Source organism: Rhododendron vialii, chromosome 9a (genome assembly GCF_030253575.1).
Source record: "Rhododendron vialii isolate Sample 1 chromosome 9a, ASM3025357v1".
In the NCBI taxonomy this organism is placed as follows: Eukaryota; Viridiplantae; Streptophyta; class Magnoliopsida; order Ericales; family Ericaceae; genus Rhododendron; species Rhododendron vialii.
In genome coordinates this window covers 1,047,040-1,302,936 of record NC_080565.1, presented here as the reverse complement: position 1 = coordinate 1,302,936, position 255,897 = coordinate 1,047,040, and the positions used below count along the sequence as shown (strand labels likewise).

General features: G+C 39.1%; 19 protein-coding genes, 1 non-coding gene and 1 pseudogene across 73 annotated transcripts; 14 read left to right on the top strand and 7 right to left on the bottom strand.

Annotated features, from left to right (window-relative positions):
- Positions 1-10,426: 10,426 nt before the first annotated feature.
- On the bottom strand, positions 10,427-11,190 carry LOC131300675 (uncharacterized). The gene is made up of 3 exons (XM_058326622.1): positions 11,031-11,190; positions 10,771-10,854; positions 10,427-10,648 (listed from the first exon to the last, which is right to left on the bottom strand). Exons 1-3 carry the CDS (start codon positions 11,098-11,100, stop codon positions 10,491-10,493), a joined length of 312 nt encoding a protein of 103 aa, XP_058182605.1. The 5' UTR covers positions 11,101-11,190; the 3' UTR covers positions 10,427-10,490.
- A 7,218-nt stretch (positions 11,191-18,408) lies between these two features.
- Positions 18,409-22,887, bottom strand: LOC131300674 ((+)-neomenthol dehydrogenase). 2 transcript variants are annotated; one of them, XM_058326620.1, is made up of 4 exons: positions 22,727-22,887; positions 21,097-21,355; positions 20,104-20,286; positions 18,409-19,048 (listed from the first exon to the last, which is right to left on the bottom strand). In XM_058326620.1, exons 1-4 carry the CDS (start codon positions 22,780-22,782, stop codon positions 18,650-18,652), a joined length of 897 nt encoding a protein of 298 aa, XP_058182603.1. In that variant the 5' UTR covers positions 22,783-22,887; the 3' UTR covers positions 18,409-18,649. The 2 variants fall into 2 exon arrangements, with proteins under 2 accessions (XP_058182603.1, XP_058182604.1); XM_058326621.1 differs by having other exon boundaries at positions 18,409-19,045.
- A 5,234-nt stretch (positions 22,888-28,121) lies between these two features.
- LOC131300673 (cysteine synthase) lies at positions 28,122-37,709 on the bottom strand. 2 transcript variants are annotated; one of them, XM_058326618.1, is made up of 10 exons: positions 37,368-37,709; positions 36,294-36,403; positions 34,478-34,535; positions 32,515-32,778; positions 31,878-32,015; positions 31,621-31,672; positions 31,434-31,513; positions 30,352-30,411; positions 30,005-30,085; positions 28,122-28,475 (listed from the first exon to the last, which is right to left on the bottom strand). In XM_058326618.1, the coding sequence occupies exons 1-10, from the start codon at positions 37,599-37,601 to the stop codon at positions 28,383-28,385; spliced, it is 1,170 nt and encodes a 389-aa protein (XP_058182601.1). In that variant the 5' UTR covers positions 37,602-37,709; the 3' UTR covers positions 28,122-28,382. The 2 variants fall into 2 exon arrangements, with proteins under 2 accessions (XP_058182601.1, XP_058182602.1); XM_058326619.1 differs by having other exon boundaries at positions 28,400-29,107; positions 37,368-37,705.
- A 4,858-nt stretch (positions 37,710-42,567) lies between these two features.
- LOC131300670 (uncharacterized) lies at positions 42,568-45,503 on the bottom strand. Of its 4 annotated transcripts, none has more exons than XM_058326606.1 (2): positions 45,381-45,503; positions 42,568-43,898 (listed from the first exon to the last, which is right to left on the bottom strand). In XM_058326606.1, the coding sequence occupies exon 2, from the start codon at positions 43,845-43,847 to the stop codon at positions 42,804-42,806; it is 1,044 nt and encodes a 347-aa protein (XP_058182589.1). In that variant the 5' UTR covers positions 43,848-43,898; positions 45,381-45,503; the 3' UTR covers positions 42,568-42,803. The 4 variants fall into 4 exon arrangements, with proteins under 4 accessions (XP_058182589.1, XP_058182592.1, XP_058182591.1 ...); XM_058326609.1 differs by having other exon boundaries at positions 42,568-43,868; XM_058326608.1 differs by lacking the exon at positions 45,381-45,503 and adding an exon at positions 44,877-45,001.
- Positions 45,504-45,729: 226 nt separating this feature from the next.
- Positions 45,730-48,326, top strand: LOC131301588 (uncharacterized). Its single transcript, XM_058327950.1, has 4 exons — positions 45,730-46,231; positions 47,066-47,158; positions 47,264-47,707; positions 48,055-48,326. Exons 1-4 carry the CDS (start codon positions 45,730-45,732, stop codon positions 48,324-48,326), a joined length of 1,311 nt encoding a protein of 436 aa, XP_058183933.1.
- Positions 48,327-58,150: 9,824 nt separating this feature from the next.
- On the top strand, positions 58,151-60,804 carry LOC131300668 (uncharacterized). The gene is made up of 2 exons (XM_058326604.1): positions 58,151-58,457; positions 59,787-60,804. Exon 2 carries the CDS (start codon positions 59,795-59,797, stop codon positions 60,767-60,769), a length of 975 nt encoding a protein of 324 aa, XP_058182587.1. The 5' UTR covers positions 58,151-58,457; positions 59,787-59,794; the 3' UTR covers positions 60,770-60,804.
- LOC131300667 (calcium/calmodulin-regulated receptor-like kinase 2) lies at positions 60,805-86,656 on the top strand (annotated as a pseudogene).
- LOC131300669 (uncharacterized) lies at positions 69,278-75,190 on the top strand. The gene is made up of 3 exons (XM_058326605.1): positions 69,278-69,390; positions 69,424-69,677; positions 74,916-75,190. The coding sequence occupies exons 1-3, from the start codon at positions 69,375-69,377 to the stop codon at positions 75,123-75,125; spliced, it is 480 nt and encodes a 159-aa protein (XP_058182588.1). The 5' UTR covers positions 69,278-69,374; the 3' UTR covers positions 75,126-75,190.
- LOC131300666 (uncharacterized) lies at positions 78,298-84,678 on the top strand. The gene is made up of 11 exons (XM_058326602.1): positions 78,298-78,590; positions 78,669-78,768; positions 78,854-79,114; positions 79,767-79,926; positions 80,117-80,358; positions 80,445-80,648; positions 80,742-80,831; positions 80,928-81,029; positions 81,142-81,700; positions 81,790-81,858; positions 84,331-84,678. The coding sequence occupies exons 1-9, from the start codon at positions 78,313-78,315 to the stop codon at positions 81,472-81,474; spliced, it is 1,770 nt and encodes a 589-aa protein (XP_058182585.1). The 5' UTR covers positions 78,298-78,312; the 3' UTR covers positions 81,475-81,700; positions 81,790-81,858; positions 84,331-84,678.
- A 3,262-nt stretch (positions 86,657-89,918) lies between the features above and the next one.
- Positions 89,919-93,443, bottom strand: LOC131301301 (protein FAR1-RELATED SEQUENCE 5-like). The gene is made up of 4 exons (XM_058327501.1): positions 93,414-93,443; positions 90,825-93,143; positions 90,636-90,735; positions 89,919-90,545 (listed from the first exon to the last, which is right to left on the bottom strand). Exon 2 carries the CDS (start codon positions 92,156-92,158, stop codon positions 90,866-90,868), a length of 1,293 nt encoding a protein of 430 aa, XP_058183484.1. The 5' UTR covers positions 92,159-93,143; positions 93,414-93,443; the 3' UTR covers positions 89,919-90,545; positions 90,636-90,735; positions 90,825-90,865.
- LOC131301586 (protein FAR1-RELATED SEQUENCE 5-like) lies at positions 92,360-93,595 on the bottom strand. The gene is made up of 2 exons (XM_058327946.1): positions 93,414-93,595; positions 92,360-93,143 (listed from the first exon to the last, which is right to left on the bottom strand). The coding sequence occupies exons 1-2, from the start codon at positions 93,593-93,595 to the stop codon at positions 92,360-92,362; spliced, it is 966 nt and encodes a 321-aa protein (XP_058183929.1).
- A 2,358-nt stretch (positions 93,596-95,953) lies between these two features.
- Positions 95,954-101,096, top strand: LOC131301274 (putative late blight resistance protein homolog R1B-16). 3 transcript variants are annotated; one of them, XM_058327459.1, is made up of 3 exons: positions 95,980-98,580; positions 99,618-99,747; positions 100,724-101,096. In XM_058327459.1, the coding sequence occupies exons 1-2, from the start codon at positions 96,169-96,171 to the stop codon at positions 99,720-99,722; spliced, it is 2,517 nt and encodes an 838-aa protein (XP_058183442.1). In that variant the 5' UTR covers positions 95,980-96,168; the 3' UTR covers positions 99,723-99,747; positions 100,724-101,096. The 3 variants fall into 3 exon arrangements, 2 of the variants coding, with proteins under 2 accessions (XP_058183442.1, XP_058183443.1); XR_009191229.1 differs by lacking the exon at positions 100,724-101,096 and having other exon boundaries at positions 95,954-99,545; positions 99,618-99,923; XM_058327460.1 differs by lacking the exon at positions 100,724-101,096 and having other exon boundaries at positions 95,992-98,580; positions 99,618-99,923.
- Positions 101,097-104,566: 3,470 nt separating this feature from the next.
- LOC131300079 (calcium sensing receptor, chloroplastic) lies at positions 104,567-115,354 on the top strand. 3 transcript variants are annotated; one of them, XM_058325737.1, is made up of 13 exons: positions 104,567-105,135; positions 106,827-107,654; positions 108,445-108,545; positions 108,732-108,846; positions 109,273-109,350; positions 109,499-109,591; positions 110,044-110,127; positions 111,157-111,255; positions 111,505-111,567; positions 111,899-111,929; positions 112,773-112,819; positions 113,400-113,458; positions 114,940-115,354. In XM_058325737.1, the coding sequence occupies exons 1-13, from the start codon at positions 105,091-105,093 to the stop codon at positions 115,163-115,165; spliced, it is 1,869 nt and encodes a 622-aa protein (XP_058181720.1). In that variant the 5' UTR covers positions 104,567-105,090; the 3' UTR covers positions 115,166-115,354. The 3 variants fall into 3 exon arrangements, with proteins under 3 accessions (XP_058181720.1, XP_058181721.1, XP_058181722.1); XM_058325738.1 differs by lacking the exon at positions 111,505-111,567; XM_058325739.1 differs by lacking the exons at positions 108,445-108,545; positions 108,732-108,846.
- A 1,350-nt stretch (positions 115,355-116,704) lies between these two features.
- On the top strand, positions 116,705-143,749 carry LOC131301392 (probable phosphoinositide phosphatase SAC9). 3 transcript variants are annotated; one of them, XM_058327643.1, is made up of 14 exons: positions 116,705-116,870; positions 117,671-117,741; positions 119,457-120,055; positions 121,999-122,131; positions 122,935-124,145; positions 125,471-125,575; positions 125,754-125,924; positions 130,412-130,654; positions 134,219-134,650; positions 137,674-138,495; positions 140,192-140,389; positions 141,232-141,690; positions 141,784-142,014; positions 143,179-143,749. In XM_058327643.1, the coding sequence occupies exons 2-14, from the start codon at positions 117,729-117,731 to the stop codon at positions 143,458-143,460; spliced, it is 4,899 nt and encodes a 1,632-aa protein (XP_058183626.1). In that variant the 5' UTR covers positions 116,705-116,870; positions 117,671-117,728; the 3' UTR covers positions 143,461-143,749. The 3 variants fall into 3 exon arrangements, with proteins under 3 accessions (XP_058183626.1, XP_058183625.1, XP_058183627.1); XM_058327642.1 differs by having other exon boundaries at positions 117,650-117,741; XM_058327644.1 differs by lacking the exons at positions 116,705-116,870; positions 117,671-117,741 and having other exon boundaries at positions 119,915-120,055; positions 122,009-122,131.
- Positions 135,730-135,837, top strand: LOC131302134 (small nucleolar RNA snoR100). The gene has a single exon (XR_009191609.1). It is a non-coding gene; the product is annotated as a small nucleolar RNA snoR100 (small nucleolar RNA).
- Positions 143,750-144,958: 1,209 nt separating the features above from the next.
- On the top strand, positions 144,959-150,731 carry LOC131301398 (mitogen-activated protein kinase homolog NTF4-like). The gene is made up of 6 exons (XM_058327692.1): positions 144,959-145,286; positions 146,128-146,257; positions 146,906-147,043; positions 147,223-147,555; positions 149,460-149,640; positions 150,313-150,731. The coding sequence occupies exons 1-6, from the start codon at positions 145,075-145,077 to the stop codon at positions 150,486-150,488; spliced, it is 1,170 nt and encodes a 389-aa protein (XP_058183675.1). The 5' UTR covers positions 144,959-145,074; the 3' UTR covers positions 150,489-150,731.
- A 5,713-nt stretch (positions 150,732-156,444) lies between these two features.
- On the top strand, positions 156,445-180,200 carry LOC131301397 (putative disease resistance protein RGA3). 3 transcript variants are annotated; one of them, XM_058327690.1, is made up of 5 exons: positions 156,445-156,560; positions 163,362-166,846; positions 167,035-167,126; positions 167,237-167,325; positions 167,698-168,165. In XM_058327690.1, exon 2 carries the CDS (start codon positions 163,948-163,950, stop codon positions 166,339-166,341), a length of 2,394 nt encoding a protein of 797 aa, XP_058183673.1. In that variant the 5' UTR covers positions 156,445-156,560; positions 163,362-163,947; the 3' UTR covers positions 166,342-166,846; positions 167,035-167,126; positions 167,237-167,325; positions 167,698-168,165. The 3 variants fall into 3 exon arrangements, with proteins under 3 accessions (XP_058183673.1, XP_058183674.1, XP_058183672.1); XM_058327691.1 differs by lacking the exons at positions 167,237-167,325; positions 167,698-168,165 and adding an exon at positions 179,811-180,200; XM_058327689.1 differs by lacking the exon at positions 167,237-167,325 and having other exon boundaries at positions 167,698-168,163.
- Positions 180,201-186,254: 6,054 nt separating this feature from the next.
- Positions 186,255-235,031, top strand: LOC131301395 (putative disease resistance protein RGA3). Of its 40 annotated transcripts, none has more exons than XM_058327677.1 (8): positions 186,268-190,281; positions 190,373-190,481; positions 190,586-190,651; positions 190,754-190,911; positions 233,315-233,370; positions 233,734-233,784; positions 233,961-234,059; positions 234,334-235,031. In XM_058327677.1, exon 1 carries the CDS (start codon positions 186,388-186,390, stop codon positions 190,012-190,014), a length of 3,627 nt encoding a protein of 1,208 aa, XP_058183660.1. In that variant the 5' UTR covers positions 186,268-186,387; the 3' UTR covers positions 190,015-190,281; positions 190,373-190,481; positions 190,586-190,651; positions 190,754-190,911; positions 233,315-233,370; positions 233,734-233,784; positions 233,961-234,059; positions 234,334-235,031. The 40 variants fall into 40 exon arrangements, with proteins under 40 accessions (XP_058183637.1, XP_058183660.1, XP_058183650.1 ...); XM_058327667.1 differs by having other exon boundaries at positions 233,301-233,370; positions 233,966-234,059; positions 234,520-235,031; XM_058327669.1 differs by having other exon boundaries at positions 233,301-233,370; positions 233,966-234,059; positions 234,451-235,031.
- On the top strand, positions 197,364-211,583 carry LOC131301394 (putative disease resistance protein RGA1). Its single transcript, XM_058327645.1, has 4 exons — positions 197,364-197,776; positions 207,478-211,081; positions 211,308-211,396; positions 211,514-211,583. The coding sequence occupies exons 2-3, from the start codon at positions 207,487-207,489 to the stop codon at positions 211,361-211,363; spliced, it is 3,651 nt and encodes a 1,216-aa protein (XP_058183628.1). The 5' UTR covers positions 197,364-197,776; positions 207,478-207,486; the 3' UTR covers positions 211,364-211,396; positions 211,514-211,583.
- Positions 235,032-237,788: 2,757 nt separating the features above from the next.
- Positions 237,789-243,083, top strand: LOC131300987 (acyl-coenzyme A thioesterase 2, chloroplastic-like). Of its 2 annotated transcripts, none has more exons than XM_058327071.1 (5): positions 237,789-238,776; positions 240,327-240,504; positions 240,766-241,235; positions 242,036-242,164; positions 242,658-243,083. In XM_058327071.1, exons 1-5 carry the CDS (start codon positions 237,952-237,954, stop codon positions 242,793-242,795), a joined length of 1,740 nt encoding a protein of 579 aa, XP_058183054.1. In that variant the 5' UTR covers positions 237,789-237,951; the 3' UTR covers positions 242,796-243,083. The 2 variants fall into 2 exon arrangements, with proteins under 2 accessions (XP_058183054.1, XP_058183055.1); XM_058327072.1 differs by having other exon boundaries at positions 237,815-238,776; positions 240,341-240,504.
- A 758-nt stretch (positions 243,084-243,841) lies between these two features.
- LOC131300449 (formin-like protein 2) lies at positions 243,842-251,793 on the bottom strand. Its single transcript, XM_058326302.1, has 4 exons — positions 249,475-251,793; positions 246,484-246,674; positions 245,847-246,091; positions 243,842-245,097 (listed from the first exon to the last, which is right to left on the bottom strand). The coding sequence occupies exons 1-4, from the start codon at positions 250,938-250,940 to the stop codon at positions 244,282-244,284; spliced, it is 2,718 nt and encodes a 905-aa protein (XP_058182285.1). The 5' UTR covers positions 250,941-251,793; the 3' UTR covers positions 243,842-244,281.
- Positions 251,794-255,897: the final 4,104 nt, after the last annotated feature.

Sequence of the window (255,897 nt, the reverse complement as noted above, 5' to 3'; positions counted from 1 at the left end):
CGATTCTCTTCAGCCTTTGACAACCACAACTGATAAAGCAATTTAGACCCCTCTGGAGATGGGAAAATTTCAGCTGGAAGCCTAAAACAGCTTGGAAAGCCCTTTAGAAATAAGAAGAAATAAATCACGAGTTCACGTTAATCTTGTTCAAAAAAGAAAAAATGTCCCCTAGTCCGCATTCGTTTTGCGTCTCTTATACGCGATGTAGGCCCCGAAAGATAGAAGAATAGAACGCGGGAGAATGATAGATTCTAAGAGCAAAAGCAAGTACACCTATTCGTGTGAAATTTATTTGCCAGAATGACTATTGTTTCTGTAGTACTCATAATATCAAAAGGTCCAAAAATAGTAATGGTGCGGCAGCTGTTTGGTGCCATTTTTGCTCAATTGCAAATTCATACCTTAGAATTGAACTGTCTCAATCATTGTTTTGATGCAATTCAGTTGGCTTGGATATTGGAAGTTTGACAAAGCCAATGCATGTGTGGTTTTTTTTTTTTTCTTTATTCGCAGCAAAGCGATATCCGCGGGAGCGGATTGCCCACAGGCAGGGCCATTTCAAGGCACATCACGAGGCAGCGAGACCCGTGAAGGCAACCCGATAGGGTGTCTTTTTTAAAACGAAGGGAAGGGATCTCTTTTCTGCAATGGAAAAGAAATGGAGAAGATTTGATTCGGCACAACCTAACACCAAAACACCAGCAAGACCCTGGATCCAGCAGCCTCAGAACCGTAATCAAACTTAAGGTCCAAACAGCATTAACAGTAGATCTTGATCATGACCGGTACACAAGAACCAGAACCATTTTTAACAAAAACTATTAAAAACCATAGCATTTGAATGGCAGCAGCAGAAAAACCAGGAAATGGCACTCAGCTATATCAATAGCAACAGTCTAGGTTTGCAGAAAATCACCACCCAAACTACCTACATAGCAATTGTCTCCCCTCTAAATAGCAGCATCTTCAACACCAGCAATAGACATTGCTAGCACCCCATACACGTACACAACAAAGCTACTAGCCCACATACCCATCACACACATGCACAGCTTTCCACGTACACCCACACAGCCAACCCAACAAAAACAAAAACACAAATTCAACAAAGCCAAAGTTGGTACCAAAGATGGATTTTTCATTTTGTGGCAGCGAAAGATATATACGGATGGACTTAAAATTTGCCCACAAATTTGCCAAACTATGATTTCCGCAGCCTGAATGGCTCATGAATTGACTAGCTCTGACAGAACATTGCAGAATCAATCTGCAGAAATCGTAATAGCGACATTTGTTTCTCTAGTCATTTTTGGGCCGCAGTATGGAAGGTAGAAGGAATGACTTTTGCTTTATTTGGTTTTAACTTTGGTTTTCTACTTTCATTTGCACATTCAATTTTGTCTTGATTCTAGATGATTACCAAGGCAAGGGCAAATAGACCCTAGGAAACTGCATTTAATTTTCCCATTTTATTATAGAAGTACAGCACTATCAACAATATTGACAGTTAATTTCATGTGCATTAGTTTGCTAAATACATAAACCTATACAAAAAGATACCCATATATACATCTGACGAGCAACACAACATACATACCCTTGGAACCGCCAGCTACCATCTTTATGTATTTGCCATTTTACTATCTAGCTACCAATACCGATCCTTGTTGACACTTAAATAGCCAGCCATAACTTTTCCTCCCGTGTTCCTCATTCCGTCTATAAGAAAGCACCAATTGGAACCCAAGGCTCCGACGAAGAAATCTGATTCCGCAGCCATCAAGAAATTAACAAGAGGGTAATTTGTGCTGGTTTCCCTCCCCAGGTTGGCTTCATAAGTAGCCATTGACATGTTTCCCACCTGGCGTGTCACGTTTGTGTAGTAGAAATTCCAATGGGGGTATGATCTCGATCTATCAATTACTTCCTGAAGAAAAGTACTACTATGAGAATTTGATCGATCACAACAGCTAAACAAAAGTTATCAAAAAGAGTAAACACTATGATCAAACAACTCCAATGGAACTCAATGGGTTTGTGTTCAACTTCTGCCGAAAATGACAGGACTTATCCAATGTTGTGACCTATGAAGCACCTACACTCCTAGAGATCACTATAACCATGTCAGACACTCTAGGGACACATAACGGTGTATCCATTACATATTTAATATTTGTTTACGGTGGGACACTCTGGGGACCCACATGGGGACATAGCAGGGTGATATGTACAGATTTTAAAAGCTTTTTGACGGCAAAATATTTGTAATTTCATTAGTATTTAGCCAACAAAAATGTAATATAAAGCGCAAGTATATGTGCATAAGCATACACCTTCACTCAATAATGGATTCAATAGGAGTCCAAACCTAAATATGTAGTGGTTACAATGAAGGTTTGCATAACTGAAAGAACTGTTTACAAAAATATTGAGGTGTCCCCATTGCTTTAGAATAGTCATGTCGCCTATCTGTCTCTATGTCCCCAGTCGTTTCTGTTTCCGTGCAACATAGTCTGTGACACTGTGGCTTTTAGTCTGTTTGCATATATCCGGAGTTTATCCAGTAGAGGCTATGGGTCAAAAGAGACCCTGAGTTCCTCGTCACAAAAAAAATTTAAAAAGATAACTTGAATCCAACTCTGATATCATCTCTGTATACCAGTGGCAGCATATTTCAAATCAAAGAAAAAAGAGCAATATTGTCACGCCCTCGATTTTCAACATAATTAAGTAATACATTTTAAATAAAGAGCCTCGCCTATCATACATATTACCCCAAAAAAAGTTCCTACCTGTCTTAAATTACAAATAAAATCCCCACGATCAAAGGTTTCCAACTTTGGCGCTTTGGCCCCAAAAATACATAAATGCAAATACGATTCTGTTTAGAATATTACAAACGTTTAGTCAAAAGGATTAAGATAATGAGTTACAGTTACATCTCTGTCAAAATAAAGTTAATACAAAGATGCTAAGTAACTACGAGAGGTTAACTTCCAAAAAGTCTTTCATTCCCAAGCATACATAGCATGCGAGCTATTGTCTAGCATTTTGTCCTGAAAAGAAAAATTAGGTTGAGCCACACTAGCCCAGTAGGAAAACCTTTACCAGTTCTATATGTAAACATGATGAAATGTGCAGGTGAAATGGAGGCAAGAGGTACAGCTCAATCAATGGAAACAAGTGATTTAGGGATATTTCCAACGTTCAACATGATCATTCTATCACATGCATATAGCTTGAAATATCACTAAGTTCACTCAATGTCAAACGACTCAATAACCTCGTTACGATGCACCATTACCCAAAATCCCTTCCATCGGTATTTCCACCCCTTGCGTTACCGTATAACACCATGAGGATTACCGTGTTACCACCCCTTGCGTCACAGTGATCCCTACAACTCGAGTCACCGTATTACCACCCCTTGCGTTACAAGACCGTCTAAGTCTTCGTATTACCACCCCTTGCGTTACGAGACTTCCTAAATTAACTCCCGACACAAACAACCATTTCCTCACTCGACTAACAAGTCATGACTCTCCCAAGACCACAATCCAACCCAAAATATGTTACGAAATGCCAACCATATCATAAATATGTCACAAACATTCATAAACATTCAACCGATCAATAATACGCAAAATAACAAGTTTTAATTAATTAGTCCCTTATCATTTCTTACTAATGGAAGGCCTAAGGATCACGAATAACATCAATTAATCATAGGACGTCAATTAGATAAGCAAAAGATGGGCTAGAAGGTATCCAAAAGGGTTTAGAATCGATTTGGGGTTGAAGCGATCGGAGAAAACACAAGTAGCATCAAAGCTGTCCAGAATAACAAGGGGTATTGATACCCCGAAATCAGGTATCAATACCTGGTCAACTGGAAATCCAGAGAAGGATGGGGTATCGATACCCCATATTTGGATATCAATACCCCGCTGTTTTGAGACGATTTTCTGCAGTTTTGACAGACAATCCGAACAGTCGGATCATGCATTCGATGGTTCGGGTCTCATCTCGGTAGTTCCCCGTCATCCATTGCCGATATGAGATCTGAGCCATCGGATGCACAATACGATGGCTCGGATCGCGCACAGCACTGTGCTTAGCGCACAACACACACCCCGGGTTAGTTGTACACGTCAATAATCGGTTTAAGAATTGATTGTTTCTGAAGTTTGAGATTAACTTCACAATAAACCTTCATCGAAAGCCAATTCATAAAATTTGAAGCTAGGAAAATCAAATATGTGCTCGTATTTATCTAGTCAGAGAAGCACACGAGCACATATATTTGATTCCGTAGCTTCAAATTTTGTAAATTGGCTCTCGACAAAAACTTTATTGTGAAATTTATCACATACTTCACAAAATAGATTCTTAAACTATCTCCATATTCTGTATGTTTGTTTTTCAAATCTTTTCATTTTTTAAATTTCTTTTTATGTTTGATTGACACTACAAGAAATTTGGTCTTTGGAGACGAATTGAAAACGTCATAAAATGCATGTTTTTTTGTTGCCAATAGTATAAGTGATGAAACCCATAGGTTGTCTCGAAAGTCACCTGCCGGTGAAGAAAATCTTGTTTCATTACATGTAGTAACTTTTGGCGAAAAAAACTTTCCTCGCCAAAGGTGATCCATTGGAGACAAAATTGTTCGTCGCAAATATAAGTAATCAGTGACGATTTTTTTTTTCCCGCAAAGACGTTTTCATATGGAAAAAATAAACTCACTCCCTTGTGTCTCCTAGGTTTTGAAGCCAGGTCTTCCAGCATAACAACTGCACCACATACCTTTCAATATATATTTAAAATTTCTACTATATAACATATATGTTTAACATTTATTTAATATTTAAGATTGTTTGTCGATTTTATTTTGTGTATAAAATTTGTAATGCTTGTTTAATATTCCCAAAATATGGCCCTCGCCCGATTTGAAATGAATTATATGTCATAATGTCAACCCTCAAATGGATTCTATATGAAATGATTTTGTGTATAAATTTTGTAATGCTTATTTAATATTCCCAAAACGTGACCCTCGCCCAATTTGAAATGAATTGTATGTCATACAGTCAACCCTCTGACTCAAACTAGATTACGAGGGTTGAAGACTGATCGAGATGACAAGGGTTGAAGAGGATTTGATGAGTTTTAACGCTGTTCGGTGATTTGGGTGAGAACAATCTGTTTTAGAGAGAGAAGTTTGTGGTGGGGCTTTAGTCCATGTTTGGGTTCCCTAAATAAAAAAAAAACAAAACAAAACAAAAACGAAAATTGCAGGTGAGTCATGTGACCCACCTGTGCACAAGCTGTATACGCCCCTAGTTATGATAGAATATACTCTGCTCTAGGATCATCACATGTTGGGGTTGGTGTTCAAGTCAACTAAAAAGTAAACAAAAGTAAAAAGTGTACTCGTATCGCCTTTTACTTATTGATTTTGAGATACTCCTTTCGTCCCTTTTTAAGTGTCCTGCTTCGTAACTCCAACTTATTAAAAAGACACCATCATTATACTTTTCACATCAACTTTTTCCTCCATTTTTCCTACTTACCCATCATCATTACACTTTTACTCACTAACTTTTCAAAATGGAATCTACTTATAGGGGCAAAATGGAAAATTCACCAACTTTTACCCACTAACTTTACAAAATGGACACTTATTAAGGAACAACCCAAAATGAAATACTGGACTATAAAATAGGGACGGAGGGAGTACGATATTATGAGTCAGATTCCAATTTTGGGGTCACATGGGGCCAATGTAATATATTTTGAATTTTAAATAGGGTTGTACAGTTGGTTCACTTCGTAGTTGTGGACATCTAATTTGCATTTTTTATAAGTAAACAATAGGTTTGGGGAATGCTTGTATTTGCACAATTTTAGGATCCATTTAATTATTTGTGTATCCTCTGGGCGCCTAATACATACTACATTTTTCTAGATGGTACAAGAAATCTTATGAGGTCCATACCATAGCTTTAGTCCAATAAAATTCATAACTTACACTTTAAGCACTACTTTAAGCTAAATCAATTCTAAAATTCATTACTTCTTTCTTCCAGTCAATTCCAAGAGCAATTAGCGGATGTTGTACACATCAATAACCGGTTTAAGCATCAATAATCGGTTTAAAAATTGCAGATAAAAAAAAAAATGGTTTAAGAATGGATTATTCTGAAGTTTGTGATTAACTTCAAAATAAACTTCGAACGAACGCTAATTCACAAAATTTGAAGCAAGGGGAATCAAATATGTGCTTGTGTTTATCTAGTCAGAGAAGCACACGAGCACATATTTGATTCCCTAGTTTCAAGGTTTGTAAGTTGGCTCTTGACAAAAATCTTATTGTGAAATTTATCACAAACTTCACAAAATAGATTCTTAAACTATCGTCATTCTTTATGTTAGTTTTTCAAGGCCTCTTCATTTTTCTGATTTCAGTTTATGTTTGATTGAGCTCAAAATAACCAGAATTGTTTACTGATTTCATTTTGTGTATAAGATTTGTAATGCTAATGTTTAATATTCCCAAAACGTGACCCTCCCGGATTTGAAATGAATTATAGTTTCCGACCAATTAAACACCTAAAAAAAATCCCAAATCTTAATCTCATAGTTTCCGATCAAATTTTTATGATCCGAACCGTTCAATGTGTGCAGAATGTGATTTTAAGAGTGTTAGCGAGAAATTAACAAAAAATATGACTGGGAAGTGGTTGTTTTGAGCAATTTTTAATTGAACTGTTCATTAAATCTAAGCCAAAAACTGCTACTTCCCGGCCTTTTTTTTTGCTAATTTCTCGCGGGTACCCTTAAAATCACATTCTGATCACATTGAGCGGCTCGGATAATTAAATTTGATCGGAAACTATGAGGTATTTTTTTAGATGTCTAATTAGTTGTCTCTGGAACCGCCTCGTATATATATGAAATGATTGGCAATAGAGTTTTTACTGGGGAAGTGGTATTCTATTGGAGTAACTTTATTAACATAATCAATCCTAAAATACGATTGCATTTGAATTATTTATTTATTTTTTTAAAATGTTAGGAACTTTCATTGAGCAATTTTAGGATCACACAGTATTAATACAATGGTTGCAGACTGACCAAAAAAATTGAAAGGATCTTATGTGAAGTTTATCTTAAAAAGGTCAATGGAGGCCAGTTGGTCAATGAGTTCAAAGTTATGTTGCATCGTTTATGGATCATGCATTAAGCAATTTTTTATGCTTCTGTTTGTTAACGAAACAAATTCAGCAACTCGATTGTGACTTTTTAAACTGGTATTACTAACGTATTACTCTGACCTGTTACGATCGATCGATAACATACATACAACGTCAAAAACAAGTAGCCCTATTATACGGAATTTTAAAAATCATGAAACCCAGTATAAATTGAAAGATATAATTAATCAATTTAAAATATGATATTAATGTCGAAAATAAACCAACAAATACGGACGGATGAAGTTATTAAAAAAAAGACACGAATGCAAGAAGTGAAGATGATGAACACTGACAGACAGACGCATCTCATTAATCATTATACTTTTCAAGGCACGCCCGCCGCCGCCGGCCAATGTTAATATATCACTCAACCACATTTACAGATTCCATTCTTGCAGCTCCCAGGTTTCCTCTCTACTTCGCATTCATTCTCGCATTTATCGGATCGCAAGCGTCGGCTGGAATACCTAATTCAAAATTCACCACAAAATCAATTCAAGACATTAGTTAATAATCCTGCATGCTGCTGGAGTTATCTTAATTATTTTGTCTAATTATTCACTCAGAATTAATTACCGCAAACACATTTGCCGATAACGCATGCATGCGCCACCGGGACATGAGTCCTTGCAAGTGGACAGATCAGTGCATCCTCGTCCTAAAATAAAGAAATTGATTTTCGCGCTTCACTTTTTACTGATAGCTCATACAAAATGGAGCGTCATCAATAAAAATGGAGTGCAAAAATCAAAATCCAAAGTAAATCACAAAAATCAATTCAAGACATTAACCTTGATGGTACTTCTGGAGTTATCTTATTATTTTTTGTTGGCGTCCCCCCTCAAGGTGTCCCTCAATTATGCCTCTGAATAATTAATGTTATATATATATATATATATATATATATATATATATATATATATAGCAGTTTCGGGGACACCTAAAAAAACACCTCATAGTTCCCGATCAAATTTTGATGATCCGAGCTGCTCAATGTGATCAGAACATGATTTTAAAGGTACCCATGAGAAAGCAGCAAAAAAAATGACCGGGAAGGGCTTGATCCGAACAGTTTCGAATAGTTTTTTTATTGAACGGTTCAAATAAAAATTGCTCAAATCAAACCTTTCCCGGCCATTTTTTTTGCTAATTTCTTGCGGGCACCCTTAAAATCACATTCTGCACACATTGAACGGTTCGGATCATAAAAATTTGTTCGGAAACTATGAGATTACGATTATGGGTGTTTTTTTAGGGTGTCCCTTGAACCGTTCCGATAGAGAGAGAGAGAGAGAGAGAGAGAGAGAGAGAGGAATTTTCAAGTGAGGGATCCCTCATTTTAACAAAATGGGGGACTTTCATTTTCCGATCAAATTTTGAAAATCCGAACCGTTCAATGTGTGCAGAACGTAATTTTATGTATGTATATAGTTTTATTGTCCCGAAAATAATGTCTCGATTGGAAAGCCAATGAGCAAAAGTTGGTCATGAATGTTTTACTATTTCGCTCTTTATTTTCTGTTTTATGAGACAGGTTATTTTCTCTCAACATAGCACATTTAAATCAAAAAATATGTCAATAAGTATTTATTTCCCTTAGTGAAACTAACTGTAGGATCCGGAGCGCCCCCATGGATTTAATTACACAATGTCACTCCCGGCGACCGCTCTAAAAACAGACTTGCGGGTGCGATGTCGAATGTCATAAAAGACTTAATTGAAGCTCTTCCTAATACCTATTGGTTTTAGGAGAGATGGTGGAAAAGTAGTCCGACAAGTGGTATCAGAACAAGGAAGTCATGGGTTCGAGTCGCGGGAGCGTCATCGTGAGAGAGGTATTGTCCGGGCCTCCATGGATTTAGTTACACAATACCACTCCCTATGACCGTTTTTAAAAACAAACTTGCGGGTGCAATGTTGAATACCATAAAAGACTTTAATTGAAGCCCTTCCTAACACTAATTGATTTTAAAAGAGATAGTAGAAAAGTGGTCCGACACTAGCCGACCGTTTTTAAAAACAAACTTGCGGGTGCGATATTGAATACCATAAAAAACTTAATTGAAGCTCTTCCCAATTAAAAGAGACGGTGGAAAAGTGGTCCGACACTAGCCTAGCAAGTTTTGAGTGGTGTCGCTTACAATTTCGGATAAGTTTTCGATCATTCAAGGCGTCGCTTAACTCGCCTTCCGATTGTTACAAAGGTATCCCTCATGGCACATTAAGGTAATGATAAATTTACATTTTGTATTAACCATAAATTCTCCACATGTCTTTAACAAATTCCACTCGAAGACAATTGCAGTAATATTTATACTTGAACAAGCTTGAATATTGTAACTTCATTTCAGTGATGGAGTTGAATATCTCATAGCGAAAATCAAAGAACCACCGGTATGAAGTAAAAATTTTTAAAAAAAAAAATGAAGTTAAAATGACAAAAGTACTTCAACACAAGGCATAAAAGGGAAAAAGAAAAAAAAAAGAATTACGCTCCTTGTATTATATCAAATACAACTCTACAAGTGTTCAAATACATTTACTCAATTCAATAAGTTCAGCTCGCAAGTTTAATAATTCACACAAATTGGGTAATCCCAATTTTCAAGGCTGCGTGTATCACTGTGTGGGGCTCACTATGAGTCTCACACAAAAGATTCGCTCTGCTGATAAATTGTGAAATATTTTTTCATGTGGCCCTATAAAAAATCAGGTCATTTAAATTTGTGTAAATGCTTGATCCAATCTTCTGATTTTTCATTCAGAAATCACTTGAAAAAAAAAATTTCAAATTCATAAACGGATCGAATTGATCTTTTGTGTGATCGTAGTGAGCCTCATGCCCGGCGATGTACGCCGTATGTACGGCACACGGTCGGCATCCTTAGCATTTCGCTTTCATAGACAACTATAAGACAAGTTATTTTTCAAACCATCACAAGTATGAATGGCATCCACAGAGTTTTGACTAGAGAAGTAGTGTTCGATCTATTAACTAAAGAGTCATGATGCAACACAAGAAAATGGTCCATGAAATGGAACATGAAAGAAAAATGAACGGTTCAAATTCACAAGCAAAATTATCTCATTTATGTACGAGGGTATGTACCCCATGTATGTACTCATAACAAGACTGCAAAAACGATCAAATTATCCCTTGGTGCCTTGAGAGAGAGAGAGTGATTGATTGTATTACGCACTAGTACGAAAACCATGATTCCACATGAACCCTTAGAACAGAGGTTTTCCATGAACCCTTAGAACAGACACGTACAAAAGCAAGAAGCCGCTCAACAGAAAAAAAGGACAGCAAAAGATGGTTATTTGTTTAAGTTTGTCGCATTCATCCCTGCATTCTTCCAGGTTGCAATTTCTGGTTTGAAGTACAGCTAAATCAAAATTCACCACAAAATCAATTCAAGACATTAATTAGTACTAATATCCTTCTGCTAGCTGGAGTACTTATCTTAGTAAATTAGTTTGTCTAATAATTATTCACTCAGGAAATTACCGCAAATACATTTGCCGTTGGGAGTGTATACGCCTGTGCCGTAGTTGCATGAGCCCGGGCAAGTTCGCTGTTTGCATCCTTGTCCTAAAACAAAATCAATTCAAGACATTAAATTAACCCTAGCCTGTGGCCGACTTCAATAACCGAAGTGGGCGCGATCATTATTTAAAAACCTATGCTTCTTAAAATTTCCATAATAGCTTTAATTTATAACATGGTAAAATGAGTTTTAGTGCAACGAATGAAAGTAGAGAAAGAACCTGTGGCCATAAGTACAGGTAACATCAAGGTAAGGAAAACCATGAAAACCCGACTCATGAAGCTCGCCATCTTCAAAGAGAAATTTTCTGGAAAATAAAACGAGGGCTGTATGAGAGAGAGAGAGAGAGAGAGAGAGAGAGAGAGAGAGAGAGAGAAGAGAAGGGGGGTAGCAAAGGTGAGATTGGCTTAGCCCTGTTTATAAGGTGTATATATTCTGATACTAGCATACTACAGTCTGTACTCTATGATCATCACGTGTTGGTAAGTCAACTAAAAAAATAAAAATGTACTTGTATCGCCTTTTAAGTTTCTCTCTTGATTTGAAGTCTCATCCTCTCTTGCATTCTAATCGCTTCAAATTTGGTACAAGACCCCCTATTTAAGCTCCTCTTTTCATTTTGATTTTGCGATACAATATACAGTACATTGTTGGCACTAGATCGATAATTCAAATTATTAAAGAGGTCTTTTACATATAGATTCGGTTCTGCCCGCACCACCTTTTTTGGGCAACCGAACGCATCACTATCATTAGTCTTTGGATAATAAGCATGATTCAATCTTAACCCTTGAATATTTTTGATGTTAAATATTTCAACCCGTCATCAATAATAGACCAAATGAGGTCTATAGCTTTAGTCCAATAAATTCATAACTTACACTAGGAGCACTACTTGAAGCTAAATTAATTCTAAAATTCTTTACTTCTTTCTTTCAGTCAATTCCAAGAGCAATTAGCCGATGTTGTACACAAATTAGGGGATGGTGTTGTGCACAATCCGAACCGTCGGATTGTGTATCCGATGGCTCAGGTCTCATCTTGGCAATGAACGGCGGTTCTCGATCGTTCATTGCCGAGATGAGATCCAAGCTGTCGGATGCACAATACGACAGCTCAGATTGCACACAGCACAGTGCTTAGCGCACAACACTATGCTTAGTGCACAGCACACACGCCGGGTTAGTTGTACACGTCAATAATCGGTTTAAGAATTGATTGTTTCTGAAGTTTGTGATTAACTTCACAATAAACCTTCATCGAAAGCCAATTCATAAAATTTGAAGCTAGGAAAATCAAATATGTGCTCGTATTTATCTAGTCAGAGAAGCACAAGAGCACATATATTTGATTCCGTAGCTTCAAATTTTGTAAATTGGCTCTCAACAAAAACTTTATTGTGAAATTTGTCACATACTTCACAAAATAGATTCTTAAACTATTGCCACATTCTGTATGTTTGTTTTTCAAATCTCTTCATTTTTTAAATTTCTTTTTATGTTTGATTGACACTACAAGAAATTTGGTCTTTGGAGATGAATTGAAAACGTCACAAAATGCATGTTTTTTTGTTGCCAATAGTATAAGTGATAAAACCCACAGGTTGTCTCCGAAAGTCACCTGCCGGTGAAGAAAATCCTATTTCATCAACTGTAGTAACTTTTCGCGAAAAAAACTTTCCTCGCCAAGGGTGATCCATTGGAGACAAAATTGTTCGTCACCAATATAAGTAATCAGTAACAAAAAAAATTTCTTCACAAAAGGCGTTTTCATATGGGAAAAATAAACTCACTCCCTTGTGTCTTCTAGGTTTTGAAGCCAGGTCTTCCAACACAACAACTGAACTACATACCTTTCAATATATATAGGAAAAATTTCAAAATAGCACCTGATCTTTCGCACAAATCACACACAGGCACCTGACCTTTTAAAATTATCAAAAAAACAGCTAACTTATTTAAAAACTTATCAATTTTACACCCGCCGTTAACTTCCCATCCAAAACAAATGCAAATGCTGAAAATGTGCATTTTGGCACGAATATTGGCAAAACAAGATTAAGGCTCATTTTGGCAAAACACAATATTATACTCATAAACAAGATTAAGGCTCGATTTGGCTTTAAAAGTCAATTAATAACTTAATTTTTGTCTTTATTCAAAAGAAAAAAAATGCATTTGTTATTTTGCGTCAAGACGAATCAATAAGTCACAAAAATTACTTAACTTTTCAATCCAAATCCACCATAAATAAGGAATCAAGCTTAATTTAGTAATTAACTACCCATGACTTGTCACTTTTCACACCTACCCATGACTATTCTATGTTTTTTGTCAAGCTTAAAACTAACATATGCGCTTTTTTCCTTTTGAATAAAGATAAAAATTAAATTATTAATTGACTTTGAAAGCCAAATCGAGCCTTAATCTTATTTATGAGTATAATATTGTGTTTTGCCAAAATGAGCCTTAATCTTGTTTTGCCAATATTCGTGCCAAAATGCACATTTTCAGCATTTCCGTTTGTTTTGGATGGGAAGTTAACGGCGGGTGTAAAATTGATGAGTTTTTAAATAAGTCAGGTGTTTTTTTGATAATTTTAAAAGGTCAGGTGCCTGTGTGTGATTTGTGCGAAAGGTCAGGTGCTATTTTAAAATTTTCCCATATATATTTGAAATTTCTAATAGATAACATATATGTTTAACATTTATTTAATAACTAAGATTGTTTGTCGATTTTATTTTGTGTATAAAATTTGTAATGCTTGTTTAATATTCCCAAAACATGACCCTCGCCCGATTCGAAATGAATTACATGTCATAATGTTTAAGGGTGAGCATGGTCCGGATTAGTTCGGTTCCATAGTAAATCAAGAACCAAACCAATACTTATGGATTGTGAATTTGGAGAACCAAACCAATCCATAGAATATATAGAACCAAACCAATCCAAACCATAAAAATATGGTTTGGTTCCGATTTTGAACCATGGTTTGCATGAAATTGAGATATCTACTTTCATAAACTATTTAATTTAAGTACTGAGAGACATATTAAATCAAACATTATTAGTATTAAAACCAATTCTTTTTCTATGTAAGGAATATAGTAAATAAAAAACTATTAAGAGAGAAAATAGTGGCTAACAAAGAGTCCCTATTATTGACTGGAAAAAAAGAGATGAATACAATTTGTCAATTTATGTTTATTACATTAGGTTTAGTTAGAATAGCAATATAAGAGTAGTTTCAAATTTCAACATACAAATTTAGAGTATTAGATTAAAAAATTAATTTACTATGGCTTAGGCTAGTTTTATTTGGTAAATCTAAATCGTGTATATATCAATATATATACATATTATATACACACACATACATACGGTTCAGATCAGATTGGAACCAGAACCGTTAACATAAATCCACAAACCAAACCATTGAACACGGTTTATAATTTGTTGAAACCGAAGTCAAATCACACTACTAAAAAATCAAACCAAACTATGCGGTTTGGTTTTATTTGGACCGGATTCGCGGATCTGACGGTTTTTTTCTCAGCCCTAATAATGTCAACCCTCAGATGGAATCTACGTGAAATGATTGGCATCAATAGAGTTTTGACTGTGGAAGTGGTATACTAATGGAGTAACTTTGATATAGATAAATCAATCCTGATCTGTCCGTATGTCCGGCCATTGTACTGAAAATTTCATAAAATATTGATCCGTTTTCATAGACGAGCCCGGCTATGCTAGTTTTGAAAGAAAAAAAGTTAAAAAATTGGATTAAGAATTTTCTCATATTCAATTGAACTGATTTCTTTCAAGATCCTTAAAATGATATTTTAAAATTTATCAACTAATTAGATCTTTTGTGTGAAATACGTAGTGGTTCCCACACGATGATGCATGCCATACGTGCGACACATGGTCGGTACCCTAAGGGTCATCATCGGGCCGGGCCGGCAACTCACTGCCAAGCCCGCCCACGGGCCGGACCGATCAGGCTTTTTCTTTTTTTCGGGCCAGGCGGACCAGGCTACCTATCATAAATTGAAGCTCAAGCCCAGCCCACGGGCTACCCAATTGGCGGGCCGGCGGGGCAAAAGCTGGGCGGGCGTATATTTCCTTGGACCGAAACTAAATCAAGGGAAAAAAGAAAGGATTTTGTGGCATTTTGGGTTAATGGGCGGGCCCGTGGGCGGACCATTGGACGGGTACCATGGGTGGGTTGCCAGGCAGATTTTTCTGTTCGATCAAGTGTGTAGTGATACCTGATTAACTTCATTCTTGATAGGAACAATAAATTCCGTAAAATGTAAAAGATAGACGGTTTAGATCAAAAAATAAAAACTCTAGTGGTAGTGTTTGGAGAAGATCCTGTAAAATACAAATATAAAAACTACAAAAATAAAGCTTTAATTTGACATGTAACTGGAACAAAAATAGAGCATAAATATAAAAAATAATTCTCATGGGAGAAGTGATTCACCTTTTATAATAATCTACCTAATATTTAACAAAAAATAGATCTTAAAGATATGTTATATATTAAATATTTTCAAATATATAATGAAAATGATTTTTGGTGCAGTGGTTGGAGAAGGTACGTGTGAGGTCTCGGTGAGTCAAAGGTCTAGAGTTAGAAAATCGGCAATAGCAAAAAATGGAGCTCTTGTGAGTTGATTTTTAGTAAAGGAAGTCTACATCAGCGCTTGCAACCAAAGCACTCGTAAAAACTATGATGTACTAGCGCTTGCAAACGCTGGGACAAAAAGTGCCGGTAAACATAATTTATATATACCAATGCCCACAAAAAGTGTTGGTATAAACCTATAACAGCGTGTATACTCCCGCACAATGCCCAAGCGCTAGTATAGACCAAGCAAGTCTCTAGCATTGTTTCCGTGAACCTTACCAACACTTTTGAGTGTTGGCGCATCCTGACTTTCTAGTGCTGCAAGTCTGGCCTTCGATGACAAACACAAATGCTGTCAATACACCTGCGAAAGATATATATATATGGAGCTAGCTAAAGAAATTGAATTTCGTTTGTCACTTTGATACCATAACTAAAGTGTCTGTTTACTAGCTGTATGAATGTGGGATAGGAGGGGTAGGATTTTGTTTAAATTCAGTTTCATCGCTCATGATAATACTTTTACGGATATGAGAAGTAGCAATTAGATGTATTTAGGTGAAGTCACCGTCTCTCTTTCTCGATAGGGGACAAAAGAAAGATTTGTTCGTTCACCATTCTTGACACGCCTTTTTAGTTCCTTTCCAGATTCGCGCAGTCTAGATATATATCAAGTTTATGCATATTTATTCAAAAATGAACGTTAGATTTGTTAGTTCACCATTCTTGACAAGCCTTTTTCGGAAATCTTTCGCTACGGGCAAGTCGTTTGATTTTGTATGATGCAATAGACGATAAAAATTGAATCGGATGGCATTGTGAATATGTCTTGTGATAGTGTAACGAATGCCATTTTTTAAGGGGAAATTATTTTTACAGTCTCATTTTCACAATTTGCACTCTTTTTCTTTCATTTTTTTTTTTGTCTTTATTCGCATAAATTTAATATATATGTTGACTGTGTGAAAAAGTTAATTAAAGAAGGGCAACAAAGAAAATTCGCGCGGACAAAGACAAAAAAGAAGAAGAAGAAGAAGAAGAAGAAGTGTGGATTGTATAAAAGGGTACGCAATTTCTTAAGTTGGATTATTGATGAATTCTAAGACGTGAATTGATTTGTTTTTCTTCTTGTTCTCTTCCTCCTCTACCAAGCCTTGATCTCTTGATCTTAGGGCTTTGAGAACTAACACGACCCACATCGGATCAAGGATTCACTGACTCATTAACCAACTGAGCTCTAACCTCCACTGCTACCCTCTTGTTAGATAGAGGGGACCCTCCCCTCCTACGTCTCCAGCTCAAATGTGGCGTCCCCATCCAGTGGACAGTATAAAATAAAATGTTGATCGTGCGTTGGATTCCCGAAATGGCTTCGGTGGTGCAGGGCTCGTTGCTCGGAATATGTCAGGTTCTATTGTGGACGCAGCTACAATCAATATCAAAGGTATTTTCTCCCCGCGGGTTATTGAAGCTATGGGTTTCAGGTTTGCTCTCACGACGGCATTGGGCAGGAATTGGTCACGAATTATAGTGGAAGGTGATGCGACAAGTTGTTCAAGCGCTGAATTAGACAAGTTCCTATGCTGATTGTGATGCCATAATTTTAGATTGTATTCAGATAGCTTCTATATTTTTCTCATGTCTTTTCTCGTATGTTAAACGTAATTTTAATAGGATAGCCTACGAATTGGCTAAGGAATTCCTATCGGGTACAGAAATCATGAACTGGAGGGATGATTTTTCCAAATGGTTATCGTCCTTAGCCCTTGATGACGTTAGGGCTTTTGCCCCTTCTTCTTTTCAACAATAATAATATATTCTTCCCTTTTGACAAAAAAAATAAAAATTCATAAAAGGTTAGCAAAACAGTTTTTTGGTCTTGAAACTTGAAGGTAGGTGGTAGCTTCCGAGTCGGGTTTCGAGTTGAGCCGATCAAACTACATATGTGAAACCTTGTTAGCAAGTTGTCGGCCCAAGATAGCCCAGCCCATAGACTGAACTCGGCCCAGCTCTATTTACATTGGCCCCGAAATGACGAAAATAATCAAGACCACATTTTGTACATCAAATTTCTGGATCTGCCACTGAGTAGCAAGACTGTTGAACATGCACTAATAAGTTTTGGTGTGAAATGAAAATAGGATATGCAAAAAAAAGAAAATCTAAGAAAATCATGTTCTTATAATCATGTCAAGTTGTTGAAGGCGCTTTCTTCCTTTTATTTCCCCTATTTTGAAAATATAGCATTCTCCTTCTCTGGACATGTAGAGATTATATGGCTGACACGCATATAATTAAAGTCGCCAAGTTTTCTTTTGCTTTCCCAATTCTCCTCCACCTTACATTCTTTTTTGCTTCCAACGCCGCTTTGTTGAAAATGGGGGTATTCTTGTTCAACATGCAAAAACTTAATATATATCCCATAAAAATATGGTTAAATGTCCCGTGATCATTCCGACCATCAACTTAATTGACCTCTATCTAATGTCTCTTTTTCCGTAAAGTCCTAATGTGCTTCCTGGCTTTCGTTACTATCTTTTGAGTCTTGCGAGTGGTCCATTACTTCCTTAAAGTCTTCTGTGAGGGATCGATCTTGGAGTTTATATATTTTTATCATATGGCTCAAGGGAATTTGTTGACAAAAACCCATAACGCAAAGAAAAAGAGAGTTGATGGGTTTATTTTCAATGTCATTTATTTTGTATACTTATATATTTAAAGAATATTACAGAGTTTTAGGGCATTTTTTTGCATTTTTTTAAAACCCAAGGCAAAAGGCTTGAGAAAAGTTCAAAAAACAGTCCTTGTAGTTTGCCACAAGTTCTATTTTTGTCCCGTTACGGTGAATTTCTCCAATTGCCCCTATCATTTTAAAAGTGATACTGACAGACGTTATAACAGGGACGAATGGAGGACAAAATGAAAATAGAATGTTGAATTTGGAACAATTGATACTACAGGGATGAAAATTGAATGTTTTAATTACAAGGATCGTTTCTAAAAAAAAAATTACAAACCCATTAATAGTCACATCATTCTACACCTTAAGAACAAACAAGACTGCTCGAACAATTCCAAATTTGCAGTGGAAAATTCCTCACGTCGATCGCTTCATGATTGATTTGGATTACAAATTATTTTTCAAACATTAACACGTAAAAAAAATGAGAAAATTAAAACCCATGCATTAAGAGGCACATGCTTCTACAACTTAGAGCAAACGACATTGCTCCTAGCAATGTAAAACTTTCCAGTCGATAAATCCTCCCGCGGAAGCAAAGCTACCCTAGCCCCAATCTCCGCGGCATCATCAGCCGAATGAGTTCCCTTTCCGCGAGTCATAGAGGTCTGAGTGAAGCCGGGGCAAAAGCAGTTGACACTCAAACCACGACCTTGGTATCGCTTCGCCAACACCTTGGAATAAGCATTCAGCGCGAGTTTGGACACCGCGTAGTCCGTCCACACTTCCGGCCAGCCTTGGGTTTTCCATGTTCCTTGCTTTACGTTTTGAAGGAAAAGGTTTACAATGCTGTCGATTTGTTCTACAGATAGTCTCTCTTCATCTTCAAGTATCTCCTTTATCTTTTGGTTTTTGAGCTTCTGCTGTAATAACATGTTAGAAATTTCAAAAAATAAACATAATAAAAAGTTGTTCAATAAAATTAATTACTTTAAATTCGAATGTGATTCCCACTGTATCAACCAGAGACAGAAATAATTTTCGGTGCAATTTTTATGTGTCTTGGACTAAACTAATTATTTCTTAACGCGATTCTCAAGGTTTGTGAAATTTTCTTTAACTTTTGATTCAAGTTTATGTGGTTAATTATTCGTCCCTACAAAAGAATTCACAAAAACAAAAACAAATTCAAATTGAAGTCAAAAAATTTAGAAAATAAATAATAAATAAAACTTTGTAACTATCTTTTCAGAATTAGTATTATTTTTAGTGAATTGCTTTTAGCTTTTAGCCATAATTTTTTTCTTAAATTAATTGGAAAATTAAAGCTGCTGATTTTGTCACTCTTTTTTGTTAATGTCACTCCCCTGCAAATGTATTTTGGTGCAAAAATACACTTGTAGGGGAGTGGCATTAACCAAAAAGAGAGTCCCAATTTTAAAGCAAAACCAACAAAAGTTTGAAGAATTCTATAAAAAACAAAAATGAGGCCGAATCTTACATTGAGATAAATGGAAGCATACTGAATGCACTACAATCAAGAGAGGAGCCATTAAGAGACAAGTGGGGTCACTTGACTCCACTTTCTTTGATTTTTGAATAACGAATTTTAAATTTTTGGACCCTATATTTGCTATTTTGACTCCATAATATATTAACCTAGGAGCTAGGACCCTGATGTCCCTAAAGGGGTTAGTATGGGTGTTGGCCCTATCCGAGCCGTCTATGCTCGGTAATGAACAACTCAAATTTCATCTCGGCTAAATGACTAAGATCTGTTCGTCGGAGATGATATCTGAGTTGTTCATTGTCAAGCATAGATGAGCCGGTTGTAGCCAATACCCATGTTGTCCCCTTAGGCTCCCCCATTCAATAATAGAGCTCTCAATTGGTCCTAAACTTCAGTACTATATTTTTGTTTTTGATCTTTCATAAAATAGAATTCTGATTTCACCACCGAGTCTGCTATGCCACTTACATCGAATAGGCCAAGTCGAGAGCTAATGTTGAGTATCCGGCTTGAGGAATAGCGAAAAAACGGCAAGAGGGACTCAGTCAGCAACTTTGTTCCATAAAAATTGGTGTTGACCACCGTTTCAACATGCTCCATGGTCGCACAGTTTTCACCGATCTCATTAAATGATACTCCCGCATTATTTACCTGAATAATAATTGATCGATGGAAGAGTCAAAAAGCAATATTTGGGCTATAATATGCTTAGGCTGCAAACGAATCAAGCTGCTCACTAGCAATTCGAGGCTCGGCTCGTTAAGGAGTGTGGTCGATCAGATCGACTCGTTTAGTAATCAAGTCAAGTTCGAGTTCAAGTTTTAGGTTTGTGTAGTAAATGAGCCGAGCTCAACACTCTAAAACTCAACTCGTTTGTATAGGCTCGGCATGTTTATAGTCTTCTTGCTTTCTACGTATATAAGAAATAAATAAATAAATAAAACATGTAATTTCATGAAAAATGCGAGCCACTAATCAGAGCCGGCCCTGACTTTTCAGAGGCTTAAAGTGAAAATTAAAAATGAGACTCTTTTATTGGACTAGGGAAAGTCTACAATACACACCCCTTAAAAAGGTGTACCATATGCACTTATTTTGTGGTTCATTCATAACATTTTAGAGTGTTTCGTAACTTTTGTTCTAGAATTCATAACTTTTCAGCAGTACAATTCATACCATTTTCATTATGATTCATAACATTTTGGTATATCTCATAACTTTTATATGATTCGTAACTTTTTAGCAATACAATTCGTAACATTTTCTCTATAATTCATAACATTTTAGGGGTACATATGATACACACCCAAATAAAGGGTGTGTATTGAAGTCTTTCCCATTGGACTATTATAAGGGATAAAAAAGTAGAAGGGGCCCCTGAAATTCAAAAAAAAATTGGAGGCCATGGCCTAAAGCGACCGCAACACAAGTTTTAGCTCAGGGCCGGCTGTGGCCACTTACCAGGATATCCAGGGCTGAAAATCTGTCTTTGAACCAAGAAACAAAGGATTGAATGGAAGCAGGGTCAGAAACATCAAGCCTAAAGAAGTGCACATGGAGTCCTTGAGCCACGAGAGCCTCCACTGCTTCAAGTCCCCTCCCATTGTCTCTAGCCGTTAGGATAACACTCAGTCCTAACTCTGCAAATCTCTTCACCAATGCAAACCCTATGCCCTTGTTTGCACCTGTGACTATAGCTACTGTGTCTTTGGACCACCATCTGCAATTTAAGTCCGTGCATGCATGCATAACCATATTATATATAGGTTAAAGCAATGTTTTGCAAACTGAACCGGTGAGCAAACCGGAGAAGGGACCGGCTAGATAGTATTTACGCAGAAAACACCGTTAGAATTAATGATTTGGCAACCGCATCTTTGTGCACGCACAGAAGCCATCATCTTCGTGTTTTTTTATATTGAAATGGAAGTTCTGCTACAACTTTACCAGCCAAATATATCAAACTATTTGGAAACTTTGTGTGAAGTTATATTATTATAACATCAATATAAACGTTATAGAAAATTTTGAGTCATATTTTCTCCTTTAGAGATATATCGATCATATCTCTATTATAGAAACAATAAACGTTATAGAAAATTTTGAGTCATATTTTCTCCTTTAGAAATATATCGATCATATCTCTATTATAGAAACAATAATAATAGGAGTCTTATATTTACATCTTTTCGTTTTGAATTTATATATCATTACTATATCGTATCTTAATCTGCGTTGGTATATATATGCTAAGCATGTGTAGTTCATGTGTCGCTCCCTTTATTTTTTGCAAAGAAAAAGGTCAAAAAAATCAAAGATAAATCCACCTGGCATTTCTATCCTACCTCCTTCGCCTTTCATTTTATTCTCTTAATTAATTAAAGAACTAGTAAAGAAAACACAACCTAAATTAGAATTCAAAATCATGGGTCAATCTTTCATAAAAGGGTTCTTAAAATTTAACAATTGCAAAATCTTTCCTAAAACGAAGTCAAAAGGGGGAAAAAATTGTCACCAAGGAAATTAAAGAAAATCAAGCCAATTAGATTTGTGATGATTCCCAGAAATGTTGTTAAATTCTCAAAACTTAATTTGACTATACTATCTTGCCATAGAAAAATTATTATGTCGAAAAAAGATATGTTAGGCCTTTTTTTTTTCTCGGCAAAAAGAAATTTATTAATCTTTGAAGGAAAATTTTAAAATCAGTCTAATAGGCTGACAATAGCAAGATGGATTTTTGAAAAAGAGATACAAAAATTAAACCGACCAAGAGGACACTACGACTAGTGCCACCCGAGATCTGAAGAAAAAATCAGGAAGGCAAGACGCCAACCAAAAGCAAAGACCCTACAAAAACCACCCAAGCCAAAACCTCCTAAACACGCACCTCAAAACCAAAGAAACTAATTAAGACGAAATAAACGCCACCTCCAACATGGAAAAACGAACATGAACGCTACTAGGAACCTCAAAAGCAAACACCCAAAACGAACGCGAACTGAAATAAAAACCGAAACACCATCACCAAACAAACAGAAGCATAACCTCCTACTTCTACGTGTATATGTCGATCGAGAGAGAGAGAGACCTGGAGGAGAGGCAAGGGGAAGAGAAGGAGGGTATTTCTGGTTCCTTGGAGCTCATTGCAAGGAAGTGATGATGCTGCAGTATGGGTATTGAAAGGAGAGAAGTGGCAGCCTATAGATGATGGCCTGTGCTCACAGACTCGCATTAAATAAGGCCAGCTTTTTATTAATTTCGTTTCAATACCCCAATTAATAAAGAATTCCTTCATTTTTTTTAAATTTTTTTGAGAGTTGACGCATGTGTGTGGACCAAAAGATGGCAGGAAACTTAATTTAAAAATACTAGCTAGCACCCTCAAAATAAAATTATTGGTCGGCGAGAACTTTTAAAAGTAATACATTTTTTATTTGAGGCTTTTTTCACAAATAACTTGATACCGTTAAATTTCTTCAATATTATGTAAAAGTAAATTCAATTTTTGTAACAAATGTACTTTTAAGTTTTCGTTCTATGAAACAGAATTTTATTTCTAACAGGATACAAAAAAATGGGGGTCCGATCTCATGTATCCCGAAAATCTTGTGCCTCAGTGACGAGAGGTTTTTCCACAGTTGAATTGTGTTATTTTTCATTTTTATGTTTAAATCTAACGGCCGAAAAACTTCTCGATACAAAGATACATGAATTTTCGGCACAAAAAATCATCCTCGTAAAAAAGGGCCTGGTGCAAGGCATGTGCTGCGGCCTAACTGCATTGATAAAGGTGCCCCATCTCTCTCTCTCTCATCATCCTGCCGTTACGAGTAATTTCTAGTAGAGGATTACATGTGCATCACTCGCATCGATCCCCTCTGTTTGCTAGTCCAATATTGGTCAGAGAATTGCCAATACGTGATGTGTTTCGGTATATGCAGTTATGCACAACATCATCGTGCATAACATGTCTGAAAATTCAACATGGCATTACTTCATTGTGGTTGAAAATTAGCGATCTAACTAATGACCGATGAAACAGTGTCACATTAGCATGTTGTGCACATGCAATACTGTACAGATTGACATGTACCGGTATAAGTGAGATACCACGTACCATTTTGATTGTATCGTCATCGATGTTTTTCACATAAAAAGTATATACATTTATTTGAAAAAAATAATTTTAAAGTATTATGATAATTGTTCAGTACCATTGACCGGTATAGGCACTGTGGGATTTAGCCCCTAAAATTAGTCAAAATCCGCGTAAGGAGTAAGTTGGCCTGACACTAGAGTTATAAAAAAAAAAAAAAGAAGCATTCAAACAATATTTAAGTATTATCTCATGCAATATGCAATGTTATCAGGTCATATTGCATCTCATTCACTAATTACATCGCATGCTTAGTTAAGAATAGTGCTAACATCGACCCCCATTCTAATTTTTTGAAATTGTATTTTAGTATCTTTTAGTATCTCATATGAAGCTAGACTATATGAATAAACAAAACCGAGCCTTATGTCTCAATTAATTGACGTCGGCTACATAAATCATTTTTCTTCATTGAGCTCTGTTAAAGGCTACTTGTTCAGTACTCAAACCTATTAGACTCATATCTTTTCGCACAATAATATCTAATGTCAATTTAGGTCTTCCTCTTCCCATATCATTGCTATATTTCAAAGTTATCATATCCACTCTCTTAACTATGACATCTTTAGGTCTACGGTAGATATACCCAAACCATCTTAGCCTATTTTTCCTTAACTTCTCCTCTAGAAGTGCTACACGACCATCTCACAAACCATTTCATTTCTAATCCACCTCAATATTCTCATTTCTGCTACACTCATTTTGCTCACCTTTTATTTCTTAATAGACCAACATTTTGTCCCGTAAAGTATCGCTGGTCTTATGACATTTCTATAGAATTTTTCCTTCAATTATGTGGATACCCTCTTGTCACATAGTATACCAATAACACTTCTTCACTTGAGTCACCCCACTTGAATCCGATGGGCCACATCATCAGCAATCTCTCCATCTTTACTAATAAGTGAGCTTAAATACCTAAAATGGTCACTCTTTGGTATTTTCTTGGAGGAGCTAGACTATGAATAATTAAAAATAAAATTAATATTTTTGATGTACAACATTATTGTCTTCCAATGATAACATTAGTTTTAATTTTTTAGGTTTGGGGGCGACGATATAGTAAACATTTGTTCTTTGAATGTTTATTTGGCGCTATATATATGGTTAATTATTTATTGACTTTATTCTAGTAATGTTGAGTGTGACCCTAGCACCCCCAACCTTAGTGTAACACTCACATGAATTAAAACCCCACACGCACAGAACTGTTCAGAGTGGGTGGTCCCTCAATGCGTGTGAATGTATGCAATTTAATTTGTGTTATGTTCCTTAAGTTCTTATTTGGCCTTCGCTCGTCGTTGCGTGTCTTAATTAGTGTAACAGCAATAACGCATTATACTTTTCTTGCTATCAATGATACTCCGTAGCACGTAATCTCTAATTGTCTGGGTATTTGTTGTCTTATTCCTCGGATAGCTCTTTATTCTTGTAAATGTGTGTACAATTTATTCAAAAAGTTATAAACCACCTAGCTTGGAAAACAAAAAGAACAAAGAACAAATAAACAAATACCTTCATAAACAATCTGCGTTGTGATACCTTTTTGCCCATTCAATTATGCTTTTCTTATCTATCAATAAAATTTTCTTCGCCGTTCAAAAAAAAATTATCTGGACTAAAGTGAACCACCTACTCTTTTTTTAGAGGGAAAAGATCAACCCAATTATAATAAAAACAAAAACAAAAAATTACAAAAAGAAGTTGCGTTCTACACCATTGCTTTCTGCACCTCCTTAAAAAACAATTTGCTTTCTACACCTCCTTGAAAAACAATTTGCTTTCTACACCATTTCAGCTATAATTTACTACAAAAGTTGCAATCAATAGTATTTAATTTTTCCTCCTCCATGTGCAATTTGATGCATAGAAAAAAACATCAAGAGTTAGGAGTTTTGCCTATCAAAGCCACAAGTCTACTTTAATTTGTTTAAGAACCCTCTCTTTAGACTACTCCACCAATTGGCAATCATATATAGATTTCCCATTTGTTGGTATTCTCCTCTTTACACAACCTGTTTGCATAGAATATCAACTGTTTCTGCTTTGCATGTGTGGAATCCACAGTTGGTGGTTTCTAGCTAATCAAACAAAAGCTGTTTTAAATTTTCACAAGTAGGCATCAGCCGAACCCCTAACTAACTTTGCTAGTAGTATTAGTTTACTTCCTCAACACTTTTTAGCCCTTGAGTTTGTTCACATGCTATGCTATATATTCATCATGCTTTCAAACAACTCTTTTGACCAAAATATTGTAAGAAGCCACAATGGTACCCATGATCACGCGTCACAATACTCGAAGTTATATGGAATCCAAACAAAAGAGAACGAGAAACTCGACGAACATGAATGTCCTTTGCATCAGACGGCCTTTGCCAAACTCTACTCTTGACTTGGATTATAAAGCAGTTCAAATTCCCACCAGTTACGAGCCAAACCCAACTAACTTCGTTACTATTAGTTTGTTTCTTAGTGTTTTTCAGCCCTCATGTTTGTTTTGTTCACATACCACGCTATTCGTGCTTCCTCACAATTTTTTGACAAAAATATGGTGAGAACTGAGAAGCCATGATTGAAGCCCATGAACAAAAAATCCGTGAGTGTAGATGCTTATACGGGGCTGCTGCTACACATACACTCCATAAGGGCAAAAAAAGAACAAAAGAAGAACATACGTTTTTGGAAAGTACACTGCCACGACTACAGAAGAGACTGTAACAATAGTACCACAAACTGTCATTAACTAGGACTTTCATGTTGTAAACCCGCTCGTGAGACAGTTTGACCTCTCCATATCATGATCGTGTCAATTACACTACACTAATCTACAACCAACACAGCAAACCTTATATAGTGTGGGGTTACCGTCGCTTTCTTTCTATACATGAGATTTGATGTGCCATTATGGAACTTAAATCAAATGGTCTGCTCTGATCATTCCTCCATTTATTTCTCTACTTGAGAGTAGGGCTGTAAATGAACTGAGCCGTTCGTGAACTGTTCGAGGCTCGACTCGGTAAAGGCTCGTTCGAGTTCGATTCGTCTACTAAATGAACCGAACCTGAACTTCAATTTTAGGCTCGTTTCATAAATGAGCCGAACATGAACGCAACAGTATTCGGCTCGATTAGGCTCGCGAACCTGAAGTATATGTGCATCATGGGGATTTTATATAGTTATATAGTAAAAAATTTAAAACTTATACAAGTCTAAACGTTTACAATTACTAAAAATTTACTTATGTATATGTTTTTATCTTTTTATATGTATATGAACATATTTATGTACATAATGAAAATTTTATTTGCAGTTTTAGACTTGTATAAGAACATGAAAATATGATATTATTGAATCGTTAAGGCTCGTAAACAAGCTCGAGTTCGACCCAAACCTAGGCAAGCTCGGTTCGAGTTTGGCTCGTCATAATTTTCATTGAGTTCGGCTCGAGCTCGAGTTCGCTAAAAAACTTAACGAACGAATTTAAGTATTCTAATATTCGGCTCGATTCGGCTCGTTTACAGCCCTACTTGAGAGGATGGAGTTTGATACTCTAAATATAAAGCACGAAAAAAATCATCACAAATGTCCTCTCGAATCCACTTTGAAAGGAAGATAGGGTTGAATATGGATTGAAAGTACAAATCGATTAGTGGAAAACTGAGAAAATATTAGAAATGAAGAGGAAAGAATGATGTATATATAGATAGAATTAGCATGAACAGTAAGCTAGATGATGTAAATAGTTTCCTGTTGCACCAAGGAAAACACCTCAGAGAGTCTGGAGAGCCTGTAGCTCAATAATGTACCCAAGATCCCCTACTCTGATTTCTGACGTGAAACTCAGACAAAACAATCGCACAACACAAGAAAACACGGTTATATTTAATTCGGTAGTGTGCCTACATAGGATGAGAAATAACAATTCAATAATCGCAATAAAGAGATTACAATACGAAATGGATATGTATTCGAACTCTTAAACGAAGATACGTAATGTTTGGTTTAGCAAGACACGTGGAACGGGGTGAACATTCAACACAAAACCTATCTCTCAGTAAGGAGAGTCGAATTTCTATACCTCCTCCTGTGATACAAATCAGGAAGGTCGGTAGCCAAAGCAGAATGAGAACAAGAAAGTTTCCAGCATCACCTTCTCTAGTACATACATCGTCTACACCCGAAACATGATTGTGTAAGGGGTAAGTATTATATGCAGTAATAGTACTTCGAATTTGGAATGGGACCCCCTTGAGCTAAGAAATAAAAACTGCCAGGAATAAATATAACATTTCCAAACCAAAAGGAAACACGAAAGTGAAAATCGCCATTGCAGCCAAAGGATTGATCCATTAATCCAACTTCAAACCACCGCATCTTTGCAGCTAATTATATCAACCGGAAACCAATAACAATTACCAACCAATAGTAAAGAAGCAAGCTAATAAAACTCAGCTATATGGCATGATCTCAATTGCAGCATAACCTCTCAAAGTGGGATAACAGACAATTGAGTTGAAAATTGTGAGCAAACCTTAACTACTGTGTGCAGACCATATAAACTATTCTGTTGAGACTTGCAAAATGTTATTCAAGGCTCCGGTTGCATTTTCTCGCATTCTTCTCGTATCGATTGGAAAAGAACAGATGAGAGGTATCGTTCACCGAAGCTCGGGAAAACAACCTGCAAACATTTGAAGATCTCAAAAATTCGAACTGCATATTCCTATATTTCACAGTGTTTGTTATAGTTGAGGAACCAGTGATAGGAAAAGGTGTTTGGAAATGAAGTTTGGAACTAGTTTAGGACAGTGATTATTCACGGCCCAGTTAACTGCACAAATGGTTTCCGAATAATGTCATGACAAGGCAATTACAAGTTTGTAACTAGGAAGTATCAACTGATAGCCTAAATAAGAAATCTCACCATCAAGCATAGCAAGAGAATTAAATGACAGAAATCTCACTATCAAGCATAGCAAGAGAATTAAATGACAGAAATCTCACTATCAAGCATAGCAAGAGAAATGACACAATTCCTTGTAATATTTCTGACTCTTGAGATTCACAAAACGAAAATAGGCTTTGATAATAGATAGCTCTTAATAGCAGGGAGCTCCTCAAGCTGTCAAACCCTTTTTCCACTCTTCCTTTGTCCAACATTCAACACTCTTAATGTATGAGATCTATGTCCGGCATATTTAGTGGGACATTCTCCTATCAAGTACATCTTGGAATTCGAATTTATCAAGTACGCATAGAACTCCTATCAGGCACCTTGTAAACACCATTCATCCAAGAAAACAAAAAGCATATCTGCACCCAAGACCCGTAGCCGAATCCATTAACATATGCTAAATTTTAATATTTGGAAGATGGGCACATTAACCAAAACAAAGTGGGAGTGAATTTTTCCCGTAGTTTTGTCATTTGTTTTCCAACTATCAGTACAAGCACCCCACAGAATCACGGATTAGTACCCTCAAAATCAACTACAAACTTCCAGGATATAAGACTGAACAAGTTAATTAACAATACGTTTCCTAAGAGAACTGAATCACAGGATAAAGATCTCAAAGCAATCACTATGCAAAGGATCTCAAGTTGGTTAACTTTTCCATTTAACATAAACAACTTCGACTTATGAACTCAATAGGTTGATGAGCAATTTCCCTCCCTGCCGTGGTATATCTCTTTCAAAAAGTTCAAAACTAAAATGGAAATTAGAAATTACAAAACTTTAGACATGATGTTTAGAGCCAAAAGGAGTTAAATTCAAATTGGAAAAAATAACGGAGCAAGTTCTACTACGGTTTACGAGAATATTTAAATGAAGTGAGTGATCAACCACCGAAAAGTAACACCAGCTAAGGCTAGGATGGAAAGGGAAGTTTTATGAGGTGGCTTGATGATGAGCAACAGAACCTCCCGAAGCAGTAATCAAGATGAGGGCCGAATCCCAATAACATATGAGAGATGGGGAACCAACCATCTAGCCCACGAAAAGGCCTCTCCAGACGTTCTTAACTTGAAATTGAAGACTCTACAATTAGGAGAAAGGGATGGCATGTGGTATGAGTTCTAACGAAGGATATGGCCGAAGAAAATTTTGAATGACAAAGTTCAATTTTACAAGACTTCTTCTCAACTCTAATTGGATAAAATCGCAAGTAGTAGATATCAACAAAAAGGAGAAACTGCAAAGATGCATACCGCGATAAGCTTTCCTGCATTCTCAGGTCTCTTTCCAACCTTGAGAGCAGCTGCTGCAGCTGCTCCAGAAGAAATTCCAACCTGATGAAGAAATGAAGTAAGATATGAGGAAGATAAACTACAAATAATCCCGACTATTTATGGTAGATATACAGGGGGAAAAAAGAGAAACAATTACAAACTTTTGAGCACCACCATTTTTCAATAGTAAAAGCACAGAAGTATGTCCAGCTATTCGTTTTTGCATTTTTAGATAGAAAAAGCAAGGAAAACAGAATACAACATCTTTGATCAACTTTTGCTCACACGTAATAGTGAAGGTCTACAAATTAACAAGAAACACTAACCAACAAGCCCTCTTGGAGTGCCAGCTGCTTTGCATTTTCAACAGCTTCATCGCTAGATATCTGGATTTAATAACATGCCACGTGAAATGAGACAATCTATACAGCTAAATCTGGCACCATCATCTATATAATAACAGTTGTAGAACAGAACATAACACACAAAATCAATGACAAATTCGAAAATAAGAAAATCCATACTCCTGAAACGAGTGTGCTACACATCACACAGCACCTCACAGGGGACAGCCAGACAAAAACCAAGCTAGAAAGATAACTTCTCATAAAAGTGGTTATATAAAACACTTAAAAATTGGAGAGCAATTCAACATTTTGGTTTATGACCAAAGGTAATCTTACATAAGTGGGCAATGTGCATCATAGCTATCTGCATCACCCTAAGAATTTATAAATCATGCATGCCAAGTTCCTTCACTATGAATGCATTGTAGTCATGCTCCCAGGTGTAATTCACACACCAGAATTTAACTCAAAGGATGTAGATTTTGTTGGTCAGGAATCAATTCTATTAAATGGTTCTTTGTTGAGTTCCAAAACATGAAAACCCTAACAAGATTTTGCTACATGTATTCAGAAGCCGGCTTCTATCCCATCATTCAGTTACAAAGGTTTAACGACTTCAACCTGTCATTTACTCACAAACATGTGTCACCACAAGTTTGTGCGGACGTAAGAATGTTAGTTGTGGCTATAACTCATGGTGGCAGTTGTACTCCATTGCTGTTATGGTGCTGAAAATACCCAATTAGAATGATTGTGTAAGCAGTATCTCAGGTCGTCATTGGCAATGCTTATACTATTATGCTGAACATGTTCATCTACAACAAACACTGTAGCACAACAAAAAATTCCCAGGAAGGGGACTCGAACTAAATTTCAGGAATATGAATCACACAGTCGAAAAGAAAAGATAAGAAGGGGTCACTCAGAAATACCCAAGAACACTGGAAGTAGCATCTGAGCAACAAGGTAACTACGGCATATGGGACATTGTTTAATTCGTGGTGCATGTAAAACAAACATCCAAACCAAAGGAGATAATAATGGTAAAATAAGCGTAAGACCTGTATGACTTCATCAACCACATCTTGATCCAAATTTCTTGGTATGAAACCTGCTCCAATTCCTTGAATTTTGTGAGGCCCTGCATTTCAGATGGTTAAAGCTAGAACAAGACCCTAGAAACGATGTTCAAACACAAAAAGTAGTAGTAATAATAATAATAATGACAATGTTCACTTGCTGTCTTACCAGGCTTCCCGCCAGATAGTATGTTGCTTTCTAGAGGTTCTACACCAATTACCTGACACAACATGAGCACAAGTACAAAAAAGGAACTTTTGTTCGTAAACATTTCCCGTGCCAACTTTCGCAAAGACTTGCAATACCATTTTGGCTCTATCTCATTTACGCAAAGAATGTAGTATTACAGTGGCTCCAATGAATATAAACATGTAAAAATTCTTTTATAAGTTCGTTGGGCCAATACAAAAGGCAAAGCGAAGTACCTTTACGCCAGGGTTTTTCTCTTTAAGGAACCGACCAACCCCACTAATTGTTCCACCAGTGCCAATCCCTGCAACAAAAAAATCCACCTTGCCTTTTGTATCTTCCCAGATCTCAGGACCAGTTGTCTCATAGTGAATCTGCAAAAAATAGAAGGAACTGAAATTTCAAATTAAGACATCAAAGAAAAAATCGGAGTTCATGAACCGAAATAGTTCATAACTTCTACATCAAATCTACTTCCAACTCTTTTTAGAAGCTGGAAAAAAACAAATCCAGTTTTGACTCTTTAGCTAGAAGTAGGATATCTATTCTATGACCTGCTGAAATACCAACAAATAGGATAGTAGTTTTAGGCCTTGGGTACCAACTGCCAACTATGACCTGCTGAAATAAGGACGATCCAGGAGAATGAAGGATCTAAGTAATGCAATAAAAAATTAAACTGATCCCATCAGGCCCAGATTGAGAAGTCGAACGGTAGATTTGCGGAAAATAGACTCGTGTCCACAAGTACATAACAACGAGAAATAATTTCCTAATAGACATTTCGATAGTAGTATAAATCCTAAAGCAATACTAGCCTTCTAGTGACTATACAAAAAACATGGTGCACAGAAAAAAAATATTATAAATTACCTTTGGATTTGCTGGATTATCAAATTGTTGAAGCATGTATGCATTTGGGGTGCTATTCAAAATTTCTTCAGCTTTCTGAACTGCTCCCTTCATGCCCGTAGCAGAATCAGTCAAAACAAGCTCAGCCCCAAAAGCTTTCATAAGAACCCTTCTCTCCAGACTCATAGAAGCGGGCATTGTCAAGATGAGCTTATACCCTTTTGAAGCTGCTATAAAAGCGAGGCCAATGCCTGTGTTTCCACTTGTAGGCTCCACCAGAATACTCTAGAGAGAGAGGGGGAGAACAAGAGAACAAAAGGAGACAATTGCAAAATTAGAATGAAAGACGGGATAATGTCAATTTCAATTGAAGCAATATCAAGGTATTGACTCAAACAAGTTGCCTTACGGAGTAAATGTCATACGCAGGAAGAGTAACCAGAGATAAAGAAATCTAGTATATTGCTACTTTGTTTTAAGAAATCTAGTATATTGCTACCTTCTTTTGATAACCAAAGATTTGTATGTTGTTAGAGTAATGACCTCATGTAATAGATAGAAAAACAGAATGAGAAGCATATGTGCCACCTTGCGTGATGAACTCGTTTCTTACATATACAAATAGAAAAGAACAGAGAGAAAAGGTGCCAAAAGATCAATATTCTTTTATCAATGTATGATGAACTCATTTCTCACAAGTGCCACTTCGCAATGGGATAGTTGTTGCTTTGGTGGGTTAAAAGGCTTTTTACAGTCTCCTGAGATATGCCATTAAAGACTCGAACTATTTTACAGGATGCATGACCAAGCAGACAACTTGTTTAACACATATGCAGAGGAAAATATCCTGTCAAAGGTGACGGGCCTAGAAGTTCTGAGAAAAACTATAATATTGTGCATGGACATGAACATCTGAATGATTCGTGATTATTCGTGTCTTAAACAATGATATATTGCTGGTAATAATTTCCTACCCGGGTTGACGTTGGCTGTACGATCCCATTGTTGCATTTCCCTTCCAATTTCAACTATGGCCTAAGGTGGACGATATGTACCTCCTCGCACTTGTGGTCCCAGGGAAAGGAGAACCCAATTTTTTGTAGCAAGACCAAAAGAAATGACAGGAGAGCATTCTATCAGTGTCCCCTAGAACAAACCATTAGGATTATAACAAATCAGCTTTTACAGTTGTCCTATTAAAGCTCCAACTCTTGGTTCCTTACAGTTTATTTTTCTCTCTTAGAGTATCAAGGAAACAAGTAGAACAAACTCCAAGATAGCTATGGATCGCTAATTCTATGTTTTGCTATGGCCTAAGGTGGACGATATGTACCTCCTCGCACTTGTGGTCCCAGGGACAGGAGAACCCAATTTTTTGTAGCAAGACCAAAAGAAATGACAGGAGAGCATTCTATGAGTGTCCCCTAGAACGAACCATTAGGATTATAACAAATCAGCTTTTACAGTTGTCCTATTAAAGCTCCAACTCTTGGTTCTTTACAGTTTATTTTTCTCTCTTAGAGTATCAAGGAAACAAGTAGAACAAACTCCAAGATAGCTATGGATCGCTAATTCTATGTTTTGAAACATAGGTGTTCCCAAAACAGTCAACCTCATCCACCTGAACAAAGCCTATCAGCACTTGATAAAGTCCAAGCCGTTAATCCACAACGCATAGGCTTCATAGGTTGTTCCATGTCTGTTAAATCAACTGAGCCAGAAACCAAATACATCGAGAATGGCAAACACCTTTACAGCTGGAGCGGACCTTAATTTTTTTCCGCATATTGAAGGGAAGCATTGTAAGCTAAATGGAAGAATATACAACAAAAGGTGTTATATGCATCCATGTTCAGTTCTACTCATAAGATCTATGTCACGGGGTCCATACTCCACATCAAACCAAACAAATTAGGCAAGGTGCATCAAGTGGATTGAAAACATCCTTAACCTAGTGTAAGGGTTGTATTCATAATTTTATTACCTTCCCTGGTGTTATAAGACCCTCCTTCTCAGCTTCAGTAATCATGCTGTATCCTATCCTGAAACCAAAAAGAAAACAAATAAGTAAACTCATTCATCCCTGTCTTAAACAGAATACTTCTAGACAGTGCTCAAAATCAAATTGTAGACTCAAAATGTGTTCCTTATTACTCTTTCGCTTTGTCTAGAAAGGGACACACACATTTATCAAGAATCATATTCCCTTCTGTTATCATATACCTCACTAGGACCATTAGAGAATCAGTATAATCTATGGGTTTTATAACCTTGTTCGGAAGAACAATATAGAGTAAAATCCATGCAATGCAACATTGCTGTTGTACCCTAGTGCAAGACCCAAACGCTATGTTCAAAACAACCATAATCATGCGATATTGAACCACATAATATGATGGCTTCTCTAGAATTTGAAATAAATTCAGGACTTCCACTTGTCTAGACGAGTGTAGATGACGTAGAGACTAGAAGAAGGTAGGCTCTAGATGGCACAGCACCAGTGGAGGCAGAAAAATGAGAGTTAGCACAACCAGAGAGAGAGAGAGAGAGACCAATGTACAAGATGATTTGAATTCTTATCTCTCTCGCATGGGGATGTAGCCCCGAACACATAAAACGAGGTGACCGCTCTCGTGAGGACTAGGGATGGCAATGGGGCAGGGCTGAGTCGGATTCATGCTACCCATCCAACTCCGGTTCCATATAGGGATGAAGTTGGAGCACGGAAAATAGGGGAGGCAGTGGGGCCAGTGTATAATCGATTCCCCATTCACCATTGCTATTTGCACCAACTTTGTTCTCTTCAGAGGGTTTTGACAAGAATAATTTGTATCAGTAATGAGTTAATAAGATATAAACGAAGAAATGAATTGAATTTATCAAAGGTATTCTACTCATTATTTTTGAACAAATGAAATCTACATGGATGTAGAAAACTAGAAATATAAAACAAATTAATTACTATGATCGGGGCTGTGCGAGTAAAACAGGGCGGGGAAGGAAATACTATCCCCACCCCGTTTTCGTATCGATCATAGAATACCCGCTCTAATCAGGGCGGGAGGTCTGACACTAGGACGGGGACAATCGCCATCCCTAGAGAGGATAGATGGCATCCTCTCTTTGGTGTTCGTTGTACGAGTAGTGGACTCATAGTTCGTGGGCATGTGTCTAACACTCAATGGAGATCGAGGTTCATGGCTATACAAAGGCGTCCTTGAGCAGAAAGCCCTCTGGCAGTCATGCTACACAACCCTGATCAACTCAGCCACGATCTGACAGGATCAGTGACAGAGGATAGATGTTAGTTCTAGTCGTCATCCATCTTGATCCCCTTTTTTAGCTTGTTCCAGGGGAGGGAGCCCTCCTCAAGAAGGTGGATTGCCTTGCCCCAACAAGCTTCAACTCTAGCTTTCAATCCACATACCGTTGTTGTACACAAGGCATTTGGGCCCTACTCATAGCCTAAACAGGGTGAGTGTGCCCTCGAGATCAATGCAAGAGTGTCGAGGGTCATCTACTATCTTTGTGACGTCAAGGAGGCATATGGCTTGGAGGCCTTGGCAAAGGAGAACATTCTTCAAAGAGGGGTGGAGACATGTTCTCAAGGCCAGTCCATATGTCATCCGAGGTGGGGCCAGGCTAAGTAGCCGCCACGTGTCGGGGCACGTCGTGGGTCTAGAAAGACATGCCTACAACAAGCTCGCTAGATATGAACATAATCTTCAAAATATCCAAATATCTGGAAAACAAAATATCCAAATATCTGGAAAAACAAACAAAAGAAGATTGCTTCGTACCTGTCCTTGACACTACAGCACGGCTCCATGATCTCAAGCTTGGCAGCTATGTTTGCAAGAGACCCCTTAACAATTTTATTCAAGAACACCATCGGGGTTCTCCCAATAAGCTGTCACCAAGCAACAAAAGCAGAAAGGTAAATATACACATGGTGACTGTATTTACAGAAATAACATCCATAATCTATTATCGAAGAAAAGGTCCAAAAAGACACAAGCACAATATCCAAATACAAGATGACTCTATAAAACACGCATCTTAAATAATCTTATCACCCAAAACTGTCCTTACAATCATTAAAAGGATGACATTTGTATACTTTTAAGTCATCAAACTATAATCTAGCCCATTTAATACTAGCATTTACTTATTTTCCTCCATCAACCCATGCCATACTTCCATAGTTCCATGAGCATTCTAAACAAAGTTGGTCGTATAAAATGATTGCAATGGTAAAGGCAAGGAAAAGAACACACTGGATTCATCGCACCACAATTGATAATAGTGACATAATACAACCAATAAGCATATAGAAGACCTCGGCCGGACAAAATTACATGATGCACAAACTTCATAAAATCACTAAATTGCATTCGTATCAGCTTTAAGAAACAAGAATACTAAATATATGACTATAACGAAATAAACATATATACATACATACTACTCATCAATCAGATAAGCAAACCGTATCCTCGTTCATATTCATTCTTGTCAATTCAACATCAAACATAACCATTGTTAAAATAAATAAATAAAAAAAGACATCAACATCGACTTTACAAAGAAGCTAAACAAATTTTCATTTTTTTGGTAATTAAAGGTAAACAAATTTCCCATCTCATTCTCACAGGAAGAGTTGACTTTCAAAAGTCCCGTCTAAAGTTGCCAATTCACAATCAAAACCCCGTATGAATTAGCAACAACCCAGTTCAAATTCCCCGAAGTACCCAAAAAAACAAAGGAGTTAATTCCAATAAACAATCCAAAGGAAAACAAAATGGCAATAAAAAAATTTCCCCATTTAAAACTCTTGAGATTTGGAGCTAGAGAAGAGTTGAATTTTCTCTCACCTGACTGACGTCTTCGGCAATGTTCAGGGCTTGAATCTCAGTTTGGTTATCTAAAGAAACAGCTTTGCATACTATTGGACGAAAAGAAGAGACCTTTACAGATTTCTTTAGGCTTTGAGAAGTGAACCTAAAACTAGTGCTAGTGTAATTACTCAGGAATGGAGGTTTTGAATTAGGGTTGCTGAGAGGGGTCAAGGGCTTGTTCATCACAGAATGAGAAGCCATTGTTGTCATCCCTTCTGCTCTCTCTCTCTCTCTCTCTCTCTCTCTCTCCTCCGTGTCTTATCGAATTTTTGAGGGTTGATAGTTTCGTTTCCAAAAAGTCTACGAACACAGTTCATACAATTGGAGAAATTTTTGGGTGCGGGGGTTATATACCACGTGGTTCCCGCTCGACACTCCTGAACCGTCCGATGTACTTTTGGACGGTTCAGATTAAAACATTCTCTCTCCTGTCACCCCTCATCTTTCTCTCTCCTTTTTCTCTCTTCAAATCCTAGCCGTTCAAAAATACATTGGACGGCTCGAATGTGCCGAACAGGCACCAAGTGGTACCCACCCGACACTAAAATATTTCTCATACAATTGTGATCGGAACCATTGAGGGGGTGTTTCCGGTAGTGAAAAATTTGTAAATTTTTATTTGTGGTCGAAAAGTTGTTAGGTATTTTCGATAGTGAATAAATTGTTGAAAAATGTCAAGTTATTTCCGGTAGTGAATAAGTTGTTGATGTGTTTATGAATAGAGTTACTGTAGCAAAATATATATTTCTTGACAGCTTTTTTGTTAGTGAAAACGAAATGGTAAAATGCTGAAATTTTTTTGTTATTGAAAATGAGATGGTAAAATGCGATAAATTTTTTGTGATTTTTGTTAATGAAAACACCTCATGAATGCGCATGCATGTTGTGTTTTTAAAATTACATGCATCTAACAGTTCCGAATAGACTTATAACCGAAGAAGTGTTTTTAAAATTATTTATATTGCTCGATCGTTTTTTTGCCCCGAGTTATTCGCAATTTATTTACTTCTTATATATGAACCTATTAGATTCTCCATATTATGGAGAAATTTTGGAAATTGAATCTCTAGTTTTAATGAAATTTGAATTTCTTCCCTCTAGTGTGACTTGTGTCAGTTTTAACCCGTAGTTTTTTTTAAATTTGTTGATGGCATGATGTGAACACACAGAATTGAAGACTGAGCGTAAGCTAGTAATGTTTTTGGCTACTGGACTCTAGTCATCAGGGTGTAGCATTCCACCACTTCACCTAGCAACACGACGCTTGTATTGCTCTCCCACAATCCCGTTTTTCGCGATTTAAGCTGCTCTCTAATTCGCTCGTCGCTACTACGAAAATCACTTTTGCTTTCTTTTCCTATGGCTACTAAGATGTTTCAGTTTGCCAAGTTGTCTCTTGTCTGTCCGTAGATTCAATAGCAGTTTGAAAGATTGACTTACTCGTTAATCTCCAGATCTATACTTATTTTCAACTCTCATCTTCATAGTTAAAGTTGTCATTTATCTTATCAGAGGGACGAAATTGAGATTTTGAGCAAACTAAATAGACCATTTGTGAAATTTTACCTTTACTTTCATTTCTTTAAAATAACAATAACAATAATCATATGTAACATTTCTTTGTCTCAATTTGTGATACTAAAGGAATTAATTAATCCTACATGTATCTATCGAGGATGGCGTAGAGCAATATTCTAACACTATCAAATAATTTCTTCTTGTATATTTTATTTACTAGTGATTTGAATTTTTGATTTTAAAAAGTTGATCCGACATATATAGATATTTTACAAAGATTATGAAAAAAAAACATTGCTTATCTCTGTTCTCTTTTCAATATAGGATTTTTCCCAAATCTCTAACGGGCTCATGCTAGAGAATAACACAAAAAATAAAGGGTCTAAACCAATTTTTTTTTAATTTTTGGGTAAAAGAACCAAAAACTTATGTTCTATCATGTTGTGCATAGCACGAGTTTTTGCTAGCCAGTATGAACTTGTATGGTGGTTCAGAATCATCTAGCAATTAGCTGAGGCGCATTGTGCACCTCAACGTATATTATATTGAGAGTTATTTAAAAAACATTGACAAATGTTCAAAACCCAAATTGGCGTTCCGCTCAGCACTTTTTACTCTCTTTCTTGTTTTTATTAGAAGGAAAATAATTGGGATCGTTTTACTTTAATTTTTGTTAGATTCACGTAAATGTGTAATCATTCTTGATAAACTGAATTTACAAAACACTAAACCGGACTCATTTTGACAATCAAAGGTTTAGAATTTTGCTCGATTAAAATTGGCTGCTGATTTTGCCACTCCCTTTTTTGTTAACGTCACTTCTCTGTAAGTGTATTTTTTTTTTGTACTAAAAATACACTTACAGGGGAGTGACGTTAAAAAAAAAAAAAAAAAAAAGTGGCAAGTTTTCTAGTTATCTCTAGTTTTTTGTTTTTCCAAAAGATTTCCCCTTGAACGCATGATGCATGCTTCTAGAGATACAGCTACCAGATTTATCTCCAACAACATGGGGAAAATATCACAGCTGGGAGGCAATAATGTAAGTGGTGGAGCCCATCAGCTTCGTGAGAAGATATGGTGGTTCGAATAGTCAAGAGTTTGACAATGTCCTACCAATTGTTGGCTTTCCTTTTAAAACCATCGAAATTCAGAGACAAGAAATAAAGGAAGAGGAATCAATATCTTGTGAAATTTGACCAAATATTGCAAAACCTGCAGTTGGCTATTTGTTGGCTTCTTGTCGGACCTAATTCAACAATCTGTTCCGTCCATATTGTAGATCACGCCGAAACACATAAGTGTAGTTAAAGTAAATCGATCCCTTTTTTTTTTTCCTTCTAAATTTTGGTCAGTTCCATGGATGCTATGCGATTATAATCCTAAATTAGTCGTGTTAAATAATCAAATGCATATGATACCAAACTGGGAAATCAATAAGTTAGGTGATTAAAAAACGTAACACCTCATTCTTGAAGTTTTTATACATCATAAGGTGAACGAGCCGTGTAATAATTTATTCAAACTTTAGTTTGAAATCTTAAAAAGTTTCAAAAAAAAAAAAATGGGTTCAAAGTCAATTAATTTATACTCCTATGTGAAACAAGTCGATTTTAAATGACCTTTTAACAATCAAACACGATGTCGAACTGGAGTCACTTGATTTGTTTATCAACCCTAGATTTCTAATACATTCTTTATAACGAACTTTTACACCGCTTCTCTAAAATTATCCTGAAAACATACATAACTCGTAATTTCTATATCTTATTACCTTTTGAGTGAAAACTTATGTCAAGAATATAAAATTTTCAATTTGATGCTCAAGGGAAATGGGATATCTGAGAACAACTCCCCACAAAACAAGTTTCAGATACGCACAACCACAAGTTTCGTGTTCTTCACAAAAAGGGAACCGAAAACAGATTTTGAAAGGTGAGAGAAACTTATCTACAGCAGTCGGCAGAGCCGTGAAAAGTTCTTTACAGCAGCAACCAATCTCAACCGTCCAAAAGTATTCTGAACGGTCCGAATTTTAATAAAACTTTTGTGGGAAAAAATTTAACTTTTCCCCAGAAAAGTTTTTTAAAATTCCAGACCATCCAAAACACTTTGGACAGGTGAGATTCACCTCCGTAAACCCATTTTCACGAAAACCTCTGTAAAGAGATATTCTCTTTTGAAAAATAGCAACAAAACGGAATGAATCAATTTTTTAATAGCTTCGAAAGAGCAATAAACATACAAAAAAAGGTTGTGGCTCAATCAAACAGGCTTCAAAAGGACAGCGGGCTTAACCCAGCTGGTCGGATAGTCACCTAGGAGAGATTATGGGTTCGACTCTTATGAAAAGGATGTATTCCTTGGTCGTAACTCCAACATCTGCAAACATACTATTGCTATCCACACACTGGCACACACACACGGGAAGAAAAAAATAAAAAGAGCTCAGAAAACTGGCCAAATGAAGTACTTCCCTGCATCGAGACTCAAAGCAGCAAACGCTTATTTTCGCAGACGTAAAGCTTTTCCAAGAGAATAGAACAATGAGTCCCCTTCGACCCAACTGAAACCACCAACAGTCAATGGCAAAAGGAAGATTAAACAGTACCCATTCTCAAGGAGAGTTCATAGCACTCAGCTTGCGATACTTCCAGTAGACCTTCAACCACTTTGCACACATACACAGAAAGGAAGATAAAAAGGAACAAATATACGTTTCGGTCAGGAAAGCAACACGAAGATGTACCAAATCCAAATAACCAACGTTGGCCACTACCATATGCATATGCTAGTGTTCCACCATTTACTTTCCTAAATAAAAGCCTATTTAAGCGAAGAGCATTGGAAGCTTCAAGCTGTTCTTCGATCACATTTGTGGAGGGATTTATGGAAGTAGATGATTCCTCAACTATATTTCTTTTCCACTTGTTTGGGCTTAGATTTTGGGGTACCTACCCCCGGTGCTGTTCAAAGGATTGGTTGTTATGTTGGTTGAAGGATGCGCATAATCCATGGATTGGCTAGAGAGGGAGTTTGCTTATTATGAGCTATTTGGTGTGGTTGATGTGGTGCTATTGGGTTCTGTGTGTGTGTGTGTGTGGGTGGGGGGGGGGGGGGGGGGGTGGGGGGGGTTGGTGGCTTGGCCCCTTGCGTCAATTCGAGTTCAGGAAGGATGATGGGGGAGGAGTGACTGTGATTCTGATGTTCTTGGTTATGCAGCCCAGTGTAGGGATTCTAGGAAGGGCGCGGCTGCTTGGTGTTCACTATCCAATCAGTCCATTCTGCAGGAAAAGAAGGCTAGGAGAGTGTTTGCATTGTCAGCTTTGATGGTAAGAGGCATTGGCAGTATTGGATGCTCTTTGATGGGCTCATTGCAGATCATTTTCCAAAGTGGAGATCTTGACAGAGTGCTTGTCCAGGCCTTGAGATGTGCAGATTGTGTGGATCAGTGGATGTTTTTGTTAAGCCTGTAATTGTTGTCATTATGAACGTTGTGTGTCTTTTTGACTATCTGCGATCACTAAGGTTACTAGAGATGTTGTAAAGATCGACAATAACCTTGCTAAGTCTGTAAAACAAACCCATAACCAACCACATCCCAGAGAGGGTGGGTGTTGCCACAATCCAACAAGCAAAAAAGAGGAAAGAACAACAGCCAGACAATGAACAAAATTTCCGCATAGTCCTTAAAAAAAAGGTCCCATCCATATGCAGAGTAGGGATAAATCGATGCATGAATATACATACTGCAATTCTATTAGACCCAAATGCATGTCAATTCCTCTAAGTCATCAAAATTAAGGTTACACTCACAGAACAAACGCAAGCTCTTACTGGTTTTTAGGGCACGTTGATGGAATCACAGAACGGTGGTCCACAGACGTTCAGAAACAATTAAACTTCCCCAAGAAAAATCTGCTTGTCGCTACTACAAGATCCAATGATTGGTTCAGTGGGATGGAACACAGTTTCATTCACAGATCCCGAGTGCCCTGGTAGCCTGTACAAGATGCGCCGAGAAGTTGTATCCCAAATATACACCAACCGATCAGAACTACCAGCCGTGACCTTACTCCCATCCGGCGACCACCCGCATTTCAACAAGTTCTTCTCAAAGTTGTGCTGGTGACCTTCCAAAATCTTAACACAACGATTCTGCGGAGCGTACGGTCGCATATCCCAGATACAGAGCTTGCAATCCATGCCATTGGTTAGAAGGTAGGACCCGTCCGGACTCAACTGCATTCCGGTTATCATATCCTGATGTCCTTGAAGAGTCATGGTCACCTCGTTCCTCCGCAAATCCCACACCTTTATATCGTTATCTATCCCGCCGGTGTAGATTTTATCTGATGCGTCGGCAAAACCAACGGCTGTGATTTGGTACTTGTCTGGAAAAGTTTGGATTGCACCCCTCTGACGCATATCCCAGAGCTTTGCAGTCCCATCGTCAGATCCGCTGACTACAAGAGGTGGACCCCGACGGGAAGTACAGCATGAGTTCACGAATTCGTTGTGTTCCGCCATTTTCTTGACCTGTTTCCCGGTTTCTACGTCCCATGCCCTAAGGGTCTTGTCAGGACTGGCGGATATTATCTGGGACCCATCAGTGGTCCACTGGAGATCCAAGATGGCGTTTTTGTGCCCTCTCAACACCATGAAGTTCTTGCATTCCCCGTGCACGTTCCAGAGGAATATCTCCCTGTCGTGAGACCCAGATGCGATGATTGTTCCTGCCGGATTGAACTTCATCGTGTATACAGCACTCTGATGGCCTGTTAACAGCATGATTGGCGATTCCAAACTTGATGTCCGCTGTTGCTTTCCGTTTGCCCCAGGCTGTGGAGGAGCACTGTAAGGAACAGTGGACCATTCCATTGGCCTTGGACCGACTACTGACAGAGCACTTTCACCATCTCTCGGTAATGGTTGCATCATGGCTTCGGTGCTAGTTTGTATCTAAAGACAAGGATTTAACCACTATCAATTCTGTTCAAAAAGCAACAAATTAAGTTAGCCATCACATAAAGAAACACAGCATTAAACCAAAACTGAGATGTTTAAAAAGATTATGTCAAGCACCTCAAGGTCTTGCACATGTTTTACACTGAAACTGAAATTCAAGCTTCTAAGAGACAAGAAATCACATACTGCTAAGATCATCAGAAAATATATTATCAATGATGTAATGAATGGAATAATAGACACCATTGTAGGATGGAAGGTGTAAACAGCTGCAGGCAGCCGCAGTTTCTCTGATCAGTCCCCCCCACCCAACATCACAACTCTCCTCAAATGAGTAGGAATATGAGTAAAAAAACTTTTATCACCGCTACTTGTGCCCCTTAACCATTACAATTATTTTACTTGCTCACCACCATTAAAAGTCAATAAACAAAAACTCAAAATCTATATTTGATGACTCCCACTCAATATCACTCATCAGTCATCACCGATAGGCAAAGAGAACACCTTAAACTTGGTACTTGAATTCATTGAGCTATATAGAAGGAAGAGGCACGAGAACTTACTCATGTTATACCCAAGGGTGCAAACTACAATATCATGTCAGGAAGAGACCAAAAAAAAATTATTGTGTAACAAGGAAACAAAGAGTGTCATCTATGTAAAACCCTTGAATACTACTAACTTAAGAACTAAATGTCAAAATGATACTCCTTCCGCCCCAATTTATTTGCCCCTCGTCCTAATCTAGGTTTCTAACCGGATAGAAAATTGCTTATACCTAAAACTGATAATAATTTTCATATGCAATACGATGTTGTTTGATCTAATCTAGCTCCATTAGTTCTATTAAACAGCATTTTCAAATCACATAAAAGCTCATAAATTAAATGATACAAGCAATTTAAAAGTCACGCGAATTCCCAAAAAAAGGAAAAACAAATTTGCACGACAGAGGGAGAAAATTAAAAAAAAAACTTCAAGATTGTGCTTAAAAAAAACCTAGATAACTCGAGATGAACCAAGATACTTGATTGTGAAAAGTCAAAGACTACTGAAGTTGCTCTAATATGCCTCTGGTTCATTCTCTACTCTGAAAGCAGCTCCCACATCACTCGGATTACTGTATTTTCTTACATTTCATGGGCTTTCACTCGGATTACTATATTTTCTTACATTTCATGGGCTCCCACAACTCTTCTTCTCAAAATATTCTTCGCCCTAGTCTTCCCGAGAAGCAGATTTCTACAATCTCTTCTTCCACTTTGCCGAATCCCACTTCTTTTTCGACTTAAATCGCCCCTTCTAACCCTAAAATGCGCGTCTCGACAAGCGATTTAACGATAGTGTTTTTCTCTCCTATTACTAGTACTGACTAATACAACCAGTATAGATAAGAAAACGAAGCAAAAACACGATTCGACATCTACAGATTTGTGTGTGTGTGTGTGTGTGTGTGTGTGAGAGAGAGAGAGAGAGAGAGAGAGAGAGAGAGAGAGAGAGTACCTGAGCGAAGATTTCTGTTTGTGAACCCTAGAGTGGAGGAAAGCCCTAGAACAGACCGTGCCTTTCTCCGGTTCAGCTGCGATTCCAGCGGGTGTATTTGTAAGAGTGGGCCTTCCATTTTATGAGTTTGGGCAGGCATTTTAGGGTAACGACCAGATGTCCAAGCTTTTTTGCGATCGAAGCCTGTCCAAAGCCCAAAGGCCCAATGGGTTTCTCTACTCTCAATGCTAAGAGATATCAATGACTTTTTTATGTGATGTACCAATTCAATTTTCAGGATATATATAATTGCAATTGCAATGGTATTGAATGTTCTACTTCTGATGATTATTGGAAGGCTATAGTAGAAATGAATGGTCTCAGTGTGAATGTTCTGACTGAGAAACAGCAGGGTCTTTTAGAAGTTATCGATCAAATTGATGATCCCCAGCTTAAGATGAAAGTAATAGAAACTTGTATATCTTCAATGAAGGAAGAAGAGGAAGAAAAACCCCAGCTTCCTAATGAAAATTATAGTTTAAAAATTATTCTTGATCGTTTAGAACAGGTAGATAATCTTAAACCTGTTACAATTCCTGATCTTAAGAATGAAATTAATACTCTGAAGGCCGAGATTAGGTCATTAAAAACTTTTCAGAGCAAAGCTGCTCAAGAATTTTATGATATCAAGACAAGATTGGTTGTCTTGGAAAATAAAGGCGAATCAAGCAAAGTTGATGATTTGGCCTATTTAAATTCCATAAACAAAGTGGTTTACCAAAAATGGCATATTAAGGTTAATTTGGTAATCCATAAAGAATACACTATCAACAATATTATTGCTTTGGTTGACAGTGGTGCGGATATGAATTGTATCCAAGAAGGAATTGTTCCAACCCAATATTTTGAGAAAACTGCTCAAAGTCTCACTAATGCTAGTGGAGAGAAAATGATAATTAAATACAAACTCAATAATGTTTACATTTGTAATAAGGGAGTTTGTTTAGAAACAACTTTTTTATGTATTAGGAATCTTCAACAGGAGTTAATTCTGGAAACTCCTTTTTTATCAATGTTGCTTCCCATGAAGATTAGCACAGCTGGAATATCTGCTCATATAGATGGTCATGAGATATTTTTTGAATTTGTATCTCCACCTGTTTACAAAGAAATCAATGATATTATGAGAAAAATTTCTCATAAAGATAAACAAATAAATTTTCTCAAAAAAGAGATTCAAATAATGAATATTGAAGAGGTTCTTCAAAAACCCTTTTTAAAAGAGAAAATTTCTCAAATAGAAGAGAGTTTTAAAAAAGAAATTTGTAGTGATATCCCAAATGCTTTCTGGGATAGGAAACAGCATGTTGTTTCATTACCTTATGAGAAGGATTTTAATGAAAAAAGAATTCCTACAAAGGCTAGACCTTCTCAAATGAAACAAGAATATTTGAAATTATGTCAAAATGAGATTGACAGTTTATTTCAAAAGCAATTAATTAGAAAAAGCTATTCTCCTTGGAGTTGTACAGCTTTTTACGTTAATAAAAACGCTGAAAAGGAACGAGGTGTTCCTAGATTAGTTATTAATTATAAACCATTAAATGAAGTCTTAATGTGGATTAGGTATCCTATTCCTAATAAAAAAGACTTGCTGGATCGACTGAATAAAGCAGTCATTTTTTCTAAATTTGATTTAAAATCAGGTTATTGGCAGATTCAAATACAGGAATCTGATCGGTATAAGACTGCATTTGCTGTTCCATTTGGTCATTTCGAATGGAATGTTATGCCTTTTGGTCTGAAGAATGCGCCTTCAGAATTTCAAAATATTATGAATGATATTTTCTATTCCCATGCTGATTTTGCAATATGTTATATTGATGATGTTCTAATATTTTCAGAGAACATAGATCAACATGTTAAACATCTTAGAATTTTTAAAGATGTGATTAAAAGAAATGGTTTGGTAGTTTCTGCCCCTAAGATGAAATTATTCCAGACTAAGGTCAGGTTCTTAGGACATAATATTCATCAGGGAAAAATTATTCCCATTGATAGAAGTATAGAATTTGCTTCTAAATTCCCAGATGAAATTAGGGATAAAAACCAATTGCAAAGATTTTTAGGAAGTCTCAATTATATAGGAGACTATTATAAAGAATTGGCTCAGGATTCTGCACCATTATATGATAGACTTAAGAAGAATCCTCCTCCTTGGTCTGAACAGCATACTAGGGCTGTTCGAAAAATTAAATTAAAAGCAAAGCAATTGCCTTGTCTAGCAATAGCTAATCCTGATTGGAAGAAAATTGTAGAGACAGATGCCTCGAATTTAGGATACGGAGGTATCTTGAAACAATATAATAATAATTCTAATAAAGAAGAATTAGTAAGATTTACTTCTGGTTTGTTTAAAAATGCTCAAACCAATTATAGTACAATAAAGAAAGAAATTCTTTCTATTGTTAAATGCATAAATAAATTTCAAGATGATTTGCTCAATCAACAATTTTTAATTAGAGTTGATTGCAGTGCTGCTAAACAAGTGTTGAAACAGGATATTAAAAATCTTGCTTCAAAGCAAATTTTTGCTCGTTGGCAGCCTGAATTATCTGCCTTTGATTTTGAAATTGAATACATTAAGGGAGAAAATAATTCTCTACCTAATTTCCTTACACGTGAATTTTTGCAGGGATGAATCATAATAATTTTGTTTTACAAAGAACAATATTATTGCAATATCTGAAATTGCAAAGAGCTGTTTTCAACTCCCATGTTGAAATGACAATTTTAAAATGGCCTCATACTCGTAGTAATGTCCTACGATGGGTTCATACCAGAGAGGCATTATTGAGACATTATCAAAAATATGGAACTGATGATGATGAAGACTGGGATATGGAATTTCTCCAGTTGACAATTGACAGGCTTCAATCGGAGCTAATATTATTATCTACTGCTTAATTTTGCAGAATGAACAGACCACCGGATAGAGGGCGTGGTCGAGGAAATTCTCCTCGTGGCAGGGGTCGTCCAAAGGTGACCCAAGCAGAAGTAGAAGCCTACTTAAAGGCTCAGAGATTGCAATATCCATCTCTGCAAGAGGCCAATTTCGCCTCACCATCATCACCTTCAATGGCGGAGGTAGTTCAAACTGAAGAAATCTTCAGAACCTCAGAATTAACTGAGACAATTATGATCCTGGAATCTCAGGATGAGCAATTCAATGATCCTTGGGAAATTAAGTCCCGATACATGGATATAATGGGATACCCAGTTCCTGAAGGGAAATATCGTCCTTGCTATGAACAAATGTTAATTCAAACAGGATCAGTGGAATTTAGCCACACCTTCGAAAAAGTGGATCAAAAGAATGGTCCAATCAGTTATAGCAAAGCCATAATAAAGATGGTTATTCCAGTCCACAGATGGGGAATTCACCCACAAAAGTCAAGAATTCTGACTATGAAAAAGGACAATATAACATCCACAATTCAATATAATTATTGGGATTATATTGAAGCTTGGACCAAAGCTTTTTATTATCAAAATCCCAAGAAGAAGCACTCTTGGTTTTTTAAAATATGTCCAAAATCTGTTGGACAAAATGAATTTCCAAATTGGTTTATATCTTGGTGGAACAAGTTTGGGCCACAACCGGATTATCTTCCACAAGATTTACAGGAGGAAATAGAGTCCTTCATGAATCTTCAGTCTCAATTATGGGGACCCAATATTCCAAAAGGAAAATTATTCCTTCAAGCCATGGCATGTTGCGGAATCCCATGGATCTGGAGATGGGATATTCAGGTTGCCAAAGATAATTTTGGCTTTCCAATTTTAGAACGATTCTACCAACACAAATAGTGGAAAGGGCTCCAAATTGATGAGCAGCTATCAATAATAAAATTGAAAAATCAAGAGCTAGCCAAGCAGGTTCAGCAGAGGGAAAAACCCTCAATCAAGAATCCGTTTTTGGAAATTTCTGCTCAAATAAGGGCCAAAAATCCATCCCTTTCTGATGAAGAAATTGTTATTAAAACAATGGATTATATGAAGGATCAATTTTTACAGTCGGTCAATCAAGCTTCCGATGATGCATCCATGACATCAGCCACCAGCAATGAGGCTGACAGCAATCCTTTTACTTGTCTTGCTGGCGAATCTCAAGATCCTTATGAAGAAGATCAGCATGAGCCCACATTGGGTGACTTTTGGGACAGCATGGTGGAAATTGTGACCACCCAAACCCGTAAAGGAAAAGAAAAGCGGGACCAATAATGGTTGCTTAGCTTAAAAGCAAATTTTTGCTCAATAATAGAGTAAAAAGAAGTGAATTGAAAGCTCAATAATGGAGTATTTTCAAAGTTACTCAATAATAGAGTAAATTTCGGTGGAAAAGTTGGTCTGTCAATTTTTTCCACAGTTGTACAGTTGTATTGTAATAATTTCTTTTCCTGTAGAGTCCTCTATATAAAGGACGCGTCTGCATTTGTTTAGGCAAGTTTTTGGTTTTGCCCTCTCTCTCTGTAAAAACCAAGCTCTGTGTCTCTCCCTCTCCCTTGTAATATTTGCAGTCTCTTTCCCTTAATAAAAAGGTTAGTTCTTTTCCAGAGCTTGGTTTTTACAGAGAGAGAGGGCAAAACCAAAAACCTGCCTAAACAAATGCAGACGCGTCCTTTATATAGAGGACTCTACAGGAAAAGAAATTATTACAATACAACTGTACAACTGTGGAAAAAATTGACAGACCAACTTTTCCACCGAAATTTACTCTATTATTGAGTAACTTTGAAAATACTCCATTATTGAGCTTTCAATTCACTTCTTTTTACTCTATTATTGAGCAAAAATTTGCTTTTAAGCTAAGCAACCATTATTGGTCCCGCTTTTCTTTTCCTTTACGGGTTTGGGTGGTCACAATTTCCACCATGCTGTCCCAAAAGTCACCCAATGTGGGCTCATGCTGATCTTCTTCATAAGGATCTTGAGATTCGCCAGCAAGACAAGTAAAAGGATTGCTGTCAGCCTCATTGCTGGTGGCTGATGTCATGGATGCATCATCGGAAGCTTGATTGACCGACTGTAAAAATTGATCCTTCATATAATCCATTGTTTTAATAACAATTTCTTCATCAGAAAGGGATGGATTTTTGGCCCTTATTTGAGCAGAAATTTCCAAAAACGGATTCTTGATTGAGGGTTTTTCCCTCTGCTGAACCTGCTTGGCTAGCTCTTGATTTTTCAATTTTATTATTGATAGCTGCTCATCAATTTGGAGCCCTTTCCACTATTTGTGTTGGTAGAATCGTTCTAAAATTGGAAAGCCAAAATTATCTTTGGCAACCTGAATATCCCATCTCCAGATCCATGGGATTCCGCAACATGCCATGGCTTGAAGGAATAATTTTCCTTTTGGAATATTGGGTCCCCATAATTGAGACTGAAGATTCATGAAGGACTCTATTTCCTCCTGTAAATCTTGTGGAAGATAATCCGGTTGTGGCCCAAACTTGTTCCACCAAGATATAAACCAATTTGGAAATTCATTTTGTCCAACAGATTTTGGACATATTTTAAAAAACCAAGAGTGCTTCTTCTTGGGATTTTGATAATAAAAAGCTTTGGTCCAAGCTTCAATATAATCCCAATAATTATATTGAATTGTGGATGTTATATTGTCCTTTTTCATAGTCAGAATTCTTGACTTTTGTGGGTGAATTCCCCATCTGTGGACTGGAATAACCATCTTTATTATGGCTTTGCTATAACTGATTGGACCATTCTTTTGATCCACTTTTTCGAAGGTGTGGCTAAATTCCACTGATCCTGTTTGAATTAACATTTGTTCATAGCAAGGACGATATTTCCCTTCAGGAACTGGGTATCCCATTATATCCATGTATCGGGACTTAATTTCCCAAGGATCATTGAATTGCTCATCCTGAGATTCCAGGATCATAATTGTCTCAGTTAATTCTGAGGTTCTGAAGATTTCTTCAGTTTGAACTACCTCCGCCATTGAAGGTGATGATGGTGAGGCGAAATTGGCCTCTTGCAGAGATGGATATTGCAATCTCTGAGCCTTTAAGTAGGCTTCTACTTCTGCTTGGGTCACCTTTGGACGACCCCTGCCACGAGGAGAATTTCCTCGACCACGCCCTCTATCCGGTGGTCTGTTCATTCTGCAAAATTAAGCAGTAGATAATAATATTAGCTCCGATTGAAGCCTGTCAATTGTCAACTGGAGAAATTCCATATCCCAGTCTTCATCATCATCAGTTCCATATTTTTGATAATGTCTCAATAATGCCTCTCTGGTATGAACCCATCGTAGGACATTACTACGAGTATGAGGCCATTTTAAAATTGTCATTTCAACATGGGAGTTGAAAACAGCTCTTTGCAATTTCAGATATTGCAATAATATTGTTCTTTGTAAAACAAAATTATTATGATTCATCCCTGCAAAAATTCACGTGTAAGGAAATTAGGTAGAGAATTATTTTCTCCCTTAATGTATTCAATTTCAAAATCAAAGGCAGATAATTCAGGCTGCCAACGAGCAAAAATTTGCTTTGAAGCAAGATTTTTAATATCCTGTTTCAACACTTGTTTAGCAGCACTGCAATCAACTCTAATTAAAAATTGTTGATTGAGCAAATCATCTTGAAATTTATTTATGCATTTAACAATAGAAAGAATTTCTTTCTTTATTGTACTATAATTGGTTTGAGCATTTTTAAACAAACCAGAAGTAAATCTTACTAATTCTTCTTTATTAGAATTATTATTATATTGTTTCAAGATACCTCCGTATCCTAAATTCGAGGCATCTGTCTCTACAATTTTCTTCCAATCAGGATTAGCTATTGCTAGACAAGGCAATTGCTTTGCTTTTAATTTAATTTTTCGAACAGCCCTAGTATGCTGTTCAGACCAAGGAGGAGGATTCTTCTTAAGTCTATCATATAATGGTGCAGAATCCTGAGCCAATTCTTTATAATAGTCTCCTATATAATTGAGACTTCCTAAAAATCTTTGCAATTGGTTTTTATCCCTAATTTCATCTGGGAATTTAGAAGCAAATTCTATACTTCTATCAATGGGAATAATTTTTCCCTGATGAATATTATGTCCTAAGAACCTGACCTTAGTCTGGAATAATTTCATCTTAGGGGCAGAAACTACCAAACCATTTCTTTTAATCACATCTTTAAAAATTCTAAGATGTTTAACATGTTGATCTATGTTCTCTGAAAATATTAGAACATCATCAATATAACATATTGCAAAATCAGCATGGGAATAGAAAATATCATTCATAATATTTTGAAATTCTGAAGGCGCATTCTTCAGACCAAAAGGCATAACATTCCATTCGAAATGACCAAATGGAACAGCAAATGCAGTCTTATACCGATCAGATTCCTGTATTTGAATCTGCCAATAACCTGATTTTAAATCAAATTTAGAAAAAATGACTGCTTTATTCAGTCGATCCAGCAAGTCTTTTTTATTAGGAATAGGATACCTAATCCACATTAAGACTTCATTTAATGGTTTATAATTAATAACTAATCTAGGAACACCTCGTTCCTTTTCAGCGTTTTTATTAACGTAAAAAGCTGTACAACTCCAAGGAGAATAGCTTTTTCTAATTAATTGCTTTTGAAATAAACTGTCAACCAAAGCAATAATATTGTTGATAGTGTATTCTTTATGGATTACCAAATTAACCTTAATATGCCATTTTTGGTAAACCACTTTGTTTATGGAATTTAAATAGGCCAAATCATCAACTTTGCTTGATTCGCCTTTATTTTCCAAGACAACCAATCTTGTCTTGATATCATAAAATTCTTGAGCAGCTTTGCTCTGAAAAGTTTTTAATGACCTAATCTCGGCCTTCAGAGTATTAATTTCATTCTTAAGATCAGGAATTGTAACAGGTTTAAGATTATCTACCTGTTCTAAACGATCAAGAATAATTTTTAAACTATAATTTTCATTAGGAAGCTGGGGTTTTTCTTCCTCTTCTTCCTTCATTGAAGATATACAAGTTTCTATTACTTTCATCTTAAGCTGGGGATCATCAATTTGATCGATAACTTCTAAAAGACCCTGCTGTTTCTCAGTCAGAACATTCACACTGAGACCATTCATTTCTACTATAGCCTTCCAATAATCATCAGAAGTAGAACATTCAATACCATTGCAATTGCAATTATCAGTGATCTCCTCCTCTTCTGAAGTGGAAGAGGTATCTTCATTCTCAGACAGATCATTAATTTGATCTTCAGAATCAGAATCACTAGAATCAATTAGAATTTTGTAAAGGGTCTGTTTTAACCCTTCATCCAATTGAAGTTCTTCTAATTTCTTTTTGGTCTTGCATTTGTTTGCATAATGACCTATTCTGCCACATTTATAACATTTGGCAGAGACCTTCTTTTTCCCCTCATTTTTCTGCTTTCTAGCAGCCTTTTTAGGATTCTTTGAGCTTGATAGCTCATCCCTATCCTTATGTTTCTTTTTTCCATATTTCTTTTTGGAATACTTGCGAGTAGTCTTATTACTACTCTTATTTATATGAGGTTTAGAATACTGGGGAAGATCATAACCAAATTGGTCACAAAATTGTCCTAACTCCTGTTTACCTGTTAGGTTCTGCTTTTTTAATTGATTATGCAACTTTATGTCATTACACAAAGTCAATCCTTCCTGGATAATTATGGCTATAAGCTGGCCATAAGTGTATCTATTATAATCAATAGGTAGACCATTATTTTGGTCCCGTAATTTCTTCCTAATTTTCTCCGCAAAGAAATAAGGTAAACCATCAACAAATTTTGACTTCCAATGCTCACTATTAGCATCAATTCTCTGCATAACTTTAGCTAGAAACACATCTTTATACCAACGAAAATGAGTTAACGTTGGACATTTTAAATTTTGAAGTAGCTCTCTACTCCTCTCTCGTTGGTTATCCCAATGACCAACAAAATGTAAAATAATCGACTGGACAAGAGTGTAAACAGCATCTTGCTTTATTTCGCCAGTCTCAGTCGTTTTTATAGCATTTAAAATTTCTTGCCTTTGGTCTGTGGTTAAAATATTATCCCACCAACCTTTAAGCATACCAGTGAATCCAACTGTGATCCAACCGGCGACTTCCTTATCTTTATTATTATTATTAGTGCAAATTGTGCTATACATCATCATTTGATGTGCAACACCAAAAATTTGATATTCAGTCATGCCATCTATGTTCCATTCATAGATAGTCCTGCCACTGTAAGACATCTGTTTTTGAAAACCAGATTCTTCATAAAGCATATCCTGTGGAGTAGGCCTAGGATAATAGTACCTATCAGCTCCACTATAAGGAAAATTTTTAGGATATTGTATTTTATTAATAGTCCCATGTTGAGACTGGAGAAAAGAATTTTCTAATTCTACCACATCCTGAGAAGATATCTCCTGGTCGTGATCATCTGAGATAGCATTAAGGGTTAATCCCTTAAATCTCGTTTGTAATTCTTTTAGTAAATCAGAATTTTTATTAGGGTTTGTAAGATTAAACCCAGTTATTGGTAAAGGTGACCGGATATTAGATGGTGAAATCTCATCCTCTTTATTTCCGGTCTTAGGACTTATTAATCTAACATCTTCTCTAGTTTGAGCTATTTGCTCTTCCATTCTGACCAATTGGTCTCCAATGGTATTAAGACAAGCATTAGTATGATTATTCTGCTTATAAATTTTACCATTTGGATCTGTGTTAGTAGGTCTAACAAAAGCAACAGTTTCCAACGGTGGATCCGACTCAGAATTGCCTTCAATAGACAAAGGTATAGTTGGAGGATGAACTGCGCGAATCACAGTTCCTGCCATCGACCTCCAATTCCTATGATAATCCTGTATAACATTTATGGATCTATCACATTCAAGCCAATACCTTCCATAAAACCATCGTGTGAAAGGTATAATTTTTTGTTGGCTTTCCAGGCAATCATAAAATTCACTCTTGAATTTTTGTAATTGACTAGAATTATATTTATTGAAATACCAACTCCTAAACTCTTGATATTTTGGGAGTTGAAATTCTGCATTAATTTCTTTTCTGAGCTCAGGTCCTATTATCATTATTAAGACTAAACGCCATTTCACTAGCAGTAGGTGATTCTACTGTGTTATTTTGGTGAGTATAAACACCATGAGGTATTTGGTTTTGGGACAACCTTATCCCAATCAAATTCTCATCCTCCACGGGATGATGAGATTCTGGAATCTCAGATGTCGAATGTCGACTAGTAGCTGGTATGCTAACTCTATAAGGAGTTTGATTATTTCGAGAACTCAAACTTCTCGCATAACTTCCAGCCTGTGAGTTTCTAAAATTTAAGAAAACAGTGCCATCATTATCTTGAACAATTTGTTCAATCGTATTACTAACGGGTCTAGGTGGAACCGCATTAGGCATAGTCCAGTTATCAGGGAAGGTAATTTCTTCCCAATTAATCAACCTATTAGTTGCAACATTTGATGTCAACATATTAGATTCAACTAAGGTAGTTCTATCTGTGGGTCGCATCATTCGTACCCTGGGATTCATAGTATTCATAACTTTGTAATAAATTCTATAAATTACAGCAATTACTTCGGATCCAGGCAAGAAATCATAACCTCTAGTCTGGATTCTACAATTCAAAGCTTCTCCTATATTCCTATTAGTAAGAGATAGAGATAAATCAGGGAAAGCATTAAAATAAACAGGACCATGACTTAAGCTGGTCTCAATTGCCCCAATAATTGAGGATCTCCAATTATTACACCTTCCATCACGCAAAGTGACTTGTAAACAGGTGTCCATTCCTAGCAATGTTAAAGGTTTAAGGGCAATTTGCACTAAACCTATATGAACATACTTATAATTTTGCATGTGTGCAAGCAGATCAGTGCGATCCATAAGATTAATTATCTTATCATTCAATTCCAGGCTTTCTGTTCTTTCAACAGTTTTAATTGCCATGCTACTTTTTAATTCAAACATTCCATGTCTATATATAACAGAATGACGAACTGGAGGAATTGTCCAGTGGTTTAATTGTTCTTGCACATTAGCATATTCTACTAATTCAGAATTTTTAATTCTATCGTTGTCAGAACGAAATAGCCTTCTCATATTGAGATGGGTGTGTTAGTGCTTACATACTCCATTCTTCATAATTCAGCCCTTTTTTTTTTTTTTTTAAATGAAAGGGAACATTCCTGATAGCACGTCTGTCAACGATTTACCGGAGCAATAGGCCAAATCACCCTTCCCGGGTCCTCATGGCCGGACAAATCCGAACGCGACTTGGGTGAATATATATATATATATATATATATATATATATATATCGATAAAAAAGCGATTAAATATATTTTGATAGAACTAATGTTAGTGACAAGATGTAAAGTATGAATGATTGATCATCAAAATGAGGTCAAAAGGGCTTAAAATGCTCCCAACAGGATCGTCTAGTCCCATAAAAATTAGAGAAATTGATCATTTGATGTGTACTCCTTTCGTCCCAAATCATACGTTGTTTCCTAAAACTTGTGTCATTTTTTGATCAACAAAATAAAAAATATATTAATATTAGATCATTTGAAAAAATTATGCTAACTTCATTCGTATTCATGTTGGTAAATTCTTTTATCTCTTGCATGTATCTATGGAAAATCAATTAATTTTAGAAGCAAATATATTGAGTTCTCAAAAACCTCCAAATTCTCAATTCCAAATTCTTAAAATTTGATTTGATTTTTAAAAAATAAAAAAAGACAGAGGGAGAGGGAGAGGGAGAGGGAAAAATCATGTGTGTGTGAGAGAGAGAAGAGTGGTACTGTAATTTTTAGTGAGAGACAATTGTTTGTTTTGGGTTTTAAAGGAGATTTGAGTGAAAAAAAATAGATAGAGACAACATATTGGGGACCATGCACAAGAGTTTTAAAGCCCCCAAATGAACAAACATTTTTTAGCTAAACAAGGTAAATAAAAATCACACTTTTTAGTTTTTGTTCATTTATTGTGTCTATCTGAATATTACTTCATTTTATTCAAATTTGCAAAATTTTAATTTATCAGGGAAGATAAATATCTTCCTGTGCTGCATAAGACGAGCGGGACCCTAACTCATGTTTTTATTTATCGGAGGTATGACCGTAAATAAATCGAGCAGTTTGCGAGCTCAGCTTGGCTCGTTAAGAGAGACTCGACTTGATTAAATAGACTCGTCCAATCTTGAGCTCCACTTTTTGAATTATTTAGTAAACAAGCCGAGCTCGACAAAATTTGGCTCGGCTCGTTTACACAAGTTTTTGGGCGCTCAATTTGGCTTGGGTGGGCCGATGCTTGCGAGCAATGCTACTTGCACATATATTTTTATAGGGCCCACCTCAGGTCCCACTAATATGATTCGAATCGTTCATTATTTTTAAAACAATTTTTTAAAAGTTTCTATAAAAAATCAACTCGATAGGATATCGGTAAGAGTTTTTTCAAAAAATTGTAGGGTGAAACAGTCTGATTCATCTTGCGATTTCTGAAAAAGCTCTTTTCGATATCCTATCGAGTTGATTTTTTATAAAATTCTTAAAAAATTGTTTTAAAAATAATGAACGATTCGAATCATATTAATGAGACTCGAGGTGAGCTCCATAAAAATATACGTGCAAGATCTTGGTAAAAATGTACGTGTCATTAGGTTTATTGGATGCTTGCTCTCTACTCCTCCTGTTTCCAGTTTTGTACCCCTAATCTCATTTCGCACAGACAAGAAGGAAAGAGACAGAGAGCTCGCTCATCGGAAGAGGTCGGCGGTTCTCAGAGACTCGCCCTCTCTCTCTCTCTCTCTCTCTCTCTCTCTCTCTCTCTCTCACTATAGGTTGGTTTCACCGTGCTTCTCTTTCTTCGTAAAACGTCTGCTCTCTACTCTGAGTCTCATACAACTTCAAGTGCCCGAACTCTGAGCGTATCGGATAACCGAATGAGGACTGACTGAATGAGTAAAACGCAAACAAGATGGTGGTTGTGCTTCGGCTGAGGTGGGTGTTATTATACTGCTATCTAGTTTGTACAAAGCCTTTCTTATCCTTCACTTTTTCTGCTTTCGAAACACACACACACACATCCACAGCTACTACACTTCTTTTTGCCTCGTTAGTTAGTTAAGTTACTACGAAGGGGCAGTCGGCTACTCCATCAGTTCGAACCAGCGACCTCACCCTAAGGACTCGAACCCAAGGGGAAAGACCATGAGCCAAAGCCAAGCTCTTACAGCTACTACACTTTAAAAGTGGGAACAAATCAAATATACCTGCCAAAAGACAGGCACCGAAAACTCAAAATCCATAGGAGGTTTAAATCCTTTTCCAGTGCTTTAATTTTCTATGCTATGCCATTGTCAGAATTCTCCTGTTACGGACCTTCAGAATGAGATTCAGGTTAGTCTGCCACTCTGATTAGTAATTTAGTACTAACTAGAGAATGGCAATTGCTGCACATTACCTGTTTGTGAAAATGTTTATGCTGGTATTACTATTAGGCCCTCCAGTATTTGAAGTATAACGCTATTTTTTCGAAAGGAGAAAAGAGAAGTGAAATTAAGAGTACTTGAAATAGGCCCCGTAGATGCCAAACAGGACATTATACCACAGCTGGATTTTAAACAATGTGAACACGATACCTTTATTTGCTTACGTATTGGCCGATACAGTCCGATACGGACCAATATCGACCGTTATACGGCCATGTCACTGATACCGTTGCATTTCCCGATACCGTGATTTAAAACCCTGTACCACAGTTAAGGCAATACAGAAATAATTGATTTATCTGCAGTGATATGCGTTCGTTCAACGTTTTGCAAATTCTTTGTTCATGCATAAGAGGTTGCTAGAAAAGCGGTCCTCAGTTATGTTTCTAGCATCGGGTTGTCTTTGATAATCATATTTAGCTCACTTAGCAGTTTGATTTCGTCTCTCTTTGTTTTTTGTTTTTTTCCATTCAACTCTTTGTAGTTTTGCAAGTATTGAAAACAATTAGGCTCCGTTTGGATAGATATGGATTTCAAAAATGTGGGGTTTCTATGTTCAATTGCTGCAAATATTAATGTTCAGTGGTAGATGGCTCGTGAACTAAAGGGGAACATGGATTGAAGGTAGAAGAGTTGATAATGACTTGAATCCTTATCAGGGAGGATTTCAAATCTTTTTGATTATATAGTTTTCTCAAATGCAATCATGATAAGGCTACCACACTCAATGTCAAAATCCATAAGCAAGCAAGCAATCAAATTTGAAGTCCCCACCTACTCAAACGGAGCCTTTTAGTACTAGATACTGTATGTTAATGGTTGTCTTTTTTTTGGGCAGTGAAAATTATGCATTGGCGCTCCACCATGTTCAGCAGTTTCCCACATCTCAAGGATGGGAATGGCTTTAAGATAGGTTATCCTGCTTTCAGTTATGTAAACCAAAGGAAATACAGTAGCCAGAACTTTTCAGAACTGATCAGCAAAACTGTTGCAGCCAATGGTCATGTTTGCAATAATGCCGATCCCTTGCCCAAAATTTGGCATCCTGAAACTCATTCCATTCTCCAATCAAGTGGTCTTCAGCACTGGTTCAAGAATTGGCAAGAACTAAGGAAGCACAAGCTGACAGCAAGCACTTTTAGTGGCGCTGTTGGATTTTGGCCTCAGAGAAGAGTCCAACTCTGGTTGGAGAAGCTTGGAGCGATTGAGCCATTCACTGGTAACCTTGCCACTTGTTGGAGTAACATAAAAGAAGAGGAAGCACTTGAAAGGTACAAACTGATAACAGGGAACGACGTATCATTTCCTGAATTTCAGGTCTATAAGAAAAACCCAGATGATGATTGGCTTGCCGCTTCACCAGATGGGGTTGTTGACACGCTTGTTTATGGTTTACCTTCTCGAGGAATTCTAGAAATAAAGTGCCCATTTTTTGGTGGTGATATGAACAAGGCTTCTCCTTGGTCACGAATTCCCCTTTATTGTGTTCCACAAACTCAAGGTTTGATGGAAATTATGGATAGGGATTGGATGGATTTCTATGTTTGGACTCCTAATGGGAGCAGTTTATTTAGATTGTATCGAGATGTAGAATACTGGGATGCCTTGAGAATAGCATTATCTGACTTCTGGTGGAAGCATGTCCAGCCAGCGAGGGAGGTTTGTAGTAAATCTGTGATCACAAATCCCCTCGCTCAGTTAAGTGACCTAAGACCAGCACCTAGGCATGAACTGTGTAGTTTCCTTGTATACGAAAGTAAACATCTCATTGATGAGTCCACGTTACTGATGCGGGAAATTCATGGAAAATTGCAGAGCTGATGCACCTTTCGAAATTTTGCTGCATTGAAATTTTGCTGCATTTCATTTAGATGGAATGTTGACAGTGACTGCTTTGAAGGATTGAAGAACTTTGAGTTGGGAGTTATATATTCATGCGGCATATAAGGTAGGAGTGAACTATAACATATAAGCCAAGTTGTTTGGTTGAGTGTTGATGAATATCTGAAACACTTAGATAGCCAACAAGGAGTGCCTATCATGTAAGGGTCTGCGACACACACGTGTAAAGCAAAAATGTATTTTGAGGTAAGGGACTGGTGAAATTTTCTCCTATAAAGTTTTGGTTTGACTGATAATTGATTTCTTCATATTTTGTATAGGCCGGTAGGAAACACTACAATTGTCTTGCTTTTTGAGTTGAAGAAATGTCTTATCACCTGGAATTCTATACTTGCCGGATGTCCGAAGTACTGGCGAAGATTTGCCAGGGAAGCGGAACTCATGATGTAAGCTTCTGTTTTTCTGCTTTGTGTCTATAGCCATGCTTGGATCGAATATCCAGTAGGTAATAAAGATGGTAGTAAGACTCGGTTGCACTGACTTTTCCCTCGTAATTTTTTTTTATCCCGTTCATCTCTTTTACATGCAAAGTATGGAGCAAGGGCAAAGACAATTATCTATGGATACCACTCGATACAAACATGTTGAGTCATCAGCTTATTAAACTTTAAAGAGTGCACATATATGAGGAGGATACTTCTTTTTTGTGAGGGGGGTTGGGGGGTGGGGAGGAAGTTAAGTTTTATAACCAACCAAAAGAGAGCAACACAGGGCGAGGGCATACCCTTGGGACCCCAACCATGAATCACAAACAGCCAGACCAAGGCCTATAAGCTAAGCCAAGGGCACCAGAAAACAGAATAGAACTCTAATAATTAAACAGGTTTAATCACAACCTTAGGAACCCTACAAACTTCCAGAATTCTAACATTATCCACACATGATCAACATTACGCCACCCCCATAATCGCTCACCCTAGATATGATAGATGGAAGCAGCAAACACAAACTTAAAAATGATGCAACTGATAGATGGACCCCTGCAGAAATTAATACCCCAGATAATCTCTCTCAAAGGCATAGGAGGTCTAGAAAAGCAACACTTCAACAAGGCATGCTGCCATACAGAGGTAGAGAAAGGACAGATAAAGAATAGATAGTCATGGGATTCCACAAAGCTACCACACAGACCACTGCTCTGATCAGAAACAACACCCCAAGAAGCAGGCCTGTCTATAGTAGATAACCTCCCATGGATAGTAATCCACTGAATAATAGCCTACCTAGGGATGTGATGCTTGAACCAAACCAACTTATGCCAACTCACTTCCTCCCTTGAAACTATTAAAGCTTCCCAGATTCACCAGATTTTTTAAGAGTCCAAACAACCCTGTCCTCACCATCAGAATGGGGGAGCAGATTCTCAGGAGAATGCCTCATAATCTCCTGGGCAACAGCATTCATGGGTCAAGGCCACCTCCACCTAGTATTAAGGATGATGGAACTGACCCTAGCTACAAGGGCCTACCAAGGTTGTAAACCCCTATATCCCCAAACTTGGCATAAAGAGGCCTCAACGGGCGCCAATTGTCCAACCACAAAAACGTGGAAGCCTCATTATCTGTAATATGTCTGATGAAGATATTTAAAATGTAAATACCGTTGTTTACGTATATTCTTCTTCTAAGTATCACATGAAAGTTAAAAAGTGATTAGTCATAATATAATATAGGTGGCAAGTTATCTTTCTAATTGAAATATGAGATGTCCATTAAATTTCTGAAATTCTTCTTAAGATGTCGATTTTTTAATAATAATAATAATAATGAAGGTTTTGTTCTATGGTCATGGACATGGAAGATATAATGGTAGTCAGTCACTCAGTCTCAATTATTTTCATAGTGTTTCTCGGTAAGTTGTAGAACTCCAATTCATGTTCTCTATTAATAATCGAAGTACATTAGTCTTGTTATGTGTTGCTTAACACTTAATAGTTATTCTTTGGTGCTATATTACAACTCCTTACATGTTAATATTAAGGTCTTGAATACTAAGCATTGGCTCTTAATATGAATAGTGAATACAACCAAACAGACCTGATATGTGCAGAATTCACCTATCAAGTCGTTTGAGGTATGGGCTTCCCATCAGAATTCACGGTTTTTTGTTAGTTTTCAGGAAATTTTCATTTTTTGTTTTCGTTTTTGGGTAATTGTTGGGTTTTGTTGTATGACGTTGTCTGGGGGTTTGTTTTAGGTTTATACATGAGTGCTGCTTTTTGGTGAAGTTGTTTATTAATCAGCTGGATGAAATGGATGATGTAATTTACCGGGAGCCGGCGAGATGAGCTCTTTTTGAGACTCGCTTATTGACTGTTATTAGCTGATTGTCGATGGGTGCTAGTTGGTTTTGTTGCGCTTTGACCCAAAGCAACACACACTCGCACCAAGAATAATCGAGCAACAAACAGAAAATGTACGCTAGTATAAAGATTTCTGATGCGGTAATTGGGTACATCCACGGCTCCTGCGAGTTCCACTACTCGCACTTACTGTCAAATGAAGTGTTGTATGGATTATATCGTGGCAGCGTATACAGAATAGTTATCCTAAGTTTAAAATCATCAATTACCGTAATAGTAAGCGAAGTGGCAAATCAAGTCCAAATTAGACTTCACAAACCCAATTGGTTTTGGAAAATTTGTGTTTATATATATATATATATAGATATATATATATAGATATATATATTGGCATTTGAATGCTGGTTCTTGGTTTCTTCTTGTTCTTCTGGTGGGTCTGGCTCTTTTGATCTTATCATGATTGAGGTTCGTGCCTATTTTCTCATTTTGAAAAATTTCAATATTCTCGGCTTTATTGTATTGTTGATCTTTTGGTTTTGTTTTGAGACTGCTGATGATGAAAAAGTCTATTTTGGTATGCGGACCCTTCGTATTTGCTTGGTTGCTACATTGATCATCGGGTTTTGGTGGAGAACATAAACCAAACCAAACCAAGCCTTAAGTCCCATCGTTGGCGACATGAATCTGTTTTCGATGGGAGAACATCTTTTTATATTATTAACTGCTGCAATTCAGTTTTTTTGTCTGTGAAGGGTGTTTGAAATACTATACATAATCTAAAGAAGTTGCCCAAGAGTTTTCTTCACCTTAATCCATCTATAAGGAGTAAGCATGTGACTTGGGTGATCCCTTCATAAAGGCATTTTTCGTTTTGCTTTAGACGTATATACAGTGATTCAGAAACAAAAATATTGCTGCAAAGCTCTGAGATACTAACAGGTCTTCATTGGAATCCTCATAGTGACTTATTTGTTTGTTTCCAAATGCATTCAATTATATGGAGTCTGTATTTCTTGGTTCATCATTTCCTTAGTTAAGTATTCCACAAGTTGATGTATTGTCTGTGCTCATTTTGTGACATTATTTGCCTTCAGCATTTCCCTCCAAGATGTTCTCATTGCCTAATTCTCAAAATTGAACAGAGAATGGTTCATAGAGGTGATTTGGTTGTTATTGGCATCTCCGTTGGTCTCACTATTGGCATTTTTATAGCATCTCTAGTGTTTTTTGGCATACGATGGTACAGAAAATGTGCTCATCTCCGGCGATGTGCAACTGAGAATAGAGCATCTACTCTTCCAATATGCTCAAATGGCCTTGCTTCAAGCATTGACTCTAGTTCAGGTACCACAGATTCCATATCTGTTAAGGGATTAGATGATCTTGCCAAAAATTCTCAGCTTTCTTGGTGGAGAAACCATAGTAAAGATCAATTTGTTTGAGCGTCTGTCATTCTGAGATACTCCCACAGGTATGTCATTTTCCACACTTCTCATCTTTTTTTAGGTTATAGCGGACTATTATTTTTTGCACTTCTAAAATCTTCCTCCTCTTGATCATCAATCCATAGGACATTTTTCGTACTTAGGATGAATGTGAAATAAAGCAACTGCTATAAACAAGGATGCTCTCAGCTTTCTCACATATCAGCAAATGTTATCTAAAATGTAATGTGTTTGCTTTGCAACTCTTTAACTTATTTACTGCAGATGACATTAATTAGGAGGAAAACTACAGAAGAATACAATAAAGCCTGAGCTGCTAAATTATGATCTCCAACATTTTATTCCTAACTCCCTCCTCTTATTCTTTGAAAGGGTTTGCTATAGCTGAGCATCACACGCCGACACACGAACTTACTAAAGGACAATTACACATTTTGCTTTGGAAATTCAATGAATTCTTCATGAGAAGTAGTTATTCTTTGGAGAAGTTGCACCTACTGTAGGTGGAAAGCATCGGATGGTTACCAAAGGGAAACATGCCACCAAATGGTCCAAATCCTTTTAAATCGTTTTGTTGCGCAGATGTATATCCCTATCTTCCATGGATTTGGTGGATAGTTTACTTTCCATATTGTAGCATAATCAGTTCTCTGGCTGTAAAATAATTGTCTAGGGAATAACAGTTCCCATGTGTCCACCTTAACTCCCAATATGCAGAGGGCAATCAGCAATCGTGTAGGCAATTGGTAAACATCTCAACTACCAATAGCCTCCTGTTTCTCACAACTTGATCTTTTAAGAGAGAATTCACTTCCAAAATTTGCTTTTTACCATGTTCATCTTCTTCTCCTTCTAAGTTATTTACTCAAAAAAAAGTAACCAGAGTTATGCCATTGGTAACTGTTCTCTATTGGATTTTATACTTGGGAACAGGAGATGGATCCTTTAAACCCGAACCCTTTACCCTACATGCCAGAGAGTAGAGCTTGATATAAAATAGTAGCAATTATTGTTCTGGTAGTACCGTACTCTTTTAAATACCATCGTTGTGTATCTTGTTGCAGACAAATTGACCTCGGAATGACTCTTGAAAGCTACCCTGACACCTGAAATTTACTTGTACAATGTATATAGTCATAGATACGGGAATTTAAGGTAATGTAGATATACAAATTGGTGGAGATGGTAATCTGGTCCTAAGGAATACCAATATCCCTCAAATTTACGAAGGTAGCTGTTATTGTCTGTTCATACCTGATCTACAGAAAGTTCATTGTAATTTGTAGTAGATTTGATAGGCATACTAGGAACTACGGCGTGCCAGATCTAATCCCTTGTGTGTTCCCAGGGACATTCAGAAAGCTACACAAAACTTCACAACTATGTTGGGACATGGAGCTTTTGGTTCAGTTTATAAAGCTACCATGGCAACAGGTGAAGTGGTTGCAGTGAAGGTTCTTGCTTCTGGTTCACAACAAGAGGAAAGAGAGTTTCAAATAGAGGTAATAACTGAAAGCTATATGATGTTTAGGAGGATGGAAAACTCTTTTAGTTAGAATTCCCTCTATGGGCACGCGCCTCGGAAATTTTTATTATTATGCAAAATTTGGGTGCGGCCCTTTTTGGAAAAAGCGCGGCGAAACGCTTCGATTCAGAGTCGCCACTCGGGTTTTAGCGGTGAAAACACCAAAGGAACCGAACTCGAAAAACGTTTGCCACGTTTGTTTGATTTTGAAAAAGGCGTAGACCGGTCCGTCGTCACCTTCGATATCAGAGGTTTGGGAGCCAGGTTACGAGAGGAGAAGGGTTTTATGGCCACCCTCTCGCCCAATCCGGAGATCGGTCTCTACTCGGGCATTTTTGTAAAACCTTTGCATTTTTCTCTCATTAATCATTTTTAGCCAGTTAGGGAGGGGGAACAATTAATGGGGATTAAAACTGTAACAAGTTGCAGTTATATGACAAAATGTTTATGGATGATGATTTGCTTTGCAATGATGAACATAGATTGAGAACAAGCACTGAGAGCAACCTGAACAAGTTGGAGTACGCTGCCCTAAAGGGATGTGAGCAGGCCCCGCACCAGCATGGCGGAGCCACTGCATGCTGATACGATCTGTGCACGCCACCACGAAACTGGTGTACTCCACTTATTTGGTTTCACAGCCTTTGTTTGCAACCCTCTGGGCTCTGCAAAAGGACCAACGCACACCCAGGACAAACCACGCAGTTCATAGAGCAGAATATATATAGTTACAGACAGATAAGATGTTTTCAAGCCACGAAGGACAACATAATACCCCAAAAACAGTGTGGGGAAACAAATAGAGGCTAAGGCCTGACTGCCATGCAAGGGCCAGCCGCTAGACTTAGACATTACTGCCGTACCCCAGTATAGGATGGTTGCACGCCAGTTATGCCTCTCTTCCAGTGCTTGGCTTTGCATCATCTGGGTTCTGGAACACGACCAGAAGGATCCCAGAGGCCATCTAAAACAGATAAGGAGTAAGCATTAACCATTACAGCTAAACAATTCTAAATACAGAAAGCAGTAAAACTGGTTATTAGCATGCTAAGGTGATGACAGAAGAGTGAGCAAGAAAAGTGGATGATCAATGATCCCCACGCCAGTAGTGTACATACTACCATGACTGGCGTACGGCATGATGTTACTAGCGTGCGCCATTGTTCATCTCACACGGTTGTTATATTTTACCAGTTTAAGGCCAGGACTAGTATTGACTACTAGCCTGGACCTTACTGGTTCCCCTCAGGGGTCGAAACCAGAAAGAACCACAAAGGTGGTATACCTTTGGTTGGGATGAATGGATGACTTGAGCTTTGATTTGGGGAGATAGAGATTGAATGGTGACAATGTGGGGAGTATATCAGTGGAGTGTGTGGCTGAAAGACTCCTTTATTTCCTCTTTCAATGGAGGAGAAGAGAGAGAAAAGGAGAAAGAAAAGGCTTTGGGCTCTTTATGTGGTTAACCCCTTGCACATGAATGCAAAGGGGGTATTTATAGAGGAGAGAGAGACTGAGGAAGGGGCTTAACCAGTTGGGTTAAGGCTGGTTTGGTTAAGGGGAGAGCCTCCCATGCATTAAATGCATGGGACTTGGCTTGATGGAGGGTGTAGGAGAGAGGGGGAGCGTCCCTACCGAGTGTAATCATCAGGGGGACTGTAGCCCACGTCAGGGTGACACAAAAGTCTCGTCCATGTGGCTGAATAAAGTTGATTTGACTGGGCTTGATTAGCGTGCGCCATGTTTTGACCTGCGTGCGCCAGTGATAACTGAGTCAACGGTTGATGACCGACGCGTGGCAGTTAACTGGCGTATGTCAGCACAGTACTGGCGTAAGCCAGTTTGGGTTTTGCTGGGGCTGTTTGGCTCTGGTTTGAAATGGGTTTGAATGAGGTTCGGAACGCTCAAAGCTCAAACACACTATCGTCCTCAGACTGTTCTTGATCATACTCATCATTGGGGCAATAAAAGACCATAAAATAGAGTTATCTGGATGGTCTAGAATGGGGTGTCTACACCCTCCTGATACATCTTGCCAGGTTGGGCAAGCGTAGAGTACCATTGAGACATCACCCATTGGTTTTCTAAACATGGACTACTACTTTCTTGCATAACTATCAACTACTCGAGTTATCAGTGTCGAAAGGTGTCCAAATTTACGTCCGTGAATGGATATCTTAGAAGATGACCTTCAAATTAGGAAAACATGACATGGTTGTGTAAGGATTCATTAGGTGATGCATTACAGTCTTTCTGGTTTCCATACTTTTTCTCATCATTTTTTAGATTCGTAATTGACATGTGATAAATTTAGAAATGGCTATGCTGTTCTACGAGATTCAAATTAACATGTCCAAGTCTTTTTGCAGGTATTGCTACTAGGTAGGCTTCATCACCTTAATCTGGTGAATTTGGTTGGATACTGTGTTGATCAAGGCCAGCACATGTTGATCTATGAGTTCATGACTAACGGAAGCCTGGTGAGCCTTCTGTATGGTAAGTTCGTGAGTCCATTTTTTCCCCATTCACCTGACCATGGGGTCATATCAGAACACATGTAATGAACATGCCATGTATGAGTTAGTGTTAGACATTACCGTTGTATTTCAGGTTTCTTCACATTGGCACAAGTAGGGATAGAATATATCGTCCATTCAAATGCTGCTTACTCCTTCTGTCATCTGGTTCTGTAACCTCGACAAAAAAGCATTCCGATGCAAGAACTAACCCTTGATTTGATCTTTTTTTCATGACCATTGGTTGCGTTGTGCTTGTAAAATGTGCATTTAGGTAGAGTAACAAAGGAGCTTGTCTCAACGAATGAGTTACTGAATTTCATACGGTCCTGATAATATGGGAGTGCAGCACTATGGCTTTCACTTTGTTTACTCTATATCGAATCGAAACGTAAATCACAATGCGACAATCACTACAATAAATAACACTTTTCCCCGCACTCAATTCCCAGCATTTGCAAAAAAGCCTGGGAATGATTAAAAAATACCCCGCTGCCAGCCGGAGAAAGCAACGGTGAAGTGGGGGTTAAAATCCCCACACATGAAACGACGTCGTTTCATACCCCAAAAGTTCCCTCCCCCAATTTCCCAATCCCCACTCAAAATTTCCCAATTCCCTCCCCCAAAATTATTTTGGCAAAGCCCTAGCTGTTCAGCCTGTTCCCTCCTCCACGATTTCACACGTCTCTCCCCCTCCTTGACGATTTCTCACGCTTCTCTCGCTGCTCTATCACGTATGCTCTCTCTCTCTCTCTCTCTCTCTCTCTCTCTCTCTCCATCTATTCCGATCGATTTCCTCACTTTTTCTCTGCGACTGCAGGATTGTCAGTGGTTCCGAATTTGGAGCGAGAAGCTGGCTGACAAAGCGGAGGAAACGAAGCCAGAGGGTCTGATTGCGCTGTGGATTCTCCTTGACTCAATACCTTGTCTTGGTCAGTCTGTTCCGCCGGCGTCGGAGTTGGCGAACGATTTCTCACGCCTCTCTCGCTGCTCCATCCCGTACCCTCTCGGTATACTCTCTCGCTCCTGTAGTTTGCATGTATGTATATGTAGATTTCCGATACCAAAATCCGAATTTGTTGATTAATTTATCAAATTTGTTCCTTTTGGATGCAGACACAATGAAATTGTTTAGTATTTCTCTATTCTGAAACTTGTGCCCTTATGGCTTATGCCCTAGTTTTTTTAACGGAGCTAACTTTATATTTTTATTTATTGTTTTATCTCCTTTATGAACTCACCAATATAGGTAACGGTAGGTGTGACTAATCAATAATCTAATCTCAATAACTAAATTACACATCCTGACATTCCAACATCTAACTTGCTGTAATAGCCATATTTTTATAAATATTTTTCCCGTGCATTGAGTAAGGTGGTTGCTTTACTAAATAAGAGATTTTAGTGTAAATATAAGATTTTGCATGAAAAGCCATAGGTGGCGGTTTTGTGGAGTGTGGGCACGTGAAAGTGGTGGGCTGGCTGTGTGCATGGGTGATGTGTAGAAGATAATTAGTGTGAGGAAAAATATAATAAGAAGAAAAAAATGAAAGAAAAGACAGAAAAGGAACGAAGGGGTGGAGATATGCCATCTGGATGTCCATGTTTTGGGAGGGGAAACTGGTAAACTCGGGAGAGTTTTTCCCTCCAGGGAAAGAAAGGAAAAAATCATCGGGAGAAATAGGGGGAGGACTGAGGAGAGGTGTTGGTTTGGAGGATGGGTAAGAAAGAGTATTTAAGGAAATGAAATGATAAAATGAGAGAGGGAGAAAAGCAAGTTGATGAGGTAAGGGTAAGTGCTGGGAGGCGTATACGGAAAATTATGTGTAATGTTTTAAGGAAGTGGGATGGCTTCTCAATAATTGATGTTTGTTGTTTATATTGAGGTTGTGGTGTAAGGCAATAGATTACGTGGTGCTTGAGGATCTAGGTTGTTATAATTGGTATCAGAGCGTAGGCAGTAGATCTTATATGGGATCTAGTGGGTGGTTAGAGTGTGCAGTAGGTATTTATAGATTCGGTAAGTTGTTCTCAAACCTAGCACAAGTGATAGAGGGATATGGAGTAATTGTGCATGGGCACGAGGCACTAGGTTAATCCTTTTATGTGAGCACATGATAATGGGGTCTATGGTAAGTGAAATGTTTGGTGTAGTTTTTTTATATCTCTATAGTTCGTATATAAATTAATTTGGCCTAGTACATGATTTTCTTCACTGCTATGATTAGGTGAATAATTAAAGACTTCTTTCAGCTGTATTATGTCCGTCTCAAATTTGTTCTTCAGGTAATATTGTTTTCGGAGTTGGTAAGGGTTTCCACTTTGATTGGGAAGGTAGGAAAAAAAAAGTCTTTTTCCTCAAATCAAAGAGTGTGCTAGCATATTATTGTTCCGTAAGAATAATTTATGGCTAATCTTCTTTATCGCGATTAGTAAAAGTTCGAAATTTGTGTGCGTGAAGTTTGCTAAGTCTCTAGTACTACGAATGGGTTATCGGTAATGAAGGTTAATTTGCACTTGAGGAAAAGAAAAAAAATAAAGCATTGATTTGTACTAAGAGGGTAGATTAGTTCTATTAGCTTCTAAGCTTGAATTAGATGGAACTAAAACATTGAGTGCTGGAATGAAATTTTATTACTAACGTATTTAATTTATTCATGCTCATGGTTCGAGAGAGAGGTTATCCATGGGCATACAGTTGCAACTTGGAAATTGTGGAACAATTTTGTTGGTCAGTGTTGTCCACGTGCGATTCCAATTTTCACGGACTACATATCAGCACAGATATGATATAAGAACTTCTTACAATAGTAGGAAAAGGATGATCGTGTTGTTTGTTGAGGTTGTCATACTGCAAAAAGGATCTGCAACAGCCATTAAGTATATTATCATTCATAGGATCATCCCCATGATCAGTGTTAGCTGCTTTCCTGGTGTATTCCTACAATAATTAGCACTGACTGCAGAAAAGCTTATCATTAGTTCATAATTAGCTTGTGTCAATTAATTGCTGAATCATTATCCTTGTACTCTGGGAAGTATTGCATTTGCTTTCTGAAATTCTGCCATTTTATGCTGGGCTTTTGTATTGGAAGTCAAGTGTGAAGTCCTTGTTTTGGCTATTACTTGGTAGTTCAACTGTTGCAGCCATTCAATTACAGTAGGTTTGCTGTTTGGGTGGACTGCAGTGAGTTCCATTTCCAGATTGTATTTCTGAGCTGTATTTCCAGATTGTTCTTTTCTCATTGTTGTTGGCCATGTGTGTTCTTGACCTGGAATGTGCATGTGTGCCAATTGATTACTTGTACAGTTGTTTCATTGGTGTCTCATTCAGTTTGCATTTGGATAGCTGCAGTAGTATGTTTGTACCAACCCCGGTTGTCCTCTGGGCTGTTTAAGCCTTTCTAGGGGGCTTGTCCTTAGCCTTTCTCTTTTTCTCTCTTTTATCTTTGGGTTTATGTTTGCTGTTTCTAGATCCCTTTTACTGCTGGGTAGCAGACTGTTGGTATTCTGCTCTTCTACTTCTACTGCTTCTCTGCTATACTATGTTACTGAGACAAGTTGCTGTATCTGCTGTAGCTTTTTTTTTTTTTTTGATAAGTGCACAAAATTTTATTAGGCTCAAACCAAGAAACAAAGTATAAGGGATAGAATCCCCTTACTAGAAACAACAAAACAGGCAGCCATACTTAACAGCTCTAAACAAGAAAACAAAATCAAAGAAAACACTGTAAAAAAACTATACAAATTGCATGATCCTATGAGGCAAGCCCCATATCTCACAAATACTCCGATTTTGCGAGGATTGTTTTACATTCCTTTTGGAGCTAAGGAAAGCACAAATCCCATTGGCTATATCTGTTGCCACCTGAGTATGATCCTTCATCTTTGCACAGAAAATACGAGAGTTTCTTTCCTGCCAAAGACCATAAACAATAGCTGTCAATGTACTCTTCAAACTAACAAATCTTAAACTATCCCAAGATACATTGCCCTGCAACCAATCAAGGACATCTCCCATATTATTAGGAATGCCAGCCACTCTATTCTTTGACACCAAGTACTGCCAAACACGTGTAGAATATGAACAATCAAAGAACAAGTGATGATGTGATTCCTCCTCATCCTGGCAGAGGCAGCAAAGAGCATCCACAGCCATACCCCAGTTTCTCAATCTGTCCTTAGTACTCAGTCCGTGAAGAGCTACCAACCAAAGTATAAAAGACCATCTAGGGACATTATGACTACCCCAAATAACCTTGAATCGAGGCTGAATAGGGAATTTCTCCCGAATAGCTTCCCAAGTAGACTTAATAGTGAAAATACCACTAGGATGAGGCACCCAAATTACTGAATCCACCATCTCAGGGTGTGGAACCAAATTCTGAGGAGTGTGAGAGATGATGGTCTGAATAAGGGGGTTTCTTAATCTAGGCCATCTCCAAGCCCCATTTTCCACTATTGAAGCCACCTTAGCCCTTAAAGATCTGCCTACATTATGCACCACTCTATCCCCAAATCGATCATATAAGGGACCAAGAGGGTGCCAATTATCCCACCACAAGAAGGTCCTTTCTCCATTACCAATCTGATATTTAATGAGGGATTGACCTAACCTTCTAAGACCAAGCAGCTTTCTCATAGTCCAAGAGGCATCACACGGAACCTCCATAGCCCAAAGACACTGATCTTTAATGATGTATGTGTGCACCCATTTGATCCATAAAGTGTCTGCCTTCATACACAGAGCCCAAAGATGTTTAAGCATGGCAGCCCTATTCCAAACTTTGATCCCCTTGAAACCTAACCCACCTTCCTCCGCAGGACAGCAAAGATGAGTCCATTTTGCTTTAGCACCAGAGTGTTTGAGTTCAGGACCAGACCAAAGAAAGGCCATTAAGGTACATTCAATATCCTTAATCACTTTACCAGGAAGGATAAAAATGGTGCTCCAATAGACTTGAATACTAAACAAGACAGATTGAATAAGGGCTCTACCTCCATAGGATAAGGTAGTGTTGGACCAAGACACAATTCTATGAAGAATTTTCTCTTTCAAGATAGCACAATCCTCTGACCTTAGAGAAGTAGAAATTAAAGGGACACCAAGATATTTAACAGGGAATTTTCCCTCAGGAAAGGGAAGAATATTTTGCATTTGTATCTTGATCAGCAACATTCCCATATAACATAGCACTTTTATTGGAATTAGGCTTCAATCCAGAAAAGGAGTGGAAATCAGCCAAAAGAGAATTAATGAGGCTAATAGAATCATGATCCACACCACTAAGGATGAAGAGGTCATCAGCAAACGCAAGGTGACAAATGTTCAAAGCACTGCACTTAGGATGGAAAGTAAAGGCACCCTGTTGAACTCTGAACTTAAGGATAGCTGCAAAAGCTTCCATGACAATCAAGAACAAGTAGGGGGAGATGGGGTCAACCTGTCTCAAACCCCTTTGTCCAGCAAAGTACCCCTCCATGCTCCCATTAATAACCACAGAATACTTAGCAGAAGATACACATTCTCTAATCCAAGCAACAAACAGAGGAGGAAAATCCATGCAAAGCATAATATCAAACAGAAACCCCCAGTCCACAGAATCATAGGCTTTCATTAAGTCTATTTTCATGGCACATCTAGGGCTTCCATTAGATCTGTGATAACCTCAAACCAATTCTTGCATAAGGAGAACATTATCAACAATTGATCTCCCTTTGATAAAAGCAGATTGAGCTTGGTCAATGATGAAAGGAAGAACCACTTGCATTCTATTTGCTAAGACTTTGGTAATACATTTATAACTGACATTGCAACAGGAAATAGGTCGATAATCTCTGATAGAAGAAGGGGCACTGACCTTAGGAATCAGAGAAATAGCAGTAGCATTCCATTCCTTGAGAAGTCTACCAGTACCAAAGAAGGAAGCCATAGCAGTCGTAAAATCACTACCTGCAACAGCCCAACATTTTTGGAAAAACATGGAATTAAAGCCATCAGGCCCAGGGGCCTTATCCCCATTGATAGACATAAGGTCAGCTTTAATTTCAGCCCCAGTAATTGGAGCAATCAACTGATCCTTGAGGTGAGAAGGAACCTTAGCAAGGATAGCTTGATTGAGAGTGGGAACAGCATTAACTTTCCCCCCAAAGGCAGTCCCTCCCAAAATTTCATCCTTAATAGCCCCAGAATCAGTTAAAAGATTACCACTACTATCAGTAAGGCTAAGAATATTATTCATGCTGTAGCTTTGTTCATGCTTAGTTGTTGCTATAGTTGTACCGTTTGGAAGCTGCTATAAATCTGCTCGGCCCACAGTGGCTATTATTGACCTGCTATCATTTGGAAGGGAAATCACAGTCACTGGACAAGCTGGAGCTTTCTGATTTCTCATTTCAATTAAATGAGTTCGTGTTGCACTTACATTTGCTAGCTGATTGCTGCTGCATAGATGGTGGCTCAAGCTATGGTTGTGCTTTACAGTAGCCTTTAAAGCTGCCTGGAATACAGATTCAAAGCTATGGTCGTGTCTTACTATTTGTGATCCGGAATGCAGATTTCAGTCATAGTCTTTCTCCAAATATGTTTTGTTTTGTTTTGCAGATTTCAGTCATAGCCTTTAAAGCTGCTTAATATGTTTTGTCTATGGTCTTTCTCCAAATACCATTATTCTGCTACCGATTCGTGCTTGCTGCTTTGAATTTGTTGTTCTTCCATATGTATAATATGTGGTGCTTTCCAAAGAAAATATTACTACTTCTATATGGAATATATAGATGTCTTCTAATGGTTATTAGTCTAATATTCACCTTTTCTTTTTAGGGGCTGTGGCTTGACCAATTTGAATTAAACAGATTGAGCAAGTCTTACATACGTACAAGGATCAAGATTTCCATTTCAGTAAGTTGTTGCTCAGTTTCTTCAAATGCAAAGAATTTTTTTTTGTAGCTTCACAAACTGGATGCAAAAGAACAAACTTCAAAATTGATGCTCTACCACTTTCCACAATTACAGTGTTCAATGCTCGAGGCCATGTAAGAGGAACTTGTCTCTTTTTTTTCATATGTGCAATGCTCTACGAATTTCCACAATTACTATGTCCTCGAGTATTTATTTGTGAACTCCTCTGAAACATAATCCTAACGTATTTATTTACCACAATTTCCACAATGTATGATTTTATTATTGCCTTCTTTGTCAAAGTTTGTATCTAATGTGGTATTGCATGCATTTGCTTTATTTGTTTTCTCCAGAATTGTGTAAATGGAAACAAACATGGATAAGAGTTGGATAAATTTGCCTAGGCTCGATCCAAGATACCTACAAGGGGTTATAGATTTCATGGAATTTGCTTGTAAGAACATTCTTGATCGGCAAACAGAAATTGCATGTCCGTATAAGAAATGTCATAATTTAGCTAGAAAAAACATAGATTTAGTAAAGCAACATCTTGTCGTGAATGGATTTACTCCAAGTTACATCGTTTGGATTTTCCATGGGGAAAAATCACAGCCTACAAATTGTGGTGTTGAAAATAGTGGATGTGGCAATTTTAATGGGCAAGATGAGATGCAAGAAATGGTGCGTGATGCATTTGGAATTCCGCCAATTCAAGCCCATGATATTGATCTTGATCCACCTTTGGGTGATGGACATAATTTTGATCCACCTCTGGGTGATGGACATAATCTTGATGAAGAAACTACCAAGTTTTTTAAGCTTTTGAAGGAAGCTGATAGAGAGTTATACCTAGGGTGTCAAAAGTTCTCATTGTTCTCATTCATTGTGGCATTGATGCACATCAAGTGCCTATGTGGTTGGAGTAACAAGTCTTTTACCATGTTGCTTAAGCTGTTGAAGAAAGTCTTGCCTGAAGGTGAAATATTGCCTAATTCTTTTACTGCGAGCAGACAATTATTGGGTGGTTTGGGCCTTGAGTATCATAAAGTTCATGCATGCCCTAGAGATTGCATGTTGTATTGGGGTGAAGATGCAAAGCGAGTTGATTGTAAAGTCTGCAATGTTCCTAGATATAAGCCAGAGGAGAAAACAGATGGATCTAAAAAAGGAGGCAAAATTCCGCAAAAGATTGTTGGGTATTTTCCATTGATACCTAATCTAAAAAGATTGTACTCGTCCAAAAAGACGGCTGGCTTAATGAGATGGCATGCAGAGAACCCAGCTCCTATTGGCATTTCGAGGCATCCTGTTGACTCTGATATATGGAAACTCTATGATAACCTCCATCTGGATTTTGCTCAAGATCCTCGCAATGTTTGGCTTGGGTTAGCATCTGATGGCTTTAACCCATATCGTACAATGAACACCACTTATAGCATTTGGCCCGTGGTGATGATGACATACAATTTACCACCTTGGTTGTGCATACACTACTTATTGATGGACCAACGTCACCGGGAAATAATATTGATGTATATTTGAGGCTTATAGTAGACGAGATGAAGGAGTTGTGGGACATAGGTGTTAACACTTATGATGCATTTGCCAATGAGATGTTCAAAATGCGAGCATTAATGTTGTGGACAATTAATGATTTGCCTGCATTAGCTATGTTGTCGGGCTGGAGTACAAAGGGTTATCTTGCTTGTCCAGTTTGTCTTGATGAAACTTGTTCACGTTGGTTAGTTCACGGGAAGAAGGTATGTTACTTGGGACATCGTAGATGGTTGGATAAGGACCATAAATTTCGATATGAGCGCATGTCTTTTGATGGGACCGTTGAACTTCGTCCTTGTCCAACTTGTTTATCTGGTCGTGAAGTCTTAGCAATGTTTCCCGCTAACTATGTGAATAAATTTGGAAAGGAGGGGGATGAGGATTTACCTGTTACAAAAAAAATAAAGACACGTGATGGAGAAGATGAAGATGATTTACAGGGAAATTGGAAGAAAAAGAGCATTTTCTTTGATCTATCGACTTGGGAGGAAAATCCGCTTCGACACAATCTTGATGTGATGCATATTCAGAAAAATTTATGTGAAAGCTTGGTCGGGACAGTGATGGATCTTGATGGCAAAGGGAAGGACAACTTAAATGCGCGTCGTGACCTTCAACTAATGGAGATTCGAAAGGCGATGCATCCCCTAATTCTATATGGTGGCAAAGTGTATCTGCCTCATGCAGGCTTTGCAATGAACAATTTGGAGAAAACTATGTTCTGCAATTTTTTGAAGAATGTTAAAGTTCCAGATGGCTATGCTTTTAACATTTCACGCTGTGTTAATGTAAAAAAGCGAACCATATTTGGACTAAAGAGTCACGACTACTATATATTGATGGAGCAATTTCTGCCAATTGCAGTAAGCAGAACACTTCCAAAGAAAGTGAGTAAGCCAGTGATAGAGCTATGTAATTTTTTTAGGCAATTGTGTTCGAAAGTTGTAAAGGTTGATGACTTGGATAACCTTCAATCTCGAATAGTGCTCATTTTATGTCAGCTCGAAAAAATATTTCCTCCATCCTTTTTTGACATAATGGAGCACTTGATTGTTCATTTAGTTAAGGAGGTAAAGCGGGGTGGTCCGGTGCGGTTCCGATGGATGTATTATGTCCAAAGGTATGGATTCTAGTATGATTCATTTACTGTCCATTTAGTAATATGTTTTAACACTTACACAATTTGCACATAAACTTATTTGAGTCTAGGTATCTTATGACACTTAAGAGATATGTACATAATCAAGCTCGCCTGGAGAGCTCTATTGCAGAGGGGTACTTCGTTGAAGAATGCATGACATTCTGTTCTAGGTACTTGGATGATGTTGAATCCAAGTTAAATCAACCTGTGAGGAATGATGATGGAGGTGATGCGGGTCAAGTAGGGGACCTTCCTATAGGAAAGCATGAAAAGTTTTCTCTTAATCTCCTACAAAAGACACAGGCTCATCGATATATCCTGTTTAACACTGAATCCATCACTCCGTATCGAGAGTAAGATATTCCAACTCTATCTATCAACTGAATTTATTCAAACTTATTCTCTCTAAACAAGTTGGATGAATATTGTAGGAAGCACTGTGAATTTCTTAAACAACGTAATCGTCGGATTCGAGATCGTGAACTTGAACGCCTTCACCATGAAACGTTTCCCATTTGGTTTCGAACCCACGTAAGTCATGTATTTTAGTACTACTATAGAAATCAAATCCTTAAAGACAATTTTGAGTATTCATTTTATATAATTTCTCTGATAGGTCCACAAGTTACAACTTGAGGGGTCCGAAGAAGTATCAGATGAGGTTGCAATTCTGGCGATGGGTCCTCGTGACACAGCAATTAGATTTAGTGGCTATATTATCAATGGGGTTAGATATCACACCAAAGAGCGTGAGCTTAAAAGGAAAACACAAAATAGTGGAGTTATGTTGAAGGCAAAGACTAGTAGTTATTCGAGCGCCAGAGTTATGAATCCTCAAGAAGGAGATGTCACATATTACGGAAGGATCACAGACATGGTGGAGTAGTATTATACACACGACCACAAACATGTGTTATTAAACTGTGACCGGATAGATAACAATCGGGGTTTAATACCGAATGATGAATTTGGCTTCACACTTGTCAATTTCAATTGTTTGCTCTATACTACAGAACATGCCTCCAACGAACCATTTAAACGAGCATCTCAAGCTCAACAAGTTTTTTATGTGCAAGATCCAGCCAAAGAAGATTGGAGCATTGTAATCAAAATGAAACCTAGAGACTTGTTTGAAATTTGTGAAGTTGGGGATGGTCATATGGCAGACATTGAAGTAGATGGAATCTATTAGCAACAAGAAGATGATGCAACATTGCATGATGAGGATAACGTGTGGATTAGGGATGATTTACCTGGCCTAACGCTAAATGATGATGTCAATACGTAGTAATTCAGGAAGTGTTATGTTGCAAGCATGAGAGAAATTTTAGTTAATATCTCTATGTTAATATCAGATACTTGTCTCTTTTCGAGTAGTTCGAATATATCTATTGACGTTAATATCTGATACTTGTCTATTTTATTTTAGCAATTCCAATCGAAAGGTACGATTATGGTTACTTGTGTCATGTCTATTTCCTTTTAGTAGCAATTTAATTTGTATCAGTAAATGTTTTATTTTTTTGGAGATTGCAATGTCACATAGACGTGCCGCTACACTAGAGGATCCTGTTGAGCATGGGAGGATGCGTGAGCCACCACGTACATGGTATCTGATTGGCAGCAACCTCAACTCGTCCTCCCAAGGTGAGACTAGATCACTTTCAGATGGCTCATCATCGGAAGTTGGTAATGCAATTATTCATGATATCCATTCTTTTGTGGTTGTCGATTTAATGTTCTCTGTTGGGTTTGTTTCGTAGTTATAATGTTCTATTCTTCTGTACTTGTTTTGTACCAAGTAGTGTCATTATCACCACCTGTTTGTTATCTGATATTTTTATCTTGGTTCTGTAATGTTCTGTATATTTTCATTTAGGTAACTCTTCAACGCAAACCCGAGGGAGAGGTCTGTCATTGATGAATGCATCATGGAGTACGGGTAATATCCCAATAAAGATTGTACTAAATGATAGGGGACAACCTGTAATGCCTGAAGCATCTTCTCTTGCCACTAATTTGGAGGTGTTGGTGAGGGATGGTTCCCTTCTACCATTGCACTATACAGATTGGCGATATGTCCCTGTGCACTACAAGAAGAGAGTATGGGAAGAAATCAAGGTAAACTTGGGGTGGTTTATATATACATATTGGGCTGTCTTATTCAGCATTTATTAATTATTTATAAGTATCTTTTTGTATTGTAGGCTCATACAAATACAAATGATTCTATGGAGAGGTGGTTCATGCAATCTCTTGGAAGGAAATGGCAAGGATGGAAATGTGAAGCAAAAAAACAAGGATACGCGCCATATAATAATGATGCAGACAGAATAGTTCATAGGCCTAGTAGAGTTACAGAGGTGCAGTGGCGGTGTTTGGTCTATTATTGGAATGATAGAGATGTAAAGGTATGCGAAACAGATTAATATAAGAGTTATGATGTTATAATTTCTGTATTGTTGTCAAAGATAAGAGAAAATTAAAATTATTGATTTTGATAGGAGAAGAGTATAAACAAGAAGGATTACGGGTCCCAACAAAAATTACTACACACAAGTGGGCGGACACCACATTATTTGGTTGAGCAGAAGGTTTGATAGATAAAAATTGTTTATTTTATTTTATCGTACTTCACAGCATTTTTTTGACATGATCGAGGTTTTACTTTTCATAGTCATTAATGCTAGGACAAGGATGACGGAAAAAACCCTACGCGTATTGATACATTTATCAAAACACATACACGAAAAGGTGGTGGAGCAGTTAATGAAGAAACTTCTGCTATCGTTGTAAGTTGATTTGTGGTTTTCATGTTCTTTGGTTATTTTTAGTGTTGATCTTGTTACGTAACAAGATTGTATCTTTAAAATTTTGCCCTAACACTTGAGAGACTTCTTATAGAACAAATTGAAAGCGTTGCGATGCCAAGATGGGTCTAGTTCACATCCCATGTCAGAGGGTGTGATTTTCAGTCAAGCTATAGGACCTGAGCGACCCGGGCGTACTCGAGGGCTAGGCTTAGGAGCAACTAAGAGTAAGCTGCTTGGTGCGAAGAATAAAGATAAGGCACCGTCCCAATCATCCACCAAACGTGATCGAGAGTTTATGAAGATGAAATCCGAAGTGCAAAAGATGAAAAGGTTCTTAGAAGCTATGGGTTACACAGATGACAATTCAGATGAATTCAATGAGGCACCCGACGAGAATGTACCATATTCATTTTTCATGAATTAATATACTGAATATTGCATTTGTTCCTTATGGCATTTTCTTTGTTAAACTTGACTTTATATGCACTTAATTATTAACAGCATACGGTGCCTCTAGCACGCACCGTGAAATGACAATTGGCAATAACCAAGCAAGTCCAGAAGAGATAAATCTGGCACACCGGTCGCAGCCAGAACCAACTCCATTTCCACAACCAAATCAACAGGCTGATTCTCATCATCAGTGCAAGGTAAGTTGCACAATTTCTTCGTCTCTCATTTTCTCTTTTCTTTCCCCATACATTAATATAGTCTTTGTGATCTAATTGGGATATCCCAGCCGGGATCTACGGCTGCTGCTGACCTTGCCATGTGGAAGCAAGCTGAGGCAAGTCGAGATGCTCGCAAGGTAGGTTGCACCACCGTCTTATAAGCTCAATAATCTATTGTAGTCATCTTTCTTTTAGGCTGAGATTATAGTCTTCTTGTTGATAATTGGAATCATGAGCTGAAGCTTTGTTTCTGACAATGTGCTTGTGTTGTATATGTTAGACTACAAGAGTCACAAACAAGAAGAGAAGAACATCGCAAAATGGTTCAAATTGAGTTTCTTTGGGGCATCTTTGTGGCTGTTTTTGCTGCTTTCACTGTGAGTTGCTGCTTCCACTTTCTTGCACTCTATCTCCCCATCATATTTGTGCTTGGACTGGTATACTACTACTATGAGTAGCCTGAGCAAGAATTTAATGAGCGTTATGCTTTTCTAGGGGCCTGTCCCTATCTTTCTTTTTGCTTCGTTTAGCTGCTGCTGCTGTCCAGTTTTGGCTGTCCTTTCAGCTATTTGCTAGGTTGTTGCTGCTGTCCAGTTATCTGTCATTCCCGTTCTGTTCTGCTATGTTTTGGGTGTTAGTACTGCTGCTACTGTTATCCTATTAGGCTGGTCTGTTTGTTAGATTTCTTGGAGGGTTCCAACCTAAAACCAATTGGCTATAGGTGGAGTAGCCTCTAGAATTTATTAACCAAACTTGGGTGGCTTAGATGAGCAATGTGGGACAAGTCTAACACTGTTATGTACAGTCCAGTAATTGAGGGGTTCCGCTACTTATCAGCATTTGAAATGTTATGCTGCAATTGAAGTGTGCTGCTGCTGCAATTACTTGTCTGTCATGCCTGTTTCTTTTCTGCAAATGAGCTTAACTACTGAGCTGTAGAACGTTGAGGCTGCTGCTAACCTGTTTTGTTGCAGTTGTGTTGGAGTCTAAGCTAGTTATTTTTTGTGTTTTGATGAAATGCAAGTTCAGACATGTTTATTAATGTGCGTAGTGAACGATATGGGATTAGTATTAAGACAAGTAGATTACTTTAGCATGCAGTTTTTCACTCCTTTTTCTCTTTTCTCGATGAATATATACATACATTTTGATCTCCATAAAAGAAACCGTATTAGTATTTCTTACTCCAAGAAGCTGCAAATCTACTAATTCCAATTTCTCTATGAATTTTTTGAAATCCTTCATCCCTCTTTCTCTATTGGAACAACCTTGTCTTTTATTCACATTCCTTATTTCATTGAAATCACCTCCCAAGCACCAAGGTAGATTGAAATGATTTTTCAGTTTTGCAATAGATTCCCAACGACATCTTTTAGCAAGATGAAATTCCTGTTGCAATATGCAGCTTCCAATTTGAAGAAGTCTGAATCCCAAACTGTTAGTAAACCACCAGCACTGCCAATAGCATCCACTTCAAGATATTCACAGTTAGCAACACCCCATATTGATCCAACAAAATCCTTTGATATGTCCTGTTTTTTCTCTTGAAGAAGAAGCATATCAATCTTGAGATCTCTAACCATCTTTTTAACCTTACTTCTTTTCACCCTTTTGCTTATGCCCCTCATATTCCAGGAGAGAATTTTAATATTTACTTGATTCCCCAAAAAGTCAGCTTTCTGGTATGACTAAGAAGATGGGTGAACTGTTAGAGCAGCCCTTAATAGTTCTTCCTCATCGGTGACCATGATACTGCTGATGACCTTTCATCATTGCCCAAGTAGTCAGTTCCCATAATTTTTGTGACAGTCCACACTGCCTGTGATTCATTTAGCAAAATTCTGTTCCTGTTATTGATCCCTTCAGTGGAAACAGAAAGTGCAGCAGCAGCCAAAGCAGAGCAAAAAACCACACATTTTTGTTTTCTTCTTCTACCACCTTTTCTTCTTTCAGATACTTTTGGAATTCCCAAAATTTCCTCAACAGATTGGGCTGACCATGAAAGTACCTCAATTAGAAGTGAACAATGCATCCGTTATTTAGAGATTCAGCCTAAGTTACAAGTATGTTGTACTAAGTAAGAATTAACGTGATGTGATGTTACCAAAAAAGACTAATGGACGGTAGTTTTGCCAAGAATCTCAAGAACATAGAGCAGACTGTCAAAACAAGTACTTGTTATAGGCAAAAGACTCAAAACTAAGTTTTCTTTGTTGGGACACAGTATAATTGTGTGCTTTTCCTCCTTAAAAGTATAGTGAGGGATGTTTGAATAGGCACCCCTTTATAGGCCATACCTCAAAAACTTAATTTTTTTTTATCCCTTCCGGACAAACAAGCAAACGTGGATCAACAGCTGGTCTTGACCCTTATTTGCTCACTATTATATTGAGTAAACACTTGACCATAACCTAACACGGTTTCTGGCTCAGTAATGTTTGCTTTGGAACTTATGTTTCACGTTGGGCTAAATTGTGGTGATTACCTAACACGGTTTCTGGATCAACAGATGTGACTTGGATGCTTTTGAGTTTATTTTGATCTTAATATAGTGTTCCAATACCAAGCTAGTGTTCTGATTCTCTTATTTTGTTGTTGTTTGATTTTAGGTTTATCAAAGTTAAAGACGGTGTAGAATCAAGTGGCTACTTGACGTAATGTGATGTTTGTCTACTATGGTGGTACCAAGACCTAATGTTATGTTCATCTATTATGGTGGATTTTTTGTTTTTTGGAAAATATTTGGTTGAATGTAGTAAAGATATTGAAAGACGACAATGGGTTATGGCAGGAAACTCTATTTTGACATTAGTTGTGCTATGAGATGTTTAATACTTTGAGAGCATATATGTTAGATGTGCTTGAGAAGTTGTATGCTGTAAATTAGTTAATTGGACGCGAAAAATGGTGCAATAGGGTTAAATTCTCTAATTTAATTCAGTGATATATTACCGGCATTTGTGTATGTTATTTCAGGCATTTTTTAACTGGCGGAAAGTTCCCAGTGTTTAAAAAAACCCTGGTAAAAGAAATAAGCTTTCCTAGCCAGCCTAGTACTTTTCTCGGCGTTTTAACAAATCCCGATAAAAGATGCTAGATCCGGCGTTTCATAAACCTTGGAAAGAACGCCGGGTACCCTTCTTAGCGTTTTTAACAAACTCCAATAAAAGTCAAAAGCTCCGGTCACCGGAAAACTTTTACCGGCGTTTACAAAATGCCGGCAAAAATGCCTGGTACTCATCCCGGCGTTTTTAACAAACCTCAGTAAAAGTCAAAAGCTCCGGTCACCAGAAAATTTTTACCGGCGTTTTAAACGCCGGGTCCTTTCCCGGGTTTACCAAACGCCGTATAGTATTCCCGAGCCCGGCAGTCGCGGTGTTTACCGAAAAATGCCGGGAAAACCATTATTTCTTATAGTGAATATCTAGTTAGGTCAATAGGAACGAGTTTTGAGTTGGGATGAGCGGCTACAAATTGCTCTTGATATCTCACATGGAATTGAGTATCTTCATGATGGGGCATGCCTGGTTTTCTCTTAATTCTTTACCTGGTAAAAACTATTGTTCAGTTCTTTCTCTCATGAAAAATTCGTGGAACAGGCAGTGCCACCTATCATTCATAGGGACTTGAAGTCCGCGAACATATTGCTAGACAGATCAATGAGAGCTAAGGTAAGCCTGGTCCATGAAGAACACTAATCATTTCATATCCGATGGTATTGGAGTGAATCATCAAATGAAGACGAACTAATATAATGCCATGATTTACTAGGCATGCCATGCCCATTTTAAGTGCCACTGTTAAGTATTTATCGTCTGTTTAATTGTATATAATGGTAATCCAATATCAGTGAAATGAAAATCCACATGATTCTGTGCTTGCTGGAATCATCTTAATATTAACATTTCCCTTTTTCCTAAAGTCGCTTGTTGGCAGTTACATCTGTTATAATCTTCAATACCTCTGAATAGGTAGCTGATTTCAGACTGTCAAAGGAGCAGACCTCTGATGGCCGCAAGTCAAGCCTTAAAGGTACATATGGCTACATGGACCCTGCATATATCTCCACAAGCCAGTTCACGACAAAGAGTGACTTCTTCAGTTTCTGTGTTATCCTGTTTGAACTCATTGTAGCCATCCCCCAGCACCAAAACTTAATGGACGACATCAATCTTGTAAGTTCTTTGTTCTTCACATCCAAATTCCTCCTTCCATGACTCCTTAAAATGTTATTGAGAAATAGAACTTCTTTCTTCTTGTTTCTAAGGTGGCTATGAGCCTAGATGGGTGTGGATGATATTCTTGACAAGCGACTTGTTGGAGGGAGTAACCTTGTGGTAGATGTGAGGAGCCTAGCCCTCATTGCTCAGAAATGCTTGCACAAAACATCCCGAAAACGACCTTCGATTGGAGAAGTTTCACAGGCAATTTTCAAGATAAAACAGAAGAGCCTTGCGAAAGACGTTACCATGACTTCTGCAGGAGAGGATATATCCCGGATGGTTAGCTGAATTGGCCTTCAACAAGTGGAGTTGAGTAAAATGGCAGCAAAAAATATGCCGATAACTGAACGACACCATTTGTATCCTCGCCCTACCTTTTGTTGACTGTCGATTACACGAAATATAGAGGAATGAAGCATTGATATGCTTCTTCCAAGTAAGACTTTCGGGATATCATGAAAGCTCCATAGCAGTCATTTTGCGTGTGATAGGGATCACTAGAGCATGTCTAAGGGAAGAAGAAAAATAAGATTCACACCATATTTATAGAGCCATGTCACCAAAAAGCACTGCAAAAGAAATAGCAAAAGTTGTAGACTGTTTTAGTTTAGCTTTTTCTTTCCTCAATGACTGTTTTATACTACATGATAATTAATAGGGTAAGTTGAAGTTTTTTATAAAACGAGTCTACGAAGGTGAAAGAAATATTAATATTTAAAGAGGCCATTGAAGTGCACCAATTTTGACGACTCATGAACTTGTAAGTACATTAAATATATACAGTTTATCTACTATTTTGGTCCTTACAAAATGCATCAAGTTTCAATTTCGACCTTGTTTCTAATTAGGGGGTGTTCAAGAAAATCGTTTGAACCGTAAAACTGGTCCGATCTGGACCGAACCATTCTATTTGGTCCGGTTCTACGGTCAGGTTATGGTCCAAAAAAATAGGAACCGTTAATTTTGGTTTGGTTACTGGTTCTCAATTAATAAACCGTGGTTAGAACCGAACCGGACTGTTTAAAACTAAGATAAATATAGATATGCATATGTGTATGTAATTAAATATGTATTTGAATTTGATACATTAATCTTTTCCTTGCTAAACTTAATTTATTTAGAGATGAAATTTCATTTATTAGGAAAGTTTTTATTTTCTTCCTTCCTTTCCTATTCTAGCAGATTTTCTTTCTATTTCTTTAATTTTGTGAGTTCATATTTTGTGAATAAGTGTTTGGATGCTTATTGAATAGAATCGGAACTGAATCAAAATCGGACCGGTTTTACGGTTTGGTTCTGGTTAGGTTCCATGCATATATTGGTTAGGTTTTGGTTCTCAATTTTTTAGAACCATTTGAAATGGTCCGGTTACTGGTTTTCTAGAGAACCGGACCAATCCGGACCGTATACACCCCTATTTCTAATGAAATTCAATGTTCCCCTAATTTGTGCTTTCCATGATTTTGGCAATGAAAAAATCGGTCAGTGCCAGCCCAAAAGCCCTTATTCTATCACACATTTGTACGGGACTCAAGATTAAGTGTACAGGCCACATTCCAATCTATGGTTGAAAAGGGAATTGGGCCGGGCACCATGTGGTGAATCGGTGGTGTCGTAGAGGCATTGAATAATCTCTCGTTTGTAAGTGTGTAACTCTTCTTATGCACCTACTCATAAATCATAATGTAGATGCCAATTAACTAAAGGAGGGATGCTACGCACACCGACCAAAGGGGAGATCGACCGGCTATTGACGGCGCACCGGGTCCAATCCGGCTACCGGACAGATATATACGAAAAAATGGGGTATTTGGATCGAGCACCTACATACATCGAATGCCGTTAATTCTCGCATGGGCCCACTCTTTTTTTATAAAATTTTTGGACGGCTCGGATCAGCCGTTTGGTGGCCAGAGTGGGCCCAGCGCGCCATTGGTAGCCAATCGGTCTCCCCTTTGGTCGGTGTCCGTTGTTTTCTCGTAACTAAAGCCACAATGCACGGTGTAGCCGCATATTCATTTACAAGTGGCAAAAAGTCGAAAACAACACCTAGCTATTTAATTTGTTAGACGAAATTAATGATATTTTTTTGCTAAAAAAATAGAATGAACTTGTTAGACATCCCAAACACAACCTTAGCCTCATAAGCAACAACGTTTTGCTGCTTCTATAGACTAAATAAATGCCATAATACCACCACCACGTTGATGGTAGCCATGTTGAGGGTAGGCGTACCAATTAAAAACAGTCCCCATCCCATGATGCGTACGAATCATAAAAACAGTGCAACCCGGACTCGATAGGGGACTCAGCCTCAACTTCTCTCCAAGAATCTGTTCTAAATTCATATATTTCAATCCTTTCATCGATGCGGCCAATGGGAAAACCCATAATCATCATGCCAAATATAACCACTTTAATTATGGGAGCGGATAATGACACGACAGATTTTGTACGTGCCACGATTATTTCATCCATCTGACATTTTTACCCATCTCAATCATGCTCGTCTTCTGAACTCTGTCCGCTACGGCTCTGGAGCCCACACCACCGACAACCTCTCCAGCTTCTCCCAATCTCGTCCATCCCATTGTTTTGCCTTCTCTCTCTATTTCTCTCTCAAACTCACTATTCCTCCATTTCTCTCTCTCTAAACGAATGGTTTGTGCTCTTGCTATACTTGTGTATTTCCCTTAAAATCAATCTTACTTTTTTTTTCGAACATAAAATCAATCTTACTCAGAGCGAGACCAAATATATCTCGTCAACGTTTCAAATCTTTGATCTGTTCTTCGTTTTCCCGTCGGTTCTATTCCTCTTCTCTCCGTAGGAGACCAAAAAACATAAATCTACACACAGACCCATTTTTTCCAGTGGTGATAGACCACATTTGCAGTGGTCGAATTTGGAGATTTGGGTTATCGCCAATTCGTGAGTTATATACATGGAGTTGTTAATTTCGTTTTCATCCCTATGCTGGAGTGCTGGTTTCGGAGGTTATCAAACAAAGAGAGCATGCTATAGAGGTTTATGTTCTAAATTATCCTCGCCGGCGGCAAAACCCTAACATCGTGACGAGATGGGACTGGCGGGAGGGAAGGCTGATGATTGCATCTAGGAAAAGGGTGAGCAGAGGAAAGAACCAGAGAAGGGTGAGCTATCGTCTTAATCGATGACTTCAAGAAAGAGGACTGAGATTTTTGATCTAAAGGGCAATTGGAAATGTTTGATGGGGTAAAAACGTAAAATACCACAAATATTCGTGGCACTAAAAGATCTGTTCGTGGTATTAGCGCCACCCTAATCATATTTAACAGGATCTACCCAAATCCCAGAATTCTTTCATTGAAGGGTTCCATATAACAATCGTACGTGGAGTGTAAAGCAAATCGGGTGAGACAATTTTTTAACTGCACTTTGAAGTTGTGCATATGATTTTGAAGTTTTTTTTTTTTTTTTTTCAAAACGCCAATTTTTTTTTTCAAGTATTAGTTGATATATATTGGAAAGTTGACTAACATGAAGATGCAACAAATGATGAAAAAACAGGAAATTCTGAAACAAATTCTCTTCTAATGACTATGAGTTTGACACAAGTGGCAAAGTTGCTTTCCATGGGAGTAGATCCTCCAGAAAAATTGATTTCTTAGAACTTTGGTTCGTGAAATTTCAGTGTTCATCATTTCGTCTTCCTATCTGTTATTGGAATTGATTTCTTAGGACGAAGAAAGGGGAATCATTGTCATTCTATTGAAGCTAATACACTTGTGTATCAAGATGTATTATCCTGCATCTGTAAAGTTTAATCTGATCTAGTGGAGTGAAAGCTTTACATGACCATGTGGAAACTTTATTTTGATGTTGAAGTTGAACCACCTTTTGTACTAATAAATAGCCTCGCCCACTCCTTTTTGTGGATCCGGGGCTCTGCTGCCCAGAGGGTGCAGCAGCCCCTACCCACACCCTCAAAACGACGTCGTTTTGAGGATAAAACTGCTGGACCTCTTCTCATCAAAATGACGCAGTTTTGAGGCAAAATTGCTGGTCCTCCCACACCTCAAAACGACGCTGTTTTGAGGGAAAACTGCTGCGTTTTTTTTTCTGCTTTTTTTTCCTTCATGCCAACCACAGGAACCTAGCTACAAAACACAAGCTATAAACAAAAAGAAAAGGCAAGAACGAACAAAAAGATCAAATACCAAGAACTCAAACCTTGAAAAACTTAAATCAAAAGCTAAGGAGTACCCATTAATCGGAAATTTGTACTGGAATCCCATGAGAAAAACTGAATCTCCACATTTAGGTTCCCAATCATAAATATAATTCTTCACAATCTCAATCCCATAATCCATAATTCAAAAGAACACGATCTCATATTCATCGTGTTACCCCAAAAAGCGCGACCACAACTAAAGTTCCAAAATTGAAAAGAACACAATCTAATATTCATCCTCTCACATCTAGAGTCAATAATGTGAGGGTGATTGTGGATTGATGATAAAATCAATGAACCCTTCATTATGGAAGAATGACTCGGTCTCCATGGCTGTTTGGATTGATCCATCAATGGTAATATGTCTTGCTCGATCAAATTCCATCTCCTACAAAAATATAGCAAAGTGTATAAAGATGTAAAGTTTTAATCGTATAATTGGAACCAAACAATAATTGAAACTAAGTACACTAAAGACCTCTGAAATTTGTGAACTAGAAGATGCTTGAGTTAATAAATGTGCTGTTTGTGGATAATAGGGTGTTCCGTCAATCCTTGGAGCCGGATTGTTCAACGCCCTACAAGTTAGTGAAACATTTGTAAGAATATTGTACAAAGTGAAGACAGATTTTTTTTTGATATATATTACAGGAAAGTAATTGTATACCTGATTGAACTGAGGTTGTGGAACACCTTTTGCCCTTTTTTTCAACTTCTCTTTAGTCTTCTACCACCCTTCCTTGCACGGTCTGTGAATTTCTTTTTCAAACCCTTTGCATGTTTTAAAATAGGATCGATCGAATCTATTCCCATGTCAATGTCGGCTCCACTACTTGACGCATCATGGCCATGTTTGGAAAGAAAGATATTCTCCACTTGCACTCCCAAACTCGTAATAGTATCCTCCACCAACCTATATGCTTCATCATCTTCAGATGACCGAGCCGCTAATGTCATCATTTTAGGACAAAGATGCCTATACTGCGCCGATATTACAAACTTCCGATCAGTCTCCTCCACCATAACTTCCTTTCCCTTAGATGAACAACTCTTTGCTTCTAGCCTCCATTGGGGTAATATGTACTTTTCAGGTATTTCCATGACATTCATTAGCGAGAGCACTTTGATTGCATGACCACATAGAATTCCAAAGCTCTCAAATTTTCGACAACTACAACGTACTCCTCCAAAAGTTTTAGCTCCCAATGCATGAAGTTCCACACTAGCTAACACAACATACTCTCTTTCTTGTCCATGCTTTTGAATCACACATCTAATTTCATCTCCCAACACCTTTGATTGTATCACTTTACAACCTAGGGAGATGTCTAACTCTTTGTGGAACAAGTCGCAAATAGGAGGAGTGTACAATTTGGAAACATGAAGTAACATTGGACAACTTGGATACTTTAATCTAACCATCTTTTCTCTAGAGCCGTGTGCTTCTTCTTTTTCATTGTACCGCTTGTCAAAAACAACTTTATCAAGTTGTGTTAAGAATTGATCAAGATGGAGGTTGGACTTTAAGTGTTTCTTCAATTTGGCATTCAAGCTCTCACTAAGTTGAGTGCTTCTCATCCCTGCATTATAAGACAACTTCATGTACACATGTGCCCACTTCCTTCTAAGTTCCCAAGTTTTGTTCATCCACTCATTGTCTTTCAAGTTATAACTTTCAAGCAAAGATTCCCAAGCTTCTTCTAATTCCTTTTCGTCTTCATAGAGAAACATGCACGCATTGAAATCACTACCAAATGTGGATTCTTCCCCATACAAGTAGCCTAAATGCTTCATTGCATTTTGATTAATGTGAAATGTACACAATCCGTGTTTCACATCCGGCATAACTTGAGATATCGCGTTAGCCATTGCTTGATCTTGATTGGTAAAAAATGTGAAAGGCTTCTTCCCCGACATTGCTTCTAAATTTTTTTTGAATAACCACACAAATGATGGGATTGTTTCATCATACATCAATGCAACACCAAAAATCACCGTCATACGAAAATGGTTAAAGCCGGTAAAAATAGCCAACGGTCGAAACTCTTTATTAGTTCTAAAAGTCGTGTCAAAAGACAATCACTCCGCTTGATTCACCATTTTGAGAGTAATTTTTACTCTCGGCATAGTTTTCAATAAATTTCTCTCTCTATCTCTCTCCACTCATTACCACTCAACTCTCAAAAATAACGTTCTAAAACCTCAACCAAACAAAGTGAATGTATCCCCAAAAAGCCCATAATCTCTTATCATCTCATGGTCCGCCCAAAAGATATTGGTTATCATCTCATCTACATCCAATTGCATTCCATGAAAGAAGTAAGGATTATCAATTGTTTGTTTCTGAAAATATCTCAACAAAGCCCCTGCTTCACCATATTGTAAATCCCTTCCTCTTTTCGCACGCAAGTAGCTTTTAATATCCTCTCGCATGAACCCAACGTTTTCCTTCCCTCCTGATTGGGCACTAATGAGATCATGTGACAACTTAAGAAGTAACCCGGTAGCCTCAGCAATTTCAACAGTTATACCTTGTAACTCAGTCAATCCTCTTTGATTCCTCATCATATGGACAGTTTCAGGAATATGTAACAAGTGATTGTGAGTCTCATCAAATCTTTTCACAGTCCATTTCAATGAAGCCCGATCAAGTGATATGTACAAAAATGCTTTGCAATTAGTTCTTGTCTCTAGTCTACCTAGTGATGTCGTCTGAGTTCGTTTATCCACTCTTTTTACTCCCTCCTTACTACAAACAAACTTTCTATTAATCATCACACCGTCCGTCTTGCTTTTTGATATGTAGTCTTTTCGAACGCAAAACCCTAGAATCCTTCCATATTCGCAATAGAATCGATACGCAGCATCTTCTGACTCAAACTCCGTACCAATACATGGTGTACATTCGTTTACGAACTCTTCACTATGTTCTATAGACCCCTCAACTCTATCTTCCTCCATTTCAACAATAAACAAGTATGAAAATCTGAAATGTATAAAAAATTCATACAGTCAACATTAACTATATTTTTGATCATCAAAACCAAGAGTATTGCCTGCTAGATGGCTTAACTCCGTAAAAAATAAGGCAGAAATAGTAATCCCAATGTCTAATGCATAATTAAAAATGCAAACCCAGGACCCCAACCCATTTTATTAGTTCATTGCTAAAAGGGGAAATCACACTCGAGACGAGAATAAGGGAAAACAAGCGGCATTGGGCTTAGTTGAAGAACCGAATGAACAATACACTTACCGTAGTGGTTGTTTCGGCGGTTCGGCGTCGGTGGATCGTTCAGAAGTAGGAGGAAATGAAGATGGAGAAGCAACCACAGTTGATGAGGGAGAAGGAGGAACTGGAGTCGGTGAGAGAGAATGGGGGAACCCATTGGCGGGAGATGCTAGCGGACGATTAGAGAGAGATTTGGGGGTAAACATAGGCTCTGTTTGGAACTTAGGGAAAGGAAAAGAAAGGAAAGGAAAATAAAAGAGAAGGAAAATGAAAGAAAAATAAAGCCATCCACAGTAGTATAATTAAAAGTCAGTTGTTGTTAAAGTTAACAATATTTATGCAAAAAATGACTCACAATGGTATAATCAAACTTAACAACATCCTTAGAAATAATCAAATTTTGGGCTTTGGATAATCAAAACTAGCAACCTTTTTCAATAATCAAAATTTGTGAACCCCACACTACATAAGTTAATTGGTTCCAAAATTTATATACGCGCGTATTTCAACTAGTATTTTCTTCTTCTCTTCTTCACTTGCTCTATATCTTCTTCACTTCAACCACAAATTGTTTCTCTTTCTTTTCCTCCAAAAATGAAGCTCATATTTCTGGATCATCTACAATTTAACTCATCGTTGCCGGATTAAGGTATTTCACTCTTTTTTTCCGTTTTATTTTAGGCTGCATTCTTATGAATTTAACTTCAACTTAACTTAAATCTAAAAATTGTCTTTATTTGAATTTTTTCCCATTTGTTAGTTTTGCACTAAATTTTTATGGGTTATTGATTCGTCTCGACTAGAGGAATCAGAAAAGTAATTTTTTTTTTACTTTTACCTAAGTATTTTAAGAAATAATCACTTTTTAGCCAAAAAAAAAAGAAGAAGGCTTTTTTGACTAAAAAATGGTTATTCTTTTTTTTAGTCAAAAAAGCCTTCTTCTTTTTTTTTCCTCCCCCTATGGTTGAGCAAATGAAGAACCTTGCAAAAAGAAGAAGAAGAAGAATCTTGCATTCTTTTCCAAATTCAAGAACATGTCTGATTTTTTTTTTGAAAGATTAAGAGCGTGGTGGATTTGTGATATAGGCTACAGAAATAGGAAGAAAAAAAAAGTTTCGGTATAGTTTTGATAGATAACACTAGGAAAAACACCATATGTTCGATATATTTTTGCCCAAAAAAAAAACGTAATGGAGGGAAGTGAATGGCAGAAAACAGATGGAGAGAGAGAGAGATTGTGTGAAATTGTAGTGGACTCCTTATTTTGGTTATGGATTAGAAGTGACCATTGTAAAACTCAACATTGTTAAGCTTAGCAACCTCTTAAATGAATAATCAAAAGCTGACGTGTCAACTTTTGATTATCCATTTTTGATTATACCACTGTGGATGGCCTAAGAGAGAAAACTTACTATACACTATACTCAAACTCTTTATTTTCTTCTCTCTTTCTCTACAACCAAACAATAGGAGGGAAAATTCTTTAATTTTCCTTTCTTTTTCCTGGGTTCCAAACAGAGTAGAAATTTTGAATTTACCGTTGGAAATTATGTTGTTTCAGATTTAGGGGAGGGAAAAAGATGTGCCAAACGGGGCCCTTACCAGAGGCCAGCAGTTTACCCTCAAAACGGCGTCGTTTTGAGGGCGTCGATAGGGCTGTTGTACCCTCTGAGCAGCAGAGCCCCAGATCCTTTTTTGTAGAGAGTTCCAATCCACAAAGATAGGAGAAACTTTTATAGGAGTATGAAACAGGGAGAGGAGGGGTGGTAGTGTACCCCTCCGGTCCGTTTTTAATTTTCCGGCCATCTCCCGAGTACACTTTAATGATCGGCTCCGTTTATTTTGTAGAGTTCAGCGAGAATATTAATCTTGTCAAAAATCATGCTAAAGTGTATTACATCATCGGCACATTTGAAAATTGCAGAAAAACAAAAATTAGGTTCCGATTTGGTGTGATTTTTTATCCAATTTTTGGCTTTCTTCAATTTTCACATGTGCAAATTGTTATAAGTACAAAAAAGAACACGGGTTTTATTTAACAAATGTTGTATTTAGCAAATTGTGAGCTACAAATAGAACACGCCCGAGCCCTCCCATCATAATGCGTTATGGAACCATCGTAGAATCACCCCGTGATGGTGAATTTTTGTCCGTCATTGCACTCAAAAGAAAAATGTAAGAAATCACTTAATTATTCTTGACACAGTCGGTATTAATTGATTTTTGGTGGTCTTTCGTTTAGCTTTATGTCAATTTGTATTAATTATAATTGCTCGTCTCGTCTGCAAGATGAAAATAAAATAAAATTATCAATTCAAGTTTAAAAAAGTTTAGATAAGACGTCACCGAAAACACAAAAGATAATTGTTGATTTTTTGAAAATTCAATGTCCAGATAAGCTTGCATGCACATTAACTTAAAAAGAATCGTTTCGAGCAATTTCGCCTTTACTATAATTTTTTCTTTACCATTGATAATAATTTTTTACTTCAAGACCACAATAAAACTATACAAATAAATTTAGTAACAAAATTCCGGACTAGAAAAACGCTATTTTGGAAATTCAAGGCAAAAGGCTTTTCCCCACTTGTTCCCATTTTATCTTTGAAGTTGTCAACATACAGTTTGAGAGCTTCAAATTCCAATCTTGAAATCAGACCCCTATTTCTTCTTCAATTCTCCCAAGGGGGAAAATCACCAAAGAGAAGAGAGATACTACATCTAACAGGATTCAAGTTATCAAAATATTGATTCTTGGCCCAATCAAAATTGCAACAGCATGGAGGCCAAGCAAGATGGAGATGGAAATTCTCCCATGGGAGCTTCACCATCATCAAGAACAAGATCAAATGGTTCTACTGCTTCATGGGAGGAAGAATCCATGGTGGGATTCCTAGAGGAGGCATTGATGATCAAAGAACAACTCACTGGAGGACCAAAGCAACTAGAGGTCATTTCAATTGTTGGCATGGCTGGGCTAGGTAAGACCACTTTAGCCACTAATTTGTACTATGATCCTTTGATTGAATATCACTTCCACATTCGCGCGTGGATTTACGTATCTCAAGAGTATAGCAAGAGGGATTTGTTAATTGCCGAGCAAGAAAAAAAAAAGAGGGATTTGTTAATTAGCTTGGTGAGTTCTGTTGTCCCTCAAATAAGTGGAATTGATCAAATGAGCAATGAGAAATTAAGTGAGAAGCTGTACAAAGGCTTAAAGGGAAGGAGATATTTGATTGTGGTTGATGATGTATGGGAAAGTAGAGCTTGGGATGATTTGAACTCTCATTTCCCTAATGACAGCAATGGAAGTAGGATTATGCTCACTAGTCGGCACGAGGAGGTGGCTTTGCACGCCAAGCGCAGTTACCCTTATCTTTCTCTGCGCTTTTTAGCCGAGGATGAAAGTTGGGATCTGTTCACGAAGAAGGTATTTCGGAGAGAAACTTTCCCTCTGGAGCTTATGGAGATAGGAAAGCACATAGTTACAAGGTGTCAAGGACTTCCACTGGCAATAGTTGTGGTAGCTGGAGTTCTTGCAAATGAAGAGAAGAGTCAAGAAAGGTGGAGGCAAGTAGGGGAAGCCATGAATTCACCGATGGTTGCTGACCAACAACGATGGATGAACACACTAGCCTTGAGTTACAGCCACTTGCCTAAACACTTGAAACTGTGCTTTCTCTATTTTGGAGCATTTCCGGAGGATTTCCAAGTTCCCGTGTGGAAGTTGATTTGGTTGTGGATTGCTGAGGGATTTGTGCAGAAAACCGAGGGAAAAAGCTTGGAGGATATAGCAGAGGGTTACTTGATGGATTTAATTGGTAGAAGTCTCGTATTAGTTTCCACCAGAAGGTATGATGGTGAAATCAAAGCATGTGGTATTCATGACTTGTTACGGGAATATTGTCTTAAAAAAGCTGAGGAAGATTATTTTCTCCTTCGAATTTCATGTAATCAGCATCTTTCCTCTCCTTTATCAAAGCAATTTTCGCACATGCGTCTTCTGTCCATTTATGGTTCGGTAAATCTTTGGGACATTACCTCTAAAATCCGTTCTGCGGCCAATACCAGGTCTGTCTTGTGCTTTGGATCTAGAAATACTCCATGGAATTCTGAGATGTTTCCTCCTACTTTCTCTCCTGAATGGTTCAATCTTCTTAGTGTGTTGGATATGAGTTCTGTAGGCTTTACCAGGTATCCCACAGAGATCGAACGATTTGTCCTTTTGAGGTACTTGTCACTTCGCATATACTCCTTGAACTCCGAAACTTATCTTCCAAATTCAATATCCAACCTCTTGAATTTGGAAACCCTTATTGTTTGTACGCATACTTTACTCCCGTGTGCTGTACAGTTGATGAATCTCTCTTTAACTAGACAGGAGTTGGATAAGTTTCTTGGCAAAACTTCATCTGTTACTCTACCGCACTGTGTGAGAAATATGGTCAAGTTGAGGCATATCCGTCTAACTGGTCATGGGACTCACAGAATTGAAAGGCAAAAAAACAGTCCGGCCTTCTTGTTGGAAAACCTACAAACTCTTTCGTGGGTAAATCCAACGTCTTGCCAGGATTTCCTGGCAGGGACTCCAAATATAAGAAAACTGGGATTTTGGGGACAACTGATATTTGGGGGATGCTTGTCTTTTCCTCATTTAGATGTTCTAAACAACCTCCAAGAGTTGAAGCTGTTTAACAGAGGCTCGAAAGAATTGTGCTGGTTATCAAATAACCTTGGGACAGTTAAGTTCCCAACCAATCTTAAGAAGCTAACTCTGAAGGAAACGTATCTGAAGTGGGAGGAAATGTCAACCCTTGGCAATTTACTACCCAACCTTGAGAGTCTCAAACTATTATCTCATGCCTGCACAGGAGAACATTGGGAAACAAGCGATGGGGATTTCCCGCAACTCAAGTTCTTGAAATTGGAGTCCTTGGGTATTGTGCAGTGGGAATTTTCCAGTAGTCACTTTCCCAGGCTTCAACGATTAGAGGTCAGTCACTGCTATTGGCTCGAGAAAATCCAATCTGAAATTGGGGATATACCCACACTACAGATGATGACGGTGCGTTGGTGCAGCCTTTCTCTTGCTGATTCTGCCAGGGAAATTAAGGAAGAACAAGAAAGCATCGGAAACAGTTGGTTGCAGTTTACTGAATCCAACAACATTGCTACACTGGAAATGTTAGAAGTAAGTGCATAAGGCAATCAGATCATGCTTTCTTGTTTACATCCTTCATTTTGTGTTCTAATTTTTAATTGCTTTTGTCCTCGTACCTTTTTATCCTTTCTTATAGCTGGCTTGATCTAGCAGAAAGATCGTAAATAGATACAGGTATGAAAGTTAAATTGAGATTCATAGTTTTGGATACTCACACCAATGGATCTTTTCGATTGTGCTTTCCTCCACCTGCAAATGAGGACCAATATATGATGACTATTTGGATCTTCTTGTCCTTTCATGTCGTTCTTTTTCAGAATATGTGGTGAAATATCATTTGAAAGGTTGAGGACATGATAAGTCTGTGGATAAGCCAAATTAGGGTGTCTTCAAAGTCAAGATAAAATGTCTTTAACTATTGAACTGATGGCGCAAACCCAAATGTGATACCCATAACAGGAAAGATCTGATAATTGTCAGACAGAAAGATTCAAACAAAAAAAGTGAGCCATGTTGATGCTTCCCATAGGACTGAAATACCCAATTTTGTCCTCTTCAATGTTAATTTTTCCAAGCCATGCTTCTCTGCTCCTTAATAATTTTCTCGAAATTGGTTTCTAACCATGATATCCCATATCCTTAAAGGACTACTAGACCAAAGGGTGAACTGGTCCACCCCAAAGAAAATGTCTAGGGAGAAACCAATTACTTTGGCTAGGTTTGGATCATGGATTTGTCAAGCATGGAAGATCTATATATAGTTGTGTGACTGTGTCCCATTTCTAAAGCTATGTCACACTTTTTTCGGTGTCCGAAATGCCTCAACATGCCACAGCTTTGTATTTCTATTTTATAGATGCTTCAGCTTTTTTCCTTTTTTTCCTATTCCATCTCCATTTTACGGCCAATTTAATTGATAAACGTTTTAAACTCCTATTTATGTATGAGTTTTGTTCGCAGCACATCCCTTGGGTGTGGACACCTTCTTGTGAAAGGTAAATGGAATAACTTAGTGCAACCTAGGTCCTTGGGAGGTAAATTTTATGCACAGCATTATCATTTTGCAGGGACGTGTAGAAAATAACGGTGGGCGGAAAAGTACTTTTAGCACCTTGTCTTCATTACAGCAATGGAAACACTATATGGACTATGGGGGGCCAAATCTGAACTGAGCAGACACTTCAAATATTTTATCGGGTACTTTGATTATGTGAAGCAACGTAATTTGGAATGTATCTGATAAGAAACTCCCTTGTCTCATGTTTATTTCTTCAAGAAAACTTCATTTATTTCTCCTATATGTCTTGCACAAGGATGCCTATGCTTTTGTTTGACTAAGATATGAATCTAATCTTTACGATGTTCCATTGGAATGTGCTTTTCAAAATGCTATTATCATTCCTAAGCCGATGGAAACATGAAGACTTGCCATTTCACAATTTTAGGGAGCTGGTTACATGAATATATCAGAAACTCATTTTCACTTTATGATCAAGTTGTGGTAGGTTGTCAGCTAACTAGACTACAAGCAATAAAAATGCATATACTCCATCCCCCATTTTCTTTTTGGTTACACAAAATTTCAGTTGGTCCAAAATCCAAATCCAGTTACAGTTTTACTTGCAATTTGTTAGCTATTCTACGGGATTGCAATCATTGCACTTTGGTGATTGCCTTTACGTAGAAGTTGAATATGCTCTTCTACTTGGAGTGGTGACTGGGCACTCACTCATAGGGGGTTCTGTTGTTTTCGCCGTTCCAATTCTTTTGTCTGCAACCTTAAAGAACTTTTGCGGTCCCATTGTTTTTGGCAAGTCCATTTTGCATCCATTGTTTAGTCTAGAACCTCTTATGCTCTTTCCTTGTTGGTGCAATTTTACGGTTGAGTTACTTGAATATACTATTGTCTTTGAAATGATCATACACTTATTTGGGTCGCATTCATTCTATTGTCATCTATGCATCTATGTTTTGAAGGCTTGCACTTTGTATTCCTTTGCTTTCAACTACTTGGACGTTCAGTTAATATGTTTCTCCAATCGCCATCTTGCTATTGTTATTGCGGTTGTCATTCTGATCTCTCTCAAAGCACGAAAAGCCTAATTACAGCTAGTGGACGAGAATAGGTCTGCAATTGTGTTTCCAAGGCGTAAGATTTGTTTAAATCATGCAGGTAGACGTTGTCGTGTACCTTGTCGATGCTTATGACAGAGAGATTTGCAGAGTCCAAAAAATTAGCTTGATGCCCTCCTTGGATGAGTTGGAATATCACTTGAGTTTGACTGGCGTTACTACTGGAGAGGGTAAGATTAACCTTGTCGAATCCGGTCCCCGTCCACTGGAGATTTTCATTTGCACCATTGTGAGAAAGATGGGATACGATGAGGGATTTAAATGGCTTTCACAATACATTTAGTTAGAAGAATGAAAGAACAAGCAGATTTCAAAGTCTACTTATTGGAATTTTGATGCCACTGCTTTAGGCTCTTTTGGAAACAAGTATTAACAGATAATAGTTTAAAATTGGGAAGTTCCAATTTTTTTTTTCTATGTAGCCTTTTTCAGCTCCTTCCACTTGATTACTTGTACACATCTTTGTTTTTGTTTTTTGGAGAAAAGGTGTAGTTGTGTGTGTGTGTGTGTGTTTTACTCTAGTCATGACTAAAGAAATCTATTGTCTTAGTAGTTGGCTGCCAGACAGATGAGACTCACATACAACATTACATGTAAGAGAATAGGCAAGTGATTTGGTTCAATGGATACAAATCCTGCCATTTGACTGCAGACCAATGCCTTCCTTTTTATTATCTTTAGTTCTTTACGCAAGACACATTGGAGCTACTTTGTTTTCTTTGTTCTTTACTGTTGGAGAGATCTCGAATTTGGATAAATTTTATGGCACTTTTTTGTATTTGGATTTTTCCCCCCCTTTTTGGAGCCTGGTATATCATGTCGAGCAAAGTTTGTTGGTGCAAATACTGTATATGGTGAAAGCGGATAAAAATGGAGGAAATAAATGGTCGCTTCAAGGCACGTCAAAGATGCTGCCCTTAAGATGATATTCACCTCCACAATTTCGTGAGAATCTTGTGTGCATCAGGTTAACCATGAAGTTGTCTTCAAGATATAATCAAAGCCAAGTAATAAGGACCGTTATCGAATGGCAACATGCACTAACGAAGAAAGTCCATAATACCTTCAGAATTTGCGAATCCGCCAAGTAAGAGAATAATCTGAGGGAGAGAATCCTAGAGTGCAAGAACAATTAAAAATGTTCTGACTTCTTCTCAAATAGGTGAAACCCCTAGCCTTTATCAAGGCATGGATTGGTGATCGTTGGCTAACGGTCCGCCACTTCGTTTGGATTTACCATACATACCCTTTTGCCAATGGTCATGCCTATTCCTTTACATCGACTAGAAACACCTTTTGGCTCAAACCCGTTCACCAATAACAACATTTGGCAATCATTTAATGTTTTTTCGAAATGTTCCACAAAGTTGGCCAAGTAAAGCTGTTGAAAACGAAACTTGTAGATTGATTTTTTGAATCACCAAAGTGCAGGTTGATGGACATCATATGATAAGGTGGAATAATGGAATATGCATGGAAGCAAATGTTCATGTGATTGCAACATCAGAACGAGACATAACAGATGAAATCCGAAAGACTACAAATTATTGGTTTACTTTTTCTCCTTCTCTTGTACTCATTTTGTACAGTTGCCTTTTCTGATTGTCACGGTAGATATCATTTCATATAATGAACGTCAAGATTTTTTTATTGTTGTTCTGAACGATACTAGTGTCATTTCTATGTGACGACAGCATCAAAAGGCTGTGTTTGGATCATGAATTTGTAGAACTATTTATGCTAGAAAACGTAGATGGTAGAGAAAACCTTCGATCTCCCGTTATTTTATTTCCGCATCATTCTCTTTGCCATTTCAGCTATGAATCATTCTCTTTGCCATTTCTGCTAGCCAACTTGGATTTTACGTATAGCAAAGCTCGAGCTTGTGTACTACTTAAGAAGCCTCTTCTCACTTGTATGCATAGATCTTTAAAGGAGAAGAGGCTGGCAAAGCTTGTATAATCTGCTACTCTTGTACGGTTTTCGGTGACACTGCTCGCCAGAGACGGACTTACTGGTGGGCTATCGGGGGGGGGGGGGGGGGGGGGGGGGGGGGGCGGCCCCCTAAACCTCATAATTGTGTTTTTTTCTACATATGAAAGTTAACATGTCAACATCCCCACAGGCCACGACTAGACTTAACACACACACATCCTTTTGCTCATTTGAGATCACAACTCAAATCTAAGGTCCCGTTTGATAACCGGACTATGCCTTAGGATTGGACTGCCAATCCCAAGGGCTTCCCAAACCCCTGTTTGATAACCGGATTATTATTCCGTTGGAATGAGCAGTGAGCTCCATAGGGGGTCTTAGGCTATTAGCAATACCCCGTGGGACTTGGTATTCGTAGTCCAATCCCAACCCCTTCTCATTATCAATCCTTTTTCATTACCAATTTCTTCTATCAATCCAATCCTATCATCTAATCTCATCTCAAACAAATATTATGATATTAATAATCTCATCATCTAATCACATCCGAAATAAACATACTTATTATCAATCACTTCTCATTAGCAATCCTTTCTCATTATCAATCCTAATCCTAATCTCATCTTCTTACGAATTTCATCAATCTATCACTGTTATCAAACGGGGCCTTAGTTCACGCAAAACTCTCTCCCTCTATATGAGAAAGAATAGGTCTGTCAATGATCTGAATTGTATTCAAATTGGATAGAATTCAAATGCACAAGCTCGAGCTAGTCCATTTGCTATACGTAACATAATCCGCATTCAAAGAATTGAATATCCCCAATTTGTTAATCAGTTTTTTTTTTTTTTGATCCTGTTTAATCAGTTAGAAAATTCAGCATACAAGCCCAAAGATTAATCACTTAACATGTTGAAATTATGCCTGAGTAACTCTAGTAAACTAGAAGAGACATTCTTGGATCGATTTTGTAGAGGAGTCGGATAAGATATATCCGGATTCAATCCATTAGTTTTCGAAATATTGAATCCAAATCAAACATTTTTTTGTTTTACCAAAGGAAAATCAAACAGTTTAATGAATCTTATTTTGATAATCGGAGTGTTATTGTGTTGGCTCCCATGAGATCGAATCCCGATCTAATATTTATTGGAACTTATTTTGCTAATTGGATTCTTATTTTGATAAACAGATTTTTGAAATATTTGTGAATTATTGATTTGTCTTGACAAAATGAATAAAAAAGGTAAAAAATTATGACCAAAAGTCCACTTTTTCAAAAAACAAAATAAAAAAGCTCAAAAATTTCCTTTCATCAAGAAAAGTTTGACGCAAGGGTTTTGGTGTTTGTTTGGGCTTTGCTAGTTAGGTTTTTTGTTTTCAGGTGTTTGTACCTAGTTCATTTACTTGGGCTGAATTCTTTTTGGGTATTTGTTGGTGTCTTACCAATTTTGACTGTTTTTTTAAAAATGTGAGGTGAGGTGTAGTGATAGACGAGGAATTACCGTTTGTGCATAATGCTCTCTGATGTGTCACTACAAAATTTCTGTTTTATATAATTTTTATTAATGATATGGAAACCTTTCTTTATACTAATAAAAAAAACTAACAAGCACGAAAAAATTAAATAGAGACAAAGTAAAAAATCCAAGTTGGGTTTTTTAGGAAAACTCGGCCCGATTCGTTTAGAGGCCTTTCATGAAAAAATGACTTTCAAAGTTAAAAACAGAGAGAGATCTTGTTTGAGAATTGATTTTTACACTACTATTTTTTATATTCACACACTTTTTTATTTTTAGCAAAAGTATATATACATTTTCAACTCTAAAAGTAAAAAATTAAAAAGAAAGTATGGATATCAAAAAAAGTTTTCGTGAAAATCAATTCCGTTTTGTTTTTTGGATCTCCATAAAAAAAATCAGTTTGTCCCCACAAAACAACGAGAGGCAAATAGGAGCCACAGTGCCAAACCCATGAAGCTAACGGCTTCAACAAACGCCACACGATTCCTCAAATCAGATCTCTCCTACCTCTCATTCCCATTTCCACGTCAATATCAATTGGATAATTCAATATCCAAACCCATTTCCAGAATCCTTCATTCATTCCCATTTCCACGTCAATAACAATTGGATAATCCATCAATTCAGAGAGAAATCAAATTCTTGGTTCACTCCTCTTTCTCCACACAACCCTTTGATTTCAACCCAAGAATTTGAATATTCAGAAAACCCATTTGCTGAATTGACATTAAACCCACCAACTTCGATGGGTTGGTTTTCTTGAACAGAATTTCAATCAAGATTGCATTTTTCTTCCCTAGTGGATTACAGTTTTCGAGGGTTTGGGATGGATTGAGGTTCAAAGATTTTAGACGTTGCTTTGTTGAGGTTTATTTGGGTTTATGTTGCTTCAAGCATTCAATGAGAGTTAAAAGGACATAGCTTTTTGACTGAATAAAGCAGCTTTACATGAGAATGTTGCCTGTTTGCTCAGCCACCACCAGCTGTTCTCAGGTGAAAAGGCTCACTTCTCTCATCCATTCACATAGTTGAAGTTTTAATAATGTAGCTAAGTAGGCTCTAAATGCTTTTCATTTTTTGGTTTTGGTTGCATCGCATTGTAGGGAGCTGCCTCTAGGGGTATACCCCTGCTGGTCATTTGTATGTTTGCCTTTTCTTTTGGTATAAAATCGAATTTACCAACACAAAAAAAAAAAACATTGCTGAACTGTTGTGTAGAAACCATTTTATCTCCAAATTGAAATGGGTAGTAGGCATCTGATGTCACTCTTTACCGTCCAGCTCTAGGAGTCTTGATTTGTTTATTTATGCATATTTCCGTTCATCTGCCTATCTAGCTGTGATTGTGTATGTGTACGTGCGCTTTTTTCCCTAGTTCATCATGCTATTCCACTAGTCAACCATAATATGGTCTTAAATTGCTTCCTTTGTTGCAAGGGTCCTAGTGATCAGTATGCAATAAAAGCATTGAACAGACACTACGGTACTTTGTAGTTGAATGATTGAATCTAGAACCTTACCCGTGTTAACATCTGCATAGGAGGCACCAAATATATATTGTCGCTCATAATTGGTTTTGAAACTGGAAGTCACTGAAGGGAGAACCAGTCACCTTAGGTTGTACATTGTACTCGTAGTCGTCAATAAACATTTGAAAGCAATGGTCAGCTGCTGAAGTCAAAACTGATTCTAAGATATGCATGCCACATGTAAAGATGCTATAACTGATTTGGATGTTGCTTTAGTCAGAGTAGTTATTCTAGAAAATTGTTGGTGATTTTGGGAAGTGATTGTTTATATAATGTCTATATGTCATAAAATTGTAAACCTTGAAGTGATTGACCAGGTAGTGTCTTATTTTTTTATTTGTCTTTTAAGGTTGTTTATTTGTCAGTTGGAAAGACAGTATCGGGTCCTTGATATGACAGATTTGATTTTTTCGTCAATGGAACTTTAAGTGAGATCATGATTTGAACTAGACCTGGGTAACAGGTCGTGTCGGGTCGTGTTCGTGTCGGGTCAGTCGGGTTCGTGTCACAAATCACCCAACCCTAACCCAACCCATTTAGAATTCCTGTTTTTCGAGTCGTGTCATTTTCATGTTTCATGTCAAAAATGCTCAACTCTAACCCGTTAACTTCGTGTCCGGTTCGTGTCGTGTTATCGTGTCTGTTGCCTAACTCTATATAGAATTGCAGATATACCATATATTATGTATATATGTTCGTGAAAATGGGTGACACAGATTCGTAACCGTGTTGGTTGTGTCAATTTCGTGTCTCGCGTGTTCAACCCGAACCCGACCCATTTAGAATTCGTGTTCTCGAGTCGTGTCATTTTCGTGTTTCGTGTCAGAAATGTTCAACCCTAACCCGCTAATTTCGTGTCCGGTTCGTGTCGTGTTATCGTGTCTCGTGTCTGTTGCCCAGCTCTAATTTGAACTAGTGTTACTATTTTGTTTTTTAACCCGAGGTCATCTCTGATTCCCTATGCCCCTGTAACTCCAGAAAGCCATTTTCTTTCCAGAAGAACAGAAGCCATGTTTTGCAGAGTCTCATTTACGAGAAATTAAGTTTGGAAGACATTACACCCTCCAAAATTTTGAAAATCAAAACATTTATGGCTTACATTTGCGCATGTTATAATCTAGTAATTTATACTACATGAAATTTACGATCTTACAGATTTCATTACATGGAGGGCTGCAACACTTACCCTCACTCCGGAAGGCATGTGAGGTTAGATGCAGTGCAGAAGGGAGGGTGGTTTTGGACTTGTCCAGTGGCAATCATATTCAGGGAGTTTCTTTGAAAACAGAAGCCGCTTCACTTTTCCGTTCTAGTTTTGTTGATGGCAGAGAACAATCTGGCTCTACGTGTTTAATTAACATGCCTCCATTCAAAAATGAATTAGGTGACAGCAACTCTGAATATTTTGGTAACTGGAGTTATAAAATGAGTGGAATAAATGCACCACATTATGTAGGGATGGAAGATCTGAAGTTTGTAGCAAGTTCAAGTGTCTCTGATTCATTGACCGTAGACACCGATGCATTGTCTAGTGGGAAAACAGATATTCAAGGGACTTTGGATGGGGTTAGTATGTCTATTAGCTCTTCAGTCAATAAGGGAGAAATCGCTCTGGAAAAGTCAGTTGATGTAGTTACTTCTTCCATAACGTCTGCTCTGAAAGGTGCTAATGAAGGATTGGATAGTGCTCTTAGTGAAGTGATCTCTTCTATTGATCACGTGGGAGAATTTGCAGATAAAAAATTCACAAGCTTCTCCAATGACTTGAAGGAAGCCTCAAAAAAAGTGGGTGCTATTTCTGTTGAGTTCTTGAGGGGAGCAATTGTTCAAATTGAGGATTCTTTAAAACAGGGTGCCACCTATGTCGTTTCTGCTTATGGATCCACAAAGGATCTGCTTCCTTCAGAAGTCCAAAATATCCTAAGTTTGTCTGAAGATAGGGTCACAAAAGTCTTAAGGCCAGTTGGTACAGCTTTGCAACAGGTATGTTCAGTTCCTTTTCTCTCCCATATCATATGCCATAGACAAGTATCCCTGCCTAGTTGATAACGTGATATCGATGAATTAGCAGCTGGTTCCCCTATCCCAAAATCTTGTTAGTGTTTGAGGGATTTAAGAGGGAAATGCTAATAGTTTCCTTGTTTGGATTGTTTTTCAAGACATGAATGGGTTGGTGGGGAAGAAATGGCCCCCTGTTCAGGGCAAGTTTTCATCCCCTTCAAAATTGTGAGGAAATGAAGGGGGAAGAATTCTTCTCGTAACGAATTCGATACCAGCCTTAGTTTGGGACAATGTAGGTACAGAATTAGTTTCCACAGTGCATATTCAGATCCTGCACCTCTCTTCCTTTACTAGTTATTGTCCAACAAAGCAAGATTTTTTGGTCGATTACTGTGGAAAAGAAATCCCTCTAACACTATTTATTCCTTTGAAAGTTTTTCCTCATGACTAACACTTCTCTTTACTTGCTTCATATGTATCCAAGCATAGAATTAGGAAATCACCCTCGGGAATATTGGTTTTTCTAGTTCCATTAGTCTGAATAGTAGAGAAAAAGTTCTTTTTGGAATTTAAATTAGTTGAGATACTTTGTGGGGGCCTCTCTTTTTAGGAGAATTACGCTCCAATCTTCCATGGAGATACCTCAGACTTTCTTTCAACATTAATGAATGTCAAAATGTGGGAAACCAGCAACATCTGCGCTAATCACATCCTATTTTGTGATTTGATATGTCTTGAAATCTTTCCTTCTTGTCTCATGTATTGCAAGCAGATTTACATGGGTTTGGAGGTCTTCGAGAAAAGTCTTGGCTTGGACCCCAATGATCCAATTGTCACCTTTGTTCTTTTCATCGGAACCTCAGCTACTTTGTGGTATAGATGTTGCTTTCTGTTTCTATTTACTTTTTATTTGCAAGTTATGTTTCCTATATAACGTCGTTTTTTCGCGGGGTGAGGATTGGGGTTTGCAAGGCCTACTTTCTGAAAGGGGTAGGAAGAACAAGCAGTTTTTATGATTAATGTTGTGGAAGAAGTTTATCGTTTATCAGATTTGTGCAGGGGTTCTTACTGGTTTTTTACCTATGGTGGATATGCGGGAGATTTATCCCCTAAGTCAACTTTTGAACTCTTGTCGGGGAACGAGAATGTTGTGCTCATTGATGTCCGGCCTGAGGCAAGAGATTGTAAATTTTTCCAGCCTTTTCTGTTGTGGGATACTGGGATATTTGCTGTCATGATTTCTGTCTTCTGATAATACCTTGAAATTAGGAATACCAATCATTTTCATAGACTCTATTATGTTAAATAAAGTTTGGAGCATCTGTGTTTGTTGTTTTTGTTTGTAGTATTGAATTTTTCAGTGGATTTATACTTAGCTATACCATTTTTTGATGGAGTTGGAAATTTCCACCCACTGCCTCTTGGACGAAGATAATTGCTTTATGAAAATTTCAAGCCTAACCATGTCTATAATCTTTGGTTCTCTGTACCACTTTCCACACCTTCTATAATCATAAAACAAAAGGTTGTACCGTTTCTGTTTAATCTTGGAAGATCTAGTTGTTAATGGTCTTTGGTTCTGGGCTTTGTCTTTGTGAAGGATCTCAGGGAAAGAGATGGCATCCCTGATCTTCGACGGTCTGCTCGGTTTAGATATGGCAATGTAACACTACCTGAGGTAGGTTAACAAACTCAAAGGAATTATGTGTCATGTTTTCAAAGTGAGAAAGGATTAGTATTTCATGGAGAGGATCAGAAACTGGGATACAAGAAAATAGGATATCTTATAATGCTGTTCTGTTGTCACCATTGTTTTCAATTTTTAGGTCGATGGTTCTGTAAGGAAATTGTTGAAGAGTGGAAAAGACCTTGATGATACCTTGACTGCAGCTGTCATTCGGAACTTGAAGATCATTCAAGTGTGTTATTATTTTTCCATATGGCTTTCTAGTCAATATATTTTGACAGCTTTTTACGTCTTAAATAAGCTAATGGAAGTGCATGATAGAAGAATGGAGTCATAAAATTTGACATTGTCAGTTTTAGATCTTGAACTACTGCTTCTTTTTTTGATCAGCTTGAACTACTGCTTCTATTATAAAACTCTTCAATTTTTTCCACATAAAGTGAAAACGACAAGGAAATGAGCAAAGGCAAAGACTCATACTTTGTCAAATTAATGTTCATAAGGTAGTATTTTACAACCTTGGCTTTTATGCAGATTAATTAAAACTCAGGATTAGGTTCCAATGGTAAACATAGGAGGAAAAGATCAGTTAAGTTGTATGATCGGGTATTTTGTAAGGATGTTGTATAAAGGATATGAATTTTGAAGTGATGCTTCAGAGTAATGTCATTATCCTATCTATAGGACAGGTCCAAGGTCGTCATTTTGGATGCTGATGGTACACGCTCCAAGGGCATTGCAAGATCACTGAAGAAGCTTGGGGTCAAGGCAAGTATCATTTGAACTAATCATTACCATCTTTCTGTTGTTGGCAATGAAGTGATTAGGATTGTAAATAACTCATTCACGAATCAAGAAAGGAAGAAGCAATGATGAATATCAAGCTTACCAGTGAAGGATTCCACAATGTGTTGCATATACAGTAGCAAGATTTGGGTATCATCTGAGAATAAGTTATGATTTTGGGGTTCCTATGTACAGTGTTTGTGGTCAGCACTTAAGTTGAATCTCTGTATATAATTTGTGCTGAAAACCTAATCCTTTAAAGCTAAAATACCACTAATGGAAGATAACAAAGTCTTCTTGAAGCTTTTTAAGTTAAGTAACATCCAATATTTTTGGAAATTATGTTTACCTCCTCTTACACTCAAGGCTAAGACTCTTCTTCCCTTTGTTGACTTCTCATGTGATATAGTCATTTTGGTCTTGTTTGTAACTTTTAGTGCACAGGATGGCTGTTCTCGTGGTAGGACTAATGTCAATTTGGACTTTTAACATCATTTCAGAATTCCTTGCGTCGACTCGAATAGGATATGTTTTATCTTTGTTTTATGCTTCTGATAAAGTGATTTTATAGGGAGACCAACTCTCAGTATCCACTTGGTTGATAGTAATGAAATTACTGGAACCTATTTCGCCTTATTTGACGTAAATGTTTTCAACACTGGATTTGGAGTTAATGTTCATAGTATTTTTGGCATTGGGTTTGCCCAACATGAGCTGCTCTCTGAAAATCACTGACGGTTGGTTTGCCAAAGCTTGGTGGTTACGTGTCTGGACATGAGCAGACAAAAATTCAGACCATTCGAAGGGAATGTTAAGGCTCGGACACATGATCATTATTAACATATCTAATTTTGATTGCATTATTTGGTCATAGTCAGACATCTCTGAAGACAGTTTGTTTTACACGCCTCATGGTGCGATGAGGAAATTTTCCTACTCAAAGTTTCTTGCTTAAGAATCCCGAAGTAGATTGTTCAATGTAAACTCAAATATTACTCATTCTTATCGTAGCGACCGTATCTGGTCCAAGGTGGCTTCCAATCTTGGGTGAAAGATGGTCTTCGTATTAAGGAGCTAAAACCTGAGACGACGCTTACCATAATCAATGAGGTAAAAGACTTAATTCCCTCCCCAAGTTGCTAATCTGTACCGATTATTCTCTGTTCTCTTCAACAGTATATTTTTGTTCCATATTTGAGTTTTTTTTTTCATAGCCATATGTAATAAGCTTCACTAACATGGAGTAATATTGCAATTTGCTTTCTTTCCTACTACTTACGATGTTACTATTTGGTGCTTTGACTTGCCTGGTTTTTTGAAGTTTCATCCTATGCTTATGAATATTTTGGATAATATCAGGAAGCTGAGGCAATCCTAGAAGATCTCAATCCTACTCCACTTAAAGTTGTTGGCTACGGGATTGTAAGACACGTTTGTTTACACACCCATGTTTAATTGTATTGTGTTTGTATATCAAAATGCTGTTTTTTTCTTGGTAATAATTCGTACCTAATTGGTTATTTATTTGTGCAAAAGTGTAGTTTGTGATTTTTCTTGTGTGGAGTCTACTTACAATCACAAAACATCTCCAATACCGCAAGACTTAATGCCTTGTGCACGTTTTACCAAAATTTAGAGTATTTCTTTGTTATAATCACTAGGTAAAGATTTCCTGCGTCATGAAATATCTTGTTATCTATTTTCCATTTCTTACACATGCTGTACTAATAAGGCAAAACAATTCTATTGACAGGGTTTCATAGCGGCAGCATATGCATTACTAGGTAAGCATATTATTTTTCTCCTATACATATTGTGTGCTATAAGATAATTGAGGAAAAGAGGTGGTATTTACTGGAAAACACTGAAAGGATATTTGGTAGACGTGCATATACGTAGAGGTTAGTGTTTTTCCTATAATGGTTGTGAAAAACCAACCTCGAGATCTCTCATTCTTTCTCTTTGGAAGAAGAGTACTTTTTCCATGAATGTGGGATCAAAGTAAATCACCCTCCAAAACAACCGATTTTAAGTTTCTTATCATCACTCATAAAATAACAAAACATTGATCTGTTTGATCCTTGCATCTGATTTTCAAGCTTTCCAGCCCTATTTTGCGTAAGGGCAACACGTGCACATAATAATTCACTGGCCTTGTCAAAAACTTGGTGACCTGCCATTTATCTTCCAAATTACGATATTTCCCTGGAATGAATCGGATATAATAGTTCTTTAAGGAACCAAACTTTCATAGCATTCGACAAAGATCGTAGACATTTAGGAGAGAAAGATGGCCTTTAAAGCTGCTTCTTTGCGAATCACAATTCTTTAATTTGTTTGCGCTATGGTGGCTTTTGTATACACAATATTACTATCAAGTGACGGAATTTGCTTTAATCTGTTATACAAGGAATGACTCCTCTGACTGATCCATTATTTACTGGTTTCCTGAATCTCTCTCTCTCTCTCTCTCTCTCTCTACACATGCACAACCGCAGGTTCCCACTACCTATTTTTAGTATTATTTGGCTTTGCATCTAGGTTCGTAAATTCAGAACCATAAAAGGATTATTGGCCCATCATCCAATGCCTATACATTTCATCTGAGAATATTTATTCTGTTTCAGAGTGGGAGAAGACACTACAACTTGTTGGCGTTATTGGCCTTGGTCAGGTACTTATTCTTTTGCGTCCAATTAAAAAGTTCCAATGGAGATTTTAAACTTCACTTTTCAAGGAAATGAAACCAACCCTCGAAGAATAACTTGTTATGATGTTGTCATCAATTGAAGCAATATATCCAAATTGGGTAAAGATCATTTATGTGACTCAAGACTATGGTTAATCCTCCCTCCGTCCCTCTTTTTTAATCAGTTTTTCACTTTTGGTTGCCCTGTAAAGAATGTCCTCTTTGAAAGTCAAGGATCAAAATTTGGTGAGATTCATATCATAAAGCAATAAGAACGACGGGTGCTAAACATTTTATGAAAAAAATTAAAAATTAAGAGTCACCATTGATACGTCTAGTCTAAAATCACTCAAGTGATAGGAAGTGTTAGAAGGATAATATCGTGAAGTTACATTTACAAAGTGGGATGAGGGGAGTATTTAATATCTTTGTTTGGCATCCAAAGTTGACATTTTGAATTTATGTGCCATATGACCAATAATTTATTTATCACAAAAAAAATAAAAAAAAATACGGCCGGATTGTGACTTCTCATCATTGTTCGATGATTTGTGACTTCTCCCAGACTATATACCGGCGGATTGCTTCTTATGAGGATGTTGATGATTTTAAGCAAGATGTGAGGTAAAGTGCTTCTAGTCATTAATAGTGTAATGGAACAATAATGATTTTAGCAATTTTTTATTTTGATAGCTCTGGTCACATGCATGGTTTTATGTAGGGGTGTGAAAAAAACCCCCCCCGACCCGACCCGACCCGAAGGGTTTCGGGCGGGGCCGAACATGTGGTTCGGTCGGGTACAATTTTTCAAAAAAATCAGTTTTCGGTTCGGGCTCGGGGTGCTGTTTTTTCTTATCCGGCCCGACCAAACCCGACCAAAAAGCAAAGGAATTCATATAGTTTACTTCGGTTTTGGTTGGACCCGACCATAACCCGATCCGACCAAAAAAATCGGTTACACGGACGGGTATCTCCCCTCCTTCGGTTCGGGTTCGGGTTCCAAAAAAGTGATACCCGACTGGTCGGGTTCGGGGTCGAACCCGACCCGTCCGACCCGTGCCCACCCCTAGACTTTTATGGAGTTTCAAAGTTACCACTTACCAACGGTATATGATCCTTTGGCAGAGACAGGCTATATCATGATTAACCCTTCTCCAATGCCTGGCTGCTTCTCACTCACCAAATCTAGTCTTTGAATTTATCTTGTTATTTTTCTCATGATCTTACGGGAAGTTATAAATAGGTTGTCGCACTACTTTGAACAACTTCTGTTTCGTGAATTGTTTAGGTGGATAAAAGTTCCTTGCTGAATCATGTCCTTCTTGGGGTCAAGATTAGCAATCTTCATTTGAGATTTTAAAAAAGGGGGTGTTTATGATTGGTGAGGGAACATATTTTAGATTATAGCTTTAGATTCTGTTCTAAAAAGCTGAAAATCAACTTACAGAATTCTTAGAATCTAAAATCTCTGTTCAAAAAGAATCTCAAACCCAGCTTCTCTAGAATCATATTTTAGACTATTTTCAGCTTCTAGGAATCCCTAGAATCACAAAATCTGTTGATAAGAATTTTTTACGCACACCCACAGCAGCTTTTTAAAAGATAAAAAGTTCCCGGAATTTTTTGTAAACATAGACTCAAGATTGTGTGTTGGCACTATATTTTTTAACTTTTTTAGCGAACAACAAAGTTTAGAGGGGAAAATTTGCTAGAGTAGCAACCCTAGAAATCTGACTTTGAGAACTTATTACTTACTACATATGTTGTCTGGAGTTTACCCAACAGTCAAGTAGATGCATTTAGTGCAGTGAGGTTGTAGGTTTAGCTACAATGTAAAGGTGTGGATACACTTTCTGTCTATTTTTCTAGCTTAGTGTTCATTCTTTTGAGATGACCTTCATGTTCTGTCTAAGTTTCGAAATGTTTCAAAATACTTTCAAAGTGTTCCACTTTTCCTAGCTGATGAAATCAGTATTTACCATTATGTAAGTTGAGATCATTGATAGTAATATTGTAGGACTTCTAATTTCATGCTTTTATGTCGGAATGACGATGCCATTGTGATAGTGATATTGACCATCTTTCATTGTGTGTTTTTCTTCAAGTCAATTGCTTGCACCTGTTAGACTGGGAGGTCAGGCAATTTCATGGGTTGCTGGAAAGTTGGAAACTAATGGCATGGGATTGCCAACATCGCCATCGTCCTCTGATGTTCAAAGCAGGGTGTTGCAGGCAGCAGCAAAGCATGAATCTCAGCCGTCCGATGGTAAAGAAAATCAAGATTCATCTCCCGATCTAACAACTGAGAACATCGATCTTTCTGAAGCATAGGGTCGAAAAACTTGGTTTGCAGATTATGTATAGTTTCAAGTTGAGCTTTGTACATTTTGACAGTGAGTGCTCAGCTGAGTTGTATCATTCATCAGATATGTGGAAAGTGGATTTGGGGTATACTGTTGAATGGGGAAAAAATTCATTTGGAGACATTTTCCTGCAATAAAAGCTTTCACTTTCCTTGTATGTTAAGTCAACATGAATTTTGATCTGTACAATAATGAAGCCAACTTGTGGGGGCATTTATTTGCAGTCCACAATTTACTCCATACAACCCATTAAAAAATTAGAACATTTAAGTCAAAAATTCCCCAATGTGTAAAACTTTCCTCATCTTCATCCTTTTCCTTCGCCCACCCACAGCCGGGGACTATTTTCCTTCGACTCACAAACTTTCCATCTGCATTACCATCTCTCCTTGACTGTCACAACTCTCTCTCCTTCTCTTTTCTGTTCATCCATGAAATTTTGTCCCTCTACCATCATACACTACAAAACCCTAGCCTTCTAGATACAAATCACTCCCCTCTTCCATTTTTCATCTCTTTCTCAATGGAAAATGAATCAATGGTGCCACGGACATAGTGGTTTGGGAGTCGAAATCGTGCACAGAGAAGCCCAAAAAAAATCAATATCAATTAGTTTTTTCCCAACGTTATTCGATATCCAGTCCCAAAATCCATAAGATCAAAGATGCACATATTTTCATATTCTAAAATTCAAAAAATTGCACATCCTTTCGGATTTTAATATTCAAAGGATTTTTCAACCATGCACAAGAAATATATACTAAGATTCAAATTTTAAAATCCGAAAGATAGCACATATTTTTTCAAATTCTAAAATCTGAAATGAGTCGTATTTTCTGTTTTTAAAATGTGAACGTTGTATATATTTCTTGTGCATGGTTCGAAAATACTTCCGGAAATTAAAATCCGAAAAGATGTGTAACTTTCTAATTGTAAAATATGAAAATACATGCAGTTTTCAGATTTTAAAATCCTGAGACAATTTTTTGAATCTTACATTTTGTGGCGTTAATGTAATGAATGATAGGGTGATGGGAAGGAGTTGTGGAGAGGAGGGAGGGAGTGAGTTTGTTGGTGGTGATGGAGTTCGCTGGCAGTGGTGGTGGCCACGGACCTGAACAGAGAATGGAGAGAAATTGGGAGAGAGTAGGGAGGAGAGAGAGAAGAGGGGGAAGTTCAAATTTCCGGAAAAAAAATTGAGGTTTTTGTTAGGGATAGAATATCAAAAATACTAGGTGCACAGTCATTCGAACACAATATTAAATATAATTCTTCACATACACATGAAGCCTGCGTGTTAAATATGTGCGAAATCTACATGTATGTGAGGGGATATATTTGGTGTTGTGTTGGAATGATTGTGCACCTAGCCTATGAAACTTTTAGGAATTTTATAGGTTGTATTTAGCAAATTGTTACCAGTACAAAAATGAATATAGGTTTTTTTTTAGCAAAATCGTGGGTTGCAAATAGAAGCGGCCATAAATAAGTACTTGCAATTTATCTCACATTTCTTATTCCTTTACACGAGTTTTACAATCCCAGCCAAAGACTCTTCTACATCGTAATTGCCACCAAGAAATCGTTGACAGGAGAAAAGAACACAACCAATAATCGTTGTTGCCATCAAGATTCCAAAGCCCATTCGATCGGTTTCTATGAACTGGAGAAAGGTACCCATTCGATTATTGTTCTGCATTTGATCTATTGTACTACGAATTATGACGATGATTATACTGTAGTCTGATAGGGTGCTAGTAATCGTTTAGCTGGATTTGGTAAAAGATTTGTGTGTTCATGTGAATCTGGTTCATTGTGAGGGTTCGACTCATTGGCTTTGAGGACAGTTATGATGTTGTTTTGAAAAGATGGAGTGGTAAAGATAGATGAGTGTAATTAGGGCTTTGGACCGGTCCATTGAATCGAAGTAATTGGACCGTACTGGACAGATCTTCACATGAGAGGGAAGCTTTGATCGTTAACCTTCTCTCTCTTCCCTGCTCGAGTGACTTTGGGCTAAATTAACTTTTCTTAAAAACAGTCGGATAAAAGTGATATTTAGTGATTTTTTTATTCAGCTTTTGTCAATATTTTCGGGATTAATCGATCATCCTGAAGAGAGAATCATAAAAGGAAAACCGAAGTTAGAAAATGTTCACTACTGCCCTGTCTTTTTCGAACTCTTTTTCGTTTTTAGTGAATTTTTTGCAATTTTTTGTCATAATATTTTACTTTTCAAATTCCATCTGTGAAGACCAAGTGACCAATGGTTTATCCAAAAAGTCTGACCCAAATCTAGAGATTCAGAGAAAATAACAAAAAAGACAGTGAAAAAAAATACCCCTAAATGTAAGCCAAAGTGGACTTAACAAGTTCGTCTTTGGGTTATCGTTGCTTGGTTTTGGCACAAAATTCCGATGTATTCAGTTTCTGTATTTGCTCTCTTTATCAGGCCATTCATTTTCTTCATCAGGAGCTGTGAACCTCATCTCAAGCTCTTTTGGACTACTAAATCAGTTTGTTGAGAGATCATGGATTCAACTGGTGAGTGCCTTTAATTTCGTATGTTTTATGTCATTTATTTCCCCCCTCTTTTCTTGCCCTATACCCGTGAGGGAAGATGTGAAGTTGTTTATACGAAGAGAGCGAGAATAGAGTGAAGATGTAAAGTTGTTTACACGATGAGAGTTTTGCATTTGTGCCCTATACCCGCGAGGGAAGATGTGAAGTTGTTTATACGAAGAGAGCGAGAATAGAGTGAAGATGTAAAGTTGTTTACACGGTGAGAGTTTTGCATTTGTGAGTATTTTGTCCTATCAAATTTATGAATGAATATGTTCGGTTGTAGATTAATTACAATCTTTCACAATGTTGGTTGGGGCTGTATTGAGAGAGGGTACATTTCTTCTTTTATTCTCATGAAGATTCACTTTTATTTTGTTGGGCTGGCATTGATGGAGAGTACATTTCCTCAATTCTTATGCCGGATATACTTGTGCTTTTTGCAGTATAAGGCTAAAGAGATACTCAGTGTTAACCTCAAGTTGATGCGTCCTCCAAATCTCTATATAACATTTTGAACACCTGTAACTCAATGCAAAGTGCAAATGGGGCTTGGGAACCTCGTCATGATGTCATTTACTTTGTGTGGATAATTCTTTTAGAAATTATTGTCTGGGTATTAAGTTCAGGATCAACTCAAAAGCTTCCTTATCTGGTTGGCAATGCTCATTATGGACTTGGACTTGGTGAATATGTTGTTCGTATATCTGACAACCCAGCTTGCTGGGCATTATGAGATGATGAAATACATTGGAGTAACAGCATGCCATTTGCTTTTCTACTTGAACCCTAATTCAGTCAGATGATTATCGTTCAGCCAACTTTCTGAGTGAGGTTTAAGGTATCTTGTTTATTGGCCAATAATATATCCCATCATTCAATGGCTATGGTCGTTGATGAATTTGAAAGTTGGACTTAAGCACAAATGTGGACTTTAAGAGGAACTCCAACCAATGATGTCAAATTTGACCAGGCATACCAAGTTTATGAATTGGCATCTGAACCAACTCCAAACATTATGTCAATTGCTTAAACCTCACTCAGAATTTAATTAGTACTGACGTGAAGATTTGACGTCAAGGTTTGACATTATGTCAAATCTTTTATTTGATTACTTTACTCCCCAAAACTTAATTAGTACACTTAAATAAGAAATTTGGCATATTGGTTGGAGTGGGCATTTTAGGGATTCCAAATTCTAACATATTAAATTCCCACATAAGCTTCAAAAAAATTTGACATCCTTGCATTTGAAACCAAGGTTGGAGATGGTCTAATTAAGCACAAGATTTTCCTTTACTGTATCATTTTGTTACATGATCATCTTGTCCTTGGTCTCTTGCATCATTCTCTTTATGCCATAATGAGCATGTTGCCAAGAGATGTGTTACGCCTCATTCTACCTAGGTTATTTCCATAAAGGATTCTCTTTATGCTAGGTTCTCTTTATGCTGTAATGAGCATGTTGCCAAGAGATGTGGTACAATCTCATTCTACCTAGGTTATTTCCATAAAGGATATAGGTGTTTAATAATGTAATGTGTTCAGTTACCTACTCTTTTCTAAGATAAGACTATTTCACAATTTAAGGTTATGTTTACCTTTTAATGTTATTGTATAGCTCTCTCCCCTCAATTATCATTTGTACATTACACACTGCGTAATTGTTTTCACGTTTTATTTGGTGTTTATTGCAGCCAGTTGTTTCCGGGACACATCTGTTGTTGTGGTCACGCTGGAATCCGGTGAAGTGTATATTGTGGTCAGCTTATCCTTTAGGAGTAGCACTCAGGTGATTTATGTTGACCCAACAACTGGGGCTCTTTGTTATAATGGGAAACTGGGTTCTGATGTTTTTAGCTCCCAAAATGAAGCTTTAGAATACGTTACAAATGGATCAAAGTGGCTTTGCAAGAGTATAATCTATGCCAGGGCAATATTGGGTTATGCGGCCCTGGGGAGTTTTGGTGTGCTTCTTGTTGCAACAAAGGTGACTCCCAGCATTCCAACTTTGCCTGGTGGAGGGTGTGTATATACTGTGTCTGAAAGCCAATGGATCAAAATTTCACTTCAAAACCCTCAACCCCAGGGAAAAGGGGAAATAAAGAATGTTCAAGAACTGACGGAGCTTGATATTGATGGCAAGCACTACTTTTGTGAAACAAGGGACATTACTCGGCCTTTTCCAAGCCGCATGCCTTTGCATCAGCCTGATCAGGAATTTGTTTGGAATGGATGGTTTTCTAAGTCTTTTGAAAACATTGGTCTGCCACAGCATTGTGTCATTCTTCTGCAGGTTTTGGCTTATACTTGGTGTCTTTTGTGATTTTTATCTGATTTGTTGATCCTCGTTTACCCATGTCGTTTCGAGCATTGGCTAGTGCCTTTACCTGTTTGCCTTCTCTATGAATAATGAATGACACATGAAGTGTTTAGTCACTTAATGATATTTATACAGCTGTTTGGCTTGGATTATTAGTGTGCATGTGCATACAGTTTATGTTGCTACAAGGATGTTCATATGTAACAACCATGTTGATCGAATAATATGTGATCACCGATTGTCCCAAAGCTTAAGTTAGGAAGTGGGACTGAAAATGTATACCATGTTAGCACTCTCCCTTACATGCGTTTCTGTTTCTAGGAGAACGTAACACAACAATAGTGGAATTCTAAGCTTCTATTGTTTTGCGCAACACATACGGAAATGTACGAAACAAACTGAAACACTGAGTTGTTTGGATACCTACTAGAAATATCGAACCATGACATTTTCACCCAACCAAATTCTGACATTTCTGTTCGCGTTTTGACTAAGTTTTTGAATCGTTTCTGTAACATTTCCAAAATGTTTCCTTTTTGTAGCTAACCGTACAAAATTTTGATCCTTGCATGCAACCTACCCAACACTTAGAGAGACAAAATGATGGACTTGAACAATGTGCATGAAAAAGGGCAGATGAGGGTGCGCAATGATGTAGATAGCAACACGACAAGATCTTGCACCCAAGACCCGGAGCTTTGATACCATGTTAGATCACTAATTGTCCCAAAAGCTTAAGGTTTTGTTTGGTTGGGAGTTTAGTTTGGTTTTGGTAGTGGGTGGAGAGAGAAATAGAGTAATGATTGAAGATAGGGGTAATGATTGGAGAGAGATAGAGAGAGATGAGAAAGTAATAATTGGAGAAATAGGGTAATGATTGGAGAAAGAAATAGGGTAATGATTGAAAACTAAACAAAAACAAAAACTAAAAGGTTAACCGAACAAAGCCTAAGCTATTAAGACATGCATCCAACATTGTATATCGAACAAACAATTAGTAAGAAGTGCCCTTTTTAAGGAGTGGCATATCTTCATGATGTCAAGGCAATGATTGTGGACGGTTTCACATTTGACCCAGAATTCAGACAGATGCAGTGGCTTTATAATGGCTTGGCAGTAAATTGCCTTGATTGATATGTTGATACACAATGAATAGCCCAAGGAAGTTTTGACTTTTTGTAGTTGCTTCGATGTACCATCTTCTTTTCTGTTTGAGAGAGCATATGCTCTGGAACTTGTTTCCTTGGCACATGTGCTATTGGTTGGGATCTGATCTCTTTTTCTGTAAAAGGCAGAAGAGAGTGCGCAATGACATAGATAACAGTGTGACAAGATGTTGGCAGCTTTATAAGGACTTGGGAGTAAATTCCGTTGATTGATATGTGCCCAGGGAAGCTTTGACTTTTTGTGATTGCTTAGATGTTCCTCTTGTTTTTAGTTTCAGAGAAGATATGCTCTAGAACTTGTCTCCTTGGTACATATGCTATTGAGTTGGATCTGATTTCTGTTGCTGAATCATATTTCTTTTTGCTCTGGAAATGCATCTTTTGGTAGATGACTTTGTCATCGTATGATTTTTGCTGTTACATTGTTTCTTTTCCAAGGTGATTGTTTTGCCGCGTTGTCTTGCCATTAACCTTGCTCTGTTTAAAACTTGCCTTCGAATATCTGAGAAACACCTTTTGCTTATTTTCATTCACTGTATTACAATCAACCAGCTCTGCAACATATATATATATATATATATATATATATATATATATATATATATATATATATATATATATATATATATATATATATTTGGGATAATAACCAGATCTACAACTGGGAGTGATCAAAAGGCCATCTGATGTACTTTGGTTATGCTAAGACATAGATGGATGATATTATGTTCACTTGATATCTACTCATAGGGGTTTGCAGAATGTAGAAGCTTTGGAAGCTTGGGTCAGCAAGAAGGGATAGTTGCTCTTACTGCTCGTAGGAGCAGACTGCATCCTGGTACTCGTTACTTGGCAAGGGGCTTGAATTCGTGTTTCAGCACAGGTAAAATAATTATTTGGCATCCTTGACTGTGATTCTTGTTTAGCTATGTTTTGTGAAAAGGCAATTCTACCTTCAAAATGAATAGGCACATGTCATTCAAAGGATGCTTTTATCTGCTTACCTATTTGCTCGGGCTAAATCCATTTGTGGGCACCACTTGTTCGAACTGCTGTGCTAGTTTGAAGGAATCATTGCACCTATAGGTTAACTTCCCGGACCTTTGCTTTAGTTTTCATTTTTTGGTTTACCTTCCATTGGTATGTGCGTATGCCATCACATGGAAATTCAGGAACCTAATACCAGCCAAGGTGCAGGATTTTTAACCTTGATTCTTCTTTAGAGTGATAAAGCATATACTTTTTGAAAAGTTAAACTTTTGTTCTCTGTAATGTATGTTTGTTGTTCACTTTATTGATCCGGGTCATTATAGATGAATGATGCCTTGGAAAATGCATTGGGCTTCAGTTTGTTTGAGCTTAGGACTAATCACGATACAGGATAATGACACAATGTTGTTGCTTTTTGATTTCTAATGGTTTTTTTGGGCATGGGAGTGGGTTAGTGGTTAGTTTCTGGATTTTCAGTTTTATGTTTTGGGATTCATACATAAGGTTGTGCTCTTCACATTGCATTGAGTCAGTTTCAATTTATTCCTTGTACTCAAGACGTAGTTTTATATTTACATCATCGTCCACACCAAAGAACAATAATTATTTTGAGCAATTGGTTTTGTTTTCTGTAATTAATCTAGCTGTTTATATTGCTTATTCGAATTTATGGAAACTTATAAGACTGTATTTCAGGCAATGAAGTGGAGTGTGAGCAACTCGTATGGGTTCCAAAAAAGGCTGGCCAAAGTGTTCCTTTCAACACATACATTTGGCGGCGGGGGACCATACCGATATGGTGGGGGGCAGAATTAAAGATGACTGCAGCAGAAGCAGAAATATATGTTTCAGATGATCCTTACAAAGGCAGTGCACAGTATTATAAGAGGTTGGGTGAGAGATATGATGCACGGAACCTTGATGTAGCTGTTGGGGGCAACCAGAAGAAAGCTGTGGTTCCAATTGTGTGCATCAACTTGCTTAGAAATGGAGAAGGAAAATCAGAATCCATTCTAGTTCAGCATTTTGTGGAATCCATGAATTTTATCAAATCAACTGGAAAACTTCCCTATACTCGAGTTCTTTTGTTTAACTATGATTGGCATACCAGTATAAAATTAAAAGGTGAGCAGCAAACAATTGAAGGATTGTGGAAAATACTGAAAGGACCTACAGTGTCTATAGGATTTTGCGAGGGGGATTATTTGCCTTCTCGTCAGCGTGTTAAGGACTGCACAGGTGAAATCATCTTTAATGATGATCTTGAAGGTGCATTCTGCTTGAGATCACATCAAAATGGAGTTATACGTTACAACTGTGCTGATTCTTTAGATAGAACCAATGCTGCTAGTTATTTTGGATCGCTTCAAGTATTCATAGAGCAATGTAGACGCCTAATGATCTCGCTAGATAGTGATCTCGCATTTGGTTATCAGTCTGCTAATAATTATGGTGGATATACTGCTCCACTGCCACCTGGCTGGGAGAAGCGGTCTGATGCAGTAACCGGGAAGACATATTTTATTGATCACAACACTCGAACCACAACATGGAATCATCCATGTCCAGATAAACCATGGAAGAGGTTTGATATGACATTTGAGGATTTTAAGAGATCAACAATTTTGTCACCAGTATCTCAACTGGCTGATCTTTTCCTGCTTGCTGGTGATATTCATGCGACATTGTATACTGGTTCTAAAGCTATGCACAGCCAAATTCTAAGCATCTTCAATGAGGAAGCCGGAAAATTTAAGCAGTTTTCTGTCGCTCAAAATATGAAAATCACTTTGCAGAGGAGATATAAAAATGCAGTTGTAGATAGTTCTCGTCAGAAGCAGTTAGAGATGTTTCTGGGATTGAGGCTCTTCAGGCATCTTCCATCAGTTCCACTTCAACCTTTACATGTATGTTATTCTTCTATTATTCCCACATTAGCCAAATGAACGTTTTTTCTGTTGTTTTATGACGTGTATTGTGGTTCTTGCATCTAGCACTAACTGTAAGATGCACAGATATTTTGCCATGATCAACCTTTAAGATTTCACCTCAATTGGATGATTTCGATGTAATCTGACCGTCTGATTCTCAAGAAACTCTTTTTGTTGCTGTATAGTGCGCGCAGCTTCTGTTTTCTTATTGAATGCGTGGTGTCTCATGTGTAAGATAAAAGTCCCCTTTCGTAAGTTGCTGTACCGCCAATACAAAACCCTATTCCTTTAGTTGTAAGCACCGCCTCTTTTTTTCTTCTTCCAGGAGACTTCCAACTTTTGTCTCTTTGGCCCCATCACTGAGTCAAAGTAACTAATAAACATTGGGCCCACCTAGTAGACAAAAATACAAGTCCAATTACTTATTTTTACTTACAGTGAAGTCCAATTCCTTTGCCAGTTCGCTTGCAAATCATTATTTTGTCAGTACTCATGCCCGTGGATTAAGTTCAGTATGGGAATTTGGACCCTCTACTTGATTGAATTCGGAACAGCCCAACTTTGAACACCGTTTTGTATTCTGGTAGCTTAGATTTCGAGTCAACTCTGCACCAATCGGAACCAACGCCTGAAATACTTTTCATTAGCATCTCAAGCCTCAAAATACCTATAACACAAAAATCAAGCATTATACTCCAAGTAACAATATAAATGGACTTAGCAAAGTTAACTGAGGGGCGCGCATGAACATTCACGCGCCTATCAAGGTACGTGTCCATATTAAAGTGACAAAACAGGATGCAGCCTAGCCTCATTGTGTTGGCTTTAAAACCCTTTGACGCACTCCTCCAATTATTTGCATTCCACAGAAAATATGAGTGTCTTAATATGCCACCACCAAAATTTCCATGCGTCCAAGCACATATTGCCATGTCTCTCTCTCTCTCTCATCCCAATATGAACTCTTCCTCAACAGGATTATCTTTTTAGTCTCTTTAGCCAAGGCTAACTTTGTATGGTTTTAACATTGCAAGAGATTGGAGAGCTATTTTGTAGTGTGTGAGATTTGTTGTATTCTTTTCTTTTCTTTTTGGAGGACTTCGTTTCCTCATCCTTTTGTGTTTCTTCTTAGTCCATTTTTATAAAATAATGTCATTTTGTTGCTGATCAAAAAGGTATCTTTTTGTATGTGGGAGTGTTTTGTCTCTAAAAAGTACTGACGTAAAGATGAAAAATCTTGTTGATTTAGTTGTTTCCATGGCATGACAACATATATTTGATTTTCATGCCTATCACTGCAGGTACCATCTCGGGCATCTTGCTTACTTAAGCCAGTTCCGAACATGTTTCCAAGTTCTGATGGTGGAGCCAGTCTTCTTAGTTTCAAGCGAAAAGACCTTATCTGGGTACTCTACTTTTTCTTTACGTCATGATTGGCATCCTAGTATAACTCAAAACTTCATACTACTATCGATTGAACAGTCGTCTTCTCTCGATACAAGCCCTTTTTGTATTCTTTGTCCGAAACATATTCAAACAAGTTAGTTTGATGGAGTGTTTACTTTGTGATGTTTAATCCCACAGGTGTGTCCACAGTCCACAGATGTCGTTGAACTCTTTATCTATCTTGGAGAGCCTTGCCATGTCTGTCAGCTTCTTCTTACAATTGCTCATGGTGCTGATGATTCAACTTTTCCATCAACAGTTGATGTGCGGACCGGACGTTATTTGGATGGGCTTAAACTTGTTGTTGAGGTGTGACTATGTTCATTTATAAGTTGGGACTTCACATATCCTTGCTTGGCCTTAAAATTTAGTTTAAGATTATGTTTTGAGAGCTGTTCATTGGTAGGTCTTGGATTCTTGATAAATAACTCTCATGCCAGTAGTTGGAAAAGCACAATATATTGCATCCTAGTTTTGTTAAAGCATCCTACTTAAAGTCAATTGATTGAGTGGGGAGAGCTACCGAGGCTCATGTACTAGCTTTGGAGCAATTTAACCGATTTTAAAAAGCTCTGAGCATGGCGCCGGGATCACCAGAGGAGCGCCGCACCTCACCACACCGCCACCACCTGCAAAAACAGGAAGAAAAGAAAAAAAGAAAAAGAAAGGAGGGCCCGGGGGGAGTAGGGTGGAGGGTGGTGCCTCCCCGCCCCCCCCAGGCGGGATAACCAGATCAATGAGAGTATAGAGAGAGGGGTAGAGAGAGAGATAGTGATAGGGGGGGGGGGGGGGGGGGGGGGGGGGCGCAGGGAAGGGTGCAGCGGTGGGTTCTCAAACCCTAGGGGGAGAAAAGTTCTTAGAGCCCGTTCCGCTTTCTCAAATAAGTACTTTACAAATAAGGACCTATTTTCAAGTTTAAAAATAATGAGCTTATGAAAATATATATATATATTTTTTTTTGCAGGGTTTGATTGATCTCATCGAAATCTATCAAACAAGATCCATATTGCATATTTTTTTATTTCAGTAAGCCTATTATTTTTAAGCTTATAAATTGCAAATAAGTACTTATATTTTAAGGGGGCAATCCGGAACACACCCTTAGTGCGCAAGGATCAGTTACTCAAGAGTGTAATACTTGTTCACCTGTGTCAGTTTGGAGTACAGTCCATGCTCACATAATGAGTATCATGTAGAGCACTTAGATCACGAACAGCAAGCAAGACTATTTCAAATCCAACAGTTGCCTGTAGTGATTATTTCTTCTCCTCGTTTAGGATTACGGTGTTCAAGTCACTCTGTAATAGGAGTTTTGCCTAAAATAGGTCTTTGTAAAGTGCTTTTTCTTTCTTGTCTTCTTTGGAATGCCGGACTGCTGGACACAGTACTTCCTCTTTAGTGTCCCTCTTGACTTAGTAGGGCGGGCTTCAGATCTTAGGTTGGGAACGTATGGAGATCAATCGCGATTGTGAGTTAGGGTATACAAATATACAAATGTTTGGCAATCGTTGGTAGAGCTTATTCCCGATTTTGTGCTGAACCCTTTAAACAACCAAATTAGCGGTCTTTCAGGAAATGTTAAACAAAAGTTTTCCCCTCGCATCTCGGTAGCTTTCCTCAAGGCTCCCTTGTTGATCAGAGGAGCGAGTGCAGTGGAAATATAATTTCCTAGGCGTCCCTGCATCCGATCAATTCATGATTCACCCAAGCGACAAGAACTTGAAAGCTGCCTTTTCAAGTGTCAGTAGCGGGGACGTTTTGTGTAGCGGGGACGTTTTGTGTGTCGGGGAAGATATATGCGGTGTCTTCTCTCTCCACATTATTGCTCAGTTGTTATGCTCCTCCTGTTTTCGATGTAAAACAAAGGTAACGAATCACCTTAACCCCTCTGCTGCTTTTATTTCTCTCTTAAGACAATGATTCTATAGCATAACAATCAAAACTGAACGAGGTTGACTTCGGCACAAACAAGTGGGAATCAACCACGACAGAAGTAAAGAGTTTGCCCAGAACCTCCTAGAGTCCAGCTCTGATATCATGTTGCGATCTTGCGTGTTTTGCGGCTCAGTGTCTTAAAAGGCAAGCACCTTGCACGCCTAGGCACTGAGGCGAGGCGAGGTGAGGCTCAGTCATAGTGCCTCGGACACCTTGAGGCGAGGAGTAGTTCTTGGAGCGCACTTGAGGTGCGCTTCTTGCATGAGGTGCGAGCCTGAATGACTTTTTTTTTTAATATCTGTTCAAGATTGATATCGTCCATTAATTCATAAGGGATTATATGTTGGGAAACACTTAATAAAATCCTTCTAGTTAAAAGAGCTTGGATTGTTAGCCCTAATAGCAAAAAGCAAACTCACATTGTGAACTTTGGAGGCCAATTCCCGGTATGCTCTATTTTTTTTTCCCGATCTTCTTCTACTCCTTGTGCCCTATTTTCTCTCCCGTGTCTCATTCTTGTCCATTGTCTGGTGGCTTAGGAATCTTAGACCTTATTTTTTCTTGGTATAGAATTGAATTCGTTCTTCCTGAGTAGAGTGTCAGAGCATCTACATTCCTGGAGAGGTACAAAAATGGTGTAGGGGGGAACAAATTTATGCACATACTCCCCCTTTGTCTAATGCTGGGAGAGAACTGACAATATTTTGATAGGGTAGAAAGTCATTTGTTCAATTTTTTGTAGCTTGTATGCTAGGGGTTCGAGGGATTGAAATCCTTCCCTGGACTAAGTTTTAGACATGACAGGTCTCTATGATTCCAATAGTTGTGTATAGGCTTCCTCGGCGTCTTTTTTATGCGGATGTATTCCCTTAGTGTTGGTAGTTTATGCAATTTTTTTACTTATGTACAGAAGTAGTAGTTAACAGATGCGAGACAAGCTAGTAAAAAGTTCCATCAACCTTCAGCTACATCTTTGTTTCCGATTGTTTTTTGCACTTCATTTACTTTGACTGGAATGGATGTGAACAAATCTAGGACTATTGCTATATTGGATTTTTTTTAGCCTTCAAGTATTCATGAGTCTCCAAGATACACATACCCAAAGGAATATTAGGTCTACACTGGAGCAAAGGTAGGTGTTCTTTCAAATTGTTTTCTTATGTAGTATGTTTAAGAACAAGATACTTTTTGGTCATTTGTGAAAAAAAACAGATCGATGCAATGGTACGAAAAGTGATGTCGATGGAAAAACTAGGGGGTTGAAGTCCTAAATTGATGTAGTAGAATTTGTGCTTTATTTACACTTTTTTGAACAACCTTGTTAACATCTTATTGGCTCGTTGTTTTTGGCAAATGAGTATGGTGCCTTGAGACTTATTTGTACACAAACCACTACTACTAAGTGGGAATGTTGCTGCTAATATATAGCTATGTCCCAATAGAAATTACACGGTTAATGTTATTGTTTTGGTGACAAAAGTATGTCACCATATGAAGCGCCGACACTCCTAGAGGTCGGCAAATCTGTGTTTGACACATTGTTGGCGTGGGACACACCAGGGGCTCTACAAAAAAGTATGGGACATGCCACAAGGTGTGTCATATTAAGTTTTTTTTTTTTTTTGATGGGGACACGACGGGGATGGGGCGGACACATATGGTGACATGTTAGGTTCTGGGTTTGGATATCTTATTTTTAAACTGTTTAGGGAAAACATGTATGATTTCAAAGATTTTGTGTTAGAAGTGTAATATGTCGTATATATTTCGATGCTTCATGATTCTCTGCAATTTGCATAATACTATAATTATGTTTTCACCAATTTAGAGCTATTTATCTACTTTTGCTGTTCCCCCTGCCCTGTCGGCTGTCCGCGCCCTCATTTTATTAGTAATTCCGTGTCCGTGTTTGTGTGCATATCCTTGCTGCATAGATCTCACCCATGTGATCAAATACTTATAAGGTGTTCAATTCATGAACTGAGAAGATCAAACAAACTTTGGAGTTGGATACAACATAAGGTGGATCAAGCTGGTTGTGGAAAGTACCAAACATCTAGGACACAGGCACAAAGCCATGGCAATACGTACGTATTGATTTGTTTCTATGCATGAAGCTGAAGGCAAGAAGACACAAGATGATAATATAGAGTCGGTAAAAAATTGATATTTTTGGGTGCAATGGTTGTGTGATGGTTTCCAAACTGATCTCCACCATTCCTCTCCCTAGAAAATGTTAATAGTTGTAAATCTCTCTCTCTCTCTCTCTCTCTCTCTCTCACTAGTTTCTATGAAAGTGTTTGGCTTTATGAAAGTTCTCAAGGGACAATTTAAGGAACAGAACTCGCTTAAGTTGCAGTTAGTGTCAAAGACAGTGGGGCTTACTGGAAATCCATGTCAAAAGCTGAGAAGGAACCTTTTGTCAAAATTGCTGTTCGTGGATGTTATCATGATCGGGCATAGTTCGTTGGCTTGCTTGCTGTATGTGTGTAGGGTGTTTTTTCTGTTGCTTATAAGAAAGAGGATGTCACTAACCAGGTGCTTATCTGTAAATCCTTACTGTTTGGTATGCCACTTTGCTCTTTGTTTTTCTTATTGATTTCCAGGTGGGGTTCTTGTTAGTCCAACTGAAAACCATATACATGTGTTGCACATAAAAATAAAAAATAAAAACCCCTTCTATTTGTGCTCTTGGTTAAATTTTGCTGGTGATTATCCAAAATACTATATGCATGAACGAGTACTGTTGTATGGGTGAACTAGTTTACTAGTTGTTTCTGTTGAACTTTATTCTGTGTGTGTGCGCGTGCATGGATGAATAACTCTTCTAGTTTATGACTGGAGTTGATTTCTCTTGACAGGGTGCTTCTATACCTCAATGCGCAAATGGCACAAACATGTTGATACATTTACCGGGACCAATTAGTGCAGAGGATATGGCTGTCACTGGAGCAGGTGCACGCCTCCATTCTCAGGACACCTCCATTCTTGCTTTATTATATGACTATGAAGAATTGGAGGGAGAGTTGGACTTTCTTACTCGAGTTGTTGCACTTACCTTCTATCCTGTCGTGTCTGGAACAACCCCGTTAACATTGGGTGAGGTACAAAGAATTTTTTTGAAGTATGTGAATGATTCATCTTTTTGTTATTGTCTACTTGTAGCAGCCTATGGAGTGTCTCTCCTCCTCTCATGTATGTGATGATTCTAGGTTATATAAGAGCTTTTGCGAACTTTTACTTATAAAAAAACAAACCAAACCAAACTAAGCCTTTAAGTCCCAATCACTTGGGGTCGGCTACATGAATCCTTTTCCTCCATTGAGTTGTGTCAAGGGCCACTTGTTCACACAAACCTACTATACTCATATTGTTGCGCACCACAGCATCTAATGTCAATTTAGGTCTACCCATGCCCGTAGCATTGCTATCCAAAGCTATCCTATCTGCTCTCTTACCTACTGCATCTCCTGGTTTACGGTAGACATGCCCAAACCATCTTAGCCTATTTTCCCTCAACTTCTCTTATATGGGTGTTACACCTACCATCTCACGAACTATTTCATTTCTAATCCTGTCTCTTTTAGTCTTACCACACATCCACCTCAACATTCTCATTTCTGCTACACTCATCTTGTTCACCTGTTGTTTCTTAATTGGCCAACATTCTGTCCTGTAAAAGCATCGCTGGTCTGATGGCAGTTCCATAGAATTTTTCCTTCAATTTTATGGGTACCCTCTTGTCACACAGTACACTAGTAGCGCTCCTCCACTTGAGCCACCCCACTTGGATCCTATGGGTCGCATCATCGGCAATCTCTCCATCTCTACCAATGATTGAGCCTAAGTATCTAAAATGATCACTCTTAGGTATCTCCTGGTCTTGGATCATCACTCTTTTTTCGTGTGCACTACTGGTACCACTAAACTTGCACACCATATACTCAGTTTTACTCCTACTTATTCAAAAACCCTTTAACTCTAATACTTCCCTCCAAATTTCTAGTTCGTATTAACACCTCTAGCGGTTTCATCTACGAGGACAATGTCATCTGCAAACATCATACACCATGGGATATCCTCCTGAAATTGTCTAGTCAATTCATCCATAACTAAGCAAAAAGGTACGGGCTCAAGGTTGACCCTTGATGCAATCCTATAGTGATTGGGAATTCACTCGTTTCCCCTACTGGTGATCGAATGGTAGTGACGGCACCTTCATACATGTCTTTTATCACCTCGATATACCCTTTGGTCACTCCCTTTCTCTCCAGAACCCACCATATGATGTTTCTAGGCACTCTATCATAAGCCTTTTCCAAGTCTATGAAAACCATATGGAGATCCTCCTTCTTTGCTCTATGTTTTTCTACCATTCTCCTTAATAAGTAGATAGCTTCTATGGTTGATCTTCCAGGCATGAACCCAAACTGTTTCTCTGACACCGTAGTCACCATCCTCAAGCGATGCTCAATAACTTTTTCCCACAACTTCATCGTATGACTCATCAATTTAATACCTCTATAGTTGTTGCAGCTTTGGATATCCCCTTTATTCTTATAGATAGGTACTAGAGTGCTTCTTCTCCATTCGTCGGACATCTTCCTAGTCATAATAATCTTGTTAAACAACTTTGTCAACCAAGTCACTCCCAGGTCATCTAGACTTTTCCACACTTCAATAGGGATACCATCTGGTCCTAAGGCCTTGCCCGGTTTCATCCTTTTCAAAGCTTTGATATTCTTCAGAAGATGGGATATCGGAGTTTAGAAACCAGCACCCATGAAATTCCATGAACGATTTCTTTTGCTGCATGAGTACGTGGGAATATAAGAGCTAGGTTGATTGATGAGGTTTGATATCTTTGTCGATGCCAATATCTGAAGTGTGTTTCCGATGACCTTGTAAGGTTTGTCTTTGAAAGTGCTCATCTAGTACCTTTCATTCTTCTACGTTTCGTTGGCCTTGAACTTGATGGGACAATAGAAAATTGGTGTAGCAAGAGCACAGGGCTCCGAGGACGCTTGTCACTGTGCCAGGTCAGACTTCTTCGTTGATGGACAACAAAATAAAGTAGGGTATGCAAATACCCGCCATCAATTTAAGAACTATATATGAAAATTATAAAAGAGAAAATGTTGAATTTCCAAAGGAATAGCTCTATGTATTTACAAACTAACCAAAACAGAGTGTGGGTCGACCCTCTTTGAGAGCTTTATTGTTAAAATCCCAGGCATCCTGTTTTTTCAATTAGTAGTATGAGTTTCTGCCAGTCCTATCGAAAATGGCCTTTTGCTGGATTGAAGTAGGACTAGGAACCACCCTTGACTTATAGGGTTCTTCAAATAGTTTATTAACAGAATATGCATAGATCAGTGTGTGTTGTCTCCATGTAATCAATGTTGGAATGACATGAGTGATGCTCGTGAGGCAAAGGCTCTTGCTTCATTAGAGGGTTGAAAAGGCTGTGTTCTGAAGATGTCATTTGATTGAGGCTGATCAATCACTATTTCCATTCCTTTCCTTTCGTTTATTTATTTATTTATTTTTGGGTACTGCAGTATAGGTCCTAGGAGTTGTACATAATGCTGTGGCTAATTTTCATATTTCTTTCCTCCATGTGGATGTCTTGTTCTGGGGTTTTCAGATTATGGAAATGGAAAGCTAATTTCTCTGCTAAAAAGAGAACCAACCCTGAAAATACTATATGGAATTTGTACTCTCCTCGAATTTGAGTTCTCATATTATGTAGGTTATTGGGTGTATATCAACTGAGTCATTTGCATAACTCGAAGATCTTTAGCCCTGAACTGTTAAAGTATCCAACTCAAAACCAATTGGCAACGAGTGGAGAGGTTGCTCGGGATCAGATACAAGTTTTGGAGGTTATAATTAAACAATGTGGGACAAGCTCTAACACTCCCTTGCACGTGTAATCCCTGACCCGCACATGGAGACGAAGGATCCATAACATTGGGAACAACAAACAAGGTACACTAATGGCACAAACAACTGGGGAATCAATCAAGAGAGTCTTTGTCCAAAAGCCTCCAAAAGCCTAGCTCTGATACCATGTTAAAGCATCCAACTCCAAACCAATTGGGCATGAGTGGAGAGGTTGCCTAGGCTCATATACTAGTTTTGGAGTTTATATTTAACCGATGTGGGATAAACTCTAAACAGTTATTTTTTCGTATATCCCGGTGATGAAAAGAAAACTGCAGATTTTCAATTTCCCTGCAATCAAATCATATCTTCCTCACGACCTAGTTTATTATTATCCATTCTTTGGTGCATATTCTGCTGCTTTTTACGGGGGTCAAATCAGTAGTCATTACTATTCATCACTTCGTCTATGCTTCACTTGCGGGACGATCTTGCTTAAGAATTTATGTTGTCTTGAATTTTTCCTGTACTTGTAGTTCTGAGTATTGTTTTCGTTTGTTCTTCTATACTTGGTGCATTGTTGGTTATGCATTTGCACATTTCTGGCCTGCATTCTATTTGTTCTTGATGTCATGTTAATCAAGTTAGTTTCTGATTGGTTGAAGAGAACTTTGATGATGGTTTGGAGTTTGTATTGTAGACTTTTCTAAATGATTGATGTTTTTATAGGTTGTTTGGTATGATTGCTGCTTCACAATAATGTGTGGTGATTTCTGTTACAGGTAGAGGTTCTTGGAGTTTCTCTTCCTTGGAAAGGCATATTTAGTCGTGAAGGCCCAGCATCAAGGTTGTTTGAGCTTATGGACAATTGTCAGACAGAACCCAATCCTAGTATGCCTAATTTGGGCGTTAATCCGTTTGGTGATGCTGCTTTATCTAATGATGAAAAACTTGCAGCACCGGTGCAACAAAAAACATCTGCCAACTGGTTAGATCTTTTGACAGGAGACAACATGCTGTCAGAATCCATTTCTCAACCAGTAACAGAGGATTCTGTACATGAGGGAGGTGGCTTTCTTGACTTCGACAAAGCTGTAGTTGAACATGCAAATGGGGAGACCAATTTTAAAGTAGCTTCACAAGATAATATAACTTCAGATAGTGGTGTTCAGCAGTATATAAATTGTTTCAAGTTCCTTGCAGGCCCAGATATGGTACGTTACTATCTCTTGTATTAATTTTTGTGATAGGCCATCATCTTACTAAAATGCTATTTCCTTGTGCTATGACGTGCATTTTTGGTGATGCCTTGACATCTTGTGTTTCCCTTCTTCTGTTGTGGATTCCACCACACAATCTTATATGCAATGCTGGACTATAACAGCTCTGTACTGATTCAAAATAACACCTTTTTCCATAATTACTGTAATACTTAAGAAGATGATCTACTATGCTCTATATGACAGCCAGACGGTTGAACAAACCACTGATTCTCAAAGGAGGTATTTGGAAATAATCGCGGGACACTAGAGACTAGACAGAAGAGTGTAGTTGGCACTCTGTTTGTGGTCCTGGATTCAATCAGAACGGAAGTAATCTATGGAATGAGAAAATTTGCAATGGGATGAGCGCATTAATTGGACCAACATCGCTAAGCAGGCATCAGGGTACAAATTCCTGAGTTTACTGGGAGACTCAATCCTGAATGATTTCTTTTCTGGTTTAATAGCTTTGAAAAGCTTTTTGACCCCTTAAAAATGGGAAGTTTGCTGGTACTCGTGAGACGTGCCGTGTTTTTGTTTACTAGATTCAAACCGACGATTGAAAGGTAAGAATTATTGGAACGTGGGAGAAAATGAAGTCCAGATTACGTGGAAAGTTGGTCCTGCACATTCTATTCCTAAAACCCTTAATAAACCACGGATAACAAGTAGATGAGGGAACCCCTTTTAATCCAGACATGCTGGCAAACTTATTATCAAAAACCCTCACTCAACTGGATGTAGCATTTGCGGTTGGAGTCATTAGCCAATTCATGCATGCTCCTCCATCTCCATATTTCGGCAGTCTTGCGTATTTTAAGGTACCTCAAATCGACCATTGGTTATGGGATCATCTATGCACCCAACATCTACCGTTTATATTGTTAGTTGGGTGTATATTCCACTCCTCCATTGCCTAGATAATGTAATAATATGCTTTTGTAATCAATTTCCTCTGATATTCAAGTTGCACATATAGGTGCATTGTTTGGGGATGCCTGTGTCTTGTGCATACCGATGCTTTGGACTATCAATGAAGGAAGCATGGTAATGTGCACATAAATTGATTTGGGTCTCTAGGCCTGCCCTCTCTGATGCCATTTGGCTTTGATTTGGGGGCATGGTTTTACAACAAAACGTCCTTGTAGCTCCTCGGTTCTTGGAGGTTTAGGGGGGCCACTGTTTTAGTGGTATTCTGAGAGCATCCACTTTGTGCATAATTGCCAAAGGTTAGGTCTATCTCCAATCATCCCCCGCCCATACCCCCAAAGATGGGTTATGTTATGTTGTTGTTTGGGGATGCCTGTGTGGTGAGTAAGTGGGTATAGTACAGGTTGTATCGGAGCCAAACTATCCCACACTGGCCATGGGTACTGCGGGGGGACGAGAATGCTTTGTGGTTGAGGGACTGCTTGGGGTGCTTGAGAGGTTCCCTACAAGGATGTGTTGTTGTCATACTCCAAGAGCTGGTCTCCTAGGCAATATGATGGCCATCTGACACACTATTTTAGAAAGTGCACTTGAGCGCACACCGAAGTGTGAAGCAAACTGACGCGCAGGTACTGTGCTTCGATATGCTGAAGCGAAGTGAGGGTGGCAAAGCGCAGTCAAGGTGCATGAAGCGCGCACATCAGGGCTAAGGGCAAGGCGCAGAAGTGCGTTTAAGTATCTAACTTTCAGATCTTTGTATTTAATCACAGTTTTCCGAGTTCTAAGTCTACCAAGCACTTAATGAGGGTCAATTTACCAGATCATAGCTTGGAATTTAGGTTGTTAAGTCTGTGAAAGTTCTAATACAATTTTCATGGGCACCTTCCCTCTTCTGCCATGAGGGACTTCTCTCCGTCAGATGAGGAAGATGAATGGGAACAAGTAGAATGGGAAGATGGAGACTCAGATGAAGGAGAAGAGGAAGATGTGGATGGCTGTAAATCAACTGATAATGATGAAGATGAAGCCATTCATGATTTGGATGGCTTCAAGGCATGCATGACTTTCATTATTAGACCACTCTGTACCTACTATTTGTTTATCATGTTTCTGAACCTAAACATTGAGACCTTAGTTTTTGATGGATGGATGGATATTGTGGTTTTTTTGTTTGTATGACATTTTATAATTTGAAATTCCATGTATGATGATTAAGTTCTAACTTTTAGGACTTTAGACTCTATGGAGTATGGTAGTTGTTATGATGAATCTTATCTCTGTTGTAGATGTCATACTTGATGTAATTGGTGATTTGGTCCTTTGATGAAACATATTCGACTATTTTCCAAACTTGCACTTAACTTCACAAGGCACGCGCCTCACTCTGCGCTTCATCAGTCTGGCTCCGGGGGCCCTTGGTGCTTCGATGTGTCTTGGGCCTTTGAAAACATTAATCGGACAATCCAATGGTTCTAATAGGAGGTTTTTTGGAAATAATCTCGCGATTCTAGAGTTCGATAAGTGAAGTGAGTAGGTTAGCGGAGGTGCTAGATTCCAATACCACATTGCCTAGATAGCTAAGCAGATATGAATATACGATTGTAAGTCATACCTTTGATATTCAAGTTGCGTGTATAGGTGCTTTGTCTGGGGAACATTGCCTGTTTGGCATTATACTGGCTCATAGATGATGCCCACTCAAAGCAGATGAATTGTTCTGGGCCTATGTGGCATTGCCGATGTGGTGAGTAGTAGCACTAGTATGTGGGTGTTAGATTTAAGCTTCTCAGTGTCATTGTATACGAGAAAGTATCTTGACAACGTAATTTTCCCCACTTGAGAATGATAAAAAAATAAACTGAACGGTTTGCCTGCTTTTTTAATTTTTACAGTGCCTGCTGCATAGTGTTAATCGGTAATTGTTGGGATTCACATTTTTACCATGTGTGGTAGTGCCTGTGGAAGGTAGATTCTTGTCTGAAAAATGATTCTTTAATGTGGACTTGTTAGTAACTTCTCCCGTGCTGAACAATGCAATTTTGCAGGAAAGGAAACTAGGATTCATGGAAGCCATGAAACTTGAAATTGAAAGGCTTCGCCTAAATCTTTCAGCCGCTGAGAGGGATAGAGCTTTACTTTCGGTTGGCATTGATCATGCTACTATAAATCCAAATGTACTGCTTGATGAATCTTACACAGGGAGATTATGCAGGGTTGCAAACACTCTGGCCTTGCTTGGGCAGGCTTCAGTTGAAGACAAAATTACTGCTGCAATTGGTCTGGAGTCTACTGATGGGAGTGCTATAGATTTTTGGAATATTCCTGGGATTGGGGATAGTTGTTCTGGTGGCATGTGTCAGGTTCATGCTGAAACTAGGGCAGCTGGATATGCATCCTCTACCTTGTCGCCTTCAGCAGCTTCACAATCCATCTTTTTGTGTTCTCAATGTGGGAGGAAGGTTTGCAACATTTGTGCTTCTGGGAGAGGATCTCTTCTGCTAGCAAGCTACAACTCGAGGGAGGCATCAAATTATAATGGTGTATTGAGCCAGGGTGGATCAAGCCATGGCAGCCCCGCAGATCTACCTTCAAATCGTTCAATGACCCTGGACGGGGTTATTTGTAAGCAATGCTGCAATGAAACTGTGCTTGATGCATTAACCTTGGACTATGTAAGGGTTCTAGTGAGTCTGCGAAGAAGTGCACGTGCAGACAATGCTGTACAGAAAGCTTTGGGCCATGTCATTGGCTTTCCTTCTAAAAGAAATTGGTCTTCTGGTAGGAAGGAAAGTGTTGAAGTCTCAAGACAACTACTTAATGGAGATGAATCACTTGCAGAATTTCCATTCGCCAGCTTTTTGCACTCAGTATGTTTTTTCCTCGTCTTTCTCCAGTATATTGGTGTATGCTTAGATGTGGTTTCTCTTAGACTTCCAAATTAGTTTTAGTGAGAAAGTGGGCAGGTCTAACAGTTCTCAGATGTAGCATGTGTGTCATTCCTTACAACTTTCTAGCAGTGGTCATGTTGGTTTTATCACCATTCAGTGTTCACATTGGTAAAGGTCCATGGTGATCTTTGTAAAAAGCTGGAGTCTGTCTACTGCTTCTGTGACCAACGATATCTTCTTTCTTCCATGTGTGAGATTTTGTCTGGTATGATCTATTAGTGTTTTCAGAGATGTTCTGACCAAATTACTTGATTACATATTTCTCAATTCATGCTTTTGGAAATTATTTGACTGCTAAGATGGGTGGTTTGTTTATTCTGTTAACATTGTAGCTGTTTACGTAATGGAGAACATGTCTGCAAGATGGTACGATCTCATTTCAAATGGTGAATTTACCAATCAAAGATCCCAAATTATATTCCTTGTATTTCCTTAATCGTCTCCTAGGGAAGAAAAAATGATGGACAAAACTTGGTATAGTGGAGTTTTGGTGGTAAAAAATGTGAAAAATGGAAAGATGGTACGATCTCATTTCAAATGGTGAATTTACCGATCGAAGATCCCAAATTATAGTCCTAATATTTCCTTAATGGTCTCCTAGGGAAGAAATGAAAAATGGACGATAATGCTCCTAGAAATTAGCTATGCATGGTCAATTTGAACGGAATCTATCGTCTTTCATCGGATATCTAATTGTTAATGGAAAATTGCCCAAGAGTATCTTAAATTATCCGTGTATGATACTACAGTCCAAGTCTATCTCTATTATTCCACATTTCTGTTAGACGTACTAGAAAGAACCACAGTCCAAGTAACATAGATTTAGCTTGCACATAGTGCTTGAAAACATTGCACCTTTAAGGTTTCCACTGTTGATTTTTCTGAGCATGCCTTAAAAGTGTTGAGCTCAAACAACTCAATACTAAACAAGCCAAGCTATGATAAATGAGCCGAGCTACAAATAACTCGAGCTTGGCTCGTTTGCTAAACAAGCTTAAAACTCGAGTTTGACTCATTTACTATCGAACTGAGCTGAGCCGAGCCGATTAGGAGCCGAACCTTGAGCTGTTTGCCAATAGCTCGGTTCGTTTGCAGCCCTACATTTGATTGACTTCAAATCAGTTAAGGTAGCTTTGTTGTTGAGGTTGAGAGTTCAATCCCATACAATTAGGTCGTATCATCTCCCATTTTATTTTAGAATCATGGCAGTAGCAGTCACTAGCAGCTATATATTACTTAAGGCCAAGCTTGGTTCAGTCAGGCTTTCAGAGCTGATTGTCAAGGTCCGTCACGGGTAGTGTTCTAAAAGAATCTGATTGTGTGCTATTTACTCTAATATTGTTACAGAATGAACTTCTAGATGCCTTTGATACTGCCATTTCACTTTCATTTCCTAGTGCAGAAATATTTTCTTCAAGCAATATCAGAAGGCTTAAGTTGCTTCATCTAAGTCGACGTGATCATATCACATGATGTGCTCTTACATGCTGGAAGACTTTGACACCGACACTGACTTGTCTATTTAATGCCACAAGACTAATAGACAGAACTTCTCTTTTGGCAACCAGATGTTTTATCTTGCTTTCTGATGTTTAATTTTGTTGCAATATTTTAGGTTGAAACGGCACCAGGTTCAGCACCATTCTTGTCATTGCTTGCACCACTTGATTTTGGATCGCAACATTCCTACTGGAAAGCTCCTCATAATACCTCCTCTGTTGAATTTGTTGTTGTTCTTGGTGATCTTTCTGATGTATCAGGGGTGGTCCTACTTGTTAGTCCCTGTGGCTATTCAATGTCTGATGCTCCTAGCGTAAGTACACCTATCTTTGTGCTTCTTTTTGAATGAATATCTGCAGAGATATCTGTTTGAACGAGAAGCCTAAAACTTTAAATAATACCTATGTATCTTGCCTTTATGTTTTGCTGCATGTTCTTTCAAATTCCTATTCTTTTTACTGGTAAAGATAAATATTGGGTTGCCTATATTATGGTTCTTAATGAAATTTCATGTCCAGACTTCTGGCGCGGATTGAATAATTCTCATCTTATCCTTCCTTGTTCAACAGGAGTCAAGTCAGTAACTCCTTGTGTATTGTTAGGGATGAGTTTGTGAGGCTATTGGAAGTGTGTAAATAGCGTTTTCATGTATGCCCATCTCTTTATAGCTGTTTAGTGTGTTCTTTAATTCCTTGTCTCAGTTTGACTGAAATCAGTTATTGCTCAATCTTGTAGAGCGCATACTATACCCAGCTATTCTATAGACGGGCAAATCTTTTTATGGGTCTAGGTTGACTCTTATTAAAAGTACTCCATCTAGTATGCTGACACACTTCATGTCATTTTCAGCATCTCCTTTTTTGATGTTCGGCCATAGAGAAATTTCTCAGGGAGTTGTAGGTGAAAGGTGTGGGGAAGAGTTCAAATATATATTGTTGATTGGGAGGCACTTTCGATGTTTGATAACTTAGGAAAGTGGGATACATTTTTGTTGGTTTGGTGGTGTATGCACAAGACTCTGTTGTGCAGGATATGTTTTGTTTTCTGTGGCATTCCTTTCATTTATGATCTTACTGACGGAAACTGTGAGTTTCTCCAGTAAACTCTGATTTTTCAGTGTTTTCTGTTAGTGATAGCCCTCTATTGTTGGCGCAGGTGCAAATTTGGGCCAGCAATAAGATACACAAGGAAGAAAGATCGTGCATGGGAAAATGGGAAGTTCGATCCCTAATCACCTCTTCCTCAGAACTGTGTGGACCAGCAAATTCGAGTACAGGAGATGAAGTTCCTAGGAATGTTAAATTTGCCTTCCGAAATCCTGTTCGATGCCGGATCATTTGGATAACTCTACGTCTTCAAAGAGTTGGTTCAAGTTCCGTAAATTTGGGGAACGACTTTAATCTTTTGTCCCTTGATGAAAACCCTTTTTCTCAACTTGATCGACGTGCCTCTTTTGGAGGGATGATTGAAAGTGAGCCATGTCTTCATGCAAAAAGAATTCTAGTAGTTGGAAGCCCAGTGAGAAAAGATACTGGGCTTACATCACCTCAGGGCTCTGATCAGATAAATATACGAAGCTGGTTGGAAAAAGGTCCACAGTTGAATAGATTCAAGGTGCACCTAATGTGGTTGACAGTTTCCTTTCATTAATAGGTTTTCTATTAACTATATTGCAGCTTAATTCGGAATGATATTTTTTTTCCCCAGGTTCCAATAGAGGCTGAGAGGTTAATCGGCAATGATCTCGTTTTGGAACAGTATCTACTACCAGCTTCACCTCAGCTGGCGGGATTCCGTCTTGATGGCTTCAGTGCAATACGGCCTCGAGTTACCCACTCGCCTTCTTCAGATGTAAATATATGTGATACGTCGTCAACATTTTTAGAAGATAGACATATATCTCCAGCTGTACTGCATATCCAAGTATCTGTTTTCCAGGTACTCACAACACCCAGTTTATTATGCTGCCATGTCATTCATGTTGTGTGCTGCATCTATCTGCTATTTTGATCTGATTCCCTTGAGGTGGTTTCTGTTGCTCGAGTAGTAGTCAGTTATGTAGTGCTGGCTGTCTTCGTACTGGTGTGATTGTGTTCTTCACATCGGCTGATAAAGTTGATAACAGTAATAATTAATCATGTTCAGGATAACGGGGATATAAGATTCCTTCTGACTCGAATTGCTTAGATCTGTATCTCTTGCATGCTCTTACTTGTGATTGCTTGTGTTCTTAAAGTAGGGCTTAGTGGCTTACACTAATCAGAGAGCTTTTAATATATGATGAACCAATCCCCTTCTAGTTAGCGGTAATTTATCTCAAGTATTGTGATTAATGATGTTTAAGTTATTCTGATTTCATAGTGATAAATCTCTATGTGGTCTTAAAAATTGGAGCAGCTACAATCAATCCTGGAGACGCGAGAGGCCTATCTTTGTTGTTAAAGTGGGCACCACATAGTACTCAAATTGTTTCGGTCATCTAGAACTGTTGTAATATGGTCTAAATAGAGTCCTATAAAACCGGATCAGACGGAGTCTAGTTCAGAAATAGCACTACCATCATAACATTAGAAATCCAAAGGTGAATGCTTGTTATGAAATCAGCAATATCTCGAAAGGGAGATAAGGGTATAATATTTTTATAAAGGAATTCTTATAGTGAAGCACCTTAAATCAGACAAGAGAAAGAGGAGTGAGGGATCGTACCTTCTCTTACCTCCCATTTCTTCCACCATCCATCTTTATATGCAAATTTTTGTGTGAAGTCCTGAGCAGAGTTGTGAAAAATCAGGTACCTAAATGAGGCGCTTTTATGTAATTTAATATTTTTCTTTGCAGAATGAATATGTAAAGGAGATTGATGGTTGTAATTGATATGCTTACGATCTCAGTTTACATGTTTTTTCCACAAGTGCTGGAAACTTGAGAACTCAGAATATTTGGTCTTCTAGTTCTATGCTTGTTAAACATGTTAGTTTCTCTACATATGATTGAGGCCAATTAATGTAACAAGAACAGGATGCCTAGTTTTGCTTTCTTAATTCACTTTCTGGCTTGCACACATCAATTAGAATCATGACGAGAGATATATGCAATTTACAGGAGCCTCATAATATGGTAACTGTTGCTGAATATCGTTTGCCAGAGGTTAAACCTGGGACAGCTATGTATTTTGATTTTCCTAGACGAATACAAACCCGCCGAATCACATTCAGACTTCTTGGAGACGTCTCTGCATTCACAGATGACCCGGCAGAACAGGAAGATTCCGATTCCAGGGCACTACCCTTGGCTGCTGGTTTGTCTTTATCAAATAGAGTCAAGTTGTATTATTATGGTGATCCTTACGAACTCGGAAAATGGGCCAGCCTTTCTGCTGTTTGATTGTATTGTTTGCACGAAGAAAGGAGGGTTGTAGTATTTTGTCATATTCCAATTCTTTTTTGTAATGGTAGATGCCTGTAATTGTGTTAATATCATTCAAGTGGAATAATAGTGGTGCTGGAGAAAAACCAATATAGGGTTTCTGTTTTTCCAAAAGAAAAGATATACTGTATGAGCATTTGGTAGGACGCAATTGTAATTGAAACCAGATTCCTTGGTGGCTTGTCTTTGGTTTTGTAAGTACACTGTTTGCTAGTTATGTCTTGGGCAGCTCTTCGGCTTTTTCTTCATCTTCTTTTTTTTTTTTTTGAAAATGGTTTATTTTGTTTAGTAGTTCTGTACTATCGTTTCCTTCGAATTTATGTACTTAATTTCCTACTGCTAGAAATTGATCCAATTGAATTGAATAGTGATTGCCTGCCTTTGCAACCATGCATGAAATTCCAAGCTTCTTGTGTTCTAATAATAATGGTTTTTTTTTTTTTGGTCAAAATAATAATAATAATAATGTTTTTGTGATATTTTGGCATATGCGAGTAAGAAATATTCCCTCCTTCCTTTTTTTTATGGTCTAAAATCTTATTTTGTGTTGTCTCTAAATGAGTGTCCATTTTAAAAAGCTTTTTTTTTTTTAAATCTGGTATCTATTTTGTGAAATTAGTGGATAAAAGTTGATATTTTTTTATTTTGCTCTTAAAAGTAAATTTCATTTTAAAAAATTAGTAGTTAAAGTGTAATGAAGAAATTGGAAGAAATAGGAGAAGAAATTGGAAGAAATAGGAAGAAATAGGAGAAGGAAATGAAGAAATGAAGAAATAGGAGAAGGAAATGAAGAAATTGGAAGAAATAGGAGAAGGAAATGAAGAAATTGGAAGAAATAGGAAGAAATGTCTATATATATGATTGGACACCCTATCTAGGGTTTGAGAATCAAAACATAGCTACTATTATTCATCCCCCAAACATGAAACATGTATACGAAGGAAATGAAGAAATTGGAAGAAATAGGAGAAGAAATAAGCCGTTCAAAATTTCAGGGGAAGGAAATAGTTCTCTTTTTCTTCTTCGAGTAAAGATTTTTTTTTTCTTGACCAATACTTGCTTAATTTGAATAGTGGAAACTGGAAAAGAATATTTTCAGAAGAATTTAGAAATCCACGTTTGGAGAGTGGAGCACTGGTGCTTTGTTTCCTTTGCATTTGTTGAGTCATCAATAAACGTTTATTTAATTGAGATTTATCAACTAATGTTTATATTGCATATAAAACAGTTTATTATTTTAAAAAATAGTTTTTTTTTTATCAAAAATTGAGACGGTGCGAGTAATTTTTAAAATAAAAGAATCTGAAAATAATTTCCCAATATTATATTTAGATCAAGGGAAAAAGAAAAAAAAAAGGTAAATGAAACACAATTTGAATTTGTAGAGAAAAATCCAAAACATGTTTTTTTTTGTCCTTTCCATTTAGGGGGTTTTCGGAGTAAACTACAATAACGGAAAAGGAAAGGCACAGAGTTCCTCCCACACGGCACTTCGAAATCCCGATGCGTTGACCAAAAAACCCAAACCCAACACACACAGAGAGAGAGAGAAGCGATTTCTACGGTTCAGAAATGGACGTCTCAGCTCACACCTCCGACACCGTGATGTCAGACGCCGTGGCGGCGGCGGATCAACCGGCGGCCGGCGGCGAGAGCATCCCGGCCATGCTCAGCCACGGCGGGAGATTCATCCAATACAACATATTCGGAAACATCTTCGAAGTGACCTCCAAATACAAACCCCCCATCATGCCCATCGGCAAAGGCGCCTACGGCATAGTCTGGTACTATTATCTTTATTACGATCTTCGTCCATTTTTTTTGATAACTCGGGTGTTCGACCAGCTTCGGCGCACCTCAAATGATCGTTGGGATTAATCCCACTGTTCACTAGTGGGGGCAATTAATTAGAAGCCCGTATGGACTGGGGCACCCAAAGGAGTTGATAGCGTTGGCTAATCTTCCTCCATGTTTTTGATAAGTCAGTTGTCCTGGCCAACTTATGCGTGCCTCGATTAATTTTTGGCCAATCCTATCGTCCACTAGCAGGGCCCATATATGCCCGTGTAGACTAGGGCGCCCCAAAGGTGTTGATAGCGTGGGCTAATCATCCTCCATTTTTTAGATTAGTTAGGTGTCCGGCCAGCTTACGCATGGCTCGATTAATACTGGGCCGATTAATACTGGGCCAATCCTATCGTCCAATTGCAGGGGCCCAATTAAGGACCGTTCAGACTGGGGTGCCCCGAAGTAGTTGATAGCGTGGGCTAGGCTAATCTTACTCCATTTTTGTAATAAAAGTCGGGTGTCCAGGCCAACTTACGTGTGCCTTGATTAATCCTGGATCAATCCTATCGTCCACTAGCTGGGGCCCAATTAAAGCCCGTCTAGACTGGGGTGCCCCTAAGGAGTTAATAGCGTGAGCTAATCTTCCTCCATTTTTTTGATAAGTCATGTGTCAAGGCCAAGTCGTGCATGCCTCGATTAATCTTGGGCCAATCCTATCGTCCGCTGGCAGGGGCCGAACTAAAGCTTGTGTAGACTGGGGCGCCACAAAGGAATCTTTCTCCATTTTTGTTGTTCAAAAAAATTTGCATTTGTTAATTTTGTTTCATTTTGAATTAGTTCGGCTTTGAATTCGGAGACGGGTGAGCATGTCGCAATCAAGAAGATTGCGAATGCTTTCGACAATAAAATTGATGCGAAGAGGACTCTACGGGAGATCAAGCTTCTACGCCACTTGGATCATGAAAATGTGAGTGATTGGTTTTTATAGTATGGTTTGTGTCACCTAAAGTTACCGGCTGAAATTTTGAATGGGGAATTTCATGTGCATGATAACTCTAATGAGGATTTGTTAGTTGTTACTATTCGTGCAACTCTGAAATGAAGGGGACTAGATATGGAACAATGCTAACGACCACTCTTAAAAGCTGGATAATTTACAAGAAGTGCATTGATATCGTTGAAAAGTGTATTAGAATCTGTGAGTTCCTGTTGAGGGAGATGTGTTTTGGAATTCTAACTTTTCGGTATTTTGTGGCATTAATGAGCAGCGGTTAGCATATCTGGTGATTAAAATCAAACTCCGGGTAGAAATCAAACAAATGAATATTGAATACAGAAGTGTTAAATTTTGTGGGGAAGTGGGGAGTGATTGAGCTTTAGATAGAACATGGGAATGAACATTAGAGCATTGAATGATTGGGTGTCACATTTTACCTGGTTCATATTGAAAGAATGAAATGAATTGGTGTGTTATGTGAATACTAGTCTCTAATAAGAGTCTTAAGGACAAAAATGCAGTACTTTTCACATCTAATGGTAACAAGTAGTTTGTTAGAATTTCATCACCTCGAAGAAGCAAGTTTCTGGTCTTATGCCACTTGCATTTGCTGTGCAGGTTGTTGCAATTAGAGATATAATACCACCACCTCAAAGGGAGTCATTTAATGACGTTTACATTGCATATGAGCTTATGGACACTGACCTCCATCAAATCATTCGTTCCAATCAAGCATTGTCAGAGGAGCATTGCCAGGTTGTTTTTCCCATATTTCCTTCAAAAGCACTTTTTGAAAAGTATGGATCATTAGCATATTCTTCTCTCTTTCCATATTTTTTCTTATGTATGACATTATTTTGGGTCGTCTTTAACATTGACACGTTAGCTTGCCTGAAGGCTGAATATCTACACCACTTCCTTTTCTTTTTTTGCAGTATTTTTTGTATCAGATCCTTCGAGGATTGAAGTACATACATTCAGCAAATGTTCTGCACAGGGACTTGAAGCCTAGCAATCTTCTCTTGAATGCCAATTGTGATTTGAAAATATGTGATTTTGGACTAGCACGTGTTACTTCTGAAACTGATTTCATGACAGAATATGTTGTCACAAGATGGTACAGGCCACCAGAATTGTTGTTGAATTCATCCGATTATACTGCGGCAATTGATGTATGGTCAGTGGGTTGCATATTCATGGAATTGATGGATCGGAAACCTCTATTTCCTGGGAGAGATCATGTGCACCAGCTACGTTTGGTTATAGAGGTAAGTTTGTTCTCAGTTTGATATTGCTATTTCCTTGACTGCTAGTCTTCTGAAATTCCAAAATTGATTTGCTTCTCTATTTTCCAGCATTTTGGTTTTACGAATCCTTGTTCAGTTGCCAATCCTTGTTCTTCAATAGGAGTTCAAGGGATTGAGTCTTGCTATAGGCAAGATCCCCTCCCCAGCCTCCGGCCTCCAATTTACCAAAAAGAGGAAAAATTGGGCCAATCAAAAAACGAAAAAAAAAAAAGAGGAAAAATTGGTTTCAGGAACACCTGTACTTTCCGTAACTTGTCTTAAGGACATTTTAGATGTGCACAAATCCTCATTAGGCTGGGCTCCAATAACATTTTGGAGTGTATCTGGTTACTCCAATATAACCATGTACATGAGAGAGGTTGTCTGTGTTTTGATCCTGTCGTGTAGCAATGAAGAAACTGTACCACTGCACAAGGCTTTCCTTTATATTGTGCCCAATGATTAAGGAAAGTGCTGATGATCGCCCTTGACGGTGGATAATGTGTAAAGATTGCATTGGTATCCGTAGAGAGTGCATTGTATTCTATGAATGTGCTTTGATGTTTTGAAATATGTATTTGGAGTCTAGTTGTTGGAAAAAGCAGATTATTGATGCTGGTTTTGAGAAGTATTGCAAGGATATACGATTTTTTCCAGATATGTCAGGTATCAGGGCACTAAGACCGCAGTCCAGGAAAATCAAATGCAGCACGTCGGAAATAGATCTCTGTACACTGAAGCACCTGGCCAAAGCTTTCTTCCTCTCTCTCTCTTTGGCTCGTTGCCATCTTCTCTGTTGCAAGCGTCCGATGCAGTTTGTCTTCTTTGAACTCAAACAGAGAGCAGCCACTGGTCCCTGCTTCTTTGTCAAAAACCCTTAGAAGTTTGAATCTTGAACCCTATCAGATTTCGCATCCATCTTATCGACGCCACTTCTGCATCTCTGGTTTGCATCTTCTTGACATCGTCTCTCATTCCTTGCACCAAAGACTTCAAGAATCTAACTGCTCAACCTCAGATTACCAGACGGTACGATTTCTTTCACTGAATGATTCCCAAGAAGGTACTATTCTCCTCCTCCTCCTCCTCCACATTCTTCGTCTTTGTCTTCGACGTCCTCCTCCGTCACCTTCCTCATCTTTGTCTTTCGATTTGGATGAAGAGCATGTTATTAGTATATGTCTCTTTTTGTCTCACTTGCTACTTTTTGTCACCCAACCCATTTCTGGCTGGATCTAGGATTTCAGAATCTGGACCTGCTGATTTTCCTAAAGAAGAGGGGCCTTAATCTGGACCTGTATCAACTCTGAAAATAGTTTACCATGATGGACCAGATATTGCAACATCTCCCTGCTTTCCAAACCTATCTCTGACAAATGCTTACAAGTACTTAAAAAGTGGAGACAAAGGGGCATCATAGGAAATCAATGTCGTTTAATTTTCTATTTGAGTGCACTAAATGCATATCCTTTAAAGAAGTTGGAACTGAAATTGGACTTTTTGGGATTGAGGGAGTACATGCTATTAGTCAATTTGTTTCTCCGCCTTATTTAATTTAGTGTACTGCTCGGTTGTGAATCTTGCGTTATGGATGTGGTTCAGTGTTTTAAGAGTTTGTTGCTTCCATCTGCTGCTTCTTTGACTCTTGGGATTGGGCTGTGATGTTTCTAACTTTAAGGTCACAAACTGACTTTTGTGTTTATCTTTTATCACTTGGAAAGCAAAAATTAGTCTGTTATTGCTATTGTATTGCCGAGGTCAAATAGATGCTAGGGCACATGTTATAGCTGCTAAATTGTGATCGACGGCCTTCATACTTTTGGTAATTTTCATGCATGTTAAGCGTGCATGCAATTATGATGATGAACAAGTGCCACCCCATGCAGTTGATCGGCACCCCATCAGAGGCTGAATTGGAGTTTTTTAACGACAATGCAAAGAGATACATGAGGCAACTTCAACCTTACCGCCGGCACTCATTTGCTGAAAAGTTTCCACATGTGAACCCCGCCGCTATTGACCTTGTTGAGAAGATGTTAACTTTTGATCCTAGACAGAGAATTACAGGTGAGTTTTTTAAGCCCCACCATCTGTTAGAAATGTGAATCTGAGATTCATTGTCCATATAGCATTGCATCTCCACTCCTTACTCAAATCTTGACTTAACTCAAATTTGAGTAAAAATCACCCAAAACCCTCCTCCACTCCTTACCCAAACCTATGCCAAAATTGAGTTTTCGTCAAATTTGGTTAGACTCAAACCCTTACTCAAATTTTTGAAGGCAAATTTCACACCTTTAAATTTACAATATTGCCATTAATTAAGCTTTTACTCAAATTTGTGCATATTTGTGCGTGAGTTTGAGTTTATCCATTGGAACACATAATACCAAATGAAGCTTTTACTCATATTTTTACTCAATTTTGTGTAAAAATTTGAGCAAGGGGTGGAGATGTAATAACTCAAAAAGTCTGTATATATCACCATGTGATGTTTCTAATCTAGTAAAGAAAACCCTTCCCCGCTGTCCCCAAGTTCAAAGGACCATTTTTATCAGCTTCCGAGCACCTTTAGTTTTTATTTCGTTGATTTCCTGGAAAAGTCTCCCTACTGCACTATTATAAAGTTGTTAAACCTTTCATACAAATTTCGTTCATGAACCGGTTTACTACTGTTCTTCTGTTTTGAGCCGATAAATGCTTCTTAAGGCATTCCTTCTTATATTTTGGTGGTTTCAGTCGAGGACGCTCTAGCTCATCCGTACCTGACATCACTCCATGACGTCAGCGACGAGCCTATTTGCATGACTCCTTTTAACTTTGACTTCGAACATCATGCCTTGACTGAGAAACAGATGGGGGAGTTGATTTACAGAGAAGCACTTGCTTTTAACCCGGAGTATCAACAAATGTGAAGAGCCATATAGTACTTGCATCTTGTGGTTTTCAATCAGTATGTGTGCCGATGTAATATGATACGATGATTATTTCTTCATTATTGAGTGTATATATATGTGTGTGTATGTTCCTCGAACTGAATAATTGAAACATTCGATTGTAGGACAACTATTTTTTCCGGTATTAGTACAGCTGATATGGTGCTGCTATGGCAATGTTCCCCCTCTTATCAATTTATTAGGAGCTGAAATGCTGATGGAGGTCTCTCTCTCTCTCTCTCTCTCTCTCTCTCTCTCTCTCTCTCTCTCCTACTTGAATTCTTCCTGGATCCATTTTTAGTGTGCCGGAGGTCCATACTGAAAGTAAGCAGAATGCTAGTTTCTTCTTCGTGTTTATACATAATGTCATGGTTGTTAACAAGAAATGGAAGCTGGAAATGACAGTAGAAACCGAAGCGGCAACCACTTCGAAATATTATAGAGTGTCTCTGTAATTAATTTTTGGTGGAATTTTTTGACGGAAAAAGCAAAGTTGAAGGAAGATGGTAATCACGAGCAAGAGTCCATCTCAAGTAGCTTAACCTTATATAGCAAATAATATATCAAGTAGCTTAACCTTATATAGTAAATAATAAATAAGCCGAAGGAGCAGAGTAATAGCTTGTTTGAGCTTAGTTTGAAAATTTAACGAGTTTTAAAAAGCTATTCAAGGTTGATTATGTAACGAGTTTCAAAAAAACTGTTCAGAAGTTAATTTTAGCATTCAATCTATCTCCTTTTTTGTATTTTGAATTCATCTTTTAATATTAAATTGTACATTCAAAAAAGATTGTCCTTTTTTCCCCTCTTCCACGTATATTTTTTCAAGTGGAAGACACATGTAGATACCATATAAAACATTTGCGACCTTTTTAATAATATTTCTTCTACAAAATGAAGTTTTTAGTACAATTTACCATTTTATTATTCTTCAAAGCTTTTCTTCTTCTTAAAAATTTACCAACTAGTAATGAAGACAATTGTTTTTCGTTTCGGGTTATGATGACTTAGAGATATGCAAATGAATTTAGCTTGAATAATGCCTATAGGAAACAAAAAAGATCAAGATACATGAAGGGAAAGATATTAACTTCATAAAACTAAATATAGTAAGATGTATTCATCATTACCCAAATTCGATCAATTATTACTGATTAATTCGATGTGAACATTAAAAGATCCAATTAGAAAATAAAAGAACAAGAGGACTTGATTACCCTCAGCACATGCAGCTTCTAAAAAATTAGGGGGCAACTATTCGCAGTCCCGTATTTTCTCTCTTAGCCTGTTAAAAATTTTCAATTATACTCGACAGTTTGTTACCGAAATTGAGATACATTTTCAGTATACAATTATCGAAATATAATATTTTTTTCAACAGCTATTTACCGAAAATGTATGTTCGGCAGTTGTTTACTGAAGGTTGAACATATTTTCGATATGTAGTTACCGAAACATAATCTTGTTTTCAAGAGCTATTTACCGAAATGTTATGTATGATTTTCAACAACTATTTACCAAAATGTAGTGGGCTAAGAGAGAAAATACGGGGCAGCGAATAGCCGCCCCCAAAAATTATTTCCACCATTTCTTGCATCAAATCCTCGGTAGATTAAAATGTATAATTGTGCAAATCTTCTGCGCAGAGCTTATCAGTATTCTCTTGATTGCCACTCGGAAGAGTCGGAACATGATATACTCATACGTGATTTCGGACAATTTACTTTATGCCGCAATATACACAAGTGCCAAAGCAAAACATCGCAGAATGCAGTTGCAAAGAAATCCAAAACCATTTTCTATGTCATCTACAAAGGCATCGGTGAATTAACGAGAAGAATTGAACGGTCATTTCCCAAAAATGGAGTTGAGTTATCTGACAGATCGTTTGTAATCATAAAAATCTCATGTTCATAGTGATCTCCTTGATATATCCCAATGACAAACTTTTTTAGTTTTTTGAACATCAAACTATCAAAGATGTCAAAGATGAAAATTGATCCTATTGATAGTATAGTTTGGATCTGTCATCTTGATAGAGATGGTTCTACTAAAAGTTTTCCTCTTTTTTTTTTTTTTCATATTTGGTGTTTAGAATGTGTAGTATTGCTCTTAGCTAAGCCTGTCAAGTGACTAGATTAAATTCCGATTCGATACATTCTGAACCGGGTTTGATTTTAAAAACTCCAAATTCAATTTTTGCAAATTCGTTTACGTCAATCCGAATTCAAAAAATCTGAGTCGATTAGTTCGATCCAATCCTCTCCGATTCATTTATCCTATTCAAAAAATTAACCATACAAGCCCAAAATTCCTCAATTGAAAGCACGCACCCTCATCTTTATGTGCTCCCAATGCAAATGCGTGTACACTTCCTTAGTTGCCAAAAAATTATCCCCACTCCCCACGTTTTGGAGGGAGCTGGGATTTTCAATCAGAGTAAATTAGATAATTATGCGTGTTCTGTCGCTAGCTAAAGGACCTTAATTTTCCCCCCTTCACTAATCGAGGAGCTCTTTTGTTTTCAAATTTTTTTTCTTTATTTGACAAAGTTGTAATCAGCAATAAATCACGCACCTCAACAAATTGTTGCCTTTTATTATTATCTTTTTATAACTTAGGCGTCTGAATGAGCTTACGCGCACTTCAACTAATTTTAGGGCTCAATCTCACCTCGCACTCGCGGGGAGCCCAATTGCCCAATTAAAGCTGGAGCAAAACTCCATATGGACTGGCTCCATAGGAGTTGATAGCACCTAGAAAGTTTCGAACGAGATCTTAGGAGTGAGTATACCCCTAAGTCCCAAGTCTTGACACTAGGCCAATCCCTTGTGGTTGGGTTACCTTTTATTATTGAAAAATGCTACATTATCGTGGTTAAGACACTAACAGTGTACTTTAAGTACGGGAAAGTGTATTAGTATATATGCGTAAAAAGGATTTAATATCATGGTCTGTAATTTTTGATATTTATTGAGATTCATGTTAAGTGTTAGAAGTGTAATTAACCTTGATAACATCATTTGGGATTCTGATGGTCCTTCAAACTTCTTCAACCATCACTCCATCTTGAGCACGGATACATATACCTCTTCACCCATAATTAAAAGAAGAAATGGAACAGATAAGATCAGTATTGACGGGGCAGAGCTCACGCGTTGAAGATCAGTATTCACAAATTCATTAATAGAATATCACTCACGAATTCATTAATAGAATATCATTTCTTCATTAATAGAATATCACTCACAAATTCACAAATTCACAAATTCATTAATAGAATATCACTCACGCGTTTCAATTTATGAATTTGTTGAATTCAATTCAAGAAGAAAAAAAAAACAAGGTTCAAAGACCAAAGCTCGAAGTTTATTACTTTTCCTTGGTTGGTGGTCCCTTTGGGAAACTTCTGCAGGGCTCAAATAATGCATTGAGGATGAAAAGTCCTACGGTAGTGACATGTTGCTTAGACGAATGAGACTCCTTCCTTTTTCAGGCTGTTATTTTGTGAAAATTTCTTCATTTGGAAGCTTTGGAAATTTCAACATTTTGTAGCTTTGGAAATTTCAACATTTTGTAGCTTTGGAAATTCAGAAAAACTAGGAACCAGAAAACCCACCCACGACTCAAAACACGATAAGGAAGAAAAAGATTGTGTGTGGTTGGTACTACTACTAGAATTCCACCTGTAGCATCTTCAATTTTACATACAAGCCCTTTAAGTTTCTTTGAATACCTTTAAGCATCCCCAAGCTTCTTTATTTCCGCACCTCCCGTCAATTTGGTATCAAAGCCTGTAGAAAGTTAGTTAAGTCAACTTCACAATCTTGAGAAAGCATAATATTTAGTTAGTAGTTTTGTTTTAATTGTTTAAGCTAGTTGTTTATGAGTAAGCAATTTGCAGATTTTAATGAAAAAAATTTAGAGCAGTTTAGTCAGGTCAACAATAGACTTGATAATTTAGATAAGAAACTATTCAGAGGAAAGATAGTTCAGAACTTAGATTATATACAAGAATCTCAGTCAAATATTATCAAGAGACTTAGTAAAATAGAAAGTAATCAGAATAGAGTTCATGATAAATTACCTATTTAGCAAGAGATACAAGAGTTAACTAGTAGGCTAGATACTAGACAACCCAAGGACATAGAACAAGAGACTAAATAGCTTATAGAAAAATCAATGGCACTCTAAGAAGAGTTAAAAGAGTTAATATCGCAGGTTAAAAAATTAGCACAGAGTTAAGTTTATGAGTAGAATAGATAATAATTATTTAAGAGCTATATCGGGAACTTCTAGTTTAACAGACAAGCACGAACCAGAAGGATTTGCTACGTACGAGGAAGCAAGTCCAATCAGATAACTTGTAAGCAGAATAACACAATATACTTGAATTTTTAATCATAATAAGCAACAAGTTAGATAATATAACAGAACAGGTTTTAGATCTAGAAAAAAGAATAACACATCTTGAAAATAAACCAATTAGCGTTGCCCCTAAAAATTAGAACACGAACTGTTAAGTAAACTTAGTCAGTTAAAAATTTCTGATAACATTAGAACTAAAAAGGCGTGGTCAACAACATGTAGATAAATGGCTAGTACTAGTAAAAATAGTGACAGAGTTAGTGGCAGTTTACTTCAAAAGCTTATAGGTAGAAAGATGGAAAATCAAATAAGATTAGAAACAGTTATAGACATTGACAGTCAAGTAGAAGCTTTTAGAACTAATAAATTTGAAGTCATTAACCCAGAAATTTTGTATGGAAAAAATCATTTACTTAGCAAGACCCAGCTCTACCAGCATTATAGAGAAGAATCTATATGTCTAGTTAATGAGACTGACAACGTACTATTAGATCTAACTAGTGATGAATCATACAAGAAAATAGCCGGACAGAAATTATGTAGAATTCATTTAGGATTAATAGTAATAAAAATAAAAGGATTAACTAGAGCAAGTCTATGAGCTAAAGCATTAGTTTGCATATTAGATACTAGACATACTAATGATGGTCAAGCATTAATAGGCAACATAGAAATAGATATGAATAATAATCAAGCTATAATATATTGTGCACCTGATTTTCTTATTAATATTGATAATTTCCATAAGCACATTAAAATAGGAATAATGAGCAGAGGCTATAATATGATTAAACAAGATAATCTTCTAGTTTGTATAGGTTTTGTAGGAAAACTAAGCAATACTAGTCAGATTAAGTATAAGCTAAAAATAGAACAAGCCCTAGAAAGTTTAGGAAGCAAAGGCATCTAAGCTATACAAGCAAATGTGTATGATCCCATAGAACGAGCAGGACTAGAATGGAAGATAGGATCCTTTTTGCCCAAACCTAGTTACGTACCACAAGCTAATAAGATGTATATTTCTGAAAACAGAGAAGCCCATCTTAGATTTAATAGTTATAAATATCAAGCACTAGATAGAGAAAAGGATAGTGAAGTAGAAGTAGAATCTTCTAATATGGTAAAAGAACTTACAGAATTTACTCTAGATATGTTAACAATTAGAAAAAAGCCTTTAACTCAGAGTCAATTAGAAAGACTTGAATTTATAATAGCAGCAAAAAATCCTATAGTAGATTCAACTTACGAAGATTACCTTTAGTTAATAATTCCGAAGAAAGTTAATGTATGAACAATCAGAGTTAACTGATGAAGAGCATGAAGCCATAGTTAGCACCAGATGATATAGAGATCAAAAGAATTGGGAATATCTCTTTAAGAAAACTCCAGTTCACAAAATCAGCATCAATAAAGATTAGATGGAAGAGAATCAAGATGTGACTATGGGCCCACAAAAGTGTACCCGACATCTTCATTTACATTTCATTTGAATTTGAACTTTTTATTTGAATGTCATTTAAGTTCTGTAAACTCTATAAATAGAGTCAGTCTTTTCATTTGTAAAAACGACTCTCCGAGCATTGAACACTTGCCTTCAACCATTTGTTGCAATTGTAAATGATCGAGTCAATCTTCAGCAGATGAGCACTTTGTAAATTGTAGCAGTTTTCAGCTTTAATATAAGTAAGTTCTCTCTTTCAAGTTTTTAGTGTTCTTTAGGGCAACCCGAAAGGGAAAGCCCCTATGGCCAAAAATAATATATGATAATTGTATGATATATATATATATATATATATATATATATATATATAGAGGAGTTTTCAAGTGAGAGATCCCTCATTTTGTTAAAATGAGGGACTTTCATTTTCCGATCAAATTTTGAAAATCCGAACCGTTCAATGTGTGCAGAACGTAATTTTAAGGGTCCTCACGAGAAATCAGCAAAAAAAATGACCGGGAAGGGCGTCATCCGAGCAGTTTTTTTTGAACCGTTCAATGAAAACTGCTCGGATGAAGCCCTTCCCGATCATTTTTTTTGCTGATTTCACACGGGGACCCTTAAAATCACGTTTTGATTACTTTGAGCTGCTCGGATCATCGAAATTCAATCGGGAAGGGGAGTCCCGCATTTTAATAAAATGAGGGATCCCTCACCGGAACCTTATATATATATATATATATATATATATAAGTAAGTTCTCTCTTTCAAGTTTTTAGTGTTCTTTAGGGCAACCCGAAAGGGAAAGCCCCTATGGCCATAAATAATATATGATCATTGTATGATATATATATATATATATAGAATATATCTAGTGAGGGATCCCTTACCAGTCTACGGTGCGGGACTCCCCTTTCCCGAGCACATTTCGATGATCCGAGTCGTTCAAAGTGTGCAGAACGTGATTTTAAGGGTACCCGCGAGAAATTAGCAAAAAAAATGAACGGGAAGGGCTTGATTTGAGCAGTTTTTTATTGAACCGTTCAATAAAAACTGCTCCGATCAAGCCCTTTCCGGTCTTTTTAAAGAGAGATGACTTTAGGCCTTCAAATCGTAATGCTCTTTTGAGTCCTTTTATCTCGTTTATGCCAAGGTGGCGCTTAGGGTGTGTGGATTTGGGAGTTGGTTAAGAAGGAAAGTAAGAAATCTTTTGGATAAAATAAATGTTGAACTTGACAAATCTCTAGGCGAAGAGTGGTTGTTTTGATAATAAAAAAAAAAAGGTTGAGTCAAAGGCAAAAGAATATATAGATTTATATACAATACATATGTTATTTAAACAGCTCACCTGGGCCACAAGGTGATAAGTACCGAGTAGGATACTAGGATTTACATCATTTTGTTATCATCCCTTATATTTTTCATGCTTAAGATTGACTTACTTTGGAAAAGAATTCAGAAACTCGAATCAGATGTTAGACGCACTAAGGTACTCCTAGAACTTAGTACTCCTACTACTGTTGGGACCTTTAAGAGCTAAAGCTTAAGATCTTTGAAGAAGAACTAGAACAAGTCTCTAGACAATATTATAGAGTCCCTCTTATTTGTAATTAAACTAGTTTATGTCAGACAAAAACAAAAAAGAAATTCTTAAATTTTCTGTACTCATAATATTCAAAAAAAATCCAAGAAACAATTAAAAAATTAGACGAGTAAATTTTGGAAGCCATTATTATAGTAGAAGAATACGAAGCTAAATACGGTACAAAAGGTTGTAGACTAGATTTATTTTAGACTGAAACAAAGGATATATAGAAGATCGTAGGAATCAACTATTAAATTTTGCATATCTAGGATATTACGAAGATAAATTAGCAGAGCTAGACGTTTTAAAAGAAGAAAAAAGAACAAGAGGACTTGATTACCTTCAGCTAGCACATGCAGGCAGCTTCTAAATTTCATAACGTAGTCCCAACGCAAATGTTAGTACATTTCGTTGCTAAAATTATGTCCACTCCCCGCATTCAGCCATGTCACCACCAGGGCCGGCTCCGGATAAGTCCCACAAGCCCGTTGGCTTGGGCAATCCCCTGGGCTTGGGCAACCCAAAAAATAAAAATTCCATGTAAATATAAATACGTATATATTTTAATTATTTGGACGCAAACACAACATGAAGGATTGTGATGGTTTGTTGATTAGTTGGGCATACTTGAGTTCCCTCATATTTAGGTGCACCCAGGTTCAATTCCCGTGCCCAACACTGAGATTTAATTGCATCCACTTTTCGCTCTCTCTTTTTTTTTTATTTGTCCAGATGAAAAGGCATTTGTTGTTGGTGTCCATTTTTTTATTTTGGGAGATACTTCTTCTCCATCAACAATTAGGGTGTATTCCACTCACTAAAATAAATATTTATTTTTTGAATTAAAGGTGATGTATTGTGAGAGAATAGCCTGTCTTGTAAAACAGAAAATAAGAACCTTAACGGCATGGCAAACTCCTCCAAGAAAAGAAAAACAACTACTCGCATTCGCGTAGTGATGTATGCAAATATGAAAAAAAATACATGCATATGTATATAATGTATACACAGAACTCACCAATTTAAAAAAAACTTCAATAAAAAAATTAACCATTTTTTAAGTCAGGTTTGTATTTTTTCAAGTTGGTCCAAAATATTTCATTTTTCAATTTATCATTAAATATAAAACTATGATCAAAATAAAAATAACTAAAAAATGAAGGATAAAATAAATAGAAATCCATCAATTTTTTTTTGAATCGAACCATGCTAAATCATAAAGCACTTAACCCAAATTTCATTTTAATTTTAATTTTTTGAGAGAATTCAAACTAAAAGCACATTGTGACCGTGATTTTTTTGCCTTGTATTTTTTATTAATTTTTTTATGACTTAATAATAAGCGAGCAACCAAACTTTAGGTTGGGCTTGGGCAACCCAAACGTCGGGGCTAACATTGGTCACCACCCACCTCCGCCACCGCACTCTGCCACCATCTTCAACCACCGCAACCACGCCCCACCCTCCGCCACCACCATGCAACTATCAATCTCAAAATTACGTAATCAAGTAACCGCTTTGTTTTCAATTTCTTGGTTTTTGTAGCAGTGGTAATCAACAATAATTTAGGTACGTCAAGAAATTGTTGCCTAACGACGAGTTTTTTCTCCTTTTTTTTTTTTCCTTCCCCTTTTCGTTTGCTGCTGGTTTCAGCAGTGTTTTCTCCTTTTGTGAGACTTTCTCCCCTGCGTGGCACATAATTAAAAGAAGAAATGGAACAGAAAAGATCAGTTTTGACGGGGCAAAGCAATAGACCCATGTTGTAAGTAGAAAATCACACACACACATATCAATCCCTGGATTTGTTGAATTCACTTAAAGAAAAAAGAGGTGACACATTTCAAAGACCAAAGATCAAAGTTATTTAGTTTCCCTTGGTTGGTGGTCCATTTGGGAAACTTTAGCAGGGCTCAAATAATGCATTGAGGATGAAAAGTCCTTTGGTAGTGACATGTTGGTTGTTTTGTGGAAATTTCAGCATTTAGGCAAATTGTATGACAGCACCATATGCCTGCATCCACCACATACTTGTTTACCTTTTCTTGTTAACAATGCTTGTCACGATCCAAATCCGGGAGCATGATTGGCCGTGTTCCATGAAGCAATCATGGGACACGAAGCCTAATTAAAAACATTTTTAACAACTTGAAACAAATAAAGAAAATTTTGATATTTTATTACAATAAAATGCGCGACACCAAACCAATATTTTTCTTAAGCAAATGACACAATATCTCATACTTTCCGATCTCCAAATTCCACAATGAACTGCCAATAAATAAAAGTACGGAAGTTGTTTGATAATAGAAAAGAAATAAAAATGTAGACATCCTAGAGGTCCCGACAATGCCGCATAGTCCACTATAATGCTCCATGAGCTAACCTGAAAAAAAAAAGTGGAATAAATCCGTCAGCTGACGAGCTCAGTGAGTAGTTAAGTTACTAAGGGTGATAATACAAAGTGGCATGCTTTTGAACGAACAATAATGAGGGTTCCAAAGAAGTGGTTTCAAATTAATAAGGGAGATAGATAGTTCAATGAATACTATCAACAAACTAAATACTGAACAAAAGGATCAATATCTTAACAAATAGTATCTACTAGCTGAATAACGGATTAATGAATACTATGAACAATAATCGAATCACCACAATAATTATACCAAACAATGAGTCCAATAATATCTGAACGATGAACATGAAAGACGGGAGTTTAAACCAAAGTGAGAACCATAACTGCTTCGTTCGCTCCGATATAACAGATAACGCCTCAAGCGTAGGGTCTAATACGTCAGTTGAAGCATGATAATCTGGAAATCCGGGATCGTACCCAAGGGAATAATTATATGGCTTGGTCGGATTTGTAGATGCAAGTAAGGGCTTTCGGCCTTTAGACAGCCAACTTTGTTTTACTTTAAACGATGGAAATAAAAGGCTAAATTAAAAACGAATTAACTAGAGAAAAGATAGGCTAGGTCTAGGAATTATTAACACCCAAGGCTCGAGTTAAATCACACTCTTCTCCCAATTACACAATTTAAGATACTTGATTATAGTTCTCAAATCGAAAGATAAAATGATTTGAGAACCAAGCTAGCTCTAGAATTCATTTGGCAAATAACTCAAGCGACAGAGCTCTAAGCATCATGTGTGGTGGGTAGGCGATGCTCCCACCTACACATGATCAAAGAGATTAACACCTCGGTGATTTGTCAAACAAACCCGAACCCCACATCAATTTTTAAATCAAAGTTTAAAGCTTTATTGGGTGCAAAATGCAATTATCGCCCGAGCCATGAGAAGCTAATCATCCCATGACCTAACCCTTGAAACTACTCACACATATCTAGAGAGATAAGAGCGAGCAAAAATTTACTAAGCATAATTGAAAAGCAACACTAGAAGAAAATTAGAGATTACGATAGATCGGGAGTAAAGAAACAACTTTAATTAAAGCAACAATATCAAAATCCAACAATTAAAGGCAGAAATTAAAAATATTTAAAACTGAAAATGAAGAACACTCAAGAACAATTTAAATTGCAATGAAATCTAATCTAGATCTAGAAATTGTACTACTTGAATCTATGCTACTTGTTTGTACAAAATGATGACATAAGCTTTTATACTCCGGGGATCCACGCTTAGAATATTCCCGAGATGCTCTGAAAATTTGCCCTTAAATCCCTCACCATCGATGGCAACGGCCTTAGTATGCTCTGCTATGGACTTCGGCATCGATGGACCATATAAAATTACATCGATGCCGAGCTGCTTTGTTCAATTTCCACTAATTGCCTCGGCATCGATGGATCTTCTCCCTTGACATCGATGCCGAGCTCAATAGCTCGATGCTTGGCCGTCATCCTCTGCCTTGGCTGCCTGCCTCTTGCTCGAGCAATTCTGCTTCTGCTCGGGCAATCCTACTTCTGCTCGGGCAATCCTACTTCTGCTCGGGCAATTGGGTCATTTTCAGGCCATGACATGCCTTAAGCCTCGAAAACTCCCCTGTTTGGCGATTCACCTACAAAACAGAACTAGAACACTCTATAAGCAAACAACGTTAACAATAACTAATTAGTACTTAAATTAAACTAAAACTAAACACTAGCGCACCCTACATTACATTCTCGGGTGCTTATCAATAACCACCAATTACCAAGTACCAAATGCCAAATATTTTCTCAGGGCTTTGCCCGTTGGATCCAACACCGTACGTAGAATCACCACAGGATGGCGCCTGAGACCTTTTCCTTAAGTCGATCCGGAGCAGGGTCACAGGGTATTTTACAAGTTTTTTCCCTATCCGTTGAACACTAGAGTCACAAGGTATTTCACAAGTTTTTTTCCTAGCGGCCAAAGTCACCACAATATTTCATGGGTCTTTTCCTTGGACTTTCACAAATATAAACATATAGTCCATGGTCCCAAACACATAAGAACAACGACGAATTGGAGGCACCTGCACCAAGCTTATTCTCCGTGTCGTTGCATAGTCACAATAATATTATGGAGTTAACGAATCGACGACAATAAACAATGAGGGCAATCAATCGATCACAAATATTATCAAATAACCTTGTATGCCAAAAGGTACGCCAATCGTCAATAAATATGAGAGCACGAATAAGAATATCACTTATCGGATTAACAATGAATAAACAAACTGTCAAGAATAGATAGACCCAAAAGAGGATTCCAAAAAAAGGGATCACATGCTTAACCACTCACCTTATACCGAAATGCGAACACCAAATGCAACGGATGATAAAACCCTCTAATCTGAATCACAATGGGAGTAAATGCATAACCATAAGTATTTACATTAACGACTGCTAACATGCTACTATGGTACTAAATTACTATGGCAATAACAGTTATATATTCATAATTCTACCCACCATCACTCCACGCACACCAACAGCCAACACACGCCACTCTCTCTCTTTCTCTATCTCTCTTTCTCTCTCTCTCTAAAGTGACAAACAAAAACCCAACTAATTAAACCGGTTCCAAATCAATCTATAAAGATGAGAAGAAAAAGGGATTAATAGTAAAGAATTACCACTTCAGGAAGCCAACTAAAACCCGACTGCCGCAGCTCTCTCGTTCATCTCACGGCCTGGAATAAAATAACCCTAGTTTTGTATATGTATAAGAATAGAGGGCTCTCTCTCTTACGTTAATTAAATACCATCAACTGACTCGACCCGAGTACACTAAACGGCCCATTATAATACGTACTCACGTAGATATTCGAGTTCAAATAAATTTTCAAAGTACATGAAGTAAATAATAGCAGACATTATTTTTATTAGAAAGAAGTTTGAAAAAAGAAAAATAAAAGGATGTAATTATTTTGGTCATATTTTCCTTTTACTGAAAAAGTGGGATGTCACAACGTTTTTGTTCTTTTTTCATTGATCCTATGCGTTGCATTTTCTCTATTCCTTTTATTCAGCCCAGGTTTCATTTGTGAAGAAGGATTAAAGATGTCTGTTTATGCTCTCATCGTTGCTTCTGAGGCAGTCCTGACAAGCCTGATTCCACTAGCAACTGAACAAATCAAGGGGGCAGTGTTTAATTTCCAAGATGATCTCACCTCTCTCCACAGAAGGTTAACCACGATTCAAGCTCTCTTAAGCGACTCTGGAAATAGCGCAAGGAAAATAGAATCAAGAGTTCTGGAACTGTGGCTGAAGAATCTCAAGCTTGCAATTTGTGATGCCGAGAACGTGCTGGATGTGATTGCTTATGAAACTCTTCGAGGCAAGTTGGAGGTGTGAAAGAGGGATAAGGTACGCAACGTCTTTTCACACTCAAATCCCTTGGCATTACGTCCCAAGATTGCCAATAAGGTCAAGAATGTCAATTCATTGCTAGACAGAATCTGCAAAGAGGCAATTGAAATTGGCCTTAGTCCAGCAAATCAGGTCATAAATGCTAGTGTTGCTGTTGAGCCTAGTGAATTCACTAGGCTGACTCACCCCTTTGTAGATGATTCCAAGGTTGTGCGTAGGGATGCTGATGTCTCTACGGTGAGAGACATGTTACTCGGCTCTGGTGTAGAAGATGATTTATCTGTGGTTGCCATTGTAGGAATGGCTGGGCTAGGGAAGACAACCCTTGCTCAGCTAATTTACACAGACAACAAGGTTGAGATCTGTTTTGGTAGTCAGAGAATGTGGATTTGTGTGTCAGATAACTTCAATGTTCAAAGGCTATTGAATGAGATGATGCAATCTCTAACTGGCGATAAATCTGACACACCAAACATTGGAGGATTAGTAAGAAAACTTCAAGAGAAACTAAATGGGAAAAAATATCTCCTTGTACTGGACGATGTTTGGAACACAAGTTCAAAAAATTGGGAATCCATGAGGAATGCTTTGCAAGGAATTGGTGGTTGCAAGGGAAGCAAAATTTTAGTCACAACCCGCAGTATGGAGGTGGTGTCAACCATGCAAACGTCTCCATCTCACACTCATCGTTTGAGTGAGCTATCGTCTAATGATAGTTGGAACCTGTTTACGAAAAGAGCTTTTGCGAATGGAGGACCAAGAGAAAATCAAACTTTGGTGGATATTGGTAGAAGAATGGTAGCACAGTGTAAGGGTGTGCCATTAGCAATTAACTCTTTAGGAGGCTTATTGTATTCTAAGCAGCATGAAAGCGAATGGGAGTTAATTGAGAAGACTAAAATGTGGAAATCACTTGCCAATAAAGACGGAATTCTTCCAATATTGAGGCTTAGTTACGATCATTTACCGTCCCCATGTTTGAAACAATGTTTCGCATATTGTTCCATTTTTCCAAAAGACATTAACATCAACAAGAATGAGTTGATTCGACTTTGGATGGGTCTAGGATATCTTCACCCTTTTACAGGAAGCGACTTTAAAATGGAAGATTTAGGCAACGAATATTTTAATATCTTGTTGCGTAATTCTTTTTTTCATGAAGTTAAATTGGACGAGTATAATAATATTGCCAACTGCAAGATGCATGATCTTGTACATGATCTTGTGCTTCATGTTGCAGAAGGAAGTTCTTTGACTTTGGAAGCTAGTGAAGTTAAGAACCATCCAGACGTTCAACATCTCTCATTGAACATTGGGGACGAAACGAGGTTAGATATTTCGAAAGCAAATGTTGGAAACTTGAGGGCGTTATTTTTAACTGGACATCTCCCTCAGAAAACTGACTTTGTCAAATGTGTACGTGCCCTAAGGTTAGTAGGAAACCATGTGAAAGAGTTGCCAAAATCAATGAGCAAGTTCATACATTTGAGGTATCTTGACCTCTCAAAAACGAAAATTGAAAAACTACCAAAGTTTATCACCAATCTCTACAATTTGGAAACGCTAGTTTTGCCATCGTCTCTACAAGAGCTCCCGAAAGAAATCCATCGGTTGATTAACTTGAGACATCTATGTATGGATGAAACAAAAATTAGTTCGAAGATGATTCCGGCAATGATGGGGCAGTTGACTTCTTTGCAGACATTACGATGCTTTGTTGTGGGTGAGGATGTGGGCCACAAGATTGAAGAGTTGGGAAGCTTAAAACAGCTAAGAGGTAGATTACGTGTTGAAAATCTAATGTTCGTGAGCGACAGAGAAGAAGCAAAAAAGGCCGATATTATAGGAAAAAAGGACATGCAAGAGTTGGCATTTCACTTTGGACTTGAAAGATCTCACTCTAACCATGCGGATGTGTTGGAAGGACTTCAACCCCACAAAAATCTTAAGAGTTTAATACTCGAAGAATTTGGAGGACGAAAATTTGCATCATGGATGACCAGTGCCAATCCCCAGTTCCTTCAAAACTTGGTGAAGATTGAATTAAGGATTTGCCAAGTATGTGAACAAGTCCCAACACTCGGACAACTTCCACATCTTGAAGTCGTTGAAATGGCGGGATTGGATAATCTAAAACGTATTGGTCCTGAATTCTATGGATTGGACGAGGGCATTGTCGGTAGTAGTAGCAAGAGTGGGGTAGCAAGAGGGGGAGTAGTATTTCCAGCATTGAGAACACTTAGTCTTCGCGATATGGGGAAGCTAGAAGAATGGTCAGATGTATCATCCTTGCCAGTAACTACCACGAGTGAGATAAACTTCTTTCCTTGTCTCAAAGAGTTGTTAATATCCAATTGTCCTCAGTTGATAACTATTCCAGGTCAATTGTTATCTCTCCAGAGCATAACTATTCAATCGAAGGATTCTGCATGGCGTAGGAGTCAAATGACGGATGGTCCCTCCTTGTTGATGAGGGTCGATCCAAAGTCGGAACTTATTGCTCTTTTCATTGAAGATTTGCTTGGAAAAAGTAGCAGATCCCTAAGAAATCTGGAAATAGAGGTATTGGAGGAGCTGCATCATTTACCGAACCAGCTACTAAACCAAATTTCTAATTGGTATAAGAAGAAACAGAGGTAACAATATCCACCAGCCTACCATCCCTTCAACAGCTTTCGATATCGCACTGCCCTCAGTTGAGATGTTTGCATCGTGCATCCTGACATCCCTTAAGATGATGGCTATAGTAGGCTGTTCAAGATGGGAAAGTTTCTGAGAGAAGGGGCTGCTCTCCCCCTCAACAGTGCCCCTTCATCTCCCTGGAGTCTGTAACCTTAGTGGGTATGGAAAACCTTACATGTCTGCCTGATCTTGACCACCTCACTGCCTTGAAAATTGAATTTTTCATTTTGGGAAACATTGGAAGCTCTGCCAGAGTGGATGGGTAAATTGTCATCTCTTCAATCACTGGAGATCTGGAGTTGTCCAAATCTGATGAGTTTGCCCTCCCGAGAAGCAATTCAGCGCCTTTCCAATTTACACCGTTTGGTTGTATATCTATGTCCCATTCTAGCGGAACAGTATAAGAAGGGAAGCAAGGAAGAGTGGCGCAAGATAGCTCGTATACCATCGGTCACAATAAACGGTAATTTATTTCTCTAATACCCGTTCTCATGATTCCTTGGCACTTAAAGTGCTAAGCACAATTGCTCTCTCTCTCTCTCTCTGGATTGTGCATATCTTTCGTGGGTCTTTATGAGTGTCCATTTGATGAAATCAGAGAAAGTAATAGTACATGGAAAATCTTATCTAACTTGTTTCAATCACTAGCAGGATTTGGGAGGGACCGCTGTAAACATCTAAATTCGCAGAAAGAGCTCGACCAATTCTTACTTTTGAAGGCAAAGCAACCTCCAGCCAATCATGTAATTTCTCAACTTTCTGCGTATTCTTTAGCTTGCATCTTTGTGGGACTAGCATCTCTGGTCAATGTAAACAATTGGTTTTTGATCGGAGAAAAATTGTCGCGCGACAGAGGTTCTCAAGGGTCTTACATGTGAACCCTGCCGCTATTGACCTTGTTGAGAAGATGCTAACTTTTGATCCTAGACAGAAGAATCACAGGTGAGTATTTTTAAGCCCCGCCATCTGTTCGAAATGCGAATCTGAGATTCATTGTCCATATAGCATTGCACAATAACTCAAAAGTCTGTATATATCACCATGTGATGTTTCTAATCTAGTAAAGAAAACCCTTCGACGCCGTCCCCAAGTTCAAAGGACCATTTTTAGCAGCTTCTGAGCTCCTTCAGTTTTTATTTCTTTGAAATCCTGGGAAAGTCTCCCTACTGCACCATTACGAAGTTGTTAAATTGATTCATTTTCGCCATCCTGTCATCCAAATGTCGTTCATAAACCGGTTTACTACTATGCTTCGGTTTTGGGTCCGATAAATGCTTCTTAATGCATTCCTTCTTGTATTTTGGTGGTTTTCAGTCGAGGACGCTCTAGCTCATCCGTACTTGACATTGCTCCATGATGTCAGCGACGAGCCTATTTGCATGACTCCTTTTAACTTCGACTTCAAACAACTGCCTTGACTGTGAAACAGACAGGGGAGTTGATTTACATAGAGGCGCTTGCTTTTAACCCGGAGTATCAACAAATGTGAAGAGCCATATGGTACTTTGCATTTTGTGGTTTTCAATCAGTATAGGTGCCGATGTGATACGATACGATGATTATTTCTTCAATATCGAGTGTACGTATGTTCCCTGAAACTGAATAATTGAAATATTCGATTGTAGGACTACAATTTTTTCGGTATTTGTACAGCTGACACGGTGCTGCTTGTATGGTAATTTTCCCCCTCGTCTACTATTTTTCCGGTATTTGTACAGCTGACACGGTGCTGTTTGTATGGTAATTTTCCCCCTCTTGTCTATTTATTACGAGCTGATTTTGCTGTTGATAATCTGAAATACTGTTTTATGGGTGAACTTGTTTGCTAGTTCTCTCTCTCTCTCTCTCTCTCTCTCTCTCTCTCTCTCTCTCTCTCCATTTGTGCTATATGTTACTCCATTACCAATATTTAAGTTTTGACACTATACTTTTCATTAAGTTCATTCGATCCATTTATGTGGGTTATTGTACTTGTGAAACCTATTTTGCTTCCTTACTCTAATATCGTCAGACCCGCATACCTCTAGTCTTAATTTTTACGGTAATTATATCTCACGGGTTCTAGTGTGTAAAATGATACTCTTATAAAGTTGCATTATTCAGTGTTGCATGTGGGCCCAACGATGACTATTTCTTCTTTGTTCGGTGAAAATTAGTATTGTTAGAATAGTTAAATTAACACCTTGGAGGAGAAGTTAAACTCCTGACCTTCTTACTCCCACGGTGACATTCCATTAACGCCATCAGGCTTTATGAATACTCCAGTATTTTGCATTTACGCGGTTGGAATTCGTCAAACTATAAATGTTTTGGTTGTTAGTATTTTAGTTTTACAACGGTCAATAGCATCTATGGGTTGCCCTATTATATATGTCATACTTCATTTATGTATAATCCTGTTAAAGAATTTAGTTCGTTCAATTACTCGTATATAACTAACAAAGTCAGTCACCTCCATTACTAACATTTGAGTTAATCACTATTTTTTCCTATTTTCAAAGTCATTTTGATTCATTTGGAATGATCATATAATTAGATATATATTCGGTCCAGTACCGTTTTGTAAAACCAATTGTTTTTAAGCATTGAAATCGTCGGTTCCATATCCTCTATTCTGTAGATGGTACTTGTATCTTTTGTGTCACAGTTTATTCTGTTGTATATAATTGAGTTATTCATTGTTGTGGAGCACATTTGGCCATTTCATTAATTCCATTATGCTTATTGTTTTCAATACTACTTGTTCTATGCGGACATGATTCACTAAAAATTAACCAAATTTAACTTTTTTTAGAAGTCCGCAAATGACGATTTATATGATGTTGTGTTAATAATTGTTGTGAGTTCCACAGGGCCCACTTCGGTAGTATTTTTGTACTAACGTAGACGGAATTTAACTGAAAAATAAACAACTTTAATTAACTTGTCTTGAAATCCACAAGTGAAGGATATCTACAGATATTATTAGTTATTATTGCCGGCCGTGGGATCTATTTTTCATTAATGCTATTTAGATTTTTAATAATTATTTTACGTTTTTCGCATTCTGAATTAATCTAAACAAGTCAAATTTCACTCTTTTTTGTTAAGTCCGCAAATGACAATGAAAAGTATTTTCCCGCTTGTATTATAGATACTGCTTTGCTTCTTGTTGCATTTGGTTTTGTAGCTAACCTATGTATTTAGAAGTTCAAACCGGGAACTGAACCGAAACGAATTTTTTGAATTATGTCAAATCGGACGAGACGAGTCTACTTGAAAGCCGAAAAATACATCTGATTCGGTCCGGTTTTCCGGTTTGGGCCAATTCGGCCGGTTTTCCTAACACCCCTACTTTGAACTGGTAGATTGCAAGGGCTTTGCCGCTTTGCTTTGTTACTTTGCTATGCCTAATGAAAGTTAATTTACCAAAAAAACAGTACTTCACATCGTCTCGTTAACTTTTGGTTTTATTAATTTTCTTTTAAAGAAATCGTTGCTGAAATAGTAAATAGAGTAGTTTTCATTAATTAATGGGAAATTTATAGAAATGGTCCTCCTAATTTCACCCGAGTCTCATTTTCGTCTCTCAAGTATCAATTACAACTCTTTTGACCTTCAAGTTTGGTTTTCGTACCAAATTGGTCCAATTGATAACTTCTGTTAGCCAAACTGGACTGAAAAAATCAAATTGATGGCAGTTTAGACATTGCAATTCATACCAAGTTGGTCCAATTGATAGCGTTTGCCTCAATCTGATGTTTCCATTCAGTTTGGCTAACTGGCGTTATCAATTGGACCAACTTGGTATGAAAACCAAACTTGAAGGTCAAAAGAGTTGCAATTGATACTTGGAGAACGAAAATGAGACTCGGATGAAACTAGGAAGACCATTTCAATAAATTTCCCTTAATTAATTTGTTGTAGAGCTACAAATTATGGGAGGAGTGATTATCCAATTGAATCTGCGGTCCTCACTGAAGGGGTTGGCCTGGAGGTTTTGAGACTTGGGGAATTCACTCTCTCTTACATTATTTGTTTCGAAACCTCCCTAGTGTTATAAATCTAAAAATCACCAATTTAAGCAATCCTTGACCTTTTTTTAAGCAAAACTCAAACCTTAAACAATTTAAGTTTCTACTCACATTTTACTCAAATCAGGAGACTCAAATTTTGTGTGACTATATTTTTCCTCTCAAATCTACAATGAAGGTTATTAATTGCTACTCCTTCTGTCCCAAATTGCCATGCTACATACACTACACACTTTCACGACACCATCTACTACATTCTTTATGGGTTTCATTTCGGGTCCAACAAAAAATACAGAAAAATATCCATAAATTTTAAAATAATATTTTAGGGGGCCCAGTAAAAAATCAGCTCTAACGGGTATCGAAAAAACCGGTCATAAGGTTATGAGAGTTTATATTAGGAAGTACTCTCTCGATCAAACGGCTACAACTAACATGAAATATTGATCGGACGGTTGTAGAGGGTGCTGGATTTATATGTATAGACAAAAACCGCTCTGTTTTATAATATAGATACTACTATAAAGTTGCATTATTCAAAATCGTGGGCCCAAGGATATTATTTTATTTTTGTTCGGCGAAATTAGTGACCTTTCCATTTTCGCCATCAGGCTTTTTATGAATGGTATTTTGCATTTACGCGGTTGGAATTCATCAAACAACTAAATAAGTTTTAAATTTTGTTTTATCCCGCAAATGGCTATTTATTTAATGTTGCATTATTTATAAATTGTCGCTCACACGGGGCCATTTTTTCTAATGCCATGATGAGGCTTTCTTGGGTGCAATTCTGACGGGGCAAAGCAATATTATTGGTTGGTGGGTTCCTCTGGGAAGCTACTTTAAAGCTCAAATAAAGCATTCAGCATTTTTTTTTTTAATTAATCATCTATCCCGACATGAGGAGTTTAAAATTTACAAAATTATGACCAAAAGCAAAAAAAAGTTCATTAAAGACGAAAAAAATATCAAACAGCTGTCTTATTTGTTTAAAGTGCCGTCTTATTTGAACTCTTTCGGCATCAGTTCACACTTTTATATTTTTTCAGATTTTATTCCCAAAAATTAGGACGAAAAACTAAATAAAAAATTATGAAAAATAAAAAATATACCAAAAATAAGTTTTAGACTTACAAATTAAAAAGAACATAGCCGTAGTGACTAGTCAGTTAAACCAGCGAAACTCCTTTACAGATTCGTGGAAATTTTTGCACGAGCCCACAAATTATGGCTAAACTGAACGTCTGGACCCAACTACCGACAACGCAATTAGCTCTCAATTTGTTGTCATTTGCTCCACATGAGAGTGAGCCCTTGTTAATTCTACGTTCACACTCCTTTTACTGCCGTTTGATGCAAGGAATAAAAAATTCAAGTTAGTGTTTTTCGGTCATGTGTGTCGAGCGGGCCAAACGCTAGTTGATAATAGTTGTACTCCTAGACTCCTATTAAACACCACTGACCACTCAAGTCTCTTGTATTCTCTAGCTAATCGTTCTCCTCATGAACAAGTCTTAAAGAATTTCGGTTCTTTTCTACTTTGGAAGAAAAAATGGTTGAATCTCTCCCCTGCACAACTGCTGCCGAGTTGATTTCCCAAGCAAACCAGTAGATTAGCCTGGCATGGGGTTTTGAGAAAGACCTCGGGAAGCCCCGCCAGAAGGCTAACAACCATTCAAGCTCTCTTACGCGATGCTGAGACAATGAGAATGGAATCGGAACCCTTGATCGAATATTTGGCTAAAGAGTCTCAAAGCTGGAACCAGTCGACTTTATTTTGACACCATGTAGTAATCCCGGCGGCGGAGGCATATGATGGCCAGTGCCCGTGCCCCCACTGGATGGATTTGTTTCGGGTTTTTTTTATTTTATTTTTTTGGCATTTTTAAAAAAACCGTAGAAATTTTAGTGCATCACATTTGAAGAAGGAAAAATCAGTGAAGGCATTGCTAGTGCTACATGGTGTTTCAATGTTATTCTCCAACACATATTAACGTGAGACTCTCAAGACTAAATATTTGAATTCAGTATAACCATGTGATGGAAAAGGGTGTTGGGATTGTTGGGAATGCCTTGTATTCTTTAGTCCTACATTGGTTAATTATGTTGTTCCCGTTTTTGTAGCCTATTATAAATAGGGCTTTTGGGGGACTTCTAGGAATTATCTTTTGGGCTTTCATATTGTGGCTTTTCTAGAGTTACGGATTATAGCCGGCTCTTTGTATCTCTTCTTCACGTTGGTTAGTGAATCCTCTCTCTCCTCGCCTGTGGACGTACCCAACTTGGGGAACCACGTATATCTTGTGTCTTTGTGATTTCTTGTCTAGTTTTCAATTTCTCGTTCTTAGCTTGCATTCATAGCGTTCGTTACAACAAACTGGTATCAGAGCCTTAGGTTACAAAAACTAGGGTTTCGTTTCCGATTGTGGCTATGGTGGCTAAATTCGAGATTGCGAAGTTTGATGGGCAGAGCAGCAGTTTCAGTCTTTGGAGAGTAAAGATGAAGGCGTTGTTAACCCAACAAGGATTGCACAAGGTTTTGTTAGGCAAGACTAGTTCTGGAATCAAAGTGGAAGATTGGGATGATACGGATGCCGAAGCTCTGAGTTCTATTCAGTTGAGTCTGGCAGATGACGTTCTTCGTGAGATGGAAGAAGAAACTTCAGCAGCAGGAATTTGGTTGAAGTTGGAAGGCATATATATGACGAAGTCGCTCACCAACAGATTATATCTCAAACAACGTCTTTATACGTTTCGTATGCCAGAAGGTATACCTGTTAAAGATCATTTAGACGAGTTCAATCATATTATTATGGATCTGAAAAATATTGATAGTAAAATTGAGGATGAAGACCAAGCCCTAATTTTGCTATGTTCTTTACCACTTTCGTATGAGCACTTTGTTACAATCCTATTGTATGGCAAAGACACGATATCCATGGAGGATGTTAAGGCCAGCCTATATTCGAAAGAATTGAGGAAAAAAGTGTCAGGTGAGGGTGATGCACATGCGGAGGGTTTGTTTGTTAGGGGAAGAACAACAGAAAGGGTGGAGTCGAGTAATAGGGGAAGATCCAGATCATCAGGTAAGAAGAAGGGAAAGTGCAATTATTGCAAGAAACCCGGGCACTGGAAAAGTGACTGTTTAAAACTCAAGGAGAAGGAAAAAGAAGACCAGAAAGGGGGTAAAGTAATTGCTGGAATTGCTGAAAGTTCAGATGAGTCAGATAATGTGTTATCAGTTACAGAGGGCGATTCTCGCTCTAATACCGAGTGGGTTCTAGATTCTGGATGTTCATACCACATGTGTCCGCATAGAGAGTGGTTTTCTACTTATGAGGCAGTCAATGGTGGTACAGTTTTGATGGGCAACAACATGGCCTGTAAGACTGTTGGTTCAGGAACGATTCAGCTTAGGATGCATGACGGTATTGTTAGGACTTTATCTGAGGTTCGACATGTTCCGGATTTGAAGAAAAATCTTATATCCCTGGGTGCTCTTGATTCTCATGGTTGCAAATTCCTCGGTGAAGGTGGAGTTTTGAAAGTCTCAAGGGGTGCATTAGTACTGATGAAGGGTCAAAAGCGTGGTAACCTCTATACACTCCAAGGCAGTACAGTTTTAGGTGCTGCAGCAACGGTTCCTTCATCCAAGGTTTCAGATTCAGACTTGACTCGTTTGTGGCATATGCGCCTTGGGCATATGAGCGAAAGGGGGATGACAGTTTTGAGCAAACAGGGTTTGCTATGTGGCCAGAAAATTGAGAAGCTGGATTTCTGTGAGCATTGTGTTTACGGCAAGCAGTGCAGGGTAAAATTCAGTACAGCTGTTCATCGCACCAAAGGCACGGTGGATTATTTTCACTCGGATCTTTGGGGTCCCGCAGAGGTAACTTCTAAAGGTGGTTTTCGATATTTTATGAGTATTATCGATGATTTCTCTCGTAAAGTTTGGGTGTATATGTTGAAACATAAGAGTGACGCCTTTAATACATTCAAACAGTTTAAAACTTTGATTGAGAATCAGACTGGTAAGAAAATAAAACGTTTGAGAACTGACAATGGTATGGAGTTTTGTCTTGGCGAGTTTGATAAGTTCTGCAGCGATGAGGGCATTGTGAGGCATCACACAGTGAGAAAAACCCCTCAGCAGAATGGTGTGGCTGAACGAATGAACAGGACTCTTTTGGAGAAGGCACGTTGTATGTTGTCCAATTCCGGATTGGGCAAAGAATTTTGGGCTGAAGTTTCCACAACATGGTATTTGGTGAACAGGTCTCCGTCGACTGCTATTGAGTGTAAGACTCCGTTTGAGGTATGGTCAGGTCATCCAGTTGATTATTCTGTGTTGCGTGTTTTTGGGTGTCCAGCTTACGCTCATGTGAATGAGGGTAAATTGGAGCCACGGGCCAAGAAGTGTATTTTCTTGGGTTATGCAGCAAGTGTCAAAGGGTACAGGTTATGGTGCTCTGATGATTTGAAGTTTTTGATCAGTAGGGATGTGACTTTTGATGAAAATTATCTAATTAAGGGGTCTAAGCAGGTTGATGATACAGTTCAGGAACAGAGTGTTCCAAAGCAGGTCGAGTTTTTGAGTGAATCTTCTGACTCAGGGAAGAAACACATTGAGAAGCCAATTGAAGAGGAGTTCAAGAGTTCAGACACAGAGGTTGATGCATTAGTTGAGCAACCACGCACTATTGCTAAAGATAGGCCAATGAGGGAGATTCGGCCTCCTGAAAGGTATTCGGCTTATTCTGAGATGGTGGCCTATGCTTTATCAGTTGCTGAAATAGTTGAGTATAAGGAGCCTTCAAGCTATACGAAAGTTGTTTTGAGCGCTGAGTCTACACAGTGGTTTATTGCTATGAATGAAGAGATTGAGTCTCTTCAGAAGAATCAGACATGGGAGTTAGTAGAACCGTTGAAAGGGAAGAGGATTGTTGGATGCAAGTGGGTCTTCAAGCGCAAACCAGGTATTCCAGGGGTAGAAGACGCTCGGTTTAAAGCTCGGCTAGTGGCGAAAGGATACAGCCAGAAGGAGGGTGTTGACTACAATGAGGTATTTTCACCAGTTGTAAAACATAGTTCCATTCGCACTTTACTTGCTTTTGTTGCATGTTATGATCTTGAGTTAGAGCAACTTGATGTCAAAACTGCGTTTTTGCATGGCGAGCTTGAAGAACAGATTTATATGTGTCAGCCTGAGGGATTTGTTGTTTCTGGTAAGGAGGATCACGTTTGTTTACTTCGTAAATCTTTGTATGGCCTCAAGCAATCCCCTAGGCAGTGGTATAAGCGGTTTGATACTTTTATGATAAGCCAGTCATATTCAAGAAGTGAGCATGACAGTTGTGTATATTTTCGAAAACTTCCAGATGGTTCATTTGTTTATCTACTGTTGTATGTTGATGATATGCTTATTGCTGCCAAGAGTGTGTCAGAAATCAACAAGTTGAAACAACAGTTAGGTGGTGAATTTGAGATGAAAGATTTGGGTGCGGCAAAACGTATTTTGGGTATGGAGATTTGCAGAGATCGAGTAGCTGGCAAATTATTTTTGAATCAGAAGTCTTATGTTCTTAAAGTACTTGAGCGCTTTGCCATGCAGAACTCGAAGCCAGTCAGTACCCCTTTGGCAGCACACTTTCGACTTTCAGCTGAGTTGTTACCACAGTCGGAGGATGAGGAGAAGTATATGTCTCAGGTTCCATATTCATGCGCAGTTGGGAGCCTTATGTACGCTATGGTATGTACTCGTCCTGATATTTCACATGCAGTTAGTATCGTTAGTCGTTATATGGGGCGTCCAGGAAAGGCACATTGGGAGGCTGTAAAATGGATACTACGGTATTTGTGCGGAACTGCAGGTGTTGGTCTATTGTTTGGGGTTGCCAATTCTGGTAATCATGCTATTGGTTATGTTGATTCGGATTTTGCCGGTGACCATGATAAGAGGAGGTCTCTGACAGGTTATGTTTTTACTCTGTCCGGAAGTGCCATTAGTTGGAAAGCTACTTTACAGGCTACAGTCGCGCTGTCTACAACAGAAGCGGAGTATATGGCCATTGCTGAAGCTGTGAAGGAGGCATTGTGGATGAGAGGTTTGCTTTGTGAGCTTGGTCTTGCACAGGGTGTGAATTCAGTATTTTGAGATTCGCAGAGTGCTATACATTTGACTAAAAATCTGATATATCATGAGAGGACCAAGCATATCGATGTCAGGTATCACTTCGTTCGGGATATCATCTCACAGAAGCAAGTTGAGGTGAAGAAAGTGGGTACGGCAGATAACCCAGCAGATATGTTGACTAAACCGGTTCCGGTTGCCAAGTTCAAGCATTGCTTGGGCTTGCTTGGTATTTGCAGTTGATCGCCCCTCGGGGGCATTTGGCGAGTGAGAGGTTAGAAGGGGATAGCTATATTTGGTGATTTGGTTCGGTGGAATTCAAGTCAAGGTGGAGAATTGTTGGGAATGCCTTGTATTCTTTAGTCCCACATTGGTTAATTATGTTGTTCCCGTTTTTGTAGCCTATTATAAATAGGGCTTTTGGGGGACTTCTAGGAATTATCTTTTGGGCTTTTATATTGTGGCCTTTCTAGAGTTACGGATTATAGCCGGCTCTTTGTATCTCTTCTTCACGTTGGTTAGTGAATCCTCTCTCTCCTCGCCCGTGGACGTACCCAACTTGGGGAACCACGTATATCTTGTGTCTTTGTGATTTCTTGTTTAGTTTTCAATTTCTCGTTTTTAGCTTGCATTCATAGCGTTCGTTACAACAGGGATACCACCTAACAGTCCCAGAATCACAAAACAATTAATCACTCACAAGGAAGCCTCCATTCACAGAATATTCGCCTCCAAACCACCAAGTGTTTATGGAATTATAAATACGTATAAATTATTATCTTATTAGAAAATACAAATCAAGCGATCGCTCCTTTTCACCCTTTTCATTATTTCTTTATTTTTCTTCTTAAATCTTTCAATAAGACCTCTCTTTTGTATTAAAGATGATTCATTAAGACCACTTGGGGAACTTATAAATTTATCCGCAAGATATGATTATTTTAATTTTTTTTCATAGCTATTTTAAGATTATTCGATTGTTAAACACTTTTCAAATAGAAATAAGTCTTGAACAAATAGTGCAAAAAAAAAAATTCAAGGCGTGTCAAGTTCGTTAAAAAAAGAAGATTATCTCTTTTTTTTATGATAAAGTGTATGGATTGTGCCCCCATTGGTGCGATTTTCTAGCTACGCCACTGTTTACAAGCTCGGATTTGAGTATCAATTGTGCGCTTTTGTCACAAACGGCATTCCATCCGTTTCCCAAGTCTTGAAACAAGAAAACGAGTATCAAACTCTAAGTAATATACTAAGGCTCCGTTCAGTTGCCAGGAATATTGTACGGGAAAGTTATTCTCAGGAAAAGTCAAGTAAAGTGAAGTAAAGGAAAAAGAAAATTATTTTCATGTGAGTGTTCATTTGACAAAAGAATTTTGCAAGAATAATTAAGGTTTAGTTGTTCATTTGTCAGGAAAAAGAAACTTTCGGGAAAATTTTGTGAGTGTTCACTCATTTTCCTTTTCCCGCGACGCAAAATTCTGTGTTTTTTGCAGGATCACTTTTGCAGGAAAGTAATTCCTGCAGGAAAACTTAAAAACATGTTTCCCATTACTTTCCTGCCAACTGAACACTACAAAAATCATGAAAAAGTTGATTTTCCCATCATTTCTTGTACTTTCCTGGCAACTGAACGGAGCCTAAACAGACTTAACAAGTAGAAATTAGGTAGTGTAAATGGACACATTCACGCCCCTATCAATTAAGTTCCAATTTCGAAGGGGCATAGAAATAGACCTGGTTGTTAATCGAAAATCACCCATATATTTGTTTTAATCATTAGATTTGTTGAATTCCATTAAAGGAAAAAAAGGGACGCGGGGGCTCTGCTGCCCAGGGGTGGGCAGCAGCCCCTGCCCACACTCACACACACTCACACACGGCACCGTTTCGTTAAAGAAAAAAAAAAAATTCTTCCGCTTGCAATCCTAAGGAGCAGAAACATAATTATGAGAGCCTTAGAGTTAAAATTTAATTATGTCTCTTTAGAATAATATGATCAGAATAATAAGATCTTCACGTCAATTCAAACGAATTGAAAATTGGAGCACTTAATTTTTTAATCATATTTTTTAATATATAAACGGTATAAAAATTAAGTGTGCCACTTTTTAATTCGTTTGAACAAGTACGAATATCTTATTATTCTAATCATATTATTTTAAAGAGATATAATTAACTTTTGTCTGTAGAACTCTCATAATCACGTTTCTGATCTACAGGATCCTAAATAAAGAGCAGATACTTAATTATGAGAGTCCTAGAGACAAAAATTAATTATATCTCTTTAAAATAATATGATTAGAATAATAAGATATTCGTACTTGTTCAAACGAATTAAAAAGTGACACACTTAATTTTTTAGACCGTTTATATATTAAAAAATATGATTAAAAAATTAAGTGCTCCAATTTTCAATCCGTTTGAATTGACGTGAAGATCTTATTATTCTGATCATATTATTCTAAAGAGACATAATTAAATTTTAACTCTAAGGCTCTCATAATCACGTTTCTGCTACTTAGGATTGCAAACGGAAGAGTTTTTTTTTTTTTTTTTAACGAAACGGTGCCGTGTGTGAGTGTGTGTGAGTGTGGGCAGGGGCTGCTGCCCACCCCTGGGCAGCAGAGCCCCCGCGTCCGAAAAAAAGGTGAAAAAAAAATGCAAAGAGCACGAAAAGTCCTTGGGTAGTGACTTGCTGGTTAGACCAGTGAGACTCCTTTACAGGCTGTTATTTCTTTGAAATTTCCATACTTCTAATGAACTCCTTTACGAGCTGTTATTAATTTCTTTGAAATTTCAATACTTGTATTATTTTTACGTTATCGTTTTGTAGATTAGACAAACATTATGGGACGGAGGGAGTATCTTTTTTCACATGGACCCAACTGCAAAGAACCCGACTCCTTTTCGAAATTAGCTGTCAATTTATTATCATGCGCTACACATATCGGATCGATTGAGACGATTTTTCGCTTAGCCCACTCGGTTTTTTTTTTCTATTTCCCGGTCAAATTACATCTTTGTTCTCACACATATTGTTATGGTACTTGCTTGTGAACTCCTAGCTTGGTTTTAGTAAAGGAAAATACTCCTCGTATGACAGTAATGCTTGACATTACGTAGAGTTCTAGAGGGCCGCTGGATTTGATTCTAACAAGGTTAGCTTGTTGGATCAACGCAGATTTGAGATATCTGAAATTTCAGTCTATGATTTGACTATACTTCTTTTTTGGGTCCGATAAATGCTTCTTAATGCATTTCTTCTTATATTTTGGTTGTTTCAGTCGAGTACGCTCTAGCTCATCCGTACTTGACATCACTTCATGACATCAGGGACGAGCCTATTTGCATGACTCCTTTCAACTTCGACTTCAAATTGCCTTGACTAAGAAATAGATGGGGGAGTTGATTTACTGAGAGGCACTTGCTTTTAATCCGGAGTATCAGCAAATGTGAAGAACCATATGGTACTTGCATCTTGTGGTTTTCAATCAGCATGTGTGCCGATGTAATATGATACATGGTCATTTCTTCATTACTGAATGTATATATGTGTGTATGTATGTTTCCTCGAACTGAAGAATTGAAATATTCGATTGTAGGACTACTATTTTTTTGGTATTTGTACAGCTGACATGGTGCTGCTTGTATGGTAATTTTCCCCCTCTTGTCTATTTATTACGAGCTGATTTTACTGTTGATAATCTGAAATACTCTCTCTCTCTCTCTCTCTCTCTCTCTCAATTTGTGTTATTGAGGGTTTTCCTAATGTTATTTACTAGTAGCAATTATTCAAATTTACTTTTTTTTGAAGCAACAACTGACGAGCTTTGGTTGATTAGAACTGTTAATTGCATCTATCGGTTGCCTAATTATATTTGTCATACTTGTTTTCTTTATAAACCTATCAAACCTTTTAGTGAATTCAATTTCGTGAATCAATAATGCCCTTTCACCTCCATTACCAATATTTAAGTTTTCACACTGTACGTTTCATGAAGTTCATTCGATCCATTTATGTGGGTTATTGTTGTACTTGTGAAACTTATTTTGCTTCCGTACTTTAATATTGTCAATTTCACTTACCTCTATTCTTTCTATGGCAAGTACTCATATATCTTACGCATCCTAGTATGTAAAATTATATATAAAGTTGCATTATTCAGTGTCGTGGGCCCAACGGAGACTTTTATATTTGTTCGGCGAAAATTAGTGCCCGTTCCATTATCGCCATCTGGCTTTTTATGAATGGTATTTTGCATTTACGCGGTTGGGATTTGTCAAACAACTTTTGTTTTCGCCCGCAAATGGATATTTATTTAATGTTGTATTATTTGTAAATTGTGGCTCACACGTGGGCCCTTTTGTCCTAATGCTATGAGGCTTTGTTGAGTGCAATTCTGACGGGGCAAAGCAATATTATTGGTTAGTGGACCCCCTGGGAAGCTACTTTAAAGCACAAATAATGCATTCCAGTCAAACATCTTTTGTTTTCGCCCGCAAATGGATGTTTATTTAATGTTGCATTATTTGTAACTTGCTGCTCACACGTGGGCCCTTTTTTCCTAATGCTACGAGGCTTTCTGAGTGCAATTCTGACGGGGCAAAGCAATATTATTGGTTGGTGGACCCCCGCGGAAGCTACTTTGAAGCTCAAATAATGCATTCAGCATTAGAAGTCCTTAGCTGGGTGCATTCTAGTTTACTATTCTTTTTTTTTTTTGTGTTTTGTTTTTCTTCGAGTGATTTTTTTTGAATTAATCATCCGTCCCGACGAGAGCAGTTTAAAATGTACTCCCTCCGTCCCAAATTAATTATCCTGTTCGCAAAACGAGAACTTAAAAATAATACAAATTTTTCAAGAAAAACTCAAACTTTTTTCAACAATTTGCTAGATATTCATGAGTTCTTTTAATTGATAAAAAAAAGCTAGAATTTTTTCTTGTAAAAAACATGTTATTTTTAAGTTCTCGTTTGCGAACCGGATAATTAATTTGGGACGGAAGTAGTACAAAATTATGATCGAAAGTAAAAGAAGTTCACTAAAGACGGAAAAAAAACTATCAAATAACTGTCTTATTTGTCTAAAGTGCCGTCTTATTTGAATTCTATCAGCATCGGTTCACACTTCTATACTTTTCCGATTTTAATCCCAAAAATTATGACGAAAAGCCAAAGAAAAAATTACGAAAAATAAAAAATATATCAAAATAAGTTTCAAATTTATAAGTTAAAAAGAACGTAGCCATAGTCAAGGGCAGACACGTTGGGGCACATGGGGTCACGTGCCCCACACTTTTTTGTATAAAAAAAATAGTAAAAAAAGTTAGATATAAATACAAAAAAGTCTCTAACACTAGCACAAACCATTAACATAGTGTAGTAATCATTGCAAATTGTGAAAAGTTCCAAGTGCTTGAGTTTGATTCCCAGGACCCTCCACCACTGTTTTTTTTTCTTTATTTCTCTATTTTTTTCTACCTCTTTTTTTTATCTCTCTATTTTTGTTCTACCTCTTTGTTTTCCTCCCAATCCATAATATTACGAAAATCAAATTACTAAATTACTATATTCTTTAGTTTACTTGCTCTTGACATTGACATTAATCTTACGGTTGTCACCATGACAGTTGAAAGGGTATTTTCAGTCATGAATCTTGTGAAAAATCGGTTGCTAAATAGAATGAATGATCAATATTTAATGGCTGAACGATAATTTAGTGGTATATACATATAGAGAAATATTTTTTAAGATCGTGAATAATGGATGCCTCAAGTATATGAAATTCCTGAGTCCGCCACTGACGTAGTAACTAGTCAGTTAGACTACTGAAACTCCTTAATAGGTTCTTGGAAATTTTAGCACAAGCCCGCAAATTATGGCTAAACTGGACCCAACTACCGACAACCCAACTCATATTCAAAATTAATTACTAGCTCTCAAGTTGTTGTCATTTGCTCCACATATGAGTGGGCCCTTGTTAAAATTCTACGTTTCACACTCCTTTTTTTTTTTTTTTAAATTGTATAGTTAGTAGGGTTAACGGGATGATAGAGTTAGTACAGTTCAGAGGCTATTCATAACTCTGATCCTCAAAGTCCGCCCCGTGGGACTCGAACCTTTGGTCCACTGGGGGATGAACAGCCATACCAAATTGCAGTTGGCATGACCCAAGTCTTTGGAGGTTATATATGTCCTTCACCGTATAATAGTTGTGCTCCTATTAAACACCACTGACCACACAAGTCTCTTTGTATTCTCTAGCTAATTGTTCTCCTCATGAACAAGTCCTAAAGAATTTCGGTTCCTTTTTAGTTTTTTACATTGAAAAAAATGGTTGAATCTCTCCCCCGCACAGCTGCTGCCGAGTTGTTTTGCCTAGCAAACCAGCAGATTAGCCTGGCATGGGGCTTTGTGCCGTTAAAGTTAAGAATGTTTCCTAAAAAAAGTGCTTACAATGACATAATCAAACTTAACAACTTATTAGCAAGTCATCAAAGTTTGGTTATTGGATAATCAAAACTAGCAACTTTTTGTCAATAATCAAATTTAGTGATCCCCATATTTTCTCAATCAAGTATATTCAATCATTACACAGAATTCTTTTCCCTCTTCCATATCTCTCTCTCTCTCTCTCTCTCTCTCTCTCTCTCTCTCTCTCGCGTTTTTAAAAGAAGCTTTTGTTTTTTTGCAAAAACAGTTTAAAAACAGTTTTTTTAAAACTCTCTTCTTTTTTTTCCAAAAATTGTTTTTTTGAAACTTTTTCCGAAAAGTGTTTTTTTCAAAATAAAAGTTTTCAAAACATTATTTTCTTGTATTTCTAATAAACTGTTTTTATTAGTTTGAAAACTATTTTAAAAAATGGTAGTGATAATGCCAAAATTATTTTTGTTGGTGTTAAAACTCCAGCGTATAAAAGTCTTGTACATTGCACATGGTACAAGCCTTTTGTGTGCTAGAGTTTTGGCACCAACAAAAACAGGTTTGCCATTATTGTGACAATTTTTAGTTTTTTATAGGTTGAAAATGTGATGTGACAAGTTTTGATTATTCAATTTTGATTATGCCATTGTGGACATCTACATTGCTAACCATAAGCAACCTCTTAAAAGGATAACCAAAAGATAATGTGACAACTTTTGATTATTTCACTGTGGATGTCCTAAGTGAAAAGTGTGTTATCCTAAAAAAAATTGAAATCATAAGTAATTTTTTTAAGTGAAAAGTGTGTTATCCTAAAAAGGAATTGAAATCATAAGTATTTTTTGTCGTTATTCGACTTTTAACTAGCGCCTAGTGAGCATATTATTAGCATCACCCTTTTTAAATTTAGGGCTTTTGATCATCATTTGGGCTAGTTCATAGCGGTCCTTCAATTTTTTTTGAAAGAGGTCTCAGATTGGAATATCAAAGGATGGACACAAAATCTTTAGCCATCACTCCATGTCGAGTCCGAATACCTATCAGCCATAAAAAGAAGAATTAGAATATATAGCCCGTTTCTCCTAAGGACCATCGCTTAACTAAGATCAATTCTGAGGGGGCAAAGACCAAAGTTGTAAAAGAAAACCATGCCACCCTCACATTTCAATCAGTAGACCAAAGTCCAAAGTTTATTACTTTTCCTTGGTTGGAATTATTCGTTGGCGGTCCCTTTGGGAAACTACTGCAAAGCTCAATTAATGCATTGAACATGAAAGTCCTTTGGTAATGAAATGTTGGTTAGTACTGGCAGTGGTTGAGTGTCCAAATTGCATGATATTTGTAGCATAGATCGATACTATCGCAAATTGTATGACTGCACCAGTTGCCATCCGCGTTATAGTTTAACTTCTTTCTTCATTGATCCCAAAACTTTGTAACTTCTTTTTCCTTTGATCCAACCGAACAGATATTTATCATCGATACCCGATGAACATGATTTTCGTTGTTTCACAATAAGATCTACAAAAGTAAAAGTGAACAATTTAGATCATCAAATCAGACTTAACACGAGCTCACGAATGACCAAGCTGAACCCAACTACCGACAACTCAACTCGCTTTTCAAAACTAGCTCTCATTTGCTCCACATGCGAGTGGGCCCTTGTTAATTCTACGTTCACATGCACTCCTTTTATTGCATTGGAGTATTTGGATGAACAGCCCTACCAAAAGTTGACATGAACCAAGTCTTTTGACGTCATTCCTTCACCATATAATAGTTGTACTCCTATCAAACACACCACTGATCACACAAGTAAACCAGCAGATTAGCCTAGCATGGGGTTTTGAGAAAGACCTTGGAAAGCTCCGCCATAAGGCTAACAACTAACGACTGTTAAATTTCTTGGAGGGTTCTAACCTAAAACCAATTAGTTATAGGTGGAGTAACCTCTAGATTATATTAACCAAGTTTGGGTGGCGATGTGGGACAAAATCTAACAATCCGTCTCACGTGCAACCCGGATGCACGTGAAAGTGAGCTGACTAGGAGATTTGCTTCGGGCGACAGAGACTTGACCACAAAAGGTGAAGCCACCCAAGACCTAGTTTTAATACCATGTTAGATTTCTTTGAGGATTCCAACCTAAAACCAATTAACAATAAGTGGAGTAACCTCTAGATTATATTAAGCAAGCTTGGGTTGCTTAGATGAACGATGTGGGATAAGTCTAACACTTTCAAGCTCTCTTACACGATGCTCAGAGAAAGAGAACAGAATCAGAACCTTGAATATTTGGCCAAAAAGTCTCAAGGCTGGAACGAGTCGACTTTATTTTGAAACCATGTAGAAATCCGCAACAAGCTCGGATTTTAGTATCAATTGTGCGCTTTTGTCGCCAACGGCATTCCATGCCTTCCCGACTTCCCCAAGTTCTGAAACAAGAAAATGAGTATAAAAACTTTAAGTAATACACTAAACAGACGTAACAAGCATAAATTAGGGAGTGCAAACGGGCACAATTACGCCCCTATCAAGTAAGTTCCAATTCTGAAGGGATAGAGAAATGGACCCTGGTTGTTAATCGGAAATCACACATACATTTTTTTTAATTGTTAGATTTGTTGAATTCCATTGAAGAAATAAGGGTAAAACACTAACACAATGGAAACCAAACCCAAAAGCAAACTTGTGAACTGATGCCAAATCCCCTGTACCTGTCAAAATTATTTCGTTTTCCTTGGTTTTAATTATTGGTTGGTGAACTTATGCTACGCTGAAAGAATGAAAAGTCCTTGGGTAGTGACTTGTTGGTTAGACCAGTGAGACTCCTTCAGGGGATGTTATGTGTCCACATTTGCATGATATTTGTACCTTTAGATACTGGAAGGAAATGGTATGACAGCACCATACTACTTTACCCTTGTTAACATTCTCCTCCTGTTCTTTTTCATCAATCCCAAGCTTTGTATCTTTTTTTTTACGTTGATCAAACCGAACAGATCTTATCGACTACCGATTGACATGATTCTTTGCACAATCAAGTTTCTCAACAAGTTTTACGAAATGAACGTCATCAAAATGGACTCAGCACGAGTCCGCAAATGGGCAAACTGGACCAACTGCTGAGAAATTAGCTGTCGATTTATTGTCATGTGCTGCACATGGGAGTGGGCCATTGCTATTTAGTATTTACTAATTCTACGTTCACACTCCTGGCTGAATATGGTTATTGCTGTAGATACGAACATACGAAAAGTTGGCATGATCCAAGTCCATGGATGCGGATCAAAAAAAAAAAGTCCATGGATAGAAAATGTGTGGTTGGACTTCATATCCTTCACCACTTACCACACAAGTCTCTTGTATTCTCTAGCTACTTGTTCCCCTGAAGAAGAAGTCCTCAAGAATTTCTCTTCTTTTTTTGAGTTGGAACAAATGGCTGAACCCCTCCTCACATCTGCTACCGAGGCAATCTTGAACGGCTTGATTTCCCTAGCGACCCAGCAGATTAGCCTGGCATGGGGTTTTGAGAAAAACCTCATAAAGCTCCAAAGAAAGCTAACAACCATTCAAGCTCTCTTACGCGATGCTGAGCGAAAGAGAACAGAAGCAGAACACTTGAAAATTTGGCTCAAGAGTCTCAATGCTGGAGCCAGCTGTGCTGAGAATGTGCTGGATGAGTTGGCCTATGAAGCTCTTCGAAGGAAGACCGAGGTACGAAAACCAGTCAAGGACCAGGTACGCAACTTGGCATTTCGTTGCAAGATGGCTAAGAAGGTCAATGATGTTATTGTACTCTTAAAAGATATTTATGATGATGCAAATAGAATCGGTCTTATGGTGGCAAATCAAATCGCAGATGCCAGTGTTGAACCTAGGGTATTCAGGTTGACTCACCCTTATATAGATGATTCAAATGTTGTGGGAAGGCATGGTGACGTGTCTGAAGTGAGACAGATGTTACTTGGCCCTGACGTAGAAGAAAATTTGTCTATCATTGCCATTCAAGGAATGGCTGGGCTCGGGAAGACGACACTTGCTCAGCTAGTTTACAAGGACGAGAAGGTTATGGAGAAGTTTGGTGATAAGAGAATGTGGATTTGTGTATCTGATGATTTTAGAGTTGACAGGATATTGAATGAGATGGTGCAATCTCTTACTGGAAATAAGTCTGAGACATCAAACATTGAAGGAACTGTGAGAAAGCTTAGAGAAAAACTGGATGGAGCCAAATACTTACTTGTATTAGATGACGTTTGGAATGAAAATCAACAAGTATGGATAAGCATGAGAGATTCTTTGAGAGGAATAGGTGGCTCCAAGGGGAGCAAAATCATAGTGACAACACGCAGTATGAATGTGGTATCAACAATGCAAATATCACCGCCCTTGACTCATCGTTTGGAGAAATTATTCTTTGAGGATTGTTGGGCAATGTTTAGGAAAAGAGTATTCTCAATTGGTGGACCGAAAGAGACGAAAAGATTGGTGGATATCGGTAGAAGAATGGTAGAAAAGTGTAAGGGTGTGCCATTAGCGGTTAACTCATTAGGAGGTTTATTGTACGCTAAGCACTCTGAAGAGGAATGGGAGGACATCGATAAGAGTGAAATGTGGCATTCTCTTGAAAGTGAAATTGGAATTCTACCAGTATTAAGACTAAGTTACGATCACTTGCCCTCACCATCTTTGAAAAGATGTTTTGCATATTGTGCTGTTTTCCCAAAGGATGCTGACATCAACAAGGATGAGTTGATTCACCTTTGGATGGGTCTAGGATATCTTCATCCTTTAGCAGGATGCAAACTTGAAATGGAAGAATTAGGCAATGATTATTTTAACAAATTGTTGCGCAATTCTTTCTTTCAAGAAGTTAAATTGGACGAGTTTAATAACATTACTAGTTGCAAGATGCATGATCTTGTACATGATCTCGCAATTCATGTTGCAGAGGGCAGTTGTTTAACTTTGGAAGCTAGTGAGGTGAAGAACCATCCCGAGGTTCAACATCTCTCATTGCATCTTAAGGAAGAAACATGTTTAGGGATTCCACAAGAAAATTTTGAAAACCTGAGGACACTAATGTTAACTGGACATCTCCCCAAAAACTTTGACGCAGCCAAATGTGTACGTGTCCTACATTTAATAGAATCCAATGTGCAAGAGTTGCCAAGTTCAATTCGCAAGTTCATACATTTGAAGTATCTTGACCTCTCAAACACGGAATTTGAAAAACTACCAAACTTCATCACCAGTCTCTACAATTTAGAAACGCTCATTTTGCCATCATCTCTAAAAGAGCTTCCAAAGGATTTTCATAAGTTGGTTAGCTTGAGACATCTCTGTATGGATGAAAGCGAAATTAGTCCGAATGTGATTCCAGCGAAGTTAGGGCAATTGACTTCTTTGCAGACATTACCCCTCTTTGTTGTGGGTGTGAATGTGGGCTATAAGATTGAAGAGTTGAGAAGCTTAAAACAGCTAAAAGGTCGATTGCGTGTTAACAATCTAATGTCCGTGAGCGACAGGGAAGAAGCGAAAAAGGCTGATATTATAGGGAAAAAGGACATGCAAGAGTTGGCATTTCACTTTGGACTTGAAAGATCTCACACGAACCATACGGATGTGTTGGAAGGACTTCAACCCCACAAGAACCTTAAGGGCTTAATACTCGAAGAATTTGGAGGGCAAAAATTTGCGTCATGGATGACAAGTGCCAATCCCCAATTCCTTCAAAAATTGGTGAAGATTGAATTAAGGAGTTGCCAAGTATGCGAACAAGTCCCAACACTCGGACACCTTCCGCATCTTGAAGTTGTTAAAATGGAGGGATTGGATAATCTGAAACGTATTGGTCCCGAATTCTATGGATTGGAAGAGGGCATTGTCGGTAGTAGTAGCAGGTGTGGGACAGCAAGAGGGGGAGTAGTATTTCCAGCATTGAGAAAGCTTAGTCTTCGTGATATGCAGAAGCTAGAAGAATGGTCAGATGTATCATCGTTGCCCGCTGCTGCCACCAGTGAGATAAAGTTCTTTCCTTGTCTCAAACAGTTGCTAATCTCCGATTGTCCTCAGTTGGTAACCATTCCAGGTCAATTGTTATCAGTCGACTACCAGAGCATAAGTATTTTAACGGAGATTCCCCCCTGGAGGGAGCGTAAAATGATGGATAGCCCATCCTTGTTGATGGGCATCAATGAGAATTCAGAAAATATTGCTCTTTTCTTGGAGGATTTGCTTGGGAAAAGTAGCAGATCCCTAAGAAATCTGGAAATAGATGGATTGAAGAAGCTGCATCATTTACCGAACCAGCTACTAAACCTAACTTCTCTCGAGAAGTTAGTTATAAGAGAGTGCTCTGATCTAATTAATATAATAGAAGAAACAGAGGTAACAATATCCACCGGCCTACCGTCCCTTCAAGAGCTTTTGATAGTGGACTGCAATAAGTTGAGGTGTCTGCCGAAGTGGCTGCTACAGCCAACCCTTGCTGAATTTTATATACGAGAGTGTAAAAGTTTTGAAGGTGATGAATTGGGCAGTCTGACTTCCCTTAAGAAGATGACTATCAGAGGCTGTTCAAGATGGGAAAGTTTTTGGGAGAAGGGGCTGCTCTGCCTGACAAGCCTTCAGGAATTGGAGATAGGTGAATTCTCAGAGCACCTTCTTCATTTCCCCTGGCCCTCCTATCCCCCTCAACACTGCCCCTTCATCTCCCTGGAGTCTCTAGAATTAGAGGGTTGGGGAAACCTCACATGTCTGCCGAATCTTGAACACCTCACTGCCTTGAAAACATTGGATATCTCGAATGGGGGAAAATTGGAAGCTCTGCCAGAGTGGCTGGGTAACTTGTCATCTCTTCAATCACTGCAGATCTGGTTTTGTCCAAATCTGATGAGTTTGCCCTCCCGAGAAGCTATTCAGCGCCTTGCCAATTTACAACGTCTGCTTATATATGAATGTCCCATTCTAGCAGAACGAATTGAAAAGGGAAGCGGCGAAGAGTGGCACAAGATAGCTCATATACCATTGGTCAACATAAGAGGTAATTTATTTCTCTAATACCCGATCTCATGATTCCTCTTCACTTCAAGCAAGCAGATCGTCTCTCTCTCTCTCTCTCTCTCTCTCTCTCTCTCTCGTGCATATCTTTTGTGGGCCTTCATGCGTGTCAGTGTCCATGTGATGAAATCAGAGAAGGTAATGCATGGAAAATCTTATCTCACCTGTTTCTCTTGGTCCTATAGGGACTGGTGTCAGTATAGATATTCGCAGAAAGTGTCACCCCAATTCTAGCTTTTGAAGGCAAAGCAACCTCCGGCCAATCATGTAATTTCTCAACTTCTGCATTTTCTTTATTTTGCATCTTTTTGGGACTACCATCAATGTTAACAATCGGTTTTTGATCTTACACGTCCAGAAATGGTGATTTCTAATACCTCAGGTAACAAGGGAGGAACAGTGGATCTGACAGCAGAGGAAATTACTGCATTGTAGAAAGAGGTGTTCTAATAGATTCGCCTGCTTATGTAATTTCTGAGACTAATCAACAAATTATCTGTGATCATCTCTCTCTCTCTCTCTCTCTTTTCTCTTTTATGTTAAATTTTCTGCTAACATTTTCTGTTTCCAGATTCTCCGAGACCGTGTGTCATATCCTTTTATATGAGGAATTAACGCAAGGAGGAGGTCCTCAAAGGTCTTAATTCTTGTATACCTCTCTTTTTAAACACTCTTCTGAACAATTTGTTCCTCAGCCATGATTCTTTCTGTCTTCAACGTTATTGTTTTCTGGCTTCAGGTCATACTGCAAAATGTCCACATTTAATAAGCTTGCAATGCGAGAGGTTGTTGATGGGAATCAAATCTTGGAAGGAAGCTCAAAGTGACACTTTCGATCAAGCAGATTATACCAAATAGCTGAATCGGTCTTTGGATCTGCCCACAACATTTTATTTAGTAAGTCGTTGATTACATATTTGAATCAATGAAGCAAGAGCCGTTACGGATCCGATACGATACTATATGACAGTGGTGATACGAAAAATTCTAAAAAAAGAAGATAGGAGTACATCTAGGATTCATTACTTACCAATGTTTTTGTCATTTTTAGCATTGTATTATGCTAATTTTAAAAATGTTGAGAAACCGTTATATTCTTCATATGCAAACTTGTTCCCCGCAAATTCACTGGTTACTTGCTGAAATCCAATGTTATTTGAAACATATGCAGGACACAAGACTGTATTCATCTCACTGTATCCTCTTTTCTAAAGTATAAGTAAACTATTGAACATCTATGCTTTTTGTATTCCTCAAACCTTTACTCCATCCTATGCAAGTCCCATATTCTTAATTTCATAAATGTTCGAACATGTGACCTAGAGTATTCAAAAAGTATCTGATACTTCTAAAATTAAAAACAAATGGCTTTTATATTTTGAATACTTCTGGATACGCACCCATGAGTATTGGAGGATTATCAGTAATCAATGCAGATATCCAGATACCATACAGCTACGACTCCCATATAGAACTTTCCGTTCTTCCTAGGTTTGGATCAATTCTGTATCAATAGTTTCTCACTAGCCCTTTTTGATGTTCATTCTTTGAAGTACGGTGACACTAGACACATCAGAAGTTGGACTCCGGAAAATCAAATTCGAATCTCATTACGGTCACGTCCATTTGTTTTAGACCTAGTTTTTTTTATCGCCAGCATGTTCTTAATGTAGTGTCAAAGAGCAGTTGTTCCCACTGAGCTTCTTAGCTTTTGATGTATGGCATCTTACAAAGATATACTATTAGCATAGTAATAATTTCTTCTCTATGTTTTGATCTTAGACACCCAGCTCATATTATTTCTGTGAGCAACGAAATAACAGTGGTTTTGACAGCATGCGAAATAACTCTGTTGAAGAAACAGGCTTTCAGATAGCACATCTTCTTATGTAACCTCTAAGACTAGACAACAAATTAGCTACTATCCTTTTTTTTTCTTGACCATTTTCAGAGGTTATTTTTGTCTGCTTCCGGATTCTTTGAGACGCACTGTTTGCAATACTGCAAAAATTTGAGGAATTTAGTACAACGCAGAGGTCCTCCAACGTCTTATTCATACAATATTATTTGGTTAACACATCACTGACCATTTTTTCTGCTTTATCCATTAATATTTTTGTTTTAGTTCCAACTGTTGAGAAGTTTTGCATGCTGGTTAACGGCAAACTGTGCACACCTAATAAGCTTGTGATGCCTGTGGTGGTTGTAGCTCAGAGTCAACTTTCGGACAAGGACTTCACTGCCTTATCTCCCTCTTATGGCGCTACCAGATACTGCAAATTGGTGGATATGCCTTGAAATTCGACATGTAAGTTATTGATTTTCCTCTTGCATCAAGCAAATCAATTATTTCTTAATTAGCCCTTTTTATTCTTTGTTCATTCTTTGTATCCTAGCTTCCCGTGTATGGCATCCAACACAGTCATGCATGCTAACATGTACAGTAGTAGTTTCTTCTCTCTTAGCGATGAGTAGATTTACCAGTTTAATCATAGAATGCTACGTGCTTATCTTTCGAACTTTTACATACATGTTTATTTTTCTATTTCCCGGTCTAACTAAATCTTTGTTCTCGCACATATGGTTAGGGTACTTACTCGTGAACTCCATGGTTTTAGTAAAAGAAACTACTTCTTGTATGACCATAATGCTTGATATAACTTATTCTAAGAAGTATGACGATTTGATTTCAACAATGCCAGGATAGTGGTTGCTCCAGTTTCAAGGCTTCTGTTGATCCTCTTCTTCTGCTGTTTTTGCTGCTGCATCAGGACTCCGTCTGCTGTTTCGGCTGGAATTGCTTTGGCAGTGATCCTGTTTTCTACTGGTGTCCTGCAGATTATACTTGTTTAGGATGTTGGTTTTCTTCCTAATGCTATACGAGATGCCGGTGTAATCCATTGCTTCTTCAAGTGAGCTCCCAAGCTTTTGAGAAGGGTGGTATGAGGTTAAAATGCTGCAGATTCCGTCTTCCCATGTCGTTGGAATTGCTGATGCATAATTGCTGGTATGCTGAAATTTAGCTGAATTAGTGGATGTCTAGGGTCCTATGTGTGGGTTGCTATCTTAGAGCGAATGCTTACTCCTTGGCTATGCTCTTTTCTTTTTTTTTCTCTGTTTGTACCTTGTATCTTTCTTGGTTTTTTGGGATATTGGTAGATTTATTTTGGTTGGCTCTTTGCCAACTTTGTTGATTTCTTTGTGTCCTGGGTGGCATATGATTGTCAAGAGGCTTGGGTGCCAACATAATTGGGATGCAAGCTTCCTTTTGTGATGCCATCGTGCCCCCGGCATTGTTTACTCTTTGTAATCATCTCTTCAAAGATTAATAAATTCAATTACCCAAAAAAAAAAGATTAATAAATTCCTTTCTTAATCTTTTTAATGTGAGAGACATATAAGGGCATCTTAACACACATATTATGACAATACATTTACACTTTGTGGACAACAGTTTTGTGCTCTTGGAGCAGATCCTTTAAATTCTAACATCGATACTATACTCAGGCAAAGGCAAGCAAGACAAGAATAATAAGAAAGGGGCTTTTCTTTTAGGCAACTCGATACTTTCCAGATGGCTTTCCCTGCGCTGCGGTTGTGTCCTTTTTTTGGGTAAACCAGGAACATATTAGAAAAATAAACTAAGAAGCATACAAGAGTCTAGGGTTTGCAACCCCATTGGTGTCGTTGCAAAGTTGCAAATTAATCCATACCGGAGCAACATCAAAAACATGAAAATCTATATTAGCTAACAATTCTGTGCACTTGTTTCCTTCTTGGTAGACATGATCAATCTTCTCCACTCCCAGCTGCCTCATCAAGCATTTGCAATCATGGATAAAATTACTCAGATTGGGGCGTGGTGACCCATAATTATATGGATGGCTGCCAGTACATTTATTTCCACACAGATGGATACTAGGTCTTTGCTTTTAGCCAGTTGCAAACCATCCCTGAGAGCCCACATCTCTGCCTCCAGACTGTGCATTGGCCGCAAGGACCTATGGAAACCAATAACCCAGCTAACATTTTCATCATGGATTTGACCACCTCCTGTGGCTTGGCTAAGGTCTTTCCTTGCGTGCACCATCAGTACTTAATTTAATGCAATTTGTGCAAGGCGGACACCAATTAACAAGCACAGCATTTGTAACACGAGGTTCCAAATCCAGAATTGCAAGATGCTTCCATTCAGCTGCCTGGGCAATGGAAATTTTAACAGTGGATTCTAGGTGGTCTCTGGTCTGGTTGGATTCATGACAGAAAATGGTTTAACGACACTCCAAGGGATATACCCAATCGGTGTTTGGCCTTGGACTCGCAGTTGGTTTTGAGCCAAAAAGGAGAAGAGAAGGAGAAAGAACTAACAGCACTTCTAGGGATGCCAAAACCCACCCAAACACGGCCTGCCACAAGTCAGTCCCTAAGAACATGGTCCATGTTTTCACTACCAGAATTACATACCTCACAAAGATCATTTTGGATAAATTTTCTCATAAAAATTTTAAGCCTATTTTGAGCAGCAAGCCAAATAAAAATTTTGAATTATAGGATTAGTATGTGCTTTCCATACCCAATTCCAATCCTCAAACAGAGGGGTGCAATCAAAGTCCCCGGTGAGAAGCCAAGCAGACCCCATTCGTAGTAAGATTTCAAGCAATTTCGTCGGGTTGGAGGTCCATCCTTAGGGGTTGAACACAGAAGATGCATGCGAGAATGTTAGTAGGGAAAACAAAAGAAATTCTAGACAGATCCCAACCGTTATTACCCCACACATCTCTAACACTAAGGCTAGCCTCATCTCTATGTAAAGGTCCCGAGATCAAAGATCTCACAGATCCGAAACCAGTCCAGTTGTGGTGTGGCCAAAACGACATATTGAGTCCACTCTCAATCGCAAACCCTGAACCCCGAACTGTAAACCTGTTCCCTTTTGCTCAAGCCTCTCCAAGTAGGAGAGGGATGATTGTAAGCAATCGATCTATTTTTTTACTTTGAAATCAAGACACGACCAAACTCTATACTCCGCATTAACTTTCCAGTTGAGTTTAGCCACGGCTATGGCATCAACATCCAGATACCAAGGCTACCTCATATAACAAGTTCAGAGGTTAGTTTTTGTAGTGCATTCCAGAAAGATACTTCAAACATAACCTTTAAGCACTGGATCATCAGTAGAAAAATAACCTATATAATATGAAGGACTGATTTTGAAGATATGTTCTCCAATTAACGACTCAGAACTATGTTTTTCTAGATTGATGGTTCATATTGTATGCAACATTCTAATAAACGGCTCAGATTTTGATCCAAAGATCAAAGATCCCTTCAAAACTTTTCCACATAAAAAACATTGTCTCTTTCCAGAATATCCAGACCCCAAATCGAAGTCCAAACATTACAACCTTTATGACGCTCAGTAATTGAAGAGTTGTTACAGTGCTCATCATAGAGGGTTTGACAGCCCGATTTAGTCAAGTAATTCCTCGAAGCAGTGAATGGCCAAAACCATTTGATCTGCAAATGTTGAATCAGGAAGAGTGATGGAGAGGATCTAAGAAGTTATTAAAGCAGGGAAGCAAGCCCACATTTAACATTGCTAAAGAACTACAGTAAATGGGAGAAAGCAAAAACTGCTGCAAAGAACTTTGGATTGGGCTAGAAGCCTAGAACTGATTAGCCCTGAGGGTGAGATAGATGGTGAGCTACCATGATTGACTGATGGACCACACGAATTGATGTAGCCACAGGAATTGATGCGGCCCTAGACAAAAATCGGCAAAAAATACATCAATCAATTATTTGGCGTAAATATATTTGCCTCAAAATTAAGCAACATGAGAAAGTAACTAAAAGAAATCGTTGAACAAGATCACAAGGCAAAAGAACTGTAGAAATGAAAACTCCAGCTATAATTGATGGAGAGCGACTAAATGTTGCACTCAAACGCGAGCAACGACAAAATGAGGCTAGATAAGAAGTTCATAATTGCGGATCCATATTACACTATACCGGTTAAAGAACATCTCCCACTATTCATTACAATATTTTAGAACTTTATTTGTAGGGGATTTACCCCAAAAAAAAAAAAAACCTTGTAGGGGTACGCAACATACCCCCGTTACTCCCATTGACTTTCACCATAAGAAGAAGTAATATTAACAATAAAAAGATGTAACAAACATCATGAGTGGCGGAACAAAAAATGACATAACATTTACAAAAAAGAATGCATAATATTTTCATCATATCATGCATTTCAAAGTGGCGTAACATTTCTAAGACTACTTATTTTAAAGGTGCCCCCAACAAAATAGTGTAACATTCATCACAAAACAACATACCATTGAATTTGACTGCCCAAAATGAAATCCCCCACTGCCAGAAGAACATTTGATATACCACTCCCATTAGGTTTTACACCTCGCGAATGCTTCTTTCGAAATGTCAACACTGATTCCGAATAACATCCACTCTGATTGATCATCCCATTACAAGATACCACATTTGATTAGATCCCTTCATCCTCCATATCCTCAAAGACCTCTTTTGCCTCACTTTCATGTGCAAGTCGAGCATACCCCAAAATTAAAGCACTCCAAGAAATCATGTCTGATTCAGACATTGCATTGGGCATCGGGCAGTTTACGGGCATCTTTTACTCTATAGACTGCACATTTGACACGAACCTGTCGTCTAGCTTTGACGTGGATAGAGCAGTGCATGCCTTGACCACCGTGCGGAGGATGAAGGCTTTGAAAATAAACTGAGGACTTGTATGAAATTATTGAGTTTTGAGCAAGCATAGGTTATTTGTTGAAAAAAAGAAAAAGAAAAAGAAAAAACAGGCATAGATTATGGAGTGAATCGAGGAGGAGGGGGTCGTTTGCATCAGCGGAACGGAGGTGTTTGAGTAGGGCGGCCGTGTTCCCTGCATGCGAGTTTTGTTGAGATTGTGGTGGGGCAAACGCTTTGGGCAAGAAGTACAACGTCCGAAAAGTAAATAATACGGGTTTACGGAACGCGAGTTTGCTATTGACTAACTTCGCATCCTCAAGCTGAGAAGAAGGCTTCTAGGCCATTTTTGGCAATTTGCGACCTTACTTTGGAATCAATTTGATAATCTTCTTCGTCCACATTGCAGAAATTATTATTTAGAATAATTTCGTATAATATCAAGTGGATCAAGTAACAACTGGTATTTAATCGGGGATCATATATCTCAAAAACAAATGAAAGAAAGTTATTTGGGCACACTTGATTAGAGCTTGGAAGACTTGAAAATAAGAAAGACGGGGGTATGGAACGCGAGTTTTATATTAACCATACTTGGCAAATGCGAAGTTTTCTGAACAACGCTTCTCCGCCGTATTTGGCAATTTTCTACCTTATTTTTTGGGATTATTTGACGATCCGATACGTCCGCATTGTAGAAATTGTTGATTATAATAACTCTGTAAAATACTACAATGTAATCGGATACCTACGGGTATTTAATCGGAGAAGATATAGTCCAAAAAGATTGAAGAAAAATGAGCTTAGCACACTTGATTATAACTTTTTTCTCAAATGGCTTTTGGTGCTAGTCCGTTATAAACGTTGCAAATCCAAGTCGACCTTCACCGCCGCAAAATCCAAGTGTCTCGGGCGATCGGAGCCGGTGAACCCATCGTCTCTCATCCTTCTCTCTCTCTCTCTCTCTCTCTCTCTACAACCACGAGGATTTTCTATTTGCAGCCAAGAATGTGAAGAACAATCTGAGGTACAATGGTTGATTGTTGAATCTAATTCATTTTCTATTGGCATACAAATTAAAAGTTTTGCGGGTTTTGATTTTATATGGCTTACGGTACTGTTAGAAATTCATTCAAGGTATCTGCCACCTGTTTGACATTTGGCTTCTGAAGGAAGTCGTTTTTTGGCCTATGGTTGTTTTGAAGTCTCGATTCAAAATAAGTAGCCCAGTCGATCGGGATCAGCAGATTTGAACCATTCTTTCTGCAGTTTTCTGGGCAATTGAGGTTCATATGACTTGGAACATCGCAGATGAATGAGGAAGTTTTGGTTGATCCAACATGTCAAAGGGACTGAAATTGGAAATACCATTGTTCTGGTGCAGAAGTTCCTATTAAAATGGGAAATGCCCTACCTTTGAGTGCGGTTTGAACTATTGATTTGCGCAATTGGAAGTAATCAGTTAGGTTTACGATGAAACCTGGAAATGGATCACTGGTTCAATTAGAGTACCCTACAAGAATCAAGGATAGACCTCAACGGAAAATTGAAGAGTAAGGACAGCAAGTGATAATGTGGGGGCTGTAAAATAAGTAAGGACAGCAAGTGATAATGTGGGGGCTGTTCTTATTTCACGTAAGGGTTTTGAATTGGTCCACATGTATGTGAGAAGTTGTGTTTGGATGGTTGTGTCCCTAGACTTTTTGTTTTGGATTAGCCCCTCTTAATTGTATTTCCTTTGAGATGAAAGAAAAGATAGGCAATTTATTATATGTGAGAGGCTGTGTTTGGTATTGTGTTTGAATTATTGTGTCCCTAGACTTTTTGTTTTGAATTAGCCCCTCCAAATTGTATTTCCCCCGAGATGAAAGAAAAGATAGACAATCTATCTTTTAAGACAATACCGAATCCTATCTCTTGTAGAGAGGTGCAAAAGCTCTCCCTTTGACTCAAGGGGCCTTCCGCCACTTCACTCCTACTGATGCGAACAACTTTCAAGTATTGGTGCCACTAACCCTATTGCCTCATCTGATGCATCCAGGGTGCCTGAGCCGCAGCGTTCTGGGCGCGATAGCATAGCGTCTTTTGTAATGGCTATTGATTGTAGAAGTCTCTTCTGATCCCTACTGTCACTCTCTTTGTGCCTAAATAGAATCAATTCTTTCTTGTCTCCATCAGTTACTTTTTGTTCTATTTTTTCTTTTGGTGCCTAACATCATTCTTTTGATTCAAATATTGTGACTTAGAAGAAGACTACTTCGAATCTCAACTTCTGGAGCTCCTTTCATTTGATTGGTTCTCATGTTTTTATCTCCATTTCCTATTTCCTTGGTGGATCCAGTCCTCGAGAGTGTATGTAATTTGCTTGACAACGCGTGATTTGCTGTATCACAATTGGGATATACAATAAAGACACAAATAGACGTGCAAATACAATACAATAACAAAGGCACACATTTAAGTTGAGAGAGAAAACGCAAGTTAAATACAAGGGGAGTAAGACCCAAACACAATATAAACATGGATCCGACTCTAGTAACCTTTTTTTTTTTTTTTTAAGGGGCAAAAGTCAGTAGTGTTAGTTGCTATCAGTGAGGTTTGAACCCTAGGCAAAACTCTAGTAACCACGTGGATTGATTGAGGTTGTAGTTTTGGTGTTGACTCTATCTAGTATAGTTTTCCACTTTAGTACTTGTAGCTTGTAAACCAAACCAAACCAAACCGAGCCGTACGTCCCAATCACTTGGGGTCGGCTACATGAATCCGTTTCCTCCATTGAGCTCTGTCAAGGGCCACTTGTTCACACAGACCCATTATACTCATATATTTGCGCACTACAGCATCTAATGTCAATTTAGGTCTACCCCTTCCCGTAACATTGCTACCTAGAGCTATCTTATCCGCTCTCTTAACTACTGCATCTTTTGGTCTACGATAGATATACCCAAACCACCTTAGTCTATTTTCCCTCAACTTCTCTTTTATAGGTGCTACACCTACCATCTCACGAACTGTTTCATTTCTAATCTTGTCTCGTCTAGTCTTACCATACATCCACCTCAACATTCTCATTTCTACTACACTCATTTTGCTCACATGTTGTTTCTTAATAGGCCAACATTCTGTCCCATAAAGCATCGCTGGTCTTATGGCAGTTCCGTAGAATTTTCCCTTCAATTTTGTGGGTACCCTCTTGTCACATAGTACACCAGTAGCGCTTCTCCACTTGAGCCACCCCACTTGGATCCTATGGGTCACATCATCAACAATCTCTCCATCTCTACTAATAATTCAGCCTAAATACCTAAAATGATCACTCTTTGGTATCTCCTGGTCTTGGATCATCACTCTTTCTTCATGCATATTACTGGTACCACTAAACTTCCACACCATATACTCAGTTTTACTCCTACTTATCCGAAAACCATTTGACTCTAATGCTTCTCTCCAAATTTCTAGTTTCGTATTAACACCTCTAGCGGTTTCATCTACGAGGACAATGTCATCTGCAAACATCATACACCATGGAATATCCTCTTGAAATTGTCTAGTTAATTCATCCATAACTAAGGCAAAGAGGTATGAGCTCAGGGCTGACCCTTGATGCAATCCTATAGTGATTGGAAATTCACTCATTTCCCCTAATGGTGATCTAATGGTAGTGACGGTACCTTCATACATGTCTCTAATCACCTCGATATACCGTTTGGTCACTCCTTTTCTCTACAAAACCCACCATATGATGTCCCTATGCACCCTATCATAAGCCTTTTCTAAGTCTATGAAAATTATATAGAGATCCTTCTTCTTTGCTCTGTATTTTTCTACTAATCTCCTTAATAGGTAGATAGCTTCCATGGTTGATCTTCCTGGCATGAACCCAATCTGTTTCTCTCACACCGTAGTCACCCTCCTCAAGCGATGCTCAATAACTCTTTCCCACAACTTCATCGTATGACTCATCAATTTAATACCTCTATAGTTGTTGCAGTTTTGAATATCCCCTTTATTCTTATAGATAGGTACTAAGATGCTCCTTCTCCATTCGTCGGGCATCTTCGTAGTCATAATAATCTTCTTGAACAACTTCGTCAACCAAGTCACCTAGACTTTTCCACACTTCAATAGGAATACCATCTAGTGCTAGGGCCTTACCCGGTTTCATCCTTTTCAAAGCTTTAACCACTTCGAACTTTTGTATTCTCCGATAAAACTCATATTCTATGTTCTCGCCAGGTACATACACTTCCTCCCCACCAAAGCTTCCTTCATGTTTCTCGTTTAACAACTTATCGAAATACGACTTCCATCTATCCTTGATCGCCTCGTCTTTCACCAACACCACCGAATCAATACATTTTATACACTTAACTTGAGAAACATCTCTAGCTTTCCTTTCTAGTAGCTTAGCAAGTTTATAAATAATCTTTTCTCCATCTTTACTATCGAGTCTAACGTAGAAATTCTCATAGGCTTTCAACTTAGCATCCCTAACGGCTTTCTTAGCTTCCTTGCTAGCTTACTTATAACCCTGAAAATTTTTCACATTCCGGTCCTTTTGCCACTTTTTAAAGCACTCCTTCTTTGCTTTTACCATGGTTTGAACTTCGTCATTCCACCACCATGTTTCCTTAGAAATTGGACATTTTCCGTTTGACTCGCCAAGAACTTCTTTCGATATTCTTCTAATACCGTCAGCTATCGTATTCTACATATTGTCACTATCGCCTTCCACTCCCCACCGTACTTCTTGAGACATTCTTTCCTTGAATACCTCTAGTTTCTCCCCTCTTAGGCCCCACCATTTAGTCTGTGGGCATCTAGTTTCTTTTCTCCTTCTATTATTCCCCTTGAGACAAATATCTAACACCAAAAGTCTATGTTGTGCTACTAGACACTCTCCTGGAATAACTTTACAATCCTTACATGTCAAGCGGTCTGCACCTCTAGCAAGAAAATAGTCGATTTGGCTTCTATTGGCTCCACTCATAAAGGTAATTAAATGCTCATCTCGCTTCCTATAGAGAGTATTCCCAACTATAAGGTCAAAAGCTACCGCGAAATCTAAGATCCTCCTACCACCTTCGTTAAGGTCACCAAATCCAAAGCCACAATGTACCTTCTCATACCCTTGCTTATGCACTCCCACATGACCATTGAATCACCTACTATTAATAGCTTCTCCCCAAAAGGTATCCCTTGAACCACGTCATCCATTTGCTCTCAGAATTGCTCTTTAATATGATCATCCAAGCCTACTTGGGGTGCGTAAGCACTAATAATATTAACTATACTCTCTCCGATCACAAGCTTAACTAAAATAATCCGATCTCCTTTTCTCGTTATCGTAACTACCGAATTTTTCAGGTGTTTGTCTACTACGATACCTACCCTATTTCTATGTCTATCCTTACCTGTATAGTAAAGCTTATAACCTGTGTCCCCTATCTCCCTAGCTTTCTCCCCTACCCACTTAATCTCCTGAAAGCAAGCTATATTAATCCTGCTCCTAAGCATGGTGTCAACTAGCTCCCTAGTCTTACCCGTTAATGTCCTATATTCCAAGTTGCTAAACGAATCCTATAGTCCTGGGCTAGCTTCTTTACCTGCGCTCATCCAGGCACGCGCGAGAACCCTTGCTCACTTATCACCACACCCGGGCGCCGGTGTGGCGCCTCTTGCTCATTTTTCGAAGCATCCGAAGGCAGGCACAACGCGTCGCTTAAAGGGAACGCCCTAGCATGTCTCGTAATCATATTTGGATTCATGTCATAAAGATCTGACGGGTTTTTTTACGTATTGGCTATCAGCTACCTAACGCACAACCCTTCTCCTTTATCCAGGCTTGGGATCGGATGGGAAATAAAGATAAGACTCTACGCACGAACCAGGCGGAGTTTGAAGTTCATGAATCGCTTAAAGTTAATTGTCTATTTGAAATTCATGAATCATTTAAAGTTAATTGTCACACATACAATCACAGAGACAATTTTGAGAGAAAATTTTCACTACACTCACAATAGTTTACAAAAAAACTCTCTTTGATGTCCAAGTCAAGATTATAGAAGTTGTGGAGACCAGGTTCAAGACTCCCTCTTTGTGATGGGATTTTCTCTTCGAGCTCCTGCTTAGAAGATGAAAACCTTTCTCGTTCAGCTACAATATCCTCCCTTTGGAAAAGTTTCCTGGACCGGGTTGACCTTTTTTCGAAGGAGTCTTAACTCCTCATCCAATTGGTCCAATTGCTCAATTAGCTCTGCATTGAGACTGGTGATGAGAGCTCGTCTCTACGTGAAGTGTTTGGTACGTTTTCAACTTCCCTTGCATCAATTTGTTGGCAACTCGAATATTAGCTCCCACTCTGGTCGCCAAATATGAAAGATGTACGTGTTTAGAACTCCCTCTTGGTGATGGGAATCACTCTATGAGATCCTTAAAAGATGAAATTTTTTTCTCGTTGACCTGTTGACTCTGCATAAGAGAAGTCTATTAGACACACTCTAGCCAATGTTGACCGTAGGAAATGTCTCCGTTGATCAAATAAGTGTTGGCTCAAGGGCAAACTATGGACTAGTAGTGCTAGTCCGAGAACTGGCGATGTTCTTTCTCTATCTCTCTCCACTCATTACCCAAAATCCAAATACCAAAGTACTCAGTATGTAATTTCTGATCCTTTGTTCTATGCCTTCTTCGGGTGTTTATAGGCAAAGTTTGACCACCTCCCGGGGTTACCATCTCCTGACTAGGGTGAGGTGCCATCGTTACAATCTTTTCCACCATATCCATCACTACCATCTCCTACCAGGGGTTACAATCTTTTCCAAGTTTAAACGACCATTTTGATTTCCTGGGAAAGTCTCCCTACTGCATCATTATAAAGTTGTTAAATTAATTCTTTTACGACATCCTTATAAAGTTGTTAAATTAATTCTTTTACGCAATCCTGTCATCCAAATTTCGTTCATAAACCGATTTATTACTATACTTATTATTATTATTATTATTTTTTTTTTTTTGGGGGGGTGGGGGTGAGGTGTCATTGTTACAATCTTTTCCACCATATCCATCATTACCATCTCCTACCAGGGGTTACAATCTTTTCCAAGTTTAAACGACCATTTTGATTTCTTGGGAAAGTCTCCCTACTGCATCATTATAAAGTTGTTAAATTAATTCTTTTTCGCCATCCTATCATCCAAATTTCGTTCATAAACCGGTTTATTACTATACTTATTTTTTTTTTTTTTTTTTTTTTTTGGGGGGGGGCGGGGTTTCTGATAAATGCTTCTTAATGCATTCCTCCTTATATTTTGGTGGTTTTTTAGTCGAGGATGCTCTAGCTCATCCGTACTTGACATCACTCCATAACGTCAGTGATGAGCCTATTTGCATGGGAAGCGGGGGCGCTGTTGTTCCCTTGGGGCAGCGGCTTGTGGCTGTGCCCAAATTCTGGGCCCACTCCGGTCTCGCTTCGATGATCGGAAGCATTCACTTCATAGAGCTCTTCGAGTAGAATAGTTATGCAAAAAATTAGCTTAATTGGATATCATTAAATGCCTGATCGGAACCCATATAACTCTCGGTCCATGGGTTACAGTGGATTTGATCCAGTATTTTGGATCCATTCTTTTCAAGATAAAAAGGTTCCAATCAGGCACTTAATGATATCCAATTAACTTGATTTTTTGCATAGTTGTTCTACTTGACGAGCTCTACGAAGTGAACGCTTCCGATCATCGGAGCGAGACCGAAGTGGGCCCAGAATTTGGGCACAGCCGCAAGCTGCTGCCCCTAAGGGGACAGCAGCGCCCCCGCGTCCATTTGCATGACTCCTTTTAACTTGGACTTCGAATAGCATGCCCTAACTGAGAAACAGATAAGGGAGTTGATTTACAGAGAAGCACTTGCTTTTAACCCGGAGTATCAGCAAATGTGAAGAGCCGTATGGTACTTTGCATCTTATGATTTTCAATCAGTATGCCTGCTGATGTGATATGATTCAATGATTATTTCTTCATTATTGAGTGTATATATGTGTGTATGTTCCCTCAAACTGAAATAATTGAAATGTTGGATTGTAGGACTACTATTCTTTTGGTGTTAGTACAGCTGATCATATAGCGCTGCTTGTATGGTAATTTCCCCCCTCTTGTCTATTTCTTTCGAGCTGATTTTGCTGTTGATAATCTGAAATACTATATGCATCAACGCATACTGTTTTATGGGTGAACTAGTTTACTCTCTCTCTCTCTCTCTCTCTCTCTCTCTCTCTCTCTCTCTCTCTCTCGGATTACAACTAACGAGGTTTGGTTGATTAGAACTGTTAATTGCATCTATTGGTTGCCTCTTTATATTTCTCATACTTCTTTTCTTTATAAACCTATCAAAGCTTTTTAGTCAATTCAATTTCATCAACCAATAATGCCCTTTCACCTCCATTACCAATATTTAAGTTTTGACACTATACTTTTCATGAAGTTCATTCGATCCATGTTATTGTTGTACTTGTTGTGAAAACTATTTTGCTTCCATATTTTAATATCGTCAATCCCACTTACCTCTATTCTTTCTACGGTAAGTATATCTTACGGATCCTAGTATGTAAAATAATATAAAGTTGCATTATTCAGTGTCGTGGGTGATAAACACCTAAGATTGCTTGATCGTGGTGCTTAAGTCCATTAGTTAGAAGTCTTTTTAGCTATTATTTGTCGTTTTTATTCAATATTGCTCGTAAGGTAGTTTGTTAAGTGTTTCAGGCAAAACGCCCTTAAAAGGCGTATTTTGAGTGCAAAGCCAACCCCCAAGTTAGTTCAAGAATCATCGCCCGGTGGACCTTGTGCCAAAGTGACCAAAGAACGAAGGCGAGGAGCATCGGGCAAGCCAATGGTCGTCGGGTGTCAAGTCTGGGAGGCTGGCCTGAAGTTTTGGAGATAAGCTCCGCGTATCGATACGGATTATGGACCGTATCGATACGCGTTGGTTAAGTGGGCAGCCAGATTGTTCCGTATCGATACGGATTATGGACCGTATCGATACGGAAGCGTTACGGGAAATTGGTCTTCTCAGCTTAGCGATGTCGTATCGATACTTTGCATAATCTGTATCAATACGGAGAGCCTTCGGCCAGATATTTTGTTACTTTTTGGGCTTTCCATTTATGGAATACTTGCCTTTAATAGTATGTTTTTAGATATTTGAGGAGAGAGAAACCCATTGTGTATAAATAGGGGTCTCTTCTCTCTCTTTTGTATCTAGTTCTTTACTAACTTTAGGTTTTTCCTCCATTAATGCTCCTTTAAGCTTTTCATAGTGTAATCTCTTAGAACTCAAGTAAGTAATTCTCGTTTGTTAATTTCTCGTTTATTAAAGTTGTTCCTACGGACTAGATCCTTTATAATATCAAGTTTGTTTTCGTTTTTATCGGTTAAAAGTCATGTCTCGTTTTTATGCTTTCTTTTATGCTTTAGCTATGTGTGAGTAGTTGATAGGCCAAGTCTCAGGGTAATCTTTCCCGAGTACTTAGGTGGTTATTTAGTTCTCAAACTTTCGGGCTTAAAATCATGAATTTCGGAATTTCATTAACCTAGCCATTTTGGTCTAAGCGAGGGGTGTTAACTCCTTGGTATGAAATTTAGTCAAGCGGTCTTGGCAAGCGACATACCGAGGGCTCGTGGCCTCCTACTTGTTAGATACATTAGCAAAAATAGGTTTGTTTAGTTCCGTTTAATCACATCTTTCGTTAAACGTAGTCTTTAAAGCTAAATTCTCCGGGCGTGAGCACGCGGTCGTGACTCTCGCCTGAGTTAAATTGAGAACCGGTAACGGCTTAAGTCAAGGGTTAGACGATCCCCAGACTTGCCTCCTTTAAGTTAATTAAGCGTTTTTCTAGTCTTTTGCCTTAATTTTCCACCGTTAAAGGCAAAACCAAGTTGGCCGTCTTAAACGCCACAATCCACCATACAAAACCTACAATCTGATTAAGCTATATTCGAATTCTCTGTGGGTACGATCCCGGACTTTCCGGTTATTATGCTACCGACAATCTAGCCCTACGGTTGGGGTTTTCAACCTTATATTTGAAGGCGAGGTTCGAAGGTGAAGCAGTGGGCCCAACAGAGACTATTTTATTTTTGTTCAACGAAAATTAGTGACCTTTCCATTATTGCCATCAGGCTTTATGAATGGTATTTTGCATTTACGCGGTTGGGATTCGTCAAACAACTAAATAAGTTATAACTTTTGTTTTAGCCCGCAAATGGCTATTTATTTAATGTTTGCATTATTTATAATTGTGGCTCACACGGGGCCCTTTTTTCTAATGCTATGAGGCTTTCTTGGGTGCAATTCTGACGGGGCAAAGCAATATTATTCTAATGCTCAAATAATGCATTGAGCATTAGAAGTCCTTTGGTAGTGATGAGCACACAAATCCTTCACCATAGACTAGTTGTGCTCCTATTGGGTGAAACACCAATACAATGGAAACCAAACTACTAAAGCAATGTGAACTAACACCAAATCCCCTGTACGTGTCAAAATTACTACTTCACTCTTATATATTGTCAACATTCTCATGTTCTTTTTCATTGATTCCAAGCTTTGTATCATATCCTTCACCATATTAATAGTTGTCTGAAACACCACAGACCACACAAGTCTCTTGTATTCTCTAGCTACTTGTTCCCCTGAAGAAGAAGTCCTAAAGAATCTCTCTTCTTTTTTCAGTTGGAACAAATGGCTGAACCTCTCCTCACATCTGCTACCAAGGCAATCTTGAACGGCTTGATTTCCCTAGCAACCCAGCAGATTAGCCTGGCCTGGGGTTTTGAGAAAGACCTCGAAAAGCTCCGCAGAAGGCTAACAATCATTCAAGCTTTGTTACAAGATGCTGAGAGAAAGAGAATTCTTTCAGAACCATTGAAAATCTGGCTAAAGAGTCTCAAGGCTGGAACTTGCCATGCTGAGAATGTGCTGGATGAGCTTGCCTATGAAGCTCTTCGAAGGAAGATTGAGGTACCAAACCCACTCAAGGAAAAGGTACACAACTTGGCTTTTCGTTTCAAGATGGCTGAAAAGGTCAATGATGTTAATTTACTGTTAAAAGAAATTTGCAATGAAGCAGTTGACATCGGTCTTAGCCCAGCAAATCTACTTGCAGATGCTAGTAGTGTTGAAACTAGGGAATTCAGGCAGACTCACCCTTTTATAGATGATTTAAATGTTGTGGGAAGGGATGGTGATGTGTCTACAGTTATAGACATGTTACTTGGTTCTGACGAAGAAGACAATTTCTCTGTCATTGCAATTGAAGGAATGGCTGGGCTCGGGAAGACAACTCTTGCTCAGCTAGTTTACAACGATGAGAAGGTTGTGGCTAAGTTTGGTGATAAGCGAATGTGGATTTGTGTATCTGATGATTTTAGAGTTGAAAGGATATTGAATGAGATGGTGCAATCTCTTACTGGAGATAAGTCTGAGACACCAAACATTCAAGGCATAGTGAGAAAGCTTAATGAAAAACTGGGTGGAGACAAATACTTACTTGTATTAGATGACGTTTGGAATGAAGATCAACAAGAATGGGTACGAATGAGAGATTGTTTGATAGAAATTGGTGGCTCCAAGGGGAGCAAAATTTTAGTGACGACGCGCAAGATGGATGTTTTATCAACAATGCAAATATCATCGTCCTTGACTCACCATTTGGATAAATTATCCAATGATGAGTGTTGGGCCATGTTTACAAAAAGAGTATTCTCAAGTGGGGGACCGATAAGAAAACAAAGTTTGGAGAATATTGGTAGAAGAATGGTAGAAAAGTGTAAGGGTGTGCCATTAGCAGTTAACTCAATAGGAGGTTTATTGTACGCTAAGCACTCTGAACGTGAATGGGAGTCTGTCGATAAGAGTGAAATATGGCGTTCTCTTGAAAGTGAAAATAGTATTCTACCAGTGTTAAGACTAAGTTACGATCACTTACCATCACCATCTTTGAAAAGATGTTTTGCATATTGTTCTGTTTTTCCAAAGGACACTAACATCAACAAAGATATGTTGATTCACCTTTGGATGGGTCTAGGATATCTTCATCCTATAGTAGAAAGTGCATTAGAAATGGAAGATTTAGGCAATGATTATTTTAATATTTTATTGCGCAATTCTTTCTTTCAAGAAGCTAAATTGGACGAGTTCAATAATATTACTAGTTGCATGATGCATGATCTTGTACATGATCTTGCGCTTCAGGTTGCAGCGGGAAGTTGTTTAACTTTGGAAGCTAGTGAGGTGAAGAACCATCCAGAGGTTCAACATCTAACATTGCTTCTTGGGAAAGAAACGAGGTTAGATATTCCACAAGAAAAAGTTGGAAACTTGAGGTCACTATTTTTAACTGGATATCTCCCCCAGAAAACTGACTTTGTCAAATGTGTACGTGTCCTACGTTTAGAAGGATCCTATGTGCAAGAATTGCGCAAGTTCATACATTTGAGGTATCTTGACCTCTCACACACAAGATTTGAAAAGCTACCAAACTTTATCACCAGTCTCTACAATTTAGAAACGCTCGTTTTGCCATCATCTCTACAAGAGCTCCCAAAGGATTTTCATAAGTTGGTTAGCTTGAGACATCTCTGTATGGATGAAAGAAAAATTAGTCCGAAGGTAATACCGGCGAAGTTAGGGCATTTGACTTCTTTGCAGACATTACCGCTCTTTGTTTTGGGTGTGGATGTGGGCCATAAGATTGAAGAGTTGAGAAGCTTAAAACACCTAAGAGGTCGATTGCGTGTTAACAATCTAATGTTCGTGAACGACAGGGAAGAAGCAAAAAAGGCCAATATGATAGGAAAAAAGGACGTCCAAGAATTGGTATTTCACTTTGGACTAGAAAGATCTCACACAAACCATGTGGATGTGTTGGAAGGACTTCAACCCCACAAGAATCTTAAGGGTTTAATACTCGAAGAATTTGGAGGACAAAAATTTGCGTCATGGATGACCAGTGCCAATCCCGAGTTCCTTCAAAATTTGGTGAAGATTGAATTAAGGAGTTGCCTAGTATGCGAACAAGTCCCAACACTCGGACACCTTCGACATCTTGAAGTCATTAAAATGAAGGGATTGGATAATCTGAAACGCATTGGTACCGAATTCTATGGACTGGACGAGGGCATTGTTGGTAGTAGCAGCAAGAGTGGGACAACAAGAGGGGGAGTAGTATTTCCAGCATTGAGAACACTTAGTCTTGGTGATATGCCGAAGCTAGAAGAATGGTCGGATGTATCATCGTTGCCAGCTGCTTCCACCAGTGTTATAAAGTTCTTCCCTTGTCTCAAACTGTGGCTAATCTCCAATTGTCCTCAGTTGGTAACCATTCCAGGTCAATTGTTATCAGTCCAGAGCATAAGTATTTCAACGGTGGATCCTTGCTGGAGCGAGGGTCGAATGATGGATAGCCCATCCTTGTTGATGGAAGTCAATGAGAATTCAGAAAATATTGCTCTTTTCTTGGAGGATTTGCTTGGAAAAAGTAGCAGAACCCTAAGAAATCTGGAAATTGATGGATTGAAGAAGCTGGATTGTTTACCGAACCAACTACTAAACCTTACTTCTCACGAGAAGTTAGTTATAGAGTGCTCTATTCTAATTTATATAATCGAAGAAAAAGAGGTAACAATATCCACCGGCCTGCCGTCCCTTCAACAGCTTTCAATTTTGGACTGCCCTCAGTTGAGATGTTTGCCGAAGGGACTGTTACAGCCAACCCTTGCAGACTTTTGTATAGAGTGGTGTGGAAGTTTGGAATGTGATGAATCGTGCAGTCTGACGTCCCTTAAGAAGATGACTATCATAGGCTGTTCAAGATTGGGAAGTTTTTGGGAGAAGGGGCTGGTCTGCCTGACAAGCCTTCAGAGATTGGTGATTGGTGGATTCTCAGGGCACTTTCTTCATTTCCCCTGGCCCTCCTATCCCCCTCAACAGTGCCCCTTCATCTCCCTGGAGTATCTAAGATTAAAGGGTTGGGGAAACCTCACATGTCTGCCTGATCTTGAACACCTCACTGCCTTGAAAACATTGGAGATCTGGGAATGGGGAAAATTGGAAGCTCTACCAGAGTGGCTGGGTAACTTGTCATCTCTTCAATCACTGGAGATCTGGAGTTGTCCGAATCTGAAGAGTTTGCCCTCCCGAGAAGCAATTCAGCGCCTTGCCAATTTACAACATCTGTTTATATCGAGATGTCCCATTCTAGCAGATCGAATTGAAAAGGGAAGCGGCGAAGAGTGGCACAAGATAGCTTATACACCATTGGTCCAAATACGCCATGGTAATTTACTTCTCTAATACCCGTTCTCATGATTCCTTTGCAGTTAAAGCAAGCACAATTGCATGCTCTCTCTCTCTCTCTCTCTCTCTCTCTCTCTCTCTCTCTCTCTCTCTAGATCTCTTGTGAATATATATTCTGGGTCTTTATATGTGTTGGTGTCCATGTGATGAAATCAGAGAAAGTAAAACATTGAAAATCTTACATATCTAACCTGTTTCACTTGCAGGATATGGTGCCCGCTGTAAATATAGATATTCGCAGAAAGAGCTCAACCAATTCTAACTTTTGAAGGCAAAGCAATCTCCAGCCAATCAAGTAATTTCTCAACTTTTGCATTTTATTTAGTTTGCATCTTTTGGGACTAGCATCAATGTTAACAATTGGTTTTTATATGTGTCAGTGTCCAGAAATTGGTGATTTCTAATGCCTCAGGTAACAAGCAAGGAACAGTGTATCTGACAGCAGGGGAAATAACTCCATTGGAGAAAGAGGTGCTCTAATAGATTTGCCTACTTATGTAATTTCCGAGACGAATCAACAAATATCAGAGCTCATCTTCTTTTTGTTCTCTTTTTTGTTCCATTTTCTGCTAAGATTTTCTGTTTCCAGATTCTTCGAGACCGTGTGTCATATCTTAACACAAGGTGGAGGTCCTCAAAAGGTCTCATTCTTGTATACCTCTCTTTTAAACACTTATCTTAACAATTTGTTCCTCAGCCATGATTCTTTCTGTCTTCAACGTTATTGTTTTTTGGCTTCAGGTCATACTGCAAAAATTTCCACATTTAATAAGCTTGCGATGCGAGAAGTTGTTGATGGGAATCAAATTTTGGAAAGGTAGCTCAAAGTGACACTTTCGATCAAGCAAAGTATGCTAAATAGCTGAATCAGTCTTAGGATCTGCCCACAACATTGGAGTATTTAGTAAGTTGTGGGCACGCGCCCCGAAAATTTTGCTTCGTGAAATTGGGTGCGGCCCTTTTTGTTTGGAAGAGCGCGGCGAAACGCCTCGATTCAGAGTCGCCACTCGGGTTTTAGCGGTGAATGCACCCAAGGAACCGAACTCGAAAACGTTTGCCACGTTTGTTTGATCTTGAAAAGGCTTGTAGACCGGTCCGTCGTCACCTTCGATATCTGAGGTTCGGGAGCCATATTACGAGAGGGGAAGGGTTTTATGGCATCCCTCTCGCCCAATCCGGAGATCGATCTCTACTCAGGCATTTTATAAAGCATTTGCATTTTTCTCTCATTTAATCATTTTTTAGCCAGTTAGGGCGGGGGAAACAGTTAATGGGGGTTAAAACTGTAACAAGTTGTGATTTATGTGGCAAAATGTTTATGGATGACTTGATTGCGATGCTAAAGGATAGATTGAGAACAAGCACTGAGCAAACTGGACAAATTGCAGTACACTGCCCCGCAGGGGCATGAGCAAGTTCTGCCAGCATGCACTGGCCTAGCCACTGCATGTTGATCGTACTTGCGCACGCCACAGGGGTACTGGCGTACTCCACTTTTCGAGTTTCACAGTCTTTGTTTGCAACCCTCTGGGCTCTGGAAAAGGACCAGCGCACACCCAGGACAAACCATGCAGTTAAATAAGCAGGATATATATATTTACAGACAGCTAGGATGGCTTGAAGCCATGAACATAGACAAGAAACCCCCTAAACAGAGTGGGGACAGAAAAGAGGCCAAGACTGAACTAAGATGCAAAGGCCAGCCACTGGATCCTGGCATTAACTGCCGTACGCCAGTCATGGACTGCCGTACGCACGTTTGACCCTAACCCAGTGCTTGGTTTTTACATCATCTGGGCTCTGGAACATGACCAGAAGGATCCCAGAGGCCTTCTGAATAGACAAAGAGTAAGCAATAACCTTTATTTAAACAGTAGTAAACATACAGAAAATTGTAAACTGGTTATTTAGCATGCAAGGGTGATTGACAGAAAGATAGAACAAAAGGAATGACGATCCATGATCCCCACTCCAGTTGTGCTCGTACTACCATAACTGGCGTACGGCATAGAGTTACTGGCGTGCGCCATGTTCCATCTGATACGATTGTCGTATTTTGCCAGTTTGAGGCCAGGACTAGTATTACTTACTGGCCTGGGCCTCACTGGCTCCCCTCAAGGGTCGAAAACAGAAAAGAACGTAAAGGTGGTATACCTCTTGGCATTGAGGTTTGATGGTTGTGTTGAGCTTTAGAGGTTGAAGATGGAGGTTGTATGGTGACTGAACATCAGTGGGTGTGTGGAAGTGGACTTCCTTCCTTTCTCTTTCAATAGAAGAAGAAAAAGAGCAAGAAGGGAGGAGAGGGGAGCTTTATGCTTCTTAATGAGGCTAACCCCTTGCAAATGAATGCAAGGGGGGTATTTATAGGGGGGAGTGACTGAGATCAGTTTGCTCTAGGGCCTTGTTTGGCTGGTTAAGGCAAGGTTGGAGCCTCCCATGCATTAAATGCATGGGACTTGCCTTGATGGGGGGTGTAGGAGAGAGGGGGAGCGTCTCTGCCGAGAGTAATCATCAGGGACGCTGTAGCCGACGTCAGGGTGGCACAAAAGTCCCGCCCAAGTTGCTGAATAAAGTTGATTTGACTGGATTTGACTGGCGTGCGCCACTATTAACTGGCGTGCGCCACTATTAACTGGCGTGCGCCAGTAAAAGATGGGCCACTGGTCGATGACTGACACGTGGCAGGTGACTGGCGTACGCCTCCAGGACACTGGCGTATGCCAATTGGGTTTTGCTGGGGCTGTTTGGCTCTGGTTTGAAGGGTTTGAAAGGGGTTTTGAGAGAGGTTCGGGACGCTCAAAGCTCAACCACACCTTTGTCCTTAAACTGTTTTCGACTAAGATCATCATTGGGGAAATAAAAGATCGACAAATAACGTTATCTGGATAGTCCAGAATGGGGTGTCTACAGAAGCCCCCCTTTGACGGCACTTGATGCACCATTGTTTGGAGACAAGTAACGTCAAAGGTTTTCTAGACACCCTCTTCGAGGCCATCCAGAATACGTGAATTTTAAAAGACCTGTTTGATTCGACGTTGGGGCGGATAGACCGCTGCTTTGCTGTCTTTTGATAGATCACAGAATGCGGGCTCTCATGGGGAATGATCCTTTTTGCCAAAGCATCGACTCTGCTTGGGAAAGCAGATGGTGGGACGGGTAGATCGTCTCTGATTTGAAATTGGACGGATAGATCGTCGTTGATTTGAAATTGGACGGATAGATCGTCGTTGATTTGAAATTGGACGAGTGGATCGTCGTTGATTTGAAATTGGACGAGTGGATCGTCGTTGATTTGAAATTGGACGGATAGATCGTCGTTGATTTGAAATTGGACGGATAGATCGTCGTTGATTTGAAATTGGACGGCTAGATCGTCGTTGATTTGAAATTGGACGAGTGGATCGTCGTTGATTTGAAATTGGACGGATAGATCGTCGTTGATTTGAAATTGGACGGATAGATCGTCGTTGATTTAAAATTGGACGGGCCTCTGCTTGGGGATGGGTCCACGTGAGCCAATATGAAGCTGGGCCACCTCGGGCCTCGAGGTGGAAGCAAATTTGAACCTTCATAAGAGAGTTGGGCCTGAGGCCCAAAATTTAGTGGCGTACGGCATAATCACACTGGCGTACGCCAGCTATCTTGATCGAAACAGCCCAGATCCAGCCCAGACCCGGCCCAGCACGGTCCCTACGTCGTACAAACTTCTGTATCAGACGGGAAACCGCCATTCTTCAGTTTTCGAACTCTAAACTCCCAAAAACTCTCTCAAAACTCTTCAATCTCCTACTCAATCTCTCATCTTCTCCATCATCCACTCGGCCCACTCCATCCATGGCTGAATCTGGTGAAGGTGGTGGCAATGGTGATGCCGGAGAAGAAAGGAACCAACCAAGGGGTGAAATCGAGGCCCCGGGGCCACGAATCGACGATCAAACGACGGTAGGGGCTTCATCGAGCATCGGTGCAGACAGTACAGGCAGCGACGATGGCAGTGGTGGCCATGCAGCAGAGGCAGGTGGTGGTGATGGGCGGCGTACGCCAGGGGAGAAGGGGCGTACGCCAGCCGTTGTTGGTACAGTGGGTCCTCAGGTTCGGCGATTGGACCCACGGAGCGGCGTAGAGGGCGTGGTGATTATTGGTCTGGGCTCGGCTGGAGCCGGCGGCAGTGGCAGTGGCAGTGGCAGTGGTGATGGTGGTGATCGACCGGGGACACCACCGAGGGATCCGGCGAGGGGCAAGGGTCCCGTGGTTGAGGAGGGAGTGTCCGGAGAGGTACCCATGGAGGAGGTGGAGTTTAGGCCTGCAGTAGGGTCTTCGGTGCACGTACCCATCACTCGGGGGGATTTTGCCGAGTTTGTGTCCGAGGAGGAACTCGGCCGGTTGCTCCGGGAGAACCCGGGGGTGGTGGCTGCAGTACTGGCAGCAAGGGAGGATAGAGCCCGGCAAGTAGAGAGAGCGCAGGAGGAGGAGCGCTTGAGGGAGGAGGCCGAGAGGGCCAGGGCCGAGGAGGAGGCCTTTGTGAGCGAGACCGGGGCAGCAAAGGAGGCTCAGGGGGAGGTGTGGTCTTTTGAGCGGGCGGTGACACTCGCAGAGTCTATACGGCTGGCACCCCGTGCTAGGTTTGACGCGGCTACGTACGTTCTGCCCGAGCCACACGTGTTTATCCCGTCTGGGGTCGAGAGCCTTGCACCTTTGAGGGAGAGCTACGACGCAGAGCTTGTTCTGAGAGACCCACAGAGACACCTGTCCGTGGACTGGGCGCAGGTATTCCTTTGAACTTGCTTTGATATGCATGCCTTGTCGTTTGTAACAATATGCAATTTTGAACTGTAGTAGCCTAGCTCGTAATGCATGTGGACTAGAACTTTGAAATGTAACTTGACTGAGAAAGTAGAACCTTGAATAGCATGCCTTGACTTTTGAAACTTAACTTGAATGGTAGCACACTCGGAGTAGTTGAATCGACTTGCAGGATGCCCAATGACTTTGACAAAACGATTGGTGCCCCACTTGAATGAACCATAAGTTGCCTTGATCAATAAGACTGTCCTTCGAACTTGAATTCGACTAAGTAGATTGCCATGACATGACGGACGCCCGGATGGCGTGCCCAATAGCTTGAATCGACCATATTGATAAACTGAAAACTCGTGCAATCGACTGAGAGATGTACCTTGAGAAAAGAGAGGCCCTGTAGCTCGGAACCTGACTAAGAAATACCTTTGAACTGATTCGACTGATAGCAGAACTGGACAGGAGAATACAAGTGCCCGGTAGCTTTGTTCGACCCTTATGACGCCTGTTTCGCCTGTAGAGTTATTTTTGAAATTCTGAATTCGACTAACCGTTTGGATTGTAATTGCTGATGAAACTCTATCTGCTGTCTGTCTTTGTTGTGCAGAGGGGGGCGGCCAGCACTCGGGGCCACGGAGGTCCGGCGAGTTCGCTTGAGTTGTACAGGAGCTTGCCCGAGCGTGTCAGGGCCTTGGTTGATGCTGCAGGGTTCCGGCCGTTTATCCTCACGTTGACGGCCGTGAAGAGCGACCACGCTCTGCTGACAGCATTGGCCGAGAGGTGGTGGGATTCCTCAAATACCTTCCACTTGCCAATTGGGGAGATGACGGTGACCCCGTCTGACTTTGCAGTGCTTACGGGCTTGAGGGTAGGTGGAGAGCCTATCCCGTTCGACTCAGAGATTTACAGGGATCCCGAGGCTCTGGCGTGGTTTTTGGGGCAGGCGCCGGCGGGTGAAGCGGAGACCGTCCATTCTGACCAGTTTAAGCGGTATTTGCACGGGAGGGAGCCGGAGTCAGACTTGGAGGCGGAGCAGATGGCGAGGGCCTACTTGTTGTACTTGTTCGGGGCTACCTTGTACCCGAACAAGCGATCCACGGTGCACCTGTCCTACTTACCGGCCCTCCATGACTTAGGCGCAGCTTCGAGGTTTGACTGGGGAGGAGCAGCTCTGGGTGCCTGCTATAGTTTCATGGGAGAGTTCTCACGTGGAAAGAAGGCGAGGGCTGGCTACTGGAGGGTGTGGGAGGTAAGAAACAAAGCTTGTCATTTACTTCCCGCTTTTCTATTTCTTGCATTTGTCTTTAATTCGCCTATGAACTGTATTCTGACGCTTTGATTGCCTGACTATTTGCAGCTGTGGGCCTATGAAGTGCTGAAGATGTACCCGCCGGAGAATAAGTGCCCGAATCTGAGGATGCTCCCTCGTGCCATGATCTGGGGTCCCATGTACAGCGGCAAGAAGAAGTCGAGAGGGAGCCTCCTAGCCTTCCGGTCGTACCTGGACGAGCTGTCGGGTACTCAGGTACGTAACATGCCAGACTGATTATCCTGCCCTTTAGAATTGCTTTAATGCTGTCGCTGATACTTTAAAATCTGTGCCATTGTCCTGCAGGTGGATTGGAACCCGTGGAGTAGCGCCGAGCCTGAGCCTGAGTACCTAGCGCAGAGCAGGGTGGTGACAGCAAGCCGGGTGTTGTTGGAGTCTGCTTTCGGGTGGCGGTGGTACTTGGGTGACCGGGTGACACGGCAATCACTGGGCTCTCTTGAGTACCAGGTGCCTGGGCCACTGCCTCCTCACGTTTCTCACACGGATAAGTACACGCTGGCCGAGCTGAGGCGTTTCACTGTTCCGGCCGGGCTTGCTGCCTTTCTGAGGCCTGGGCGTGACTATGCTGTCTACCGGAGGCAGCGCTTGGCTAGGCCGTTTGGAGTGCTGGAGCATGTTGCCGTGCAGAGCGAGGCGCTTGAGGCTGGCGAGGAGAGGAGGAGCCGGGAGAGCAGGACAGCCCAGCCGAGAGAGAGGAGCGACTATGCTACAGCGACAGGGCTGCCTCGGCTTTCTTGGACCCTAGCTGTGCGGGACACGGCAGGAGAGGAGGCTGTAGTTCGGTTCGAGCCCGCCAGGACAGACCCAGCAGAGATCACAGGGCCGGTAAGACATTCCTTTACCCTTTTGTAGTTCCCGTATTTCGCTCCCAGTATGTACACTTGGCTTGCATTCTGATTCTGTCCCGAAATCTGTCACAGGCTCCGATAGAATGGGTACGGGAGGCAGCTCGCCTGATGAAGGCCATGGAGAAAGAGTTCCACAGGATAGCTGGCGGCGCCTCTTTGCAGTTGGAGTATCCACCACCAGCTCCAGCTCCCGTTGAGCAGCCTCAGGTATAACTTTTTCCTTTTACTTTTGATCAGTATTGCCTTTGACATTTCCTCTTGGCATTTCAATATATACAATATGCACAATGTATGTTAACTGAATTGAATGACTATGCAGGGATATGCTAGGGCGGCTCCTAGGAGGAAAAGCGTGCGGCCTCTCCCAGCAAAGAAGGCAGCTTCGAGCTCCTCCCGGCCAGCGGCAAGGGTGGAACGGGGAGTGCAAATCACTCCGGCCAGCGAGGAGCTCCAGTTCCGTCGGGAGCTGAGGAAGAGGCCTGCAGAGAAGAAGCCTGCCGAGGGACCCTCGCAGAAGAAAAGGAGAGAAGAGGAAGAGGCAGAGGAAGAAGAGGAAGAGGGGACGTCCCTCAGCAGCGGCTCTGACTCAGCGAGCGATCCGAGGTTCCGGATAGACCCTAGAGAGGTAGAGGACAGCGAGGACGACGACGACGAGGAAGACCTTTTTGATGACTGAGGGCTATCACCAAGCCTTAGTCTATTTTGCCGGTACTTTGATACTTGGAAACATTTGGATACTTTGGATGGGGCCTGCGTGCCTTTTGACCTTTGGGCGAGTGTGCCCTGATACATTTAGCTCTGCTCGGGCCGTTGTGCCGTTTGATACTTGATACATTTCCACCGCTTACACCTTGGCACAGTAGTATATAACATAAGCATTTTCTGTTTTATCGCTTTCCCATTACTTTGGTGAGACTTGGTAAAGGAAAAGAACAAAACATCCGCTAATATCTAACATGCATTGACGAATACTTTGAGTCGACAACAGACACTTGAATACGCACATAATTTACTTATCTCGAAGAAAACATGGACAGAAAAGTCCTAGGATACGACACGTATCCCAGACACGCGGGGGATACGGGAGTTTTGGGCGCCGGTAGGCCAAACTCCAAGATTCTCCCCGGGGAAAGAAACTGACCCTTTTGAAAGGTAGCATAGATGTATAATGACTTGCACGAGCCATTAAAACCGGTAAAATTGCCCCTGGTGCAAGGGAAAAACTAAGAAAAGCTAAAAATGCCGCAAAAATGGACATAAGACGCCAAAGATGACTCGATATGGTCCCGGACTGAAACCGACTCCCCCACACAGTCACATAAGGTCTAAGTAACATGTATGGTATGACAAAACTTGGCAAGAGCCCCGGAAACGAGTTTTGACCATCCGTATCCTTGATTTTAGCTTGACACGGGCCACCGGGGGTCCAAAATCTTCATCGGGCGTGGCTTTTAAAATCCGACGCCTTCCCACAGTCTCAAATGGTGTTTATGGCTTGTATGAATCGACAAATAGCAAAAACCAGCCTCGGAACTGAAAATGAACATGCGGAGGCAGTAGCTGCTGCAAACTGGTTTCTGGTGAAACCTACTGGCGTACGCCAGAAGTTGAGAGCCGTACGCCAGTAAGTGGGGGACACGGACACGCCAGTTATAAACTGGCGTACGCCAGGTTCTTGAACGCCAGATTCACTTGACTGACCAACTGTCCTTTTTCAGGGGCCACTTTGTTTTTACTTCCACACGGTTTGCACACGGTTTCTGGGTTCTCAGGGGGCAGTGTCCTTTGCAGAGAGGAGGTTTGGAAGCTAGCATGAAGCTTTGGTGGCTTATTGGTGATGAAAGGCCAAGGCCAAGGCCTATAAAGCAGAGGCATAAGTATTGTAGTCTTCAGGACTGCATTGCTTCCCCTTTTCCCCAGTATACTTCAACATTTGCCATGGATAACCCCCTCCCGACTTTACTTAGGCCCTGGTTGGCGCAATTTCTAAGCGTTGACTGGCTCAATTTTCAATACCACGGCCTCGCCTCGTTCCGCTTTCTTCGACATGTGCCACTCCGCCCCGCGCTCCTGCAGGCTGCTCTCAGATTCTGGGATCCTGACGTCCATGTCTTTCGCTTTGGCGACGACGAGATGTGCCCCACTGTCGAGGAATTCCAAGCGTACCTCCGGACCTTCTCGTCCCCTACGCTTGTAGTTCCGCCCTACCAAGCGAGCATGCCTAAACTGTTGGCCAGTTCACTCAACATTTCCCGAGGCTTGGCGAATACTATCCTTGAGGGCGGCCAATTGAATACCATGCGGCTGATTGAAATGTACAGCCCGGACGGCGATTTGGATAGTGATGACGCTCAGGCGCGTCGCCGCTTTGCCTTGGTAATCTGCTTGCTTGCCGCCTATTTGCTCGTGCCGGCCGACGGGCAGGTCAGCCCTTCACTGGTGAGCGTTGCTGCACAGATGGGGGCGCGAAGGAATGTGGTCCCTTTGGTCCTGGCCGAAACTCTCTTGGGTTTGGATTTGGTGTATACGGGCCAGTCCACCATTTTCAGCGGCAGCCCTCTCTTGCTCCAGGTAATCTCACTCAGCTCACCTTTTTCCGGTTTTTCACACATTCTCATTTTACCTCGACGCTCGGCTTTGGCTGCTCCCTAGCTCCTCACTTGTCTTTTCGCTCAGGTTTTATCTGACTTCTTACTTGTCTTTTCGCTCATGCAGTTGTGGCTGTCGGACAAGCTGAATCTTCTGCACCCTCCGGTGGCGGGTTGGAATCTCTTTCCGAAAAGGATTCATCAAAGGGAGATGCGCTACCCTGACATGGACACAGAAGGCTGGTACGAGTTCATGCGGCAAATGCAGCCTGACGAGGTTGCCTGGAGGTGCCCCTGGCTGGATCTCCCGGACATGGCCATTCACTCCGACGGGTTCGATAGGGTGGTGATCGCAGGCCTGTCGAGCTTTACTTTCTACATTCCCGGCCGGGTTCTTCGACAGTTGGGCGCTCCTCAAGAGAACCACCGCATCAGCATTGGGGATTTCCGCGTCCCGAATTTCAACGCTCAAACACTCAGCGGTTACCAACGGCGCTGGGGCCTTAGAGCCCTTCAGGCTGAGATGCCGGATTTTTCAACAAGGTTGAGGAGCCGCTACAGACAGTGGCTGAGAGCAGATGTGAATGCAAGAGAAAATATTGACTGACTCCGGGCCACTCTGCTATGCTTAGAATAAACTGCGAGCCGTTAGGCTTCTTAAGCATTTTGTTCTGTTTTTCATGCTTCACTGTTTTTAAGGCTTTTATGCTCAGCTTATGTATTAGAAGTAGTAATTTGCAATAAAGTTGAAAGACAATAGGTTTCCCCCCTTTTCTGATTCGCTTCAGTGCTGCCTTTGGCTTGTGCTCGATCTCTTCAAACTGCGATATGGACCCAAAAATGTCGAACCTGGATCGAAATTTTGATGGAATGTGACCGAATCTCAAGGTGAGATTGCCTACGTATCCCTTTTCAGGGAATCAGGTCAGAACGTAGTTCAGGCAAAGGTTCACTCGTGTATTTTACCTCTCATTTTACGCTCTAACTTTTTGCCTAGCACCGCCTTTTCAGGTTTTCGGTCTAGCGAGCTTTCGACTCTTGCCTATTTATTTTTGCCTAGAACCGCCTCCTTAGGTTTTCGGTCTAGCAGGCTGCTCTAACTTTTGCTTGGAATCGCCCACCCTTGTGGTTTTCGACCCAACGAGCATCTCTCAGGGATAATAACGTTTGAGCTGATCCAGGTTGACCAGGGTGTTGAATTCATTGCCGTCGAGGTCGATGAGCTTAGCAGCACCCCCGGATAGGATGGTCTTGATGATGTATGGCCCGGATCGCTTCGGCCTGAATTTCCCGCGGGGATCAAACACTGGAGCCCGGATCTCCTTTGTGACCATGTCTCCTTCGACCAAGCCCCTGGACTTCACCTTTTTGTTGAATGCACGGGCAATTCGACGTTGATACCCCTGGACGTGATACAAGGCCCGGAGTCTTCTCTCATCAAACAACATCAACTCGATAAACCTTCCGCTTAACCAGTCAGATTCCTCAAGACCGCTTTCGACCATGATTCTCAGCGACGGTACCTCGAGCTCGATGGGAAGTACTGCCTCCATCCCATAGACTAAAGAGAAAGGAGTTGCACCAGTTGAAGTGCGAATAGATGTCCGGTACCCCCAGAGGGCGAGAGGCAGCTGCTCGTGCCAATCCCTTGCAGACTCGGCAGTCTTCTTGATGATCATCTCGACATTCTTATTTGCAGCTTCGACCGCCCCATTTGTTTGCGGGCGATAAGTCGTTGAGCGGTGGATCTCGATACCAAACTCCTCGAAGAGCTCCAGAACCCTCCCTTTGAAATGACTTCCGTTATCGGATACGAACGCCTGAGGAACTCCGTACCGGTAAATGATGTTCTTTCGAATGAACTGAGCAACCTGAACCGTTGTCAGTGTCCTGTAAGACTCAGCCTCGACCCATTTGGTGAAATAGTCTATCGCCACTAGTATGAACTTATGGCCGTTTGAAGCAGATGGTCTGATCATCCCGATAACGTCGATGCCCCAAACAGAGAACGGCCATGGTGAAGTCATGCCATACAGCTTAGATGGAGGGACATGCTGCAAGTTTGCGTGGATTTGGCATTTGTAACAGCGCCGGACATAGTCGATGCACTGCGTCTCCATTGTAGACCAGTAGTAACCCTGCCTGAGGATTTTCCTAGCAAGCATGACGCCGCTCATGTGAGGCCCACAGACTCCTTCGTGAACCTCCTCCATTATCCTTGTTGCCTCGACGCCGTTGACACAGAGCTTGTGCATCCCGCAGTGCGACCTTCGATACAGCTTCCCCCCACAGATGATGTACTAAGAAGCCAACCTCTGCAAAGCAATCCGATCCTTTTTCGTGGCCTCAGTAGGAAACTCCCCACGCTCCACAAAGTTCCAAATGTCATGGTACCATGGTAGGCCATCATCGACATCATCAATGGCGTTGATATACTCGTAAGCGGGCAGGTCCCTCTGTTCAATCACAATCGGCCGCAACTTAACACCTATTGGAAGTTCGATCATTGAAGCCAAAGTCGCCAAGGCATCGGCGAACTGATTCTTCAAGCGTGGGACATGGGTGAAAGTCACCTTATTGAAGCGAGGAATCAGTTCTTCCAAATCTTGGTGATACGGCTTCAGCTTTTCTTCACGAACCTTCCAATCTCCATTGGCTTGGGAAACCACCAAGTTCGAATCGCCAATTACTTCCAACTTCTCGACTCCTAAAGCGATAGCAGCTTCCATTCCGACGATGCAGGCCTCATACTCGGCTTGATTGTTGGTGACATCGAAATTCAGCTTGAAGGCGAGCGGAATGTGAGCACCGGCGGGCGTGATCAACAACACTCCAATCCCAAATCCCCTTTGGTTAGCAGCCCCATCAAAATAGAGCGTCCATACTTCCTCGACCACTGTTAGAACCTCTTCGTCGGGGAATGTGAAATCCACATCTTCCGGGCCGTCGATCGGGTGATTGGCTAGAAATTCGGCCACAGCGCGCCCCTTTACAGACTTCCTCGTGACATGTTGGAGTTCGAACTCAGCCAGCAGAAGCAACCAACGTGCTAGCTTATGGGTGAGTGCAGGCTTCTCGAACAGATACTTGATAGGATCCATCCGAGAAATCAGTCTCACCGAATAGGCTAGCATGTAGTGTCTAAGCTTTCTTGTAGCCCAAACTAGCGCCCAACACGTCTTTTCCAGAGGGGTATAGCGCTCCTCAGATCCGACCATCTTCTTGCTCAGGTAGTACACAGCCTTCTCGACCCCATTGCTTCCTTCCTGTGCTAGCAGACATCCCATGGCTGTTGAAGAAACGGACAGATAGAGAATCAAAGGTCGACCCGGCGTTGGCGGCATCAGCACCGGTGGGTTCTGCAAATACCTCTAAATAGACTCGAAAGCGGCCTGGCATTTCTCCGTCCATTCGAATGGGACCCCTTTTTTGAGCAAATGGAATAACGGCCCGCAGGTTAGAGTTAGCTTGGAGATAAACCTGCTGATGAACTGGACCTTCCCTAGAAAACTTCGCACACCTTTTTCAGACTTGGGCGGCTCCATCTCAAGAATTGCTTTGATTTTGGAAGGATCCACTTCAATTCCCCTCGCGGTGATCAGAAACCCCAACATTTTGCCTGACGTGACCCCAAACGTACACTTTTGTGGGTTCAGGCGCACATTGTACTTGCGGAGCCTTTCGAGAAATTGCCTGAGTGTCGGGAGATAGTCTTTTTCCTCCTTTGCCTTCACAATCATGTCATCGACGTAGATCTCGACGGTCTTATGGATAAAATCGTGAAACAAGGTCGTTTGAGCCCGTTGGAAAGTGCACCCGGCGTTCTTCAGTCCAAACGGCATTTTTACATAGCAGTAAGTCCCCCATTCCGTGACAAATGTCGTTTTCTCTTGGTCCTCGGGTGCCACAGAGATCTGGTTGTATCCGGAGAATCCGTCGACAAAAGAGAGCAAGGCATGCCCCGCCGTGTTGTCCACAAGCACGTCAATGTGTGGCAAGGGAAAACTGTCTTTGGGGCTTGCCTTGTTTAAGTCCCGGAAGTCGACGCAGACTCGGATCTTTCCATCCTTCTTAGGAACGGGCACGATGTTGGCCACCCATTTGGGGTATTCTGCAACCCTTATGAACCCTGCATCAATCTGTTTGGTAACCTCTTCTTTGATCTTCTGAACCCAATCCGGCCTCATTCTGCGGAGCTTCTGTTTGACGGGGACAGCCCCAGGCTCCAACGGGATTCGATGCTGCACTATTTCGGGATCGATGCCGGGCATATCCTTGTGAGACCACGCGAAAACCTCGGGAAATTCCCTGAGAAGCTCGATTGTTCCGGCATGATTTTCCGGGGATAGATTTGCACCGATTTGCATCATGCGGGGGTCATCCTCGTCTTTCAAATTTACAAAAATTACTTCTTCTTTTAGAGGCTAAGCATGCCTTTCGTCTTCCTTTTCGATGAGGGAACGCAACTGAGCCGGGATGTCCCCGTCGAAGTCTGTTCCTTCATCGTCAGGGTCGACACAGTTTATATAGAAGCTAGCAAAGTAGTCAGAAGTAGGATCATGCATTTCATAAAACCCCACAGGGTTGCCAAGTACAACAGACTCGAACTCGAAGTAAAAGCTACGACGTGGAGGGCCAAGAGGCTCAAACTCCGACTCTGAGCTAGACTTAGACTTGACAGACTCCGTGTCAGACTCAGACTCATCGTCAATGCATGTTAGACGCGGAGTGAAAATGCAGTTATTGAGACTTCCCTGTGCCTTCACGATGAGAGAGGTAGGATCCTCGAGAGCATCTGAGGAGTCGGGCCCGAGCATCAGCACTTCAGCTTATTCGCCCTTGCCGACCAAACCTACTTGGGAGAACAGCATCTCCAGATCCCCTTGATCGAAAGCCCTCAGCCAGTCAAACTCTCCCTTGGCCTGACCCAGCTGCTTCTCGAACTCCTTTTTGGCCAGTTTTTCTTCGGCCGTCTCCTCATCGGACCAGGTGTCCGCAGCAAATATTTCAAATCCCGGCAGCCAAGTGGAAGTCTCCGGATCCCAAAACGGCTCTATCTGTCCCGAATAAGCAGAGCCTCCTCCCTCTCGCACAAAGTAGCTATCGGGGTTACCAAAAAGGGTTCGAGGTTTTCCCGTGTCTTTCCTCTTTTCGGCGTCTTTGGCCGGTGGAGTGTAACCGAGACCAAAACGACCTTTGTTGGAAGGAAAGACAGGGAACTCGGCGATCCCTTGTTGGTTGGCCCCGAGTCCTAGGCCCGGCATGAATGACATCTTTCTCATCATTTCGAGGACAGTTGAGCTTACGGTGAAGTCATCATCCATGGCAATGGCGAGAACTAAGCCAGATGTGTCGAAAGAGAAACCCTCGAAGTCCGAGTCTTCTTCCCCGTGCATAATGCCCAAGACAGGTGTGCCGTCATCCGTGAGCGGGCGGATCCCAAAGTCCGCGCAGATTGTTAAGGTTCCGGTAGGCAGCCCCAGCATGACTTTCTGGTGCAGGGTTGAAGGTAAAGCCATAATGTCGGCCCTATGAAGCCAAGGCCTGCCCAGCAGCAGGTTAAAGGTGGCGGGGACGTCGACCACGTGGAACTCTACATCCATTTCGAAGCCCTCAGCATCCAGTTTCAGCATCAGAGTTCCTTCCACCATGCGGCGAGTGTTGTCGTATGCTTTGACGGCCAGATTGGATGGCGTTAGGTCACTTTTGGAGAATCCCAAACGATAGGCAACCCTCATCGGGCAAACGTTGATGGCCGAGCCGTTGTCAATCAGCACGGTTGGCACCCAATGTCCCCGGCACTTGACGGTGATATGCAGCGGGCGGTTGTGAGCGGTTCCTTCGACGGGCAGATCCCTCTCGGTGAAAGTGACGGAGTGTTTAGAGAGAAGTGGCAGCACGAGAGCAATCATGGCCTCGAGGGTGATGTCGATCGGTACAGTGAGCCGGCCAACGCGGAGGACAGCTTCTCACGATGCTCCTTTGATGACGATATCAGACCCCAGATAGAGACAGCGGCCGGAATCCGTTTGAGCTGTTTCAAAATGGCGTCTTCTTCTGGAACCCCATTCGGAAAGAGCGGATCAGTTCTCTGGGCGGCAGGAACAGTGGCTTTCTGACCGGGCGGATTGGACGAGCTTCCAGCCTGGAGGTTGGAGGGCTGAAACACTCGGCCGCTCCTAGTGACATTGGCCACGTCCCACCAAGATGATGAGTCAATAGAATCCCACAGATCGGCCGGTACTTCTTCCAGCTTGCGCTTCCCTTTGTCCGTTGATGCCACCGTTGCAGACGAGTCTGTCCCCAGAGCGGTATCCCATTCCAAATCCTCCATCACTAGACCCTCCCAAAAGGCAGGGTCCTGTGCAGCCTCTTCTTCAAATGGCGCTCCCGGGTTAGTGACAAACGGAACGTCCCAAAATCCTCCATCGACGAGAGCAGCATTGACGGTCCACCCTTCGTTCCCCATGTCGAGGTCGACAATGTTATCGACGTTCCAAATATCAGCAGGCGGTGAGGTCTTAATGGTTTCTTCCGCATCCCAGAGGTCGGCCGGAAGCGCATCTAGAACCATGATTGAGCAGTCGTCCCCGGGAGCAGAAACAATTGGGCAAGGCTGTTCCACAGAGACGAAGTCGAGAGTAGGATCGAATTCATGGATGCGACGGTCGAGCGTGTCAGCAATAGCATTTACCAAGGGTAACATGGCGCCTAGTGGGCGACGAACATCGGGCATAACCTCCCCCTCTTGGAACTGGTCCCAGTACTTCTCATCGAAGTCGTTTTGGTCCACATCAGTCTCGAGACCTTGACCCAATTGCCATCCACCAGGCTGTGGATCCCACACGTATTCCTCGGCTTCCACTTCGACGGGGTTTAATTCGGGCTGGTAAAAGAGCGCGAACAAATAGAGACCATCCAAAAGGTCAGCCTGCGCCGCGTTCCATTCTACCTGCCACTGGTCTAGCCATATTTGATTGACCTGAGGGTGCGCGGGGAACCCCATGTTATACTGTTCAGTCCAATCACTGCAAAGCTCTTCCCATTCCTTGGCTCTGTCTTCCATGGCCCAACCGGCCGCCATCATGTTAATGCTTGGTTCGGAGGGAAAGGGTACAACTGGTCTTGGGTTGAAGGTTGAGGTAATATGGTCGGTGGGGTTGAATATGGTGGAGCTAAGGTTTATCTGGTTCACTTGAGGGTTAGGGTCATGTTTGGGCAAGGAGTTAGAGATGACATTGGGCTTTGTGGGTGGAGTCGGAAGGGTGCCATTGTCCACCAAATCCTGTATCGCATGACGGAGGCGATAGCAGGAGTCGGTGTAATGGCCGGGCATTTGGTGATACGCACAGAAAGCATTGGGGTTATGGCTAGGGGTTGGATTTTGAGGAAGTGGAGTTGGGGCTAGAGGCCTGAGGTGCCCGGTTTTGATTAGCTTTTCCAACACCGAGGAGAGAGGCGCCTCGAAGTTGGCGAAGTTACGAGGTTGGTTGCTGTTTCGGGGTCTTTGAGGGGTTTGAACTTGGTTAATGTCGGCAATGTGGTTAGAGCTTTGGGCAGAGGGGTTGTTAGCAGAGTTCGCATTGGCGTAGCTGTTGCCACCGAACAGAGCAGTGCTGTTCCCGGTGTATGCACGGGGCTTTGATTTTGAGGCTGAGGTGGAGGAGGAATTGTCACTCCTAAGCAGAACGCCGGTTTGGAGGGCTTCTTCGATGGCCAGCCCGGAGTCATAGAAGGTTTCGAAGTTTGCGCCCTGAACCAACACGAGGTTTTTGGCGAAGTCGGGCTGCAGATTACGGGAGATGATGCGGATCTGATCCTTCTCGCTTGGGCGGTCGGGCATGAGAGCGGCCTTGGCTCTCCATCTTTGGATAAAGTCTGCAAAGGACTCCTTTGCAGTCATCTTGGTGGATTCCAACTCCCGAGTGGTCATTTTGAGTTGGGCGTTGTAGCTATACTGAGCATTGAAGGCCGTGCCGATGTCCTCCCATGTCCGCCTCTTGGAGATGTTGAGCGACAAGAACCATTGGAAGGCTGGACCGGCAAGAGTTTGCGGAAATAGCTGAGCCATGGCATCCTCCCCAACGCCATGCAGCTTCATGGCTCCATGATAGGCCAACAAGTGAGTTTTCGGGTCTCCAGTACCGTCGAACTTTGCAAAGTCGGGCATTTTGAACCGATCGGGCAGCCGGGCATTCGGAAATGGGCAGAGGCGGTCCATGTCTAGCACTCCCGACCCTTTTCTTTCGGATTTGGCAACGGTTTCTTCCAACTTGGCCATTTTGGCGACCAAAGCGGTCATTTCTGGGCTTGGAGCGGGATTCTCAACCAGTGGTTCCTCTTGGCCAGCGGCTCCCTGTTCACGCCTTTCACCGCCTTCCCCTCCTGCTACCAGGGGAAGTCACTCCTCGATTAGGGTTTGAAGATTGGCCATAGAGGCGTCGGCCTGGTCGGCTCTCTATTGCATGATGGCCAGGTTGCGCTGCAGATCGGCTAGGACGGTAGCAAGATTCGGAGGTGGGATATCCGCCATGGTTAATACTTCTGTTTTAACAAGCTTGGGAGATGCTGGCGGAGATGGAGTAGACGGAGGGGACTCGTGCGGAGTAGTCGGTGGCGAATCCTCTCGTGACACAGTGCAGGCCAGAGCTTCCGTTGCGGTCGACTGAAAGACGAACCCCAAACAGATCCTCAAACAGACTCGACGGACTGTCCCAAGTAGGTTTGGCTCTTGATTTCGGAATTCTGCTTTGACATCGGCATGACTAGACGGCAAAGTACAAGAGCTCAGTGACAGCCTGCAGTCATTTTATTTGAAAGAATCGACAAGAATGGAAAAATGATCATGCCAACGTCGTCGGTGTCCTCCTAGACTCTAGAACTAGGGGGAGTCTGCTTCACGCCACTCGGACAGTTGCCATGGAATCCTCGGATTTTCTTTTTGACGGTGTATCCTTGATTGAATCGAATGTTACTAAGAGATGCCAAAACAGCCTAAGTCTTTGACTCCTACCTTTCTCGAAGTTTCAAAGTTTGATTCTGGAACAACTCGGTGTAGATGGCATGATACCGCAACTGAAATGGCGTAAGCAGCACTGTGCCGGAGCCTGGTGTAAGTGATTAGCACTTTTAACCCGAGCGGCGTATGCATCATGCCATTCTCTCCGTTGCTCCTAGTTTTCGGTTTGAAACCTCGATGGGGTTTTAGACAAGGACTCAGGAAGTATCGATTTCCCGAAGTCTCATTGATTAAGGATTTGAAAATTCTGGTAACGTGCAACATCGAGATGCACGACTCGTCATCGGTCCAAGGCAAACGCCGAGTGGGCGCAAGACAGACTCGACAGAAGACATCCTAAAAGCCACCCTAGCATGCTCCTACGCAAAGTGATCGTGGATGTATGTACAAGCATGCGATAGGAAAAGCGGTAACACACAAACAGGATATGGGGTTAGAAACAAGTAATCCTATCCTGCGGGTTCCTGTCTTATGTTGAAAGGTTCTAATGCATTGTACACGCTGTAGAGGCCGGTTTTGGCTTAAAGGGGTTCCTCTGACTAGAGCCGCGATATACCTCCCATTGCAACGCGTAGAGCAAAGCAATGGTCGAACGGTAGTACGACTCATCATCGTCCAAGGTTGTTGGGCGTTCGAGGACCCCGGGCTCCAGTAAACTGTGCCGGTTACCCAAAACACCTCAACGGGGCTGACCAACCATCGATACGAACGGAGAATGCCGAAGAATGATTCAAATGAGAGAGAAATGCAACGCTTTTGAAAACAAATGCCTTTTGAAGCTTGGCTCACTTTTGTTAATTGATACTTGGAGAAAAACTACACAAGAGAACAATATTAAAAGCCCCAGTTCGGATTGGTCGGATGCTGAGATCCTGTTACGTTACCATTCCGTTCTTCAGCAGCGCGAAGCGTACTGTTTTGACAAGCTTTTGAGAATTTGTTCAATTATGTATTAATTGCCAAATATCAACCAACGCAATGTCCCCAGCAGAGTCGCCACTGTGGGCACGCGCCCCGGAAATTTTGCTTCGTGAAATTGGGTGCGGACCTTTTTGTTTGGAAGAGCGCGGCGAAACGCCTCGATTCAGAGTCGCCACTCGGGTTTTAGCGGTGAATGCACCCAAGGAACCGAACTCGAAAACGTTTGCCACGTTTGTTTGATCTTGAAAAGGCTTGTAGACCGGTCCGTCGTCACCTTCGATATCTGAGGTTCGGGAGCCATATTACGAGAGGGGAAGGGTTTTATGGCACCCCTCTCGCCCAATCCGGAGATCGGTCTCTACTCAGGCATTTTATAAAGCATTTGCATTTTTCTCTCATTTAATCATTTTTTAGCCAGTTAGGGCGGGGGAAACAGTTAATGGGGGTTAAAACTGTAACAAGTTGTGATTTATGTGGCAAAATGTTTATGGATGACTTGATTGCGATGCTAAAGGATAGATTGAGAACAAGCACTGAGCAAACTGGACAAATTGCAGTACGCTGCCCCGCAGGGGCATAGCAAGTTCTGCCAGCATGCACTGGCCTAGCCACTGCATGTTGATCGTACTTGCGCACGCCACAGGGGTACTGGCGTACTCCACTTTCCGAGTTTCACAGTCTTTGTTTGCAACCCTCTGGGCTCTGGAAAAGGACCAGCGCACACCCAGGACAAACCATGCAGTTAAATAAGCAGGATATATATATTTACAGACAGCTAGGATGGCTTGAAGCCATGAACATAGACAAGAAACCCCCTAAACAGAGTGGGGACAGAAAAGAGGCCAAGACTGAACTAAGATGCAAAGGCCAGCCACTGGATCCTGGCATTAACTGCCGTACGCCAGTCATGGACTGCCGTACGCACGTTTGACCCTAACCCAGTGCTTGGTTTTTACATCATCTGGGCTCTGGAACATGACCAGAAGGATCCCAGAGGCCTTCTGAATAGACAAAGAGTAAGCAATAACCTTTATTTAAACAGTAGTAAACATACAGAAAATTGTAAACTGGTTATTTAGCATGCAAGGGTGATTGACAGAAAGATAGAACAAAAGGAATGACGATCCATGATCCCCACTCCAGTTGTGCTCGTACTACCATAACTGGCGTACGGCATAGAGTTACTGGCGTGCGCCATGTTCCATCTGATACGATTGTCGTATTTTGCCAGTTTGAGGCCAGGACTAGTATTACTTACTGGCCTGGGCCTCACTGGCTCCCCTCAGGGGTCGAAAACAGAAAAGAACGTAAAGGTGGTATACCTCTTGGCATTGAGGTTTGATGGTTGTGTTGAGCTTTAGAGGTTGAAGATGGAGGTTGTATGGTGACTGAACATCAGTGGGTGTGTGGAAGTGGACTTCCTTCCTTTCTCTTTCAATAGAAGAAGAAAAAGAGCAAGAAGGGAGGAGAGGGGAGCTTTATGCTTCTTAATGAGGCTAACCCCTTGCAAATGAATGCAAAGGGGGTATTTATAGGGGGGAGTGACTGAGATCAGTTTGCTCTAGGGCCTTGTTTGGCTGGTTAAGGCAAGGTTGGAGCCTCCCATGCATTAAATGCATGGGACTTGCCTTGATGGGGGGTGTAGGAGAGAGGGGGAGCGTCTCTGCCGAGAGTAATCATCAGGGACGCTGTAGCCGACGTCAGGGTGGCACAAAAGTCCCGCCCAAGTTGCTGAATAAAGTTGATTTGACTGGATTTGACTGGCGTGCGCCACTATTAACTGGCGTGCGCCAGTAAAAGATGGGCCACTGGTCGATGACTGACACGTGGCAGGTGACTGGCGTACGCCTCCAGGACACTGGCGTATGCCAATTGGGTTTTGCTGGGGCTGTTTGGCTCTGGTTTGAAGGGTTTGAAAGGGGTTTTGAGAGAGGTTCGGGACGCTCAAAGCTCAACCACACCTTTGTCCTTAAACTGTTTTCGACTAAGATCATCATTGGGGAAATAAAAGATCGACAAATAACGTTATCTGGACAGTCCAGAATGGGGTGTCTACATAAGTCGTTGATTATCTATTTGGATCTATGAAGTTACGGATCCGATACGATACTATATGACAGCGGTGATACGAAAAATTCTAAAAAAATAAGATATGAGTACGGCTGGGCTACATTACTTGCCAATGTTTTTGTCATTTCTTAGCAATGCTAATTTTAAGAATGTTGAGAAACCGTTATATTCTTCATATGCCAACTTGTTCCCCGCAAATTCACTGGTTACTTGCTGAAATTCAATGTTATTTGGAACATATTACATATGTAGGACATCAGACTGTTTTCATCTCACTGTATCCTCATTTCTAGAGTGTAAGTAAACTATTGAACATCTATGCTTTTTGTATTCCTCAAACCTTTATGCCATCCTATGCAAGTCCCATATTCTTAATTTCATAAATGTTTGAACATATGACCTAGAGTATTCAAAAAGTATCTGATACTTCAAAAATTAAATTTAAATGGCTTTTATATTTTGGATACTTCTGGATACGTATCCACAAGTATGGGAGGATTATCTGTATTCGATGTGGATACCATACAGCTCAGACTCCCATATAGAAGCATCCGTTCTTCCTAGGTTTGGATCAATTTTGTATCAATAGTTTCTCACTAGCCGTTTTTGACATTCGCTCTTTGAAGTACGGTGACATTAGACACATCAGAAGTTGGACTCTGGAGAATCAGAAGTTGGACTCAGGACACATCAGAAGTACGTTTCTCACTCTGGTCACTTATCACCAACATGTTCTTAATATAGTGTCAAAGAGCAATTGTTCCCATTGAGCTTCTTAGCATTCGATGTATGGCATCTTACAAAGATAAACTATTAGCATAGTAATAATTTCTTTTCTATGTTTTGATCTCAGACACCCAACTCTTATTATTTCTGTGAGCTCCTGTGGCAACGAAATAATAATGGTTTTGACAGCATGCGAAATAACTCTGTTGAAGAAACAGGCTTTCAGATAGCACATCTGCTTATATAACCTCTCAAGACAAGACAACAAATTAGCTATTATCCTTTTTCTTTTTTTCTTGACCATTTTCTGAGGTTATTTTTTCCTGCTTCCAGATTCTTTGAGACACGCTGCGCAATACTGCAAAAATCTGAGGAAATGCAGAGGTCCTCCAACGTCTTATTCGTACAATATTCTTTGGTTAACACATCACTGGCCCTTTTTTCCCCTTTATCCATTAATAATTTTGTTTTAGTTCCAATTGTTGTTGAGAAGTTTTGCATGCTGGTTAACTGCAAACTGTGCACCCCTAATAAGCTTGTGATGCGTGTGGTTGTTGTAGCTCAGAGTGAACTTTCAGTCAAGGACTTCACTGCCTTATCTGCCCCTAATGGTGCTACCGGATACTGCAAATGGGTGAATCTTCCTTAAAATTCGACATGTAAGTCATTGCTTTTCCTCTTGCATCAAGCCAATCAATTATTTCTTAATTAGCTTTTTATTCTTTGTTCATTCTTCGTATCCTAGCTTTCAGTGTATGGCATCTTACACAGTCATGCATGCTTAACTTGTAGTAGTTTCTTCTCTTTTAGCAATGAGTAGATTTACCAGTTTAATCATAGAATGCTACATGCTTATCTTTCGAACTTTTACATACATGTTTAGTTTTCTATTTCCTGGTCTAACTAGATCTTTGTTCTCGCACATATGGTTAGGGTACTTACTCAGGAACTCCCTGGTTTTGGTAAAAGAAACTACTTCTTGTATGACCATAATGCTTGATATAACTTAGAGTTCTAAGAAGTGCGACGATTTGATTTCAACAATGCCAGGATAGAGGTTGCTGCAGTTTCAAGGCTTCTATTGATCCTCTTCTTCTGTTGTTTTAGCTGCTGCATCAGGACTTTGTCTGCTGCTTTGGCTGGAAATGCTTTGGCAGTGGTCCTGTTTTCTACTGGTGTCCTGCAGATTATACTTGTTTAGGATGTTGGTTTTGTTCCTAATGCTATATCAGATGCCGGTGTTATCCATTGCTTCTTCAAGTGAGCTCTCAAGCTTTGAGAAGGGTGCTATGAGGTTAACATGCTGCAGATTCTGTCTTTCCATTTCGCTGGAATTGCCGATGCATAATTGCTGGTATGCTGGAATTAAGCTGAAGTAGGGGAAGTCTAGGATCTTATGAGTGGGTTGTATCTTTCTTGGTTTTTTTGGATATTGGTAGATTTATTTTGGTTGGCTCTTTGCCTACGTTGTTGCTTTCTTTGTGTTCTGGGTGGCATATGATTGTCATGAGGCTTGGGTGCCAACATAGTTGGAATGGAAGCTTCTTATTGTGATGCCGTCGCCCTATTTCCTAATCTTTGTAATCATTTCTTCAAGGGTTAATAAATTCCTTAATCTTTTTAATGTGACATATAGGGCATCTTAACACACATATTACGACTTTACATTTACATTTTGTGCGCATCAGTTTTTAAAAATGAGGAGTAAATTTTGTTTTTAAAAATGATGGATGGGTTATATGAAGAAATTTGGTTGGTGGAGTAAATAGTGGGTTGCGAATAGCGGCCGCCTATTTTGGTTGGCTCTTTGCCAACCTTGTTGATTTTTGTGTGTCTCGGGTGGCATATGATTGTCAAGAGGCTTGGGTGCCAACATAGTTGGAATGCAAACTTCTTGTTGTGATGCCATACGGCATCGTGCCCCCGGTATTGTTTAATCTTTATAATCATCTCTTTAAAGATTAATAAATTCCTTCCTTGATCTTTTTAATGTGGCATTTAAGGGCATCTTAGCACACATATTAGAACATCTCCAATAGACTCAATGGGATCCTAAGCAGCCACCAAATATTTTTACTACCCAATAGCATAGACAAATCCCTACCCAAATCCCAAAACTCCCTTGATTTAGAAAAAAAAAAAAGAAAAAGAAAAACACTCACCGCCACTGCCATCCCTCATCTCCGACACCTCCATAGGCACCAGATAGGAGGGAGAGAGAGAGAGAGAGGAGAGGAGAGGGTAAACTATACTTACCTTCGCCAGAGCCAACGAGGGCGAGGGCGACGCAGTGGTTCACGGCACAGATCTGGTGGCTTTGAGAGAGAGAGCAAGCGAGTGCTACAATGACTCGTTGGTAGTGCCAAGTCACTGTAGCAAAGGGGAAAGTAGCGAGGGTTCCGACGAGGCTGCTGGTTTCCATTTTCAGCCCCTTTGCTCGGCAAAACCTTCAAATTCGACGAGCCGGTTGCTTCTGACAAGTCTATTGGAGACGCTCTTATGACAACAGTTTTGTGCTCTTGAAGCAGATCCTTCAATTTTTAACATCAATACTATACTGCTCCCTCATATAACAATTTCGGAGAATAGTTTTTGTAGTGCACTCCAAAAAGATCCTTCAAGCATAATAATAGGAAAATAATAGGATGGACTGATTTTGAGAATATGTTCTCAATTTAACTACTCAGAACTATTTTGTCCAAGATTTATGGTTCGGATTGTTAGCACCATTTTAATAAAGGGCTCAGATTTTGATCCAAAATGATCAAGGATCCCTTTAAAACTTTTCACATAAAAACTTTTGACTCTTCCGGAATCCGTTGAATAGTTGTTAAAGTGCTCATCATAGAGTTTTATTTTTTTGATCGGCCTCATCATAGCGGGTTTGACAGCCCAATTTAGTCGAGTAATATTCCTCGAAGCAGCGAATGGCCAAACCATTTGATCTGCAAATGTTGAATCAGGAAGAGTGATGGAGAGGATCTAAGAAGTTATGAAAGCAGGGAAGCAAGCCCACATTTAAATTTGTATCGTCAGAGCTTGGTTAAACTATGCTGAAGAACTATATGGAAGAAAGCAAAAACTGCTGGAAATATAAAGAAATCACAAGAAAATCCGATCGCTGATGAAACTGAAGATCGCTACAATCCATATACCCCAACAACACAACAATTGGGATCGGGCTAGAGCCGATTAGCCCTGATGATGAGATAGATGGTTAGATACCATGATCGACTGATGGACCACTGGAATTGATGCGGCCCTAGGCAAAAAGCGTCGAAAAATACATCAATCAATTAGATGGCACTCGAAATTAAGCGAACTAAAAGAAATCGTTGAACGAGATCACCCGGCAGAAGAACTATAACAAATTGAAAACTCAACCTATAATTGACAAAGAGCGACTAGATTGCAGTCAAACGCGAGCAACAACGAAATGAGGCTAGATAAGAAGTTCACGATGGCGGATTCAAATTGCACTATACCGGTTAAAGAACATATTCCACTATCATTACAATATTCAGAACTTTACTTGTAGGGGAATGCTAAGGTATTTCCCAAAATACGTTATCCCCTTGACTGTCACCATAAGAAGATATAATATTAACAATAAGAATGCGTAACAAAAAATCATGAGTGACGTAGCAAAAACTACAAAATAGCATAACAAAAGCATACAACAAAATTGATATAACATTTTTAAAATTTATTTTTTCATGGTGACCCCCACAAAATAGTGTAACGTTCACCATAAAAAAGGTATAGCATGTTATGCATTGGTCACAACACCATAAGAGGGAAGTACAGTAGATTTTCACTGCATGCACTACCATCAAAAGGAAAATTTATTCAATGTCATGTCTCTAAGCACCGTCATGTAGTACCTCAAACTCATCCTCTACAACACATTAGTATAGGTTCTACAAAAAAATATGTGGAACTGGTAGAAATCTATATTATAAAACAGAGCGATTTTTGTCTACACATACAAACATGAGCACCTCTACAACCGTTAATCGCCTTCGAGCTAAGATCCTAGCAGCCCAATTAAGATAGTGTTTCCTTAAGTTATACTTTTACCAATGTTGTAATATATACATTTCCCTTTCCAATTTCTAACCTTTTGATTTTTTCCATTTTAAGTTGAAATTATTTCAATAGGATTGATAATTAACCTGTAAATTATTGCTTTTTATTTTTTCTCTCTACCTTGGCATGAGTTTTTTAAAGTGAGGCAAAGAGTGAATAGGTTATATGGACGGGTAGAGCAAAAAACTTATTTAAGTTGGGACTGTATTTCGTTTGGAAGGCATTCATTAGTATGTGATAAAGAAGAGTCGGGGGCATGGAATAATTACTCCATCAGAAAAGAGAAATACTCCTACACAACCAACGAATCGGACCAACCAACCACAAGGACTGAAGAAGTGTGTAAGCATCCAGATCTCTCTCTCACTCTCTCTCTCTCTCTCTCTCTCTCATGAATATCCTGTACAACTAAAGAAGTCAAATCAGAAGATTCAGAACCTGATCAAGTTCTACTTGAAAGCCATGAAACCCCCAAGAAACCCAGTTTCTCTCCACCACCTCCTCAAACCAACCTCCTCCATTACTCTCAGCCGTCCATTACCCCACCACAAATCACCATTCCACACACTTGTTTCCTATTTCCTCACTGTTGATTCTGCCCCAATACAAACAACACCAGAATCCCTCATAATTTCCACCCAAATCCTTTCATCTTCTTCTCTGAACCCCCAAGATTCTAGATCTATCAATACCCACTTGCCCCTTTTGCCTAATCCATTAAAACAATCTAAACCCACCAAAAAAACCAACTTTAAATCCGAAATCCTTTCTCCAAACCACAAGAACAATGAACCCATCAACGCATACTTTCTTGGTTTATCTAACCAGTCAAAACCCATCACCAAAAGCCTCTCACGTGATCCAACGCTGCCCAAATTTTTCACTCAAACGAGGTCCTTTTCAGCTGGATCATCAGACCCATATAATCCGATTCCTTTTGTTTCAACTGTGAATTCATCATTGGAGAGCTCTCAGCCTATCGACGCGGGGTCTTCGATTCGAAAGCCAATAAGCTTGTGGCCTGGAATGTACCATTCACCTGTGACTAATGCCTTGTGGGAGGCAAGATCAAGCATTTTCGAAAGGCTGTCAAATGTACCAAATGATGATGCCCTTCCACAGAGTGAGTTGATCACCAAAACTCCCTCACAAAGTAGGACTAGAATTCTGTACAAATTGTCAGATGATTATGTACTTAGAGAGCAGTATAGAAACCCCTGGAATGAGATTAGGATGGGGAAATTGCTTGAAGACCTTGATGCTTTGGCTGGAACTATATCCTATAAGGTACTAAATGGGTTTTTGAAAGCCCTAACTCTTTGACTGAAAATTGATTTTTTTTCTTTGTAAGTTATTGCATATTGTCGTATTACTCAAAGTCTGTTGCTTTAGATTAGTGGGCAGTTCTTATAGGGGCCGTTTCATTGGCTGAAGTAAACGTGGGATTGAATTACAAATCACATATCTGGCTACCGAGGGATAGGCATTTTTCGAACAATCATTTGGTTTGGTTCTTTCTTTGACTACTCTGCTCCCCCACAAAAAAGGCGGAGACTTGTTCTTGCTCTGCCCATTCAATTGGCAGTGGGATTTCAAAATCGGTTATATATAACAATCCCAGAAAACATGTGAGTGATTGCTGGTAGATTTTGGGTCATATTATTAAGTGGTCTTAGTCAATATTGCTGGGATGCCAATGTTGGCGGTTTGGCTTGCAAAATACGGCTGGAAGTTTCTTACATGACAAATCAGTAACGTTAGGCATTGACTGCATTAATTTGGATCGTCTATTATTGGTGGCCATATATCTCTCTTGGAAGTATTAGATGCTTTCTCTGCAGCTATATGTTTGGGCCATGCATGCTGAAGTGCACAGGGGTGGCAAGAGCAAGAACCATTTTTGGGTGCAAGAGATAGTAGGATGGTTACAATCCTATTATATTTAGTCTTCGGATTATGTGAGAAAGTGAGAGCAGATTACAAAGGGGTTTGGGTTATGTACTTTAGCCCGAGTATAGTTTTGTACCGTCCAGTTTCACTCAGTGAAGAAAAAATCTCTCCCCTGTGGAAGTAGGCAGAGTTTTGCTCAACCATGTAAATCTTGTGTGTTCTGTTTTTTGATTTTCCAATTGTCACTTGTTTGTTGTGCCTGTGGTTACGAATGGTTTTATTTCTAAATCTTGGCTTAGGTTCGCTTCCTCAAAATCCCAACAATTACTCAACCATATTATATAACCTCTCATTAATCAATCAGACAGGGCCATATGCGGCTTTGGCGCAGATTGAAGTTTATTAATGGCCTCTATTACTGTTGAGCTGCTGCCTCAGAATTGTCCCGTTATACGCAATTCCACCTTTTACTATTAACTGTGGTTTTGTGCTTTTGCGCAAGTTTGTTAAATCTGTAGCACTGTACTCAATGTGGGCATTATTGCGCAATTCGTTAAGGCGTAGTAGGGTTGGCTACAAGAGTAACATAAGCATGTAGAATTTGGTACCTGGTGATTTGTTTAGTCTGCTTTGTATTAGGTTCCATTGTGTATCAATCGGGGCAAGATAATCCGCCTCGTTTAGAAGTGAATTCAGGTTCTAGTACCTGGTGATTTGTTTAGTCTGCTTTGTATTAGGTTCCATTGTGTATCAGTAATCAGTCAGGGCGAGACAATCTGCCTCGTTTAGAAGTGAATTCAGGTTCTAGTACATAACTGAGCTCCTGTCATGTACATCGATTCCTATTTATTTGTGATGTATTCAACCATTCACTTAATCATGATATACGCACTTCTTCATGTTTCAAAAGGAGAAATGGTTACTTTATTTATACCTTTGTGAATTAGCACTGTTTCAACAGTGAGGGCAAAACAAGGCCCCTTCTGCTAGTCACTGCATCGGTTGACAAGATGGTCCTAAAGAAGCCTATCCGTATTGATACCGATCTGCAAATAGCTGGTGCTGTTACATGGGTTGGACGGTCGTCAATGGAGATTCAACTAGAAGTGACTCAGTCTACTGAAGGTACATGTAATCTAATCATTCTCTTTCTTATGTTCTTTTCCTTCCATTGTTTTCTTAATATAGGCTTTGATTTGCCTTCACATGTCAATTCCATTATTTTCTTTACGTTATGAAACTTTTTAGAGTTTCCAGTTTCGTAGGTTCATCAGCTGTCTTTCCCTATATTCATGCTTAACTTCATGACCTTCAACGCGTAGTCAACTTGCTGCTTCTATTTTTTATGTGGTTGCACGTGGTGTGATAAAGCCTATTCTTTTGCAGAAACAACTGATCTTTCAGACACGGTAGCTCTTGTTGCAAACTTCACATTTGTTGCTCGAGACTCAAAGACTGGAAAATCATCCGTTATTAACAAGATATCACCTGAAACTGAAAGAGAAAAAGTGCTTTGGAAAGAAGCAGAAGAAAGGAACCAAATGAGAAAACAAAAGAGGGGACAACAAAGAAAGGAGATCGAAGACAGTGAAGTAGATAGGCTGAAAGAGCTATTGGCTGAAGGGAGGATATTTTGTGACATGCCTGCCTTAGCAGACAGAGACAGCATTCTAATAAGGGATACTTGCCTTGAAAACTCTCTGATGTGCCAGCCACAGCAAAGAAATATTCACGGTCGAATTTTTGGTGGGTTTTTAATGCGTAGAGCTTTTGAACTGGCTTTTGCGACAGCTTATGCTTTCGCTGGCAGTGCACCATGCTTTCTAGAAGTTGATCATGTGGACTTCTTAAGACCTGTGAGTAGGAATCCTACTAATTTTCTTGAATCTTATTGTTCCTTTCTTGTATCGGCGTATTAGAACCTCATCTTTTCATGGATATTTCAAAGGGTGAATCCGAGGCTAAATTTGGTTTTCAGAATTTATGTTATAAATAATAACTCTATCCAATTCCTTTCATCAGCATATTATTTCGTTTAGTTGGTTTGAGAACAAGTACCTCCAATGCTTATTCTATATGGGGTACTGAACTACAAGTGTCATATATAGCAGAACCAAAAGTCGAAAGAAAATAAGAATGGATTAAACTTTAAAGGACAACTTAAAAGTATTATGTTCAGTACAATTAAGTTTGTGGGAGTGTACGTTTCTTTTAAAGATGATAAAAGAAAAAAATTAGAGCTAATGAGAGTCAGTTTTTATTTTTGTAGCTGAAGATCCTTTTTGGGCCAAAAACCACTATTGTGTAGTAAACTAAGTTGAATTCATCCTTGTAAATCTCTGTTATTAAAAGGTCACTATAACTAAGATTAACACATCTTTGCAAAAAAACAAAACGTTAGGTGTGGTGAAACTTGTCACTATGTGTGTTCGTGCTTCTTAATGCCCACGCACGCTTCATTAAGGTATGCATATTATCTCGGGTAACTTTTTTTTTTTTTTGATCCGCGATCTCAGGTAACTTCAGTTTCTTGCTATATTATCATATCATATATATAATTTTCAAAATCTTCAAAAATGTTTCAGCTGAAAGTTCATTTCAATGCTAAGGAAGAACAGATTTCACCATCTTGAAATGTTTGACTTATCTTGTGCAGGTGGATGTTGGCAATTTCCTCCGCCTCAAGTCGTGTGTTCTGTACACAGAACTTGAGAACCCAGATCAACCTCTCATTAACGTGGAAGTTGTAGCGCATGTTACGCGACCTGAATTTAGGTCCAGTGAGGTGAACATCTACCATTCTATATTTTTCTAGCTATTCAACAATTTCGATATTGTGTTGCCAAACAAAGAATCATTCAGGAGGAGACTAGTTCATCAAATGGACTTTATTCATTTTCTCGTGTTAAAATTCAATACTTTGTCCTCCCTAGTGCACAATTAAGCAGCCCTAAGGTGGCGTTTGGATCTTGGATTGTGAAGGGATTTCTTGAGTGGAAAGGAAAAGGATAAAGATGTGAAAGAAATGGATATTTTAAGTACCTTCCGTCCTTCTCCTTTCTTATCTTTGCCCTATACGGGCTTCTCTAGCAATCCATAGATGAAACACAAATGAAAAATCTTATGAAGAATTGAAAAACTGTGGAGCAATCCGTAGTTATGGGCACCTCAACACTGGTATTCCGTATATGGCCTGAAACAAATGAAATTTTTTTGCTTTCATGTGTTAGCTATGACGGGAGGCATTAAACTTTGCATATGTTTTGCATCTTGAACAGGTATCCAACAAGTTCTATTTCACCTTCACGATTCGTTCAGAGGCTATGCAAAACAGGTCAAGGATTCGAAATGTTGTTCCTGCTACAGAGGAGGAAGCAAGAAGGGTCATTGAACGCATGGATGCAGAGCGCTTGTAGTCTGATAATTCATTTATGAATTTGTCTTCCGCTGAAGGAAAACACAAGCGCCAAAATGTGCTCTACCTAAGATCGACTTTCTTTGCTTTGTTTTCAAGAACCACCCCATCTCTCTCGGCACCGTCCCCAATAAGTTCTCCCTAATTATTACTCTCATTTCTCCTTCTATCTATCACCAATCATTACTCCAAAAACCTCCCTCAAACTCCGGGGAATCATTTGTAAATTTAACTTGGGTAGTAATTTCTCATGTGTCCAAATAGGGTAGTAATTTCTCATGTGTCATTATTTGCTCCTGGAACATGAAAAGGGGGCATCTGTGATTGGTGATATCGAGCTTGCGACGCTTCTTTAGAATATGATTTCGAAGATTTCTGAACTCGTTTCTGGGTGTTGTTCAAAATGAATCCTAGAAAAAGTCAAGACACATTACTGCAAAAAGAACAACCACCCAGAAATTAACCAGGTGAAATCCACTGTATCCAGAAGATGCTTCAACAAACCACTAGGCTTTGTTTGGATCACGCAATCGTGGAGGGACGGATTTACCGTTTACCCAGAAGGAAAATGATAGGAAAACAGATACACAAATAAATTCAGCTTCACCCCCGCAGTCTTTTCTTATCTTCCCCTGCAAATTCTTTTTCCCGTCTCCAGAATCCCAGATCCAAACAAAGCCCAACAGAAAGAGACATAAATCCGACGGAAAAAACCACAAATTCTCCCCACTTTTTGCCTCCTGCCAAATCCAAAAGGAAACATGGTATCGATTTCAACGTGCTCGACCAACCCCTACTCATAATGAAAATGTATATTCCTATTCCAGTCTGGTCTGACATGGAATGAACCTATAATCGTGGCTCAAATGAACCCATAATCATGGCTCAACTCGAATCATCAGATCATAAATTATACGTTCATAACCCTAGTCCATTTAAATTTTGGACGGAACATTTATGCACATCATACCCTCTTCTTAATTTGAGAGAGATTCAAACGAGCTACAGACGAACAAATGAAGTTGTTGCAGGTTCATTCAGTCCGGATTGCAAAATCACGTTTACCATAGATTTACAATATAGCATAACTAAAAAGATTCCACCAACCCTACCGCATTATTTCACAATGTCAATTTGCTACCTGTATATTACATAGAGAGGGTGAAACTATTCCAAATCTTATACACAGAAACTAAAGGCCTGCAAAAAGATTTACCCCCCAGACCTTGTCCACTTTCATCACTAATTTCTGATAGGTATGGCGGTCCAATCATGCAATGGACCCAAAAACATTGTACAGAAAAATATCCAGAATACGCTAGTAAAACTGCATTCTTTATCCCGTAATGTGAGCTCCCACTTAGAACGAATGCAGTGATGCAAGCGCAACATTCTGATATTGTTTTCTGAAATTTCTGGGTCCATACTGTCTTCCATTGAGCAAGAGAACACAAAACCGACTTCTATTCGACATTTTAAGGTGAAGATCAGCTTTCATCATCAGAGGAACCATTGTGCCGCCTTTGTATGAATCCAGGGAAAACCGGCGGAAGGCTTGAACTTACCGGCTGAGGAAACGGACGTGCGGAACTAACTGTGCTTCTCTCGTTTATCTTTCCAACATCTTTGCATACCTGATCCAGGATGGAAAGAAAGTCCCTAACCACCATGAATATACGGAAAGGGTGAGCTTCTTCCTTGGCAGAATTTCCATGGAAATACTCTGTTAATTCCTTCACCAGAGAGAGAGCAGCACTCTCTTGAGCTTGTACCTTCACAATCTCCGACTTGGCCTTTTTCAAGAACTCGTTCATCGAACCCACAAAGTTCCGTGTACTACTCTCCTTCAATACACCCTCCTCAACTAATTTCAATACTTCCTTAATCTTACTGCTTCCTAGGGCTAGTTTTGTAACTTCAGTACTAAGAACGTCTGAATCCATGGCAGCAGCTTTCTTCACGTTGGTGAGTTCTCCGCCCAAGCTCGAAACAACTTGGAGTCCAATTTTTCGAAATTCAATGTCATTGGGAAAATCGGATTGCGGATTTTCATCAGAAGGAGTAACTTCATTGACTCCAGAAATATGAGAACCTTCAGCTCTGCTGATTTCTTGAACAACAAAATGCAAGAGAGTTGTCTTCCGGTCGGTGCCCTTAATGTCCACAAGCTTTAGGAGTGTGTCTAGCTTGAAGGCATGGGCATCACCACGTGTAGTTCCGACATTCATACGGTTCCCAGTTTTCAAAACAGCTTCTAGAAGCTTTAGGAACATTCTGCTTTTCCTCAGTTCTTCACAAGCAGCCTGTGAAAGGAAAGAGACAATTCGTGCATATGATGTGGCTAACAGAAGGCCAATGATAGCTACTGACATTTGCAATAAAGTGATAAAACCAAGTAATAACAGCGCTTATCAATATATTACAAATGAGCTAACAAGCACGAAACACGCATCCTTGCCTCACAGAGACGGACACAACATTCTCTGGGCAAGTTACTGTCGGCACACAATTATATTTTCTTTAGTCATGCACGTTGGAACACGCTAGGACACGTCAAGATCACATTTAGGGTCAAACTGCCATTCTTAAAAGTTGGAACGGTGTTGCTTTTCATGGATGATTAGTTCATGAATACTTACCCGTGTGGCGTGCCCCATATAGAAGCATAAAATCAATAGTTTCAATGTTTCATTTTCATCTGTGTTACACAAGTACAGAGAAGTTTGTTGTGACTTGTCCATGATAATATACATATGTGCTATAAAAAGTACTCTATTTATTTGCCTTGCCTTTACTTCCTATAGTATGAACAATTATTGCCCTCACACATTACAGTAATGAAACCTTTGTTATGTTTACTTTTCTGCACATTGAGAAATCTAATAACTAATTTCACATTTTAGTAAACTAGAATCTATAGGGAAAAAATAAATTGAGTTTCCACTGAAAATCAAGTTCGCAATTGAATTAGAGTAAACCATGGTTGATGCTGATGATGACAATAAAGCATGACAGGATATCCAAACTACAATAACAAGCAAATAGAGTTTACCTCCAGTGTTTCAAAAGACCTTTTAAGATACTCGACCTCTGAGTCGAAATTGACAATATAAAGCATGGCATCCACTCTCTGAAATGCAAATGGTATATCAAGCACAGCCTTGAGAAATTTTTCAGCAGGGCCCAGCTTAACAGGTGATTCATCTTTGAACTCTTTCAGATTACATTCTTCCTCCTTGGTTGGAGCCATCTTTAATAAACTTTCAAGAAGTTCTGTCCCCAGTGTATCAGCGTTACCTGTGACAAGTACATTTCAAAGGGGAAAAAAGTAAAAACTTAATCACAAGCAGCATCTTCAATGAAACTACATCAGTTTCTCTTGTTTTTTTACCATGTGTGTTAGTGTGAAAACATATTGATCGGCTCTTGCCAAGCACAAAAGCATGCCAATATGCAATCATTGCCATTAAGAGGGGCAAAACATGATTTTATAACGAAGTCCACCAACATATCATGATCATTGACCGTATACACCACTTCTGCAATTCTAGTTCACAGAATCAAACATGACTAAATGCCTTGGCAATATAACGTATGAAATGTCTAGTTTTACCCATGGAAAAGAACAACATTCCAATTGGAAACAGCTAGTTTTACTCATGCATGGATAGAAGAGGAGCTTTATATACCTTCCAAAAGGGCTTCACAAACTTCATCTATTGTCACATTAAGTGCTCTCAACAAAATTGCAATGTTCTGAGACTTCTTTGGATCAAGAACCCGATTCTCTTGATTCAGCATCGTTGACCGAGAGTTATCTTTGGGAGTCAAACTCGAAGAATTTACCATGAACAACGTCTCAATCATCTCCTCATCTAACCTGCAATCATAACAGTTGTGCGATTTGAAAACTTATAAACTTCCTCAGAAAATCAAACAGTTAACCAATAATTCCCGCTAAGTGGTGGCTGGATGATTTCCATCCACACAAGCAATAGAGGTAGACAAAACAATCACACAACACAAGAGAACACAAGATAAGAAATAAGCAAAATCAGAAGAATTCATAACAAAAAAAGACAATACCACAACACAACACAAGATAACTAATAAGCGACTGACTTCGCAAAATATATGGTAAAATGTTTCTTGTTTGTCTACACTAAGGCCTCGCGGTAGCCATTGCTTATATCCTCATTTCTTGACCTAGAAACATGTAAAATCGTTTGGCTATCAATTGCTTATTTTCTTTGCTCATTCCTTTGGTTGGACTCTTATAAAATAAGAAACCAATGGGTCTAGATGTATTAGACAATCCATTTTTAAGCAATAAAGGTGCACCAAACAGGCCCCATAGGCTTATACATTAAGGCCCCGTTTGATAACAGTAATAGATGGACGGGACTCGTAAGGAGATGGGATTACAATTGGGATTCATAATGAGAAGGGATTGGTAATGAGTATGTTTGTTTGGGATGGAATTAGATGATGGGATTATTAATATCATGTTTGTTTGAGATGGGATTAGATTATGGGATTGGATTGATAGAAGAAATTGGTAATGAGAAGGGGTTGGGTTCGGACTATGAATACCAAGTCCCACGGGGTATTGCTAATACCCCTAAAGTCTGGCTTCCTCATCCCAACGGACTACGAATCTGAACCAATTTTGGAAACCAAACGCAGTATTGTTAATACCTTCGGCTTAGTAATCCAATCCATCTCCTAAGAGCTTTATCAAACGGGGCCTAAGTGAGAGTCAAGTTTTTTTATTACTAATAACAACGATATTACAACCTACTGTGCGCAGCTAATACAGGTAAAAAACCGACCTAATGCAACGAGAGAGCAAACATCCATATTGAAAAAGAAATTCAGCGATTAAACAGAGATTAACCCAAAGGATGCACCAAACGAGCTTTGACAAGACGAGACGATCAAGAGTGAACTTAAATACTACAACAGCAGCAGCAAATCTAAACATAGCAAGAGAGGTGCTTTTCCCCCCTCCCCTGACACACCCCCCCTCCCGACCCCACCCCTCTTTTCCCATTTTAACCCCAATACCTCCTGCCTTCCTTCTTTCTAGTTTAATCTTTCTTAATTTCTTTCTTTTTTCTTTCATTCTTTTTTTTTTTAAATTTTCAGTTCTTTTCTTTATTTCTGTTCTTTTAACAAGCATCATAACACTCATTATTTAGTTTCAGGGCTCTCTTAAGGTGTCCATTGAAAGGTCTTGGAGCCAAAAATTTATTACGACTATTCAGGATAAAATGATCAGAAAAATAACATCTTTGCATCGATTCAAAATGATTGAAAATTGAAAGACTTATTTTTTTAACTATATTTTTTAATATATATATATATGAAAAAAAAGAAAAAAAACAGTCAGATTAATTTTTAACTATATTTTTAATATATAAACGGTGTAAAAAAAAAAGAGTTTCAATTTTCAATCCGTTTGAACTAATACGAAGATGTTATTTTTCTGATCATTTAATCCTAAATAGTCGTAGTAAATTTTTGGCTCTAAGGCCTTTCAACGAGCACTCTAAAACTCATTATTTAGTTTCAGGACTCTCTTAGGGTGTCTATTGAAAAGCCTTGGAGTTAAAATTTTATTATGACCATTTAGAATAAAATGATCAGAAAAATAACATCTTTGTACCGGTTCAAACGGATTCAAAATTAAAACTCTTATTTTTTTACACCATTTATATATGAAAAAATATAGTTAAAAATTAATCCGACGGTTTTTTTCCTTTTTTTCCCCTATATATATATATAGTTAAAAAAATAAGTCTTTCAATTTTTATTCTGTTTGAACCGGTGCAAAGATGTTATTTTTCTTATCATTTCATCCTAAATGGTTGTAATAAATTTTTTGCTCAAAAGCCTTTCAATGGACACCTTAAGAGAGCCCTGAAACTAATGAGTCTTAGGATGCTTGTTGAAAGGCCTTAGAGCCAAAAATTTACTACGACCATTTAGGATTAAATGATCAAAAAAATAACATCGTCGTACCGGTTCAAACGAATTGAAAATTGAAACTCTTATTTTTTTACACCGTTTATATAATAAAAAATATAGTTAAAAATTAATCCGACTGTTTTTTTTTCATATATATATATATATATATATATATATATAGTTAAAAAAATAAGTTTTTCAATTTTCAATACGTTTGAATCGGTGTAAAGATATTATTTTTCTGATCATTTCATCTTAAATGGTCATAATAAATTTTTGGCTCCAAGGCCTTTCAATGGATACCCTATGAGAACCCTGAAACTAAATAATGAGTCTTAGGGTATTCGTTGAAAGGCCTTAGAGTAAAAAATTCATTATGACCATTTAGAGTCAAAATAATCAAAAAAATACAATCTTTATCTCAGTTCAACTAAATTGAAAATTGAAGCACTTAATTTTTAAGTTATATTTTTTAATATAGAAAAGGTGTATTTACAGAAATTAAATAAATAAGATAAAAGTAATTAAAATAAATAAATTAAAGAGGTACTTTAAAAAAGGGAGGGGGGCGGGGGTAATATGGGAAAACGGGTGTGGGGTCGGGGGGTGTGTGGTGTCAGGGGAGGGGGGAAAAGCAATTTACACATAGCAAATGAAATAATGGAAATTAGCACACAACAATCAAGAATGCTGAGTTCAAAAAAACTCACTGGAACGAGCTAGATTTCAGGTGGTCCCACACCATAGCCCTGTCCGAGCTCGCCCTAACCTTGTCCCAATGCAATGCCTTCAACTTGGGCTTCACAGTTTCCTCACTCCTCTCCACACTCCCAGCCAAATCACTCCCTCCTCCTTCACCCATTTCCAAATTCCGAAACGCAACCGGCCTCGAGGGCGTCACCAGAACCGGCGGCCCATCTCGAGCCTCCCAAAACCCCGGCGGAGGCAACGGCGGCGGTGTCGGTGGCAGCTTTCCCTGAACCGTTCTAACCACATTGGAATAATCTCTTATCACAGGGGTATTCTGGGTACTTTCCGAATCTTCACCGGAATCACTTGCAGGGGTATTCTGGGTATTTTCCGAAAATGCCTGCTGATTTGGTATTGGTGGTGGCGGACGTGACGGAGCTGGGAAAAAATCGACGGCCTTCGGTTTAGGTCTTGTGGGGCTTATTAAATTGAGGGGTATAAAAGGACTGCTGGACATGGAGTTATTTGATGGTGAAGCAGAATTTGAAGATGGGTGTGAAATATTTGAAGCACTTCTTGAATTATTCTCTTCAGATTCCACTGACAAAAACAGTACTCTATTGGGACTCTCCTTTCTCCCGGAAGAAGATCTGGGCGAGAAAAACTCCTCTTCTTCATTTTCTTGATTTTCTTCATTGGAAACACTCCGCCGGAAAATCTGCAGGCGGGGAAGCGGCGGGAGAGGGCGGAGCTCCGGCGAACCCAGCTTCTGATAAGCCGGCAGCATGGAAGAATTAGTGGTTGCATTGATTGAATCTGAAGGGTATTTTTTGTGGGTGATATCTTCGTTTATTCCATTGAGGGTACCGAGGTAAAGAAACTCCGACGAGCTGGCCGCAGAGGCGCTACGCGACGGCGGCCGTGGAGGCTTGTGACCGCCCCCGCCGTCGCTGTCGGAGGCGGTGGTGTTGGGGGGGAACAAACGGATGCTGTCTGCTTTCGGGGTTTTGTCGCTTTTGCTGTCGTAGATGGAGGAGGTGAAGCTTCCGTGGCGGCGGTGGTGGAGGAGGAAGGCGGCGACGGCGGTGACGAGGGCGGCGGAGAGGAGGGAGAGGGAGACAGCGACGGCGACGAGCTTCTTGGAAATGGGTTTGGAGGGGTGAGAGGTTTGGGGGAGGATGAGGGAGGAGATGTTGGCAGGGAATGTGGCTTGGGCGGTGGATGGAGGTTTTGGCGGTGGTGGAGAAGGGTAGAAAGGGAAGAATGGGTTTTTCGGAGTGTTGGGTGGGGAGGAGGAGGAGAAAGGGTACTTGGGTAGCTGGTGTTTTTGCTGTTCGGGTTGGGATTGAGGAGCTTGGAGTGGCGGTTGGGTGATTTGGGGGAAAAAAGGCTGGTGTAGGATCCGGCGGTGGGGTTTGGCGGCGGAGGAGATGATTGGTGTTGATATGAGGAGTATGGTTAAGAGGGTGAAGGAAATGGATGCCATTTTTTGCTTTTTATTTTGAGCTCTCTCTCTCTCTCTCTCTCTCTCTCTCTCTCTGGAACTAGAGAGGGGGGAGGGAGGAATGCAGTGTCGGTTGTGGGGACTGTTTTGCCATTGAGAGAAAGAGAGAGAGAGAGAGAGAGAAGGCTGTTGTTTGATGGATACCCCTCGCAGTCCAACCAGAAAGAGTGAGTGGAAGTTTAGAAGGGTTGTTGAAGAATGTCCAAAACAACCTCTATCAATGTGAGGGGGAGAATGTTGGTGCTCACTGTGATACTCGGAGAGAGAGAGAGAGGAGAGAGGAAATGGTGGATGACAGGATGAGAGAGTGTAGGTGTAGGAGGAAAGAGAATGGTAGCTCTCAAAGTTCAAAAAAGGGAGAGAAAATATTTGAACCCCACAGGTAGAAACAAACAGTGTTGAATTTGTGATCCTTTTAACGTCTTAAATTTGCAAAAAGGAGGAACTTTGAACCATAAGACACAGTGATCATCCTCTGGAAACTGGAATGGGGAGAAGAAAGGGAATTTGCTAATCCATTGGAAAGGGGTAAAGAAATTGGGATATGCAGCAACAGTGCTCTGCTCTGTACTTGCATTTAATGGACGGTAGAAAATGAAAGGAGGAGGACGATGACGATGAGGAACAAGGAAAAAATCTCTGACAGTATAATGACCATTTGGGATTATCATTTTGCACCTCGTTGAGAGATTCTCGTAAGATTTTGCTTTGGGAGAGGCTCCTCTCCGATCCGTGGGAAAAAATTGGACCGTCATGTTTGTTCTTTTTTTGGATTAAAAAACCATGTTTGTGTTTAGGGGTTGTGTTTTCGGAAGTAAAAAATTTATAAATTTTTATTTGTGATTGAAAAGTTGTTAAAAAAATTTTATGGGGAAAAATTTGTTGAGAAATATTAAGTTATTTTCGGTAGTAAATAAGTTGATAGGTTTGTGAGTAGAGTTACCATAGCAAAAACAGTTTTTGTTGACAATTTTTTTGTTAGCGAAAACGAGATGATAAAATATTGAAACTTTTTTGTTAGTGAAAACGAAATAGTAAAATATATTAAGTTTTTAGTGTTTTTTGTTAGTGAAAATGGGTCTGAGTAGGCTTTTAGATCTAACCTTTTTTCTTTGTGTATGATTTTTAATAAATTTTTCTTCAACAATTACAGTCAATTTCTATCTATCTCTCTTCACTCGTTACCCCAAAAAGCATTCCTCAAGTCCAAAAACGAACATGGCTGCGTACGGTCTCAATAAATTTTTCCTCTAATTATTACTTTCATTTCTTTATCTTTCTCTCCATTAATTACTTGAAAAACTTGCCTCAAATCTCAAAACGAACACGACAAGGCATGACTTTTTTCATCCATTCTATTCATATAATTTATGCCTTCTCAAGAACATTGACGATGTCGAAAAAGATGTAAATTGAATCTTAGTGACATGGTTTTATAATGTATTTATCTTGAGACATATGTAAGTGTGTGAAACCACTAGTTAACCCGAAACACCTTGATCCTGTTCGGTTTAAATTTTAAGAGAGATTTTTTATAAAAAAAAAAAAATTTATTGAAAATTTTAAGAGGTCAAAATAAACAAAGCCCTTGTATTACAAAAATGGTAGCGGGTGGAGATGAGCTGTAAACCGTGATAGCAAAGGTCTGGCCCTGCAGAGCTGTGGGAGGTGGTGAAGATTTTAGCGGGAACCATCAGACACCTTTCAGCTTTCACATACGCACAGATTCAATGAGTCATCAAAATCAAAGTGACACACCTCCTTTTTCTTTCTCCTTTTCTTGCTTCGTGTGTAGGAAAAGTTAGGGGTTTTGGCGTATGTCTATTTTGTTTTTCTTTTTGTTTTTCTTTTTATCCGCGGCGTATGTCTATTGAAAAGCCATGAAAGAAATTCCGACGTATCAAAAAAAAAAAAAAGCTATGAAAATTTGTTGGGTTTTGCTTTTGTAAAAAGAATTGACTTCTATGCTCTCTTTTTTATTTTATATATATATATATATATATATATATATATATATAATATCCTTATTCATGTAAATTTATTTTTTTATTCTTTCATAAGTTTACTTTTTTACCCTTTAAGGAACAATAGAGTAAATTCACACTAAATAAAGACAATAAAAAAAGTGTATGTGATAAAAAAAGGAAGTGTAGAAGTCAATTTTCTTTGCAAAATTGTTCTTTTTAGCTTTAAGGCTCTTTTTTCTCTTTTTTTATTGTTTGACAATTAGTAGAATGTCCGGATCAGTTTACGCTCACGTAAATTTATCTCTTCCGTGGTCCAGTAAAAGGTAAGTCTTCCACGCCCGGACTTAAAAATTCACAAGAAATTATTTTCTTGTAACTTGACCTTAACATTTGTTTCCTCCAAATAAATTGCATTATGTCATGTTGCAAAACAGTTGTCCCAATCAATAAAATATGGTAACGTGGCGCAATGAAATTGATTTGGAGGAAATAAATATTTACATCGGCATCGTAAAGAATTTAATCTCGGCACTTAATATTTAAGCATTGTTTTTTGTTTTTTTTTTTTTTGAGAAGGATATTTAAGCAATGTAGATATTGTTTAAACCTAATTAATCACTTACTATTACTTCTTCTTTTTTTTCACGGAAAACCACTTAGTATTACTTAATTCGTCAATTTTAAGTGTTGAATTTTGATCAATATCAAACGACCCCTAACTTTGGAACTTAGCTTTAAGGCTTTGAGATTTTTTTTTTTTTTCAAAAGTTGAGAGGTAGTATTCATCGAAAAATTTCCATGGGAGAATGTTGGGAGTCCGAACCACTAAAATTGAAACCCGAAACATAGCTAGAAAACAATCCAGCTGAAAAGTCCCCAACGACTGTTCAAACTTCAGTCGCGAGATTGAGAGAGAAGACGGTTCGATGACAAGGGAAAGAGAACAAAGGGATAGAGATCAGAGAGGGCCAGGGGAGAGACGGGAGAGGAAGGATCCCTCCCCTCCCGCCGCCTGAAAAGTAGAGAGGGAACGGAGGAAAAGGGTAGTCGGCGGCTAGGCTTTGGAGAGCCCATAATAACAACCTAGGAACATGTGGACCCGCGCTCTTTTAGTGCGGTCCAGTCATTTTTTCCCAACACGGTAAATTATACTTTACGCCATCTCAACTTTTAAAATTAAATATTTGCTACTGAATTTTAAAGGTTATCCAATTTAATCCTCATCTATTGATTATTGTCAATTGTGTAATTGACACGAAAGTTTCTAATGAAAGTTTTCGCATGTCAATTGTCAATTGTAGAGTGCAAAGCTGGGTTTTTCTTGGTGTCACTAGCCGGTTATCAATAATAAATGAGATTTGGTGACTTATCGTCATCACTAAGGAATTCATTTATGTAGTTTCTCGGTTAAAAAATGTGAACTTTTTATTTTCAATATTGACCACAAATTATCTTTTATTTTGGGAGAACCAGATCAGTGACACTTTCCTTTAAAAGAAATTTTCAGTTATAGGAACTTCAACACGATTGTATTCATTACATAATTCGTCCAAAAATACGAATTATAGCTAACACAATAGTGAATATTGGCCTGAGACGTGCTATGAATGTATCTTGGTCCAATATAACATGAGTCTTGCTAAACCTTTGTCCACTAATTGGTGGATAATATGTATATATATAACCCCAAATAAGTTAAAATTTTAATTCACATTTTACAAATATCAATGCATTATCAAATATATAAATAGATTTTTATCATCGACACACTTTTTACACGTTATTCACCGCTTTATAATGTTTCGAATTTTCTAGATAACCTAATATAATTGACTTACGAGATACATATATAATCTGCACACTACGAGAAAACGGCCTTATAAGGACTTCTTTAAGTTCTTGAGTTATTTAGCTAATCTGTTATTCATGAATATTTGGATAGTTTTATAGCAGTGAGAAATTCAAAATAAACATGTTTTTTGTTTTGGTTTTGAAATAAGAAATTGATTTTCACATTCAAGAAGACCACTTCTTGAGTACAAATGGTAAACTTTGGAGAGTGCGATGATCATTTTTGCATTGCCTTTTTTTTTTTTTTTGCCAATTGTCATCGTACCAAATATTTACCGCAAGTGAAAACCTAAATTAGGCCCCGTTCTAATGAGATCTATCAAATAAGATCCATATTGATAGAAAAATTATTTAAGTAAGCACATAATTTTTGAGCTTGAAATTGTCTTCTTAAAAAATACTCCGTAAGTACTTATTTCCCTTTTGGGAACGGGGCCTTAGGTGTCATGTAAACTTGGCAAAAGGAAAAAAAAAAAAAAAAACTTAGGTCCGGATTTAAAACTTTTTGAAAAAATCATTAACAAAAAGGTACCTGGGAAGAGCTTGTGCATTAGAGTAAAGCTACAGTCCCCCCCCCCCCACAATCGGAATCCCGATGCCCCGCTGGGCCCATTTCGGCCACTGGACGGCTGATCCGAGCCGTCCAAAAATTTTTAAAAAAAATCCGAGTGGGCCTTTGTGAGAATCAACGGTATCTGACGTGTTTAGGTGGCCGATCCAAACACTCCATTTTTTGTGTGAATATATTGTACGTATATACACACACAAAATATATACACACAAAAAATAGAGTGTTTGGATCGGTCACCTAAATGCGCTGGAGTGGGCCCAGTAGGGCGTCAGGATTCCGATCGGGAAAATGGGTCGGGAAGTGTAGACTTTCTGTGTGCATTAACTGCGTTGTCCTTTTTTCTTCTTTTTTTTTTTATATATATCCGCGTTTGTCCAAATTAGAGATACTCCATTGTAGATTTGGCTTGTATAAAACCAAAATCCCAATCCCATCTAAAACAAAAAAACAAAAAAAAACAAAATCCCAACGGCTACTTAAAAAAAAGAATAGCAGGTTGGCATTCATTTCCTTGTCCTTTATTGGTGAGAAGAAAATTTAGGATCTCTCA

Coding starts and splice junctions, on each gene's coding strand:
- LOC131300670 (XM_058326606.1), bottom strand. CDS start 43,847: ATGATGCAACCATTACCGAGAGATGGTGAAAGTGCTCTGTCAGTAGTC.
- LOC131301586 (XM_058327946.1), bottom strand. CDS start 93,595: ATGTTTACCCCCAAATCTCTCTCTAATCGTCCGCTAGCATCTCCCGCC. Junction 93,144..93,413: donor CCGCCGAAACAACCACTACG/GTAAGTGTATTG, acceptor TATACATTTCAG/ATTTTCATACTTGTTTATTG.
- LOC131301397 (XM_058327691.1), top strand. CDS start 163,948: ATGTTACTCGGCTCTGGTGTAGAAGATGATTTATCTGTGGTTGCCATT.
- LOC131301398 (XM_058327692.1), top strand. CDS start 145,075: ATGGACGTCTCAGCTCACACCTCCGACACCGTGATGTCAGACGCCGTG. Junction 147,044..147,222: donor TGTCAGAGGAGCATTGCCAG/GTTGTTTTTCCC, acceptor CTTTTTTTGCAG/TATTTTTTGTATCAGATCCT. Junction 147,556..149,459: donor AGCTACGTTTGGTTATAGAG/GTAAGTTTGTTC, acceptor CACCCCATGCAG/TTGATCGGCACCCCATCAGA.
- LOC131300668 (XM_058326604.1), top strand. CDS start 59,795: ATGCATTGGCGCTCCACCATGTTCAGCAGTTTCCCACATCTCAAGGAT.
- LOC131300669 (XM_058326605.1), top strand. Junction 69,678..74,915: donor CTCGCTCCTGTAGTTTGCAT/GTATGTATATGT, acceptor TTGTTGCTATAG/TTGTACCGTTTGGAAGCTGC.
- LOC131300673 (XM_058326618.1), bottom strand. CDS start 37,601: ATGACAACAATGGCTTCTCATTCTGTGATGAACAAGCCCTTGACCCCT. Junction 31,514..31,620: donor ACTATCTGGCGGGAAGCCTG/GTAAGACAGCAA, acceptor TCTGAAATGCAG/GGCCTCACAAAATTCAAGGA. Junction 30,086..30,351: donor CACTCCAAGAGGGCTTGTTG/GTTAGTGTTTCT, acceptor TTTCTTCATCAG/GTTGGAATTTCTTCTGGAGC.
- LOC131300666 (XM_058326602.1), top strand. CDS start 78,313: ATGACACTTAAGAGATATGTACATAATCAAGCTCGCCTGGAGAGCTCT. Junction 79,115..79,766: donor ACGGAAGGATCACAGACATG/GTGGAGTAGTAT, acceptor ATTTTTTTGGAG/ATTGCAATGTCACATAGACG. Junction 79,927..80,116: donor TGGCTCATCATCGGAAGTTG/GTAATGCAATTA, acceptor ATTTTCATTTAG/GTAACTCTTCAACGCAAACC.
- LOC131301274 (XM_058327459.1), top strand. CDS start 96,169: ATGGAGGCCAAGCAAGATGGAGATGGAAATTCTCCCATGGGAGCTTCA. Junction 98,581..99,617: donor CTACACTGGAAATGTTAGAA/GTAAGTGCATAA, acceptor ATCATTTTGCAG/GGACGTGTAGAAAATAACGG.
- LOC131300674 (XM_058326620.1), bottom strand. CDS start 22,782: ATGAGCTCCAAGGAACCAGAAATACCCTCCTTCTCTTCCCCTTGCCTC. Junction 21,356..22,726: donor TCCCCTTGCCTCTCCTCCAG/GTCTCTCTCTCT, acceptor CTTAAATTGCAG/ATGGTGGTCCAAAGACACAG. Junction 20,287..21,096: donor TTTCAGCCCTGGATATCCTG/GTAAGTGGCCAC, acceptor ATTATTATTCAG/GTAAATAATGCGGGAGTATC.
- LOC131300079 (XM_058325737.1), top strand. CDS start 105,091: ATGAGAATGTTGCCTGTTTGCTCAGCCACCACCAGCTGTTCTCAG. Junction 107,655..108,444: donor TTGGTACAGCTTTGCAACAG/GTATGTTCAGTT, acceptor TATTGCAAGCAG/ATTTACATGGGTTTGGAGGT. Junction 109,351..109,498: donor GCAATGTAACACTACCTGAG/GTAGGTTAACAA, acceptor TTCAATTTTTAG/GTCGATGGTTCTGTAAGGAA.
- LOC131301301 (XM_058327501.1), bottom strand. CDS start 92,158: ATGACGGTGATTTTTGGTGTTGCATTGATGTATGATGAAACAATCCCA.
- LOC131300449 (XM_058326302.1), bottom strand. CDS start 250,940: ATGGCATCCATTTCCTTCACCCTCTTAACCATACTCCTCATATCAACA. Junction 246,092..246,483: donor TTGTGAAGCCCTTTTGGAAG/GTATATAAAGCT, acceptor TACTTGTCACAG/GTAACGCTGATACACTGGGG. Junction 245,098..245,846: donor GGTCTTTTGAAACACTGGAG/GTAAACTCTATT, acceptor TTCCTTTCACAG/GCTGCTTGTGAAGAACTGAG.
- LOC131301394 (XM_058327645.1), top strand. CDS start 207,487: ATGGCTGAACCTCTCCTCACATCTGCTACCAAGGCAATCTTGAACGGC. Junction 211,082..211,307: donor ATTGGTCCAAATACGCCATG/GTAATTTACTTC, acceptor TTTCACTTGCAG/GATATGGTGCCCGCTGTAAA.
- LOC131300987 (XM_058327071.1), top strand. CDS start 237,952: ATGAAACCCCCAAGAAACCCAGTTTCTCTCCACCACCTCCTCAAACCA. Junction 238,777..240,326: donor CTGGAACTATATCCTATAAG/GTACTAAATGGG, acceptor TTTGTGAATTAG/CACTGTTTCAACAGTGAGGG. Junction 241,236..242,035: donor ATGTGGACTTCTTAAGACCT/GTGAGTAGGAAT, acceptor TATCTTGTGCAG/GTGGATGTTGGCAATTTCCT.
- LOC131301588 (XM_058327950.1), top strand. CDS start 45,730: ATGAATGGTCTCAGTGTGAATGTTCTGACTGAGAAACAGCAGGGTCTT. Junction 47,159..47,263: donor ATGGAATGTTATGCCTTTTG/GTCTGAAGAATG, acceptor TAATATTTTCAG/AGAACATAGATCAACATGTT. Junction 47,708..48,054: donor CTCGAATTTAGGATACGGAG/GTATCTTGAAAC, acceptor GAATTTTTGCAG/GGATGAATCATAATAATTTT.
- LOC131301392 (XM_058327643.1), top strand. Junction 124,146..125,470: donor TTCCACTTCAACCTTTACAT/GTATGTTATTCT, acceptor CTATCACTGCAG/GTACCATCTCGGGCATCTTG. Junction 141,691..141,783: donor CACAGTTGAATAGATTCAAG/GTGCACCTAATG, acceptor TTTTTTCCCCAG/GTTCCAATAGAGGCTGAGAG.
- LOC131300675 (XM_058326622.1), bottom strand. CDS start 11,100: ATGGCGAGCTTCATGAGTCGGGTTTTCATGGTTTTCCTTACCTTGATG. Junction 10,855..11,030: donor ACCTGTACTTATGGCCACAG/GTTCTTTCTCTA, acceptor ATTTTGTTTTAG/GACAAGGATGCAAACAGCGA. Junction 10,649..10,770: donor CAACGGCAAATGTATTTGCG/GTAATTTCCTGA, acceptor ATTTTGATTTAG/CTGTACTTCAAACCAGAAAT.
- LOC131301395 (XM_058327680.1), top strand. CDS start 186,388: ATGGCTGAACCCCTCCTCACATCTGCTACCGAGGCAATCTTGAACGGC.